Source organism: Cryptomeria japonica, chromosome 8 (genome assembly GCF_030272615.1).
Source record: "Cryptomeria japonica chromosome 8, Sugi_1.0, whole genome shotgun sequence".
NCBI classification, from domain to species: Eukaryota; Viridiplantae; Streptophyta; class Pinopsida; order Cupressales; family Cupressaceae; genus Cryptomeria; species Cryptomeria japonica.
Genome location: NC_081412.1, coordinates 173231911 through 173520268, shown reverse-complemented (window position 1 = coordinate 173520268; position 288358 = coordinate 173231911). Strand labels below are relative to the sequence as shown.

The 288358-nt window shown below is 37.7% G+C and overlaps 2 protein-coding genes across 8 annotated transcripts; one reads left to right on the top strand and one right to left on the bottom strand.

The window, feature by feature from the left end:
* The first annotated feature begins 31048 nt into the window (after positions 1–31048).
* LOC131050624 (uncharacterized) lies at positions 31049–38828 on the top strand. Of its 5 annotated transcripts, XM_057984822.2 has the most exons (8): positions 31567–31703; positions 34004–34138; positions 34303–34449; positions 35745–35839; positions 35973–36092; positions 36210–37079; positions 37197–37410; positions 37526–38828. In XM_057984822.2, exons 4-8 carry the CDS (start codon positions 35771–35773, stop codon positions 38251–38253), a joined length of 2001 nt encoding a protein of 666 aa, XP_057840805.2. In that variant the 5' UTR covers positions 31567–31703; positions 34004–34138; positions 34303–34449; positions 35745–35770; the 3' UTR covers positions 38254–38828. The 5 variants fall into 5 exon arrangements, with proteins under 5 accessions (XP_057840801.2, XP_057840805.2, XP_057840804.2 ...); XM_057984821.2 differs by having other exon boundaries at positions 34004–34449; XM_057984823.2 differs by lacking the exon at positions 34004–34138 and having other exon boundaries at positions 31569–31703.
* Positions 38829–76043: 37215 nt separating this feature from the next.
* Positions 76044–187051, bottom strand: LOC131050634 (short integuments 2, mitochondrial). Of its 3 annotated transcripts, XR_009106988.2 has the most exons (11): positions 186121–187047; positions 151734–151838; positions 130068–130145; positions 92222–92363; positions 82849–82919; positions 82353–82449; positions 80472–80698; positions 77266–77513; positions 76931–77101; positions 76313–76463; positions 76044–76183 (listed from the first exon to the last, which is right to left on the bottom strand). XR_009106988.2 is itself a non-coding variant. In XM_057984838.2 (9 exons), the coding sequence occupies exons 1-9, from the start codon at positions 186256–186258 to the stop codon at positions 77086–77088; spliced, it is 1122 nt and encodes a 373-aa protein (XP_057840821.1). In that variant the 5' UTR covers positions 186259–187047; the 3' UTR covers positions 76752–77085. The 3 variants fall into 3 exon arrangements, 2 of the variants coding, with proteins under 2 accessions (XP_057840821.1, XP_057840822.1); XM_057984838.2 differs by lacking the exons at positions 76044–76183; positions 76313–76463 and having other exon boundaries at positions 76752–77101; XM_057984839.2 differs by lacking the exons at positions 76044–76183; positions 76313–76463; positions 92222–92363 and having other exon boundaries at positions 76752–77101; positions 82849–82914; positions 186121–187051.
* Between the last annotated feature and the right edge of the window lie 101307 nt (positions 187052–288358).

The window sequence follows — 288358 nt, the reverse complement described above, 5'->3', positions numbered from 1 at the left end:
ATGGATGCGTAGCGTGTTGATATGTTGTTAAGTTATATTCCATTGATTGTGGATTGATGAATTGATTTTTGGAAGATGTGTTTTGGTCCCCTCTTTCTCTTGGAGTGGATCAACATGTGTGTTTTTGGTCTGGAAGGTATATTTTGGTTCAGGCCGACTTGATTAAAGTTTTGATGATCTATCTTGTATATAAGGATGAATGCGATTGAGTTAAGAGTGTGAAGTGGTGTGGAGTGTAGATGTGTGATGATAAGATAGTCGATAAGGTTCGAAAAAGAGCAAAGAAGAAGAGTTGTGTTCAAATAATATGCAAGTTGTCCTAAGAGTGTGGCAAAGTTATGAGACAGAGTGTTGGCAATTGAGGTTTGACTTGTGTGTGTTGATGTTGGTCACTTGATGCAGGGTTCAAGGACAACTTCATGATCAAGAGATCCTTCTTTTCAATTCATTTTTGTATCTTGCCTTGTTGCAACTAGCTTCAAGTTTTGCAAGTCCTCTTTTGTATCTTGCCCCAAGAGTAGTTAGCCTTCGTTTGCAAGTTCGGGGCAATGAGCTCTTTTCATTGTAATCTGATATACATCATGGATATATTTTTGTGGGCAAGTTCTCACCGTGGTTTTTCCTTGTTTGGAATTTCCACGTAGAAAACCTTGGTGTTTATGTGTTGTATGTGTGTTGTTGTTTAATTATTTATGTGCTACATTAATTTTTGTTTTGGACTAATTCATCTCCCCCTCTCAGTCATGCCTTAGGTTCAACACATGCATCTCAGTTGTACTCCTTTTTAGATTTTGTTCATATTGATGAGTTTTATTCTTCGGATAATGATCACACTTATTGTATAGATTCTTATATCGAGAATAATTTTGGTTACTTGAACTTGGTTGTTCGCATATGTGCTCTAGTTCCCGAGCCTTGCATTTCATCTCCTCCTATTGACATCACATATATTATTGCACTTGATGATGCTTATGTTACTATAGTTTTGGCTTCTTGTGATTCAGTGCATCAGGATATACCTTGTCTTTCAAATTTAGTTCCTTGGGATGACTACTTTACAAACATTGCAACTTTGTTTGTGGAGTCCTACATTGCAAGTTTGGGAGACATCATTGATGATATTCATCTTCTATTTGATAGATATGATCCTTCAATTATTGTGAGGGAGCACTCGGACCCTCTTGATCATTCTCTACATGATCATTCTTTCAAGTTTGATGTGATTGTGGATACTTATGTACAACATTTGGAGGTCTCTTTATCTTTAGAGGAGACACTTGAGTCTTTGGATCATGTTCTACATTCATCTTCACTAGATCTTGGATTTTTCTTTTTAGAAGTATAGACTAGTACAATTGATTGGGAAGGGGTAACTTTCAGCATTGACATGGGGATACTTGAGCAGCTTTAGAAAACTTCATACATCTCGAGTTTTCTTCCTACATATTCCTTTCAAGATTGGGGAGACTTCATGGGTACATCTTTGGTTGTGTTTCTTCCTAAGGGGAGGAACATTTTTTGATGATCAAGGAGCAACTTCTTCATCCAGGTTCAAGCTTTTACTATTGGTGCACATTCTATAGTGAGGGGGAGCTACTTGGTCTCTCTTCTCTCTTATGGCGTGAACTTTTTCCTCTCATGGGTTTTGTCCTTCTCATTCTTATTTGAGAGTTATTGTATATTTTCATCTCTCTTTTGGATGGGAGATAGTTCCCACTGGGTTTTCTCCCTTTCTCTATTTGTGAGAGATTGCATTGCATTTTTACATGGGTACCTAACATGGCCTAGTAGTCGGGACCCATCTTGTAATGTTAGCTTGAGTCTACATTCTCCTAAGTTGTACGTAAGGGGGGGTGTTGGTGTAATTTATGTCTCACGTAATTATACTTTACTTAAGTTAACTTAGGATAATTCATATTAAATAGTAATCAACATGGGAGACACTTAGGCAATCACATATCCAGGGAATATGGTTGTAGGAGAAATTTCACCTTTGGTGGTGTTATCTTGTTATCACATTTTCATATCCACTTATAGTGGAATGATAATTCCACCCTCAGTGGGTGATCCACCTTTAGTGGAATTATCTATTATTTCTCCTACCTACCCTTGCATCTCATTGGGCCACATGCCATGATTGTGTGCTTTATTTTCCCTATGGCCTTGCCTTTATAAGCAAGCTCATGTACATTCTATGTTGATCAAACTATTTGCATCTTGATGAGAATACAATTTTTTCACGTCACATATTATTTCTCTCTTTTTATTGTGCTTTCCATTACCTCTAGATATTGGGGGGCTACCCCCATAACCAATTCTTACAATTTATATAGTTCATTTTGCTTAATTAAGTGGTTAATTGATCATTCTATCAGGAAATTGCATTGTTTAATCACTTCTTTTGTTTGCATAATCAATTGTATAAGAGGCATTATGAGTACAAATATATTTCATTATATTTTTTCTCTATGTGTATGAGTTTCGTTACCTTTTGTCTCGAATCCAATATCCTAGTGAGAAGAAGTTATAGACTTAGGGATTCCCAAAGTTTAAATACTAAGGGCGTTGAGCCAGAGTTGACTAACATATTCTCTATGAACTTGGGTGAATCCTCTATTCCTACACAAGACATGCCTAACATTGTAAAGAACCATTCCCCTCATTCTTCTCATGTTGAGGATGACTCCTTAACTCAAGTGACTATTGAACAATTAGGGAAGCTTGACCATAAATTGGAAGAGTTTCAACAATGTATGAGTCAAGAGAACTTAGGGGGAGAGGTAGTGCCCTTGATTGAGGGTTTGAGGAGATTGATTCAAAGTGGTGGACATGGTGAGAATGTGTTGCGTAGAATTTCTCATAATATGGATAGTAATGTTATGACAATAAAAAGTTGTGTCAAAGTGCTTGGTCATTCAAATCCTCCAAATCAAGTTGAATTTTCCATTCCTAAATATATATCTTGAATCATGAATACCTTTATACAAAATTTTAATGCTACACAAGTTAGTAATCTAGGGGAATCTTATCAACAAATACTCCTACATGCCTCCTTCCATTAGCCTTCTCTTTGTTTCCCAAGCATGTCCTTTACCCACTTATCATAATGTTCCACCAACCTATCGCAATTATACACCTCCATCACAATCCAACATGTCTCACTCTAATTCATCCACTGAAGCCATTATAAACCATCTGCTCCAAAATGTTTCATCTTTGCAACAACAATTGGATTCCATAACCCAATCCAAATTCAATCCTCCTATAGGTGATACTTCTAGCCCATTTTCTGATGACATTATTTTTATTCTTATCCCACAACACATTGAGGTCTCTCATTTGGAGAAATACAATGGACAAGGTGACCTCTAAGCTCATATAAAATCATTTCAAACTTTGTGTAGTCACTTCTTGCATGACTATAGACTCGTGGCAAAGCTATTTACCCATACCTTGAGATAAAAAGCCTTGCAATGGTTTTGCTCCTATCCTCCTTGTTCAATTGATTCTTTTCAAAAAAATGTAATGAATTTGTGAAACATTTTCAAAATAATATTAGTCCTCAAATTACATTGACTAATTTGATGCATTGTAAACAAGCAATTAAGGAAAAAGTGACTGAATTCATTGGTAGTTATAAACATTTGCATTCACAAATTGCTTATAATGTGCCTAATAGTGATGTCCAAAGAATTTTCATTAACAATTTGCAAAAGGATATTTGAGATAAGATACTGACACTAACCATCTTTCAAGCATGCATTTTTTATTATGCATATTTCACATAATTATGCACAGTGTTTCATAATTTTCAGCTTCAAGTGAATAAATTTGAATCCTCTTCATCATTGGCTACGGTTGAAAAAAAAACGAAGATGCTCATAAAAATTTCAAAAATTTCAAAAGCATAGGAAGAATTTCATCAAGATCAATTATAACATGCTTCTAATCATATTGATTCTCAAGTGGCATTGTAATTTATGTATCAAAGTTTATGCATTGTAATTTCACTCCTCTTTCTAAATTATTGCATAGTACCATGCTTAAATTTATTAATTCTAATGTGATGAAATTTTTTCTCATTCGTCCCATAGATACCTCTAAGACTTTTACTACTTCTTTTGATCCTAAAGTCTATTGCCAACACCATCATCAAGGTGGCCATGATATTGAGAAGTGCTATAAATTGAAGCATGCAATTCAAGATCTTATTAATCCTAATATTATTGCAGTGGATGGTGTGAACGATAAAGGAAATAAATATATGGCACCTCCTAATCAAAATTTGCAAATATTTACCAATCATTTGCCTTCTCGTTCTACAAATGTTGTTGAGCCTAATCCAAACTTTATGACTACCAATGATATGTGTAGTGAATCCAACAACCATGTTGTAAAATTTATTGAGCAACCTTTGACACAAGAGATATTATTAAAGCGCCTGATGGATCATTATACATAACTATGAAGATTAAAGGAAGGTTCTCACAAAGAGTGTTGATTGATCCAGTGTGTATGGTGAATATTATCATGTAAGCATCTTTATACAAAAAAATTTCATCAAGGTACACATGATAAATCTGATGTTATGATTAAGTTGTGCATGATATATTTACTTGTCCCATTGTAGGTTCCATCGCCCTTCCCATATAGGTTGGTACTAAGTGCTTAAATGTTACCTTTTCCATTATCTCTACCTCAAACCAATTCCTTGTGAAGTTGGGACACCCTTAGATCCATTCCATGAAAGTTATTCCTTCTATGGTTCACAAATGTTTAAAGTTCCCTCAAAATGGGTGTGTTATAACAATCAATCATAGTCTATTTAAGATTCCTTAGCAAGATGTGGAAACATAACCCTTGATTTCCTTGGCCTCAGAAACCTGAACCTTTGCAACCTTGTTGAGATGTCTTTTTCTTATCTTATAAAAAATTCAAACAAGAAAGGGTATCGACCTTCAATAAGCCTAATGATTCTTCACATATAGATATGGATATTCCTCCTTCACATGTCGGACTTGGAATTCTTCCTACCCCTCTTATTACTCTTGCATATGTTGTGGTTCCACCTCCTTCGTCTTATAAAGGCCAAAGAGAAAACCGCCCAACATCCTATAACTCTCAATCTAGTGAGATTTCTTCTGCTCCCCCTTCTACAAAGAAAGAAAATAAGCTTGTTTTAATTAATCCCCATCCTTTCCAAGCTTTGAGTTGTAACAAGAGAAATTGTAGTGTGAGAGAACACCAATGAAGACATCGTGCCAAGGCTCATGAACTTGCTTCCCAATGTGTTTCCTCCCTAAGCAGTCAATTGTTGACTTGTTTCCAACTGTCCAACCTTCACCTAATCCTAGGAAGGAGCTTTGTCTTAATCAACTATGTCAAAAATTAAAATTTTCTATGCAAATTGATTCCTCCTCTTCGTCTCCTCCGCACATTAGATCTCCTATTTTGATTAATTTTGATGATGACAATGATGATAATTTTGATGATATGTATGAAATTATTGAGATTAATCACGATCTATCGTTGAGATTTTGAAATCTTAACCTAGCTACTAGTGACAAACATAGTGACTCGTCATTAGAGCATGGTCCTTGTTTAGAACTCGTGATAACACCATCTACCGTATTTGTTGTGGCCCCACTTGCATTTTTTCCACCATCTCTTAATGATGTTAAACAAAATTGAGAGGTAGATGATTTGCTAGAGTAGCTTCATTTGTGTATTGGATTCTTTTGTGTATTTGTTTGCACATAATGTGCTCCCCCATGACATGATGACTTATGCATCTTTTGTGTTATGTTAATCTCTCTTTAGATCACCTTCGTTTCTCTATTGGCATAAGGCGACAAAGAGACTTAACCTGTTGTGGCATTCCTCTGTATCTCAATTCTTCTATATGTTGTATTCATATTATGTTGTAAATGTGCTTTTATGTTGTCTACTTGGGGACACTGGAAAACATTGAGATCATTTTGGTCTCTTCCATGTTGACCCAAAAAGACATGTTTTTTTTTAATATTATGTGCTCTTATTCCATTGTGCTCGTAGTTCCACCACCCTTGGGGATGAGGTCAATTCAATACAATCATATTTGATATACACGATTTATTTGATACACGCGTTGACCCCAATTAGTGGATCCCTTATGTTCTTTCTCTTCGTGTCTTGTGACTATTGCCTTTGATTTTCCCATGCTTTGGGGTATGCCATTACTGTGATGTGCTTGTCTTTTGCATGCATGTATGCTACCTTAAAGAAATTGATCTTGGTAAGGTATACTAAATCGCTTTAATGTGGTGTAATACACTTTGCTTTAAGTTACATTTTGTGCACACACCACCAAGGTTTGGTTTGTACACTTTGATCATACACCATGAAATGTTTGGTGCATGATGTAACACAAATTTTGCAATCAATCTTTGTTCATATTACTTTGCAAATCAAGACTTTGTTTTGTAATATGTGTGCTTGGTGGACACTGCAACACCCATTTCGTAGTCAACTTTTTCTTTCTTTGTGTTGATATGACTCATAGTAAACAAATCCTTACTAGCCTAAGAAGTCATCTCTTTTCTCTCTTTCTTCTCCTCTTTCTCCATGAGTTTTTCCTTTTATCTTGATATTATATTGATGAGATCCTAAGTCAACTTAGTGTTTCTTGACTCTATAATATTTTAATGAAAGTATTTTGATTCTATTATGTACTTTATCGAGAGTATGGCTGTAAATTCATACTCCTGCAAAAGTAGGGGTTAAATATAGTATCATAAATTGTATCCTTATGCAATTTCATACTCACTTGAGCCTCACTTTGGTGGTTTTGCCCTTCGTGTCCTGATTATTCCTGATTTTTCTCACATTGATGCCAAATCTATGATCTTTATTCTTTACTTTGACTCTTGGACCTTGATTCAACCCAAATGGATTGGACTAGGGAACTAGGTGCCATAGTCTAGACCAAAAGGATCCATTTTTGAACCCTCTATTGGTAAAAAAAAATTGAACGAGAAATAGTTTTTGATGTTGGTCTTCTTCATAATTTTCAATACATTTCATAAATATGGGTATAAAATAAAATATTACCCCCTCATTTGGAACATCTCTCGATTACAATTATTCAAGGGAAATTAAAATTCAAGTGAGCTACCAATCAAGCATCATTAGAGCAATGAAGGAGAGGTTGAGTATTCATATTTCAAACATTCAATACTACATCCAAAACAAATTCTAATGAAGACATCCATGAATTCCTATATAAAAACATGAACCTTTTTATGAAGACTTCAAGGCAAGGGAGATTGATAAACAAGGTATAACATTTAAATTGAGCAATTATTTATAGATCTAGTCTTTTCTCTACAAGGGTAAGCTCTCTCTTTCAATTTTATTCATCATGGGGTTAATTCTAAACTTGTGGTTTGACCTAGGCAAACACCTATCAATCCAACAACATATTTCCTCTCTTGTGTGTGTGGGAGATAGGTTCATAATAGAAGGAATACTATTCTTCCTTTTTGATCTCCTATTTAAATCTGATAGGCATTCTTCCTTCTGATAAGGGTACGTAGAATTGTATGTCGTTATTCCTAAACACAAGGATCTCCTCATCCATATCAAGACTTAATATCACCCAACCAATCACTTTCATCATAGTTAATGACTCATCAATATTAGTAATAAAAGAAAAAAATCATCTCCAATTAGGAGGAATATACATGTTTAGTTGTTATTTCTATTGAGTAAACCTCCTTAAGAGTTGAGGTGAAGATTCATATCCTTTTCAAAACTATCTACACTATTTGAAATCTCCTCCTCTTCAAGTCCTTCTCAAGATTTTTTTCAACCCTCTGAATCATGGGAGGTAGTTGAAAACATATTTCTTCCTATTCTCTTTTGCTACACAACATTATAGAAGAAAGCATAATCTCCCTAAAAGTGGCACTTTTGTTATACATAAATTTTCAACCATAGAGTCCCAAAGCTCACACCCTTTCACATTAGAACCTAATGGAGATTGTTATACATAAATTTTCAACCATACAGTCCCAAAGCTCACACCCTTTCACACTAGAACCTAATGAAGATACGCTTCACTACCTTGTTCTCCAACTTTGATTGCTTGTCACTAGGCACATGCACATATGCCCCATAAACATTTTTTTTAAGATGAGATGAGGAAATATTCTTCCCATTGATGCCTACATATGAGTCTTATCAACAATAGCTGATGTGGGATTTGTTAGTCGAGTAACAATTTATAACAATCCCTTTTGACTATAACATATATTTCAATTTGACTCCACCAAGCATACTGTAATGGTGAGTAAATTAAGAGTTTTTACCATTAGATGTATGAAAACCATTGATTTTTACTTAGAGACCATTAAATTCAAAAGAGGGGGTTTCAATCCAATAGATCTAGTCACAAACTAGCAAGGACTAGGACTGAGAATTCTGATTGGATTGGGATTTTTTTTGGATAAACCTCTTCTATAAATTGAATTGCTAAAATTAGGGTAAAAGTGTTGAAAATGAAGGTAAAAATGCAGAAACAGTAAGCTACAAGTGTCGGATTGAGCCACGAACTTGGATCTGAGCAGTGTAAGTTGATTCAAACCCATTCCTAGAAAAATCTCCTAAAAAGTAGGGACCATTTCGCCCACACCTTGGTCCTCCAAAAATTTTGCACTCCAATGGGGGATTGATTCAGCACTATAAATAATGCCTATTTTGAAGATCACAACTACATACCTATTTCTTGCACACACAAAAGACGAGGAAATAGGTTGGGAATAGAGGCTTGCCTAAGTCAAAACTTGGTTTTGGAATTAACAATGAAATATAATTAAAAAGTAATTGAATTATAGTAATGAAAATTTTCTCCTTTTGAGGGAGATATTGAATGATGACTGAAAATGCAAATGATATACCTCTTTGTGAAGTTTTGTTCGTCTCCACATAGAATTGGTGTTTTATGAAGTCTTTAACATGGAACATGAATATCAACTCCAATGCTTGAATCTTGACCTTATTGTTTCTCCTATGCTTGAAGGAAGATTGATTGCTTCCTCACTTGACTTGAATGCTTAACATTGAATTGAACTTCATGTGTGTGTGTATGATGGATGGATCCTCAAATGAGAGGGGAAAGCCTCCTTTTATACTTTCCAGTCAAAAAACACATTAATTTTCTGACATGGGCCGACACGAGGCTGGGTTTCCTACTTATTTTTTGAAACAAACAAGGGGCCCAAAGCAAGACCCTATTTGGCAGGACCAAGGTGCCACTCCCTAGTCCTACCCAAATTTAGGGCCAAGATAAAGGGTTGGATAATGCAAAAAGTCAATATGAAGTCAAAATTGCATGGTATGAGCAAAATCAGGTCCTCATCAGGCATGGGGGCACAAACGCTAAGGTGAGGACTCAAATGTAGTCAAAATTGTAAGGGTTCAATTTAGGACGTGACATTTAGCCCCCACTTTAGCGGGAGTATGAGACTAAGAATACTCGGTAAAGTACAAAGGTTCACATTGAAAAAAATTCATCAAGATGCTAAGGAGGCAAGATACACTAAGCACCTAGTGGACTTTAACTGTCTTACGACTTCAAAATCAAGATAAAAGGGACTTCATAAGAGAAAGAGAATCACGACTGCAAGACTATTAAGGTTCACTTACTATGAGTCGTGAAAAAGAAAAATACCCAAATTACAAAGCAAAAGGCTAAGTTGACTAAGTAACTTGAGTATCAAGATGTGCAAAGAGAGAAACATTGAGTGGAGTGTATGCCCCCAAGTTAAAGTGATTGCGTACACAATAACGAGAGCAATTGCTTTAAGGTAGCATACAATCATCCCAAAGAGAAGCATGTTATCACAACGATATGCCCCCAAGAAAGGACATGCCAAAGGATAATGATCACAAAAAAACAAAATACAAGAGGGTTCTACTTAACTCTAGGGTCAGTATGCTCTTATGATAAATAATGTATATCATGTATATGTTTGCATTGAATTGTCCTCATCCCCCAAAGAAAGTAGAACCACTGTGGAAGAAGGGCACATGTGTCTTTTGAGTCAACATAAGAGAAAACCAAAAAGATCTCAAATCTTTGCATCGTTCTCAAGTAGACAACACTAGGGACAACAAATAGAAGAAAGGTTATAAACAAGCAAGAGAGAGAGAAAAAAAAAAGGATCTACGACATGAATGAAGCTAATCAGGTAAGTCATCTGCCTCCCCATCTCGTTGAACATTGTTTTGGGAAGGTGGACAATATGCAAGAGGAGAAACATCGAGCATAATATATGGAGCCATCACAAGTTCCAAACAAGGACCATGCTCTAATGATGAATCTCTTTATCTGTTACTAGGAGCTAGGATAAATGATTGTAAAATTTGTTTAGATAAATCATTGTCAACATCAACATATTCATATTCATCACTTGAATCAACATTGTTAGCATGAATGCCATTTTCATTCATCTCTTCATCAAGGTTAATAAAAATAAGATCTTTAATTGAAATAGAACATGAACCATCATCTTTCTTAATCATTTTATGTCTTGGAGATTTAGGTTGAATTTCATCCCTAGGGTTAGGCGAAGGCTGGACAAATGAGATTATGTCAACATTTAGAGTCTTTGGGGAGGAAATCATTTGAAAAGCAAGTTCACGAGCTCTAGCACGACATCTTTGTTAGTGTTCTCTGGCACAATGGTTTCTTTTAGTTTTAGTTGAAGGTTGTGAAGGTGTGGGATCAATAGGCATAGGCTTCTTCTCTTATTTTAAAGAAGGATGCAAATGAGAAGGTTTCTTAGGTTGAAAGATAGTGGATGCTAGGTGCTTTCCTTTGTAAGGTGAAGGAGGCAAAACCGTGGAATATAAAGGAGGAGGAGTAGGTTTAGGAAGAAGACCGGGTTCTCTAGGTTTGCTCAAGGATATGATCATCTCATTCTTCCATCTTTGATAAGGTTAAAAAAGAGCATTGCTTCGAGGCTTAAGAGGTTCAAATTATTTAGACCAAAAGTAATCAATATTAATGTCTCCTTGCCTAATTGTGGTGTTATGCCCTGCATAACGCACCCCAACTTTTCACTCCTCGAGCTGCCCCCCGCCCCTCCCCCCTTGCTTCACTTTGTAACACCCCGCTAGGAACCCCAAAGGAAAGCCCACAACAAGGGTGAAATGATTTTTTTTTTTAAGTATAAACATTATAAGTGCATTTACACAATATGCACGATAACACAAGTGGAAGACTTACACTAGAATCCTTAAGGGTTACCAACAAAGAATTAACTTCAAGAATAAACTCCACAAAAAACATAAATCCACATATGCATCATTAACTCAATGATCACAAGAAGCCATAAGCAAATAAAGATTCATCATAGAAAGATTGAAAGGATACAATATAATTTCCACTTCAATAAGCATTTACTAACATCATCAAGGAAACTGATAAAAACATCCCAACATAGGATTAAATTGCTCTTCCAATACATAGCTTCTCAATAAACATATAAGGATAGATCTCATCCAGTTACAAGGTTACATAAGATCAATGATACAATGATACAACAACCACAAGGGTCTCCAAATAAAAAAAATCTTCAACAAGAGATGAAGCATGAGTCACGAACCATAGGAACACCTGTGAAGCCAATCCTCACATGAAGGTACAAATCAGAACATTCGATGGGAAGTGGCACTACCACCCGACCATGTAATTCCCAAATCGAATCACCCCACCGTGCTAGGAGATAGCTGAGGACCTTCAAGCAAGCATAAGCATGACATGGTCGACAAAACAATATGACACCATGACAACACAAAATGACCCCACAAAATCTGGGTCACTCAACATCACAAACACACAAGTGAACCAAATGAGAGAGTGTCATCACATAGCTTAAGATAGATACCATGGTACAGCCTCCATAGGTCCCGGCTCACTGTCCTGGTAACCTCTCCTGAACCTCCGGTTCCAACTAAGTCTCATGTGGACCCTACCAGCCTTTCATGAAGACAAGGTGGTTGGTTTTCCATTCCAGGCCTTCTTGCAACGTTATGAGCCCTGTACTAGCACTCACCTATGCACGAGGTACAATTATCTTTATTAAAGTTATGATACTAGCCACCTAATCAATTCATTAGATTACTAGTTATTATCTGACTTCCGTTGGGTCGTAATGCCTACCACTTTGGGCGCAAACCCCAAGCGAAAGCCACTCTCTCAAAGGACACTAAACAAGCATGGTCACTCCCTGAGGACCCTATGGCAAAGCAAACAACCATAACACCACCATCGGAAACAAGTGGTCAAACAAGGACATATTGACTCTTGGCTAACCATAAGGCAAAGACACTACATGGTTAAGACAACAAAGCCAACACATGTCTCTTGGTCAAAGGTACCAAATACGCCTCCACGGGACGACTAAACCACAAACTAAAACAACACATAATACACTTGCAACATCATGGATTGAAAAAAGTGAAATAAAGCACTCTTTCAACAGTCGCATTGTTTAATTTCTAAATCAATATCCCATCAGAAATGAAATTCATTTTGAACATTCAACCAAATAAAAAAAAATGAATTCCAAATAGGCATTTATTTCATTTCTAGAATATACCCAAATTAACCAATTTGAATCTCTAAATCATGCCTTGATTTCCATCAATAAATTTATTAACCACCTAATAAAAATCACATGAAAAATCACCATTTATGCTTAACATAAAACAACCACATCAACATGTTCACTTAATAAAATTAAATTAATTTTATATCACATATCGGTTTGCATCGGTAAGGCACATGGTCAAGCGGTGGCAAAAGCCAACCCGCAATAGTGCTATTGCCGAGGCAACAGACACTACTTGTCGGTAGTGCTGCTACCACTAGTAACAGCCCTACCGACCAGTAGTGTTGCTACCGTCGATAACAGCCACTATCGACCGGTAGCGGTACTGCTAACTGGTAGTGCAACTACCGCTGGTAGCAGCCGCTACCAACTAGTAGCAGTCCTACCAATCGGTAGTGCTACTACCAACCGGTGGCAGTCCTACCAACCAGTAGCACTGCTACTATGTAGCAGTGTTGCCAACCAGTAGTTCTACTACCTGCGGGTAGCAGACACTACCGACCCACCTGATGAGACAAGCCCATCACGGGAGTGGTAAAGTCTACAAAACAAACAAAAACACATGCCTCCAAGGCATAAAAATCAACACCCGCCAAATCATTTAAACATGAAAATGATTCATTCATGGAACAATTCATAGGCACACACATACACAGTGCCAAATCCAATTTTCTCAAATGGATATTTACCAGCGAGGTAAAAGATGAAATATAGTCCCACAAGAACCCCAAATCTATGCAACAAGAAACTAGAAGAACGCATCAAGCTAAATCTAGCTCATTCATTCCAAATAGAAGAGGTAAAACAAGAAATTGACAAGATCAAACACACAACAGATAGAGAAATGAACCATTTCCTTCCTAAATGCAAACATTTGATATAGATTTCACAAAACCAACAATAATAAACACTATTTTTTCCATTCCAATTATTCCACAAACATCTACAGGAAGATTGCATAAATTTCCACACACAGGAAGCAACTGAAAATTTCAAAAAAACAAATTCAAAACAAGAAGAGGACCTCCAACCTTAAAGCAATTAGCAAGCAAAGAGATGAAGAAATTTTAGTCTTGCAACCAAGTCAAATTTCCAGCTCCTCTAGGAAGTTTTTCCATAATTTTCTCTCCAAAAATTCTCCTCCTCTTCTTCCCGTGAATCCCCAGGAATAGCAAGAAAATTATCTTTTTAACCTAAACTTTCTAGGTTGAAAGTTATTTCTGATAACTCAATGATGAACAGTGAGTACCGAACAGGTACTGAGAGGGGGGGGTGAATCAGTACAGACACAAAAACTTTTCCTGAACCGGTTTGACTGCAAACAGTGCACTTGATAGACAAACACTAATACTAGTCTGAACCAAATTACTACCGGTTAAACATAATGAGACTGTGAAAGACATAGACCGGCAACACTTAGCTTTCCACCTTATGCATAAACAGATAATCTATCATCAGAGATACAATAATTTACTAGAACAACATGATTCACTGCTAAACAGGAAATAACAAAACATCACATGAAAGAGGCATCACACATGACACACATATTTTTCACGTGGAAACCCAACTAGGAAAAACCATGGTGGGGATGAATACCCACAAGCTGTTTTTGAACTCTTTAGAAGTCCGCTCTGTTAGGAGCCTAGTCTGGTTAAAGACTATTACAACAGGTTCTATTAGGAACCGATCCTATTAGGGATCACCCGATTAAGGGATGGCTAGAATACCCAGTTAAGGGTTAAACCCTGTTAAAGGTTACCTTGTTAGAGGATTTTATAGACTCAATGGCTTTGAGTCACCCTATTAAAGGATTTACAACAAGCTGGTTAAAGCTACCCTATTAAGGGATTTTCCAATTGTTGAAGTGATTAGAGATCAACAGGTATTACAATGATCTGGTAATAGCACTCAATGCCAATGCAGATCTGTTTTAGTTCCTTCCTTCTACACACACACTTTGCAGGTATCAATTCTCTTATTTGGTCTGGCAAGAATCACGTATCTCTACACTTAGATACACACACAACATTTGCCAACAATCTCAACATGTAACACAACATCAACCTTATAGGAAATAGATAGGTCGGTAGCATAAACCCTAAACCCTAAACATTTAGGTTGACCAGTTAAACATAATGAGACTTTGAAAGACATAAATCGACAACACTTAGCTTTCCACCTTATACATAAACAAATAATCTATCATCAGAGATACAATAATTTACTAGAACAACATGATTCACCGCTAAACAGGAAATAACAAAACATCACATGAAAGAGGCATCACGCATGACACACATATTTTTCACGTGGAAACCCAACTGGGAAAAACCACGGTGGGGATGAATACCCACAAGCTATTTTTGAACTCTTTAGAAGTCCGCTTTGTTAGGAGCCTAGTTCGGTTAAAGACTGTTACAACAGGTTCTGTTAGGAACCGATCCTGTTAGGGATCACCCGGTTAAGGGTTAAACCCTATTAAAGGTTACCTTGTTAGAGGATTTTATGAACTCAATGGTTTTGAGTCACCTTGTTAAAGGATTTACAACAAGCTAGTTAAAGCTACCCTATTAAGGGATTTTCCAACTGTTGAAGTGATTAGAGATCAACAGGTATTCCAATGATTTGGTAATAGCACTCAATGCCAATGCAGATCCGTTTTAGTTCCTTCCTTCTGCACACACACTTTGCAGGTATCAATTCTCTTATTTGGTCTGGCAAGAATCACATATCTCTGCACTTAGATACACACACAACATTTGCCAACAATCTCAACACGTAACACAACATCAACCTTATAGGAAACAGATAGGTTGATAGTATAAACCCTAAACCCTAAACATTTAGGTTGAGAAATTCAGTCAGTTCAATCCTGACCATTGAACACTTTGCATTTGAATATAACGGTCTTGAACAGATCTCAAGACATTCTCCATTGTTTGTTCTTCACCACTTCTTGGAGGTGATAACCCATCATGCGTTCATCACCATTTGCAGGGACTTCACACATTCCCGAGGTAGATAGGATCAATCCCCTTCATGCAAGATCCTTCATGCGAGGTTGGCGTGGCAACACAATCTAATCTCCATTACAATGCTAACTCATCACACAATGCCATCGGTTGAATCACACAAGCTCGAAACACTTCAACCGAAAACCCTGAGGCTGGGACTACCAACCGATAGTCATACCATATTAAACCTTGATAGAAAACATTCCATATACCAGTTCACTTGGACAAACATACCGCTTCACCTTTTGCAAATATACCGGTTCACAACATTATACCAGTTCACTTTACCAGTTGCTTAACCTTGGGACTATTGGTTGGTAGTCCCAGCCTCAGGGTTTTCGGTTGAATCACACAAGCTTGAAACACTTCAACCAAAAACCCTGAGACTGGGACTACCAACCAATAGTCATACCATATTAAACCTTGATAGAAAACATTCCATATACCAGTTCACTTGGACAAACGTACCGCTTCACCTTTTGCAAATATACCGGTTCACAACATTATACCGGTTCACTTTGCCAGTTGCTTAACTTCAATAAACCGGTTCATCTTCAACATATTACCGGTTCACTCTTTAGCATATTACCAGTTCACTCTTCAGCATATTGACATCAATGACAACACAATATCATCATGTCAACATACTCTGCACATATGCCAACAATTTCATCCAATCAGATTAAAAAATTTAAAAGGTAAAAACAATCAGATTTACTCCTTTTTCCAACAATTAAAAATGAAAAAGCAAAAGTCAAATGGAAAAGCAAAAAGGAAAGCTTTTATTAATTTCTATAACCAAAATACTTTCTTCCAACATAAGTATTTAACCTTTTTAAATGGCTAGGCAATTTATTCATTTCGGTCCACAAAACACATTATACAACTTTACACAATAAATTAAGCCATTCAGCCATTTAATCTAGCAATCATTAATTTAAATAAATCAATAATCACAAAGCATATTAATTAGATGATTACGCCAACACCAGATAGAATCATCCATTTAAATAAACGGAAACACACAAAACCAAGACAGATCAAATGACGACTCTCAAATGATCAAACCAAGGCACCATGATACACATAACAACCAGACGGGGAAACACAACCGACTGACAACACTCATATGAGTGTGACTACGGTCAAGCTAGGGTACAACATAACAACCAGACCTGCGAAACCAAGTGAGTCAATACCCCGTACCTACTCGGTACTAGAACCTACAATGTCCTGCACCAAAGAACCACACGTGCATATAGACCAATATATATATATATATATATATATATATATATATATATATATATATATATATATATATATATATATATATATATATATATATATATATATATATATACAGACACAACACGCACACCGATGAAGGAGAATCGTGACGTTCCCTGTCTCATCGGAGTGAGTGAAAGAAAATCCTCCCCTTGCATCCCAATACACTTGCAAACACACAACATATAAATAACGCATCATAATATAAGGGAAAAGTGTCAGTACATGATAAAGATCCATAAAATAACATTATTCATAAGCACTGAGATACTGCATAAAATCATACACCATAAATCCAGATAAAGCATGAAATAACATTGCATAATATCCGAATCAAATACAATAATGTTCCACAGAATAGTCACTGAGGTAACTCAAAACATACAAAAGAGGCTAATCGAGGAGGGGTACTGCACACTTTTTTTTCATCCCATTTTCTTTTTGTTTTCACTTTGGAACCTCAGGTTCCTGAGATTCCAAAGTGTGTTTTGTTCCTTCTATTTTGTTTGCCTTGTTTGAATTTGGAGTTTCAAGATTTTGAAACCCCGAAGTCTTTGTTGTTTTTTCGCTTTGACACTTAAGAACTCCAAAATCCCAGAATCCTGAAGTGTCTCTTCGTTGGTTTCTCTTTGATTTCGGAACTCCAAAACCCCAAAGTCTCAAAGTCCCATGTTTTCTCCTTGGAGCCCTGGGATTCTGGAATCCCAAGTTCTCTCTTTGTTTTGCATTTTGTTCCTTCTTTCGAGTTCTGGAACTCCAGATTTCTGAGGTCATTCTCCTTTTGACCTTCGGAACCTCGAGATCTTAGAACCTCAAAGCTTTTTGTGTTATTCTTTGTTTTCCCATTGTTGTCGTCCTGTTGTTGCTTGTTCATGTTTTTTTTTTTGTGTGTGTTTCCTTGCTTTCATAATTTAGGGTTAGTCTTCATTTCCATCCTTTCAATAAAGTTGATTTTGAATCAACACTTAGGGTTTTATGTTTTCTCGGCTTTGTTTCTCCATCCCAGGATCTCAGGTTCTCAAAATCCTGGAACTCCCTCTATTACCCTAATTCGGAACCCCGGAACCCTAGGATCTCGAAACCATCAATAATGGACCCCAAAACCCTGAGATCCCGAAACCATCAATAATGGACCTTAGAACCCTGAGATCCCAAAATGTTCTTTCAGAACCCCGGAACCCTGGGATCCCAAAATGCTCTTTTGAAACCTCTGAACCTTGGGATCCCGAAATGCTCTTTTGAAATCCTGGAACCCTAGGATCCCAAAATTGACTGTAATAAGCTTTTTTGAGACCCCAGAACCCTGAAACTACGGAGTTCCGGAGTCCCTTGTAATTTTTGCCAATATTATGAAGCTGATAACATATCTTTTGTTGCATGACAAAGAAGGCTTATGGAACCTTCCACATCATCTCGAAAGAAGACTAAAGGAGAGATTAAATTGGAGAAAAATCCTCCAACCATGAAATATCAATATCAGGGTCAGACCTTGATATTCAAGTTGAAGCAAAGATAGATGAGATGGTTGATAGTTTGGAGAGAACTAAGGAAACACTAAGGGTTTCTAAGTTCTGCATAGAGTATATCGTTGATATGCTTGTTACTTCTGTAGACTGCTTCATCAACAACAACCAAAACTACAAGATGAACAAGAAGCAAACAGGTAGCTAGTAACCAAATGCATGCAAAAGCAATATCACCACCATAAATCATTGCAGTTCACCAATTGGCACTTTTTGTTATACTTGTCTTGCTTTTGCACCACCATTACATGATTCAAAGGTCCTAGAGCCGATGCATCATCAAGAACATGAACTGCGAGCACCGATTTAGCAACAATTAAGTGGAGTTCATAAGCAAAGACTTGTATGTCGACTGCGACTCCCACCATATTGTAGTCTAAGCTTTGGCATGATTTATTCCCAGGGTGTAGGGATGAAACTCTATAAATTGTGAAGTTTGGGCCATTTAGAGGATTCATGAATTGATGATCAAGGCCATTTAGCTAGAAAATTTAGTCTTTTATGCAATTTGTTTCTTATACTTATTTTGTTACAATTTCGACGTTGACTTTCATTATTCAACATTAATACAAAGCAACTTGTGGATTGCTTGATCTGCAATATGTGTCTTTGTGGTTGATGTGCTTCATAGTCTGGTATCTTCTCTCATTACAATCAACAACTTCTCCTTACAAAATTTTATTGTTTTATGAATCATATTACATATGTCAATGGTATACGAGGATGAAATAGTAGAGCAAATTTTATGATCTGTTGGCATTTGATTATCTTTTGTATGTAAGTTGATTGACTTTGCATATTTATTGGAAGGTTACGTAACTTTTGTTTGAAGTGTTATTGATAATACCTCCCTCCGATGCACCAACTTTGTAATTCACTCAGTTGTTAGTACTAACTTTATTTATCTCTTGTTACCCAAACCTATCTTTTGACAATTCTTTATCAAATAAACTAAAAATATTATAATCAGCAGGCCCCTTAATAGGTACAACTATGTCAACCACTGAGTTACCCAACACCATCGTGACCTGACTATGAGACCTTGGAGTTGTCAATCCTTGCGGTTGATTTCTTTTCAGGAGAGGTGGTGTGTGAATTCATGTTCTACCTACTTATTGGTGAGTGTGTCAAAACACCCATCAACATGTGGGTTGGTACATGCTATGACTAATTGTTACATTCTTGTCATTAAGAGGGAATTTCAAGCACTTATGAATAGTAGAAGGGATTTATTTCATGGAAGGGAGCCAAGGATGTCCCAACTTCACACAAAATTGTTCCAATGTAGGAATAATAGCAAAATTAACATCTAAGGATTTAGTACCAACCTTGATGGGAAGGGTAATCGAGCCAATAGCGGGACATGAGAAGCCATCAAAGATTTTAATTACCACATGAGATTTATCATATGTCACTTGATGTAATTGTAAGGTATAAATATATTCTTTAGTTATCACATTTGCCATGTACGCAAGATCAATGAACACACCTTATGAAAAACATTTTTTTGATCCTCGTAGTGATGTATAACTGTCCATCAAGTGCTTTGATAGTCTCACTAGGATCAAATGTAATACATGGGTCCTTAGGAGGTGTATGATTATCAATAAGATTCACCACATTATTAGACTCAAGGCCAAGATCATTAGGAGAAAAGGCAAGATGCTCAGACTCAATCACATTAGCAAAATGAGAAGGCAAAGGATTGGTAAATATTTGAAGATTTTGACTCAAATGAGCAACAAATTTGTTTTCTTTGTCATTCACACTAGCCACAGACATGGTATTGTTATCAATAAGGTCTTGGATCTTACACTTTAGGAAATAACACTTTTCAATGTCATGATTGGGTTGACGATGATACTGGCAAAAGGTTTTAGCATCATAATGAGGTGACAATGGTTTGGTTGCATCAATTGGTTTGATGGGAGGAAGTTTCAACACATCTTTTTGAATCAATTGATTCGTAATGATATGCAAAGATTCTTTAAGAGGAGTAAATTATTTCCTAAAATACTTGGATAAAGGAGGCACACCTATTATTGTGGCTCCTACCTGGGTATTGTTGAACTGTTGTCATTGAACTTGATGTATCCCTTTTTCGATTTAAACTTCGCAAAATGTTGTTGAACACTTTCATTCTTCTCAACTGGAGCCATTGAAGGAGATGATTCTGATTGACTAACTTGAAGTTGATAGTTATGAAGTACTGCACACAACTGCGTAAAGGAAGTAAACTCGGAAAAGAGGAGCTTATCCCTAATGTCTTTTTGCAAATTAGAAATGAAAATTCTTTGAACATCTTGATCAAGCATAGGATAAGAAATTCGAGAATACAAATGCTAATATCTACCAATATAATCAACCAATTTTTCTTTAACACCTTGCCTACAATGCATTAAATCAGTTAAAGTAATCTTAGGACCAATGTTATTGTGAAATTGTCCAATGAAATCATTAGCCAATTGTTGAAATGATTTAATAAAACAGGGAGGTAAAGAACAATACCATTGCAAAGCTTTATCTCTAAATGTTTTAGTAAAAAATTTAACCAAAAGTCTTTGATCATAGGCATCGTTACAAAAAGTTTGAAATGTTTCCACGTGAGTCATAGGATCACCTTTTCCATTATAAATCTTCAATTGAGGAACTTCAACATGTTTAGGCGGGGTAGCATGAACAATGTCATTAGCTAATGGGCTTGATACATCAAATGTGGGCACACTATACTTTGATTGGTTTATGGAATCTATTTGTTGTTGCAAGGATGCCACTATTTGAGTTAGGCTATTAATGGTTACTTTGGTGGATAGGTTGAAATTGGACAAGTTTGATTGGGATAGAGGAGTAACATTTTTAAATGAAGGAGGAGCTTGAGAATAAGGAAGTGGGACACTATGATAGGTAGGTATGGGAGATGATTGGGTAACAAATGGAAGACTCACAGAAGGAGGGATGAAAGAGTTTTGATTATTAATATTGTCCCCTTGACTAACATGTGTAGGGATAACATTTTGTGTGGAAGTAGCCATGATATTGGATGTGAAAGTAGGCATGAGAATAGAATGATTAAATTCAATAGGAGGTTGACAGTAACCAAGGGCATCATCACAACTTTTCAAAGACATGATTTTAGCGTCAACAATATGAGAAAGACCACGCAAAAAATCAACACCAATTTTATCACTTTGAGTCATTCTTTTTAATCCTTCAATCAATGGGATAGCCTCACTTTTTGGGTATTGTTGACTCATCCATTGTTGAAGATTTTCAAATCCATTATCAATCTTCTCTAATTGGTCAACGAAAACCCTAGTTAGTGATTCACCCTCATCATGAGAATTATGTAAAGAACGAGGATAAATGACATCATTTGTTGACAAAGAAGAACCACCCACATTCTCATGAAACAAGTAATCCAGATTAGGCTCCATATCATTAGTAATTGAACCTTGGGAAGCTTTAATTCTACAACTTATTCTCATGGGAATATTATAGGTAGGACTAATAGTAGTAAAACTCATGCACAAAGGAGGGAAATTTGAATTTGAATTTAAAAATTATGATTAAGCAATACAAAATTTTGTGAAAATGATTGATTAACCAATTAATTAAGCAATTTGATTTGTGAATTTTAGAGAGAAATGCATTCATAAAAATTAGATCTAAAAATTAAATTGAATTATTATTTTTTTCGATCGGTAATATTTATATTTTATTTATTTGAAATTTAAATATTACAACTTCAACAAGATAGTGAACTATCAAGAAGTTCCCAAAAGAACATCCACAAAATGGTCCAAACCACCCTCCCAAAAAACTATAATTCAAAACCAGTAAAGAACGCCCACACAAACCACACCCCCATACTACGAGTACGAAAAACATATTACATCTTGCTAGTCAAAAATCAAGCATTTCAACTTGAAATGAACTAAACGGAGTCCAAAAAGTTTAAGGTTTCAACTAAAAATTTAACTAAAATAGAAAAGCAGAGAAAAATGGCACCTATGTGTACCATGCCTTTTGTGACCTATTCATAACTCTTCCTTCACGCCTCTTGCAGCCGAGGCACTCAATTCACCAGCCATCCTTCTACGATGAGAGCCTCCTCTTCCAGCATGTGGACGTCCCCTTCTTCCTTCTGCATCCTTACCCATTGCCCCTCATGAGCCTGGATAAACCGCCTCGCCACAATGACCACCCTCTGCATCATCTCCTCATAATCGGCCTCCTAGGGCTCAAATTTTCCACCACCCTCCCTCCACCCTCCTGCCTAATCACATCTTCAATGTCCATGATTTGGACAAAAAATAGCAGCTCTTCCCAGCCTCTCTTCGCATCATCCTTGAAGCACATTTTAACTTCTTCACAGCGTCGAAGAAACTGAATGCGCGAGTGACGCGCCCTCATCTCCTCATTTTCCTGTGGGATGCCTTTTGTAAGATTAAAGCCCCATCCCGACACTGCCCACTCCAGCAGGTATTCCAAATTTAAAAGGTATTCTCCTGGAATTAGTCTCTGCAATACTTTCCTCACTTCTTCAACCTTGTGTCCCAACTCTAGACCCCATGCCATGAGGAATGAGTAGATGTCTGCTCCGCACCTATATGATGACCAATGGCAGCCACCTCTTCTTCTAAAACCAACTAAATTGCTTTCAAGAGTAGAGGGTCTTTAGCGAGAAACATCTTCTCGAGCTTCTTTGGAGGAACAAGACCTTAAAAGGCCGACATCAGTTTGGAAGATTCCAAAGTAAAATTGGCTTCCATTTCTGAGATTTCTAAAGAGTTGTAGAGTTTTTCGATAAAACTAGATTTTAATTTGCTTTCACCAACTTGCCAGGTCTATTCATTACTAGTGCAGGCAATATGAAATTGGCATTTAATGCATGGCTCTCCACCATCACTGCCAATTCAGAGCATGTCACAATAATTGTTCATTCACTCACACTTGCGCAGGAAAAAAGCTAGCTTCTGACAAGGAATTTGAAATAAATGTCATACCAACTTGGCAAAGCGTCTTAGTTCCACTTAACAATTTCATTTCTGTCATTCCGCCACCTCACCTTCCTTGGCTCAAGACCACGTGCTACAGTTGACAACCCATCTGCAATAGTGTTTCCCTCTCTTTTCACATGTGAGATGCAGTAATTATTGAACACTTTCAGTTTTTCACTTATAATATTTACATATTTGTTCAATTTCCAACATAGAGTGTGTCCTTTAACCAAAGCCTGGACAACAAGTTGGGAATCACCCTCAAGATGTAACTTCGTCACCTTCATATTTGATGCTAAAGCAACTACAAGTAAAGCCGTCTAAACTTCCGCCTCATTATTAGTGCCATCTTGAAGCCTTCTGGGTCCCTTACATAGGATCTTTCCTTCATCATCACAAGCCACACATCCCACTCCTGACATCCCTAGATTGCCTTTTGAAGCTCCATCAAATTTTATTTTCACCCACCCCTTCTCTGGTTTTGACCACTTTACCGTCTCTCTATCCAAACGGTCACTAACAGGATTAACCCTGGGAAACCCATGAACGGGTCAATTAAATTGAAATTTTATACAAGCCTCATGGTAAATTTTAGAATTATAAATTAGGGTTTTTAAAAATTCAACCACTAAATTTATGTAATTCAATTTGAAAATGAGATCAAGGAGAGAAAAATTGAATTTCTTAAATGATAAATCCAATTTAGACAACCCATAAGCTCAATTTTAGAATTAAAAATTAGGGTTTTTGTGAGTTTAACCTCTAAATTTTTAAAATTCCATGAAAATTTAAACTTGCAAATGTAAATTTGAATTGGAATTTGCATAAACACTCAGATATAAAAACAAAAATCAAAATTGTAGGTGTAAGGAATCGGGTTCACCAAAATGTAATGGTGAATAAATGTAGGGTTTCCACCATTAGATGTATGAAAACCACTATTTTTTACTTAGAGATCATTACATTCAAAAGAGGGGGTTCCAATCTAATAGATCTAGTCAAAAATCAACAAGGATTAAGACTGATAGTTCTGAGTGGATTGGGATTTTTGATGGATAGACCTCTTTTGTAAATTGAATTACTGAAATTAGGGTAAAGTGTTGAAAATGAAGATAAAAATGCGGAAACTGTAAGATATAGGTGTCGAATTGAGCCACGAACTTGGATCTGAGCAGTGTAAGTTGATTCCGACTTGTTCCCAGAAAAAAGATCCTAAAAAGTAGGGACAATTTCACCCACGCCCCGGTGCTTCAAATTTTTTGCACTCCAATGGGGGATCGATTCGTCACTGTAAATAATGCTTATTATGAAGATCGTCGCTTCATACTTGTTTCCCGCACACATAAAGAAGGGGGAATAGGGGCTTTCCTAAGTCAAACTCTAGTTTTGGAATTAACCATCAAATAGAATTAAAAGATAATTGATTTGCAGTAATGGAAATGTTCTCCTTTTGAGGAAGATGTTGAATGATGACTGAAAATGTAAATGATATACCTCCTTGTGAAGTTTTGTTTGTCTTCACATGAAATTAGGGTTTTATGAAGTCTTCAACAACATGGAACATGAATGCTAACTCTAATGCTTGAATCTTGACCTTATTGTTGCTCCTATGCTTGAAGGAAGACTGATTGCTTCCTCACTTGACTTAGATGCTTGATTGCTTGATGTCGAATTGAACTTCATGTGCGTGTATATGATGGATGGATCCTCAAATGTGAGGGGAAAGCCTCCTTTTATCCTTTTTAGTCGAAAAACACATTAATTTTCCGAAATGGCCCTACACGGGGCTGGCTTTCCCGCTCATTTTTTGAAACAACCAAGGGGCCCAAAGCAAGGACCTATTTGGGAGGAACAAGGCATGGCGCCCTAGTCCTGTAATGCCCAGCCAGGAACCCCAAAGGAATAACCACAACTAAGGGTGAAATATATATTTTTTAAAGTATAAATCATATTAAGCGCATTAATTACTACAATAGCACTATAATAACACAAGCAAAAGACTTACACTAGAATTCCTTAAAGGGTTACCAACGAAGAATAAAACTAAAAGTTGAATTCCATAATTACAATTAATCCAATTAACCATCAATTACTCAAAGAGCATAATAAGCCACATGCAATAACAGATACACCATTGAAAGATTGAAAGGATACAATATAATTTCTCCTCAATAAAGCATTTACACTAATCATATAGAAAGCTGATAAATAACATCCAAAACTAGGATTACATTGTTCCTCCAATACATGGCTTCCAATAATACATATAAAGTTTACAACTTAACCAAATTACAAGGTTACATAAATTCATTGATACAAATGACCACATAGGTCTCCAAAGAATAATAATCTCCAACATGAGATAGAGCATGAGTCATGAACCACATGAATACCTGTGATGCCAATCCTCGCAAGAAGGTACGAACAAGAGCATCCGATGGGAAGTGGCACTACCACCCGACCATGTGATCCCAAACTGGAATCACCCCATCGTGGTAGGAGATAGCAGAGGATCCTCAAGCAAGCAAAAGCATGACATGGTCGATAGAATAATACAACTCCATGACAGAACAATACGACTCCACAATATTCTAGGTGACTCAACATCACAATACTCAAGTGGCCCGACATCACAATACACAAGTGACTCGACATCACAATACACAAGTGACTCGACATCACAATACACAAGTGACCCTAAAGAGAGAGTGTCATCACATGGCTTATGATGGTTACCATGGCAGACCTCCATAGGTCCTAGGTCCCAGCCCCCATCCTGGGTTATCCTGGTAACCTTTCCCGAACCTCCGACTCCATCTAAGTCTCATGCGGACCCTATCAACCCTTCGTGAAGACAAGGTGGTCGGTTTGTCATTCCAGGCCTTCCCACTACATCTTGAGCTTGTGTGAGCACTCAACCATGCGCGGGGTACAATATCTTATATAATGTTATAAACTACCCACCTCCTAATCAAATTATTAGGTTATCACTTATTAACTGACTTTTGAGGGGTTATCTTGCCATCCACACCTACTTGTCTCTAAATTCAATGTATGATAAGAAGCCACCAAGTTTCCCTCTCTATTTGGAAGGGGTAGCTTGTGAATGGTTGTATCATGACATAATGATTCAAGGGTATTCTCTCGTCATTACTTTGGAAGAGTTCAACCAAAGGTTGATTGAAAGATTCAAAAAGATCAATCCACAAATTTAAGATCTGGCACAACTATCACACTATAGATATGTGGAGTACTACATAGGCAACTTTCAAAGGATAGCTAGCAAAGTTCTTGTTGCATCTAAGAATATGATCATGGTTATATTTGTAAAATAATTAGCTACAACACTAAAGGGATTAGTTAGGGCATTGGAACCTTCCTCTCTTCAAGAGGTAATCAAAAGGGCCCTCTCTTTAGAGTCTTCCTTAATCTAGACTAAATCCTGTAGTAATGCTCCACCTATAAACCATAAGAAATTTCAAAAGGGAGAATCAAGCACACAAAAGATCATCCGCCATTAAAAAGAAATGAATACAACAAAAATGATATTAGGAGGAAGCAACTATTTTTCCATTGTAAAGATCCCTAGGGGTGAGGAGGACACAAGTGCCTTAGTAAAGGTCAAGTGCATTATGTTTAAGTTAGTTCAACAAGGAAACATAAGAAGTTGAGGCTGAGAAAGAAAATGAAGAGTTTAATTAAGAAGGAGAAGACCTAAGCTCAAAGGAACTCTTGTCTCTCTCTCTAGAACTCAACGGTACAATCGATTGTGGAGCAACACACACCTTTAAAGATGATAATTAATGACAAGGAGTGACTTAGTAATTGATAATTTTGAGGGATTCAATGTGACTATGGATAATGGGTTTACCATACTGTGTGCATGAAGAAGTTGGTATCTGTAAATGACTCTTGGAGATCACACGATATGTGAGGATTTCTTTGTTGTTGGAGATATTGACATGGTGCTTGGAGTACAATGTCTACAATATTTGAACAAAAACTCATAAAATTACTAATCAATAAAAATAAAATGTAGGAGTGAAGGGGAAAAACTAGTTTTTGAGAGAATTTAAAATGGAGTACCCCTAGTACTACTAAAAGGATGAAAATAGTTTTCAAGAGAGGACAAGTAGCTTGGGTAGCCAATTGCTTGACCACACCAAAATAGTTATCCACGAACAAAAAGGATGCTTATTATATCAATGTGCAAGATATTTTGGATAAGCATCACAAGGTTTTTTAGGACATTCCCTCGAGATTGCCACCTAAATGAGGGTTCCAATAAATTATTCAATTTGAAACGAGTGTAAAGCCTACGATAACCAATCCTTAGTGTCACCCTATAGAAGAGATAGAGAAGGTAATAAAGGAGTTGTTTGTACCACGACATTGTGCATTGAATGGTAAGCACTAAATAAGAAAACAATAAAAAATATATATCCCATCCCTAGGATTGATGAACTAATAGATGAGTTGCATTGAGTTGTATATTTAGTGAAGATTGATTTTCAACTAGGATATCATCAAATCAAAAGGAGGGATGGATATGTTTAGAATATTACTTTTAGGTATGGACACTTTGAATTTCTAGTCATGCCCTTTGGATCGACCAATACCTTGGCAACCTTCCAATCATGCATGAAAGATCTTTAGCAAGAAGTAAAACTTGGGAGGAGCACTTGAAGCATTTGGATGGAGTTTTGAGCACACTGGAGAAACACTCATTCTTTGCGAAATATTCAACATGTGAGTTATGGCTTAGGGAGATTTTGTATTTGGGGCATGTCACCAATGAACAAGGATTCTAAGTGGACCAATACAAGATCCAAGCCATTCAAGTCTGGGAACCTCGTAAGAATGTGCCAAATTTAAGAGGATTCTTAGTATTGCATATACACTGCAAGATATATATTAAAGGATCATCTCGTAGTACTACTCATAGATCCAACTAAGAAGGATACATTTAAGTGGAGAGATGTTGCCAAACATACTTTAACAAATTGAAAAAGGTAGCGTGTTCATGTCTAGCGTATGTTGTTCCAAATTTCTCAATTCGTTTTTGTTATAATATAACACATTTGGTGAAGGCATTGTAGTTATTTTGTTGCAACAACAAAATCCCATTGCTTTTGAAAGTAAGAAACTAATGGAGGCAAAAATAATTTTTTTATTTATGATAAATATATGCTAGATATCATGCATGCATTAGTGAAGTTTATACAATACTTGGTGTGTGGGAAGTTTATGATTAAGACTAACTATACTACTCTTATGTACTTTGTTACTCATACAAATTTGAATGACAAACAACAAAAGTAGATTAGTAAGTTGCAAACATATGATTATGATATTGAATATGTGAAAAAGGTAGACATAATGTAATTGTTGATACATTATATTAGAGACTCAGTTTATGTTCCATTTTCGATATATCCGTTGATTAGGTCACCATCATCATATTTATGTCAAAAATGATTTTACTACTAAGAAGCAAGATGAAAGAGTATAAGATGCTAGGTTCAAAGTTAAGGGAGACCTAATTCTACATAAAGAGAGGATATATTTAATTATAGAGTCAAAGATGAAGGAAACTATTTTTCAAGGCCCATGCATTATATTTCATTGGTCAGACATCTATGGTATTTTAAAACAGACAAATAGATCAAAGATATATTCTCCTAGAAAGGAATGAAAAGGGATGTGCTCAAGTGCATTAAGGAATGTTCATATTGCTAGTAGAACAAGTCTAATATGCAAGCCCACTTCAACCATTACCCATTCCTAAGAAAAATATATATATGGACTTTATCACTGAGTTACCCAAGATAAATAACAAAGACTATATCCTTGTGGTTGTGAAAAAACTCATTGAGTATGCATATTTTTATGCCATGTCTTCTAACTCCGAGATTTTCCAAATTGTTGATTTATTTTTCAAGGAGGTTTCTAGAATACATGGGTTACCTAAGAACACTGTAAGTGATAGGAAGAATAGATTTTTGAGTTGCTTTTGGCAAGAATTATCTCATTTGGTAGGAACATAGCTCACCTCTACTACAAGTTATCATTCCTAGATGGATGAACAACTAAAATTGTCAACAAATATATTGGAGGTACTTAAGAAATTGTCAACAACTTCCCCAAACTAACTTATGAGAAACTAACTCTTAACGACTAATACAAAACTAACTAAACATTTTAATTGTTAATACCAAGTCACTAAGATGACTCATTGCAAAATGTAAACCTTAATTTTCCAACAAAATTATATTGCAAATACTTGAGAACAATAAGCCACTTTAAGAAGAAAAACCTCTAAAAGTCTCCATTAAGAACAACAATTATAATATTATGATAATAATAAGCTATTCTCTACCTCATATATAGCATACTTATGTTGTAAATGCCACCTAAGTTGACTTAACTACCTCTATAAAATTATATTAATGATCATATAACTTAATTTAGAGATATGATAGCCACAAGTAGATTGAACATGTCTTAATGCACACTATAGGATTAAAGGTCACAACAAAACTCTAGAGGATAACAATAAATTAAGCTTAGAAAAGAGTGCATATGAAATATATAATTGTTTGTCAAGACATAAATATCACTTAGGAAAGGGTCAACTTGGGCATAGATTTGAATCTAAATTTTGTAATGGCTTTGTAAAATATATAATAAAATTTGAACCTAGGTTTCAAAAGGATGAATAGAGGGTGAGGATCGATCCTTAAGAGTGAAAGTAGATGGGATCAAGTTAGACTCAAATTACGTGTCACTTTTTATATAAAAAATCTCCTACTTGCTCGCTAATCATTATGTAAAAGACAACCAAACTAAAATGAACCCAAAACAAAAAGAAAAAAATAATAAAGTATACAAATTTTCACCACTACAATTATACTTCTTTATGATTTTGAAAGGGCCACCACATTATAAAAACAACTTTGATTATATTTGTACAAATAAAAAACTTAAAATATAGACATATGGCCATAAAATTTCACCTAGGGTTTGGGGCTTGTGACCTCCCTTCCTAGCAACCTTATCTATCACTATAAAAAATATCCCATCAAAGACGGCCCACAACAGTGAAAACAGAAAAAAATAAAATATTCCATTATTGCTTCACAGCTGTAATAAACCAAACCACCATGTGAGGTTAGCACGTTTGAACATTCTCTACCTTTCTTTGACCGCATTTCAAACCCGGGGTTAGGCCCCCACAAAATGCCAAGTACCGGCACAGCCGGTCAAGGGAGCGGGTCGCCGGTCATTTTTTTTGAAAAAATTCAAATGAGATAGGATACACAAAAGTCAAAAAACCGCATTAACCGGTGGCTGAGAAAAGGAGTCCTCCAATAGCACGCAACAGATTTATTTCGGCACATTTCACTTTCATTTCGCGCGCATTTCATTTTGATTTCTGTTCATTTCACGCGGCAAAAGGAGTCCACGTGGCAAAACAACGCGTTAGCTCGACGGATAAGTTTTACCGTCACGTTGAATTTGAGTTTTCTCTGTTTTACGAGTGATTTTTTTCTAAAAACTGCTGGGATCTGCCTATAAGAACTCATTGCAGGCCTCATCACTTTCTTCTAAATTTTCTCCTCAGTTGCCAATTTATGTTGGGTGGGTTCTGTGCATCTCTCTATTGGGTATTTGTTGCCGTGAAATCTGGTTTGATTGGTGATCTATAGCGCCTCTTGTCGCTTCATCTATTTTAGGATAGATTGCATCATTGAGGCTCCTTTGCGGAATCCTCTGCGTTCAAAAACTGCATTTTTGGACACCCATTGAAAGATTATATATACTTGCATTGATAGTTGCAGGAGCATAAGATTTTTGTTTGTATAATGGCGCCGCCCACAGGGAAAAGTAAGCATTTTGTGGAGTGGGAAGAAGAGTATGTGTCTAATGACCGTGGTAGCAGAGTTGTGCACTATTATCTCAAGGACCGCCATGGAAATAAAAGACTTGCAGTTGTTGGAACGGAGAAGAGTTTGAGACACATGGTGTATGTGGTGTCAAATGAGTTTTTGTATCTCTTAGGCAATAGCAAATCCATGTCTTCTTCCTCAAGCACAACCTCTTCTTCTTCTTCTTCTGGTTCAATGAAGTGGAGATCCAGAAGAGAGGTGGTGGATTGGTTGTGTTCTCTGCTGTCAAGGCCTCGTTCTGCCGCATCATCTGGAGACCACAGCACAAGTAGCTACCGTTTTCCTTTCCGGATCCGTGTTGTTTTGAACATGTTTTTGTGTTTGTATGTGGGTGTTTAATGCGCTCTCTGGTGCAGGTCTCTCAGTCTTTTTCTTGCCAAGACTATGAAACTACTGTGTTTGTATGTAAAGTTTAACAAAAATTATTAGTGGTTAAAAAATCTTAAAACTATGTGTTTGAAGGTTGGGCGGATTGAGATTCCTGTGATGAAATTTGTTCACTTTTTCGTTGTTCTGCTGTTAGGATCCATGTGACAAAGCTTCTCTGTATTTAATGGGCGGATTGAAACCCCCGTGATGAAATTTGTTTACTTTTTCGTTCTTCTGCTGTTTGGATCCATGTGGCGAAGCTTCTCTTTATTTTTTGCATCTTTCGCGCCTAAGCGTTGCGCTGTAAAGATATGCAAACCACTGGCTTTTTTTATGGAAACTCCATATAAATGTTGTGTGCTTATAAACCTGAAAGCTCCTATCTTGTAAATTCCTATTTCAGGTCCTGTTCCTATTTTCTTCGTTTGTTATGCTTATCATAGCCTTAAGTTTTTGTTCTTATTGCAGATATTGTCTTCATAGGAAAATCCAGGAAAAATCGCCTTTTCAAAGGATATGAATAATAACGCTTTAATGAAGGATTTAAAATGCCTCTTAAAATGAGATTTTGGGTCTTTTTTCGCTTGATTTGCGTAGTGGGCAACCTTGTGTTTTGTTTTAGTCTCCAACATTGTGGCTCTGTAAGTGTTGTTTTGAAAAAAAATCGATAGATCCCTGTTCTCGTAGAAAAAAACTTGAAACTATTGCTTGATACAGGTGCCGAAGGTTATATTTTCTTGAGGGCGAGCAGATCGAAATTCCAAAGGCGGGACATCCATATTTTCCCCATGATTTTGTCATTGGATCCTTGTATGTTTCTGTGTTATATTGTGGGAATCTCAATCTTCTTTCTTTGCGAAAGAACTTATCATTTCTATCCTGAAGGATCCAGAAAGATTAATTATCTGATTAGAAATCTCAAATACATCCTTTTCGTCAAGGTGGGCAGATTGAAATCCCCATTGGAACAATCTGTTCTCATTTCATTTCTGTTACTTTTTGTATGCTCTTGTTTGAGATTTTCTCTATTCTAGGCAGTTTGTCTTTGAGCTTTGTTTAAAAAAAATAAATGAATATTTGCATAGAAAATTCTAGGTAAAATGAGGAAATTGTGTTTTTGTGAGGGTGGGCAGGTTGAAATCCTCTATTTTGTGAAAACACACAAAGTTATAGATTAATTTCGAAACAACGACGTTCTCTCTTGTAGCCATTTCTTTGAGTTTTCGTCTACGATGTTGCCGATTTGATAGCGTTAGCAGATCAGATTAATCTTTTAGTTTTGTTCATCCAGCTGCGCATGTTTTCCTTCTATAATATATTAGAAAATTCCTCCATGTCAATCTATATGCTAGTTCATGCAAGGTCTTCAAAGCCTTCTGTTGATGAAACAGACCCTGAAAACTTTAAATAATACAACTGAAAACCTTTCGCTTGCAAATAGGTGGGTAGATCGGAATCTCCAATCTCAGAGGTATCGCAGAATAATCCTCTGTATACCACAACGATATGATTTGTTTTGAGTTTTTTGTTGCAAAAATGTATCTGAAAAGTAGCAACCTTTTGTTTCGAAAAATCATTTCAGATCAATTGCTTTAGAAAATCAAGAGTATGTGCTTGTGAAGGTGAACAGATTGAAATCTTCTTAGCCAGCATGACTAGGTGCAATTGGTGGTTGGACATTCTTCAGAATAATATGCTGTTTACCCCGTGTTTGTTCTAATACTTCGAAGTTTACACACTGAATTCTTGTTTGATATCTGGTTGAAATGTTTTGCGATGAGGAATAAAAAAGAATATTAATTCTTTCCAATGGGTATTTGGAAAGCTCTTAACCCGATATCGAGAATGTAAACTCTTTCTTAATACTTTTGATTTCAAAGCTTTACTAGTTTCTCTCTATAATCCCTCATTTCAAGAGTTCTTGGGACGGTTTTCTGGGTTTTCCCTCTTTTGCATCCGAAAATAGATGGGTTTCTGTTCCTGTTATGTTCATCTATACAGACTGATTGATTTATTGATCAGCTACTCAAAATATTGCTACAGCCAAAACGTCCAATGGTCTTTTTGGTTTCGTGTTTGGAGTCCAGCCTCATTTTGAGAGTCAACTGACCTTATTCTTTGAATTGCCTAATTTATGCTTTGGTTGTGTATTGTTGAGCTTTGCTACTGATGAGATCCTGCTCTTTCAATGACTTCCAGGTCCTCAGAAGACATGGCTTTGTCTATGCTGCAGAGAATATTGTTTAGAGCCAAAGTACAAAGAAGATTATATGGACCATTTTAATATCAAACCCTGCCCTTCTCAGAAAACTGTGGTCAGACCGTGATTATCTTGTATGCCAAGTTTCAACTGTGCCTATGTTTATTGAATATTGCCTCGATCTAATAAGTTTTCAGATGTGTTTAGTCCTAGTTTTGAGGCAAGAAAAGGCAGTTTTTGAGCACTTACGAACCCTTTTCAAGCTTTGAGTGGATGAAATACAAATATGCCGTTGCAGGTCTAAAGAATGGAGGTGGATACATGAACTCATGGGCTTTCTTTCTTGAAAGATTTGAAGTTTGTGTCACCTTCATGGCTGCCAAGCATATAGTGATGAAATGAGATGACGGATCTGAGATTTATGCAACAGGCCGGCAACTTTGAGGTGCAACAGATGATTTTTTTAATTTTATTTTATAACATTGGCTTTACATACTTTAAATTGTTGATAGATTATTGGAGTTTTTCTCATTATTAGATCTCTTGGCTTTTGCACAAATTTGCCCTATTTATGAGGATACCCATATAATGTGTTTAGAGGAAGGCTGTGTTTGATTTCTTTGGTTTTTGGAGTTTGTACTTTGTATTATGGCTATCTTTGTTTCTCAAAGATGCTTGCGGATCTTTGATATGCTGGCAATGCAGGTATGCTCAAGGTTAGCTATTGTGGGTTTTCTTTTTAATGGCCTCCTTCCATTTTGAACAAGATATTCTGGTTTTATAGCTAGCTCTCTTTGATTTTGAACAAGATATTTTGTATTTTCTCTCTAATGGTCTCTTTTATTTTGTCTGAAGGCTTCTTTCCATTTTGGACAAGAAATTCTGGTATAATAGCTAGAAATTCTGGTATAATAGCTAGCTTTTTTGTTTGAACATGATTTTCAGTACGATTACCAGCTGTATTGTGCAATGTTTTTCTTTCATGTTCTGCCACAAATGGAGCACCGTTTCATAAGGGGCAATCGCTCTTTGGCATTTTGCTGCTTGCTTAGTAAATGGGTTTACAGTTCAGAGTGCTGCATGTTTGAGCGATGCTAATGTTGCTAGTTTTGTATGGGCGGTGTATGTTAGTCCCAGGACATGTATTGTGGAGAGCATCTCAAGTGCTCATTTCTTAATTATTTAGCCTTCCATTTTGTTGGCCATGAAACTTGTTTTTGCCACAAGTGAATGATTTATTACATGTAAATTGTGTCGATCTAACAAATTGGATCTAGTAATTTGGCCATATGTTTTGAGATCGCTTCTTTTACTATTAAAAACTATATGTAAAAGCTGGATGTTTTAAACTAAACAATAATATGTTCCTGTTCAGCAAGTTTGTAATGCAGTCATGTCTTTTAGTTGCTGTATTTTCAAGATGTGCTTTTTATTCTTGACATCATGTTCATTTTAATTTAAGAAGACTATTAATTTTGGTTATTCATTTTGAGGCTGTTCAATGTCATCAGCACTATTGTAGCATGTGACCTTTTGTTGTTTTTGAGAATTTCTTTTATCACGAATTGCAGACTGGTGTGCCCCAATTTAACCTCTTATACATTAGTTCTTGCAGTAGACTGCCTGGCTTTTGTTATGATATGAACTTTTTGTTGTCATTTCAAATTTTGTGGCATTCTCATTTCTTATAAAAAACCATTTAGGTCTGAGAATTTATTCAGTGATCGTTATGTTTTTCAGAATGGCCAAGGCACAACGCATCTCCAATGTCAGATACAGATGTATCAAATGATGATGAAATGGCTGAACATACTAACCATACCCATAAATCTAAGGTGATTGCATTTGGAATCAAATTTAGTGTTTCTACATGCCAGAGTTTTTCATTGTTCTTTTAATAACTGCAATGATTTCTATTTCTTGAATTCAATTTAATTTTTATTTCTAACATTGGCAACATATTTGCAGGGCCATAAGAAAAGAAAGTCAAGAACCTGTAAGGAAGTTTTTTGGATAGGTGCCCCATGGACTTGTAGAAAGCACTTGACACATTACCAGTCTTTCTGCTGCAATGGAATCACTATCTCAGTGAGTTTATAGAATCACAAGCTTGAGTGCCGAAGCAGTTTTCTGCCTTTGAAAGAGTTTAGCTAGTTTGAGTTTTTATGTTCTTGTTTCTAAATCAAAAGTTAACTTGTTTGGCAGGTCCATGATTTTGTATATATCATGACAGAAGGAAAGGAGCGTCATATTGCCTATTTAAAAGATATATTTGAAGATACAAAGGCAAGGAAGTTGGTTCGGGTTCAGTGGTTTTGTAGAACCAATGAAGTTCTTGAAAATATACCTCCTCCTGCAGAACATAATGAAAGGGAGCTTTTTTTTGCTTCATCTTGTCAGAATTTTAATGCAGAATGTGTTGATGGTCTGGCATCTGTATTGCTACCAGAGCACTATCAGGAGTGCTTATCGAAACTACCGGTGGAGATGACAAATCAACTTCATATGTGCTATAGACAATTTGACAATGATGTAATCAAGCCCTTTGACATAAGTCAATTGGAAGGCTACTGGCACCAAAAGGTTTTTGCTTCCATTGATCTGCCCATCTTTCGATCTTCTCCAAAGTACGACCTCACAAGCGATGGCTTGGATGTAGATGATGATCAGGAAAATGTGCAGAATAAGGTCTTAAGGAAGGGTCCAAGAAAGTGTAGGAGCTCTAGACGACATAATGTTGTCCATAGCCATGATCCTCAAGTTGGCAGAGAAACGTCTCCAGCTGTTTCAGATGGCTTATGCAGATTGCTTGCCTGTTCTGAAGCTGTTAGAGATCTGAGTGATTGTGCACCAGATAGTGAACAGCCAATAAAATGCACGAGTGAAAAGAAAGAAGCAAATATGCATGGACAAACATTAGTGAGTTTTGATATTGATGACAGGTTGGAGTTGCTTTCCCAAGACAGCGGTATCAGAGGTTGTTGGTTTAGGTGCAAGGTTATAGGTAAACAGTCGCATCGTCTCAAAGTTTGGTATGAGGATGTTCTGAATGAAGATGAAAGCGGCAATCTAGAGGTTTGTTACTTGATGCATGACAATTTTAATGTTTGATTAATTTATGATATCTTATTTATAAGAAACAGCTTGTAATGTGGATGTGTTCTCACGTTCTAAATTTATTAATATATGCAGGAGTGGGTTCTGGCTTCCAAAGTAGCAAGCCCAGACAAGTTAAGGATTCGTATTCCTGGACGTCCAGCCATACGACCCTTCCCTTCTGAAAATAGAATTTCCAGCAACATTGCAGTTGGCACTGCAGTAGATGCATGGTGGAATGATGGATGGTGGGAAGGAGTGGTGATCAAGATCAGCGAACCATTGATTGCAGTGCACGTGTATTTTCCTGGTATGACTATTATTTCTTGATTTGATTTTCAAATTTTTATGGTCATGTGTGTTCCTAGGCTTAAGAGTTTTGAGGCATACAGAAGAGTAATTTATTCTTCTCTTTTCTATTGCAGGTGAGAATGAAACATCTGTTTTTCAATTAAAGGATTTGCGAATTTCCAGAGATTGGGTAAATAATTGCTGGACTGAGTTGAAAGAGACACTAAATGTAGCAGCTACTCTAGTCTCTCTTCACACCGAGGGTAAGTTCTTACAGTCAGAAATTCTACCCAGCAGATGTATAACATCTCTTGCCGAAGACAAGTTGGGAATACTAGCAGGTTGTGTTGGTCATACAGATACTAAATCATCATCAGTTCCTTCAGTTGCAGTAAGGGAATTTAGTGAGCCAGAGGATGTTGAAATTTATAATATTGATAAGATAAGTTTGGAAATTAAAGAAGAGATTGGAGTGGATTTGGAGAAGAATGAAAAGGAAAAGCCTATGCACAATCTTGCAAATGCTGGTGGTGGATTGCTTGGAGATTTGAGGTGGAAGTCCTCAAAAAAGCGCAGCAGGGATGCTACTTTTTCATCAAGAGGTAATTCGTCCAGTGCAAAGCAGACAAAGGGGGCAAGAAATAAGTTGATTGATTCTGTGAGATTAAATACTGAAGAGGACTCATTGTTGGCTAGCAACAAGAAGGATCAGATCAGGAGACATAAAAATAGCGAAGATCTTGCACCAGGCAAAAGGCTGAGGCAAGGACATGAAAGCCTGAAGCCTATTCATGGATATCCAATTGGAAGACCCCTCTTCACCGCTTCCATGCCTTTATCTAACCTTGTCATGTCAAGATAATGAATATTTTGGCTGCACATGTGATCTGGAAAAGCATTGTACAAGTCACTCCTATCAGTGATGAATTTGAGCTTCAACTAGAAATGTGTTGTGTGACAAAGTTTTGTTAACAGTTTTTAAAACAGATGCAATCGATTTAGGGGAAGTGGCCGATGTTCGTGGAAGCTGATTTGGTAGATGAATGAGACGTGACCAAGAACTCCTGCTTGAGAAGGTCTTGATGCTTTGTTCGACTTCTGTAAAACATGGCGAGGATTTTGTACCACGCACACAATCAATCAGAACTGTGAATAGACCTGATTAGAAACCTCAAGTCATAATCAAAAATTCTTTTCTCTGTATCAGTTTTTTAATGTACAATTCTGTAACATATATACCGTCAATGTTGAGCTGTTGACAAGAAATGATAGCCCTTTGACAAAGGGAATGAAAGCTAATTAACACTGTGGATTTGGTCAAATTCAGAAAGGGGAGATTTTTTTTCTCTTATTTCCTTCATTTGTATTCAATCCCTTACTAATGTAAGATCAGTACATTCAATCATGGGCACATTTCAAATGCCCATTGTTAGTTAACGGCATTCGACTGGTTGGCATATGAGTTATGTTGTTGAGCAATTTGTAGTCCCGTGTCCCCTTTTAACATTTTCAGGCTTAAAGAAATTGTTCATGGGCATCTATGTATGATTATAATTGTTTTAGGCATGTCTATACTAATTGATAGATTAATGTAAGTCAGTAGAGATCAATTGACTGAGCAATTCAGAACAAGCTATGTGGGTGAGATCAGATGAGAGTTGCAGAGTCGATTATGGTTTTTGGATAGGTTACCGAGATTAGTATTCAACCTATAAATAATAATGGTTAACCTTCTAATCATTCTGACCTGATAATTCTTCATCAGGTCTAGTACTTGCAGGGAGCTGTGGCTTTCAATTTGTATATCTGGTGCAGTGGTGAAGCTTTGTAACCCTTTCAGAAAGGATGTCTGGTAGTGAAAAAATAATCTGCGAGTTGGGGTTTTGCAGGAGTTCTTGAAGTATAATATTGTTTCTTGTAGGGCGGCTTGCAATTTTTCGTAGTAGATGCTGTTAAAAAAAATCAGACACCATTTCCAGTCAGGTGGTTCCATTGATTTTTTAATTCAAGATTTTTAAAGCTATTATCTTACTTACATAAAGAATGGAAGCTCGTCTTGAATTAAGAATTTCAAAGTTCAAATCTTAAACGAAAGAGTCAATTTTTTCACGCGCCCGTCTTTTACCAACTCCACGGACCTGTTATCAGAATTAGAATGGAGGCCCAAAAGCTAACCTTAATATACTTCAATGCTCTTGCAAATGGTTTTTATTTTCATTTATTTTTAGTTAAAATTATATTAAGAAAGAAAAATATAATTATATAGAAAATTGGTGAAATGATGACATATCGTGAAAGTCAAAAGTTCGAATAAAAGTACAGCAATGAAAGTAGGTGGTCACAGTGCCACCAGTTAGATATATATGAGAGAGGAAAGGGGATCCTTATCAAGGAGTGGACCCCAACAAATTGAGAGATTGGCATAAGAATCAGTTCGTAATATTTGATCTCTCTTGACCTAGCATTCAGAAATAAATTGGGGTTGGGATTGTGGTTGGGTTAAAATTAGGGTTAGATATATTATTAGGGTTAGCAGTAGAGTTATAGATAGTATTAGGGTTAGGACTGGTCTTTTTTTCTTAAAGGGCTTAAGATTAAGGTTAGGATTGGGAATAACCTTAGAGTTAAGGTTAGAGATAGAATAAAGGTTAGAAGTAGGGACGTGGTTATGGTCAAGATTAGGGTTGGTGTTAACTTTTTAGGTTTAGGGTTGGGTAAGGGGGAGGTTTGTGGTTGGGAATTAGGTTAGGGTTAAGGCTAGGTTTAGCATTAGAGTAGCGTTGTTGGAAAAGAGTTAGTGTTATAGATAGAATTATGGGGTTAAAGGTTAGGATTAGGATTAGAGATAAAATATGGGTCATGGTTAGGGTTAGAGTTAGGTTAAGTTAAAGATTAAGGATAGGGTTAAATATATATTTAGAGTAATATTTTGCGTTAGAATTAGGGTTAGTGATAGGTTTATGGTTAACATTAGGGTTAGGGTTAGTGTTAGAGGTAGAATTAGGGTTAATGATAGTGTTATACCTAAGGTCAAGGTTAGGGTTAGGGATAGAGATAGACTTAGGGTTAGTGTTACATACAATTAAGGTGAGGGTTGGGGATAAGGTTAGGTTTAGGGTAAGATATAGGATTAGGGTTAACAATAGGGTTAGGCTTTGATAATTTAACTTTAGGTAAATTTTAAAAAAACTCGAACCCTAACATTAAACCTAACTGAAACCCAACAATTGAATAATAATACCAGCCTTAATTGAACCATTTACACCCTAACCCTTATTTAATACCAACTACTAACTCTAATTCTAATACAAATTGAACCCAAATTCTAACCTTTTAATACCAACAATAACTCTAATTCTAATGTAAATTGAACCAAAATTCTAACCTTTTAATTTAAATCTAACTTTATTTGAATAATAACATTAAACCTAACCCTATTTTAACCCTAAACCTAACCCCAAGCTTTATCCTCCAATGGTAACTTCAATTGAAACATTAACTTAACCTTAAACATAACCTAACCCTATATGAATCTTAACACCAACTCTAACCCTAATAGTAATCCTAACATGAACCCTATTCTAAGCTTTATCTTAAAATGACAATTTTAATCCTAACCTAACCTTAACTATGATACTAACACTAACCTAACCTAACCTTACCCTAAGCTAACCCTATCTATAATAAACCCTAACCTTGTCCTAAAATGACAAGTAGGATCTTTCATTGAGGAAGAAGTTAAATGTTGAAAGATCTAGCATCCCTTGCAAGACAAAAGGATTTAGTGGTTAAATTGAAGCAATGGGGAAAATTTTGGAACAAACAAAAACAAGTTAACTAATTGTTAAAAGATTGGAATTGGAAGAACAATTCTTTGTTGATGAATGTGCACTTAAATGATCAAAAAGTAAAATATGTTATGGTTGACTTGAACCAGGTTTGACTATTATTCTATCAACAACTTGGGAGAAATTGGGAAGCCTAAACTAGTTAAAACATCGATAAATAAAAGTCTTGGAGATGGTTCTGAAATGGAGACCCTAGAAACATGAAAGAACATAGAAGTAAATGTAGAAGGAATAAAACGTGTTGATTTTGAGGTAGTTGAAATGAAAGTACCTTCTAGTACATTTAGAGCCCTATTAAGACTAAGGTGGTTTGTAAATTTGATTGGCATTTAAACTCCTAGAAAGAGGAAGTTTCATTTGCTGATGAGAGCAGAGTTGTTCATATACCATTAGGTGAACTAGATAAGAGATCATATGTAGAAGAAGTGGCATAGGGCAATGAAGGGGGAGATGTGAAAAAACCTTCATTCAATATCTATACTTCCATATTAGAAGGAGGAAATCTAAATATTGTAGGAAAACTTGAACTAGATAGTGATAATGGTAGCATTGACAGTGACAAGGTCTTTAAAGCTTGGATGCAAAGTGAATCAAAACTAACATCCTAGAGAGTTTATGGATTTTGGAGAGCTTTCTTGATACAAAACAAAATTAAAACTGGATCAAAGCATCTTAAAACACAAATAAAGAACCGAAAGACTATAATCTTTAAGTTACAGGTCAAACATAAATGTAGAATCACAAAGTAGAAATAGACTGGACCTCGGCAATTCCGAAGCTATAAAATTAGTATAAAAGCATTTATAATTAGAAAAAGGGAAACTTTATGAACACGAAAGTATAAGAAAATTATTTTGAAGGCAAATTAGATAAAATAAGTACAAAACCTTGACACTTGTAAAAGGCCCTAGACAAATTCAACATGTTATTGGGAGAAAATATGATAAGCATCATTTGACCTAAGCATGTCCACATGTAAAATAGTTGTATCATAGTGTATTATAAAATAAATAGGTAGAAATAAAGTTGGAAAAGTTACCCATAAAAACACAATGGGCAAAAATTGACAAGAAAAGACTAGAAACTATCATAGAAATAAATGTCCTCCACTTAGAAAAGTCTATAAAGACACATCCCTATCGTCACACTCACTTGTTCACTTTCAACTCACTTGTGCCCTTGCGACTATCATACTCTTGCGAATTCAGCTGCCTATGCAACAACCTAGCTACTGTGACCTACATCAAATGCAAGCCCAAAATCATGTCCACCCATGTTCTTGTCTCTACTACAGAGAAGCCCCAACTAGTATACAAACGATTTCCCTATAAGGTGATGGCTACAAATTCAGATGACACATTCTCAAGGCTTCCAATTGAGGTTATATACACAGAGGACATAAGTATATTCATTCACCCATGGAGGAGACTGACCACACTACATTTGAGGAGCTATGTCAAGATTTACTACAAATATGTACTCTTGTATTCACTAAAGTATGCTTGGATTGGCAAGAAGAAATTTGTTGTATAGAGGACTTCCCAAATTGCACCAAGGAGAAGGAATGGATCCGGTTGGTACTGAGTTGTCTGCATGATGAGTAAGTATTTCATTACAAAGGAGGCTATTTGGGTCATAACTAGATTATTGGTAGAAGGTACAATTCCACCGAAGAAGGGAATAAAAAACACAAAAGTCCAAAAGCTGACTAGAGTAACTTTTGATGGAAGAAGCTTAAATATTAGCAATATTACAAACCTCACAATATGATATGTAACTAAGGTGATAGATCATAAGATATATTTCATAAATCGGGAGGGTTTGGCCACTACAGTCGCCATTCATTCATCACATCTAGTGTTGGTTGAAGGAAAAGATTTTTGACTTATGCAAAGTTTTGAGAATGGAGCTATTGGAGAATGCATCTTGGATGAAGCAAACGTGGTATCAATTCCAATATGGCACTTAAATAATTTGCCTTGCTATTTATTTCATGCATGAGTTACTTCAGTATGCCAAAATTTTTTGGGATACAAATACATTGGTAGTAGCCCAAATTAAAGAATATGCCTAAAATTTTACAGGTCCCTAATGCCTACATAGAAGTATTTGTTGGGCTATAAGGGGTTTTCAAAGAGAATCTAGGACCATTGGAGGATATCAAATGTCATGGATTAGAAATACCTAGACACCATAGTATCTTAGGTTGATAAAGATTTCACAATAATGGATGCATTAAAGCCTCAGACATCGTGGATACCTCCACTCCCATATGAGGTATTGAATGCAAAAGTTGAGTTTTATGCACAAAGATTGCTAAAAGATTTGAAACAAAAAATGAACTTGAGAATTCATGGAATTAGTAGTAAAAGAAACAACAGAAGAGCATGTAGAGAGAAAGAAAGGGAAAGTGCACGAATGAGAGGAACAATCCCCTAAGGAGGAAGAAGAGAAAACAAAGAATAAAGAAGAAACAAAGCCTACCCTTAGGAGGTCTAGAAGATTACAAACTCCCCCTATATCACTTGGAAAAATAGGGAGTGGCTAGAAAGTTAAATGAAAATTACCCACAAAACCGAAGAGAGAAGAGCCATTAGAACAAGAGGCGACAAAAGCCCTACTTTAGAAGAGTGTTGAAAAGAAGAATCCAAGGAAGAAGCAACAAGCACAAATAAAGGTGGAACCAATGATCGACACAAAGGAAAAAACTAAAATTACAGATGAGGCGAATATTGGATTAGAAAGTACATCAAAAGAAAGCCCCTCGTTAGATGAAGACAAACTATACAATTCCCTACACCAACAAAGGTTTTTTGCAAAGACAATAGAAAATTAAGGCAACACAGGAAGACAAAAAGATGAAATACCTAGTAGTCGAAACAGTGGTACAAACAATTACACCCCTATAAAAGTAGAAGGTGGTAGAATTATAGACTAAAGAGTTTCATACAAATCAAAGACTCGATAAGTTAATATTGGAAAAACTGGAAGTTACACAACAAGTGCAAATGGAGATAACAAAGCTAAATACAATAGCATACAATCCAATGCACAAGAAAGAAGCAATCTATGACTAAATCACAATAGAAACTCCACCTCTTCAAATTGATACAACATCTACTTCAGTAACATCCACAATGAAGCACATCAAAGACTTATTAGAGGAGCAACAATAGATACAACCGGTGGCATCATCACAATTGCTCTAGCTACAAATCATTGGAAATTGAGTAGACATATAGAGCATATCTCCATTACAAAAGTTTCAATTGGGGGGTATCATTCACCAGCTTCACGATCGTATTCAATACAATTGAGAACTTTGATAGATGATTTACTTCAAGATATGACCCTACAAAAGGACAAGCTCAAACAAGAGATGTAGATAGAGTCCCAGAAAGTAAGATTGGATGAGGAGAGGAAACAATGTACTACAACGTACTCCCCTAGAAGCTCATATCAATGTAGTCAACAATACAAAGATAGAAATCAATCAATTTTACCAATATTGTTTGTAGTGGCCAATCCTTGTGGGCCCTATCAAGACTTAGATGGACAATTTAGAACTATGAATCTTCCACACATCACAAAATTATGACATCTTGAAAGATATGAATGGATATGATAGAGTAGCAATTGAAGTTTTTCATGATCAATACTAGTAGGTCCAAGAGCAAAGATAAAAATCCCAAAAAGATTCTAAAAATTGAGTTTGTTAGCATGCAGTTAGCCTACATCACCTAAATACTCTAGGAAGCTCAATTTGTTTGAAGATTGTTGACCAAAAAAAGGATACAGACACGGGTCTAGAGATGTATAGTCGTAAACTAGAAGCAAGGTTCCAAAATATGTGACTTAGAAGATAGGATACTCTTTAGAGTTACTATCTAAGGGTTGTGTCGCCTTTATGAGATATAAGTGTAGGATAAAAAACTATTCACCATAATAGATAAGATATAGATAAGATATAGATAGATAGAAGGAATAGATGATATAAAAGAGATACATGGATAAGGAGTTATGAGGAATGGAATATAATTTGATATATAGATACAAATACATCTAATTATTGGATCTGATCTATTTGTGTGATGATTCATTTTGATTTGCAACTAGATATGATTCATAATATTTTCATGGTTGCCTTAATAGGTCTGAGTCTGGGGTTAGAAATATTACAACAATATAAATCCTTTAGGACTTCAGTCAATATCTCTTAGATTTCTTGCTAACATTGGTTCCGTTTTTGGGACCCTAGTTAGGTTTTGTTAGGGTTTTGCTGTTGGCATTCTGATGCAGTTTTGCATGATCGGTGAATAATATGGTTGTCATTGTTGGCAACATCATCTCTTAAGTCTTCAGTCCATCGGTAGTAAGTAGACTAGGATACTGAGGTCAATTGACTAAGCAATAAGCAAACAGAATAATCAGTGAGTAGACTGACAAGCAGTAAGTAGACCGACAAGCAGTGAGTAGACCGACAAGCAGTAAATAGACCAGGTAGTAGTGAGTAGATCGGGACAGAAGAGGTCCACAGACTAAGCAAAGAGCAGATCGGTATACAGGAGGAAATCGGCTAGACAGATTTTGATCGGTACACCAGAAGAGTGTGTAATCGACAGAGTGGTAACGTTCAGTTAACATTCAGTTAAATCGGGAGTCTTCTCCAGTCAACTGACGAACTTGTTGGTATTTTAGACTATCTTGACAAAGATTCCTACAATGATTTCAAAGACGTGATTTAAGGCATGATAACGAAATTTTGAAAGGGATATTTTGGAGGGAAAGTTGGCGACAGACTAAAGGGTCAATAAATTCACATATCTCATTCTTGAGATTTTTTTGTTGTCAAGGTGAGTTGAGATAATGTGAAAGTGCACACAGGGGGAGTTTAAGAGATTGCAGAGCCGAGTGACAGAGGATTGATAGAGTGGAGTTCCACAGAGTGGTGACCCAAGTGACAAAGGACCGACAGTATGGAATCCAAGGATCAACAAATTGACAGAGGATAGAGTTGAAGGTGTATTCAGGAAATCAGTGTTGTGCAGAACAAACACAACTGATGTAGACATAGTGTGATTCTTTAGTGTGATCTGATCAAGCTAATGAGTAGCCACTCTAGAAGATCATCATTTTGTTGCTCTCTAACCATTGCAATTAAAATCCCTTAATAGGGTGGACTTTAACAGGTCCCATTGTAAAAATCCCTTAACCGGGTGTCATCTTAATTGATGATCTTAAGACCTTTTGACAAGGCTACCTCTAACAGGGTAAAGGCACTAACATGCCTTAGACAAAATCCCTTAACTGGGTGGCACCCAACAATGTCTTTTTAATCTCCTGATAGGGATGGCTCTTCACCGGGCGTACTCCAGAAGAGTACAAATTTTGTGAGTTACTACTCACACCGTGGTTTTCTCCCATTTGGGTTTCCACGAGATAAATCTTGGTGTCATTGTGTTTCCTTTCATGCATGGTTATTCTTTTGCAATAGTTATTTATATAAATGAATGTTAAGTTAGTGATAACTTAAGTTAAAAGTTTTAATTGACCAAAACCGGTACAGTGCTGATTCACCCCTCCCCTCTCAGCACCGGTTGGGACTAACAAATACATCTCATTATTGGATCTAATCTATTTGTGTGATGATTCATTTTGATTTGCAACTAGATAGGATCCATAATATTTTCATGGTTGCCTTAATAGGACTTAGTTTGGGGTTAGAAAGATTACAACAATAGAAATCCTTTAGGACTTCAATCAATATCTCTTAGATTTCTTGCTAACATTGGTTCCGTTTTTGGGACCCTAGTTATGTTTTGTTAGGGTTTTGCTGGGAAGAAATTTCAAAATTTAAACCTAGTACTATATAAGAAAGAAAACATTAAATGAAAATAGAAATATGACTATTTTTTTTGTCTTCATGATGTCTACCCTATGAGAGGGGGTTAGATGCCAAGGGGATGGGAAATGGAATGGGGGAAGAGGTCTGAAAAGACTTACAAAAAGATGTGACCATTAGCATAACTAAATGGATAACTACCACACAATATAGGAGTAATGCAACACCAAATCCTAAACACCCATGAAAAAAGGTGATAACAAGAACGCAAGAGAGATCGAGAAGTAGATTGAAACAAAGAAGAAAGAGAAAACGAACAACCCTTGTGGAGAAAGGAGATTGAGACAAACAATAGAGAGATAAGAAAGACATAGGAGAAGAATTGAGCATGCCAACGACAGTGATGCCGAGCATGCCACTGTGGGTGCTGCTAATAAAGGAGAGAAAATAAATAGAACTGGAGAACAAAAGATCTTAGAAAGTACAACTTTGAACTTAGACAAAGTACAAGGGTTAGTAAGAAGTACAAAAACAACCATGGATGGATATGAAAGGAAGAGATTATTATTAGGGGAACACAATAACAATGAGGTTCCTACCCCACCACAACTCCCTAAGAAAGATTTCAAAAATGCTATGATTAGATTGGATGATAGATTTAAGGAGTTCCTGAAAACTCTAGAAAGAATCACATATGTAAGTGAGGAATATAAGATATCTAGAGCAATTAATTAATGAGTATAAGTCGATTAAGAGAAGAAGAAACTAATCAAGAGTTAAGGATAGAAGAGCAACCAAGTGACACATCATTTACAAACCAAAGGATGAAAATAAGTTTTAAAGAGACACAACCTCCAAGGCAAATAGTGATAGAGAGATCACAATCAGAGAACAAATAGCAAAGAGAGAAGAGAGAAAAGAGAACCAAGAGTAGACAAAAACACATGATGAACAAGACATCTCTTGGCATGAAATACTCTTTGGTATAAAGTTAGCAAGAGATAAGGGTAGAGAAGATAAGCCCCAAAATAACAATGGGAAGGCAAATAAACGAATAACAAAGAAACCAACAAACAAATTGGTAATCATATACAAATAAGTACATAATCCCATAACAAACTCATAAGCGATGGGCACTGTCATTAGTATCCTGGTGTTTGGCACTGATACCATCGAACTTCCACATTGCTTGATCTTGGAGTCAATATGGGAGAAGATAAGAAAATTTGTGGATAAAGAGAGATTATTGGGATTTATGGGGTCCTTGAGAAATGATGAATTAGAGTGGTATGTAAAACAATACCTCAACCATGCATCGACATGGGATACTATAAAAGTAGGTTTTTCAATAAACTTTGGGACACTAGCAATGCATACAAAAAGTGTGACAAAGATGAGGAACCTAACACAAGGTAATGCATCCATAAAAAAATATGATTGAAAATTCAAAGAAGTTTGCAGGAAGTTGGAAGAACCATTAATGGAGAAGCATAAGATTGGTTCATATCTAGATTGAACAAAGATATCAAAACACAATTGGATGGAAGGGAATTCTAAAAATATGGAGAACTAATTACTATGGCCTATCAGATAGAGGCCCAACCTTGGAAATTACCAAAGAAGACCGAAATGTACAAATCCTTGAAGATTTGCAAGATAAAGTTCATCCCCTCCTAAACAAGCATATTGTAGAAAGGGCTCTAATCTAGTACATGGAAACCCATAAGTATACTCTGGAAGACTTCATCTGGAATCTACTAGGACCCCTAGTTGTTGCCTTAAGAGATCAAAGAGAAAAAGTGTAGCAAGAGGAGGAGAATCTAAAGGAAATTGCGATCCAAACCATTGCCCTGGACCTCACATCCCCACAATTGCAAAGATTTAAGGAGTTGCAAAGCACACAAATTCAAATGAAGCAACATATCGATAAGTTGATGTTGGATGAATTGGAGGTGATTCAACAAATTCAAATGGAGATCGTAGTGGCCACCACCAAGGCTTATGATGACCTTTGTGAACAAGAGAAGGCAATAATAGTTTCCCAACTCCCTAGATTGACAATGAAGCCTTTTTCTCTATTGCATCTTCAACTGGTACCTCCACAATGTCACATCCAAAATTTTCCCACCAAAACACTAAAAATTGGAGGCCTCCACCCAGATACTCCACATCTAGGTGGCTGACAACCAAGTGGATATCAACAATATCACTCCCTTCCAAAAGTTTCAATTGGGGTATATTATACAACGGTTAGCCTAGAAGGATGTTCTCGAAGAACATATACAAACAATTGAGAAAGTGGAATAAATTATTAGGGAATTTTAGAAGTATCCACATGCAAAGGGGCACCCATCTCAACCAACCTTGGTACACTTGAGGCTACTTATAGATGAACTCTTTTAGGATTCAGGCATGCAAAGAGATAATTTGAAATAGGAGGTACAAAATGAGTTTGAAAAGAATAAGGAGCATGAAGCAAGACACTGTTGTGCAACCACTCAAACAATCTTGGAAGCAAAACTTGCAACCACCAAGCATACATAGTTGGAGTTCAACCAATTGCACCAATAGTGCCTACAATGGCCACATTTACTAAAACCTATTAAAGTATAGGTGGAGTAGTTGGAGGTAAATTTTTAACAAAACTCCTAGCAATATGATACATTGAAAGACCTAGATGGAGTAGAATGGTTGAAAATTGAGGACCTTCATTCTAAGCACCAACATGTCCAAGATCAACATGACAAAGCAAGGAAAAAATTCAGGTAGTTGAGCGAGTTTGTTAGTCTTCAATTGGCCCACATTACTAGCCCGATTCAAGAAAACCCAAGTATTCCTTTAGAACTTACAAATACCCAACTCACTCCTAGAAATAGACTTAGTTGGTCCAACTGAATATACATATCAACCAGCTGCAACTAGAAAAGTAGTGGGACGATCAATTAAGTCCCTCTAGACCATTTACAAAGATATCATTCCATAAGGTAGTTGACTTGAGGAAAAGTAAATGTTTTATTGAGGGGATGATGGTAATTAGAAAATAGGATATAGACATAGGTTCGAAGATGTATAGTTGTAAACCGAAAACAAGGTTTCAAAATATATAACTAGGAAGATAGGATGTTCTTTAGGGTTACTATCTAAGGGTTGGATCCCCTTTAGGAGATATAAATATAGGAGATAGATCTATTCACTAGAATAGATTAGACAGAGATAAAATATAGATAGATAGAAGGAATAAATGATCTAGAAGAGATACATGGATAAGGAGTTAAGGGAATGCAATATAATTTGATATATGAATACAAATACATCTAAAATTATTGAATCTAATCTTTTTGTGTGATAATTCATTTTGATTTGCAACTAGATAGGATCTAGAATACTTTAATTGTTGTCTCAATAGGACCGATTTTGGGGTTAGAAAAACTACAACAACAAAAATATTTTGGGAATAGAACTCTAGTCTATATCCATTAGATTTCTTGCTAACAAAGACCATTTAGATACCAACTACACTTTTGGAGGTAGAAAAATGGATAGCACAACTGCAAATTCACATCAATCAACTTTAGGCTGTTAAAAAGTAGTGGGATGATAACTTCAATCCTCTTCAAGACATCTAAAAGGATATACTTCCATCAAAGCCAAGTAGCTAAAACCTTTTGTTACAAGAACATATATAGTTGGAGCAATAAGACATCCTTGGTGAATGAAACAAAAGAGTATGAAGGATAATGATTGTCTATCATCAATAGAAAGACATGTGAAACATCCATAACATTTGGATAGACTAGACAAAATTGGCATCGAAGCTAAGAGATTGAAGCATGACTAAAATAAATAGACATTCAGTTTAGTCATTTGCTTTGGCAAAGCCAATTTTTTATGAAAATGACACGTTGTAGAGTGTTAGTCTCAACCGGTGCTGAGAGAGGAGGGGTGAATCAACACTTTACCGGTTTTACCCAACTAAACTTTTAACTTAAGTTTTTACCAACTGAACATTCATCAATATAAATAACTACTGTAGAAGAATAAGCATGTATGAAAAGATACACAGTGACACCAAGATTTATCTGGTGGAAACCCAAATGGGAGAAAACCATGGTGTTAGTAGGAAATCACAAAATTTGTACTCTTCTGGAGTACGCCCGGTGAAGAGCCATCCCTGTTAGGAGATTACAAGGAAACTGCTAGGTGCCACTCGGTTAAGGGATTTTGTCTAAGGCTTGTTAGTGCCTTTACCCTCTTAAAGGTAGCCTTGTCAAAGGTCTTAAGATCATCAATTAAGATGACACCTGGTTGAGGGAATTTTTACAATGGGACCTATTAAAGTCCACCCTATTAAGGGATTTTAGTTGCAATGGTTAGAGAGCAACATAAAGATTTGCTAGAGTGGCTATTGATAGCTTGATCAGATCACACTTAAAATCATACTATATCTGCATCGGTTGTGTCTTCTTTGCACAACACCGGTTTTCTGAATATACCTTCGGCTCTGCCCTCTACCGATTTATCGATCCTTGGCTTTACACTCTGCCAATCCTCTGTCAATCGACTCTGCACTCTGCCGGTCCTCTGTCACTCGGCTCTACACTTTGTTATACTCCCCCTGTGTTCACTTTCACATTATCACTATCTGCATAAACAACAACCTTATCAAGAATGAATTATGTGAATTTATTATCCTATCAATCTGTCACCAACTTTCCCTCCAAAAGATCCTATTCAAAATTCAGTTGCCATGCCTTAAATCACTCTCTTGAAATCATTGCAGGAATCTCTGTCAAGATAGTCGATCATGCTGATAAGTCTACCGGTTGACTGGAGAAGACTGTCGGTTTAACTGAATGTTAATTGAATGTTACCAGTCTGTTGGTTACAGACTCCACCTGTGTACCGATCAAAATCTACCTAACTGATTACCTCCTGTATATCGATATGTTCTCTGCTTAGCCAGTTTTCCTCTTATGTGTCGGTCTACTCACTGCTTGTCGGTTGACCTTCTGTGTGCCGGCCTACTCCCTGCTTACCTTGTTTGCTCATTGCTTAGCCGGTTAACTTCAGTATACCGCTCTACTTACTGCTTGCCGATTGATCTCCTGTCTACACACTGCTTAGCTGGTTAACCTTAGTTTACCGTTCAACTTACTGTCGATAGACTGTGAAAACTTGGGAGATGATGTTGCCAACAATGACAACCATATCATTCACCAGTCATACAAAATGCACCAAAATGCCAATAGTAGAGAGCATTTAGCACATTCAAAGTCTTCTCAATTGACAATGGTATTTCCTAGGATACATCTACTTTTGATGAAAATAGTTTGCTTTAGGCAAATAATGAGTGAAACAAATGATGGATGTGAAGTGCAAGGGCCTTGGTTATAATTTTATAGTCAACAATATTATTAGATGCAAATTACAAATTTATTAAAGATCATCTACCTTAGGTATAAATTCAAAATATTGGTTTTGTTTATGATAGTTCATAATGAGCTCATTAAAAATGCTTCCAGGTAAACTTGGAAGAGGCTAGGTTCGATAGTGTCCCATAAGGATTTATATAATTGTCACAAAAAAGGTCATTACCAAGTGATTTATTTTTAGCCATATAAAAGGTAGTTTCATCAAGATATGTGAAATCAAGATGTTGGTCATAGTAGGTTTCTTGTGAAATAGAGATCCTACAAGGGACCACATTCATACATTTTTGAAGGGTTTTTCAATATCTACAAAAGACAATTGTTCTTGGAAAGCCTTTTGATAATGATAGCAAAAAACTTGGAGGATGTAAATAAGTTCAAAGAGGACTTATTGGTATTCTCTAGTATGATTGATTTTTTAATAAAGTTGGAATGTTCAATGAGTTTAAAAAAATTACTTGGACACTTTATCCCCAATCTTAATCCAATTCAAGTGATATTTTAGTTGATATCCCCTACCTATATGATTATCCATAATTTTCTTCTATTGGTCGAGTTAGGCAATGTGTAGCTACAAAGAGGGAGAAAATGGTAGTGCCTCCATCTTAGCAGTGATGCTAGTGGCCAGAAATTTGTATGAAACAAGTTGTTTATTTGATCATCATTTCACCTTTAGATCTATTCAACCCCATGGATAAGATGTGGCTTGATATTCAAAATACAAAGAATGTGAGCTAGTTGGTTGATGACTCAAGAAAAAGATGTTTAGAAAGAATTATGTATTAAGTGTTTTGGCCCACACCATTTGCTAATAGTTGACAAAGGATAAAATAAACTTTCTTAATAGCACAACCTTGTTAAGACATTTAAGAATTATTTCCATACATGAATACACATTAATCCATGTAGACCACATATGATTAGGGCAATGATGACCAAAATTATGATAAAAAGGTAATTTATTAGCATATAGTACTAAAATTCTCTCTTGACCACTATCTAATGCATATGAAAGTGGTTGCATTTGGCATATGCTAACTCAACCATGTTTAATCACCACACACAATCCAAGAGGCAATGAAAAATGACTTTGTAATCAAGCAATAGAGAAAAGATCTTTCAACAACAAAAATGGAGGCATAATTACTAACACCCCCAAGAGAGTGATTGTTAAAATTGAAAACTAGTCACAACTTAGCACAACTAGTGAGGCCATATAGATGAACCACCATGTGTGACTATCACCCAGATGAAATAAAAGTGGCGAGTCCTCAACCAGGTTCATATATGTAAAACATGACCTTTAGTCTAGATGAGATGACAAATTGCATGAAGCATGAAACCTATAATTTTAAACCGTTTAAACAAAAGATATTAAAATTAGAAAATGTTTATCAAACATCTCACATAATGTATTTCCTTCTAGGATTAGTTACAATCTAAACCAATAGTAATTGACATTTTGTCGAAACAAAGTCAATTGATCATTTGTGAAAGCTTCCCTTTAGGTTAATAATCATAGTTTCATTCTTCTTATTAGGATTTGAAACTTGAGGTCCGATAATCAATAATTATAGACCAATAATTTTAGTGCTAGAATCACAACTATTTTTGTTATTACTTATGGTAGTCCATAGATCCCTTTTTTGAGTTAGAAGATACCTTAAAGTCTTCTTTGATGAAGAATTATAATGTTGAATAACTAGAGGGAAATCTCAAATTATATGATCTAAATATTGGTATTGATAATAGGGATTTATAAAATTGAGATACATAAATCATTGGGTGAAGCTTTGAGTTTTGATCATAATTTTGATTAACTTCATGAGATACTAGAATAAGTCAACCTAGACACAAACCATTTTCTAAGGGAAAGTTGAAAAGAAACACTCTTGTTCAACATGAACCATCTATCCTAATAAGTCCACTATGCTATTCAAGTAGGGACAAAGTAGCAAGGGAAACCCAAAGAATTTAAATAGACTAGAACTTGAAGAAATTATTCCTAAGAAATGACAAAGTCTCGAGTCCACTAGGAAACACATTTTTAGAAAAAAATGCAACAAATGGCCTTAGAGAGCTTAACTTCAATAAAAAAAAGAGAAAAAACATTCGTAAGATTTATATGGTCTCTATGCACACCTCATGAGAGACCTAGGTAAAGTTGACCTAGTTTTTGAACATGATTTCAAAAGAAATTCCACCAATAAAGTACTCGACAAGGGTATAATTTTTAAGCCATTTATAAGAGTTCTCGACACCATGAACATTCAAATGGTATAAGGAACATGAGGATTAGCTCATGGACCAACCTTAGAAAAAACTAGCAAGGGCATTTTTGAGCCATTTTCTTGGGTGTCATGTAATATCTCTCCTGAATTATAATAATTTATTTCATACCATGTGACATCAATAACTCAAGAATATTCAAGGAAAGAAACTTAAATGACATACAGGGACAAACATGAGAGCGACACACCCTCACAATCAACAAGAGTAGAACCTAATAATTTCAAGTATTTTTTTCCAAGGTATCAACTTGTTAGTACAATAATACAATTAAATTTTTTTAAGATAAGAAAACTAGGTAAGACATAGTGATACCTTGGTTCACCTTACATGATTAAATTTCTTTTCTGAAATTAAATGCCATTAATACCTTAATTAATAAGTTGGAAGTCGTGTTGGTTCCTCTATCTTTGCTTGCCAACAATGTGGGACCTGGGTTAGGGTTAAGGTGATCCCAACCAAATGGATATGATCCTTATCCATCTCATCTAAGTGGATTTTGTGATTCATTGAGTGGTGTTATTGAAGTTAATAATATACTGCATAGGGTAGAACTTGGGAACCCTTGACCACACAATGATTTATTCTAACCATTGATTTGGATTTGTATTTTCAATATAGGAGATAGTATGGCTTTCCCTCAAAGATTAACTCAATCCCTTAACTACCTATTCCTCATTAAAGATTTATTTATTTCCAATGATAGAAAAAGACATCCATTTCTTGCATAACATTGGCAAAAACCATTTAGACCTCAACTTGTAGCATATAACATTCATTGCTTGCATGCCATTGGCAAAATATGGCCAACTTTGGGGTATGACAAATATATTTTATAGGAAATGAACAATTCTTGACTTATGTCAAGTTGGAGCATCGAGAAGATTATCTCATGCAAGTCATATGATTTATCAATCCGTGATTACCTTAGAAGGAGAGGAATAGGCTACATTATAAGGGTTATACTATGTTATACCTATATACCCTCATAGAGTCCTTTAATTTAATCATCTTTTGTTTCCTTAAAATTTAACTCGTACACTAGGCTTAACTCTATAACTAGGAAAAGAGACTCCCACCTTGAAATAAGCCAAACCTAAAAACTTAGGATACAAATATTTTTTGGCATTGGTGTGAAAGGAGAAACATGATGGTATTTTGATCCCTAAGGTACTTTCAAACTAGTACTCAATTGATAGAAGCAATCTGATGCATACCAAGGAAATCTAGGTAGAGGTAGCCAACATGTAACTAGACTTTATATATGAGAGCAAGTTTATTATGGTGTCTTGTTTAATATTGAGGATGAAGCCTACTTTTCCCAATGAATTAAGTAAGATAATATATTTTAATCCCTTTTGTTTACTTCCATTCCTCTCTCTCTCTCTCTCTCTCTCTCTCTCTCTCTCTCTCTCTCTCTCTCTCTCTCTCTCTCTCTCTCTCTCTCTCTCTCTCTCTCTCTCTCTCTCTCTCTCTCTCTCTCTCTCTCTCTCTTCTCTCTCTCTCTACATATATATATCATATTCAACATTCTAAATTATATTTATTAGATGCATACTTGGTTTAAATTCTATTAATAGGTATAATAATTTAAATCCAATTATAGTATATGAAGCTAAATTTATTATCTCCGTGTTTCACATATACATTATTTTCCCTGTAAGTGAAGGGGTTTATTATAGGTATGGTAGTAAGGTCAATGCCTTACTAAACCCACTAGATAATATAGGCGTCACCTTTATTAGGCAGAGTTTAAAACAAGAGGATTAATGCATAAGGATGGATGACTTTTGCAATATAATAATTAATTACCAGTAAAATAAACTACTTAATTCAATTGTGAAGTCAAAATGGCATTTGCGTAATGATATTGTGATAGGGATTCAACTATGTAGTTTTTGAGCCAAACTCATTGACCCATGTTTTATGAGTAATGGTTCACAAGAACCCTTCTCTCATGAGTGAATGGTACACTTATCATTCATTGCATTTAGGTGATGCTCACAAAGGTGATGCATTGGGCTTTCCAGGGAGGTCACTCATCCCAATACTACTCCAACCCAAGTGTAATCAACCATGGAGTTTCCTCCAAGGTTAAGCCCACTCATCGGTTTCATTTCATTGTTCTAATTACTATTATTTGTGACTCTATTACCCATTGGATATGCATTGATCTCTAGTCCACCTAACCAATTTCATATCATTCACATGATACATCAAACAAACACTAATAAGTAGTTTATTAGTAAGTCCCGTGCATTCATAACCTTGTAATATAACAAATGTTAAACAAATTAGCTTTATGAATGTTATGCTTGCACAATATTATCAGCTATATAGGGGTTATATGCAATCAATTTTTCTTAACCTAGTGACAATTTCTAGGACTTAGAATGCAGTTGGGGTTGCAACCACTTGTTGATTGTATATTTTGTTTGACTTTATTACCTATTAAGGTATAGCCCTAGAAACACCCTCTTGAGTCTAAGTTGATCTCAAAGTGTAGGAGAGACAACCCATTCTTGTAGAGTTATCTTATATTCCTCCATATTTCTATAGATAAAAAGGGGTGGTAGGTAGACAAGTAGGATAGATTATTGAGTCTTGTGCCCGCCTACTTGCAAGAGCTCGAACTGGCTCCACAAATCCCTCATTATTTTTGCACTGACTGTTCACTTGCCATCCCAACTATAATTGTGGGTTCAACCATTGCTTGAATATATTCTATAGATGGCCTAGCAAGCAGGATTAAGTTCCCATCAGGAACCGACTTCACTCATTTGTTGACAACCCCAACCTCGTGAGTGAAATTTTGCTCTAAGTAGTGTAATGATTTTGAGACCTAACATAGATGTTCATTTATAAGGTACTAAAAACATTATTGTTTCATTTCTACCCCTCAATATTATGTATTCTTTATCCCCCCCACATATAATAGTCCAATTAAATACCTCATAATAGACTTGTTTCTATGGGTATTACGATTCTTTGTATGGAATTTCATGTTTTCACAACTTAATGATGTTTCAAATGTGTAGATACTTGATGGTTCATATAGAATGATTCATTCATATAACATATTAGGTTCATTTGATTTTTTTAAAAGTAGAAGGGCCAATAATTGAGTAAGGTTGCCTAATTATGAATCTATAAGAATTTCTTGTTTGTATAAATGCTTATAGACGTGACTTTCAAAAATAGTATTTGAATAATTCTTATGACAAGTCACATCAATAAATTAGTAAACATATAACAACACACAAGTACACATAAAACTTTAAAAATCCCATTTCATTAAAAAGCCCTAGAGAATATCTTTCCATAAATGTCTCAAGTGAAATATTTAGCTTCAACACATTATTCATTCTACCATAAAGTTTTGGTTAATTATCACATCAAGCAAACACCCCAAGATATGGTGTCCAACTGGTGGTTACTCTTCCACCTTAAACCTATATATAAAGCATGATGCAACTACCACAAAACATTATTGATAAATGTGTTGCTTTTGATGATAAAATTTTCTCTCAATTTTTTAACGATCAATACCAAATGTTCAACTAAAATTTGGAAGACAACTAAATTTACTTCCAATTTATTTGCATGTCTAGACACTTACTCTTAAAAATTGCAATTTGGAGTAGTATTTTCAACCAAACCACGAGTATGATTTAGAATTTAAAACTATGAGGAAAGATACAAATAACCTTGGCGAATCTAGTAAGTCAAATAATATTATGAATTGTAAATCCTTCGTTTAAAAGACATTGGTATTAAACTAAAATCTAAGAGAAGCATCTCACTATATGCAAGTGTGATCTCAAAGGATTCTTGGCTTGCATTATTCTTAGAAAATATAATAATGAAATTCCTACCTTGATAATCTGTGTATGTTCTTAACCGGCTAAATCCATTCAAATCATTCAACTTCATATTAAGGTTTTTTCAAATGAGGATAATTAAGTTTGAAATTAAATGTCCCACAAAAAGTAAAGCCAAGAACATCAAAGAATATTAGAGCAAGATTTGAATGTTCGAAGTATGATCCTTGTGACTCACAGAAAACATCTCTTTTAACATTAGCAAGAGGACATTTATTGCAATGTTTCAAATTATAATGTTTTGTCAAAGATTCATGTAATACCCATCTCCTTTGCTTTTCTACATTTCATACTTTTGTGTGTGTGGATTTGGCTTTATGCCCATGAATAGTATCTTGCTTAGGACTCTTCATTGTTGCCGTGTATGTGGTCTTAAGTGTTTATTTTATGCTCAATTTTGGTATATGTCTATGATCGTTCTAGACCAGTAATGTGATATATTGTTGCATGGTGATTTGATTATATTGTTGCATTGAGATGCATGCTGTTGGAATCAATGAACACTGAGACAGGGGGTGAATCAATGTTTTATAATTTGCAAACTTATTAAGTTGATTCTTAAACCACCAGATGCACAAGAAAGAAAGTAATATGCAGAAACATAAAGCAATCAACCATGCAACCATAACACCAAGATTTTTACGTGGAAACCGAAAAGGGAAAAACCACAGTGGGATTTGAACCCACAATATTATTATACTATGGCTAGAAATATGACAATATTACATGAGGGGAATGCACTTGCATTCAGGCACACTACCTAGAGCTCATTGTTCAATTACAAAAAAGGGCTACAACCCAAAGGAAGGCTCATTGCCTTAAAGGATAATAAAAATGATTACAATGATGAATGAACTGAAGTATAGCATCTAACTATGCCCAAATGTAGTTCTGGTTAGGATCAAATTCTCTCTTGCACCTGATCTGTCACTCTGCTCTATTTTCCCGCTCTATCACTCACCAGACCACCTAAACCTTCAATCACATTCACCAAACTTGCAAATTCGCTCATACAAATTCTCTTCGCTCATAACATGCATCAAAATGATCAACCAAATCAATCTTATATATTCACACCAACAAAAAGAATCATTAACCATGTGAGCTTCACAAAACTACACACTATGAAACATGTAGTAACATGTCGGCTCAATCCATCCACAAATGCATATGCGGACCCAAAATAGATGATGACAAGCTTCACATGCAAAGACACAATTACCTCGAACACAACACGAATCACCGAAAACAACTCAAGCATTCTGGATCACATAATACCCAACTGATCAATATGTTAGCTCTGTTCTTCTAGAATCACCAGACCTTGAATCTTGCACTAGAATCGACACCGGAGGCTGGAATTGCAAAGTAAGCTGCCTCAAATCATGACTCAACTATAATAATCACCACAACCCAAATTACAACACCAATGTCAAGATATGCACCATGATCTCATGCTTTACCAGTTACTGTGTTCCACCTTCCAGACTTATACCTGATAAACAATATGACTTCCGGTAGATCTAATATGCATATACCAGATAGAGTTTATTGACTGAGTTGCCATCAATGACAACCCCTAAACAATATCCATACATGAATCCTCACCGATAGAGTGTCTCTTGCCAACACATGCTTTCATCCATGTGCCTGGTTGTGAGAGCCATTGAATGGCTGTTTTGGATACTTGACTCATTGGGTGATTGCTACAACATGACATAGACCTAATGCGTTTTGATGATCGAGATAGACATATTTCATGATTGGTATTATCACATATGAAATGTTGAGGTGACTAATGAATAGAATGAGAATAGTGATGTTTGTTAGATCAATTGATTAAAGTAATGAATCATATTTATGTTATTTTGATTTGATGAGATATCATGTTACTAAAAATGTTTTGATGTTGACCCCATTCGGGGAATTATAGTACATTTAGTATTGCAAAGGTATGATCTTGAAGATGTTATTTAATGTAGTAAGTTAGATTAAAATTCTTATTATGATGTTTAATTGATGGTTAGATGTGAAAGGGATGATATCATAACATTCAATTATATGAGAATGCATATGATGCTAGAATTCCCTTCAATGATACAAGTTGTTTATTTATTTATGTATGTATGAGGATGTACACTTGATGTGTGAATGTTTTAGTGACAAACATGTACCATGCATCGACTTCACTTGGCTTCACAGGTTTGAGTGTGTCTACATTCCCTGACGATGGTTACCAGGAGATAACACATTGGACAATTATCCCGAGCCTAAACATCCCTTGATTAGGACAATTTTCCTTGATTTTTCTATTTTGACGATTTTAATTATTTTATGGTTTTGAGCCTCGACTACCACAGTTGGTAGCATTTGGATACCTATTGGTCATGTCGAGTCAATCCGTGATGATTGTTTTGTTCTTTAGTTGGTCATTTATCACATGCATTTATGGTACTTTTATATCATGAAGGTAAATGAATATCATAATGCCCATTAAGTCGGTTAGGTATTTGAATTAAAAGTTCTTTTGAGTGATTTTATATTTGGGGCTTTTGAGGGAATTAGTCTTATGAATTTGTTACCTCTAGTTTTAAACTTTCGACCATCTCTATCAAAAATCAATTTTTAGTTTAGGCCCTTTACCAATTTTTCAGAATTGTTGACTAAGTCACGGGTTTTCAAATCAAATTATAATGGTTCTAAGGTGTTGAAAATCACAGACCACCCCTACCTCCCTCTAAGCTAAAACAATATCGTTGGTCATGAATAGTTTTAAGGTCCATATGAGCAATCAAGGTATTTTCGTACTCTAGCATTGGTTCTAAAGTTCTAGAAATCTTTGATTAGCCGATCATTCGTCAAAGCTCACTTCTTTACGTTGGTTGCCTTGAATAATTTCTTTAGTTTGCCAATCGCCCGACTGTATTTAGTGTGTCTTGCCACTCAATTTAACATCTCCTAGGTTGGCAACTCTTTGAACTTTGTGCAGAGATTGGGAACCTTTGCATCCACCCGACTGCATGAATTTTTCCATTTTTCAAGATGCAATCTACTCAAAGATCTAGGAAGTACATCTCCATAATGGTAGATTAGGTGGCTAAAGCATGTAAAGTTACTGACATGATTTTTGAAGAAAAAATGATATTATTTCTCGCTGCTGAAATTTAATGAGTTGATGATGTTGTCCATAGATGAAAGGTGGCAATATTTTGAATTCATTGTTTCTTTAGGGATTTGCTAGAGAAATGGAAAATTGACAAATGGCATGTCTTTTGAAGTAGTCGGAACTATTTTTTTTTAATTATTTTTGTTTAAGGATTTCTTTGGTCAGTGCTTGATATGGGTTATTTCCCCATTTTGAAACAGTATGGTGCTTCCCCATGAAGACCGATTCCCCATAGTTCAGCCTAATTTGAATTGGATTCAAAAGGAGCAAGAAGACATAGTTGCTTAGTTGAACAGAGTTGTGTGGAGAGAAAAATAATTATGTTGAGTATAGGAGGCCATTCTGGAGCAAGAGGAGAGACAAGCTGAAGTTCACAATCTTCTTCCACAAAGGGAAAATTGTTGTAGCTAGAAATCTTGAGCTTGAAGCGAATTAATCTAGTGCACATCAAAAGTCTACAACGAAATAAGTGCATAAATAGTTATTGACCCAAGTCGATGTGGAGCAAAATGGTTCTCACAGGAGAAGGTGTCACATATGTAGTTTAGCCTGACTTGTTATTAGTTGAAGACCCGCATAAGGATATCCTTTCTGGATTGATGACTCTGGCTTGGAAATGCAAAAGGAATTTTGCAAAATACATGAGAGTCATCTTAGTGTTGGAAGAAGAAGAAGAAAAGGTTGAAATGCATGATGCCCAACTCTAGCTCGCGATCATAGTGGGAAGAAACCTTGTTCCCATTGTTAATTGACAATGTTGCCATGTGATATAGAGTCAAGCTCTCATAGGTTGTTTTTGTTTTATTTTGAATAACTGTTTGGTTCTTTTTCTCGGAATGGTCGCTTTCAAAGACCGTTATTTAAAAAAAAGACGGTTACCAATTGTGGTCTATATATATGTCAGATAGGAGTGAGGGGAAAGAGAGTTTTTCTTTGGCAATTTCTAAATAGATATTTTATAAATCTGAATGCAACATCATGGGTCACAAACTTTGAGTTATGGTTGGTGAATTGCGTCATTCTTCTTATGTTGAAATACTATGCACTTGGGTTATCTTTCTTTTATCTGTTGGATGAAAACCTGAAATTTGCATGTGCTCATTACTGTGAACATTTATCTTTGAATGAATGTACCAATAATGTCTTATTTCTACAAATCTTAATATTTTAGGTCAATCTTTGTTAATTGTTTGATTATGTTTTTGTCAAAGTCCCATTCTTTAACCTTAGAGCCTTTTGGTTAAAAGCTTCGCCTTTCTTGCTTTCTGGTAAAAAGCATAGCTCGAAAAGAATCAAATTACATCATAAGAGGGAGATGTATCTCTAAAATTCAAAGGAAATTGCTATTCCAATAGCAATTTCTCCAACTGTTAGTTTCTATTTTTCTCTCGCCTTGGGCATTTGAGTCATCTTTGAGTTGTTTTAGAGAGACAAATCCGTTAACCAATATATTTTTGGCGACTCTATTAGAGATAAAATGAACCGATATTTTATTGTCCTTGATATTTAATCGTGCCTTCCCAAGAATAGAGGCTGACAACTCTGGTTAATTAAAGATCTCACAAAATATTTCAACACAAAATCCGACCCGTGCCAATGGTTAAAGAATTGGCCAAAGATGACTAGACACTCCATTCTTTCTGGGATGCTCTCAAATAAAGTGTTTCTAAAGCTAAAAGGGGAAAGTTGAACTTGTTTGAAGATTACAAATCTGCATTGTTGCTAGAAAGTTTGCATCGTAGGTATTACTTACTCGAGAATCTTGATCGATTGCAAGTTGTAGTTGGAAGATTAGAGATACTCAAAGAACAAGAAAAGGAAAACCATGTCTCTTATAATTTTTCTATTCATGGTGAGCAAGATTTTTCTCTAATATTAGTTGAACCTAATGAGTCTTTGGCATCCCCAAATGTTGATTGGCAACAAAAAAAGATCTTGAACCCAACTAAAAGAAAAGAATCAAGAACTTTCATGGCATGCATGCAGTAAGAGCAACTTGAGAAACCATTTATTTCCCTTGAGGAAGAGGTATCATCGAAAACACCAAGTATTGTCCTCATTCTGAATTGGAGTCTGAAGGAGTCATATGGTGAATTTTTAGGTGTTGTTATAGATGAAGATGGTCACATCACTGAAGTTGAAATGAATGTAACTTCTGATGACTTTAGTAATGCGAAAAAAGTACAAAAGGTATTGCGTTCAATTTTTTTATGAGCCAAAGCCTTTTACTTTTGAAGTTGATGAATGATGTTTGGGGAAGCGAAAAAATAGAAGTATTCTTGAGAATATCGAAAAAGGATCTTTAAATCATATTCAAGACAAAGAATTTTTTGTTTTTGATGATGTTCACTTAATATTTGATGAAGATGAGATGAAGATTGGGAGTATAATAGAAGAGAGTGAAATTAAACAATCAAGGGCATGTATGCAACCCGAATTATTAACATTCAAATTTCGTGATGAAGAAAAGGGGTCATCAAAAGAGGTGATATATCCCTCTAATGCTATTAAGAATTGCTCTTATAAAAAAATATCATACAGATTCAAATGGTTTCATTTTGGCTTCCCACCACTTTTGACTCTAGTTCATTAGATGAAGTAAATAAAATCGAAGAGTCTGGTAGCTCAATGATCAAGCTTGATGAAAGTACTAGTGAATTGCAGTCTCAATTTACTTACGTTTCTCATGATGATTTTCTTGGTGTAAAAGGAGGAATTATTGAAGCTAAATTTGACCCTATGCCTTCAGAATGTGCTTTTTCAAGCCTTAGGGATACATCCATATGTCTAGAAATCGCCCCAATTACCTACCCAAGTGGAGGTGATAAAATTATGATCAATGCCCACCTATGCAAGATAATTTCAAACTTAGTTTTGACAAGGCACACTTTCTTCCTTTTCAAACATTAGGAGAGATTGAATGAAGAAACAATGATAAGAGCAAAAATCTCCCTTTTGGGAATGAAAGATTCAACAGTTGTGATTGCCTAAAAGACTCTCCTCTCCTTCAACATGGGTCTTCAAGCCATGATCTTCGTCATAAAGACCTTTTGAAATATGCATGTGCCAACATGGGAAAAACTATTAGGAATCCTTATAGTGTCAAGAGTCAAGCATTTGATCAAGAGAGAACTGGAGCAAAAGAATGTCAAGTATCAAGGAAGAGTCAAGCAATCGATGATGACTTGCCAAGAAAAATCTAGGAATAAGGTTTGCTTCATGATGATCTCATTGATATACTTGAAATGTAAGATGAGGATTCTCATTACTCTGATGAACTCCTTGGATATTCCAGACGTCAAATGTGTATTGAAGAATTTGAAGTTCTAATACGTCAATTCACCCAAGAAGAAGTGATCAACAACATAAAAAGAGAGGCTAAATATATTCCATATTCAAATATTTTTGATGAACGGTGGTTATTTAAATATGTTGCATTGACTGGAAACTACACACATTAGAAACTTCAAGACTAAAGTTCAAGGACCACGTTTGCTATTGAGTTTGTAGGAACCCCATGGTTGCCACCCATTATTCCACCACGACATTTATTTTCCTCAACCAATCAATGGGTTCACTTAGTCCACCTGGTGTTTGTTTCAAGGTAGGGTTCTCCTACCACCTTGACCCAAATTTTTATTGTCAATTCTTTTTGGTGTGTTAAGTTTCTCGAATTTTCTTTCTTCGCTTTCATGTTGTCTTTAGGTTTTTGGTGCGACTCTGTTGCCCTTTGGAATAAGGCTTCTAGCCAAGTGTTTGGGTTTCTCTGCGTCCTTCTATAGTCCTTGTTCCCATTAGAGCTTGTTGTTACCTCTAGTTTTAAATATTCAATCATCTCTATCAAAAGACGATTTTTAGTTTAGGCCCTTTACCAATTTTCAAAATTATTGACTAAGCCGTCGATTTTCAGATCAAATTATAATGGTTCTAACGTGTTCAAAATCGCCGACCACCCCGACCTCCCTCTAAGTTGAAACAGTTTCGTCGGTTGTAAATAGTGTCAAGGTCCATATAGTCAAGCAGTCACGGTATTTCCAGACTTTGGCATTGGTTCTAAGGTTCTAGAAATCTCTGATTAGTCGATCAGCCACCAAAGCTCACTTCTCTACGTTAGTTGCCTTGAAGCGTTTCTTTAGTTCACCAATTGGTCAACTGCATTTAGTATGTCTTGTCACTCAAGTTAACACCTCCCAGGTTGACAACTCTTTAAACTTTGTGCAAAGATTGGGAACCTTTGCATCCACCCTACTGCATGAATTTTTTTATTTTTTGAAATACAATCTACTCAAAGATATGGGAAGTACATCTCCTTAATGACAAATTAGGTGGCTAAAGCATGTAAAGTTACTGAAGCAATTTTTGAAGAAGGATGGTACTATTTGTCATTGTCGAAATTTAATGAGTTGACGACCTTGCCCATAAATGAAAGGTGGCAATATTTTGAATTCACTCTTTCTTTAGGGTTTAGCCAAAGAAACAAAAAACTAACAAATTGGCATGTCTTTTGGAGGAGTGGAAACTCAAGAATCTTAATTATTTTCGTTTCAGGATTTCTTTGGTCAGTGCTCAATATGGGTTATTTCCCTGTTTCAAAATAGTATGGTGCTTCCCCACGAAGATCAATTCCCCATAGTTCAACTTGATTTGAATTGGATTAAAAAGGAGCAAGAAAACATAGTTGCTCAGTTAAATAGAGTTATGTGGAGAGAGAAAACTAATTACGCTGAGTATAGGAGGATAACTTTCATTCTGGAGCAAGAGGAGAGAGAAGTCGAAGTTCACATTCATCTTCTACATAGGGAAATTGTTGCAACTAGAAATCTTGAGCCTGAAGCAAATTAATCCAGTGCATATCAGAAGTCTACAACAAAATAAGTGCATAAATAGTTGTTAACCTGAGTCAACATGGAGCAAAATGGTTCTCACTGGAGAAGGTGTCACTCCTGTAGTTTAGCCCAACTTATTATTAGTTGAAGACCCACAAGAGGATATCCTTTCTGGATTGATGACTTTGGCTAGGAAATTCAAAAGGAATTTCGCAAAATACATGAGAGTCATCTTAGTGTTGGAAGAAGAAGAAGAAAAGGCCAAAATGCATGATGCCCAACTACAACTTGTGATCATAGCGGGAAGAAATCTTATTCCCCTTGTTAGTTTACAATGTTGCCAGGTGATATAGAGTTAGGCTCTCATAGGCCGTTTTTGATTTATTTTGAATAATTGTTTGGTTCTTTTCTTGGAACGGTCACTTTCAAAGACCGTTATTTAAAAAAAAAATGGTTACCAATTATGGTCTATATATATGTCAAATAGGAGTCAAGGAAAAGAGAGAGCTTTTCTTTCACAGTTTCTGAATGGATATTTTATAAATCTAAATGCAACTTCATGGATCATGAACTTTTAGTTATAGTTGGTGAATTATGTCATTCTTCTTATGTTGAAATACTATGCACTTGGGTTATCCTTCTTTTATCTATTAGATGAAAAACTTAAATTTACATGTGCTCATTATTGTGAATATTTAGCTTTGAATGAATGTACTAGTACTGTCTTATTTCTACAAATCTAAATATTTTAGGGTAGAATCTTTGTATTCTATTTTATTATGTTTCTGTCAAAGCCCCCTTCTTTATCCTTAGAGCTTTCTGGTAAAAAGCACACCTCAAAAAGAATCAAATTACATCATAAGAGGGAGTTGTACCTCTAAAATCTAGAGGTAAATTGCTAATTCAATATCAATTTCTCCAAATGCTAGTTATTTTAAAGAGATAAATCTGTTAACCCATAGAATTTAAATTGCATTTTTAATTATATTATATACCATCTCTTAAACCGAGCTTATAACCTGGAATTAAGACACTTGGTGTGTTTTTCATATACTCCCCTTCAAAACCTAGTGTATTTTTCATATTCTCTCCTTCAAAATCCTCTTCATGGCGAATCAGTGTGTTGATGAGCATGGATGATTTTGGAAGAGATATCTTTGTGGTATGTAGTTGATCTATTTGGGTTGGGAAGGTCATTTGGTGGCTGGAATCTTGTGGCCAATGGTGGAGAGCGTGGATTGCAATTTGAGAAGGAAGCTTCTCTCCAAGTTGAGGTAGGAGACTCCAATCTCCTTCTTGTCTTCAATTTGATCTCTTGAGTGCTTGCAATGTGTTTTATTATGGATTCGAAACCCTTATCTATAATGAAACTCAACTTTGAATGTCTTTGAAAGATTGTATAGTTGCTTTGAATGTGGGTGTGGGGTTTGGATATGGAAATGGAATGTTTTTGGGAAACCAATTCCTAATCTTTGTGGGAGACTTGAACGAGTGTTTTTATAGTGTTTTTGAAGTGTCATGAGGCGGTTCTCAAATGGGTTGGTCTCCAATTTGGCCTCACATGCCTCATTTTTGTCCACTTGGGTCCCCTACTTAACCTCCCAGATCTCGATTGAGTTTTTGATCCAGAATGGTGCATTTGCTACATAATGGTGCCTTTGATACACAATGGCATAATTGATGAGATTTGGTGCATTTGTTCACCATATGGGTGCAATTGATGCCCAAAATGACACATTTGATCACCAGAATGGCACTTTTATCCTAAGTTGGCTAGCAGACCTTGTTAACCTTGTTTTGGCCCCTAATTGATTCTCAATGCCCTATTGACACTCATGTGACTGATCTATGATGAATTTTGTATGATTTTGTGTTGTGTCATGAAGAATTGCATTTGTATGCTTGATTTGGAATCAATAAGTGATGGGAATTCTAGACTCAGAGACCTAGAGGTTGCTCCTTGAGTAGGGTCTTGTTGGGGTTGTGCTCATGACCTCTTGTGATGCTATTACAATGAACATATACGTATCTATGCCTTGGTCTCTTCATGCATAGGCAATTGAGTATGTTTATTGATGCATTGATGTGGGTATGTTGAGTTGCAACGAGGTTGTTATTGTTGTTTGACTTGTGCCTTTCCGGGTGCACTAATGTGTTAGCTCTTGTTATGAGCAATTGGAAGTATGCTTGTGAGCTTATGAGGAATCTTGATATGGATACTTGTATCATCTTATGTGATTGCACTTTTTTGTGGAATCAAGTGGATCCGATACTCTTGGTAGCATGACCAATTGAGTATGCCTTGTATGGGATGATATCACATTGTATAAAAAGAAACCTATGATATTATTGTGAATATAATGAATGGGTCATTGCATTATGTGTTACTTTGATACCTCATTCAATTGAATGGGATGAGCTTAGGACTATGTACTAAAGTGGGTGTAGGGACTGGCTCCCAACACACACTCGATCCAAAGTGGTATGCAGGCAATCACGTTGGGGAGTTTTCTTAATCAAGTGATAACTTAATAATAAACTTGGGTGGGATAAAACATTAATAAGCGATAATTGCTGCCCCGAGCATGCCTTGAGCGCAAGTACGAGGCTAAGGATGACACTCCCTACACTAGCACTCTAGTATCTAGATCTTGATTGTTGAGTAGTACCCGATGGATTTACTATTGCTTGATCTTTTGGTTATCTCGTTGTGATATATATGTCAGATGGCAAATTTGGTGTTGCTCTTGTGGGTGCCTCCTTGTACTTATTATTGCCAACTAAGGATGCTCCCTTGCACTTTTTGTATCTTACTTGTTGATTGCTCTGGCACATTCTTTTACTTGATTGTTGCTCTTTGATGTGAGCGATGGATTGTTGGCTTATTATCTTGATGTGGCTCTATTACTCTTGTTGGGTGTTATGTTTATGTTGAGCATTTGCTCCATGTCAACTCTTGTGTAGACATATTGCCCTTCCTTGTATTCTTGTATGATTGTTTGGGCTGTGTGACTATCTCCATGAGCATGAGGGGTGAATTGAGGGTACCACATGGTTGGGTGGCATTGCCAACCACCATTGGTGGTCGAAGGAATTGGTTTGCCACTAGCTTGATGGATGCTACCTCCCTCCTCAACACCGGATTCTACTCCTTACTATATGGTGTAATCATTTATGTATTGGATCAATGTATTGTATGATAGATCATGTATGTATCGAACACTCTAGTTGGAGATGAATATATAAACTAAGATTGTATCATGTATTGGTATGGTTTTACGTGTATCGATGTTGGGATCGGTCACAAAGTATGATCTCTTATGCTACTTTATTATTGATGCATCACTATGTTATCATAGAAACACTTCTATTGGTGTTTTAAAATGAACATAGATGTGATGGTTAGTGCCGGAGGTTGATTTAGTCATCTCCTAATGGGTCATGAGATGTTCACCTAGTCTTGAATGTGTTGCTTAGTAGCGACGCCAGGAAACTCTTAGAGGCAACTTGAGTTGTCTCGATTGGCGTTCCATGAGTTTAGACCCTCCCATGTGCACAATTGGTTAATTATTAGCTAACTTGATCTTGAGGTTGATCATTATACTTGTATATGCAATGCATCATGACATTTTAAAAATACAAAATTTCCATGCATTTCTTGTATAGTTTGCTCTTATCCTCTAGGGTTCCTTGGCATGGTATTACAATTCAATCATGGAGTTTTTGAGTCAAATTCAATGACCTGAATTTCATGTGTAGTGGTTCACATGATCTCATCTCTCATGAGCATGACTAGTTCACTTAACACACATTATATCTAGATGATGCTCACAAGGGTTATATATTAGACCTTGTAAGAGGCAAACTATCTCAATGCTACAACTTAATTGTGTTTGACCATGTGGTTTTCCCAATATCATGCTCACTTATCTTGCTACCATAGTTGCAAAACCTTTGACAAGTGTTGTGCCCTATGAGCCATTCATTATAGAACCTCTTTAACTCATCCATTGACAAATTGCATAGTGTTTTTCATGACGTCTATATAGTGTTTTATTTGGATTCAATTGCATAGTTTTTGAGTTAAACTCATTGACCCATATTTCATGCATAGTGGTTCACACAAACCCATCTCTCATGAGCATGAATGGCCCACTTAACATTCATTGTATCTAAGTGATTCTCACAAGAATGAATCATCCAAACATCCCAAGAGTTCATCCAATCTAGTACTACTCCAACTCAAGCACACTTAACCATGAAGTTTCTATCAAAATGAAGCTCGCTTGGCTTGTTGCCTTATTTGAAAAACCTTAAACAAGTATTGTGCCTCGCGGTCCATTCATTACAGAGTCCCTTTTGCTCAAATAAAATATCATATCTTTTTATTAATTTCATTTTCTAAAAAAAATTAACATAAAAAAAAATTATTCCAAACATCGAGTTCAAAAAGCAAAATTAGTCACATGACTACCTAAATTAAATCAAATTCATTCAGGTACTTGTAAGGGATGTGCACTAGGGAAAAACATTAAAAGCTCATTTCCCTGCAGCTCTAGAAGGACTAAGGATGTTTTAGAACTAATTCACTCTGATTTATGTGGACCTATGTCTGAACCATCAATAGGAGATTCATTATACTATGTAATATTTGTAGATGATTTCTCTAGGAAAACTTGGATTTATTTTCTTAGAAGCAAGGAATCTGAAGAGATACTTAGAAAATTTAAAGAATTCAAATCTATTACAGAAAACCATTCTGGTAGAAAAATCAAAACACTAAGGATTGACAATGGTAGGGAATACACTACAGACTTATTTAAAGAATTTTGTAAAGATGCTGGGATTAAGATGGAGTTTACAGTACCCTATAATCCTCAACAAAACGGGGTTGCAGAAAGAAAGAATAGAACAATAGTAGAAGCTGCAAGGGCTTTGTTATTTGATCAGAACTTAGAAATTGCACTTTGGGGGGAGGCTTCTAACACAACAGTATATATTCAAAACATATGTCCTCACTCTCATATCATTGACAAAACTCCTGAAGAAGTCTTTACTGGAACTAAACCTGATATTAGCCATCTCAAAATATTTGGATGTCCTGTCTATATTCATGTACCCAAGGAGAAAAGAACTAAACTAGAACCCACTGGGCAAAAAGGGATTTTTGTAGGATATAGTGAAACTTCAAAAGCCTACCGAATATACATCCCTGGTCAAAGACAAATAGAATTAAGCAGAGATGTCATATTTGAAGAAGATGTAGCTATTAACAAAACAAGAAGTTCCATTACACATGAGACTTCAACCAACTCCATAAATTTGGAGGAAGATTCTATTTTTGAAACGCAGAGGGAACATCCTAAGGAAAACACATTGGGACAAAAGAACACTACTACTGAGAACCCCAGGAAAAGACCACTATGGGCCACCAAAACAGTACAGGAAGCAGAAACCTATGCAGCACCAAGAGGAACAGTTAGGGAAAGCAAAAGACCTTCAAGATTTTCTAGCTATGTGACTCTAATGTTAGAAATCATAAATGTTGAACCCTCAAATGCAGAAGAAGCCCTTAAACAACAAGTATGGAAGAATGCCATGATAGAGGAATATCAATCTATCTTAAAAAATGATGTATGCAAAATTGTGCCTAGACCTAAAGAAAAATCAGTTGTATCCTCTAAATGGCTCTTTAAAATCAAGCATGTTGCTGATGGCAGTATAGAAAAACACAAGGCAAGATTTGTTGCTCGAGGCTTCTCACCGAAAGAGGGAATTGATTATGAAGAAACATTTGCACCTGTTGCTTGATACACTTCAGTCAGAACAATCCTAGCTATAGCAGCATCTAAAAGATGGAAAGTTCATCAAATGGACATGAAAATTGCGTTTTTGAATGGGAAAATTGATGAAGAAGTATATCTAGAACAACCTGAAGGATTCGAGGTAAATAATGCAAAAACACATGTATGCAAGTTAGAAAAAGCACTGTATGGATTAAAACAGGCTCCCAGGGCATGGTACGAAAGAATTGACAGTTACTTATTGGGAATAAGTTTCTCTAAGAACATTGCTGATCCAAATCTGTATTTTAAGACAGTCAAAGGTGAAATGCTGATGTTGATACTATATGTAGATGACTTATTAATTACAGGAGAAGATCATCTCATTACAAAATGCAAACAAGAACTAGTTTCAGAATTTGAGATGAAGGATTTAGGATTACTCCATTACTTTCTTGGATTAGAAGTATGGCAAAGACCAGATGGTATTTATCTAAATCAAGGTAAATACACCATTGACATTCTAAAGAGATTTGGAATGTTGAATTGTAAGTCAATGTCATCCCCTATGGAAACAAATCTTCATAAACTAAAAGAAGCAGTAGTAGACTCCAAGTTTGCAGATCCGACATTATACAGGCAGATTATTGGATCACTGATGTACCTTGTCAATACTAGACCTGATATATGTTATGTAGTGAATGCACTCAGTCAACACATGGTTGAGCCCAAAGAAATACATTTAGTAGCAGTAAAACATATATTGAGATACCTTCAAGGTACTCTGGATTATGGACTTCACTATGAACACACTGAATTGAACCTACATGGATTCTCTGATTCAGATTGGGCTGGAAGCGTAACAGACAGGAAGAGTACTTCTGGATTATGTTTCAGTTTGGGATCAGCTATGGTATCTCGGATATGCAGAAAACAATCTTCTGTAGCCCAGAGTTCTACAGAAGCTGAATATATAGTTGCATCCATGGCAGCAAAAAAAGCAGTATGGTTGAGGAAACTGATAGTAGGATTATTTGGTGAAAGCCTAAAACCTACAATCATTCATTGTGACTACCAAAGCTGCATTAAACTTTCAGTCAATCCAGTTTTCCATGATAGATCCAAACACATTGAGATTCCATATCACTATGTAAGAGATATGACATAAAGAAAGGTAATAAAGTTGGAATATATCAATACAAGAGATCAGACAACTGATATTCTCACCAAACCTCTAGCAAGAGTGAAAATTGATCACTTCAGGAGGTTTCTTGGTATGGTTAAAATATAATTATTGATATATATAAAGATGTTTAATTATGTAAACTTCTTGTTCATATAAATGAGTATATGAAATTTATAATCTTTCTTGTGTACATTACTAAAGGATGACGATTCTCTAGTTAATGAAAACTTGTATTTAAACATTGTAAGGTGACGATCTTACAAATGTTTGGAAGATCATATAAACTGAAAATCATACAATTTGAATATCAGTAATATGATAAGTTATGGTAGACATTATGTAAGTGTATTAATGTCAGTGCACATACAATAACATGGATATCAAAGTGAGTATATCCTTGGTATCACGCGTTGATACTTCACACCTAGGTGATGAGATTCTCATGAGATTAGTGTTGAGCTCTAAAGTGATATGTATTAGGCCTATTCTTCTGAGACTAAGAGGGAGTGTTAAGTTTATAGTCTCAAACGAATGTCGCACAGTAACGATCGTACTAATTGCATATTTGTTAGCAGACTTAACTAACAATACTTAGACATAAACAAACATCCTCAGTATCTCTTCAATTGTTGACGCCAATGTTGGGTAGGATCGTGACTCCACATAGGGGTCACGACCCTATGTGGAACCACGATGGTTCCACATACGATCGTGGCTCCCTGTGGAGGCACGATCCAATATGTGAATGATATATAGATGCCAAACACGTTCCCTGTAGATGTCAAGAAAAGATAACAGAGTATAGGCGACCCGTATACAGATATATATGAAACTCCATATTGACATTGCCAAAGATTCATTTTATTACGTACAGTAATAAAATCACTGCAGAGATCAATCACAGATATATGTAATTTGCAAACCAACAGAGGCAATTCGATAGAAGAATAAAATCGAATTAACAACATACAGAGATCAGAGAACTAATTAAATAAAACTATTCTAACAGTTTGTTTAACATTTACATGGTATCAGAGCCAGGTCCAGGCTAGGAGCCCCAAGCACACGAGAGGTGTGGCTTAAGGGGGGGTGTTGGTGTTGAAAATAAGCCACACCCAGACCGACGATGGACTGGTCCAAGAGGGGCCAGTAGCTCAGTGGTAGAGCACTCTAGCAACGTATGGAAGGTCCTAGGTTCGAGTCCTAGCTGGTCCATGTCTCAACACCAAAAAATCAAGATTTGCAGTCTTTTAACAAAAAATAGTGTAATATTAAAACAAAAAATTAACCATTGAGTTGAGGAGAACAATAAAAGAGCTTAGTGGTAAGCTGACTTTCAAAATCAATGTGGATCTACTAATTATAGGGCTGGGGGCCTAGCTCGATTGGCGAGAGCTGAGCTTTCAATGGTAAACGCACGAGGTCAGGAGATCTAGTCTCCCCCCAACCCATGTGGTATTGAAGGAGATTTTTTAGGAATTTTTTGAAGCTGGGGTCCCATGAAATTCGTAGTACACTTCTGCTTAAAAATTTAAGCTCCTAAATTGAAGGAAGCTGGTGGTCCCATGGATAGTGTAATTCAGCGTAAAAATATAAACATAAATTCCGATTTCCCTCTAAATTTTTTGTTGGCAGGATTCATTAAATATTTTTTGGTGGGAAACAAATTATAATTGACAAGTGGAATAAATTATCCCTAAGCTGTCCCCATTTTCACTCGCTCAAAAATGAAAATATAAAAAGGAGCTTCTATTTTTCAGGGGAACATTCCAAACGATCCCGTAGCCCAAATTTTTGTTTTCCATAAAAATAGAGCCCAAGCCCCTCCCATGGGAAAAAAAGCCTAAGACAGGTTGGATGCTGAGCTGGGTCATGGAGATACCTCTAGAATAAAAATAAAAAATAAAAAATTATTATGCCATCTTTAAAACCATTGCTAAAGAGTATAAATACAAACAAAAGAACCTCATTTGTTGTGTTGTTGATTTCAAACACTACTAAAAAGCTACTTAAAACAATCAAAATGACTTCAGTACCATCATTTCCACCATGTTGAGATGTAGAAATTATGCAATATAAAATGCTTTGGTTTAATTTATGTTCGATTCCTATGTAAATGGATGGCTACTCATTTCTTCTTATGTACGTTGTTTCAACACATGATGGCGTATGGCAATAAGAAGAAACATAAGGATTATAATATCAATATCAATCACTAGAATGACACATTCACCTACGAAGAGCTTCTAGACAGATGATTGGAGGAATGGAAAAGACAAAATTTACTCCTAAAATACCAACAATACTTTGAAGTTTGTACAGTTGATAAAAAAATAAAACTAATACATCATCAAATTATATGTTACGTTTCAAAAGTCCTATAGAAATTTAATTTTAAGCATAACAACATTATATGACCAGCTAAGTGATCATGAGATGAAAAAATGTAGTGAAACTCACTCCCAAACAATGGCTGCCTTGTTAAATGATACCGGATAAAAATTTCTCTTAAAGTCACAACCAACTGTAAAATGTGTTTCTTCTGCACCTCAACAAACATTAGATTAAAAAAAACCGACCACTGATAACTATATGTTTCTTCTTTTAAGAATTACTTTTTGGTGAAAGCAATTGGTGACAAGTTTCACAAAGTGGTTGAGGTATAACTTACAAATTCAAAGCAGCCCAACTCCAATGACAATCTCCAAAACTCCTAATTTGAAAAAAAAGCATCTACTATCAACTCCCAGCGTTGTCATCTATGCATCCTGAACTTCTCTAACACTAAGATTGCTTGATAGTGCCGGTTGTGTGTTTTTGGTCTCCAGTAATGTAGAAAGTATCAGAGATCAAATGGTTAGTCATCTTAACTAAAGCTGGACTCATAAATAAAAAATTATTTATAGATGATTTCCATCTCATTTTTAACTTAATATCGAATTGGCACATTAGTATTCCATGCAAAAATTTACAGGATCCATTCTATAAACTAAACCATTGTAACATTCACCGCACGGTATGGCATGTTGTGAGAACCAAGTTAGTGGTGGATAAAGATGATAAAAGATTTTGCATTAATTATCATATTTTCGAGGCATCTGAAATCAAAATTGTTCAACATTCTACAGAGCTTTATTATGGAAATTTCTAAAACATATTTACATATAGAATGTAACTACCACCATTGTTTTTGTACTTAACATAAATTGTTTGACCTTCTCTATTGTTGAAGATCAATTAGATATAGCAGCTTCACTAACATTCACTGCACACAATGAATTATACTTACTCTGTTGGGGTGCTTCTCTAGACATCCACAGAATTTGGCCCCTTCTAGTCCTCATAAACAAATCCAGATGCACTACGTTGAAAATAAAATTTTGAAGTTCCGCAGAATTTGGTCTGTAACGAAAGTCCATTCTGAACAATGCTTTCATGATATTCTCAGACAATTGCGCCCCTGGTTGTTGCAATGCATTTTGAATTAGAAACAGTCAATCTTATTGCACATTAACATATGGAATACAATGACCTCCCACAATTTCTCTGAATCAAGAAATCCTTATTCAGGAAATAGGTTTCTCTGCAAAATAGATTACATTACCATCCCAGAAAGTCCCTCACCTTGATGTACCATTGGGAATCGAATCTAATATATAATGACCAAGGTTTCCTATCCTGTAAAGATGTACTAACTTCTTGGAAACTTTATTCCGTCCAACTTCACCTGAATTGGGAGGGACCCTAAAAGCTTTTTGCAAAGCAATCAACTGACTCTCAATTAGATGTTCAAGGTCATCTTCATTCTCTAAATTACCCTCAAACCCTGAAAACGTTCTAAATAGAGCCTTCTTAACTTCAATGGTATGGTCCTACACAAATGAGGAAGCAATTAGAACTTTTGAAATCATCTATCAATAAAAAAAAATACAAAGTTATATAACATGATTGCCATACTCTTGCAATGGTATTACATACATGAACAACACTAACACAAGGAAATAAGAATATGGCATAGTTAACTTTGCACAATACAAGTTTAATACTTTAACCTACTTTTGGAGGAAAATTGCGATTCCATTATTATGTTTTAAAATTAAAGGACAGATTTATCTCCACAGGGCCTGAGAATTGAGTTTGGAGCAGGACGAACATGAACAAGAAACTAAATCATATTTCCATGTAATCCATTGTGAGATATAAGCTGAAACATGTTTGATGATTGTCTTCTGATTTTCGTTTGTCAAATGATGATCTCAAATACTCATCAAGTGTCACCTAAACTATGCTTTATTGTTTGCATCACTTTTTCCTCTAAAAGAGATATATTGCATAAACGAGAAAGTTTACAAAAGCCAGAATATTTTGTTTATTTATGTTCTAACTAAGAAAATGTTGATTTTGTTTATGTAGAGGGGGATGGATTTGTGTAAAATTGATGGTTTCATACTCAGTAAGTGTTGCCTAAATGTTGCACCAATATAGTTGATGCTCCATGAGTTGACTTGTTCTTCAAACATGTTTAATGCAATTTTGGGCTACCATTCACTATTATTTCTAATCATGACTCTTGATTCTTGAGTAACTTTCAGAGATCATTGTGGAAGCTTCTTGGTTACCATTTAGGCTGCTTCACTTCCTTTCATCCCTAGATCGATGGCCAAGCAGAGGTTGTCAAATGAGCAAGAACAAGAAATGGGACATCTATTTGCATATACTTCAACATAATTTTAACTATGCTACTCGTGTCTCTACAAGGAGTTCTACATGGCTTCCACAATTGACATCTCATGAGATTTTAGCTGCTCTTCTGACTCCAGGTACATACCACCAATAGGAGCACAACAAAGCTTCTTCCTTTAGGAAAAAATTGGTTTAGCTTCACACCAAAATTCAAGATTTCTTTTAGCATACTCAGGCCAAAATCAAGGCACCCCATGACTGCCATCAAGTACATCATCCTTTACAAATTAATGGTTGTCTTTAGCTTCAGCTGGATGGGCAGACATTTCAGCTTTCTATTTAAATTTCCCAGTTCAACTTAGCATCCACGATACTGCCAATGAGAGTCAGCTCAAGTTGTCCAAAAACAATCTAACTTGGACAAGAACGTTTCCATCGCTCATCTTAAAGATAAATGTTAGGACTTTCAGCATCCATTGATTGATGATACCTTGATATTCATACTCACATTAATTGCAAGAAGCAAACTGCTACTTGGTTTCCCATGAAAATACACTTTCATATTTCTGCAGGATATATCAGAAAGACACACTTTTGCTTAAACAGTATCCCTTTAGGCACTTCACATGTGCCACCACATGCTGGGTTTAAGAGGAGAGAAGAGTTGTACTATCAGGCACACCCACATAGGTAAAAGTCTAAAAGACTAGATGGCCTTGGGAAAACCTTTCCTTTCACATTTATCTTTAACCAAAACCACACACAGATTATTGGATTGATCCTTCTTGGTGAAAGAAAAATGAAAACTATGTCTGGAAGTGATTCTTATTGTGTCACAGAGCTGCATATCTTGCACTTCCAAAAGGCTAATGCTATGGAACAGAAAAACACTGTCGTTATAGAGGACCTAAAGTTATGCAACATACAAAGACTGAAGAGGCGGCCTTCTGCACTCATTAGCATTAAAAAGAATTCTGTTCCATAAATGCATAGGGGAAATCCCAACTCAAATTAAAGAACAAATAATGGAATTTTTTAGAGAACTCAAGTTGTGTATATATCTGTAAAATGCAAATTAAACTGAACATGAAAAAATATATAGAGTACAAATCAGGTGCTCCAGAATTTGTTCTCTATGGAACCATTTTTATTGCATGCTTAAGAATATAAAACTTTAGCTATAATATGGAATACATAAAAGCCTGAAAGACCATGCTGTGAGATATGCAACTTTTCTTGGTCACAACTTATGACAGCATCCCAGACAAGGAAATATGGTAATTGGAAGAAATTCACAAATCCACCCTCAAAATATTTTGAAATTAGCAATTATTTTTTTCAGGAGAAAAAAGACAAATTTGAAATTAATAAATCCATCAATGCTATCATTTCAAAAGTTTATGTGATCCATTTCATTCCAATTGCTAACATCCATGGGTACTTTCAACGTTAATCACAATTGTACAAGGTTGCACGGTTACGGGGGTACTTGGAGACTTTGGAGATTGGTGCTGGTTCCAGTACGGCTATTTTTTCAAAATAGGAGACATGGGTACTTGGAGACGCCAATTTCTTTAAGATATAATTTAATTTATAGAAATTTTGAAAATATATTGACATTGAACATTAAATATAATATAATAATCTAGTAATAGCTGTTGCAACCTTTTAAGAATCCTTGTGACCTGCATTTGTTTTTTGAGCATTGTTCTTTTTCCATTTGTACTGCATTTTGATTATTTTGTTGCCTATGTTTTTTATTTTATTTTAACATTTAAGGGTTTCCTTTTTTTTGTTTGGCTCGGAGATGGTGGGAGATAGGCAGATACGTTAGCGGGAAATCTCCTCTCTATGGAGACGTTTCCAACCAAGTTTCCGGTGCAGGATACGCATCCGAGTCTCTGGTATGAGTACCCAGGGGCTGGGTACGAGTACCCATGCAACCATGCAATTTTATTATTCATTTACCTATCTTTATAAATCCCATATAAACATTTATCTTATCTTACAAGGAAAAAAATAACGAAGGCAATGAAAGTGAAATAAAAGCAACAGAATTACAAGTTGTGGGCAGTTGCAAATATCACTCAGTACTTCTCTTGTTATCTAGCAAGATAGGTATGTAAATGGAATGGCTTGAGATTTACCTCTGTGTTAATCATTCTATTTGATTTTACATTCTTCTTTTTCTTTTTCTGGTGCGGAGAGACTTCAGATCCATCACCCGTTCGACCCTCTGAAAACATATGAGCAGAATCTTCATGGCCTTTACTCTCCAAGTCTTTCCAATGTAAAGGTATTCGGTGGGTGTTTAGAATTGCAAGTAAGTACTGAGCAACTCGATCCTCACCAACAATAGAATCTTTTATAGCTCCTACAAAATCCAACTAAGTGAATTTCATGACCATTCAAATTCATTTCAAAATGCCTCCATTAAGAAAGCAAGCATTCATAAAATAAATATCCCTTCCCTATCCCTTTTTCTGGCAGATTTTAGGGACAGCCCCAAGACATATCGTAAGGTGGAAGAAGTTCCCTTAGAAGATCCCCATTTATGGGGGCCTGGAGAGATGGCCTACCATGCCTAACATCCCCATGACATCCCGCTGAAATCAGGACGTTCCCTAACATTTGCTTTCCTGCCAATATTTTTTATTCTGTCCCAAAATAATGAAGATTGCAGAAGTGGGTTGATTCATATTCATGGATGTGTCAATCAAGAAAGGAGGATTTATGAATGGAGAAATGGAAATGGGATTACTCAGGACAATTAACTGGGTATATGTAAATATATAAGACTGGATTTGCTTATTTTTTCATAGATTTGTTTTAATGGTGTTGAAAGTCTGGGCCACCAGGAGTCTGTCTTTTGCAGTGGAAGTTTGGCTTCAGCTTTCTTTGTCTCAAGGATTTGGATCGCAGTTTCCCCTTGTGTTTGCATATGATGACTTTTCTGACGAGTCAGCTGATTTAAAATTTTCAATTGGGGAACAACAAAAATAGTTGGTTTGATATTGCTTCTGGATTAGACTGTGTGTAAGTTTTTTAAATCAATGTTTCGCAGTGTTCCACGGCCGTTGGGGATGGGCTTCGGGGATGGGGGGGACTTGGGCTTGGGAGGGGGAAACACGTTTCCGTGGAACACTGATGTTTCGGATCACACTCCACGATCTATCATCATTTTTTTCTCTTTCTTGATGATGGATCACGGAGTGTGATCCGAAACGTTGATTTAAAAAACTCTCAGTGTCTAATCCAGAAGCAATATCAAATAAATTATGGATTGTGGAAATCTTATATCATTAAAACATAAATGGGACAATTAACTGGGATTCAAGCAAACCTTTCAAAAAATTTGACCACAGGTGAAGTTTATAACAGTAGCTTCAGCAATGCCTTCATGGTGCTATAACTTTAACATTTAAGATTTGACAATTGACATTGTTATCAATCAGCAGCTGCAGAATGTATATAAACACACACACACACACATCGCCCTGCCAACCTAAAATTCAGGAAAGGATGGCCAGACTCAGAGAAACACTGGTTAAAACTGAGGATGATTTTGTACAGTTAAACACAGATGACAGAATTTAGCCATACCATTAAACCTGCAGTGATTATGATGAGACATCATTTATTCAAATACTTTATAAGTCTAAGATTTTTCAATCAAATACCACCATGATATGCAACAGAACATTCATTAGGAGGAGAAGAAAAAACCATATCATATTAAACAGAATTTATCCCAATCTCTTTGAGACCATTATCCTTGTATATAAAATAAAGGAAATAATTCTCAGTTGGCACAAAAACAGTCACCTGAGCCTCACTCAGTTGAAGCTATTTTATTTTTCTCACCACGATACCCAACTTCAACTGATCCTTATAAAGTATGCCCTTCTAGATTATCAAATCTTTACAATCAGAATAATTCACGCAAATCTTCCTTTAGAATATTCCTCATATAGTGGCATTTAAATTGCATTAGAGTGGAGGGAATAAGTACTACATTATCATCATACCTGTCAAGGACAGCTTTAGTCCTGTGTCGATGTCAGGAATATTAGGAACCAAAATACCAGGTGTGTCAAGAACATAAATGCTAGGTCGGTTTGCAATCTGTGAAAAAACAAACACACACGTTAATTTCCTTTCCTAGATAGTTTTATCATGAAAGCTAATGACACAACTATTATACGAATTTTAGGTTCTATAATTAAGAGCAGTTAGCTTCTACCTATCAAATATAAATTCCATAACATTCCTACAGTGTTATTACAACTAGGCAAAACCTAGCTATATACAACTGTGAAAAATGTTTGATTGTCTTCAGAGCACAAACAAAATATGAAATCAGAGTTGAAAACAAAAAGAAACACAAAGAACAGAAGATAACGAGAAGGACAGACCTAATGCATAGGCATAGTGGATGTCACAAATAACAATTTTCTTGACAAAAAATGAAAGGAAAACATATCATCAGATAAAATTTATCAACTGTTTTAGGAAAGGTAAAACCTTAAATCCCGCAATGTCTTGGGTAACACCTGGCAAAGGGCCAACAGTCGCTCGCTTCAACTTCTCCTGTGCTAAAGGAAAGACAGAAATGAATATCAATGAGAGTGTGGGCGAATGCCTACATGGGCATATAAAAGATCTTCAAATACATCACATTTTTTTATAAAAGCAAAGTCATAAGCTGATATTAAAATAATTTATGTGCTACAAGAGCTCCTGATAAAAAGAGAGACATTACTTTAGGAGGGTAAGACCAAAAGGGCACCCAAAACAGAGTTGCATATAACTAGTACATTGAAATTAAGATAAAAGTCTGAAGTACCTTTCAGCAGTTGTCTAACAGGATATAAAGTCAGATAAATATAGTTAACAGGAGATAGACAAAAGTGCATCAAAGCAGCTTCAAGCATTCACGTATGATGATAGCCTAGGCCGTTGTAGGTCATTTTGTTATCTCCAGCTTCATATGTTGGTTGACAAAGGGGACTCCAGGTGTGGTGACCCTAATTGGGATTGCTTGGTGCAGATTTTGGGTCCAATCATCATTAGGTTTTATTGCTTTTTGTTACCACTATATAGATGTAACCAGTCGCCTCATATAGCTTCCTTGCTGGGACTTTTTGCATATTCAGAACATCCCCTGTCCATGTCCCCTTTCCTTGACAGCCTTGGGGACACCTCTTTTCCCCCTATTTTGGGACACCCTGGCATCTCCAAAATGGCCAGGGGTAACTCCATTCTCTCTTAAAGGCTAATTCATAAGAAACAATTATCTGTGCCACTTTGAAATCTATTTTTTCTCTCTTCTTTCGTGATTTTGATTGCATATGATAACATAAATCTGATTTTGTTCAGTTCTCTAGAAATAAATATTTGTCTTGGCCAGCATGCTGAACTGCTTTTGGAGCAAATGTAGAATTTTTTATCACTCTGTATTTTAGAAGCTGCAAAATTTAGAGGGCATCCTCTTCTTTGTTAAAGGCTTATTGACAGAAACCAATAACCTAGGCCATTTCAAAACATAAATACTCACCTTTTTTGATAGTTTTGATAAGCCGTCTGGAAATAATTCTTCTTCTTAGCAAGCATGGTCAAGTTTCAATTGCTTTGGGAGCCAAAGGACAATTTCTTAGGTTACTCTACATTTAAAAAGCTACAGAATTGAGAGTATTGTTTTCATCTGACAAAGCTGTGAGTTCTTTGGCTTCTTAAGACGGAACTTTCTGCATTTCCAAATTAACACATAAACATAACCAGTTAAATGATTGGAAACATATAGATGAAGTGTGATTTGAATTGCATTACCTGGTTAGTGGTTCTTGATGTTGGCGGCAATATTGTACACGGAAATAAAACTAGTTAATTAAGTTGTAATTGTGTTGGTTAGTTGGCAGCCAAGGGGTGGTAGTTGCCGTGCGACAGTTGGCGCTCGCACCCCCTTGGCATCTTTATATACTTCGGAATGTAACTTGTAAAGAGAACGATTATGACTGGAATAACATCTCTTATATTACATCTGATATCTATGGCATTATTATTCTGCATTACGTGTTTTATCTGTATGTTTTAAGTTATTCACCCGAGAGGGCAAACATTTGGCGCTGTTGCCTAGACGTACTCGGGAACGGAAAACGCGGATGGCGCACAAACACGATGGGCCTACCCGTTGGTGAGATTAACCCAAAGGCCAATGACGCGCAAACGGAACAATTGTCGTGGGACGTAGAGCGTGATGGCAAGAGGCGAAGGGGAAATTGAACCCTATAATAATCCCGGCACAATGTTGAGATAAATTGTGGCCGAAAGGAAAAATAATAAAGGTTTTTTTTTGTGTACATGGCGTGTGCTTGCTATGTACGGAAGTGATTTATGCCCAATATATTAAATAAAGATAGAAATAAAAAAGCAGAAACGGATGAGTGGGAGGCCGCGCAGAGGGCCTTGATTCTGGAGCAACAAGTAGAACGTAAACGGAGGCTGAGGCAACTTGCCGAAGGACGACCTGCCGAAGGGTGGCCCGAGGGGAACCAAGGAGGTGTCACAGAGGGTGCAGAAGCCGACGGAAATTTCTACGTGTCGCCAGAACACCGTAGGGTGCGGAGCCACGAAGAGTTTCTGGAGGAAACAAGGTTAAGGAGAGATCTAGTCGAAGAGACTCGGGATCGGTTCAGAAACTTATCCCTTACACCACAAAGTGAGGATCACCAAAGGGAGCCAGGAGTGGGTGTGGGTGACAACGAAGGGGATGATAACCGTACGGTAGGTGCCACACTCGCTAGGCAAAACACCGTACCTCCAGTCACCCATGTAGGACACACCACTGGCACCGGAGGGAGCGACGCAGGGGCACAAACACAGCCACAACCACAACCACCTCCAGGAAGACGACCCCCATCGATGGGGAGTAAACAGAAACTGCAGAAGTTCAATGGCGATGGGAAGGAAGATCCCGTCCACCATTGTCGAACGTGCGAAACCATATGGTCAGCGAATGGTGTTACTGACCAAAATGAATGGGTAACACAGTTCCCAGCAACTTTAAGGGGAGTGGCCATAGACTGGTACTCAGACATGGATAAGGCCAAAGTCGGCACATGGCCCGACCTGAAGAAGGAGTTTGGGATAGAGTTCCGCCTCCTGAGAGATGACAACGAAATAGTCACTGAGATCTATGGAACGAAGAAGAACAAGAACGAGACTGTCCGAGCCTATAGTTGGCGGTTGAAGGAACTATTGGGAAAAATGGAGAGTCAACCAACAGATGGGTTGAAAAAGCGATGGTTCGTGGAGGGACTAAAGCATTCTCTCCGAAAGAAGATGAAAATCGTTCCACCTACATCGTACGAAGATGCATACAATAGAGCGATGGATCTCGAGAGCAAGACCAAGACATCGAAGAAAAAGAAGAAGAAGGAGGATAGCTTGTTCGAGGAGGATGACTCGTCACAGGAAAGCAGCAGCGACAACGAGGCTGGCAAACGAGTGCAAGCGCTCCAGAAAGACATGGAGTGAATGAGGAGGGAATTCAAAACAATGAGAAGCACCAGTCGGACCGAAGGGGACATATGGTGCACTGAGTGCAAAGAGGAGGGGCACACAAAGGGTACTTGCCCGAAGAAGGCATTCTGCGAGATTTGCCAAGTGATGGGACACTCCACCAAGGAGTGCCCATACAACATGAAAACCTGAAGTATGCAAATGAGCCAAGTGTTGTTCACGGAGCAAGCCACAACATCCGCACCAATGGGTACGGCCCAGCAAACCAACACAACGACATCATTTGGAGGTTACCGGGACAACAGACGTGGCGGCGGAAGGAATAGCAACAATAACAATAACGGAAGCCGTATCCAGTATGACACCAAGGGCCGACCAATTATCCAATGTAGGGCTTGTAATCAATGGGGGCACTTCGCCCGTGATTGCACGAAGGAAGCCACCCCTCAGCACCTCTGCTGATGGTGTGGGCCAGGCGACCATGAGGACGCAAATTGCCCACAGGAAGGGGTTAATCTCCTCAACATTGAGAAGGCTGAGAAGACTGGTGAGAAAGAAGTATTGGCGATCACCCGCACCCAGACGAAAAAAACCACTTATCCCGACCCCCGTACAGAGAAGGAGAGATTACGGGAGGCAAAGGCCAATATTGAACGTGAGATGACGGCTGAACGACGGGACAACGAGGTGGCGAGTACATTATCCCGTACGGAAGCAAAAAATAACATCATTGGGCAAGTACTGCAGATGGAAGTACCTATAAGGGTAAAGGACCTTCTAGAAACAATGCCACAGTTAAGAACCGCCATTTTTAGTTCCATACAAACCACTGCGCAGGCACCTTTGCGTGCCACACAGGCGGAAGTTCCGGTCAGCCCCTCGGCTGACCCAATGTTGTTGGCCTTAAATAGTGGTCAGCATCCTGCTGTAGTAGAGATGGGAATTCTCGGGGCTATCCTCAAAGACACCATCGTGGACGGAGGTTCGAGGGTGAATGTACTGCCAGAGGATACGTGGAAGAAGCTGGGGAAGCCAAAACTATGGCCACCCACGTTCAACTTGGTAGGTGCAGACCAACACGACATCAAGCCACTCGGCACCCTGATGGCCCAGCCGGTCACCATCGGCACGCAACCTTTCATACTAGATTTTGTGGTAATCCCACTCAAGAAGAAGGGGTACGACGCCATCTTAGGCAGAGGGTGGCTGGTTATAGCAAAGGTGAACCACGACTGGAAAAAGAACACCCTTTCTATGGAGAAAGGGGGGCAGAAGTACACCATTGATCTGAGAACCCAGGTTGTTGACGAGGAATTGGCATCATCTTCGGAATCGGAGGATGAAGGAGAAGGCGACCCGAGGGATGAAGGACGGGGCTGTAGGGAGCCCAACGACGAAGGGATTCTCAAACTAGGAGAGTGCTCCGAGGATGAGACAGGGTCATTGAACGGGCTCTTCCATTGGCAAATGGAGGATTACGAAATGTTCCAGAGCTACAGGCTCGAAGTAGAGGAACCAGAGCAAGCAACAGAGGTGCTGTACCTACTGGAATACAGAGAGTATTGGAAGGGAGATGCCCCAAACCTCGATGACGTAGATAATCCCAAGATTATTGGCAATGATTGGAACCCTGTGTGGAAGGCCGTAGCCTTCAAAATCTTTATTATTCTTCTTCTTCTTATGTACGGGAAGGAGACCGTGGTTGCCGTAGAATTTGTGGTTCCAGGTCTTCGGATGGCCATTGAAAATAGACTTGCCACCAACGGGTCCAAATTGAAACCCTACCACGCGAAGCGTGCAGGGGACCTGAGAGGGCGGAAGGACACCCGAGAGGATGGAAGGGGACTCAAGAGGCCGGGCAGGTGACTTGAGAGACACGGGACCAACGCAGGAGACTCTTGGGCGAGGAAAACCGAGAAGGATGAAGGGCGATCCTAGAGACAGGGGACCCGAGCCGACGACTCTCTAGACATCTAAATTGGGAAATTGGGAAAAAAAAAAAAAAAAAAAACACTGTACGGCAGTTGACCGTACGACTGGGAAAAAAAAAGCAAAAAAGGAGGCACACGATGGTGGGGACCACCGTGCGGTGGACCACCGACGGTGGAACCACCAATCAGTGGGACCACCGTGCAGTGGCAACACCGACGGTGGATCACCGGCGGTGGACACGACCGTGCGGTGGACATCACCGCCAACAGAGAAATAAAACACGCAGCAGCCCCAAACGCACAGACACACAAACGCACTCCGCCCAACAACGCAACGCCCACGCAAGCACAGGGCAGGCACAGGAAGGTGGCCGCACGATTGGAGGTGTCAGTGCTGTTGTTGACTGTACGGGGAGGTTGTATGGCTGGGGTGCCATCGGGGACATTACAGTGGAACAAAAAAAAAAACGACGACGACCAGATTGAAAAAATTATTCGATGACATCTGGAGCTTGGACACTGAAAATATTGGAGTGTAGAAGAAGGGTTTTGACATCATAAAATATCACAGGAATGATGCGCTGCCCCAGACCCCGTGGGGGCGCTGCCCCTCGACCCCGCTGGGGGCACTGCCCCCAGACCCCAGTTTATTTTTGAGCTACAGTACACTTGTTGGAGTTGGGCGAAGGGCATTAGAGATGTCACGGTAAGTGTTGTGGTTTTCTGTACTGTGAGAAAGAAGCCTGCAGCTAAGCATTGGCGGGGAAGCCATAAGCCGTAGAGGGAGACGGATTTGGAGGTTGGGAACAAACAGAGTTTGAGGGAAGGCATTGCAGGTCCGCGCAGTTGTATGGCACTAGGGAGTTATTCAGTTCAATTATCAGCCTTTGGGGAGTGTGATGGAGGATTTGAGGTGTCTCCTAGCCTTTGTGCCAGCGGGTTGTGGCCACCTCCAGGCAGGAATGGTACGCTTTGAGGAACTTGGAGTATGTCTCGGCTGGACGTGAGGTTGCCTTGGTGGATGCAGAGAGGGCTTGGGAGGAGCTGACCACCAGGTTGGAGGCAGTACTAGCGTGAGACGTAGCTCAGCGTACCCAGGAGTTGGATGCCGATAGGGCAACGCCGGTGGCTATCGAGGACAAATTGGCTAGGGAGACAGTATCATTTGAGTAGCAGTTGGTGGAGGCTGAGACTGAAAAGCATGTTTTGCAGACAAGTTTGGTTTAGGCACAGGAGGATTGTGATGTCAAAGGAAGCACTAATGGTGAAATCCGCACTTGAGCATAGGATGGTAGCAGAAAAGGGTTTTTAAGCGAGGATGCAATAGGTGTATAAGTTTCGGGCTCGACTAGCGTCAGCAGTTCTGTTTAATGTCATCTCTATTTTGTGTTAAGTCGTCCGGAGACGACTTCTTTTCTTTTGGGGGGGATGATGTTGGCGGCAATATTGTACATGGAAATAAAACTAGTTAATTAAGTTGTAATTGTGTTGGTTAGTTGGCAGCCAAGGGGTGGTAGTTGCGGTGCGACAGTTGGCGCTCGCACCCCCTCGGCATCTTTATATACTTCGGAATGTAACTTGTAAAGAGAACGATTATGACTGGAATAACATCTCTTATATTATATCTGATATCTATGGCATTATTATTCTGCATTACGTGTTTTATCTGTATGTTTTCAGTTATTCACCCGAGAGGGCAAACACTTGATTCATTACCTGCAAATTTTAATATTGATGGCTCAGAGTCGCCTCAGACTACATAGAAGTTTAAAATGTGTGTCATGTTCATAGAGTTAATTGTTTGATGGATTTTTCTACCTATCTCCAAATTTCTCAAACTTTTACAATAATCAATTTAATGTAATCAGTATTTCACTTAAATGGAGGAGCCGATTTTGTCACTTGTTCCCACTCTTCACCTTGATGCTTCTTCTGGGCTGATTCATTTTTCTGTTTTTGAGGTTCATTTTCTTTACTTTTTGTCATATACCTTCTTTCATTTCTAATTTTCTAGTGAAATTTTCTCTGTCGTAGTCCAGCTTGTCACTTTTCATTTAAAATAGATTGCTTTCCCCAACATCTAGGGAAATCTTTTCCATCCCCAAAATTGAGGGAAATCTTTTCTGTCCCAAAAACCTAGGAAAAGTGCTGGTCTATTTGAAATCTCCAAGTTACTCATATTGCTAAGCAGTGCTGAAATTTTGCATAATTCCAAGTCACAAGGGGATCTTTAAATGTCTTCTCCATACCCTTCCATATAAACATGCATTGCAGGTTAATTATCCAATCTTGGATATTGCTCTGTATTTTGATGAGACAGATAAATAGGAACAGCCTATATAACTACTTTGATAAGTTGGACCTGATCAACAAATAAGAGCCACCTTATTGTCTATTGTTTAGTTTTGATTTATATTCCATTAATTAAGGCTTCCCAATGTCTATTTATTGAGTTCCCGTGTATCAGGAATCCCAGACGATTCATTGGCAGGTGGCCTTTATAGATCCCAAGATTTGAAGAATTGTTTTTTCTTTGTGGTTTGGGATATTTGCGAAAATGACACTTGAATTATTGTCATTTATTTGTTGCCTTGAGGCCTGTTGGCAGCTCTAGAGAAATGATTTAATTCTTTCTATTTTGCTAAGGCAAATGGTAGAGCATAAGACAGTATCAATTACAAATTGATACACTGCATATCTGTTTATTTACAGTTGGCAGTCCATAGATTTTTCTTTCCTAGTGGTGGATGTAGACCATTGCAATAGATAGCATTTTGCTTGTAAGCCAACTTGTTATAATAATCTTTGTTGGCGTTATCTAGTGATATAACTGCTTGTGATTCTGTCACTGGCAATTGTGTAACTAATAACCATAAATCTTGACATTCAAACAGTAAAATGATGTAAATGCTTGTGATTTGGTTGTAACCAATTACCATAAGTCTTGACAGCCTTATGACAAGTGAGGAAGCATTGCTCTTTGGGTTCTCTATATATCGAACAATTGTATTAACACTAACTATATATAGGAAAGTTCTGATCACTCCATGTTTATTGTGTCAGAGTTACTTCTCAAATCATTTTAGTTGCTATTATTTGGTAGTGTAGAATTTAGTAGAAAACATTCTAGCATCATTGCCTTTGTAAGCTTGGATCATCGAAAGTGGGTTAATGGAAATGTTAGTCGAACAATACACCAAGAATGAGAAAACAATCTAGCAAGAGTTTTCAAATATTGGTGAGATCTATCAATATGAGAACACATTCCAGAAGAATCTGAAAGAAATTAACTACTACGAGACACAATCTGGATGAATTTGGCAATCACTGAAGATGTTGACAAACAACTTAAGTGCCTGCCCCAACTCCTTGGCAATCACTACATAATATTGCATGACCTTTGTGTTGAACATGAATATGAAGTATGATGACAGAAAATCTTACACTAATATGAGGAAAGTTCTCATCGTAAGGAAGAACAAAGATCAAAGGACCTACGCCAAACCTGAAGGAATTAAATACCATTGATCTTGAAGAAAAGCATGAAAAGTGAAAAACTAGCAAGTGGGTTGACAAAACTATTTGACAATCTAACCAATTACTAGAACAGCAACAAAGAAGACGATACTTGTGAGAGGCAGCCTCTAAATAAATTCATGGAAACAAGTATAGGACACTAGTTGGGGCTGAAGCAAAATCAAATGTGGATGCCAAAGTTGAAGCAAAAGTTAAAATCGGCACCAAAACCCAAGGAATGGTTTGATTGACACCAAAATGTTATACGCCACTGACAAATGATGAGTAGGTGGAGAGAATTGTCACACAGAGTTTCAAAGTAGAGGGAGCAGATGTTTCAAGGATCTCCACAAATATAATGTATAATTTCAAAACTTTAGAGATCATTGTGGGACCCAGATTTGGAGATCACCTCCCTCTGCTTTGAAATGAGATTTGGAGATCACACAAGGGTATTTGTGCAACACAAACATTGTACCTAAATTTGAAGAAGATGAGTAGGTGCAGATAACGGCTAGCAGCACAGATATACCTAAAGTTGGATCATTGTCCCAGAGTTTTAAAGATACCTTTGAAGGGTTGTCCAACTTTAGGTAACATCCATTTTCTTTCTCTGTTGGGAAAATGGGCTTAAATATTGTACCTTGAAGATCCTCTTTGTACATCTGAATTGATCCTTGGGCCTCGGGATTTGATCCCTTCGGCCCTAGAGTGATTTGTAGCATGTTTTAGTCTGGAATGTTCAAAATGATGAATTTGATAATGATGATTTCACTTTACAAATTGCAATTTCATGAGCAGAAGTTTTTTGCTTGTGAGTTCCACCATAAATTTCCCTAATACATCACATTTAGAAAAGCTCGTATTGATGATTAAATTGATATTAGTATTATTATCCAACCTATGTATTAATCATTACAGTTCTATACCTGGAAAACGAATACGAGAAATCTGATACAAAGAATTGATAAGGGCAGATTTTCCAACATTTGGAATCCCAATAACCATGACCAGAAGTGTAGGCTGCCTTGAGATTGCTTCTTTCAGTTGTGCTTCAACTTGAACTAACAGCTGCATGAAGACAAGAAAGACATTAATTCCCATCCACGGTGCTAGAAACATTCCTTGAGGGAAATAATCTTTAAATTGTCCCAGTAAACCACAAAGTAGCAATGACTAGCATTTTCCATAATTCACTGGAGAGGAAGCAAGGAGAAGCTCTTAAGGACAGAACCATCAATTATAACTAGTTAGACCTTGGTTTAATGCCATTCACTCGACAACAATAGGCAAGATAATAGTCATGTTATTGCAAAAAATTGTAAAACATCTCATGGTTTTTGCACTGATTGAATTGATGAGTGAAAAGATTCCAAATGCCAAAAAGGAACTGGTTTAACAGGAGCTGTCTTATTGCCCAAACATTTGCTACCTGGAGTGGTGTAGCCACCTCCTATTTCCACAAACAAAAGGTAGTTATCTTATATTCGCCATAGAGAAATGAGATCCAATCCCAAAAGCATGTCTTGGAAAATTTAACCCCTAAAAAGCAACATATCATATAAATAACACTTCACAATATCTGCGAAGATAACAAATTTATGAGCCATCAAGCATTTTTCTGCTTTCTCCTTGTTTAGGCATGCCAACTATAAATTTATTAGATATATAATTAATGAGCACAAATGATAAGTCAATGAAGAATTTTGTTCAAAGATAACAAACTTATTTAGAAAATAGTAGTTAAATTCTAGAAAATATAAAGTTCTTATAATTTTCAACGTTTGAATCATGGCCTGCAGTTCAACTGCTGTGTATTACAACATGAAGCAGGAAAGCAAAATAATTGCTGCAAATTTTAGGGTTGTCAAAACATTTGAAAACAATTACCAAAGAAATTGGTAATTACTAGCATATAAAGTATAAGCATGCATATGAAAAAAAAAAACTATTCATTGTCAAGATTTCAACAAAACAAAACAGATTTGTAACATCAAAATAAAGGTTAAGCAGAACTAAGCATAACACTAAACAGCATTATTGATATTATTCTAGTCCCAAATATTCTCATTATTTTTTCTAATGAGCCTATAGATTAAATAAATAATTTTATAGCTAAATTAGCCATGTTATTTAGTGAACTCAGCTTTGCTAGTGCATTAATAACATTTTAATTATGACTGATTGAGTAATTTGAAATTTACATAAATAAAATTTTCAAAAATATCTATATAGATACACGTCTTCCACTTTTTCTTCTAAGGATTCAAGCTTCCACAAAGGACAAATGTGACCCTAAGAAAAGTAAAGGTACATACAAGATAAAGTGATTGTGGGAAACACCATGCATTTGGGAAATTGTAGATCAATTCAAAGAAGAAAAAAAAACCTAGTCACCCAGGAATGCATACTCTGCCAAAATGGGGCTGTCCACATCCCAGCAACGTCTCGGGGGCACAAGGACGGGATGGGATGGGGCTTTTACATTTTGGCAAAAGGAAAAGTTTGAGTATTTGAATATTTTCTATATTTTAAATATAGAAAATACACTGCCCTTTTGTGTTTGCATAGTCTTTTTGTCATTGTGCATACGTTATATGAATATTTGAAATTATCTAAATTTTAATAGATGTCCTTTGCCGTCCCCTGAAAAATGGCTCCCTCTTGTTCCTGTCCATGAAATCCCCCCCCATCCCTTCTCCCTGAAACACGGGGTAACTTAGTCAAAAACACAATATTTGTTAAGGAATTTAGACAGTGATAGAGAAAAACAATAGTCTAATGCTATATAGTAAGAACAGACTTTCAACGTGATCGCTGATATGTATATATTGACTACCGATATATATATATATATTTGATTTTGCCAAATAATAACTGATGAATATGATAATTATCAACTGCTTGCTGTATCATGTAATTGCCATGGTTATTGATTATCATCCACAACAAGCGTCGATATTGTATATGTATATCGGTGAAGGGTTATGTCTACGTAGGGGCATGACTCCTACGTGGCTTTATGCCACGTAGAGTCATGACACTACGTAACCATAACTCTTCAACATATATTAGTCATCCTCATTAGTCATTAGTTATGTACCAAATCATTCACCGTGCTTGATACTATCGTGCTTAACAATAATACTTCAACTTCAATAGTCATCGAATAATACAATGATGACAGTCATTGATCTGCCATAAGCAGTCGGCAATATGTTAATGTTACTTTCATTCAATATATATATGTGTGTGATTTATGATATATATATATATTTCCATTCAAACTTATATATATGTATAATATATTGCTTGCTTCAATCCGAATGAGGCTGCATCCTTAACACTCCCTCTTAGCAAAAGAGGATTGAATTTCATTATTATGTTTAAGGAACAACATTCTAAATATATATTCATTTGGTATGAGCATATACATTCATTCAGTAATGCTTACTAGTGAAATACTTCATATCTCAAGGAGATATGGATTATCTAATCTCCAACACTCTGGGACAACAACTACATGAAGTCTATCAGATAACAACCTTGATTCTAGTAACAACTGTAAGATTGTCATTATCACAAGTATTATGTTCCTCAACATATTAATTGTTGTCCATTTTGTACCTTCGTTATCATGACTTCCAACACATCTCGGGACAACAATTTGTGTAGTCCGTCATGATAATGAATCAAAACTTAGGAGCAATAATTTTAGTATCATGACATCCAGCACATTCCGGGACAGCAAATTAATGTAGTCAATCATGATATGATTGTTATCATAATCTCCGACACATTTTGGGATAACACTTAATGATAACAAATCAATAACTCAAACACAACAAATTCAGTATCAAGATTTACGGCACATTCCGAGAAAGCAACTTAATGTAGTCAATCTTGATAACAGATCAGGCTATTGTTGAGGTCGTCACCTTACAATAGCGAACTTACACATACATCACATGAAAGATTGTCACCTTTCATGACATAACACACAAATGCAATATTGCATCCAAAATATTCATGAATATATCAAATTACATGACTGAGATTCAATATCAGAAATTTCAATTATAATTTAGTCATACCAAGTTTACCTCTAAAGTATTCCACTTTCAACTTTGCAAGAGGTTTGGTGAATATGTCGGCACTTTGCTCTTCAGTGCTGATGTAGGCCAATTTGATAACATCTCTGTCTACCATATCTCTTATGTAATGGTAAGGGATTTCTATATGCTTGGGATCGATTATGAAAAATTGGATTTACAGAAAGTTTGATGCAGCTTTGATTATCATAGCGAATCACTGTGGGGTTCAGGGGCTTCCCAAATAGCCCAACTAGCAATTTCGTTAACCACACTGCTTCACGAGCTCCCATGGAGGCAGCCATATATTCGGTTTCAGTAGAACTCTGAGCAACTGTTGACTGTTTCTTGCTAAACCAGGATATCATAGCTGATCCAAGAATGAAACAACACCCCGTTGTACTTTTACAATCAATGGAACTGCCTGCCTAGTCGGAATCAAAATACCCTTGGAGTTGTATCTCAACATTTTCATACTTCAGGCCAAGTCCAATAGTACCATGCAAATATCTCAAAATATGCTTAGCAGCCATTAGGTGAATCTTCTTAGGTTCGCACATGAAATGACTTAACACATTAGTAGCATAACAAATATCAGGGCGAGTGTTTACCAGGTACATAAGAGATCCAATAATTTGTCCATAGTATGTAGGATCTGTAGGTTCTGAATCTACTGCTTCACTTTTGAGCTTATGAAGATTTGTTTCCATTGGAGTGTATAAAGGTTTACAATCCATCATACCAAATTTGGTCAAGATATCCGTGGTGTATTTTCCTTGATTTAGGAAAATATAATTCTCTTTTTGCCATACTTCTAGACCCAGAAAATAGTGCAGAAGACCTAGATCCTTCATATCAAATTCAGCCACAAGATCTTGTTTGCATTTTGCAATAAGATGATCTTCTCCTGTTATCAACAAGTCATCAACATAGAGAACAAGTATTAACATGTCACCATCCGATATTTTGAAGTATATGTTAGGATCTGCTTCATTTTTGGAATATCCTAGCTTGGAGAGATAACTATCTATCCTTTCATACCATGCCTTGGGAGCTTGCTTAAGGCCGTAGAGAGCTTTTTTCAGTTTAGACACATAGAGGTTTCTATCATGTGTAGCAAAGCCTTTAGGTTGTTCTATATATACTTCTTCCTCAATAGCACCATTCAAAAATGCGGTCTTTACATCCATTTGATGTATCTTCCACCCTTTAGACGCTGCAATGGCAATAATGGTTCTTACAGAAGTATATCGGGCAACTGGGGCAAATGTCTCTTCGTAATCAATTCCAGCCTTTTGAGAAAACCCCCTGGCAACGAATTTGGCTTTGTGTTTTTCAATACTACCATTTGGTGCATATTTGATTTTGAATAACCACTTTGAAGAGACAACTGATTTGTCTTTTGGTCTAGGTACAATGTCCCAGACATCATTTTTTAAGATAGATTGGTATTCCTCAATCATTGCATCTTTCCAAGCTTGACATGTTAGAGCCTCTTCAACATTTGATGGTTTAGATTTCGTAAGCTCGGTGAGTGCAACATAGCATGCTTGACTTCTTGTTTTCTTATTCTCTCTAAAGATTTCATTAGGTTCCACATTATTTTGTTCAATCATCTTCCTTGCCCATAGTGGTCTTTTCTTGTTGTTAGGATTTTCAGCATTCTCAAAATTAGATGATTGAGGTTCATGATCTTCTATGCTATTCTCCCTCTGATTCTCAATTGTAAGATTTTCATCTGATTCTGTGATTTGATCATCTTCTGCACTTAGAGAGAGTTTATAAGCAACATCTTCTTTAAATTTGACATCTCTACTGATTTCAATAGATCTTCGTCCTGGAATATAAACTCTGTATCCTTTAGTGGTTTCACTGTAGCCAACAAATATGCCTTTCTTCCCGAAGGGTTCTAGTTTGGTCCTCTTTTCTTTAGGAACATGAATATACACGTGACAACCAAAGATTCCTAGTAGATGGCTTAAATCTGGTTTATTCCCTGTAAAGGCTTCTCCAAGGTGTTATATTCTCTAAGATTGAATGAGGGCATCTATTTTGAATGTACACAATTGTATTTGAGGCTTCAGCCCAGAATGAGATATGTAGATTTTGATCATGCATCATGGCTTTAGCGGCTTCGATGATGGTTCTGTTTTTCCTTTCCGCGACTACATTCTGTTGAGGATTATAAGGTACTGTACAATCCCTCTTAATCCCAACAGAAATGCAAAATTCTTTAAAATTTTCAGAGATATATTCACCCCCATTATTTGATCTTAAGAGTCTTTATTTTCTTCCCAGTTTGATTTTCCACTAAGGCTTTAAATTCTTTGAATTTCAATAACACTTCATTTGATTCTTTAAGTTTTATGAAATAGATCCAAGTTTTCCTAGAGTAGGCATCAACAAATATCACGTAATACAAAAATCCCCCTAGTGATGGTAATGACATTGGACCACACATATCAGTGTGGACAAGCTCTAGTACAACTTTTGATTTGTGTTCACTTGAAGGAAAGGACCCCTTTGAGTTCTTCCCTAGAGCACATCCTTTACAAGTTCCAACATGATCAGATTTTAGATTAGGTAATCTTGTGGTGATCTTTCCTATAGAAGGTAGGGCACTAAACCAAAGATGTCCTAATCTTCTATGCCAAATTTCATTAGAATTTGATACTTCATGATTTAGTGCATGTTTTTGAGCATTACATAGTTTATATAAACTACCATCTCTAGATCCTATAGGAATAGCATTCTTTATGTTAGAATTTTTAGGCCAGAGTAGAACTTTATCTTCATGGAAGGTGATGCGATATCCTTGATCAGCTAGTCCTGAAATAGAGACCAAATTTCTTTTGAATTTCTTTTGATACCCGGTACAAAAAGAACATCTTTCAATTGTAATGTAACTCCTGTTCTTAATTGAATTGAGCAGGTCTCAATTCCTTTCACTGGATAGGTAGAATTGTCTCCAATTGTAACTTCTTCAGTTGAGTGCCCTTCAAAGGTTTCGAATTGATCTCTAAATCCGGTTACGTGTCGTGATGCTCCGCTATCGATTATTCACATATTTTTGTTTGAATTTAGCTCACTTGATAAGGCTAAGAAGAATAGAGGATTCTCTACTTGACTTCAGCTATGGTTGCTTGGGCTTTCTTTCTTTCCGGGCAGAACCTGTGAGTGTGTCCAAATTTATCAAACCTGTAGCATTGAATCTTGGAGAAGTCTCTGTTTTTGTGATTTTGATTGTTATTTCCTCTCTTTCGTTTGAACTTCTTTTTCTTCCCTTTGTTGCTTGTGTTAACATGTAGTGCTTGAATTTCTCCCTCTTTGTTTGGACCCATCCCTCTTGTAATTAGTCGAGATTCTTCTTGAGTGCAATCGTTCTTGAGTTGATCGAATTTTGGTAGTGTAGGTCGAGCACTAATGCCTTGAATAAGGGATTCCCAACTGGATGGTAATCCCTTAAGTGCTATTAGAGATAGCTCCATATCATCTACATTATTTCCAATAGTTGACAATTGGTCTTTCAACTCTGAAATCCTCATGAAATAGGATGTAATTGTTTCTCCTTTGTTCATGTTGATATGCATTAATTGCTGTTTTAAAGTAAGCAATCTGCTTATGTTATTTATTTCATATGTATTTTGGATGGTCTTGAACATATCATAAGCTGCAGTTAGTTTTGATATGGTTGGAAGAACGTGATCTTTAATAGCATCAATTATTATTTTCTTAGCCTTGTTGTTGTGTCTTTTCCAAGTTGTTTTCTCTGGTTCGTCTTCGGGCATCTTTGTGTCTTCTTCTATATATGCATCCAATTCAAGTTCTTGAAGAATTGCTATTATTCGAATTTTCCATGAGACAAAATTGGATGCACCTTTGAGTCTATCCTCCACTCTAACACTGTTCACCATGATTGTTCTTCCTTTGATTTTGAATGCAAGTCTGAATTTTAATTAAAAAATGTCACTATTTTTATTTATTTCTCTACCAACTTGGCTCTGATACCATGTTAAGGAATTTAGATCAGTGATAGAGAAAAACAATAGTCTCATGCTATATAGTAAGAACAGACTTTCAACGTGATCGCTGATATGTATATATTGACTACTGATATATATATTTGATTCTGCCAAATAATAACTGATGAATATGATAATTATCGACTGCTTGCTTTATGCCACGTAGAGTCATGACCCTACATAACCATAACTCTTCAACATATATTAGTCATCGTCATTAGTCATTAGTTATGTACCGAATCATTCACCGTGCTCAATACTATTGGGCTTAACAATAATACTTCAACTTCGATAGTCATCGAATAATACAATGATGACAGTCATTGATCTGCCATAAGCAGTTGGCAATATGTTAATGTTATTTTCATTCAATATATATATGTATGTGATTTATGATATATATATATATATATATATATATATCCATTCAAACATATATATATGTATATAATATATTGCTTGCTTCAATCCGAATAAGGCTACATCCTTAACAATATTTGCATTGGTAACGTGAAGATGTTAGCTGAGGGGGCTCATTATATAAAAAGAAACTCATGGGAAGCTATTCAAAACATGCAAAACAAGAATACCATAATGGAGATAGTGGTTGGAACATTAGTAATACTTGGAGACCATTAACCCATAACCTAATCATATGAACAATTCACAAACTATGCAACTCCTTTTGACATCACTAACAACATAAAAGTAGGCATCACTAGTTTTTTGGCAGACTCGATAATAAAAACTTCAGAAATATCTCATTGATCCAAAAGTTTCCCAAGGGGTCTCAAAAGAGACTCAAAATGTTGGAAGGAAAAAGTGTAACATAGGTGTACCCTGATAAACGTTATTGAGAATTAGTTGTGCTTTTTAGTATTGCTTGCTTGGCAGTGTGTTTATTACTTTTTGGTTATGAACAGTTAGGCAATGATAGTGTCTTACCAACAATCATTCAATCTCATAGATATTTTAATTGGTATTTCAAATGTCAAATGTCAGGATAAGGGCGCTAGTGTGATAGGTAACCCAATACCAAGCATTGTACTGTACACTACCTTGCCCAATTAAGCTATTGTTCTCTTATATTCTTCTGGCTTACATTCATAATAAATAATTTTATTTCTGCTACTAATTGGTAGTGTATCATTTTGCTATAAGAAGCTATCAACAACAACTACTAGACTTCGTATAAAGATAAAGATGAATAAGGCCAAGATAATCTACTGATTACTGGCAAAACCCTTTGACCTACTCGAGTACTACCACTACGTAAGTTGGAGTGAACTTCAAACTGCCTCCTTTTTGGAAGTTGACAATATTCAAGCATGCTTACAATGTCAATTCACAAGTTTAAACAAAAGCCCAAAAACAGTTGTTCAGTTCAGACGTTATCTTAAGCCCTTACAGATTTGAACTGTAAGCAATCTCATCTTGAAGTTTTTATAATCAAAACCACCAAGAATTTAGGAGGAAATTCACTAAGAGAAAACTTCGGACTTCAATTATTGAAAAATTCATGTAGTTTCATCTGAATTATAGAAATGGCATCAAAAGTTTTTTCGTGTTGGGACTTCTGCAAACAATGGCACCATCATATTTTCTTTGAGGTTTTAGTTAATGCTGAAATCTCGTATACAAAATTAAGAAGCAAGAACCAGCATCCAAATCCTTGTATGCAAGTTCAAGATTGCCATGTGAAATGATGTCACCAGGTAGAAAGAGGAAATCCAAGCCCATAAACTTTGAGAACTGCATTTGATGGAGAGTTGAATTGGCATCTAGAATTGCCAAGTAAAGAGCCCATGTAATGTTGAGAGAGGATAATGATGTGTAAAATAATTGACAACATCGTATTAGAAGAATATGAGCTAAGAACATGAGTGGATAAACTTTAAAGTAATTTACCATCTAGATGCACCCTTTGATTGTTAGCCAAGCAACATTCTTTATTGAATTAGCTTGTTTTCCTCACAAAGTTATAAGAATTTTTTTTCTTCCTTTAATAGCTGGGGACCTGTTGATGTATGTTTTATCATTCACTGAACATTAGAATAAAACGTCAAGGACACTCTACCCTCTCTTGAACAAAATCACTACATGTGCCAAGATTGCAAAGAAAGACCACACGGTGACTCCAAGGTTTATATGTGCAAACGTGCGACTTTATGTTGGATAGCTTCCTTGGTTATGTATGCTGAAATACAAGGGAGACTTACACTCAACTAATATCATTCACAAGTTAGGACTCAGACGAATTTGACAGTAAATGCTCTCTTTTTTCTTTTTTTTTTGGATTTTTAGTTTTGGACTTAAATAAAAAGGATAAAAAGTTGAAGGGTTTAGAAGTTCTATGCTACTCCTAAGAACTCAAGAGACGGTAAAGATTAGGTGAAACCAATAACAATACCCTGTTTCGCCACACTAAGGACAACTACACAAAGTAAGTGCAATCTTCTAGGGTTGTGCTTAAGATTTTCATACTGAGAATAAAACCATCCAACGGAAAATATTTATTCAAAGTAGAAGTTAAAGCATCCATGATATAAGCTCAGGCTAACTTTACACATTGAACAAAAAACATTTATTCAAAGAAAGTATGAGCAATTGTTTCACCAATCTATGCTATCAAATCCTTCATTCATCTAACAACTTTAAAAGCAAATTACTCTAAGCAAATCTATTCTCTTGTTGAAGAAAATATGCAACCATGCAACAACATGATAACAATAAGGCTTCAAAGCAAACTGCAAATGAACTTATATTACCAAAGTAGCTCTTAGCAACAATTTCATAAATCTCCCCACACAACAAAATGAGAGAGTAGGAGTTTATTTAGAGTTCCCGAAAAAAAATGAAAGACCGAGATCAATCTAAGATCAACGACTGAGATCAAGACATAACAACCCCAATTAGGGTTTCCCAAAATAACATCAAGGACAAATGCATAAGGACAATAGGTGCAAGGAGCTATCTTCTAGGAAGGTGCATCCTTATCCCCTTAAGTGGCAGTATGTTCAATGAATTTGGACACGATTGGGCTGACCTCCTCCATTGCGACATGTGGCAGCATATTTACCTTGAATTCCAATCCATCCAAGTCATCTGCACACGTGGCAAAAGTAATCTCCCACTCCAACTCCTGTTTTTGGAAGGCATCCTGGTTGGACAAGAAATTCGATGCCTTAGTCAAATTCTAGTCCAGTGATTGCGAAGAAAATCTCTTGAGTTCTAATCCTGTTTTGAATTTCTCTAATCTGCTCCTTAGCCTTAATACTATAAGCCTTCACTTTTTCTAGGACTTCACTTCGTGTAACCAATGCCCAGTGCCATGTGTTGAAGTCATATGCAGCCCCTACTGCAATTATCTTTCCATCAATCAATTCCTGCCTAGGAATTCCTTTCAGCGCCCTAAGGAATGAGATAATTATATCTTGAACATCATGAAGGTCGTCCCATGCTTCTGCCATGTTCGCAATTCTGGAAAACAAAAAGGAAGTCTGTCCATATGCCAACATTAATTTTTCTCACCATCCATTCCTTGGCCTCTCTGTCTATTACCTTTTCTTCTTCAAAGTCTTTGATTGCTTCCTATGAAGGATTCAAAAGTGGAGGAGCTGGTACATCATTTTGATTAAGAGGCTTGGTCAAGTGCTGAATATATTCCTTCAGTTGCTCAATTTCTTTCTTGTATTCTCTTTTCTTTCCTATCTCTTTTTCCAATCTTGCCTTCGTGGAAGTGACTGAAATTGTCCAAGTCCTCAACCTCTTGACCCTTTGTAGTTGGTCCTAAGTCGATAGTGGTGATTTCATACTCCTGAGGAGTAATATCCTCCTTTGCCTTGTCCACTTTCGGTACAACAATCTGAACTGTATGACAACTAGTTTCATCCCTCTGAATTGTGGAAAATCTTTTGGCTGGCTCCTTTGCAACAACCTTCCCTAATCTGGGCAAGCAATCGGTCGTGTCATCTTCTTCCTAGAGTTCCATAGGTACTTTTATTTTCAACCTCTCTTTCAACCAATCGGGAATTGTAGGTTGTTCAATGCCTTCCTCTTCCTGATTACTTTCTTCACATGGAATATCCCGACCTCCTCGGAGAGCAGAGGTCATTCCCTCTTGAAATTCCTTGCCCAGAATATCCATTTCATTTTTTGATTCAAGTATCTTCGTGCCTATAGGAGATGGGAGTTCTTCATCTTCCTGGTGGATTGACTCCATATTTCCCTCATGAATTGGAGAAGGAATCCTTATTTCAGCCAATGACTCATCCTCAATAGTTAATACATCATCCACATTCCCGGACGTGGCAGAATGGGATAGCTCTGATCTTTGCTTCTTCTGAGCAGGTTCATCATTCACAACTTTCTTCCCCTTTGACCTTGTAGAGTCATCAACTGCTTCCTTTCTTTTCTTGGAACTAATGCTTTCAATTGGGTCGACACTTTGGGACACTCCTACATTCGAAGAATATGATTCCATTTCGCTCATCAAGTTATAAGTGAGGGTCAAATTTCTTCGCCTTAGCACTTGGACTTGCTGATCAACCCACCATTGTGAATATTTGACAACTGGCTGCATCAAGGTGGCTAAATCTGCGAGTTCTAGTTCCGACCATCTCACAGGAGAAAGAGACCAATTCTCATCAAAGCGCAACCGAGTGTACTCTGCATCATCCTCTGATTGATCAAGCACACGAAAAAGCTTGGTTGTTCTGATCAAGCTTACTGGCAATCTAGACCACAGTCTTTTCCTGATATCAAACTCGTCTGCAACATTTGCTCAAAAATCCTCTAGATCAACCATATGCTTGTACCTCTATCCATTCAATGATCTAGTATGGTTGTGAGGATCGAAATTAGCCCCGGACTGGTAAAATGTGAATGGATACCACTGCATCTCTAACCTAACACTCTCAGTTGCTTGTGTCGTTGGGCAAGACTCCAACATATTTCTGATGAAAAAAGGAAGGGAAATGGCCGCCTTCTGCTTTGTTCTTTGGAAGCCTTGATATGTTTCCAATTGTCTAAGGACTTCGAGCAAGATCATTCTATTGGTAGGATAAATCGAAAGTCGGTAAGGACATCTGGTCAATCCTTGGACTCTTATGTATGTGAATCTTGGATATGGGATAAACCAAGATCCATATTTGCTTATTAAGCTTTTGGCTTCCTGAGTGAGCCTCTGATGAGTTCCCCCCTACAATGTCCTAGTGATATACAACAAAAATGCATCATTTACCCTTTTAAAGTGGGCCTTTTCACTAAGTTGTAGCTGTGGATAAGAGTCGTAGGACTTAAATTCATTCTCGCCATAGCCTACTATGCCCTTGCAAATCAGTTTTGTATATATGTAGTTTCTTGCCAATAGGTAAACAATGCAAGAGCTCATGTAAAAGGACTTCGTCTTTTCCAAAAAATTTAGTTGTTCATCAAGGTTGTCGCTGATTATCCGAGACCAATTGAACATTTTGACACCTGAGGTGATCTCGTCAATATCCACGTTTCAAATGGCACACCCTGAGGGCTTCCCATTACTCTGTTCAACAGGTAAAATGATATCATAGTGCGAAGCAATCTATTTGGTACTCTCAGCTTCTCCAACCACAACTTATTGACATTTGTCGCGCAAAGCTCAAGTTGGTCTTCATAAAGTCTTTTATTTTCTTCCTTAGTTTTATCCTGAATGCTTCCTGAACAACCAAATCTCTGAGATGAGCCAGTATTCTCCCATTTGGCACAATGATTTGCCTTTCTTGGGCATTATAATGTATGGCACACTCTACCATTAACTCAACACATTCCATAGTTGGTGGGAATCCAACTACTTGGACAATGCCATTCCTCATCATTCGGCGAGAAATAGGTGTTGGCAAGTATCCATCGTGCTCATACATTCTCCTTTTGAAATCTTTGAAATCCACGTGCCCGAGGTTGGTGTCTAACATGTTTCCACTTGGAATTGATCTTTGACTCGGGCTGCAACCCTTTATTAGCGAACTTCATCTGGGCTTTTCTTGAAATTCCTCCTTGATTGGACATCAACCTGCAAGAAACATGAAAAATTTAACATTACTTTCAAGAAAATTTAAGATTTTAACTTTGATTTTGGACCTTTGCTTCAAAATTTCACTTTCAGCCTGTCAAAAAGCTAAATTTCTGTGAAAAATCAGACTGAAAATGGAAAAATTTGACCTAACACTTAGCAAATGTTGTGAGAATAAGTCCAGAAATAAGAAATAAATCAGTCGATAGCTCAAATTCTGAGCTTAAAGTTATACTTTTGACTGGATTTCTTGATGTAAATCTTCCTTCAATTTTGGAAATCCTTGGTAAATTCTGTCCTTTACTCAGAAAATTCACTTTTATCTTTCGAAAACTCTCCTTCAAAAGTCTATCTTCCTTAACCTTGAGAGAGCAAAACTTTTCACAACTGAACTTGAAGAAGAATGAGATGAAAATGACAAGTCAAATTGATATAAGGCTGGAGAAAATCGATCCTTTTGGCAACTTCATGTTTTTATCTTTAAATTCATTGAACCTAGTCTCTTCCAAAATTGAAACTTAAGCATCATTGAAAAATTTCGAAAGAAAGTTTCTAATTTTCACCTTGGTGCCACTTCACATTTTATCTTCATCTTGTCCATGTGTTGGCAAGGAATCTTCTAGAAATTTCATCTTAAGTTCAAAATTTTCCGAGAGTTAAATTTTTGAAAATTTCTCTAAGTGTTTGGATAAAATTTTCTGACCTTTTCAAACATGGCCAATTTCATCTATGGTGGATTTCATGCATTTCATGCCATGTTTGGTGAACTTGTCCCTCTCTCTAGCCATTTCTTCTTTATGCCTAGGTCGGAATTCAACCTTTTCAAGCCATTGCCATCTTGTTGGATATTTTCTTAGACATGTCAAGGCGGACTTCATCTCCCTTAAGCCATTTACTATACATGGCTTGGCGAACTTCATCATTGTCTGGCCATAAACCATGGTGGACTTCACTTTGTGTTGGACGTTCTTCCAAAGGAGGGCGGACTTTGCATCTTGCTGTGACATCTCCCTTGGCGGACTTCATAGCTTATTGGACATTTTGATCAAGGTGATCTTTAACCTTTTCATGCCATCTTCTTTCAAGCCTATGCAGAGTTTAACTTTGGCTGGCCAATTTCTTTCTAAGTGTCAAGGCGGAGTTCATCTTGCCTTGGACATTGCCTTTTGCTAGCTAGGCGGACTTCATGAACTTCATGCCATCTTTACCAAGTGCAAGGCGGACTTCACCTTATACTGGATGTTTTCTTAGACATATCTTGGGCGGACTTGGCAGCTGTTTGGACAATATGCATGGCGAACTTTAGCATGGCTTGGATGTTTTCCCTCTCATCTAGGCGGAATTCACACTTGGTAGGACAAACTTGGCATTCAACATTAACCAACCACTTGACATCTTGGTAGGGTGGACTTCATGGTGGCTTGGACATTGGAAACTCCTACCTTGAGCGAACTTCATGATGGTTTGGACGTTGGAAACTCCTACCTTGAGCGGACTTCATGATGGTTTGGATGTTTGAAACTCCATTGATGGCAAACTTTGAACTGGCCTGAGACATGGTCTTCTCATTTTTATTTTTTTTGCCATGAACACTTGGATGAATTTTCTTGTTCAATAATTCATGTTTGTCTAGAATATTTGGATCAACACCCCATCTAAAGATTTTCCCTTGCTTTTCGCACTTGAAGACACAATTTTTTTGATTTCGAAGATAGGAACCCTATTGCCATGACCTGAGCGACTCAATCTTAGGTCAACTTTCAAAAAAGTTGAAAAAAGCAAAAAGCAAAAAGTAAAAAAGCAAGTGAAAAAGATGCTTCCCGATTTGGTCCCAAAGTGCCAAAATACAAAAAACGCAAAAAAAGCATTCTAAGCACTTTGATGATGTCTAGACATTGTTTTTCGTCCTTCGGGCCTTCTAAGCACTTTGATGACGTCTAGACACTATTCTGAGCATGATTTACCTATTTGACTTGGATGACCTCAAAAACTCTAACTCCAAATTCTCAAAGAAATGGACTTATGAAATTGCAATGCCAAGACAAAACCCTAAAAAGCAAAATACTGGGGGTCCCCTTTCGCAATGGGGCGATGTGTGAAATAGGTCACAACATTTGGCAACTCCAAAAGGGGAATGTTGCTGAACATTCCTAAGATAAAATCCACTTCAAACCTGGAATCTTAGATTAATTCTAACTAACTTACCCGCCAGCTAAGAAGGGTACTCAAAAAGGAAGAGGAATCCTTAATTGTATCAAGATCTTTCATCCTTCAATTATAAGTGTGTGCAAATGCGTTTAATTCCGTCTCATAAAAACAATATAACTCTTTGGTTCCATCATGGTGAGCTGTGTAATTTGTCTCAACTCCAAACGCATCCTTGGATAGAGCCTCGCTGCCAACGAGCGTCCATAGCCCCGACGAGGTTATCTCTATAATCTCACGAAGATTGCTCTACTTCAGGCGATTTATTTTCTTTCTTATTGAGTGTACACCTATAGAGATTTCCGCACACCCAAAGCCAAGTGTTCTGATCTTTTATTTTATTTCCTTTTCGTTCATTTTGATATTCTTTCTTTTCACATATTTCCACACTCTTCTTGTAAGCAGTGAAGCTCACATGGGCTTGAGCTTTATAGTGGCACTGAAGTAAGACCTTTGATAATTTTTTGTTGTTTTAGCCATGACTTCTCCTAAGGAACCATAATGACGCAGAGAATTTTTAGTGTGTGAGATATAATAATTGCAAGACTCAGTGTCAAGACAATAGATGATTCCCTTTCTAGTTAAGTACTAATCTTAACTTAAAGATATTTTAGAGAGAATTAATCTAGGATTCGAAAATTCTCCACAAATATTTATCAAAGGATTATTTTGGACATGATTTAGTAGGGTACACCACAATTGTGCGTGGAAGTAACATCACCCTCTTCACAAATGGGAATCCCCTTTATTCAAAAACTAACCAAAGCAACCTAAACCTAAAGCAAACGAAAACAAAAGAAAACTAACTAGGAAAACAAAGACAACTAAACTAACAAAACAAAAGTAAATTAAACTAACAAAACAAGCAAAACTATTCTAACTATGTACATGCAAGTCCCATCAAGGAACTTAGGGTTTGAAATAATGCTTTAGAAACTGTCTGTTAACGAGCTATGGGATGTCTTCTCTTGTCAAATTTTTAACTTAAAAGCATTTTCTCCAAGTATCTCGAAGATCTGGTACAGTCCCTTCCATAGTTTGTCAAACTGATCGTGATCTCCTCTCTGTTCATGAGCTTTGTCCCAATAAAGGACTAAATCAGAGATCCTGAAGGACTTTGTTGTTGCACATCTGTCAAACCATTGTTTGACAACCCCTTGATGTTTGGCAAAATTTTCGAGAGCTTGATCTCTCTATTCTTCCAATAATAGTAGCTGTGAAAGACAAATTTAAACTCTGTCTTCTGGATCCAAGTATTCTTGCATAAACTTTAATGTTGGGATCCTCAGTTGAATAGGAAAGACCGGGTCTTGTCCATAGACTAAGTGATATAGGGAGGTTCCCAATGACTTTTTAGCTCTTGTCCTGTCTGCCCACAGAGCAAACCTGAGCTGAGTATGCCAATCTCTTGGATTCTTTTCTAGTAGTTTCTTGATTACATTGAACAAATTTTTATTCATTGACTCTACAAATCCATTACCCTGGGGGTAATAATTCGATGAAAATTTCAAAGTGATCCCATAGTCAAATGCCCAATTAGAAAACTTGAAAGAATCATCTCCACATGCGACGACAACATGCAAAAAAATCAGTCATGATGCCATAAATGTAGCGGCTACATGCAAAAGATGCTCCATTAATTCAACATGTGTTGACTTGGCTGCCACTTGGCGAGAAACCCTTTAAGAGAAAATTTAATCTGGGAAGAATTTTCGTGAGTTTTTTAATTTGCCTTGTCTTGGAGGAGATTTTTCATCAATTTTCAACATCTATTTTTTAGGGATTTTTTCAAATTTGAGTTTCGGGGTCAAGGAGAGAAAAAACTCACTTAGCCAATTCTGATTTTTTTAAAAAAATTTGGACGAATTTTCATGCTTGAAAGAGGTTTTTCCAAAAATTTTCTTGGGGGAAAATTTTCTTTTTCAATCTATCCTTGACTTTCCATTTTCCTTGCCTTGAAAACTTGAGCTATCTAAGGTGGCAGATTAATAGAAGGAGGGAGCCATGTCAGCAGTCAAGGAAGTCAACATTGAATCTGAGCCTTCCATTTGAAGATCAACAGTCACGTCTGAATTTCAAAGGCCACCAACCTGCCGAAGCTTGCACAAATGAAGTAATGGCAATTCATCTATGAGAAATAAAGGCAGAATTCAAAGCACATTTTCTCTTCACCTTGCGATCAAAGAGCGAAGCAAAGAACCAGAGCAATCCGAGCGATCAAGAGTGTTTCCAGAGCTTCCTATAGCACCCATTTGCGTTGAAAACCGTAAGTTAAGCCTCTGTATCCTTCTCAGTGCTTTTGTAGGAAAACTTAGAGGTAGTTGCCTATGAATTTGGTAATTCTTGCCCTAGGTTTAGAAGAAAAGACTTGTCTGTGTAGGGTTTTCTATTTTACACGTAACAATGGCATCCCCAACTGAGAAAACCATCCCTGCTGCGTCTCAAGAGGCATCCCAATCTGAAGCTAGATCCACCCAGCTCGAAATTACCCATGCCATTCCTTTGGAAATTGTCTCGCCTGTCCACATCATAGTTGATAAGCCTGCTTAAGAGCAGAACCCTCTGGTTGCTTCTCAAAATCCCCAAGCTGGAGAATCAAATGCTCCTCCTCAACAAAAAGTTGTGAAACCTAAAAGGAAGAGGGTTGTTAGGAAGATTATTGTTGAAACCTCTAGTAGCAAGCCTTCTGGGGAGCCTAGCCTCGTTCCCAAAGCCAGAAAACCACCTCCCAAGAGAAGGAAGGCTGCCCCCAAAGGAGTCATCGGCCCCATCCTTTGCTCAGGCTGCCCCAAAGGAGACATTGGCTCCATCCTTTGATTAGGCTGCCCCAATTGCAGAGAACCCACAGGAAGGAGGGTCTAACCCTCAGGAAGAGGCCCCAAAGCCTAAAAGAAGAAGGGCTCCCCCAAAATAGGCTACTCTCGCAGCAACATCATCAGCACATGTTGGAATCACTGTTGTCGTTACACCAAAAGCTCGAGCTGTCAATGAATGGGAGAGCGGCTAGAGACAACGATCCACGGGAGGCGGGAGGAAGCCATGTCGCGAATCCCAAGGAGGTGCTGACCGACTAGCCAACAATCCCTCCCTCAGCACCGATTGGGGTTCCATGAACTTCTTTTAAGGAGACCACATGGTGACCTCTTGGGATTCGAACCTGTAACCCAACGCTCTGATACCAATTGTTGGAATCACCGCTGTCGTTACACCAAAAGTTGAATCACCACTGTCGTTACACCAAAAGATCGAGCTGTCTGTGTACAGGAGAGCGGCTAGAGACAAGGATCCACGAGAGGCGGGAGGAAGCCATGTTGCGAATCCCAAGGAGGTGTTGACCGACTAGCCAACACCACAATCTACTGAGACAGAACCCTCTCCTTTTGCCTCTACAAACCCATCAGAAGCTCAACAAGAGCAAGTAGAGGAGGCCCCATCTTCATCAGAACCTGCCAAAACACCTGAAGAAATTGCACAAGAATTAGCAAAGAAATTGGAGGTAGAAGAACAGAAGAAGAAGGAGCCCCGCAACCTCAGCCAAGACCTTCTAGAAATGTTTAAGGGGTCCAGTATGATGGAAAATTACAAATCTAATTTTAGGGACAGTAGCTCCCAATGCAGGGACGCCCACACCACTGAAAGAGGGTGGGATATCTTTCACTTCTTCTATGGAAACAAAGAAAAGGCTGCTCCAGTGTCCAATCCATTGTAAAAGTTATATTCAATTTTCAATTTAAGATGCAAGTTATATTCAAGGTTACTCTTCTTCTATATGTTATTTCTTAATGTAATGGATCTGATTATTGTTTGGTATGATGCAGATGGAGAAGGAGCATTTATCGATTTCAATGTTGTTCTCATCATTATCGATTGATATATATATATGCTAATGATGGGGATCAAGCAATACCTTGACCGGTCATGTCTAATGGACATGACCGATCAAGATATTACTTGATCGCACCTCTTAGAATCATAATCACATTTTACCTTATACCAATCGGCATGTATAAGTTACTAATCGGTGTGTATATCATAACAAGTGAGCCGATACTAACCGGCATATATGTTATTAACAAATGCACCGATACTAATCGGTATGCAGTCTTTAATAATCCCGATTACAATCGGTGTTTACGTAGTTAACGTGTTTGACTGATAATAATCGGTGTGCAAATAATTAACAAGGTAAACCAATACCAATCAGTATTTGTACTTCATGATTTGCAACCGATAATTTAGACATTGATCGGAATAAGTTAGGTTATATATCGAAGAATGATCATTCGATGAAGGAATGATAAATGAAGTCTTATCATAGTCTATCGATAAGATAGATGATTGAATGAGAGACTTCATTTATCTCTCATTCAATCATTTATCTTACCGAGGCTATCGTGTATCAACACTCCCTCTTAGCTAGGTAAGATAAATGAAAGATAACATATCTAGCATCACATTTCTAACGTTGATCAGAATTCCTTACGTAATCTGACTCTCTAGGGGATCATATCACCTAAACATGTGACATGAAGTATCATCAATCATCTAATACAGAAAATCACATCACCTAAGCACGTGACATGAAGTACGACCTAAACATGTGATACAAACATTCATCACATCAACTTGTGATGACAAGATATCACCTAAGCATGTGATATCAGTATTGCCTAACACGCAATACTTTAGGAATAAGCATACGAGAATAGTTAAATTCTTAACTTATTCAAGTTGTGGTATGTGCACTAGCATTTTATTCAAATGCTTTACCACAACACACTCATGGCACATCCATGGCATACCAGAGATCCAACATGATAACTGGTTTGAACATCATAAGATCGTCACCTTATAATGTCTATATACAAGTGTTCATTATCTGAGAGATCGTCACCTCTTAGACATGAGCATAGGGGGTTAAACCCATAAAAGTCCTAACATGACAGAAGTTTACACATAAAACATCTTAATAAGCATAGGAGTACAAAGCAAATTAAATTTCAATCATACCAAGACCTTTTCTGAAGTGCTCAACTTTCACCCTTGAAAGTGGTTTGGTAAGAATATCTGTTGTCTGATCTCCTGTACAAATGTATTCCAACTGGATCACATTCCTATCTACCATGTCTCGTACATAATGATATGGAATCTCAATATGTTTGGATCTGTCATGAAACACCGAATTCACTGAAAGTTTTATACAACTTTGGTTGATGCAATGAATAACTGTAGGCTTCATTGGTTCACCGAATAACCCCACAAGCAGCTTCCTAAGCCATACTGCCTATCGAGCAGCCATGGAGGCTGCAATGTATTCAACCTCAGTGGAACTCTGTGCTACTGATGACTGTTTTCTGCTGATCCAGGATATCATGGCTGAACCTAAACTGAACCAGCACCCTGAGGTGCTTTTCCTATCAGTTACAATTTCAGCCCAATCTGAATCTGTGAATCCGTGTAGATCTAGTTCAACTCTCTCATATTTGAGATCAAGTTTTAGGTTACCTTGTAGATATCTCATGATATGTTTTACTGCTACCAGGTGTATCTCCTTAGGTTCACACATAAACTGACTTCAAGGCATTAACTACATAACAGATATTTGGTCTCGTATTTACAAGATACATCAGGGACCCAATCATTTGCCTATATAGAGTAGGATTTGAGGGTTGTGATTCTACTGATGCTTCCTTAAGTTTATGAAGGTTTGTTTTCATTTGGAGAGGTCATGGGTCTGCAGTTTAGCATTCCAAATCTCTTCAAAATGTCCAAGGTATATTTATCCTGGTTTAGTATGATGCCATCAGAGTTTTGCCATACTTCCAAACCTAGGAAGTAATGAAGGAGTCCCAAGTCCTTCATATCAAATTCTTTAGCCAAGTCTTTCTTACACTGAACTACAAGGTGATCTTTTCCTGTGATTAATAAATCATCAACATATAAAATCAATATTAGCATATCACCTTTGTTTTGCTTATAGTAGAGGTTAGGATTTGCATCATTCTTGGAGAAGCCTAGATTTGAGAGATAAATATCAATTCTTTCATACCAAGCCTCGGGAGCCTGTTTAAGCCCATAGAGAGCTTTCTAGAGTCTACACACATAAGACTCTGTATTATGAATCTCAAACCCTTCAGGTTGCTCTAGGTATACTTCTTCTGAAGGTTCCTGAAGGAGCAGCATACTTCTGAACTTCTTCTACAGTTTTGGTGGCCCATAGTGGTCTTTTCTTGAGGTTCTCTCTAGGTGGGTTTTGAGTTTCACCTACCTTTTCCTCAAGACTCTCCCTCTGAAGCTCAGGAGCAGAGTCTTCCTCTATTCTAGGGATGGGGATATAGACTTCAGGTTCTATTGAGCTTTGGGCTCTTTTGAAGGCTAAGTCTTCTTCAAAGATTACATTCCTACTCAGTTCAATATTCCTCTGACCAGGTATATAGATTCTGTAGACCTTGGAGGTTTCACTATATCCTACAAGTATTCCCCCTTTTTTCAGAAGGCTCTAATTTTAATCTCTTCTTCTTAGGTACATGAATATAGATAGGACACCCAAATATTCTAAGGTGGTTGGTATCTGGCTTTGTTTTAGTAAAGACTTCCTCAGAGGTTTTAGCTTCAAGATGGGAGTGAGGACATCTATTATGTATATATACAGCAGTGCTTGTTGCTTCTGCCAAAAGGTTGGTATTTAGATTCTGATAAAGAATCATGGCTTTGGCAGCTTCTACAATTGTTCTATTTTTCCTCTCAGCTACCCCATTTTGTTGAGGGTTATAGTAAGCTCCCTCTTAATCCCAGCATTTTTACAAAAGTCTTTAAACAAATCTGAGGTGTATTCCCCCCCATTGTCAGTTCTTAAGGTTTTGATTTTATTTCCTGAGTAGTTTTCTGTTGGTGACTTAAATTCCTTAAACCTATTAAGGATCTCTTCTGATTCTTTAAATTTCAGAAAGTAGATCCAAGTTTTCCTAGAGTAGTCGTCAACAAATATTACATAATACAAACATCCCCCTAAAGAAGGTACAAACATAGGTCCAGATATATTAGAATGAACTAACTCTAGAACTTCGCTTGTTTGCCTAGTACTATTTTGAAAAACAGCTTTAGCATTTTTACCTAGTGCACATCCCTTGCATGCCCCTGAATGATATTGCTTTAACTTAGGTAGGCCTGTGACAAGGTTTCCCATTGATGATAAAGCTCTAAAAATTCAGGTGACTTAGTCTTCCATGCCAAACTTCATTAGCATCTGTAGTTTCATGGATTAGGGCTAGGTTGAGCTCTGTGCACAGCTCATACAAGTAGCTTTGTCTTTGACCAATGGTTTTAGCTTTCTTGATAGATGAATTCTTTGACCAAGCCAACACCTTGTTGTCCATGAAGGTCACTCTGTACCCATTATCCTCTAGCGCTGATATGGAGACTAGGTTTCTCTTGATGCCTGGGACATATAGTACTCCTTTAAGTTGTAATGATACGCCTGACTTTAGTTTGATGGTGCAGGTTCCAACTCCTCTGATTGGATGTGTGGAATCATCTCCGATAATCACTTCCTCATCATTCCCCTCTATCATGGAGTCTAGCACTTTTCTAAACCCTGTAATGTGTCTGGATGAGCCATTGTCGATCACCCAGGAGTTAACCTTGTTTGATGCTTGGTTTGTAAGTGCTGAGTAGAGTACATACTTCTTGGAGTCATCTTCCCTTTTAGAATTTCCTACTTTGGCAAATGTGGCTTGTTGTTTGGCTCTTTTTGGACATTTGGCAACATAGTGCCCGAATTTGTCACATCTGTAACATTGAATCTGTGAAAGATCCTTCTTGAAGGTGTTCTTGCCATGACAACCTTTCCTCTTCCTAAATTGTTTCTGCTTGCTTTTCTTGTTGGAGTTTGTATTTAAGACTTGAAGATCTTCATCTATATTCTTTTGATTGATCCCTTTCTTATTTAACCTTGATTCTTCTTGGAGACAATCTGCCTTTAGCCTATCAAACTTAGGAAATTCATCGCTTGCACTGATGCCTTGGACAAATGTTTCCCATATACTAGGCAACCCTTCTAGAGCAATGAGTGTTAATTCTTTGCTTTGGATCTCATATCCAAGGGTTGCTAGTTCATCTTTTAGGGCTGATATCCGCATGAAGTAGGCATTGATTGACTCCCCTTTGATCATAGCTATATGATTTATTTCTCGCTTTAAAGCTAAGGTTCTACTACCATTGGATATCTCAAATGCATCTTCAAGTGCTTTGAACATGTTGTAGGCCGTTGCATGTTTCCTTATGATGGGCATGATATTATTTCTCACCCCATCAACTAAGATTTTGATGGCCTTTTCATTTCCCTCTATCCAAGTTGTTTTGTCAGGTTCAGTCTTAAGTTCTGCAGCTTCAGTTTTTACAAATGATTCGACTTTAGTTTCTTTTAGAATCATCTGAATTCTGAACTTCCATGTTGAGAAGTCATCACCTCCTCCGAGTCTATCTTCGAATCTGATAGCGCTAGCCATTAGAAGAAATGTGATGTTGACTATATGCTTGTCTTGAATTTTCCACAAAATTGAATAGCCTCAAGTTCGATTTAACTTGGCTCTGATAACATGTAAAAGTTATATTCAATTTTCAATTTAAGATGCAAGTTATATTCAAGGTTATTCTTCTTCTATATGTTATTTCTTGATGTAATGGATCTGATTATTGTCTGGTATGATGCAGATGGAGAAGGAGCATTTATTGATTTCAATGTTCTTCTCATCATTATCGATTGATATATATATATATATATGCTAATGAGGGGGATCAAGCAATACCTTGAACGGTCATGTCTAATGGACATGACCAATCAAGATATTACTTGATCGCACCTCTTAGAATCATAATCGCATTTTACTTTATACCAATCGGCATGCATAAGTTACTAATCGGTGTGTATATCATAACAAGAACCAGAGGTAAGAAGAAGGAGAAGAAGCCAAATAAGGACCTGGATGAACTCAAAGCTGTTGCGGCCAACTACGACCAGCTGGTGATTAAGGCGGAGAACCTCCTGAAGACTCTATAACTGTGCAGTGTTTTCCTGGTTTCTGTTGTTTTGTTGATGCTATCTTTTGCTGTCCTTTCTGTTTACAAGCTTTATTGCCAGTCGTTTTGTAAGCTGTTTTTATATGGTCTGCATACTCTATGATTATCTTTTTAATCTCCTATGTTAAAGGTTTCGGGTCTTGAAAACCTGTTTTTCTTATTAATCAGAACAAGTGAGCCGATACTAACCGGTGTATATGTTATTAACAAATGCACCGATACTAATCGGTATGCAGTCTTTAATAATCCCGATGACAATTGGTGTTTACGTAGTTAACGTGTTTGACCTATAATAATCGGTGTGCAAATAATTAACAAGGTAAACCGATACCAATCAGTATTTGTACTTCATGATTTGCAACTGATAATTTAGACATTGATCGGAATAAGTTAAGTTATATATTGAAGAATGATCATTAGATGAAGGAATGATAAATGAAGTCTTATCATAGTCTATCGATAAGATAGATGATTGAATGAGAGACTTCATTTATCTCTCATTCAATCATTTATCTTACCGAGGCTATCATGTATCAACACTAATTAGGGAGCTGGCCAAGCATTATCATCTTGAGAGCATGACACTGAAGGATGTCAATGGATCCATTCTACTGGATGTGTGCAAGGAGGCCATTGTAGAGTGTTTTGATTTGGACAGAAGTGCATTAACCAAGATCAACAAGAACAAGTTGCTGGGAGAATATGCTGCCAAAACAAAGCTCTATAGGGGAAAGATTATGCCCTTATATATGAAAAGGATGTACAAGAATTCTAGGGGATACCTTTTTTATTCAGAGAAGGAGCCTTTTGAGCTCAAGATCTTTGAAGATTATTTTGTAAGGACCTACTAAGCCTTGTGTCAAGTGTTGGGAGAGGATTGTGGCATGACCAGGATGCCAACTGAATATTTGGTCATGGCAATGAGAATCCAGTTTTTGGAAACTAGCGAGTTGTATGATTTTGTCTCATACCTTGAGGACGAGCTGCATGATGGATTAATAGCAGCTAAGGATGAAAGAGAAAATTTGAAGTTCAAACATTATTCTTTGATCTGCCACCTACTGCTTTTTCAAAACAACACAGAGTGGAATGATGCCTTACAAGTGAAGAAGTGTGACCCAAGGACAGGGGAAAGATGGCCCGTTCAAAGATGGACTCAAATTTGGGACAAGGTTTCCAGATTTGCAGATTACAAGGTGTTCAATGATCATTTTGTCATGAAAGTCTTGGGGATGATGGGAGTCAGAATGGCGAGGCTGCCCCTTCATATTGCAAAGGTTTTGAGAATGAGGGATGCCCGGGCCAAAAATACTGAGTATCCAGAAGGAGCATTCTCTTATAATTTTGGAGATTTTTTCTTCTACTTTGACTGTACAATAATTAGGGTCTATGGGTGCCCTCAACCCCCTCATATTTTACCACTGACAGTCCTCCCAAGACTTGCCTTCATTGAATTCATGTGGTAGATGTTGTGGATGGAAAAGGAGATAGTCCGAGTTGCAAGGAAAGGACAACACCTCCCTAGGTCTACAGTTTTTGAGGACTTTCTTGTAGGCTCCAACACACTTGAGCAGGTTCAGAGCTTCATAACAAACAATTATAGGCTCAAAGTTGGCCATGCCAAAAAAATTGATCCAGAAGGATATATAAATGACTTGAGAACTCAAAGGCTCAAGGTCAGGGGCTACTCCCATTAATTTGATGAAAGGAAGGATTAAATGAGAAATGTTAGTCCCACTGAAGCTGTCCAAAGGAAGTGAAAATGGGAGTACCTCAAAAATTAGAAAAAGAAAGAAAGAAGAAGGACCCAAGCTTCGAAGGTTTATGCTCAAATCTTCAAAATGACCTTGCAAGGATGCTAAGTATGGTAATGCACTATGATAAAATCCTTGCATCTGAGCTGAAAAGAAGAGAAGGACAACAGGTAGAAGAGCAAGAAGAGGAAAAACTAGAAGAAAAGCCATCTTATGAGCCTTCCAAATCAAAATGGAAGGGAATTTTCACAGGAGAGTCTTCCCAAACTGCTCCTTCACAATCCACTCCATCACAAGGAGCCCCTGCAGCAAAACCAATAAAAAGGGTAGAAAACGGAAAGACAAAGCTCTCTGACTTTGTTGAAGTCATTGAGCCAAATTTTGATGCAAGCATTAGGCCACCTTCTCCCCCAAGAGATACCTTCCAAGAAGATGAAGCGACAGAAGTCCTTGTAGACCTTGATAGGTCTCTCATCCCAAGCACCATCCCAATGGAGGAGACAATAGATGAAAGGGTTATTGCTTCTTTGCAATTCATATTAGATGATGATTTTGTGAACACCCCTAAATTTAAATCATTTTGGATGAGGGAAAAGTTAAAGGACCTGTCTGAGGAGGAACTTCAGAATTTTGACAGAGATAGCATCAGGTGCACCCCTCACGAGGGAAGAGAAATTGTAGGAAAAAGTGACATTTTGTTTGTCCCTGGGTGGGACCTGGAGCAGATCTTCCTCCTTGATCAGGTCATGAGGCAAAGAGACCCAATTTATGCTCAAGAGTTTGGTGAGCATGGGTCAGGAATAAATCCAAGTGTGAAAGCATTTTCAATTTGGTCAAGAGCCCCTAGAGCAAATAAGCCAATGGTATTATTTGGGGTAGAGCAAAGGGTTGGAGATGCAGTGATCAGGACTCTAGCTGATACATCATCCGTTGAAGCATCAACGATCACTTTCCATGCTACACATTTGCAAAGTTGGTAGCAGAGGAGGCAAAAAGACATGAGGTTTTGAGGAACAAGCACATGACCCTCACTCATGATCATAGTAGATTATTTATTGAAAATGTAAGGTTAACAAAGGAGCTGGCTAAGAGAGACATTGGGACTTTGACAGGGCCTAAGCCTGAAGATTTTGAAAAATTAAAGGAGGAGCTCCAAAGAGGAAAGGATGAGGCCAACAGGAATTATTTTGAGATTAGGAAATCTTCAATTTTGCAGGTGTCAAATAAAGTCATTGAAAAATTGAGTGAGGTGCATGCCTCTTATTCTTTAATGTCTCAGCTTCTCAGCCAATTGGATGAGATTATTCAATTCTTTCATCCTATTAGGATCACTTGATTGCCAAACGGTCAGATCCTAAAGGAGGTCCTATTGGTAGTAAAAAATGTCGTTTCTGCACCCCAAATTGTGGGGGCAACTTGGAAAAATTACAATTTATTGATTAAGGAGCTTCCTTACATTGAGGAGGAGAAGAAGGCATTGATTGGCAAGATTGGTTTTTTTCAAGGACTTCAGAAGTGGGACATTCCCACTATTTTGACAGAAGAGGGGCAGATTAATGATTTGGACATATGGAAGGGAGGGTTTCAAAGATGCCATCAGCACGGTTTTGAATTCATTGGTTGCAAAACCTGTCCAAGGTGATTCTTATCACAATATTATTGATAAGATCATGAAAGTAGACATGATGTATCATAAATTCACCTTGGAAGCCGCAACAATGCCAACACACAGGACAAAAGAGGCAATAAGTAAGCTTCAAGGCTTAAGAAATTTTGTCAGATCCAGTGCCCAAGTACAGTTGACCCTGACAGAGATGCTGTAGAAGAACGCCCCTGCACCAGTCAACATCGAGCCTGCTGATCCAGCCTCCAAAAACTGTCAAATTTGTCGCTTGCATTTAATATTTGGGAATTTTGAATTATGCAATGTAAAGTGCCATAGGACATAATCTAGCTCATAGGCAATAGATTTTTGACATGTGTCTTACTGGCCTGAAGCTTGTTTTGGCTCCCTTGTTCTATAAAAGGGAAATCAGGGCCATGTAAGGGAATTCCGAAAATTTTGATTAGTATGTACTAGGGAAGCTTTAGAGCAATATAATGACAATTAGTCTTTTGCAAGTTGAGTGAGCAAAACAGTTTATCATGAATGTATGAATCCTATTCTGAAAATCAATAAAGAACATTCATTTTCTTGCTCCTATCTCGTGTTATGTTGTATGAGTTGAAGTGTTGATGGCATTTTTAGCTTGTCTTCTTTAATGGGGAATGTGTGTCTCTTGATGGGTTTTATTCCAAGTGAATGAATTAAATTCTGTTTTGAACAGTGCAACATTTATGTGAGAAAGTGTGAGGAAGTTGTGGATGCATTCTTAGTTTAAGCACTTTAAGCAAGTCTTGTGTGTTTAGTATTGAATCTTAATTGCTGATAATATGATATTGTTTGTCATTAGGCCTTCTATTTGACTCTGTATTCCCTTTGAACAGGCACTGGTCATACTCTTTTAAGTTTCAGGATCATTCTTAGATTCTTATTTCACCTTTTATATTTCGGTTTTCAGTTTTTTTGCATTAGGATTAGAAATAGATTAGAGCCAACTTTCAATGCAAGCAGGAGTGATATAAGCTAGGGTTCAAGCCAAAATTTATAGTATATCCTACTTTCCTTGATATATTTTCATTGAAAGCATCTGCTATATAGTGCAATATTTGTTCATATGAAGCTTAAATGTTGTATAAAATTGCAATAGGGATACCCACCTAGGTCATGTAGAGTCTGAAGAGTAGAAAATTGCAGCTTTCATGTTGAATCTTGATCATTGGCCAAATCCAATCCTAAGTCTGTTTATGAGTTAGTGGCTATTTCTCTAGGATTTAGGATCTGTTGATTTAAGAACCAACATGTGATTAGGTCACAACAAGACCAATGGTCAAAGAGGGGAAACCTTGACCCTAGCGTGCATAGGAGAATGTCAGTTCGGGAAGGTAGGAAAATGCACGGATTTGACATGGTTATGCGTGCAAGACACCCATCCATACCTTGACAAGGCAATCCCAAGAAGGAAAGTACTTCTAGAAGGTAGATTGCTTATCATTCCAAAGTCAAAGTGTACAGACTTGACATGAAGGCCACCAAGTAACCATAAATAAGCATGGACTTGGACTCCACTTGATGGCAATCCTACAAAAATCATTAAATGCGCCCTTGTAGCTCTATAAGTGAAAGTAGACAAGTTGCAGGAATTGGTGGAACATTAAGAGCCTTAAGTGCTGATCACACCATTTGGAAATGTTGATGTCAATGAAGGTTGGACGTCAGAAAAATTGTTAGGGAGGACCCTAGATTGCTTGAGCCAGCTTGACTCACTCCAAGGCCTTTTACTAGCCTATCCCGAGAATATTCCTCTCTATTCCCCTATTCCACTCTAGGTCCTCTCTACCGAGGTTTGTTACTCTGCTCTTAGTGAATTTACTTTTGTAAATCCACCAACTCACTATTCCACTGAATCTAACCAGACACCTTGTAGGGTTTTCTCTATCATTAGCTATACCCTCGACTTATCCTAAGTCATTTTCCTCTCAAGCTTGGATCTTTTCTCCTATTGATCCCATCTTCTCCTGGTTAGAGGCTAACAGCCTAGACTCTGGTCTACCCTACAAGTGATTCCTCTTGGTCAATGATACCTAGCCGAGCTATCATCAAGCTCGCCTAGGGCCAGTCTGCTGAAACGGCTGATGCCATTCCCTGGTCTGCTACAAATAGAACTCTATTGTACATGGCTGGCTCTTCTTGATAACCTCCAATGGTCGTGTGGATCCCACGATGGAGAATCAAAACAAAGCCATGTTTATACTACTTGTCACCAACATAAAATAAGAACAGAAAGATAACGTTATCTACAAAGCCAAGCTTGGCACGACTTCAAAATTGGAACTCACAAAACGTGGAAGAGAAACATCTACTCTATCTACACTGGCATCTAAAGAATTAAGCCATTATTTACAATTTACAAACACAAATTGAACTCTGAGAAAAGAAACCAGAAAACGGTTTACAGATTGCTATTCAAAAGATGTTCTTATTCTTCGTGAAATCGAATCCATCCAACCTCCTTCTAACCTTTTTACAAAATGCCCATTGGGTCTTTTATAGCCTCCTAAACATGTCTTGAATCTTTCCTAACAGACGAGATTGAACTCGACACAATTGGTTTCCTGCTGCAACTGTCTTTTTATTTCCATCAGGTCATCAGAATAGCGTCAAAACACTCACTCCAATGACCGACAGTTTACAAAGTGCGCACCTTCTTATCAAGTTATTGGCGTAGCGTCAAAACACTCCCGCCGATATCTGATGGCACGCTCCCAGTAGTATGTTGTTCCATCGGGTATCAGTGTAGCCCTAAACATGTTAGGCCGATAGCTGGTGGTGCGCTCCGAACTCACTCTGCTCGCTCCAAACCGTATGCTTTCTCATCGGGTTATCGGGTTAGCATCAAACATGTTATACCGATAGTCGATGGTGCACTCCAAACCGTATGCTTTCCCATTAGGTTATCGATGTAGCCCCTAGCATGTTATGCCGATAGTCGATTGTGCTCCACTTCGACTTATGCAAACTCATCGAGGCATCGGGATAGGGTAAAACCGGTTGTTCTGATGGCTGATGGTTGCGCCCCACATGCTGGCAGTGTCATTGAGGTAAGTCTCGCCGAAAACATGCACTCCAAAAAGAAGACAAAAAAAAACACTCCAAGCTCCCTATAAACACCCTGATGGACTTGAACCAGTCCTTATGCCAAAATTGAAAAGGGTATTTGCTCACCCTTAGGTGCTCCTACACCATATGAGGCCCAAAAGGTTAAGGTGGCTAAGTCAAGAATGAGAGGTGGTGTTGTTACTTGGTAGAAGTTTATACAAAATGAGAGAGAAAGAGAAAGTAAGATCCCCATCTCTACTTGGAAAGGGATGGTAAGCAAAATCAGAGACTTATCTTCCTGAGGATTATGAAGTGCAGTTGCATAAGAAAAGACAAAACCTAAGGCAAAAGGAGTTAGATGTAAGTACCTACGCCGAAGAGTTCCAGAAGTTGTGTCTAAGGTCAAAAGTGATGGAGGATGAAAGCATTAGAGTAGCAAGGTATCTTAACGGACTGAGATGGAACATACAAGAGGAATTAAGTTTGTTGAGTCCAAATACCGTTCACAAATGTTATTAGTTGGCCCTGAAAGTAGAAGAAAAAAATAAGAAGAAACATGAAAGCACTAATAGAGGCAGAGGTAGATGCCGAGATTCAAAAGGTTATAGAGGAAGCTACAATGGCAGAGGAAGTGAAGTAAGATCACAAGGAGAGTCAAAATTGACTGAGCAGACTAATGAATCCAGTGGAAGAGGAAATTATGGTAGAGGAAGAGGTCATAACAGCAGCAACAAAGGTAATTCTGGAAGTTCTGGCGAAGGTTCATACTTTGCAAACATGAAGTGTTACCATTGTAGTAATTTTGGTCATCCTGCCTATAGGTGTCCGGAGAAGGCAACCTCATCATGTTTAGAGAAAAGAATCAATTATGTGCAAGAGGATTCTAGTAGTGTGAAGTCTCCTGAAGTAAACCTTGACTCAGAGAATGGTGGGAATCTGATGGTTAGAAGGGTGCTAATCAGGGAACCGGTTAAGGAAGAGCCTAAACAAAGGAGGTCTCTTTTCAGAGTAAAGTGCAAGATACTTGGTAAGGTCTATAAAGTGATCATTGACTCAGGATCAACGGATAATATCATCTCCGAAGAAGCAGTAAGTAAACTTGGGTTGAGTAGCATGCCACATAGTCATCCTTACAAGGTCACATGGTTGAATAAAGGACAACATGTGTTAGTAAATGAACAAGTATGGGTTGAATTTGCAATTGGGAAATATTCTGACAGAATTTTATGTGATGTTCTACCCATGGACGCCTATCATTTGTTGCTAGGCAGACCGTGGCAATTTGACAGGAAAGCTATCCATGATGGCGAAAAGAACTCTTATGCATTCACAAAGGAAGGGGTGACATACAGGGTTCAATCTTTGGTAGAGGATGAAGGAACGAAGACTAGTGGTCCTAATGTGTTGTTGGCCAGAGGAAAAGAATTTTTTAGAGATCTCAAGAAAGGAGATGGAGAACATTATGCTCTCTTAGTGAAACCTAGTCAAGAAAAGAAGACCGAACAAGAAAGTTTAACTAAAGAGGTTCAGCAGTTGTTAGAACAGTTCAAGGACATTGTGAGTGATGGAACACCTGCAATGCTACCTCCTCCCAGAGCAGTAAGTCACCAGATAGATTTTATACCTGGAGCATCACTGCCTAATAGAGCTGCATATAAGATGACTCTTGAACAAAACAAAGAAGTGGCAAGACAAGTACAAGAGCTGCTTGACCAAGGTCTAATCAGAATAAGTATATGCTCATGTGCTATGCCAGTGGTCTTAGCAACCAAGAAAGGAGGTAAATGGAGATTATGTACCGATTCTCAGGCAATAAACAGAATCACCATAAGATACAGATTTCCTATCCCTAGAATTGAGGATTTAATGGATTGTCTTGGAGAAGCAAAGTATTTTACTAAGCTGGATTTAAAGAGTGGATATCACTAGATCCGGATTAAAGAAGGGGATGAATGGAAAACAACTTTTAAGACTACAGAGGGGTTATATGAGTGGTTAGTTATGCCATTTGGGCTTACTAACGCCCCTAGTACCTTCATGAGGTTGATGAATGAGGTATTGAAGGATTACATAGGTAGATTTGTAGTGGTATACCTGGATGATATCCTCATATTCAGCGGAACAAAGGAAGAGCATCTTGAACACTTGCAGATTGTATTAAGGAAACTGCATGAGGAACAATTGGCAATCAATCTTGTAAAATGTGAATTCATGAAACAAGAACTCATTTATCTGGGTTTTGTTGTATCCCAAAGCACTTTGGAAATGGATCCTAGCAAGGTGGAAGCAATACAGAGTTGGCCTACACCGAAAACTGCTACTGAGGTAAGAAGTTTTCATGGACTTGCCCAATTTTATAGGAAGTTCATTCGAGGTTTTAGTGAAATTTGTGCTCTTGTTCTTGATACAATTAAGGGTGGGTTGAAAACTAAGTTTAGGTGGACTAAAGACGCCGACCAGGGGTTTGAGTTGCCCAAAAAGAGGATAGCTACCCAACCTATCCTAGTTTTACCAAGTTTTGATAAGTTGTTTACCCTAGAATGTGATGCTAGTCATATAGTAGTAGGAGCTGTTTTAAACCAAGAGGGAAGACCAGTAGCATTCTTTAGTAAGAAATTGAATGACGCCAAGAAGAGATACTCATCCTATGACTTAGAATTTTATGCCTTAGTGCAAGCTCTTAGGAAGTGGAGGCATTATCTCTTGCCCAAAGAATTTTTAGTGTTTACAGATAACCAAGCCTTGAGTTTTATCAATTCTCAAGAAAAGTTGAGCAATAGACACATCAAATGGATAGAATACCTGCAAGCATACACTTTCACTATCAAGCACAAAAAGGGACAGTTGAACAAGGTAGCAGATGCCTTAAGTAGAAAACTTCTCACTTTCCAAGAAGTGACTTTGCAGAGCATAGGTGTGGAGAGTTTCAAGGAGCTTTACAGAGAAGATGAAGACTTCTCTAAGGTATACAAGGTATGCGGTGAGTTTAATAATCATTTCAACAGCCAATATGCAGATTCCACATTGCAGAGTGGTCTTTTGTTTAAAGGTTGTCAGTTATGTGTGCCAAGAGGATCTATGAGGGAAAATCTCATATAGGAAAAACATAATGGAAGTCTTAGTGGACATTTTGGTTTGAATAAAACACTTGAATTGGTGCAAAGATTTTATTATTGGCCGAAAATGCATAAAGATATCAGGAAGTACATTGAGCAGTGTATTGTGTGTCAGAGAGCCAAGGGTACTAGTTCAAATGCTGGACTATACCAACCTTTACCAATTCCCAAAAGACCGTGGGAGTGCATCAACATGGATTTTATTGTAGGTTTGCCAAAAACCAAGACTGGCCTGGATAGTATTTTTGTCATTGTTGACCGGTTTAGTAAAATTAGTCATTTTGTTCCATGCAAGACTCCGCATGATGCTAGTTACATTGCACATTTATTTTTCAAAGAGGTGGTAAGAATTCATGGGATGCCTCTCAGCATAGTTTCAGACAGGGATGTGAAGTTTATGGGACACTTTTGGAAAACTCTATGGACAAGACTAGGAACTAACCTTTCTTTTGGTTCTGTGTACCATCCGCAGACAGATGGTCAAACTGAGGTCATTAACCGAGTATTGGGTAATCTTTTGAGGTGTCTGACAAAAGAGTATGGACAGATGTGGGATCAAGTGCTACCACAGGCAAAATTTGCATATAATGACAGTGTCAACAGCACTACGGGTAAGAGTCCTTTTGAGATTGTTTATGGACTCCACCCACGCGGTGTTTGTGAACTTAGAGATTTGGGAAGCCTAGAAGGAAGAAGTGGACATGTAGGGGATTTCACTCAGTCTATGAAAGAGGTGCATGAGCAAGTGCAGAGAACCTTAATCAACACTACGTAGAGGATTAAGGCTAAAGCAGATGAGAGGAGAAAAGACATTCAATTTGCAGTAGGAGACATGGTTATGGTACATCTGAACAAGGCAAGATTGCAGAAGGGAGTCCCTAGTAAGCTTCAGATGTGGAGAATAGGTCCTTGCAAAATTCTGGCTAAATATGGCTCAAATGCCTATAAGGTGGACTTACCAGAAAATTTGGCATTGTCCCCTGTGTTTAATGTAAAAGACTTGATTCAGTTTAAAGGTCCCATAGTAGTGCCAGATGGACTTAATCCAGAAGGGGAAACTACTCTCAGTGATATTCTAGTACCACTCGTTTCTAAACCATAGGCGGAGCAGATTTTAGATTCCAAGGTGAAGAAGCAAACGAGGCATGGCGTGTATATGGAACCCTTAATCAAGCGGCGCAACTTACCTAAAGCCGAAACCACTTGGGTTGCAAAATCCGATTTCAAAAGACTGGGCATTGATGTCGCCTTGCCGCCCCCAGGGGGGACTTGATTTTTCATGTGGGGAGTATGGTGCAGGAGCACCTAAGGGTGAGCAAATACCCTTTTCAATTTTGGCATAAGGACTGGTTCAAGTCCATCAGGTTGTTTATAGGGAGCTTGGAGTGTTTTTTTTTGTCTTCTTTTTGGAGTGCATGTTTTTGGCGAGACTTACCTCGATAACACCGCCAACATGTGGGGCGCAACCATCGATCATCAGAACAACCGGTTTTACCCTATCCCGATGCCCCGATGAGTTTGCATAAGTCAAAGTGGAGCGCAATCGGCTATCGACATAACATGCTAGGGGCTACACCGATAACCCGATGGGAAAGCATACCGTTTGGAGCGCACCATCGGCTATCGGTATAACATGTTTGATGATTACCCAATAACCCGATGGGAAAACATACAGTTTGGAGCGAGTGGAGTGAGTTCGGAGTGCACCATCGGCTATCGGCCTAACATGTTTAGGGCTACACCGATAACCCGATGGAACAGCATACTGTTGGGAGCGCGCCATCGGATATCGACGGGAGTGTTTTGATGCTACGCCGATAACCTGATAAGAAGGTGCGCACTTTGTAAACTGTCGGTCATCGGAGTGAGTGTTTTGACGCTATTTCGATGACCCGATGGATATAAAATGACAGTTACAACAGTTAACCGATTGTGTCGAGTTCAATCTCGTCTGTTAGGAAAGATTCAAGACATGTTTAGGAGGCTATAAAAGACCCAATGGGCATTTTGTAAAAAGGTTAGGAGGTTGGATGGATTCGATTCCACGAAGAACAAGAACATCTTTTGGATAGCAATCTGTAAACCGTTTTTTGGTTTCTTTTCTCAAAGTTCAATTTGTGTTTGTAAACTATAAATAATGGCTTAATTCTTTAGATGCCAGTGTAGATAGAGTAGATGTTTCTCTTCTGCGTTTTGTGAATTCCAGTTTTGAAGTCGTGCCAAGCTCGGCTCTGTAGATAACGTTGTCTTTTTGTTCTTATTTTCTGTTGGTGACAAGTAGTATAAACATGGCTCTGTCTTGATTCTCCATCGTGGGATCCACACGACCATTGGAGGTTATCAAAAAGAGCCAGCCATGTACAGTAGAGTTCTATTTGTAGCAGACCAGGGAATGGCGTCGGCTGTTTCAGCAAATTGGCCCTACGCGAGCTTGATGATGGGCTAGATAGGTATCAGTGACCAAGAGGAATCACTTGCAGGGTAAACCGAAGTCTAGGTTGTTAGCCTCAGACCAGGAGAAGATGGGATCAATAGGAGAAAAGATCCAAGCTTGAGAGGAAAACGACTTAGGAGAAGTCGAGGGTATAGCTAATGATAGAGAAAACCCTGCAAGGTGTCTGGTTAGATTCAGTGGAATAGTGAGTTGGTGGATTTACGAAAGTGAATTCACTAAGAGCAGAGTAACAAACCTCGGTAGAGAGGACCTAGAGTGGAATAGGGGAATAGAGAGGAGTATTCTCGAGATTGGCTAGTAAAAGGCCTTGGAGTGAGTCAAGCTGACTCAAGCAATCTAGGGTCCTCCCTATCAAAAATGCTACAAGGGAAGAGGAGGCGGGAACCCCACAGTCCAGAGGAATGAGAGGGAGGAGAAGGACTCCTCTGGGATTCCAGGGTTCGGGGAAGATGAGATACCTCTCCCCAAAAGGGAAGGGGTAGACCGATTCCCCGAACTCTGGAATCCGGAAAGAAGGGAAGTCTAGGATTGCGGGGTCCGGGGACTCCCCATAAGGGAAGGGGTAGACTGTTCCCTAAACTCTGGAATCCGGAAGGATGGAAAGTTCGAGATTCCAGGGAAGACTGGATACCTCTCCCCAAAAGGAAAGGGGTAGACCAGTTCCCTAGATTCTGAGATCTGGAAGGAAGGGAAGTCCGAGATTCCAGAGTCCAGAGAGACGGGATACCTCTCCCCAAAAGGGAAGGGGTATATCGGTTCCTCGGACTTTGGAATCTGGAAGGAAGGGAAGTTCGAGATTCTGGGGTCCAAGGAGACAGGATACCTTTCCCCAAAAGGTAAGGGATAGACCAATTCCTTGGACTCTGGAATTCCTAAGAAAGAAAAAGGAAGGAGAATCCAAGGCACGAAGGCAAGATGCAAGGGGAAAGGGGAAAGCCCAAAGCCCGCCTCATGATGAAAGAACACTTGAGAATTTCATGATTCCTTGTGTTGGCACTTGATCAATTGAGGCAGTATTGGTCCATGGAACATATCTTTGATTGGTTCTCACTGATGGACCAAGGGTGTCATAAAATGATAATAGGAACCTTTGAAATCAACAAACTAAACAAGTAATTAAAAAACATAATGTTACCAAGAATAAATATCCAATACAAATTCACACAATATGTATCATAATAAGCTTTAACCACAGTCCCCCAACATCAAATGTTTTCTAGAATAAAAAATTTCATTGCATGCCATGGTGTCACCTACTTGCAAATGTACACATGAAACGATAGAGAAAAAAGATTTGATATTTGTGTACCTTATTTATATTATTCTTGTTATGGGCATGAGCAAAATGAGAGCAATGCTTATGTTGATCAAAATGCTGAGTCCATTTCTGCAAATTTATATCCACAAGTAACAAAAAAGTCACTAGTAGGGCAAAAGAAGTTTTCATGCAAAAACACATGATATAATCATTAGATGCAAAATGCATTGACAAGTTACCAAGCCCTTTGATAATAAACTCAATTTCAAAATGAAGAAGATGCTTAACAACCTATCAAAGATGAGTATATTCTATTTTGCTGTAGTGCCCTTTTTAGCACAAGCCCGTGTCTTCTTTTTCTCACAAATGCATCGCACAAAATTACAAACGAATATAAAACATGCACTTGGATGAAACAAGAGGGCATGCAATGTTATGGCTTAACAACATTGATAGTATTATGTGTACAATTCATCATTGCAAGAAACTCCAATATTTAAAAAAACTGAATTTAAAGAGAAATACTCTACAGAAAGAGAGCCAATCTTTGACAACAAAGTGCAAATCTACGACCTTTATAAAGATTTGTGGTAAAATCTAACAAGATATAACACCATCAAATAAGTGATACACCATCATAAAGTAGACTCCAATAGCTTTATGTATTACATAAATGTGGAACAAAATGTCTCGTGTTGGAGATGGAGTTTCCTACCTTTTGGATATGGATGTCCTGTTTTTCAGCCTCGTTTTTTGTACTTTTATCTTTTGGGTCATTTTGGGCTTTTTGAGCTAGAAATAGATTCTCGAATTAGGAGTAAAGTGGAACCCTATCTGCCATTCAAAATGGGCCTATGCCCATGTGAAGGGCATGAGAGTTTATAGCTTTTAATAAGATTTAATTGTCTGCATGATTGTTGTTGAGAAGCCCCTTTGTATTGTGTTGTACTTCTCAACACCCATGTGGGTTCGGAACCCTTTGTGATGTCACTCTACGTGTAATGTCCCCACTTTGAAATAGAATTTAATAAAAATAATAATAATAAAATTAAAATATTAAAAATTAAATTAAAATATAAAAGAATATAATTAATTAAAATTTAATTAAGTTAATGAATTGTCAAAAGACATGGAAGGAAAAGTTGTGACTCCCTCAACAATGAGATAAAAAAAGGAGAAGAGAACCTGATTTGAGAGGGGTATAATTTGGAAATCAGAAATGCAGATCTGATTGTGAAAGGTTGTGTCCCTTTCAAAGGGCACAAATAATGAAGAGTTGCACTCTTTCAAAGGGTGCTAATGGTGAAAGGATGTGTGTCTTGCCAAAGGGCATACATGATGAAGAGATGTGACCTCTCCCTCACATTGAGAGATATAAAGGAAACAAATCAAAGGCATCCAGTGACATCACCATGGATCATAATATGATCAGAAATGTTATTAAGTTACAGGCAGTAAAATCCTTGTTCTTAGTGGTATGCATAGGGATGTGTTTAATATGTATGCTTAATATATGAAGCCTGATAATGTTCTTATGCAGAATTTAATAGTACTATTAATATAGACTGCAATATGTATGGCAGTCATACTATATATATATATACACACACACACATATACATACGTATACATATATACACATATACATATATATATATATATATATATATATATATACATATACACATACATATATACATATATATGTATATATCTATACATATATCTATACATATACATATGCGTGTGTGTGTGTGTGTGTGTGTGTGATCAGACAAATAACAGTATTAGAATGTAAATCAGAAAGAACTCTGAAGTTAATAACAGTAAGAAAAATATGTTTATATATAATGCTTGTTACTACTGTCAGTATTTAAGAAAGTTGGGGATGGAGTTGTTTCCAAAGAAGGGCAGTCTAAATCCAATCAATAGGATGATTCCCAAGATAGAGTAAGGATCAGCATCCCATAAACTTTGAGGGCATGGTCCCAAGATAGGGTAAGGGCTTGGATCCGTAAACTTTGAGGGAGCCTATTGTATTTGGGTCTCTAAGCGCTTTGGTAACATAGACATCCTCTTCTTCCTTAGAACTGAAGTAGTAACAAAGGTTGACACTTGCATTAAGAATTATGGATGATAAAATTAATTATCTAGTATGATAGAATTAATTATCTAGTACAGTAGATGAACAATTTACTTATTAATAATTGATAAATTAATTGAACTATGGAATATCACAGATTTGATTCATGTTAAGCTAGATTTGTCTCCTAATCAATTTAGTTTAAATCATTAGTATATTGAAATAGATTAATTATGGTTAAAACAGGCCTAAACCTAGTAGGGGACATAACACTACATCCTCGTCTAGTAGCCTTCTTGTATGGTTTATTAGGTCATTGCACCTAACGGTGTATGCGATTCTCTTGCATGAGTATTTCTAGATCATCACTCGTTGCTTGATGTTGGTGATTGTCACCATTCTCGTGTGTTATCAGTTGTTGATTGCCATAACCTTTGTGCGCCATTGCTTGATTATGATCACAATGTGTATGTTTATCAGAGATTTTGTAGAAACCCTAGATTTCCCCTATTTCTGTCTCTAACTGTTTTTCTTAAGTTTTTTTGAATTTTTGGTTTTTTTGCATGAATATGGTAAAATGCGATTTTGCTTGAAAAGAATAATAAATTCTATAAAGAATACTAAATGGCCAACATGCATAAGAAATACAAGATATATTGAAGGCGTTTCATCTATTGCTCATATAGGTTCAATACAACATCGATCTGATAGCATGCAATAAAGAATACAAGCTTTTATTGAGGTAAAAACCTGGTAAACAGCAAGCTGTAGGTGATCAGAAATCTGGTACGGCTGAGATGAAGACGTGTTTCTCCTCCTGTCTGGTGATCTCCAATGCCTCCTGAAACCCCAGCGCCCCAAATGATGCAAACTGGAAACCAAAGGAAAAGGCGTTTCTTTTGATTTGAGAAGTACGGCCTGCTGTACTGAATGGTACGGCTGACAGCAGCAATTAATGATTTGTACGGCTCCTTTGAAAACTCTCCAGATCTCCAAATATGGGCGCCTAGATGAATGGATGACCTTTGGATAAAGAACTACTCTGTAAACCCTGAATATAATATCTTTGAAGCTCTGTGATTCCTCCTGAATGAAGAAACCTCTGCTGGCAATAAATCAAGTGTTATTTCACACCCTCTGAATTGCTTCCGATGGAGATGGCTCGTTCCCCAAGGAATTCGAACTTGAAACCCTAAAGTCTCTTGCTCAGATCAAAGTTGATCAGTTCTCAAATCAATAATCTCATAATGGCGCACTTTTCAAGGCAAAACCCTTTATTCATTGAAAAGTGCGATTTCCACAAAGATAGGGTTTTATTAAATATTTGACTTTTATTTCTTTTAATTCTTCCATAGTCCTCAGCCAAATTATTATAATAAATTATAATCAATAACTGGCCCCTTTCTGATGATGAGCGACCCCTCAAAAAGAATCACTTAAGTTATAATTTAATATTATAACTTTATATTATAATCATTAAATAATTAATATTTAATCAATACAATTAAATATTAATATTTCTCTCGTTACTCATCCGATGACTGTTCCGTCTGAAGCTGACGAACACTGAAGTGATTCTGAACACTGCCAAAGCCATACTGCTAAAAATAGCAGGGGTCCCACGCTGACTGCCAGGAACTGCTAAAAATAGCAACTCTACAAAAAGTCTTCGATCAAGCCCAAACGAAAGCCTACTGATCAAACTCTGCCAACTGAAGCTGAGCCAAGCTCCGAAGTGACCCTCTATCCAGTCTATCAGCCTACGAGGGTCGTATGATAGGCCAATCCTGTGCTCCAAGAGATGTCACTGAGAAGGGGACATGACAGTCCGCCCCTCCTGAAATTGCTTGTCCTCAAGCAATCTCAATGCCAGATGCTGCAGAATATCCTCGCTCTCCCATGTAGCATCCTCAACAGGCAAATCTCTCCATTTCACCAGATATTCCCTGATAGTCCTCCTACGCAACTGTCTCTCCCTATACTCCAGGATGGACTCAGGTACTAAAATCAGCTTTCCCTCATCATCTAAGGGAGGTAGAACTGCAGACGGTACCACACGATGACCCAACGCCTTCTTGAGGCGTGATACATGAAAAACGTTGTGTACCCTGCTCTTTGCTGGAAGCTCAAGCTCGTAAGCCACCTCGCCAACTCTCCTCAGGATCCTGAAAGGACCGTAATAACGTGGCTTGAGCTTCTCTGACCCACTCTTCCTAAGAGTGGACTGACGGTAGGGCTGCAGCATGAGGTAAACCATGTCACCAACCTCGAAATGCCTCTCCGTCCTCTTCTGATCCGCATACTGTTTCTGCTGATTTTGTGCCTTGGCTATATTTTCCTTGAGAGCCCTCATAGTGTCCTGACTCTCCTGCAACCAACCTCCTGCACTCGGCACTCTACTGTCGCTCAGTAGCAAATCAAGGAAACTCGGCGCCTCATACCCGTACAATGCCATGAAGGGTGACATCTGAATGGTCATATGGAATGTCGAGTTATAGCAATACTCACACAAATGTATCCATTTGACCCACGCCTTCTGCTGCCTTGCTATATAGTTTCGGAGGTAACCTTCCACCCACTTGTTCACAATCTCCGTCTGCCCATCAGTCTACGGGTGGTAACTAGTGCTCGGAGTGAGCTCGGTCCCACAAAGTCTGAATACCTCCTGCCAGAAGTTACTCAGGAACCGACTATCTCTGTCGCTCACAATCCTTCGAGGCAACCCATGAAGTCTGAATACCTCGCAAAAGAATACCTCTGCTACCTGTGTAGCTGTGTAAGTCGTGGTGATCGGAAAGAAGTGGGCATACTTCATAAGCCGATCCACAACTACATAAATGCAATCACGCCCTTGGGCTTTAGGCAAGCCCGTAATAAAGTCCATCGACAGGCATTCCCACTTCCTGTCAGCAATCGGAAGTGGCTGTAGTAAACCTGTCGGGTACGTGTTCTCCTGCTTGTTCTGCTGACAAACAGGGCACTCACGCACGTATTGAAGAACATCTCCCTTGAGCCCTTTCCAAGTGAACCTCTCCCGTATCTGCCTGTAGGTCTTGAAGTATCCGGGATGTCCTGCTGTAGGCATGTCATGAAAGGCCCGCATAACGATGTTCTTCACCTCAGAACCTGGGATCAAAAATATCCTGTTCTTGTAAATGATCAAGTCATTTACAAGTGTATACCTGGTATCAACTGCTGATCCCTCTACAATGCTGGAGGCCCAACTATCCTTGGCATACTCTGCCACTATCATATGCCTCCAATCCTCCGAGATATGAACCATAGTGCTCAAGTACGGTCTACGTGAAAGTGCATCAGCCACTACGTTCTGTGTACCTTTGATATATGAAATATCAAAGTCATAAGCCTGCAACTTACTGACCCATTTCTGCTGCCTGTCATTAAGATCTCGCTGCCCTAAAAAGTGTCTCAAACTGTTATGATCAGTTTTTATGCAAAATTTGCTGCCAACAAGATACTGCCTGAATTTTGCTAAGGCATGCATGATCGCGAGCATCTCCTTATCATAAATGCTATATAGTCTCTCGGGTCCTCTGAGCTTGCGGCTCTCGTACACAATCGAGTGCTTGTCCTGCATAAGCACCGCACCAATGCCCTCACCTGATGCATCACATTGAAGCTCAAAAGGCTTCGTAAAATTTGGAAGTGCTAATACTGGGCATGTGGTCATCAACTCCTTGAATCTATCAAAGCACTCCTGTGCCTCAGGAGTCCAAACAAAAGCCCCCTTCTTCATTAAATCTGTCATCGAGCTGCATGTCGTGAATAACCATTCACGAATCTGCGGTAGAATCCACATAAACCGAGAAACCCTCTCAACTGTGTCAGGTTTGCCGGTGTGGGCCAATCAATAATGGCGTGGATCTTTTCAGGATCCATGCGCACTCCATCGGCACTGATAATATGACCAAGATATAGCAATTCGGTCATTCCCAAGTCACACTTGGATTCCTTGGCATACAAGGACTCCCTCTCCAAGATACTCAACACTGTCTCCAAATGAGCTAAGTGCTCCTGCCATGTCCTGCTGTATATGAGTATATCATCAAAGAAGACCAAGACGAACCTCCTCAGCTGTGAATGAAAAACCCGGTTCATCATGGACTGAAATGTGGCCGGCGCATTAGTGAGCCCAAATGGCATCACTACGAACTCAAAGTGCCCACAATGACATCTGAACGCCGTCTTCTCTATGTCCTGCTTACGGACTCTGATCTGATGATATCCCGACCGTAAATCAATCTTAGTAAAATAACATGCCCCATGGAGCTCATCAATAAGCTCATCAATCCTCGGTATCGGGTATCTATTCTTGATTGTCCTCTTATTCAGGACCCTGTAATCAATGCACATACGTAACGTTCCATCCTTCTTCTTCACCAAAACAACCGAAGAAGCGAACGGTGATTTGCTAGGTCGAATGTGACCCATAGCAAGTAACTCCTTTATTGTCTTCTCTATCTCATCCTTTAATCTTTTAGGATGCCTGTAAGGAGTTATCATCATGGGCTTAGCACCCTTCTCGAGCTCAATAATGTGCTCTATGCCTCTATCTGGAGGTCTACCTGGCGGAATATCACTGAACACCTTGTCATGCTTGATTCTCAACTTCTGAATGTCCGGATGATATTCTGTCTTTTGCTGTCCCTCCTGTATAGGTGCTAAATGACACTCGGCAGCCCACTCTACCATGTCATGACGCATGAGCCGCTCCATTCGGCGAAAAGAAATTGTTTTAAGGTCGCTGTCCCAAATTGCCTTAAGTATGTGAGTCTTCCCGTCGACCTCAAAACGGATCTCCATGTCCTTGAGACGAAGTGTGACCTCCTCCAATGAATGTAACCACTTCATTCCCAAGACCAAATCAATGTCCCCCATATTAACAACATAATAATCTGCCTTGAACTCATAATTGTTCAAGCGTAAAGGGAGATCCTTAATCATGCGTTCGCATCTCAAAGTGTACCCATCTGCCACTTTGACTCTAATGCCCTCGAACTCCTCAGTGATGAGTCCACGTTTCTCAACGAATCTAGCATCTATGAAATTATGCGTGGCTCCTGTATCCAATAGGGTAATGACCCTCTGTCCTGCTAAAACACCACGAATCCGGAAAGAACCCTCCTGCTGAATGCTAGATAAACGGGCCTCCTGTATCTGAAGCTCGGGCTCTGTCACTGCTCTAGGCTCTGGAGCCTCTGACTCTGAATCATCTGAATGCTCTTGCTGTTCGGAATTTTCTGATTCGGAGTCCTCATAATATGCCCACATCACACGATTTGCCTTGCCCTTAGGTCTTAGAGGACAATCGTGATTGGCGTCATATGGTCCTTTGCAGTAGAAGCAAAGCTTCTTCCTGCGAAGGTCATTAAGGGCCTCACGATCCAAAGGTGGGGCTGCTGATTTACCTTTTGAATCGTTCCTAAAGTCTGATTTTTCTTTATTAAAATCAGATTTATCCTTGTTTCTGTTAAAGCCCTTGTTATCCCTGAAAGATGAAGATCCTCTGGAGTTGAATCTACTCGACGGTGCTGCTAACTCCATGTTCCGTGCTTTCTTCATCGCCTCCTGTAATGACGGAGGATCAAAGGCTTTAATCCAGCCTCTCAGTGGCTCTGTCAACCCCTCCATGAAGAGTACTACCAATCTCCTCTCTGATATATTCGGGACCATAACTGATAGCTTCTGAAAGTCACCGATATAGGCCTCTAGACTGCCACTCTGCCTCAACTGGGCTAAGTCTCTGAAGTAGGTTTCTGGATCCTTCCTGTCAAACCTCTCAACCAATCTATCCACGAACTCCTGGTATGTAGTGATCCTGTCATGCTGTAAGGTCACCACACCGTGGTGCCACCAGTCGTAAGCCACTCCCTCGAGGTGCAGTGTAGCGTATCTAATAGCGTCTCTCTCAGCCATCGGACGCAAAGTGAGGAATGTATCAAGCTTGCTAATCCAAGCTTGGGCTATCATCTTCCCACTACCATCGAACATCACCAGATTGAGCCTGTTTGTTGCATGTTTTAAATCACTGTTTTGCTGTCGAGGTCTCCAATCTTGACGAGCCCTGTTGTGTTCTCTCCTCTGAGTGATAAAACGATCGAAGGTAATCCTCTCTCTGACCGCAGGCGGTACCAACTCCCATTCCTCGTTTGCTGCCATAAGAGTATCAGCGAACAAATCATTCTGCTCCTCATCTGGTATAGCCTCATCGGGCTCCTGTCTCGTGAAAGTAGGCCTAGTAGGCCTATCTGTTGTCCGTGACACTGTCCTGGGAGCTCTCCGTGACCCTGCATCACTCCTGTCATCGTCACGATGTGGTGACGGTCTCCTCGAAGTACCTAATCTCTGCAGTGCCACTGCCACCTGCTGTAAAACATCATCAGACCGACGTTGTCCTGCACGAAGATCTCTGAGTGCATGCAAGACCTCTGCATCATCCTGATCTCTGTTATTATGTGGGATTTCTGTCCTAGGTATATCTGTTCTGTCAGCCCTGTCATTCCTGTCAGCCATGATTTCTGGCTGCCTGCTCAAACTGCGTTGCCTGTCAATCAAGGCACGTCTGCGAGTATAGTACCTGTATGTTTCAAACTCCTATGGCTGCATATGATGGCTAAACCCTCAGGATGGCAGGATTTAGCTCTGATACCACTGTAGAAACCCTAGATATCCCCTATTTCTGTCTCTAACTGTTTTTCTTAAGTTTTTTTGAATTTTTGGTTTTTTTGCATGAATATGGTAAAATGCGATTTTGCTTGAAAAGAATAATAAATTCTATAAAGAATACTAAATGGCCAACATGCATAAGAAATACAAGATATATTGAAGGCGTTTCATCTATTGCTCATATAGGTTCAATACAACATCGATCTGATAGCATGCAATAAAGAATACAAGCTTTTATTGAGGTAAAAACCTGGTAAACAGCAAGCTGTAGGTGATCAGAAATCTGGTACGGCTGAGATGAAGACGTGTTTCTCCTCCTGTCTAGTGATCTCCAATGCCTCCTGAAACCCCAGCGCCCCAAATGATGCAAACTGGAAACCAAAGGAAAAGGCGTTTCTTTTGATTTGAGAAGTACGGCCTGCTGTACTGAATGGTACGGCTGACAGCAGCAATTAATGATTTGTACGGCTCCTTTGAAAACTCTCCAGATCTCCAAATATGGGCGCCTAGATGAATGGATGACCTCTGGATAAAGAACTACTCTGTAAACCCTGAATATGAATATCTTTGAAGCTCTGTGATTCCTCCTGAATGAAGAAACCTCTGCTGGCAATAAATCAAGTGTTATTTCACACCCTCTGAATTGCTTCCGATGGAGATGGCTCGTTCCCCAAGGAATTCGAACTTGAAACCCTAAAGTCTCTTGCTCAGATCAAAGTTGATCAGTTCTCAAATCAATAATCTCATAATGGCGCACTTTTCAAGGCAAAACCCTTTATTCATTGAAAAGTGCGATTTCCACAAAGATAGGGTTTTATTAAATATTTGACTTTTATTTCTTTTAATTCTTCCATAGTCCTCAGCCAAATTATTATAATAAATTATAATCAATAACTGGCCCCTTTTTGATGATGGGCGACCCCTCTGTTGGCGGCATTATTGTACACGGGCATAATATTAGTTAATTATGTGTAATTGTTTTGGTTAGTTGGCAACCGAGGGGTGGAAGTTGCGGTGCGACGGTTGGCGCTCGCACCCCCTCGGTACCCTTTTATACTCCGGAATGTAACTTGTAAAACACACGGATGAGGAATAGAACATCTATTACACTTGTCTGATATTTACGGCATTATTCTGCGTTATGTCCTTTATGTCTTAAGTTATTCACCCGAGAGGCTAAACATTTGGTGCCGTTGCCTAGACGAACTCGGGAAAGGAAGACACGGATGGCGCACAGACACAATGGGCCTACCTGTTGGTGAGGTGAACCCGGAGGCCGACGACGCGCAGACATAACTGTACACAGGAGAAGACACGGCAACACGAGAATTCTCGATTTTGCTCCAGGTGGCCATTCAGACATACGTTCGACGAGAAGCAGCGGAGGTAGAAATCCCACCAAGTGCCGTGTGGACAGCGCTGGAGGTTAGCCCGGCAGTAAACCGGTTGATGAACCACCTCCCCCAGTTGCTTGCACAGGCATCGCTGGCACAACAGGCCTGCCTGGAGGAGATTGCCCAGGAAGAGCGACGACAACAAATCCTGCAACGATACGAAGAGAACAACCGACAGGACACGGAAAGAGATGGCGACAGGCCAGGAGGGAATTGAAATGTGAACTTCTTATTTTCAAATAAAAGTGTCATTGACATGAGTTGTACTTGAGCAAATGAATTAATAAAGACATGTTTTGATTTAAAGAATTGAGAGTTAAGGAGATGTGTTACAATTAATGCCAAACTTGTTGAATAAAGATAGAAATAGAAAACCGGAAACGAACGAGTGGGAGGCCGTGCAGAGGGCTTTGATTCTGGAGCAGCAAGTAGAACGTAGACGGAGGCTAAGGCAACTTGCTGAAGGACGACCTGCCGAAGGGGGGCCCGAGGGGAACCAAGGAGGTGTCACGGAAGGTGCAGAGGCCGACGGAAATTTCTACCCGTCGCCAGATCATCGTAGGACGCGGAGCCACGAAGAATTTCTAGAAGAAACAAGGTTAAGGCGAAATCTAGTCGAGGAGACGCGGGATCAGTTTAGGAACTTATCCCTCACACCACGGAGTGAAGATCACCGATGGGAGGCAGGAGTAGGAGCGTGTCCGAACGAAGGGGAGGGCAACAGTACGGGTGTAGGTGCCACACGTGACAGGCAAAACACCGTACCTCCAGGACACACCACCAACACTACCGGAGGTAGCAACGCAGGGCCACAGACATAGCCACAGACACAGACACAACCGCCTCCAGGAAGACGACCAGGGATGGCGAGCAAACAAAAGTTACCAAAGTTCACAGGGGACGGCAAGGAAGACCCCTTACGGCACTGCCGTACATGTGAGACCATTTGGTCTGCCAACGAAGTAACAGACCAGGATGACTGGGTACAGCAGTTCCCAGCCACGTTACGAGGAGTCGCCATAGATTGGTACTCCGATATAGATAAGCAAAAAGTGGCCACATGGGCTACCCTACAGAAGGAATTCACGGAGGAGTTCCGGTTGCTTCGTGATGACAACGAAATTGTGACAGAGATATATAGTACCAAGCAAGGTACTAAGGAGACAGTACGGGCATACAGTCGGAGGCTAAAAGAACTCTTGGGTAAAATGGAGAGCCAGTCGGCTGAGGGCTTAAAAAAACGATGGTTCGTGGAAGGATTAAAATCCTCTCTACGGAAAAAAATGAAGATTGTGCCTCCGACGTCATATGACGACGCCTATAACAGGGCAATGGATCTAGAAAGCGAGTACAAAACATCTAGAAAGAAGAAGAGTAATAGATATTCATCGGACGATGACGAAGATTCTGACGGGGAGAGCAGTAGCAGTAGCGGATCAGGTAAAAAGGTACACGCGCTCCAGAAGGACATGGAACGAATGTTGAGAGAATTCAAGGCCATGAAAGGGAATACAAGTAAGACGGAAGAAACTGAAGTATGGTGTACAGACTGCAGGAGTGATGGACATACAAAGGGTACTTGCCCGAAGAAGGCATTCTGTGAGATTTGCCAAATGATGGGACACTCCACCAAGGAGTGCCCATACAATATGAAAACTCGAAGCCCGAACCAGGTGTTGTTCACAGAGCAGGCCACAACATCCGCACCAGCGGGTACAGGCCAGCAGACTAACACAACGGCATCATCTGGAGGATACCGGGATAATAGACGCGGCGGCGGCGGAAGAAACAATAACAATAACAACAACAAAAACCGGGTCCAGTACGATGCCAAGGGCCGGCCGATGATTCAATGTAGGGCCTGCAATCAGTGGGGACACTTCGCCCGCGATTGCACGAAGGAAGCCAACACTCAGCACCTCTGCCGATGGTGCGGGCCAGGCGACCATGAGGACACAAATTGCCCGAAGCCTGGCGTACACCTTCTAAACATAGAACCTACGAAGGTAGAAGTATTGGCAATCACAAGGGCACAGGCTAAAAAGATTGCCTACCCAAATCCCCACATGGAGACCGAGAGAGTGCGGGAGGCCAGAGACGAGATCACGAAGGAGATGGCCGCACAAGGACAAAACAGTCACCAGACAGCGAGTCCACCACGGACGAAGGGAGAAGAGGAAATCTTACGGCAGATCTTGCAGGTAGAGGTACCGGTGAAAATTCAAGACCTCCTGGAGAGTATGCCGCAACTAAAAACGGCTATTTTAAACTCTGTACCCCCACAAGTAAAAACGGAGGAGGTCGTGCGCCCCACAACCAACTCCGCGTTTAGGGAGGTCACGAACCCCGCGGTCGACCCCATGTTGTTGGTAGTCAACAGCGGACGCCACCCGGCGGTGGTAGAAATGGGTATACTAGGGACCACCCTAACAGACACGATTGTGGACGGAGGGTCAGGAGTAAATGTACTCCCAGAAGCGACATGGAAAAAGTTGGGAAAGCCTACGTTATGGCCCCCTACGTTCAACCTACTAGGGGCAGACCAACATGGGATTAAACCCATTGGTACCCTCATGGGCCAGCAGGTGATGGTCGGCACGCAGCCATTTGTGCTGGACTTTGTGGTAATCCCCTTAAAGCAGAAGGGATATGACGCCATCCTGGGGCGGGGGTGGCTCATCGCAGCGAAAGCGAACCATAACTGGAAGAGGAATACCCTTTCTTTGGAAAATGTCGGGAGGAAGTATGTAATCAATCTCCGTACGCAGATGGTGAGCGAGGAGTTAGCCTCTTCCTCCGACTCGGAGTCCGAGGGACACCAGTTAGCGGAGGGTGGAAGTAGAGGCCGCATGGAACCCAGTGATGAAGGGGTATTAGAACTGGAGGCCTGCTCAGGGGACGATGGGGACTCCTTGAATGGCCTCTTCCATTGGCAAATGGGGGATTATGAACTATTTACACCATCGTGCAACGTCTTGAGCATCGAAGAAGAACCAGAGATATTTCCCCCAGAATATGGCGAGTATAAGGAAGGGGACATACCAAAACAATTACACATAATTAACTAATATTATGCCCGTGTACAATAATGCCGCCAACATCATCCGCCCCAAAAAGAAAAGTCGTCTCCAGGCGACTTACAAAAATGGAGATAATGCAACCTATACAAGATATCGGAAAGACTAGGGAGGGGGCTGAGAAAGCGTCCCTGAAGTAGAAGTGTGAGATGGCGGTGTCTGGGCTGCCAAGCGGGAACGAAGCTCATACACCTGCTAAGTGCGTGCAGCCACATCCCGTTCCGCCACGAGGACCTTCTCTAGAGCTGTCTTCACCATGTGTGCTGCCTCCAGTAACTCCTTCTCCTTGGTATCCACTGCCTCCGTCGCACAGGCCAACCGTGTCTGCTCGGCTGCCAGGCGGCCCTCCACCTCGGCCTTCGCTGTCCGGATCTCAGCCGTCTCTGTGCGGGCCACCTCTAGCTGGGCCAACAACTGCGCCCTCTCGGCTGCCCATGAGGCCCGTTGACTAGCCACCTCGCTCTCCAACGCTACTCGGGAAGCCTCCCTGACTGCAGACTCTTGCTGTGTATGCCTCAATGTATAATAGGCATCCCTGTAGACCTGCTCGATCTCGCGGACAATTGCCGTCACCTGACCCTCCACAATGGGCTGACGCAGCCTCCAGGCCTGGAGCATCTCCTCTGTCTCCGTAGTCGGCCACCCCTGAGACTCAAAGCAGGTAGCAAAGGCTGTCGGCCAGTCCACCCGCATAAACTGTAGGACCTGCTCGAGCTCCACCACCACCTGCTGCAATGCTTGCGTTTGGGCGGCGGCCACTACCCGCCTACCCCTCGTTACCATATCAGCCATGTCCGCGAGATAAGTCTCAACATCCTCTCCCACCTGTGCCGAAGACTGGGAAATCCCTGGTGGAGCGGTCACTACTGTAGCCTGTTGCGAAGGTACCGCCTCCGCCACCGAAGGGGCACCATCTCCTGGTGCCTACCCAGAGGCGACCTCCCCTGCCTCGTGCCCAACGGTGAGTCCATGTGCCTCCCCTGACGAGTCATCCAAGTGGACTACCTCCGCTCCCGTCTCTCGACGCGGTGAAAATACAACAGCTCCCTCCGGCTGTGCCAGTGTCATCTGAAACCACTGTGTGAGCCAGCTCTGCATAGCCTCGAGGTCAGCACGCATCTCTGTGACTGGGGGATGGGTCGCTGTGGTCGGCTCCTCCAACAACGAAGCAGAAACAGTCACCACGGCGTCACCTTTTTCTGTGTTGACCAGCGTCTTCTTTCCTTTTCCCTTCGGCGTGGTGTCTCCCTCGATGTGCCGCGTTTCAATCTTGCGTGGCCTTTTATGTGTTTCGCGGCCTTCGGTGGTGTGCGGCGTTTACCACCTTGGTTCCCTTCGTGCGCTGCGCGGGGTCTCCTCCCTTTCCCTTCGGCGATGTCTCTTCCCGCGTGGTGTGCCTTGTGCGTGGTGTTTTATCCCTGCGGTGGTCTCCTTTTTCCTTCGTCGGCGTTTTGGACGTTTCCCTTCCCTTGGCCGCGTGGTAATGAAGAACCTTTGCGCGTTGTGTTATTTACTTGTTTGTGGGCCTTTCCACCGCACGGTGGCTTCCGCCGTCGGTGGTTCCACCGCACGGTGGTCCCACCGTCGGTGGTGCCACCGCACGGTGGTGCCACCTGCGTGTCCACCGTACAGTGGACATTTTTTATTTTTACTTTTTTCAATTTTCTTTTATATATATTTTTTTTCGATTTTTTTTTTTCTTTTATGTATATTTTTTCAAATTTTCGTATACATATTTTTTTTTCCAAATTTTTCTTTTATATATACTTTTTTCCAAATTTTCGTATATATATTTTTTCAAATTTTCTAATTTTTTGGAGCGGCTGACTGACTGGGGGTTCCCGGCTCCCTCCGTTCGTGATAGAATTTCAGTTTCGACTCGTTGACTGCGTCTGGTATCTCCTTCCCATCCAATGTCCATAACTTTATCGCCCCGTTCGTGTTGACCTCACGTATCCGGAAGGGCCCTAACCATCAGACTTTGAATTTCCCCGGTTTAATTTCATTCCTCCCGTTGAATTTTAACACCAGCTGTCCGGGAGGAATGAAATTAAACCGAGGAAATTCAAAGTCCGATGGTTAGGGCCCTTCCGGATACGTGAGGAAAACACGAACGGGGCGATAAAGTTATGGACATTGGATGGGAAGGAGATACCAGACGCAGTCAACGGGTCGAAACTGAAATTCTATCACGAACAGAGGGAGCCGAGAACCCCCAGTCAGCCGGCCGCTCCAAAAAATTAGAAAATTTGAAAAAATATATATACAAAAATTTGGAAAAAAGTATATATAAAAGAAAAATTTGGAAAAAAAAAAATGTATACGAAAATTTGAAAAAATATACATAAAAGAAAAAAAAAATCGAAAAAATATATATATAAAAGAAAATTGAAAAAAAAAAAAAAAAAAGAAAAAAAAAAGGAAAAAAAAATGTCCACCGTACGATGGACACGCAGGTGGGACCACCGTGCGGTGGAACCACCGACGGTGGGACCACCGATGGCGGAAGCCACCGTGCGGTGGAAAGGCCCACAAACAAGTAAATAACACAACGCGCAAAGGTTCTTCATTACCACGTGGCCAAGGGAAGGGAAACGTCCAAAACGCCGACGAAGGAAAAAGAAGGAGACCACCGCGGGGATAAAACACCACGCACAAGGCACACCACGCGGGAAGAGACATCGCCGAAGGGAAAGGGAGGAGACCCCGCGCAACACACGAAGGGAACCAAGGTGGTAAACGCCGCACACCACCGAAGGCCGCGAAACACATAAAAGGCCACGCAAGATTGAAACGCGGCACACCGAGGGAGACACCACGCTGAAGGGAAAAGGAAAGAAGACGCTGGCCAACACAGAAAAAGGTGACGCCGTGGTGACTGTTTCTGCTTCGTTGTTGGAGGAGCCGACCACAGCGACCCATCCCCCAGTCACAGAGATACGTGCTGACCTTGAGGCTATGCAGAGCTGGCTCACACAGCGGTTTCAGATGACACTGGCACAGCCGGAGGGAGCTGTTGTATTTTCACCGCGTCGAGAGACGGGAACGGAGGTAGTCCACTTGGATGACTCGTCAGGGGAGGCACATGGACTCACCGTTGGGCACGAGGCAGGGGAGGTCGCCTCTGGGCAGGCACTAAGAGATGGTGCCCCTTCGATGGCGGAGGCGGTACCTTCGCAGCAGGCTACAGTAGTGACCGCTCCACCAGGGATTTCCCAGTCTTCGGCACAGGTGGGAGAGGATGTTGAGACTTATCTCGCGGACATGGCTGATATGGTAACGAGGGGTAGGCGGGTAGTGGCCGCCGCCCAGACGCAAGCATTGTAGCAGGTGGTGGTGGAGCTCGAGCAAGTCCTACAGTTTATGCGGGTGGACTGGCCGACAGCCTTTGCTACCTGCTTTGAGTCTCAGGGGTGGCCGACTACGGAGACAGAGGAGATGCTCCAGGCCTGGAGGCTGCGTCAGCCCATTGTGGAGGGTCGGGTGACGGCAGTTGTCCGCGAGATCGAGCAGGTCTACAGGGATGCCTATTATACATTGAGGCGTACACAGCAGGAGTCTGCAGTCAGGGAGGCTTCCCGATAGCGTTGGAGAGCGAGGTGGCCAGTCAGCAGGCCTCATGGGCAGCCGAGAGGGCGCAGTTGTTGGCCCAGCTAGAGGTGGCCCGCACAGAGACGGCTGAGATCCGGACAGCGAAGGCCGAGGTGGAGGGCTGCCTGGCAGCCGAGCAGACACGGTTGGCCTGCGCGAGGGAGGCAGTGGATACCAAGGAGAAGGAGTTACTGGAGGCAGCACACATGGTGAAGACAGCTCTAGAGAAGGTCCTCGTGGCGGAACGGGATGTGGCTGCACGCACTCAGCAGGTGTATGAGCTTCGTTCCCGCTTGGCAGCCCAGACACCGCCATCTCACACTTCTACTTCAGGGACGCTTTCTCAGCCCCCTCCCTAGTCTTTCCGATATCTTGTATAGGTTGCATTATCTCCATTTTTGTAAGTCGCCTGGAGACGACTTTTCTTTTTGGGGGGGATGATGTTGGCGGCATTATTGTACACGGGCATAATATTAGTTAATTATGTGTAATTGTTTTGGTTAGTTGGCAACCGAGGGGTGGAAGTTGTGGTGCGACGGTTGGCGATCGCACCCCCTCGGTACCCTTTTATACTCCGGAATGTAACTTGTAAAACACACGGATTAGGAATAGAACATCTATTACACTTGTCTGATATTTACGGCATTATTCTGCGTTATGTCCTTTATGTCTTAAGTTATTCACCCGAGAGGCTAAACACCCTCAAAAAGAATCACTTAAGTTATAATTTAATATTATAACTTTATATTATAATCATTAAATAATTAATATTTAATCAATACAATTAAATATTAATATTTCTCTCGTTACTCATCCGATGACTGTTCCGTCTGAAGCTGACGAACACTGAAGTGATTCTGAACACTACCAAAGCCATACTGCTAAAAATAGCAGGGGTCCCACGCTGACTGCCAGGAACTGCTAAAAATAGCAACTCTGCAAAAAGTCTCCGATCGAGCCCAAACGAAAGCCTACTGATCAAACTCTGCCAACTGAAGCTGAGCCAAGCTCCGAAGTGACCCTCTATCCAGTCTATCAGCCTACGAGGGTCGTATGATAGGCCAATCCTGTGCTCCGAGAGATGTCACTGAGAAGGGGACATGACAGATTTCATGCCTTGTTTTTCATGCTATGACCATTTGGTATAAATGATGATTTAGCATGTATGAAGGGATGAACTGTATTATAGTTTTGGAGTGGTTTCATTCTTTCCTCAACTGCATTGAAATGAAATGATTAGTGTTGATGAATAGTAAAGGATAAGGTTACATGAATTAAAAGTATTGATGCTCCTTGTTCAATCTATCATTTTCTCCTACTTTTGGTTAGATCCTGAGTACCCAAGTGCTGATTTATGCGTTGGACCCTTGATGTGTGTGTATTCAAGTTTGGTTGTGCATCAAATTCTGATTAAGTTTTTGTATATGCTGATTCAAAAAAATAGCACTTCATTGTTGAGCATGGTTCCTGATTTGTGGAAGAAACTCGATTGTTTATACAACTGTAAACAGATAGTTCAAAGCTCTAGAAGATGGGTTATATTTAGTTCCTAGCTATGAGAGACTTCTTATATTGGCCTTGGAGTTCTGAAGATAAACTGATTTTATTTTCATATAAAATGCATTTTATGTCTGCAAGGTCACAAAAGACTAGAGGACTGCCACCTACATATAATATTTGGGTAAATGGAATTAAATCAGGTTTCACTATAATATGTTAGTCTCTAATTGTAGGCTAATAATTGGAAGCAAGTGGTGTATTATGAAAATCTACCTTTCAAAAGCTGAATGTACTTTAAATGTAACCATTTTACCAAGATTGTTTGCTCAAAAGTAAAGTCAATATAATATCCCTTGCTGTTGTATGACTGAGAAATGGTAAATTTTGACTCAAGGAATATTGTCGAACAGCTGTCCAACAACCCTTAACCTCGCTATTATCAAGTTCTGATTGCTTTTGAGGTTGTTTAATGCAAATGAAGTATTCAATTTGATTGTTTTTTGTGAATTTGAACATATAGATGCAAAGTTTTAAACTGAAAATAGATTGTCTAAGCTACATAAGACAATACATAACTAATGCAAGTGTGAATTCATCATCTACAGCTTAATGACATTTTGTCAAACAATTGATATGCATCTCATCGCTGGCTATTAAGACTTATCATATGGCACCAAATCTGAAACTCCTTTATTGAATGCAATTCCATACACAACTACCAAACTTCTTGGTTTACAAATAGGTATGTATCTGCCTACTGAGAACCACCTACAGCAGCATTACTCAGAAACTAGATTGGCATTGTAATCAAATACAAATTATGATAGGAACCTGGTTGTAGTATCACCCAAGGTGATAGTTGAAGAAGCAAGCAATAACCAATGAAATGAGACCTTCCTAAGTCAAGATCGTGCCCTTCTCATAGCCGCCCCTGTTCTGATATGCTTCAGACAAAAATAAATAATCAGCAGCTCCAAGTTCCATTTCAAGCATCAAAACTCATCGATTCCCTGTCACAAAGGGGGCGCTCCAGCTAGAAGGTGTTTTTTATGCAACAATGGGCCTCTATGATCAAAGTCGTGGTATTCCTCCAGCTATGGCAAAGTCTGAGAATGACTGAAATTATAACTCAAAAATTGGGAAATGCAATCAGCTTTTTGTAGAAAAATGGAAGAAGACTTCTAGCATCAAAATGTCTCCAATGGTCTCCCAAATCGAAATCGAACCCTGGTAAGATGGCCCTTGGCCACAAATTAAGCACCAATGAAAGGACTGAGATATCCCTTCCAATCTGCAACCCTTCAGTGGGTCTTTCACCACCTCGGTTATGCAATCTATGGGACTTTCTGTTCCCAAAGATCAAATAGACAACCTGCAGAAACCTTAGGCTCCACAAAGCTCATTAACACAAGAAGATGTCAAGTAATCGATGCCAAAACAATGAGCCTCATCCCCTATTTATACTTTTTCTCACATGGATCGGTCCCAAGGAAACCCGAGGACGCGTCCCCGGCCTGAAAACCCCTGTCCCAGTCTCGGGGACGTTTCGGGGACTTGGGGACGGCCAAGGGACATTCCCCCCCCATCCCCAAATTGCTAGAATTTGGAGGGGACGTCCTTGAAACGGGGGGACGTTTGCCCTAGCTATGGGGGACGTTCGTACGTCCCAGGGATGGCCAGACGTCCCCCATAGCTAGGGGTAGTAAAAAATATTAAAAAAATAAAAAATGTCATATTTTCCTAATGTGGACCCCAAATTATTTGCCCGAAATCGTTCCAATTATTTGTTAGGAATTGCATGCAGAATATATCAATTAAATGTAAATAAAATAATAAAAGTCGTTTGATCTTTCGGGGGCACTACCCCTCGACCCCGCGGGGGCGCGATAGGGAGCGCACCAGGGGCGCTACCCCTCGACCCCATCTTGGGGGCGCTGCCCCCAAACCCCCGTTGAATAATTTGGGGGGAAATTGCGCCAATAAAAGTGGGGAAAATTTAACCTCCGAGTTTGATTAGGCTCCATATAACAACATTATTAAAAATTTAAAAGGCAACAATGATAATTCATAATATCGTTGCCATATTTCATGTTTGACTATATGGTATATTTAAAACTTTAAAAGGGAACGATACAAATATTTCATCTCTTACCATATGATATTCATATAGCTAAAAGGGAAGGATATGCAATATGGGCGATAAAAACAATTATTTCCAGCAATAATTGTTTAAGCAGAGCAATCAAATTTTCAACAAATCAAACAAGTGCTGGCCTATTGACAATGAATTTTCAATTATGAATGCATATTTGACAATGAATTTTGAGTTATGAATGTATATTGACTATTGAGTATTGACAATGAATTCTTAACACGAATGTGGTATTTTAAGGTTCTATAATGTACATATAGCTGCTTTATCCATGTTTCCATATGAATATAATGTATACATGCATGCTTTATCCATGTTTTAATATGAACATTTGCACCTTAAAATAATATTTAATTGCACTTTAGATAATATTAAAATATCATTATAATATAAAGTGCAATTGACTTCATACGTGACACCATACGTGAGAATACATTATCTCACCAAAAATCATATAAAAATAAAATGTGAAGCCACAAGCAACTGCCCAAGCGACCCTCTCATCAACCCCTTGGCCTACTAAGGTCAAGTAATAGGCCAAACTCCATCAATGTCTGAGAACTAGTGAGAAGGGGACATTACAGTCAAGTATAGACAATAAGAAATTTATTTCATCAAGAAAGGGATTGTCATCCTCCAAGTTTGAAAGAGAAGACAATAATCTTATTTATAAGTGGTAAAAAGTTAGAGGTATTTTTTTAGGTCACTGTTGAGCAAGACACCGCAAATTGATGCATGAGGCCCCAAATATGCAAGCATTCCACAAGGGGATTATTTTACATTTACCTTATATATTGTTCAAATGAGGTGTAAAAGCCTCCCCCACTCCAAGTTTGATGAATCTTGCCAAGAGAAGTAACAACAAAAAGAACCTCAAAATCATATGATGATTAAGAACAACTACTCTAAGGGCACACCTCCAGTATCTAGTTTCTTGTAGAGGTGTTGCATTTCTGAAAAAAATTATTGTAGCCCATGAACTGTGCTTAAAGTCATCTGAATTGAAAACAGTTTTGAGTTTAGCACAAGTTTTTGCAAACGTATTTGAGCTCCCTCTTAAGTAATATCCAAAAACACATGTTTTATAAACAGCAAGTAAAGGTATTGATCTCTAGTGGGAAATTAAAAAATTGCCACCAACAAAAGTATATGTAGACTAATTAACAGTTTTGCAGAACAATTTTAAACAATACTATGCTTAACAACAACCTTCGGAAAAGAGAAATAACTTACTTGAATCAAATTAGAATTTGTGAGATCCTTTTTGTTCAGAACAATTATACGCCTTTTTTGGGATAAAATACTTTGCAAATCAGCATTTGCGGATGAGAGTGGAATCTATCTCACAAGCAAAATGAAAATGTAAGTCGAAAGCTTCATCATTGTGGCTAGTATGAATCTAGGGTAAAAATCTGAACTTTAAACTCATAAAAACTTTACTCTGCAATCTGAAATTATATCAGTAAAATTCTGGAACACAAATTTGCTTATAAAGTTCAGGAATATGGATTTCTGGAATGCCAAAGAACACAGATCCGAAAATTAAAAAAACAAGCAATATAACTCTACTCTGCTTGTAATCAATAAGCAGAACAGCGCAAGCTCAAAAGTGAGCAACTCCCAATTTGAGAAGATCTTAGATAGTCAATTTTCCAAAGTTGCATGGACATGGATACGGTATCCAATACGGATACGGTATCGGATACGGATACGGATACGGCTATTTTTTAAGACCCCTAATATGGATATGGCTGGACACGTCATTCATAAAAAACACATACACATATATTTAACACAATTTTCTAAGTTATTCGAGGAGATTTTCATTACTTCAAAAGCAATATAGACACATAATTGCTACATAAATAATGATAAGTAGATTTAACATTTTACAATATGCAAAAATAGAAGAGTTGCATTGGAAGATAACTCAAAAAATGGGTCACTGAACTAGAAAAACATTTCATTTGTCTTTCTCATTTGGTGTAGGTTTTGTTAATACCATTTTTTTTTTTAAAAATGCATTAATGAAGTTTTCTAAAATTAAATTTAGGAAGATTTACGTCAATTTTGTTTAAAAATCAAATCACATTAGTATTTAGCATGGTTGGAAATCAAGTATTTTTGGGAATGCGTGGGTACAATATTCGACGTGTATCTGGGCTGTATTGGATACGTATCTGTTTCAGAAACAGGAACAGATACGGGGAAACGTGTTCCAGGGAGGGACAAAGGAGTTTCCGGCAACTCTGAATTTTCTATCCTGATTCTTGTGTGAATAGAAAAATCTATCCAGCAAAAAGACTTGTTCATGAAATCTGCCCAAACTTATAGATGAGGAAATGCTTTATTCTAATCTTGATATATTCCCCATTTATAACTGCCTTATCCTCCAATTACACTTACTAGATTCCCAAGCTACACTTGGTAAATTTTCTGGCTCTGCTTGCTATATTCTCCCGCTGCAACTTCCTACATTCTCTAGCTCTACTAGCTAAACTTTTCAGTTGTACATATTATATTCTCTAGCTGCACTTGCTTTATAGTTTATTCTCTTAGTCCTCTTTTTCATTTTCTCCACTTGTACTTTATTGTCTTAGTTCTCTATTTATTCTCTTCCCTATAAACTAATTCTTATTCACCATGCAAAATTTGGGCTCATTACAAGTCCACTTTGCATAAATTGACCAACCACCGATAAGTTTTAAGTTTTAAGCTATGATGGATGTTCGAGCATGTCAGGCTCCTCCCATAAAGCATCTTCTATGAGGAGATCCTTCCATTGAATCATATATTCTGTAAGAACTCAGTTTCTTAGCCTTCAAACTCTAGTTGCCAATAATAGACAGATCAATTTTCCTTCCTCATCAAGAGGACGCAATTTTGGTTAGACAGTCAAACTTTGACCAATTGCCTTGTTTAAATTGAGCCATGGTAGGCATTATGTACCTTGGTTTTGGTACTTATCACAAAGCATTGGCATATTCTTGGGGTCATGTGGACAAGAAAGGTAGTGACTAGCTAGTGAAGGTAAAAGGAAAATAAATAAAAAATCTTTAAAAATGCATCTGAGAGACTGAGACAATATGGGAAAACATAGTGAAATTGGAATTGTAAACACTTGTCATGTGGGTGTGAATTGTCTGCATAGCATTGATCATGAAAAATCACAGAAAGTCAACAAAATACTCAATATATTCCAAGAACACGTCATGATCAACAAAAGAGAATAAGTTAACAAATGGCCAATTTGTGCTTTGTTACCCCTAACAAAAACATTGTTTACTTCAATAGAATAAAACATGGGTTATGCTTCACCAAAAGTCTAATTTTCTACCATAAATGGATTTCTCTTAAAAAATTGTGCACTTGAAAAAAAAGTAACAGATTTCAAGTCCATATAAAAAAGTTATGGCCTCCCCAAGTTGCAGACTTAATGAATAGTAAAGGGATAGTTTCTCATCCAGCTGGATAATTTAACAACTGTCAATCTACTTAATATAGCAGTTTCAGCACAAGAATTTGTATGGGCAAAGTAACAACAAAACAACAATGTCTCTTTCAATCTAAGCCTCTTGGGACTCCTTTGGTTCATGAAAGGATACTTCCACCATTGCAATATGATGTTAGTTTCCAGTTGAGGCAATTGAAGAGTGCAAGAAAGGGCAAGTGTGGAGAAGTGAATTGGTGATGTATAGCAAGTAACCAACTATTCTTAGTTAGAACTTAGAACTAATTTAGAGCTCTCTTGATTAACTTCTCTGATCGAGAGAAGACAATGACGATGTGCAATTTCCACTTCTAGCTAGATTTCCCTTTCTTGGAGTTTCTTCACATTATGTGGTTTGTTTTCCTACATTTATTTGTGCATGGTTATGCAAGTAACATATTCATTCCATGCACAAACTACTACTCTATTTTATAACCATTGCCATTTGAGTAAATTCAGTTAGTTGCAGCATGGATGGAAAAGTAGTTATCATTACTTTCCCACAAGGATGTTTGCAGTGAAATTATAGATCAAACACACAGATGAGTGGAGTGTTAGAGAGGGTAGCTGATGAGTTATAGTTTGAAGGTGCTTATCATGACAAGGTATTAGATAAACAAAGTGGGGATTAGCATCAATGCTTTTATGAATTAAATAAATATAATATTTTCCAATGTCCCAACCCTCAACAGAAGGTGGTTTTTGGTGATGTTTTGAAAAGGGGGATCATAAAGGCAATATGGAGACTTTTAAGCCATTGCAAATGGTGCATGTAGTAATAGAGGAAACATATCACATAAAGGACTGGCACATACAACTAACACACTTATAACTAACGACCACTTATTGAGGACAAAGTGTGGGGCAGTTTTTTAAAAAATAAGCAAGGGGTTTGGGTTCAAAGGGTGATTTCTCTGAGGCTGAAAGAATTTGGATAGCAGTAGGTAGCTTAAGATTGCCTATGTAGGTGCAACAAACACAATCATTTGTATAATTCAAGGCATAGTTGGCTAGTCGATTTGCAATCCCATTATGATTTCTTCAATAGTATTGCAGATTAACTTCTACCATCAAGTTGAAATCAGTAATGATTTGTTGGGAAATATTATTTATTTGACAATTGTGTCAAGTGGGTGAATTACTTCTGATGAGGGCAATGTGAAGGACTAGCCGTGCCTAATATATCATATGAACTTGAACTATAACTTTTGAGTCATCTTCAATATGAGATTCAGAGACTGCATGGTTAATACCCATTGTGACAACCCAGTGTTGATTTCAGTGATCTGCCTTAGACATCTTGGGGATGAGGAGTAATTTTGTTTCAAATTAAAGCATTTTTTTTAGTTTGACAACTCTTCCAATCAAGCCAACAAAAAGGGGTACACGGGGACACATCCTTGGGATTTTTTCCAACATACCTGCATCGGGGACGTGAAGACGGGTCGGGTATGTTTCCCAACTGTACCCAAATTTTGAAAAACATTGGAAGATTTCTGAGACAATGAGATGGCAAAGGGATGGAGTGGGGATGGTTGTTCATCCTGGGACGCATCAGGGATGTCTAAGATGTCCCTCTCCTGTCCTATGGACGATCAACCATTCCCACACCATCAGCGATGATTTTGAAATAAAAAAATCCCACGATTTAAAAAATAATAATTTTGAATGCTATTTGTGAGCACCCGCACCCCTCCAAACCCTAACATAACAAAAGGAAGACTCCATATGTAGCATTTGTTCATTTTTATATTTATTTTTTTTTGCAGCCAAGTTAGAAAGACAAAGCAGCAGGGTTTGAAGGTGCTGTTGGAAAAACCAGCATTGGTTAGCAGAAAAGGTGAGTGAGGTAGCAACCAGCAAGAGAAGTGAAAGAGGTATGTTTATTGTTAATATTCCATTTCTTTATTTTTTCAATTATTTTTAAAGTTTAAAAGATGAAATGTATGATTTTTTTCTTTTTTTTCTTTTCAGTTTCCAAATACCACTTGCATATTGATTCACAAAACAAAACAGCTTGAGCAGAAATAGTGAATGTAGTGAGTATGATGAGAGGGAATTAGAAAATGAAAACCAACTTGGAGGTTCATCAGGGTGTGGGAGTGGTATGGGTTCTGTGATGTGGAAATCTAACTTACTGTAAGACTAATAAACTAAGCTACCACAAGACTCTAAAATCTTACAAGTAACCAAATCACCAATGAAATAAATTAAACAAGTAAGCTTAGAAAGTTAAACCTTCATGCATGTTCCATTGTGTCCTATCAACTTCTGATCTTGTTGCTGTGATGTTTGCTGTCAAATTACACTGGTGTTTGCTTCAAGATGACAAAAGCTAAATGGACTGACTATGTGGTATGAGAGATGCAATGAAACTACAATGCAACTAAGATGAAGATGGTGATGATAATGCAAAGAAATGATGAATGAATGGTGTAATAAGCTACTACGATGATACTAAGCTAAGCCAAAGGCACACTTTTGAAAATGCTAGAATCCTAATATGCTTGAATGCTTGATTGCTCTAAAGTGACTAGCTTCAAAGATTGGAAATAGGCTTCCTTTTATAGATTTTGCAAGACCAAAATCGAAGGTGGCAAAGATCAATGGCTGAGAGTGAATCTTGAGAGAATGAATGATTGAGAAGAATTGGTTGAGATATGAGAGAGAAAGGGGGAAGATGTTCCTCCTATGATGACAAGATGGAGGACAAGGTGGAAGGAGAAGCCACATGGCATCATGCTCACCTTGACCAGGGATGAAGACTCCAAAGATATAGGATAGTTGGAGAGAATATAGGTTTCCTAAGACATGAAGGAGTCAACAATCTAGGGAGGTTGGAGAAGATTTAGGCTTCCTAGGACAAGTAGACAATGAGTCACTTTGACTAGGTTAATGTGGACAAAACCATCCTCTAGGATGTAGGGAAGTGAGAGAGAATATAGGAAGTAGGACACATAAGCCTCCTCATCCTCTTGACTAGGGATGATGTTGAGGATAATTGAAAAATTAAATATTAAAAATATTTAATTTGTTTAGCCACATAGTGATGAGATGGCTTGATGACATGGAAGATGAGTTGGAGAAAATGATGTGGAATTTAGAATTGAAGACTTAGGTTGAATGACTAATTAAATAATTTAGAATTATTTGATCATGATAGACTTTTAGAAGAAATGATGAATTTTAATTAAATAATAAATATTTAAGTAATAAATTGATTTAGAGAAATAAGACACATGAATCAAATAAATAAATTATTCAATTTGTTCATTGATAGAAGAATAAAAACATTAAATAAATAATTAATATTTATTTAATTATCTCTAGTCATTTTTAGGTGTATACAACTTCAATGTGCATGCACAAGATGTGGCAAGGTCCCTTTCTATACATATGCCATCCCATTCCATGAAGCATGTCTTACTTCAAACAAATGTTCAAAAATGCAGCTTTTGTTGGTTCCTCATTCACTCACCCCCCACCCCGAAGAACATAAACTACGCACTACACTCCTTGACAAAGAATATTCCAAGGTGAGTTTGGTGGACGACATGAGACAATGTTGGATTAAAACGGGCTGCTCTATCGTCATGGATGGGTGTATCAATATTAAACATTGGCCACTTATCAACATCATAGTCATATGTTCAACTAGCTCATATTTTCCAAGACCTATTGATTGTTTTGGGAAGCACAAGGTGGTTATTGATTTGGCACATGCGTGTAAATAAGTTGGCATGATGGAGGGTGGTGCTTACAAGCACATCTTTTGGACCCCTTGTAGTGTTCTTGCATTGACCAACACATTGAAAGACATTGGGAAGATAGATTGCGTGCAACAAACAGCAATAGAAGCTAGACATATTCAGATGTTTATTTGGAACCATCTCACCTCACCTACTCTCTTTTTGATATTTTCAAAGGAATTCCTCAAACCTGTGGAGATAAAGTATGCTAGTTATTTTATTTTGTTATAGAGTATTATTGAGGTATAAGAGGCTCTATTGTTGATGACGGTTAATTTAGAGTGGAGTAGATAGTCTACTACAAACACTATGGAGGGAAAAAGCATCAAACAAAAATTTTTTAATGATGATTGGTGGTCCAATGTGAGGTAAAAAAATTGTTATTTTTAATAACTTGCTGATTTTCATTTCATTAATAAATTTATAATTTATAATTTGGTTGCTGATTTTATTGAAAAAAATCTGATTTTAATTTTCTAACTTGTCATTTAACAAATTTTTGTTTGCAAATATATTTGCACCTACATTTCACTAGTTGTGGAAGTCCTCTTAGTCTTGGAGAGTGTAATGTCCCCACTTTGAAATAGAATTTAATAATAATAATATTTAAATATTAAAAATTAAATTAAAATATTAAAAATTTAATAAATTAAAATTTAAATAAGTAAATGAATGGTCAAAAGACATTGAAGGAAAAGTTGTGACTCCTTCAACAATGAGATATAAAAGGGAGAAGAAAACCTCATTTGAGGGGGGAATAATTGGGAATCAGGTGTGCAGATCTGATTTAAATAAAAGTGCAGACTTGATTGTGAAAGGTTATGTCCCTTACAAAGGGCAGAAATAATGAAGAGTTGCACTCTTTCAAAGGGTGCAAATGGTGAAATGGTGTGTCTCTTACCAAAGGGCATATATGATTAAGAGGTGTGACCTCTCCCTCTAATAAAGAGATATAAAGGAAATAAATCAAAAGCAATTAGGGACATCACCATCGATCAGATCAGATCAGATCAGAACTGTTATTAAGGTACACGCAATAACATCCTTGTTCTTGGTGTCATACTTAATGAATGATACTGAAGGATAAATCATCGTGGAATAGCATCAGGCCATTTTCATGCTACGATAACCAAACTTAGGCACTCATAACACTGGTACGTATACTCATGATCATACAGTTACAGCAATGCACTCACCATGCATAAACAGCAGTTGGGTGTACAATACAACGATAACATTAATATATAATATATCGCATATAGCGTTAACCTTATATATATATAAGCATGTGTATCCTGCAATAGTCTAGGAATTGGTGATAATCTGAGTAATGATGATTAATTGAGACTATCTGAAATTATTTATTTTCTCAATATTATTGCCTGATAAATAATCTGACAACAATCTGAATATTGGTAGATAAAATCTAAATAATCTGAATATACAAACATTTGGATACTGGTACTTGTTTGCTAAATAATCTGATAACGATCTGAATACTTATAAATCAATAAGGGCACCCTATATGATAGGGGGGGCTGATGTACAAGGGCACCCTATATGATAAGGGAAACTGCTGTACAAGGGCACCCTATATGATAGGGGGAACTGCTGTATTAAGGCACCCTACATGGTTACATTCAGTAGGGGGGACTGTTAAAGACACCCTACCAAATCTTGCACCATAGTTCACCACCATAATTCATGATTTCTACTCTGTTAATGTTACAAGGATTCCTCTTTATGTTATACATAGCTAATTCTATATGTATATAGTCGCTCATATGATCATTCCTTAATGGAATTTGTAGAATCTTCCACACTTTATTTTTACTGGTCATTTGATGTAATGTCCCCTTCTCATTGATGCTCTTTCAGTGGTCCATTAGCCTATTCCTGAGACCCGTAGGCTAGGTGGGATGAAGAATGAGGGTCTAGCATTGATGAAACGAGGACTTACTATTTTTAGTAAGTCAGGGAATGGCCATTCTGGTGTTACTGTACTACTGAGCTCTCCATATTTTGCCTCTGGACGCGATGATCATGCTTTTCTGAGCATTAGTTCTTGACTTACTATTTTTAGTAAGTGGCAGTGTGGCACAATTCTATTTTTCGCAGTAGACAGGGTTCGGATTCTGCAACAGTTTTGGTGGTCGTCTTGACTCAATTTCATCTTAGTAGTGTTAATAATCAGTACCAGAGCCATATGTGAAATAATTGAATATTAATTCCTTATCCTAAGGTTTAATATTTAATTAATCTGATTATTGACGACTGATTTATTAAAAATTGGGATTAATGCATATTTTTCCTAAGCTCTTGGCGAATTCATGTTTATTAAAGAGATATCGAAATATTGAGAAAGATATTATATTTTTTATAACTTATCTCTAATATTTGCCAAAGTGTATGTGGGTCCTTGCCTTAGCGTGGGAGTTGACTTGTGGAGAATGGCACCACTCTTGGGGTCCACATGTAGTGGAGCGAAATGCAAAGGAAAAACATTGAAATTGAAGGAAATGGCATTTGGGTTTGAGGTGTCTGGAGTTATAAGTATGAGACTTGGGCTCCCATTGCCATATCTTTGAAAATTGCATCGTTATGCTGCCGGTTTGGCTACTGAAAATCTGAGCTTCGAAGTTGGCTTCCTAGCTGAGTCTCAGTTTCGTACTTGCAATATAGTACCTAGCTGTGCCCTTGTGTTCCCATTGCTGATTGGTGAATGAGTTGCAGATTATGGAGTGTTCGATGTTGGATTTGAGTGTTTCTAGTTGCTGGTCACAGGACTGCTAAAAGTGAATTTTGCTCACACCTCTTAACCAGGCGAGTCCATCATTCTGGGTACCGGCTCATCCTTCCTTCCTAGCCATGGCGATACAATGTGTGAGTTTTTAGCTATTTTGATTGAGCAATGATTTTATTAGACAAAATCGAACTTCCCAGGTATAGCGTGGGTTTTTGCATTTGCCTTGGGATGTGTGCCAAATGAATAGTGGTTTGTTTGAGTTGTAATTTGGTTGGGATGTTGTTGTTAGAGTTATATTGGGGGATTGGGATTGATTTCATGTGATTTGGGTGAAAAATGAGGGAGTTATGAATATTTTGATGTTTCCATACGCTGTTGAATTGCACTTTCAGCCTGCAGAATAGTGTAACAAAAATTACAGTCTTGTTGTAGAAATCTGCAATTATTCTCCTCATCTCATCTCAATATTGTAAGGTTGTTTCAGTAGTACTGATCGTCCCTTCTTTTTGCTTTCATTTGTAATTCCCACTGCATAAGTGGAAGAGGCTGGCTTGCCGCCTTCTAAGTTTTGTAATTCAGTTTTTGTACTCTGTCCTCCCGCTGAATAAGTGGTCGAGTGATAAGTTCAATATAATGGTCCTCCCGCTGAAATATGCGGTAGAGTGATAGCTTAATGTAATGTCCTCCCGCTGAAATACGCAGTAGAGTGATTGAATTTCAGTTTCTTGTAATTTTCCCTTGGTCGGTTTACCGCCAAGAGTTTGGTTTCTATCCTGCTGGATAAGCAGAAGGGGCTGACTTGCCGCCCAGGCATTGTAATTTTCAGTTTGATTATTGTTGCTAACGATCCCCGGAACACCGTATGCTCTCACCCTCCCAGTCTGGGCTCTCGGTGAACAAAAGGTGGAAGGGTTCCCTTTCAATTGTTTGGATTATTCCTCTAACCTTAACGGGTTATTTGTTGTGGATGAATTGTTATTGGCCAAAAGACAAAAAAAAATTACTGGGATATTACATTTGACAACAGCAGAGGCTAAGGTACCTTCTCTCAACCCCTGTACTAAGAACTGAGATCCATAACTAGGATATTTTTAACCAATTTACTAGGGGACATTACAGAGAGACTTATGAGACATTTGACAACATGCTTGAAAAAATAAAGCAAGCAATTTGTAACAGGGGTATCCTAATTTGGGATTATATGAGCAACACATTAAGCTTGTTGTGATGCTATGGTGGAACACTATGAATATCCTGCTTCATATGGAAGCCTTTGCTCTCAATCCCAAATGGTATGCACCAAAGGGTGGCAGGTTGCCTCCTTGTGATGGCATTTGGCAAACCAAAGGTGAAGATAGATAGAGCCTAAGTCACCAAGTTCGAATTCGAATTCGAAGTTCGACAGCTTTAAAATTCGAATGAAGTTCGATGTGGAAAAAATTCGAAATGTATAAAATTCGAATTAAATTCGCCGTATGTAATAAATTTATAAAAAAACATTATAAATAAATATTATAAATAAATATTATAAATAAATAAATGTGTATTATGTGTATTTTGTAAAATCATATTGTATAAAATAATAATAATATTAATATATTATTAAACCTAAAAAAAAAAAAAAAAATATATATATATATATAATATAAAATTATAAATTTTATAATAATAATATTCAATAACAATACAAACATTATAAATATATGAATGTGTATCATCAATTATGTGTATTTTATAATATTATATAATATAATAATAAACCTAAAAAATATTAATTATACTATTGTTTAATAGTATTTAATTATTAAAACTAAATTATTTTTTTTTAAAAAGAGGATAAGCAGAAGCCTACCCGTGCAGGTCGGGCGACTCCCGTGGGTCGTGACTGCAACTTCCATGGTGGTCGGCAATGTCGGGTAGTAATGGCGACTCCCGTGGGCCGCGACTGCCAACTCCTGCGATTGGCAATTCCCGCGATTGGCAACTCCCGTGACTGGCAACTCCCGTGACTACAATAGCAATGGAAACCCGTTCGACGAAACCCTAAAACGCAAGATAAAAAAATGGTTTTCTGTTACCCTAATTTTTTATTCGAATTTAATCGAATTTAATCGAATTTTTTAAGGTTTTTGTAGAATATTTCAAGTTCGGCGAATTTCGAACTTCAAGGTTGAAATTCGGCCGAACCTGGTGACTTAGGATAGAGCAACATTAGCTCAAAAGGATCATATTGGATGGTGGACAGGGCATGGCAAGATGCACCAAAGTTGAGGACACTCGCTATTTGCCTCCCTCCACATGTTGCTAGTTTCTCTGTCACAGAGAGGAATTGGTCCAAATGCAACTTCATTCACTCTATGAAGAGAAATAGGCTGCCTTCTAGACATGCAAAGAAGTTGGTGGTCATGCATAGTGCTTTGCAATTCTAGGATTGTCAAACAGCTTAACGATGGGATGTTGATCTAGAGGATGCCACCCAAATTGATGAGGAGGAGACACAAGTGGGATTAGTTGGAGTTCCATAAGATGAGCCAGCCCCTCATACTCATAGTGGCAGTGACTCAAAGTCAGACTTTGATATTGATGCAATATTGGGAGATACCAATTACTGGCAGTCTCATACTTTCTATCACTATGTTTTTGGCATTTGTAACTTTGTCATTGTGACATTTGTAGTGCAAACTTGTAGCATTTGGGCATTTTGGTGTATGCAATATTACTATTTTCTAATTTTATATCATATGCACATTGGCAATGAATTATGGAAGCAATTAAATATTACAACCTTCAACTCTCATGTAAACTCTATTGTTGTGTTTTAAGGATTCTATAATGTATATGTCAAAATGATGAATGACTTATCATTGTTATCAATGTTATCATATGAATATTTGAAATTTTCCTATATTTTTTGTATATTTTATATAGCAATCCTCTTTGCCATCTCTTGCCATCCCCCAAAAATGGCCTAAAACAATCCATTCCCAAAACATGTCCCCTCATCCTAGAAACTTGGTGGAACATAGCCAACAAATAATCTTTACAAATATCCCAATAAGTTCGATAGAAGAAAAATGTGAAATACATTAGGGCCTTGAGAATTATCAAAGAAAAAGATACCATAATATTGAATTATTTTTCCATGACCCAGCATCAATTAGATGTTGTCCTCTTCCTCAATTAATTTCTGAGACTTTCTTGATTAGGTCCTGTTGGGCTCTTGTTTTCCTTTGGCTTGTTGTCTCTTTTGTAAGAACAATTTGGAAATATATTGTTGCATAGGTAAGGATTTCATTGGAACAAATTATAAGAGAACTGTCATCCTTTTGGAGCTGCCATATAGCATTGAAATATTATTTGTTCAGATTACAAACAACATTTGTGATAGCACTTGGTGTTAGAGTCTCCTAATATTAATCTTTCTTTTGTCGTATAAAGGCCCGGTTCTGTATGAGAGAATGGCCCCTATCAGCCATAACCAGAGAAAAATCCTTGTCTTGGATTTGTTTATGAAAAATCGCTAATTGATTATTTGTATGAGTGGCTTGTCAGAATATGTTGTCAAAAACTGTTTTGTTACAATGCTTCAATTTAGCTTTGAAGTATCTGAAATTTTCTATTAACTCACATTTCATAACCTCTCACGAGGTTTGCTTTTCACCCACTATTTTATGTTGTTATTTAGCCAAGGATGTGAAAGCCATGTTTATTCAAATGTGAATTGTGATTTTTTGAAGTTCTTTATAGTTGATGTATTGAGGGAGATGTGTCAATGGTCTAAAAGCATGGAGTCAGGAACCCAAGCTGTCAGTTGTGTGTTGGCCATGATTCACTGGTCTGAAACAATAATTCTGTCTAATTTTTCAGCAATGTACAGTATACCCTTCCCTCTGTTATTCAAAGTATGGGTTCCTTGGCCATGGTCAAGATGATATTTGGTGTTTATGATTGAATCTTCAGCACCCTTTTTTTCATTGAGATATTTAATTGTGAAAAAATGAAAAATCACCTAAAGTATAAAATTCTGGGGTTTGGAGCTGATGATATATATATATATATATATGTGAGACTTTAGTGGCTTGTTGGAATATGTCGTCAATAACTGTTTTGTTACAATGCTTCAATTTAGCTTTATAGCATCTGAGTTTTTCTATAAACTCACATTTCATGACCTATCATGAGGCTCACTTCCCAGCCACTATTTTATGTTGTTATTTAGCCAAGGATGTGAAAGCCATGTTTTTTCACATGTGAATGGTGAATTTTTAAAGTTCTTTTTAGTTGATGTATTGTGGGAGATGTTCCAATGGCCTAAAAAGCATGGAGCCAGGAACCCAAGCTGTCAGATGTAGTGCACACGTAGATAAATCTCATTGAATCATTGACAATGTCGCATTACAGCTTGAAGTGTGCTTACTGGGCCAAGTACCTAAATAATAAAATCCTGCTTGGGACACTAACCTACATGTTTCTTGAAGGACTATGGCAATGCCATCTATTTTTACCTTGATTCTCAGAAACTGGTGTCTGTTTGTGTCTCTTATATTCCACAAAAAGATTTGTGTAAAGCAGGCAGACTAGAGATGGGATCATCCTCCCTTATATTCTTTGAGCTATCTAAAATGTGAGCTTCCCTAATTAACACTTCCATTCCCCCTGGTCCACTTGGGTAGGGCAGTAATTAAAGGTCAAGTAGGACTCAAGTATCCTTAACTATAAAGTAGGAAACAGCTCACTTGCTTGAAGAGGGCAAGATGAAGGTTGAGGAGGGCAAGTGATCAAAGGGTGAATAGGACTCCCCCAAGTAGGGGATGTAATTAAAGGCCAAGTAGGACTTGGTAGACTCAAGTAGGGTGAGTCAAGTAATTACCTAAACTTTCCCTTTTCTGAGATTGGATTAGAGTTAAATAAGATATATGGTATCAAAACTATTGGTTAGGATTTTAAGATTGGTGGATGGAGATCAAAACCCCATGGAGTATCTATATGAGGCCATGGATACAGCCAAATTGGTGATTCGACATTTTTATGGGTCAAACAAGACCAAATATAACCACATATGGTGCATAATTGATTGGAGGTGGAACCAACTACTCAACCAACATATTCATGCTATTACCTACTATTTGAACCCCAAGTTTCATTTCTCCCCTACCTTCAAAGCAGATGCAAAGGTTCTTCTTGGCCTCAACACATTTATTGAGAGATTGGTTGATAGTGAGGACCTTCAAGACCTCATACTTGATGAGATACAGAGTCATAAGAAGGCCGAGGGGCATCATTTTCTTCAATCTTTTGCATTCGTAGGAGAGCCACTTTGTAGCCAAGTTAAAAAAAATAAGTGTTTAATTTTATTTTACTATTTATTTTTTATTGTTAAGTTTATTAAAATCTTTACTAAGTTATAAATGGCAATCTTTATCCTTGCAGATTTGTGGTGGGAAGATTGTGGTGTCACAACACTTAATCTTCAAAAGCTTCTTGTCCACCTTCTATCTCAGCCTTGTATTGCTTCTGGTAGTGGGTGTAACTAGAGTGTTTTTGAGGCCATTACACAAAAAAACATAATAGGTTGACTCAAAAGCGCTTGAATGACCTTGTCTTTGTGTGATACAACCTTTGATTGCTTGAAAAGAAGGTCAAGGGTAGGGTTCACATGAAACACTTGACCTTGATGACATTGATCCATATTAAAATCGGATTGCTGATCAAATGATGTTGATGTGGATCCATTGTTAATTGATGATGAGTTAGCTGATTTGGAGAGAGAGTCAGCTAAATGGGAAGTGGGAGGGGCAGCTATGAGAAGGTAGAAGGTGAGGTTGGTCAACCATTAGGGACAAGTTTTTCACATACACAACTTGATTCTATCACTATGGATGAGTCACCTATTGAGGCTCCTATTGAGGATATTGTAGTTATACCATCTACTTCAACAACACCCACACAGCAGCAACAAACTTTTTTGAGATTTAGTTGCAGATGAAATTTCTGATTTATAATTTTCATTGATACTGAAACTTGAAATTCATATGTATTTAGAGGTTGAACTTGTTATTGGGTCGATGATATGTATTCAACTCCAACTTTTATTTATATATAATGGAAATCAGTAAAATGTTCTACAAATTCAATATATATGTGTGTGCTTTTTTTAAAAATGATGTACTTTCAGATGTTAAATAAATTTACCAAGTTATTGCCAAGTTTTCCCCAGAGTTTTATAAATTTTGGGCTTGTCAAGTTATTGCCGAGTCCAAGTTTTCCAACTATGCACTCCCATCAATATGCAAAATCCATCATAGGATCACTAGAGTCTAGAGCTCACAACTCCACTATGTTTGCCATTTAATCTTTAGCCATTGCCCTTCCTACTAAATTGTAGCATTAAGATCCTTCTCATGACAGCTTTCAATTTCTCCAAAGACACAATATGATAAGAATCTAAAAACTTCGTATGTTAGTCTTATTTCAGCACCTTCATCCACACTCGCAAATTTGCAGCCAATTTTCAAGCTTTTGCCAATTTTCATTTTATATTCTTTTGTTTGCCTTTAAATAAATCCAGCAAGGGAAGTTCTTACTAGTCCATCATTAGCATAAAAGTCCTCATACAAGATCCTTCTGATGTTAAACTCCAAGTTATAAAAGTCCTCTTACAATTTCAAGCCAGTGGTGACAATGATTACTTAACTCCAAGAAACAAAGCAATTATTTTGATATTATGACAGAAACACTCAAAGACACCTAACGCTATGTTATAAAAACTTGGACAAGCTTGTCCGACCTAGGTTGCTATGCTCTTCTCTTCATTTGAGATCCCTTGTTTCTTTCAACCACAACGATTGTCATGTTAAAAAACTTGCTGAGCACATTTGTACACATGAGGGAGCTAACTAATTAGGAAAGATATCTCAACCTTGCATCCTAATGTCATAAACAAAAAAAATGTAATTTTGGGGCTATAAAACACAAAAATTCAATTTCTAAGGCTCTAGAGATTGTTTTTGCCCCACTAAAAATGTTGAAATGGACCTTAACTAGAGGAAGTTGATTTTAGCGACATGGATCTTTTAGAGCTCTACAATTTTTAAAAAGGGGGGCTCAATTGTTTTCAAAGACCAAAAGTTACAGATGCCGAAAATCAGGCTCCCACATCAAAAATGTAAGAGCATATATTACACATAAGACAACTAAACAAGGGAGTTACACTTGTTGACCAGCTTATGAAGAATGTTATGACACATTATAAGACATATTTGAATGGAGAAAATGGTGCCAAAATGGAGCACCAAGTTGGTGAGTGGATTATGACAAGCTCATGTGAGGTGGAAGGAATATGTTATTTTTGGCTTGTGGATTATCTTAAGATCTGGTTTAACTTGGGATTTGAGTGCCACATTTTGGGTGGTTTAAACCCATTGTTTCCTAATTACCATTTGACGGTTTCATGTATTGCCACTCCTATTTACTAGGTACTAAAATGGAGGTTTTAGAGTGAATTTTGTAGGTACTATCATGCGGTCAAAATTGCTCTAGATCTTTTGTTGGTGATACTCCTATAAAGACTTATAAGTCTATTGTAATTATTGATTACTGAATAATACATTTAGTTTATTTGGAGTGAATCTTTTTTCTCCTATAAGGGTTTCCCCATGTAAATCACTATTTTAGTTTATTTGGAGTGAATTTTTTTTTCTCCTATAAGGGTTTCCCCATGTAAATCACTATGCTATGATATATTCTTTTTGTGTTTGTTTTCTTGTAACTATATGCTAAATTTAATTTTTGCACATGCAATTTCTCATAGATTAGTGTAGAAAGCACATTTTTACCCTTTACTTCCATTCTTTTGGTATCAAAGCTTAATAAAATTTTAAGCATCAAGAACAACTTTTTTAAACTAATCTTGGATTGAGTGGGAGCTTGAATAGAAGATCTTGTTGCAAGAAAAATGGCAAGCACATCCAAGAATCTAGAGGTCTAGATGGAGGATATGCTCATGGACAAAGATCTATGGGCTGCAATATCTGGATCCAAACCATCAATAATGAAACAAGAAGGCTGTGGCATATTGGACAAAAAGTGAAGGGCCTCACTAGGCTTTGTTTGGAAAACTTCGTGTTGTTAAATATACATGAAGAAGCCACTGCAACAACGCTTTGAAATAAATTGGAAGGGATTTATTTGGCCAAATCCTTAGTAAAGAAAGTTTTCCTAACAAAGAAGTTATATGCCCTCAAGATGGATAATAGTGGTTCTATAGTTAAACACTTGAATGTGTTCAATATGATAGTGACTTAGTTGTGTTCTGTTGAAGTGAAGATGGAGGAATGTTGCATGACACTACTATGTTCTTTGCCAAACTCATGGGATCATTTGGTGATGGCAATCAAGATTACAAACCCTAAACTCAAAAAGGATGAGGTATTTGTATTTTTCTTTGGCAGGATACACTAAGAGAAACTTCTGATTCAACCAAGGAGGCCCTAGCTATTTGTGGACGATCAAACAAGATAGGAAAGAAAAAGTACAATAAACAAGACAAGTCTAGATCCAAATCCCATGGGAGATTTAAATCTCCTAGAAAGACCAAGGCTGAGTGTTGGAATTGTGGCAAACCTACGTATTTTAGAAGAAACTGCAAGGAGGAGAAAAAGAAAAAGAAAGATGATTTATATGATGAGTCCCAAAAAACTCAAATATTGGTGATGCTTTTGTTGTGGCCTAGGCAACACATGCATTGGAAGGTGTGTGGTTGATAAACTTCATAGCTTCCTTCCACATGACCTACATTAGGGCTGGTTTTCAATATACAAAAAATATGATGGTGAGAAGCATACTTTGGAGATAACTTTGACCTGAAGATTGTTGAGCATGGAAGAGTTTTGATCTGATTCCCTAATGGGTGTGTAAAGGGGATAAATGGAATTCTACACATCCTTATTTTGGAACATAACCTATTTTTAGTTAGCAAACTCAATGATGCAGGTGTGTAAATTGCTTTCTCTAGTTAAGAGTGTAAGATGGTGCAATGGTTTAGCATTTCTTTTAATCCTATAACAAAGAGATTTGTAGAACCTACACCTTCACATCACAACCAATCACAAAGTGGAGTGTTGGGTCTACTTTTTATGGTCATGGTTTATGGGTACTTGAGTGAGTTCTTGCTTCTAAGAGCAAGTTACCCACAAAGAAAACAATGTTATGGTGCCAAAGAAAGGGCCATATAGGTGAGAAGGGTCTTAGGACCTTGAAGAAAAAAAAAATCTTGAAGAGGGTTTAAATGATTGTCCTCTTGAGTTTGATTTCTACAAACTTTGCACATGTTCAATTTTACTCAAGTTCTCACAAATCTTCTATGGTGTTGGATTTAAATCATTCTAATGCATTTGGTTCTATAAATGTTCCTCATATTTTAAAATCTTTGAATTATGTATCTTTAGTACATGACTATTCTAGGACATGAATGTATTTGCTTAGAAGTAAATATGAAGTTTTTCATCATTTTTAAGAGTTTACGACTCTTGCAGAAAAATCAAACTAATAGGAAGTTTAAGGTTTTGAGAACTAACAATGGCAAAGAGTTTTGTTCAATAGATTTTGACATCTTTTATAAGGATAATAAACTAGAAATTCATAAGACAACTCCATATACCTGTTGTGACCATTTCACACATCGCCCCATTAAAATGGGGACCCCCTCTTTTTGCTTTTGTTTTGCCTTTCTTCTCTCTGTTTTTAGGGTTTAGATTAAGTGAGTGAGTCGTCTGGACTAGGGTTAAGCCTTAGGGGTTTCTTTTGGATGTTTTCAAGCCGAAGTCCAGTCAAATTTTGAAGGTTATTACGCATCCTCCTGAAGATTGTTTACTAAAGTTAGGGTTGTCTTAGGTTAAGTCAGGGTTCTTTTGAGGTAAAATCAATTTTTTCTAAAGTGCTAGCATTTTAATGATGGAATTGTGCTTTTTTTTGCCTAGGTAAATTTTGATCAAATTTTTGAAGGCTTGCTGACTGACCCTGGCCTTGAAGATAACCTAACCCTGCATGATGAAGTGATCTGAAGACCTAAATTTTGGATATTTTGGCAAAATCGCTCCTGTCCCTCATCAAGGGACCAAGGCGAAAATGATATTTGGTGCATCTTGGTTACTGACTTGTTTTAATTGTTTTGTGCAGGGTCTCCAGCGGAGGTGATTGGACATAACTTAAAGATTTTGGAGATTTTGAAGACTCAAAAATGATGAATTCTGATGGTTTAAGGTGAATTCGCTCCTGTCCTCCACTGAAGGACCAAGGCGAAATGGTTTGCTTAGGTCACTCTTGGCCTTGATTGATCAAATTGAAGCACCGAGGATACAATGATGGATGAAATCAACATGATAGAACACCCAGACTTAGTCAAAGGGCGATGAAAGGTTGAACGTTTTACCTAGCAAGATGAATTCTCTCCTGTCCTTCACCAAGGGACCAGAGCGATTTTCTTCAAACTCACCTTCTTGGCCCCTTTTTGGACTTGGGCTCTCATTCACCGATTGTCAAAAGATGATATCTTCCCTAGCAAAGGAAATTTGAGATAAAAATTGTAATAATTTGGCCTTGAGAACAAAAGGCGCTCCTGTCCCTCACTGAAGGACCGAAGCTTGAATTCTAAATTTGCATTTTCCTTGCAAGATTTAAGTGATTTCGCGATTTGAGGAGGTCGAGAGAAGTATGTTTTATTCGTTGAATATAACTTGAGTGGCCTACAAAGCAGAAAATCAACCCAAGTTGCAATAGGCGCTCCTGTCCCTCACCAAGGGACCAGAGCGATTTTTAAAGGATGCTCCTGTCCCTCTCCAAGGGTCCAGAGCGATTTTCTAAAAAGTGTAAATTCCTTGCAAAAGACAAGGCAAGTTTGTGATTGGAATGGATGGAATAAGACATGATTAGCCCATTGAAGATAATTTGGAAGGCTAGTAAAGGACAGACAAGCTCGATTTCACAAAAGCGCTCCTGTCCCTCTCCAAGGGACCAGAGCGATTTTCCCTCAAGACAAGTTTCTGGCAAAGGAAAAGCAAGTTTTACGTTTGAGATGAATGAAGGAAGGCGTAATCACTCCATTGAAGATAATTTTGAAAGTTAGCAAAACCCAAGTGAGCTCATAATGGCCAAGGCGCTCCTGTCCCTCACCAAGGGACCAGGGCGAAAAACACATTATCTAGCCTCCCCCTCCAAATTTGGACGAATCCAGGCCAAGGCACGAAGTTGCAATGATATTTAAAAGTGCTTCAAGGAGGAATCGAGTTACAAGGACCATAAAATTCAATAAAAATTGGCTAAAGCGCTCCTGTCCCTCATCAAGGGACCAGAGCGAAATCTTCAAAATATCTAAACGCCTAACATTGTGAAATACTATTTCTTGTTGCCAGGACTCAAGATGAAGTGGGAGTGATGTTCTACGTCTAGAAAGTAATTCGATATTGATATGGTTAAGAATTTGTGCTATGGACTAAAAATCGCTCCTGTCCTTCATTCAAGGACCAAGGCGATTTTCATAAAATCAATCATTCCTTTCCAAAACCACGTCAAGGCAAGATTATGCAAAGTGAGAAATGTCTTTAGGAAGATGGTGAACAAGGAATCGACCCCAAGAATCAACTATCTTAAGCTCAAATGCAAAAATCGCTCCTGTCCTTCACTGGAGGACCAGGGCGAAAATCCTTGGAAGAGCTCATTTTGTCTTGAGAAAGCGAGTTGGACATGCATGGAATGAACAATAAAGGTCATTGCTTACCCCACAACTTGAATTGGCGATTTGGAAAGCAAGGACCAAGGACAAAAGGTAAGATCGCTCCTGTCCCTCACCAAGGGACCAAGGCGAAAATGCTTCAAGGCAAGCTCCTTCCAAAGATCACATGAATGAAACTCAAAGTTCCCAATAAAATGCTATTTTGGACGTTCAGGAAGAGACTTTGAACGTAAAAAAAGCAAGAAATACAAGGCCAAAATGAAAGGGTGCTCCTGTCCCTCTCCCAGGGACCAGAGCGAGGTTGTTAACAAATTCATATTTTTACCATGCCTAGGCGCCAACACCCTCCAAATCATATTAAATGCCAATTTCGCTAAAATCTTGAAATATTTATTAAAAAAAAAAAATTAAATTGGCATTTAATAAGTGCGCATAGCATTTAATAATTAATTTCAAGCCTTAGAAAATCGTTTTTTATTATTATTAAGGCCTTTTGAAATTAATTATTATTAATTTAAAATAAAAGATGGAGCGCTTTGGATATTATTTTAATATTTTAATTAAGTCGGCCTTCTCCTTTTATAATTTTTTGTTTATTTTTGGCCTATTTTCCAAGTCGGCCTATGGGAAATTGTAATGGTGAGCGCCTATATATTTGGGGTGTGTTTTCATTATTTTAATCATTCATTCAAGTGCGAATTGAAGAACAAGAAGGAGTGCGAATTTGGTTGAAGGCTAGAGGTGGTAAAGTTAATGCTTGCGAAGTCTAGAGGAAGACCATTTTTGTTGAAGGGAGAGCCTCGATCCACATTTGCCTAGCGAACTTGCCTAATTTTGCATTATTTCTTAGAATTAGTTCTCAAGTGGAGGTATGGCGAGATCTTCCTAGTTTGATGTTGAAATTTTGAATTTTGAATTTCAAATTGCATAGTTATATTTAGGAAATGATAATTCAAAGATTTATCATGAAGTTTCCTAAATTTAAAACTTGAATCTACTCTATATGTTTAAATTGCAAGATATATTGCTCATTATGAAATGTTGTGTAGGTGTCAAGATGGCAACCCCAAAGGCAGGAGCATCCAGTAGTCGTCCAACCCTCATGAAGGAAGATCAAAAGAATGAAGAATTGGAGACCAAGATCGTGTCAAAGTGGAGTAACATTGGAGATACCAACTTGGGAAACTTTAGTGTGAAGAAGTTTCGAGACGTCCCTTACATTGGAAAGCCATCACCTGTCGCAAGGAGAATAATTGAAAGTGGCATTATCAAGGCGGCCGGCTTCCCTCCAGCAGTCTAGTGTCATGAGCTGATGATCGAGTGTGCCCGCCATTATGACCCACAATCAAGATCAATCGTTTCCAAGGAAGGAAACACTTTGGCTTACCTTTCAGAGGAGGCTATCAGTGAAGCTCTCCATCTGCCAGAACATAAAGATATGATTTACAAAAGCTTGGAAGGAGCTAGATCCATGTACGAAGATGATCCAGACACTTGCTTAAGCATCATCAATAAGAATTGGTTACTCAAAAGTCGTCCTCGCCTGAGCAAGATTCCCAACACACCACATAGGATCGACTTCCAGGAGGAGTACAGAGATTTGATAACTTTACTCAATCGAGTTACAGGGGCTCCTCAAGCCTTCTATTTTGAGAAGTGGATGTTCTATTTCATCCAAGTGATAGTTCAAGGGAAAGGAACAATTCATTGGGCTAGAATTATTAGCCATTGCTTGGACGTGCAGTTGAGAAGACTGAAGGCTACCAAGTCATTCCACATGAGCTCGTACATCATATATGCCTTGATCAGGAGTTTTGAATATGCAGGACTACCTCACAGAGGAGTGATCGGAAGAGGGCCCGGGGAAGTCAGAGTTTGTGAATCTTATGTTCATTTGCATCATCCACTTGGAAGTAACTACAAGTTAGTTAATGATACCTTCACGATGAACATCACCAGGACATTGCAAGGCGGGATTCACAATCGGATATCTCAAGATGCACAAGAGCTTGTAAAGAGGTACGGTGCTTGGTTTATCCAATTCCAGAAGTTTACATATATTAGAGTTCATGGGTGTCCTTCACCTCCATATATGTTGCCAAGATATCCGACAGACAGAATAGTATTACTGGAGGTAACTAGGCAATTGGCAGCTTATGCAAAGGCATTCAGACAGAGGCATGGAAATGGAGTTCATGTGCCTATCATACTAGGGAATTCAGTTGAGGTATGTCCTAATGCTCTAGCCATGGATGATGTAGAGAAAGAATTGGCCTTATATTCATTTTCATTCTTTGCCTTGAGAGAGAACTTTGATCCTTATGGGTATGTAGAAGAAACAGTTGGTAGAAAGTACAAGCATGAATTTCAGATAGAGGACTTTTTGATGAATCTCTCAGATGATTTAGAAGTGAAAAGAAAGATGCATTCCAGGATACCTTTAGATCTCATCAGGAAATGCAAAGTTTACAGAGTGGCTGATCAAGCTCAGAACAGTGGCAGACATCTCCAATCATCTTATGACCGAGAAGACAAAGCAGTGAAGATAGATTGGAATGAACCTGAGGTTTTTGACTTAAAAGCTTTAATGGCCCCAGTTTTGTCTTGTACTCGCAGATGGGTTGATGTGCACCATCAAAGGTTGAGAGAATAGAACATACCTATGACTTTTACTTTGGAGGAAAGGTCCGGGGAAGGAGGAGCAAGCACAAGCGAAGGTAATCCTCATCCTAGGAGCACAAATGAAGACAATCCTCACCCCAGATGCGCAAGTGAAGGCAATCCTCATCCTAGAAGCGCGAAAAGGAAAGAAAGACCTGAGAAAAGGGAACCCTCCAAGAAGAAGCAAGAGGCCCATCGAGATCACTCATCTGGCACATCTTCCCGACATGAAAAAAGGGCAAGTCAAGGACAAGAGAAGAGGGTACTTGAAGTTGAGGAATCTATGGAATCAATGGTCCAGAATGATAAACATGAAGAAAGGCAAGCACCTCAACGTTCATCAAGTCAATCTCCCCAAGTCAATGAGCTACATGAAGACAAGAATGATGATGAAGTGACATCCCCTCTCCGAGAAGAAGAACCATTGCCTAAAGAGATACAAGTCAGAGAGACAAAGTCCGCCATTCCAGATTGGTTAAAGGAGAGGCTAACAAGGGTGATTGTGATCGAAGACGAAGATAATGTAATTGACTTAGAGAGCCTTGTAGGAAATTCTCAGGGAGTAACAGAAAGGAAGAAGGCCACCAAGATGTCCAAGATGATCAGAGATGAGACAGGGTCCAGGAAGTTACAGATAGCTACACCGGCAGTGGACAAGTATGAAGGTGAAATCCTTGCAGAAGAGAATGATGCAGACTACCCATCGAGCTATCCAGGTTCTTGAGATCATTCACAACCTAATGATAACAGTAGCCGCCTTTGCCCACACTAGAGATGTTATCATTCCTATTCTGCAAGTAATCAGGCAAACACCAAGAAAGATCTTAGCACAAGAAAAGATAATGGATGGAGGAGCTCATAATTTACTCCAGTGGTCAACTCTACTTCAAATGAAGGAAGTTCTTTTCGAAGACATTAGTACGAAATGCAATCAAGTTGAGGAGGTCATTCATCCGATTCAGGACAAGGTGTTTGAGGTGTTATGTTCTATTCTTGGCAGGAGGATTGAAGATGAGACAGATGTGAATCTTCAAGAGTTGGAGGAGAAGGTCAAGGTCATCTTTTGCAAAGATGAGAATGTTATCACAGATGAGCAAAGAGACCAAATGTTCGCTACTATGCTCCTGATTGAGAAAATCAAAGAACTCGAGCCTGGATGGGACATAGCTCTTCTCAAAGCTTTCGATCAGGTCATCCACTTGGAGGAACGAATGAGGAATCTTCTAGAGATTCCTATTGCTGAGATCGAGGGAATTGTGTCTAGATTCACTGCATATGCTAAGAAGGAGCATTGGAAAGGGAACAAGGTTCTAGAAGAGAGGTTGTTATAGATGATGTGGCACCTTAATTATCATTGGTCTATGTTTCCTAGATTTTTGTGCCAATTAAATATTTGGCTATGCATTTAATATTGTTCAATAAAAGGGAAACTTTTTGTAATAAAACCCTAATTAGGGTTTAGGTGTCAAAATCTCAGCCGTTGATCTTCTTTTGATCTGGGCCGTTCATTGTAATTGAGGATGCTATATATACCCTCACTCATTTTCATTTTGATATATAGAGATAGATAGAGAATAGCAGAATAGAATTAGAGCTTTTTGGAGAGAAGAAAGTTATTTTGTAGCAAGATTGAGTTTTGAAGAGAGAATTTCAAGCAATTGTTGTCTATTTTAGCTTTGAGATCAATAAAATATTGAAGTTATGGTGTTTTATTGCAAATCTTGTGGCTACTTTCATGGTTGCTTACTTTCTTGAATCATTCTTGGTCGAAGTAGTATTTAAATTTGAAGGACTAAGTGTTGGGCTTGATTTTTGGTGAGATTCACGTTCCAAACCACTAGCTTCTTACTGATTGTAAGAACGCCTTGTGTGGTCAACTGGAGAGACTTGAATTACCTAAACCTTCAATCGTCATTGAGCTTTGGATATGTACCTTCATGGTAGTATCTATGATCCTTGATGAATTGAAAAATCATTTGTTACCTTAGAAGATCGCATCAATTTCAGTTGAGTTGTTATTTCTTGGCAATATTGAAATTGGTAGAATCTTACCAAGTCTAGCCTACATTGGGTCATTCTTAGGATTAGATTAGAATTTATCCCTCATAAACCCTACCTTTTGATCTTTTTTGAGAACTTGTTAGTTTTAGGAAACCCTGTTCCTGTACGGAAACGTAAGGCCCCTTGATGAAACAGCATTCACAACGACCACTGGTGCTTATCCACACGTAGAGACCCTACATCAAAGAACATTGGAGTCATCCTGATTGATCCTTTTTTGCGACATCTTCAGCAATCAGAGGCTTTATTCAAGAGAGGATAAGGTACCCTTGGGTATTTTATTCTGTGTTAGGCAGTGTACAAAATACACGTCAACAATACCCCTCAACAAAATGGTGTTGCAAAGAGAATAAACATTGCAAAAAGAATGAACAAGACGTTGCTAGAGAGGGCTAGGAATATGCTTAGTGGGGCCAACTTGGAGCAGATATTTTGGGTAAAAGAAATTGATATGGCTTGTTACCCATTAACAGGTCTACTACATCACCTCATGAATAAATTTCATGTGGAAGTTACGATGGGCAAAAAGTCATCATTGCAGCACCTTCGTGTTTTAGGTTGCAAGGCATATGCTCATGTGCCTAAGGAGAAGTGGTCAAAGTTGGAAAACAAGTAAGCATATCTTCAATGGATATGGTGTTGGTTTGAAAAGGAAACAAGATTTGGGACCCTGTGGCCGAGATTATTTATAGCCAAAGTGTTCTACTTAGAGAGATTAAGCATTCTCCTACAATTTTGAAGCCCACGAAAGTTGAAAAGAAACATATTGTTCAGCTACCCCTAAAGACTAAGAATGTTGAATTAGAAGCTCCCAAAGGACCTAAGGAGGAGGAGAGCTCAACTAAATTAGACAATTCAAAAGAGGAGGTAGAACATCCATCTCAGCTTTTAAGGAGGTCCACTCAATAGAAACAACAACCAAACAAGTACACTCCTCCTAATCAAGATTGTAATTCTGCTTTGATTGCTAATACTAATGAGCCTAAAACTGTAGAGGGGGAAAAGTATATAGGTGATTCTAAGTCTTGAAAAGTCACCATGGATGAGGGGATGGTTGTATTCAAGAAGAATGGCACAATGGGACTTGATACCATTACTAAAAAGATGAAAGTCTACTAGATGTAAACAGATGTTCAGGAAGATCAATTCCAATGGCAGTGTTGAAAAGTACAAAGCAAGATTGGTTGCAAAAAGATAATCCCAAGCTGTGGGGATAGATTTTGGTGAATTTTTTCCCCAATTGTTAAGCTAACACCTATCAAGTTCTTATTATTTGCAGTGGCAACTTTTGATTTAGAAATAAAACAAATAGATGTGAAAACAACATTCTTGACACAAATAGAGCACTATGTTGTTAAAGTTAAGGAGTCTTTGGTTTACTAAATAAAAAATCTTTATATGGTCTCAAACAGCCTCCTAGAATGTGGTACCAAAATTTTAATTCATTAGGTTGAGCTTGAGATCTCTAAGATACAAAATAGATCACTATGTTTATTTATAAAATGGGCAGTGATCAATTCTTTGTTATCACATTGTACGTAGATGATATGTTGTTTTTTGGTAATAGCAAGAATATGATTTGTGACTTGAAGTCTTATTTTTCAACAGTATTTGAAATGGAGGACTTGGGACTCTTCAAGTACATCTTTTGGTATGGAGATTAAAAGAAATGGAGTGAACAAAATGCTTTAGGTGGGCAAAAGTAATTACGTAAACTCAATAATACAAGCTTTCAAAATAGAAAATTGCAGATCACTGAATGTTCTTAATTCTGTGGGAACTAAGCTTTCGGTGGAACAATGTCCTACAACACCCACAGAGATGGCGGATATGGCTCGTGTTCCTCATGTCAATATAGTTGGTAGTTTGTTATATTCTATGGTCTACATTAGACCAAGCATTGCCTAAGCAATGGGTCTCTTGAGTCACTTTATGGCTAATCTTAGACGATCAGCATGCAGTTAAAAGAGTCTTTGGATAATTGTGAGGTACCTTCAAGTAATTCATTTGTTATCACAGTGATACTACAAGGGACTAGCACTCAATGGATATTCATGGATTTGTAGATTCAAATTGGGCAAGAGGAGTTCATAGTAGAAAATCCACCAATGGATATGCATTTTGTTTATTTGGTGATGTTATTAGTTGGATGAGTAAGCAACAAGCAATGATTGTTTGGTCCACTATAGAGGTTGAGTACGTGCCATGTGGCAACTGCTCATGCCTGTAAGGAGGCCATTTGGTATAAGAGATAGTGTTTAGATGTGAGGCTAAGTCGAGATGCTATCAGAGTTATTTGTGACAATCAAAGTGTCAAGTTTGGCAAAGATTCCAACTTTCGTGCAAGAATGAAACACATAGATGTCCAATACCATTTTGGTCGTGACATGGTAGAGGATAGGAGGGTGATGCTAGTAAAAGCTAAAACACTTTGAAGAATGCTGGAGATGCATTCACAATGCCAATTAGCATAGAGAAGTTTAGGTGTGTAGTGAGCCTATGGCATCTCAACTGTTAGTAAATAGTTGATAGCATTAGTATTCCCTTTGCTCTTGCAAAGTGTTCAACAAGTGGGAGAATGTTAAGAAAGTTGCTTCAACCTTGCTCCTAACACTAAAACCCAAAAACAAATGCAAATTTTAAGGCTCTAGGGGTCATTTGTTGCTCCAAAATATGTTGAAATAGGCTTAACTAGGGTAAGTTGATGAAGGTGAAATGGATGGACCTCTTAGAGTTCTACAATTTGAAAAAAATAAAGATCAATCAACTTCTCGAATCAATTTTTATGGCCTCCAGAAGTTGGGCCTCCCACATTAGAAATGTAAGAACATCTCTGACACATAAGAGAGTTGTAAAAATGAGTTACACTTGTTGATCACCTTATGATGCATGTTAAGACACATCATAAAGCATCTTCAAATGGAGATAATGGAGCCAAAATAGAGTGCCCAAGTTGATGAATGGATTATGATGAACTAATGGTTTGTGAAAGGAATATGTTATTTTTAGTCTATGGATTCATTGTGGAGTTTAGCATTGGATTCTTTTCTTGGGATTTGGGTGCCAAATTTTGAGTGGTTTTAGCTCATGGCTTCCTAATTACCATTTGATGGTTTCATGTATTGCTTCTCCTATTCATTGGATTTTGGAGATAGAAGTTTCATAATGAGTTTTGTAGGTACTTTATGCTGCTAGAATTCTCCAGACCTCTTGTTGGTAATATTCTTGTAAACGCTTAGACTCTTCATGTGTATTGTAAACATCAATTACTGAACAATGCATTGCATTTTCTGGAGTGTGAGGTAGTTTCTTCTGAAAAAGGTTTTTTCCTTGTAAACAACTATGTTTTTTATTAAAGTAAAAACAGGTTTTGAAGGGGCCCCGAAACCCTTTACAATAGATCCTTACGAGATAAAAGCATTTAAGAAACCAAAAGGAACTAACATGAGAAAAACCAGCATAACAACTAGAAAAGACCAACTAAAAAGCCCCAAAAAAATAGCGAAAACCAGCTAGACCAGACAAAGCACAAAAAAAGAACTAATTTATGTTTTTCAGGGCATTAGCCAAGTTGCTGCTAATCCCATACAGATCTTTGATATTATCCCTAAGAGTAGGGATTTCTTTAGCAGATGCCGCAGCTGCTTTCTTCACACTCGCCCTAGTTCTCTTAGCTGCTCCACCAGGCGTTGCCTCCCCGCTCCCAGTCTCGATAGCATCATCATCAATGTCAAGGTCCACCACCGGTTTGGGAGAGCTGGAACTTTCAAGGATCTTAGAAATATCCTCTAGGTTCTTTGTAACAGCAAACAAGATATTCGGGATTATTCCCAACAGGTTTTTCATTGCCACTTTACCTTCTTCCAGATAGTCAATCTGAGCTACCATCTTTTTAGCTTTTTCCTCCATGTCCTGCTTCCATTGCTTCTGGTTCTTGTCGTCTTCCTTCCTTTTCTCATCCATTTGCTTCCCATTTTTTTCAAATTCTTCACAACTTCATAAGTCCATCTATCAAACCCCAATCTAGCCTCGGTAAGGTTTTTGAGGTTATCCAGGAATAACCCTTCTCAAGCATACTCCTTATCCTTACCCAGATTATCCTTAGCCGTTTCCTTCTCAGGTTCCTTATTCTTCTCCCTCTCAGAATCAATTTCTTTTTCCTCATTAACCTTATCATCCTTCTCCACCATAGGTTGGCTATTGTTATTGCCTAAGCTAGCACTGTGAATTGGACTGTCTTGGTCGGACACATCCTCAGCTTCATCTTCCTCTGCACCCACGTCCTCATCTTTCCAACTTTCCTCACCTCCCGACTCGTCTGTTTCCATTTCACTGCCATCTTTTCCAGTTTCCTCTGTGTCATTCTTGTCATCTTGGGTTTTCATCACAATGGCACTCTTACTTTTTTTGCTCTGAATTGACTCTTCCTGGCTAGATCCGCCTTCCTCCAGCTTTCTCTTGCCTTTCCCTGGAGAAGCCGACAACCTCTTGTTTTCCTAAATGGCAAGGATTTTGCAGTGCTCATAAATGAGCAGAATGAGGCCACAATGAAGCACCAGGTTCAAGGGGTTCTTGTTGTGTTTGTTGAGGGACCTCGACAAAGACCTGAATAGATAGTAGGGCAAGGAAATCATTTTTGTATGGGCCCTAGTAAAACGACCCTCAACAGTTATGTATTCCATGATCACATTCAACACCCAACCCCAAATTTTCTTGATGTTGGAGGCATCATAATAGCCCCTTGTGGCTTTACCAATTTTAGCCCTCTCCTTTTCCTTACGCGAAAAAAGTTTAACCGCATTATTGGAAACTTTAAGATCTCTAAAGAAATTGAGCCCTGAGTGGGGCATACCTGTTACAGTAGCAATGAGGCCCGCGTCCAATTTGAACCTCACAACATGGATTTTAAAAGACCCGTTACTCCAATTTTCAATTATTTTGGAAACTACAAGATTAACCCTACCTTTATCGTAATCAACCTGCTTCTCCATAAAATTCGTCAAGGACCCTTTTTCCAGCTTCGTCCAAACTTTTGGCATTTCCTTCCATCTGGAAATGTTGTCTAGTTCCTCCCTTCTGAGATCCCCTCCCATATTAAATTCAGAATGTCACCTCTATTCTTCTGCGAGCTCAAAGCTTTCTTCCTGTTGTCTCTCGAAATTTTGAAAATGATAACCCACAAAGTGTGCGGAGTGTTAATATCTTTGACTGCAATTCTGCCACTTTGCCACGTAATCATCACCTTTCTATAAATGCATAAATTACTCATTTCAACTATCATGATTATGCGGTCCTTCTTTCCCCGTGAATCTATCCTTTCTTAGGAGATCTTTAATACTAAAATTAATATTATCTTCCCCGTGCCAAATGGTTTGAGCTTCGGAGTTAACGCCTAGGTTCGCCAAGCCATCCGCAACCAAATTTTTTTCCCTAAAGGCATGTTCAATTATGATAACTTTAAAACTAGCAATAATTTCTCTTGCTTTCAGAATTATGTTTTCAATAGACCACGATGGCTCAGTTTCCCCCTTCAAGCACTTGATAATATTTAGTGAGTCTCCCTCCAGCCATAAGTTGTCATGATTTAGGTTCTTAGCAATAATCAGAGTGTTCAGAGCAGCTGAAGCTTCAGCATAATGACTGGTTTGACTACCCAGAGGGCCAACAACCGCCACTAGGCAACTTCCAGCAAAATTCCTGACTATGCCCCCATAACCAACCACCAAAGTTGGCCTTTATCCATCCCTAAGGAGGAAAGCACCACACCAGACCTTCCCTACCCTTCTCCTTACTAGATTTGGTTGTAGAAAGGTTCCACCTATCATTAAAGTCTTCTTTAGCTGCTAGACCATGATCAGTACCATTGAGACATTCAAATATACTTCTGTATATTTTATCCACAACAACTTCAGGATTAGCAATTTTATCCCTAAAAAACCTATTATTGTGCTCCTTCCAGATGTTCCAGATAACATTAGGGAAAGTAAGTTTCCAAAGCTCCACAATCTTAGGGTTGGGGTTAGGACAGTACCATTGCTGCCAAGACTCCCCTAGAGAGTTCAGAAAAATCCAGCTCAGCTTCCACCTACTAAAAATAATTTTCCAAATTTTCTGGCTGAAAATACACTGGTGGAGAATATGGCAAGCTGACTCTTCTTCCCTGCAACAAAGAGAACACCTGTTAGGAAAAACAAATCCTCACTTTTGGAGGTTGTCCAAAGTCAACACCTTATTTTAGATAAAGATCCAGAAAAAGATATTAACTTTAGGAATTAACTTCTTATTCCATACTTTAGCCCAAATAGGAATATCTTCCATAACATTATTGTGGATAGCCACAGCCAAAGACACAGAATAGTTCCCATCCAAGGTTACCCTCCAAATCAAACTATCCTCTTTGTTGTCCCTCAAAATTTTAGAAGAAAGCAAGATATCAAGAAACTTTAAAACCGGACAATGCTGGCTGAACTCAATCCAATTCCCATTTCTTCAGTAGTCTCTGACCAAACCCCCATGCCTATTTTTGAACCAATCTTTCCAATCATAAAGGATTGGAATTTCCTCCAAAGGTTTTTCCATAAGCCACATGTCTTACCAAAATCTAATACTTCTACCATTCCCCAATTTCCACATTCTGCCAGCAGCAGCCCAACTTTTAGCCGATTGAACTACATTCCAAATTGCAGAGCCTTCAACTGTAAAAGATTTATCTAGAAATTCTTCCTCAAAAGGTTGCATATGAAGATATTTCTTTCTCCAGATTAAATTCCACTCTCTTTCCTCCCCTTTCAATCTCCAGATTTGTTTTGCTAATAAGGCATTATTCATAGAGCTAATATTCCTTAAACCCAACCCCCCAAAGGCCTTGGGAGAGCAGATTTTATTCCAAGCTATAAGGGGAATTCTATTCTTGTCTTCCATTCCCGACCAAAGAAACTTTTTTTGGATTCTTTCAATTGCCTCCACAAACTTTCTAGGGATTTTAAACAGGCTAAGAGCATAAACAGGCAAGTTTTGGAGAGTAGCTTTAAGCAATGTAACCTTGCCAGCTTGACTAAGGATAGCCCCTTTCCAACCTGCCAGTTTAGAGTTGAATCTGTCAACCAACTTAATCCAGAAGTTATCCGCAGGCTTAAACAACTATGTTATGGTATATTGCTTTTGTGTTTGTTTTCTTATAAAAATATGATTAATGGTCCTCTCATAGATTAAAGTGGGAATCATATTCTAACGTCTTCTCGTAGACTAAAGTAGGAATCATATTCTGCACCTCTTGTTCCTTTCACAGACATAAAGAAATAAACCAAGGTACATCAACAAAAAAAAATAGTAGTGAAACTAAGCCACAAGTTATTACTCAATTACATCCTACAGTTACAAAGAATTGACTTGCTGACGGAAGAAAATCTTGTGCCATTCATACCAAACTCTCACAATTGATCATAAACTCTTATATCAGCCACCAGGCAGTTAGCATAGTATATCTCATAGACGAAAAAAAAGGGAATGAAATGCAATTAGCCACTTTCAGTTGGCACCCAGCACCCGTGCCATGCTGAGTCAAATAAGCACATTTTGACCCAGTTAAATCAGGTCAAACATGGGTTGTTTTGATAAATACACTGGCTATTCAATAGCTTCCATTTTTTCACTTTTTGTTAAGGTTGCCATTTTCTAGGATTAAGAACATAGGGTAAATTGTATTTTTTCCCATTTTAAACCCTTGTAATTGAATTCCATTTACACTTTCAGTTTACCTTGCCAATGCCAAGTATATATAATGCTACTATGGCAAATATTAACCAAATTTACAAAGTCCGAGCTCTGAGGTATGCATCTTCCCAGATCCTATACAAATGGACTAGAATAACATGTGACAAATTCCAGCAGGCGAGCACAATCAAATTAAGCTTTGCTAAATCTGGAAAGCTACCTGGATTCCTCACTCTCCTCTCTACTCTAACTGAGAAGACTTGACTTCAGTCACAACAAAGTCATTGGAAGCATTCCACGTTTTTGTCCTTTTGTTGTTCAACAGGTGTATGCATTGGGGGGCATCCTGATGGCACTGGAATGCCACGACATCCTCAATTTTAATAAAGATTAAGGGAACATCCCCTGGACATTCTCCTTTCAGGGAGCACACTTCTTATCCCCATTCCCAGAATGTTGCAGGTATCTTGAAGGTATGTTTAAGCCCACTGAAAATTGTAAGAAATATGGCATCCAACTCACTACATATAGCATACCAAAACATATGAGACCTGATGTAAATCCATGGTGTCATAGTTCGCAGACTCAGACTCGGAGAGTACTCAGCAAGCCCAAAATTTTCAACTCGGCAAAAACACAGGAAATACTCAATAAAAACTCGGCAATTTAGAAAGTACTAAAAATGAAAATCTCTTAAAGAAACATATTTTTTTTGTAAAATTCAATGACAAAATGTATGAAATAAAAATTGACATCTCAAAAGAGAAAATGCATGGTTTTATAGCAAAAACAACATGTGAAAAACGTATTTTAACCAGTGTTTTACCTGCATCAACGTTTTTATCTATGTTTTTTTGCGTCTATAAAAACATGAGAGTTAAACTTGTGAAAAGTCACCCAGCAAAAAAAAGAGTACTCGCAAAGTTTACGGTTTATTTAAACCCCTTGGTCATGGCATCCAAGACGAAGGTTGCACAAACAGGGTCATATGAACACCATAGAAGTGTCCCCGATAATAGTATGCAAACAAATGAACCCGGAAGTTAATGTCTCTTTCTCCGGGATGAGCTCAAGTATTAGAATGATATGTCCTTTCAAAGTGAAAACCCATGTTCAAATCATAGGAGACATGATAAAACTATTATAATTGATGTTCAAATCACAGGGGACATGATAAACTATTACAATTGCATAAAATACTATACCCAACTTTCTCAAGCTAAGTTCAAGTGACAAAGGCATCCAGCCTTTCAAAGTAGAGCCCCCAGTTTCAAATCCCCCCGAGACATTGTTGAAATTGAGTAAAATACCACATACAACGAGACCAAACTTCCCACATCCAATTAGACTATAGACAAGGCTTGTCTTGCACCCTACCCAACAGACCTATAGTTACATCGAAAGCCAGAAGTTTCCTCACATGCAAATTTTACCAAAATTAAAATAAGAAAGAGAGAGAAAGAGAAGCCTACCCTGGCATCCCTGACTTCGAGAACGAGATCGGCCAACTTAAGGCGCTCCTTGATGGCACGTGTGGCGGCCGCCATGTGACCAGGAAACCAATTAATTGCTCCCCTATTGAACGCCATCTCTCCCAATTTCTTTGCCATTATTTCTGGTGCTGCTCAGCTTAAACCCTTCCAAAACCTTCACACGCCGATTCTTCACCTGTACTTGTCAAATACTAACTTCTCGCTCCACAGGTTTTACAATGTGAGCTTAACATACTTGAAATTCAAATTCTCAATCTCTAAACCATAAGTACTCGTGCGCTTCCATTCAAATCAATTGCGCGGCATGGCTTGTGTGCTTGGATAAGTAAATGACAATGTCTTGTATATTCGGTTTTTTTACAATCAAAGTTGTGTGCCCATCCAAAACTATTAAGGCTCGTTTTTATCTCAAACAATCAATAAAGCAACACCAGGAAGTGGCTAGTTGGGCCAATTTGCATCGCCATTGGAATATGTGCTTGCAGTTGGTTTTTAAATTGTTATTCAAACCGTGCATTGGTAGATTCTGAGGCGGCGGCGAGAGAGCCTAAACGAAGTATACTGGATTGTTGCTCCGAGAGGGTTTTCTTTGAGAAGGATCTGTATTTTGTGGCCTCTATCATTAAATTGTTTCTGTGCAGGATTTTCTAGCCGTATTTACCTAACTATTTGAAGTGAGGAAGTTTGAAAGCCTATCTTCACAAAATGAATCCAACGCTCCTTCCCAGACTGTAAATCTGCTGCTTACTATTATCACTAAGATTTATTATAAACATGTTGGCAGGACAACTGTAGCACTTCAGTTCCTGCCATTAAGAGAGGAGACTTCCCTTTTTTCATCATCCATGGAGTCTTTTATATATATAGTTTAACCATTCAGTATCAAAGACTGAACAATTATAAAAGGCAAGAGAAAGTTCGATACATATGATCTAATGTTATTATGGCTTGTAAACATTAAAATCTAAGATGAATTAGTATCAAAAGTATGTCGTTTTAACAATTTTTTATTTTATAAGTTTTTCTTTTTTTTAATAAGTCCAGTTATTGGAGTATATGAAATATAATATAAATTGTTGAAGTTTATGTTGGTAGAAAAAAATGAAGTGATTGTCATTTTAAATGTTTTAGAATGTATTCATATATATTTGATATTTAATGTTGAATGTTAGGAATTGTAATTTTTTTAATAACTTTTTTTATTAATAATTTATACAACTCTTTAGATTTTGTGTATGTATACATATGATTCTACATGAATAAAGATACAAAAATTGAATAATTATTAAATAAAATATAAATTTATTTAATTATTTATAGAGGAAATGATCAAGTAATTAGATAATTGATGATGTGTCAAATTTAGATGATTACAGTTTGTCTTTTATTGAAGTTATTGTTTAAGTGTTTACATTTCACATCTTATTGAAGTGATGTTATGAAGTAGTGTCATTTCAAAGAAGAATAAAACTTGTTAGAAGAAAATGGTTTAATGCCCAAATCATTCATAGGAGGAGTGCCAAGGAGAAATGATGGTAGAGATAATGATAGGTGATGAAAGAGGAGGGGACAATAGATGGATGATGAAATCTATAGTTATGTTGCATTGGATTAAGCCCTATTTATTTGATATAGCATGAGACATTGTGCACCAAGATATAAGAAACTCAGGTGAGGATGTCTCACATAGAAAATGATAAGTCACAAGCAAAACATGGATTATTTGGTTATTTTGGTTAGGTATGGTGTGTATAAAAGTTATGATTTTCACATGGATATTATGTTTGTCGAATTTTCATGATTATCATTTGAATTTTTTTCATTAACCCTAAATTTTATTAAATTTTGGCTAACAAATATATATAGACTTGCATTAATGTGATTATCAATATTGAATGCATGAATATTAAAAATCAAACAAATAAATGATTGAATCTATTTTGAAAGATTTTATTTTTCAATCATGTGGATTTTAAATTCCTTCCAATTGCAATAATATTAGATTTTAATTGAAATCATTTAATTTATAAATATTAAAAAATAGTAATCATTGTATGTAATCCTATTAATAGTTATGCATTACATATTTTTAAATGTAATTGTGTAATGTATATGTAGAAGTTGATGATTTAACCTCACAAGCTAAGAATCATCTGCAAGCACACCACTTGTCACATAATGAAGATCAAGCAAAAATAATACGCTCAACAACCTGAGAATTTTGTATTTATTGCACACAAACATTGGTTACAATGAATGAATGAATCCTTATGAAAAGGATGAATGAAACCCTAGGCTATGATGAACTTAAAAGGCACTGAGAAGGGGGGGTGAATTAGTGCAAGTAAAAATAATACAAATCTGATTATCAATTTCACCAACTTAAAACTTAATAGGCCTATATGAAATAACACCACGTATGCAATCACCACATAAAGCATAAACCACATGACACAAGAGTTTACACGTGGAAAACCCAAATGGGAAAAACCACGGTGGGAATTAGTACCCACAAGATCCATTATCTGCAGTATAGAGATCTGACCGATTAAGGTCTACAACACCCGATTAAGGGCACACCCTGTTAGAAGTGTCTAAGCCTAGTTAAGAGCTATACAATAAGGCCTGTGAGGACCAGCCCTGTTAGGAACTACCTAAGTTACTGGGATTTGCAAACACAAGTTAATGTGTCACCTAGTTAGAGGATTTAATGATCAGAATTGTTAGGATCTGACTGCACCCTATTAGGAGTGACCTTGTAAGAGGATTTTCTTGTTGCAATTGTTAGGGAGACAACAAGTACAAATGATCTTAGTATAACACCTTCTGTGTCTGATAATATCCACTTCAGAACATTACAACATCATAAAGACTTCATCTCTCAATTCCTCTGATCTTCGCATTATCAAAAATACAAGATTCACTCTACATCTATATCACTATCAAGCTCATATATATCTTTTCATTCCTCATCACACAATTAAACTTATCATAAGGTCAGCTAGAACCTTATTACAATTCCCTAGGTTCAATGTATCTAGACAATCTTGCATTGTACACTTTAGTTATGTCGGCCATCGACATAACAAATCCAATTTTGTGTCGTTTTACCTATCTGAATTATTTTCATCACTACCAGTTAAGTCTCCATCCACTAATATGTTTTGTCAAACAAATCTCGTTCACCTGATCGATTCAGCACATGCGGTCACCAAAATATTTTTATCTGATAGTCTTAAATGCTGCTGCAAAACCACATCATCTCAATCTTCATGATTTTCATGTACCGGTTGTCGGAATGTAACAATGTCTGTCATTTACCGATTGAAGTCCTAATTACCGGTCCTGATGAAACTATCTCTGCTTTACTGGTTAAGTCTAGCCAGTAGAACTGTAGGACTTAGATGACTCAAAGAAACATAGTTGCCATCAATGAAAACATACAAAATAGTCATCATACATAAATCTAACCTTTTACATGTATTGGTTGCAAAAAACACATTACCGGTTGATCAAATGCCAACATGCTAAACCCTAAAGCCAAATTAAATTAGCTAGTGCCAATTGTTACAATCATAATGAATGAGACAACTTAAGCTATTATTAGTCTAATTTAATAATTGGAAAAAGCACTTAAGTTTAACTTAAGTGAATAAATTAATTGAAGGACCTAATTAATTAATGTCTTAATTACTTGAACACCATGGGCCCTTAAGATTAACTTAGGGAGGAGCCAGAAATCTAATGATGAATGCAAGCATGAATGGGTCCTGACAAAGAAGGCTTGATTAGGTACCCACATACAAACCAATGCAGCTCTCACAAATGGAGAAAGTGAGAAAACCCTAGTGGGAGAAAACTACTCCCCAAAATAGAGAAAAAGAAATGAAAAAGAGTACATGTGACTAAGCATGAAGGACTCTAAATGGACTCCCAAGTGCTAAATTTATCACATAAGTACAATCAATACCTCCCTCATAGGAGAGAAAGGAAGAGACAATGCATCCCCCCAAAAGAGAGAAGCTCAAATGTCAAAGATGAAGGCTCAAGGATAAATATTGATGAAGATCCAAGAGCAAAAAACCACATTCCTCTCCTTGGGTAGAAACAAATCTAATGGATAAGGTAGAAGCAACTCCTTGAAAGGAGATGGAAGGAATAGTCTCATGATGTGTGTCATGGAAAACTGTTTGTCCGTATTTTTTAATCTTGATATGCCAAATTGAGTGAAGCAACTCTAAATAATTTTGAACACACATGATGAACAACCTCTAAAGGCACTGGAGATGGGATGATAGAAATGCTCAAGATCTCATCAAAGAGGAATGGAATATCCCCAATCATGTCCCCAATGTTTGAAGTGTATGATGTATCAAATAACCTTGCAATATCTAGCGAGTACTCATCCCACAAAGCAAAAATTGGAAGGGAACTATCAACTTGTTGAACTAAACTAATCTTTGAAGAAGTAAGGGGTGGAGTAGGAAGTACAACAAAATTCTAAGAACCATGGTGGATCAATTAATTACACATAGTTTCAAGTGACCAAACCTCTCCTTAAATACCCGATCCACTCTAAATGCATGAGAGTTAGGATAGTGAATGGAATTGTGTGCTTGGTGGGACAAAAATGAGATAAATCATATAATTAAGATGCAAGATCAATAGTCCCAACTAAAATAATCTCTTTATTGTGCAGGTCTCTAATAAGCACTAAATCAAGTGTGAATTCTACTTTAGATTACCTTACCCATTGTGAAAAATCTGATGTATGGAAAGGAGATCGGATAATAAAGAAGGAATGCATAGTACATCTTAAATGTGCCATCATCAACCTCAGTGGAACCCCTCCCAGTAGCACTCAAATAAGTGGTATCACCCATCAAGATGTGTGGTAAAGTTCAAGGCTCATATGAAGAGAACATACCCATATAGATGAAACCATATGATGAGAGGCTCTCGCATCAAGAAGACACCTATTGGACTAAAGATGTGTGTATGCATAGAGAGCATGCCCCTTTATCTTGTCTTCGCCATACACCATAAAATCGGACCCAAAATCTGCAGGTCATGAAGTGGCAAAAGAATATGAACTAGATGAAGGTGGTAGGTGAAGATGCAACAGACCGAAAGGATAACCTTGAACCAGCCAACCTCTAAGGCTCACAAACTCAATCGGTAATCCCTAATTCCATATATCCTTACACAATACCAAGTCAAGCAATGTTTCAATGACACCAAACAACACCTTGGAAAACCTAAAGGCTCCACTATGTCCACTTACAAACAACTAACACTTCTCAAGTTCTTGTGTGACTACCCACACCCTTGCATACATGAGTGGGCTACTACTAGGCTTTATTGTTTGAATGGCCCACTTGACCAATTCAATACAATGATCCTTGAAGGGGTGTTCTCAAAACAACTTAAGACAAATGAAACAATATTTCATGGTTTAGATCCACCGGAACATCAATTTTGACTCACTCGCCCACAAACTGAACCGGTTGCTACTAAGCCTCCATTTGAAGGAATCGGGTGATAACTTTTGACACCCTGAGGATATAAGCAAACAAATTATATTTTTAGATACCCTTTTGGGATTTCTCAACAATATCTCAGTTTTTGGTACCGGACCGACTTACAGATATCCCAACCAATACTGCACTAACTGACCTAATAGGGTTATTAGACCTATTTGACTGAACACCTTCCACAAACTGGTTTGGTTCTCCTAATGGGCAACCATCACCAACCATGAAATGTTATTTAAACCTCCAAAGTACTCTTCTACCACATTCAAACCCTTTTCCAGTGCTCTACCACTCACTTCTCACGCATTGCACTCATCAAACCGATTTGTCACAAAGAGATGCCAGACCTAGGGTTAGTTATCCATCCTCTTCGCCCTTTTGTATCCTCTTAATGGATTTTTTAACTGACATATGATATAGTGGCCTATCATCTCCTATAATGGCAGAGTGTTCAGTTAAGGATTGATAGGCCAAAACCCATTATTGTAGTCAAACCCTAGGGGTTTAAGGGTTTTAGGCTACCCGGTAGAGATTTACTTGTAGAATGGGGCAGTGATCGCTTCAATACTTCACACTAGAAGAAAAACAAAGTTAAAATGATCTAGTTACAAGAACTATTCCATGAGAATTCTTTCCAAACCACCTTCAGTATGCAATCAACATAAATTAGACGGTTTTTTGAGTTCCCAGCAGTTCTTGATGCTTTGATTTCCTTTCAAAATCAATCAACATACATCCTTCAGTGTTTGGGGCCTTTAAAGTTATCTCCCAAATGACCACAACTTCCTCCAATTGTTTTTCAAACTGACTGACCGTTGGAGAATCATAACTTACAAAAAATGTAAAATTATCATGACAACAAATTGACAATATGACAACTTTTGCATAATTCAACCAACTTAGACTCCAGACTATCATAGCCCCCCAAAATGATTACATTTGATTATAAAACATAAAAAATGACTCAAATAGACTTGTGGTCACTTTATCCCTCAATTTAGACCATTGTGACCCTTACTGATTCAATTTCCTCTACCAGACCCTAGATGACAGTTTGACCCAAACATGGACAAACTTGTCACACTCCTAGGACATTGAATTACAAAAAAGGACCCATAGGGTCTTATTAAATTCCTTCTAAAATCATCTTGTTCTTGGTTCATGCCTTTATAGGTAGGCGCTCTTGCACTAGTGGCTCAACATTATGCTTCAAGAGAGGGTTTTTAATCTCATCAATATTCTCTATGTTGAATAACGTTGATGCTCATCATGTCTTGCATTAGTGCAATATGCATACTTTGGTTTATCCTTATTAGATGAAGACCTCTCAGAAGAGGAAGAAGAATCAAAAGAATTGTGTGACTTGGAATCCTTGTGTTTCTGCTTCTTGAATTTGTCATGTGAAGCCTTCTGATATGTGTTATCTTGGGATGCAAGAAGAGCCCATGATTTGGTAGACTTAAATCGATCCATTTGAATCAACTTGGTTTGCTCTCAAGTGAGTTTTGAAGAAAACTCATCAAGTGAATACACAATGTACCTAGAATCAAATGCATATTTGGTGGTATAAAAGGTAGAAACAAAAATTGGATAATTAGGACCAAGTTTGGCAAGGATAGAGAGAATCAACTAAGAGTATTTTTTCTTAATACCACATTGCTACAGCTATAATCTGAGAGAATTGAGTTTGGTGAGGAAGTCTTGGATGTTGTTTAAACCTAAAGGATTCAATCCAATAAGCTTAGTTTCCAACTAAAATCCCCTCAATGCATCTTACTTCCCAAACAAGGACTCCAATGTAGTCCAGATCTGATTGAGAGTGATGTAAGACTCAACATGAAAGAGAAGATCTAGACACATTGACATGCATAATGCCCCAAAATCCTCATCACACCTATTGAACCACTTTCTCTTCTCAACAACACCTGTAGGTTCAAGTTTTCTACCCATGTTCACTTTGTATAACCCCTGTCTCTTCAGATTAATCTCTTTATTTTTTTCAACTAAAGTAGTTGAATGTAGTGAGGGGAGTAATATGATTAGGATCCATGATAAATTAATAAAAGGAGTACAAAATTGGACTAATACAACAATATAGAATCTCTCAATGCTAAAAAATTCCACTTAGATCTCAAAAAAATCAAGTGATTTGTACATTTCTAAGAAAGGAACCCAAAATTTTAGATCTGACAGCTGATTAAAATAAGAAATACTTAGTGAATATTATTTTAAAAACTTGAGATTTGCATATAGGACTCAACCAACTTTCCAATGTCGTAAGAATCGAGCAAAACGAAGTCTAGACGTGAAAGTAATGGCCCTCTAATTGCAAAATGGAGGATCTGACTTCACAAGCCTGATACAAAAAATTAGAGAAGAATCGGGAATCAAGGCTAACACCATTGGATCAAGATCAAAAACTAGCTTTTTGATGATGTCTTGTTTTTGCAATTTCAATTCTATATGACTGAGTTATGGTCGTTTCACTAAAGGTAGGTTAGAAAGCCAAAAAAGGGTCAAAAAATGGAGTATTCTATTGATAAAATATTCTCCTAGCACTAATGAAATATTCCTTGCATCTATGTCAACAACAATATAGATTCTCATAGACAATTTTTTTGAGAAATGTGCCCACAAAAATTGCCCAAAAAAAGTCAACTACTCATATTTTGGTGCATGAACAATCGATTTGTAGGTTTTTGGCTATTGTGGACATGATGGTGAGGTTTGTTTCACTCCAAAGTGCCCAAACTTTTTGTTGACCTCTAGATCTTGCCTCAAAACACATGCCCTCAAGAAAAAAGACCAAACAAAATTTACTACTTAGATTTTGATGAAACAACAACAAATATGGAGATTTTTGAATATTGTGAATGTAATGGTGAGGTCCTTCTTGCTCCAATGTGACTAGATTTGTTGATGGTCACCAAATCTTGTCTCGATTTATATGCCCTCAACAAAAAGCACCCAAAACTTCAACTACTCAAGTTTTGACAAAATGATAATCAATCTACAAGTTTTTAGATGTTGCGAACACGATGACACTGTCTGTTTGAGCCCAAAGTGCACATAAAATTCTCTCAAGGTCAGATCCCTTAAAAATATGGATAAGAACTTAACGTATCTACTCTAATACCATGTTGAAGTTGATGGTTTAACATCACAAACCAAGAATCATATGCAAGCACACCACTTGTAACATAATGGAGATCAAGCAAAAATAATATGTTAAACAACCTGGGAATTATGTATTGATTGCACATAAAGATTGGTTAAAATGAATGAATGAATGAATCCTTATGAAAAGGATGAATGAAACCCTAGGCTAAAACCTAAAGCAAGATTAAATTAGCTAATTTTAAGTGCCACAATCATAATGAATGAAATAACTTAAGTTATTATTATCAAATACTTAAAAAAAAAAAAAAATTATGATTTTTTAAGGTTTTTATTTGTTTTGGATTAAGGCAAAAACAGGTTTTGAAGGGGCCTTGAAACTTTTTGCAAAGAACATTCTAAAAGGATTAGAATCAGCACAACAAAATAGAATCCAAAACAAAATAGGTCATAGAGGATCGAGCAATACATTTGGTATCCAAAGAGCCAGCAAAAAAATAAGCTATCAACAAAAAACCAACAGAAACCCACAGACCAACAACCAGATAGAGACAGAACCCAAGAAACGGAGAACAAAAATTACATGAGGCTCTTAAGGGTCTCAACAACTTTAGCCTCCAGAAGACTCATTTTGTCAGCAACAAACCTAAATTCTTTATAGTCCAAAGTCTGAGTAGTAGGTTTCTTCTTCAAGTTCCCCCTAGTCCGCTTACGAGAGCTAGAATCCACCTGAGTATTATCTTTGTCCTCATCCACACTAACCAACATCTTGTCCAAACCTTCAAGATTATTCATCATTATATTCATAGCATCAACAGTCTGCTTGAAAATTCTGTGACTATTGGATATTATGGTCATGAGAGTAGCCTGGATTTTCTTGTAATTCTCCTCAACAATGGAGAATTGATCTTCGAACCCTTTCTTCATATGATCAATGCTAGTGATAGCTATGTTAATACAATCCACAACATAATTTTTCTCTTCCTCATTCCACTGACCATCACCATTTTGGAGTGGGCATAGCTTCCATCTTGCTCCCCAAAGCCCTCTAGTTAATTTTGACCTCTTTGAGTTCATGGAAGAGCCACTTAAAAAGGTTGAAAGTATCAATAGCATGGTCTCTAGCCATACCCATGATGTCCACATAGTCCTCCCTTCTGTCACTAATCTCAACACTCTTAGGATGAAGGTCCTTCTGAGCAACAACACCATTAGAATTATCCTGATTAGGAAACGAGGGGAGAATAACAAAATTCCAACAACCAGGCTTTGGGCTGACTCTATGATTGGCCGCATTATCCTCAGAATTCCCTCTATGAACTTCGGAAGAAGAGGCATCATGACCAGTAGAGGTAGAAGAGGAGGAAATAACAACCTGCTTCATACCATTCTTGTCCTTACCCTTAAGAGGTTTAGCTTTAGGGAAATTCTCAGTTTTAGCTTTTTAAGGAGGAGAGAAAGATTCATCTTCCAACCTCGAGGAGGAATCCTCATCCTCAGACTCCCCAACAATAGTATTATTGTTAGAAGAAGTTGAGATATAAGAAGAAGGGCCAAGAAGGGCCCAAACATACTTATCAATTAACACCAACAATCCTTCATGAAGAATAGGGTATTTAACAAGATTCTTCCTATGATCTTTGAAACTTGCCCGAAGGGAAGACATCAATAAATAAGGAAAAGAAACCCTAACATTATGGTGGAAGTGATTTAACAAAACAAAATGATGGCCATAAACCTCGGTGGAACACCCATCAAGAGTAAAATAATCCATAAGTACCTTAAGGAGTTTAGCCTAGATGTCCTTAAAAACACTAATATCATAAAAACTGGTCATCTTCTTCACCAGCTTCCCCTTTTCCTTCTCCAATTTCGGGAAGTTATGCACTGCAATATCAGTTAGTCCTATCTATGTAATATTTCATGCCATCAGGGGAAATGCCCATGACTTCAGCTATCAAGTTCTCATCCATGATAATTTTACGCCCATGCAAGATAATGGTTCCTTCCTTCCAGTGCTTATCGAAATAAGCGGTGGCATCCTTGTTAACCCCCTGCAACTTCTCAATGTAAGGAGTGACACCCCCTCTCACCAACAACTTCCAGATTTTATGGTTCTTCTTCAGTTGCTCACAGCTTGGATGCTCAACCCGCTTCCTAGCTCCCCCCATGATACTTGAAAAAATCACATAAAACACAATGATCCCCTTGAAACAAAAATAACAAGCAGAAGGGAAAACCACCCACAAAGCATATGAAATAATAGCACCGTAACTACATCGCCTGCAACCAACATATACCAAAATGATAAAAAAAGGCGATCTTTCTAGAATCATTACGAGTAATAAAAGAAGAATTACTCATTGTCCTCACTTCCTCGAATTCTATCATGAAGGATGAGCATGTATAGTTTAGTATCCACCCTTTCCTCATTAGTCGACGTAACTTGGCTAGCACTACTAACCCCTTTATTAGCGAGGTAGTCAACAACAACATTAGACTCCCTATAAGTATGGGATATAATGCAATTTTTGAGAGAGTTAAAAATATCCCCCACTTTATTAATCCATAACTCCACATTCCAAGAAGACTTGGATTTACCTTTGAGATATTGTATAATATTTCTAGAATCACCCTCAATCCAAACATGTTTTAAGTTATGTTTCTTTTTAAGATTAAGATCTTGGAAGGCCCTAATGGCTTCAACTAGGTGGTTAGACTGAGTTCCCAAGGGGAGTTCCACCACTTAAAGTAACATGCCATTTTGATCTCTCAACACTCCTCCACAACTAGTTTTGCCCAGGGTTACCTTTGGTCGCCCCATCAAAGTTAATTTTGACCCATCCCTGCGGGGGCCTTCTCCAAGCTCGAATGACCCCAATCTTAAGATTAGTTTAGAGCAAAGAAACAGGACTCGGACTCAGCGTGGACTCGACAAGGGTGACTCGACTCGAGACTCGGGACTCTGATCGGCCAGGACTCGGCAAAGTGAAAAACCCAAGAAATTTAGCAATTTTTAAGGATTTAAAACTTGTTTCATGCACCCTTTATTAAACAAACCTTAAATACACAATAACATAATCAAATAGAAGTTAATTTGATCACATACACAAGTATACATCGATCACATTAGTATAAACGCAAATTTTAGCTGAAGGAAATAGCAACCAATAACCATAGATATATAAATAGTGTCAAATGTAAAAATATTACAAAACTCATGGAATATCAAATCCATGACATCAAAATTCAAATGTTCCAGTTCCACACATATATCAAAAGTAAAACAACTACAAGTCTATGGCTCAGAGGAGTCTAGGTCCTTCCTATGAAGGCGTCTAACCCTAAGGTAGGTCCTAGATGCATCAGCAGCCATACTCTCTGCCCGTGACTCCATTCTACCCTCACAAACATTAGTTGTGTCTGGCTCTAGCTCTGGCTCTCCTCGCACTCTAACCTCCTCCTCTGCCATGGCTACAACCTCAACCTCTCCATCTACCTTGTCGATCCAATCTAAGTCCTCATCACCAAAGATAGGATCTGTAGCCTCACTGATCCACTCAGATTCTGGATCAACCTCCTCTAGCATGATCGGGGTGCTGTCATGGTCCATAACATGTTTGTGTCTAAGACGGAGGTTGTAATGAACAAAGACTAGATCATTCAACCTCTCCACAGACAGTCTATTGCGCCTCTTGGAGTGTATGTGCTCAAACATACTCCAATTGCGCTCACAACCGGAAGCACTGTATGGTTGGCTCAAAATACGAATGGCTACCTGTTGAAGATTTGGTGTTTTAGGACCAAACATCTACCACCACCTATCTGAGATGAGAAAAAGGGAAAAAAAAATCAGCCTCATTTAATAATTAATAACAAATTGAATAACATATAATTAAAATTATGCTCTTAATTTCTTAAAATATACATTTTACCTGGCTGCATTTTTGTCCGATTTTCTTTGCAAAGCATACGAGAGAAGGCCTCCCCTTCAGCATTAGAAAAAGCCTCTAGCTCCTGGACTATACTGCTGCTATGACCAGACGACATTCGCTCTATCATTGAGTAGAGCCCACTAAGAACCTCCTCATCCGCCTTGAAATCAGGGTGGAAATGGAATGTCGGATTGAGGTAATAAGCAGCTGCATGAAGGGGCCTGTGAAGCTGGGTCTGCCATCTCCTGTCAATGATATCCCAAATGGGACGATACTTACTCTCATCCCCTTCACAGGAAGATTTGATGCCCTCCTTGGCCCTATCCATGCCCTCGTATATGTAGCCCATTGTGGGCTTCTCCCCATCAGCAACACGTAGGAGAACTACCAAGGGCTCAATGAACTGCAAATATTGTGAAATAATATGTAATATCAGTTAATGTAAGTGTGAAATTGTAAATGAAAATAAGCAAATAAAAGAAAAATACGAATAAAAATAAAAACTTAAAACTTAAAACATAAGGTAGAGATTAGAATGCTTAAAATTTTTACCTTCACGATCTCAGCACAAGGGGTCCAAAAGCCTGGCTCATCAAAAATGTAATCTGCAACATCAACTCATGCAGTACTCGTAGCATGGGATGAGGAAGTCCACTCCTCACCAACAAGCATATGTCTCAAAGTTGCCTTACTGCGAATCAAGGATTGCAGTGTGATGAAGTTAGTGGCAAATCTAGTGATTCCAGGATGAGCCAACTCCTTTTGCCCCATGTATTGCCTCATTAAGTTAAGGACCCATGCATGATTGTATACAAATTTGCAAATATTTTTTGCCTTCTCTACACATGTCCTGATCCATGCAATCTTACCAATGTCCTCCAACATGAGGTCAATGCAATGGGCGGCACATGGAGACCAAAATATAGATGGGTGCCTCTCCATCAAAAGTTTACCTGCAACAACGTAATTTGTTGCATTATCGGTCACCACTTGTACTACATTCTCCTCGCCCACTTCATATATGACCTCCTCTATAACCTCACATAGGTAAGTGGCATTTTTAGAATGTGCGGAAGCATCAATGGACTTAATGAAAATGGTGCCACCTGAAATTTGAAAACAAAGCAAAAACAGTGATCAATGATCATTCAATAAATCTCAACTCAAAAAAAAAACCGAATGAGAATCATTTAATAAAATTCAAGTTATTCAATCACCTGTAGAAGAAACAAGAAAATTTAGGAGCGTTCGATTTCTCCGATCAGTCCAACCATCGGTCATGATGGTGCAACCCTTCTTCTTCCATATCTCTTGATGTTCCTCTAATGTGGCTTTTACATTAGCCACCGATTCTATCAAGATTGGGCCACTTATCTCGGAATCAGAAGGGGCTTTGAAACCCGCCCCACAAATAGCAATGGCATCAACCATGCTTTGCTAATAAGGAGACCTATCACAAATAAATTAAATAAGATAAGTATAAAATTATAAAATTAGAGTCTTAGACAATCACAAAGTCACAAAACAAACTAAGAATATTAACAACTTAAAAACTTAAAACAATCGAATAAAAACTAAAAGGAATTACCTGGCTGCGAAGAATGGAATATTGCAATAAAACCAAAATCTTCCAATTGCGGCTTTAGCCTTATTGTGTACCTCTTTGTTCCAAGCCATGCTCTCAAGTGAAGGTTGGGCACCAGGAGTAGTGTGTGGCTCAAAATATGAATCCATCCTAGATTTACGAACTCTAGGACCAATGGTTGGAGTTGCATTGATACTCCCACTAGCACTGACACTACCGGCAACAGAAGCACTAGTACTCCCACTAGGACAATATGGAGGCATGGAAGAGGCCTCTCCAACACAACCAATGCTAGTCTGAGCCAACTCCTCCCTTTGCCTCTTCTTTATTTCTTTTCGAGTCTCAAATGTTTCTAATAACACTTGGCACTCACGAATAGCCTCAGGAAGTGCTTTTGTGCAAGGCTCTGCATCATGGCCACGTATGTCGGCAAGGTGGTATTTCAATCTATTTATGCCTCCATGAAAGATTGTTTTGCAAAATTTACATTTTGCCTCTCCTTTTTTTTGCCTAGGAAAAGGTTCTGTATATTTCCAAGCTGGATCTTTTCTACCCGGGATTGCTCTATGAGGAGGACTGGAAGTAGACATTGTTTTCAAAAGTTGAAGGTTGCTGGAATAAGACACAATTACAAAAAAAATGAATATTTGTCCATTGTTAAATTATAAATTAATACAAAAAAAAATATAATACCAATGTTTTGATTTTGATACAAAAAACAATGTAATAGAATTTGTATCATTTTTTTCATTTTTTTCAAAGAAATTAGCAAACCTACCATGTAGATTGTTTTTTCATTTTAAAACATAAAGAAATCAGCAAACCCTACAATGTACATTTTTAAACCAAAAAAATGTACATTGTAGGGTTTGCTGATTTCTTTAAGTTTTAAGAAAACAAAAAAAATGTAAATTTTGCTTATAAAAGACCAAAAAAACCAAAAAATATAAATCTTACCTCTTATAAGAAGGTTGAAATGAAATGCAACCTCTTTCCAATCCTCTTTAACAAGCTTTTGATGCACCAAATGCAAGTATTACATTGCCCCAGTGTGATTTGTTGAAGAAATTCTACTCCTCCTCCTTGCTGGTTGCCCTACTATGCTCTCTTCTTTTTCCTCACAACTCACTCTTCTCCTCCTATTTTTTCAATAGAATGAAATGAGATGCCTTTTACAAATTAGCTAAAAATATAAATGAAAAAAAAAGCAAGTAAAACCCTTTTTTAAATGTTTTTTTTTTGCTTTTTTCGGCTATTTTATGTCGGCTGAGTTTTGGGCTCGGGACTCACCGGGTCCGAGCCGAGTCACTTAGTTCCAAGACTCACCAGGACTTGGCCAAAACTTTCCGAGTCTGGGTCCAAGCCACCCAGGACTCGCCGAGGGTGACTCGACCCGTGACTCGCCGAGTTTTGGCGAGTCCTGGAACTCTGGTTTAGAGAGTCAAAGAGATATCAATCTGCACCTCCCAAGCCTTAACAACCATGAAATCATAGTCATTGCAAACCAGTCTATTATGAGGACTGGGCTTTGGGTTTAAAATAGAGAGTTTATCATTAATAGCTCGATTGATTTTTCTGAAGATAATATTTGGTTGAAGGAAGGCCTCCCTGAAAATGCAGTTGTTATGCTCCTTTCATATTCCCCAAGCAACATGAGGAAAAATAAAAGACCAAAGAGACTGTAAGATGTCACTCTTAGTCGGCACCTTACATTGGAAAATAAAATCCTTGACTGACTAAGGAAATATCTAGCATAATTTCCATATTTGAAGCACCTGACTCCAAACCTCAATAGAAAAGGGGCAGTGCAAGAATAGATGATCAACAGATTCAACATCCTATATGCAAAGATAGCACCTGTTGGGAATGGAAAAACCTCTCTTATAGAGATTATCCATAGTAAGGGTCTTGTTTAGGACAAGGAGCCATAAGAAAAATATTGATCTTCAGAATCAGATGTTTAATCCAGAATTTAGACCACAAAGGGGAAGGAGAAGAATTAATAGATAACCACATCGTCGAGGCAACAAAGAAGTTACCTGAAGAAGAGCATATCCAAACCAACTCATCTTCAGAGTTCTCATTCTCCAAAGAAAAAGAGTTCAAAGAAAACTGTAAAGGCCCAAGGGAGAGATTAACCAAAGAGAGATTAACCCACCGTCCATCAACCCAATAATCCACCACATTCAAACCAAAAGAAGCAATACAATCATCTTTAAAAGCCCCAAAAGCATCCCAGAACATAATACTTTTGTCATTTCCCAATTTCCAATTCAAGACCCTAGAAGAGCAACATCCCTCGCCTTAATAATATTGTTCCAAAGATGAGATCCATTAGGGAGATTCAAGGAATTGAGAAACATTTGAAAGTTCTGACACTCATAAAGGTATTTATTATGCCAAAGGGTGTTCCATTCACTTCTACAACCAAAGGTCCTTCAAACTTGTTTAGAAAGAAGAGGAGAATTGAAATATTTGATACTCTTGAGCCCTAAACCTCCATATCTCCTAGGTTTACACACACTCTCCCAAGCCACCAACGAAATTATTTTCTTCTCCTCCACCCTAGACCACAAAAATTGTTTCTAGTTTTTCTCAATAATATCATCTTATTTAACAGGGATCGTGAATAATCTCAAAGCATACATCGACAGGTTTTGAAGAGTGGACTTTATAAGTTGAACTTTCCCAACCTGGCTCAACAAGGCACCTTTCTAGCCCGCCAACTTCCTATTAAACATGTCGATTAGAGAGAGCTAGAATGAATCAGGAGGCTTAGGCCCCAAAGGTAATCCCAAATAGGTCGAAGGGATTATTCCAACTTGATAGCCAAGGATATCAGCAATCTCTTTTTGTATAGTCTCTAGAGTATTGATAAAGAATATGGAGCCTTTAGTTCTATTCACCATTTGACCCGAAGTACGTTCATAAAGACTTAGGGTAGACTTAATAACTCTAGCTTCACCCACAATCAAGCTCCCCATTAAGACAGTCTCATCAACAAATTGTTGATGGAAACAAATCAGACCTGAAGAATAAGGTTTTAAACCTTTTAAGAATCCATTGCCCACCTGTTTCTGAATAAATCTTCCCAGACTCTCCACAATAATAGTAAACAAGATAGGAGAGATAAGGTCACCTCATCTTAAGCCACAAGAAGTTTGGAAAAAATGGGAAGGTGACCCATTAACAATAACAACCATGGAAACTATAGAAATAAGCTACCAAATGAGCCTGATGACCTTATCTGAGAAGCCAAAGGCCACAAAGACTAAATCATAAGGAATGCCCAATCATCCCTATCATAAGCCTTAGCAATATCAAGTTTCAAAATAAAACCTTGAGACTTAGAAACATTCAAGGAATGAATGTTATCATGGACAGTAATGATGGAGTCTAGGATCTGTCTCCCAAGCACAAAACCATTCTATTGAGGAGAAATTAGAAGAGGCAGAATCCCAAGTAAACTTGTCGTCAGCACCTTAGATATGATTTTATAGAAAGAATTACACAAGATAATAGGGTGAAAAGCATCCATACAATTGGCACCCTTCTTTTTTGGAACAAGGACAATAAAGGTAGAATTAAGTTCCTTAAGCAAAGACCGAGTCCCAAACAATTCCTTGAAAATAGAAACATCATCCTCCACAATATCCCAAAAGTTTCAGAAGAAGAACATAGGGAAGACATCCGGCCCAGAAGCCTTATTACCATCGAAGGAGAAAACAACCTTATTAATCTCTTTATTAGACGGAATAGCAACCACCACTTAGACGGAATATCAACCACCATTTTGTTCTTGTCGGCAGTCAAAATATTCGAGATGGACTCAGCAAGACTATTCTAAGCCTCCATGTCCAACATAGGATCAACCTTTAAAAGGTTAGAAAAATGCTCCACGACAACTTTGATAATATCTTCATCACACTCAAGTAAGGTTTTTATTTGTTACAAACAATAATCATAAACAATATAAACAAACACAATTTATAATTTTATTTTATATTATAAATTTAAAAAATAATTGTCTTGAGAGATGTCTATCATATGTAACTATTCTAAAACACACGTCATTCATTACAAAAATAATTGTTTTAATTAAATTGTTTATTTTATTCTCACATATTCTTATTAAGGAGAAAAGAGTATTAAAGTTGTTAAGTACATTATTTAATAAGAAAAGTGCATGAATATCATACAATTTTCTAACATATTAGTTATTAAAAATAATACAATACCATAATTACTTAGCAAAATATGTATTTACAAAGAACCCACATATATCAAAATGCATCATCTACATAAAAATAGTTTTGTAACAAAATTTGATTGAAGTACTTGCATCAATGTAGTTTTTACACATGCTTTTAGAGAATCCACATATTAAGGAAATAATGTAAATACAATACAATCTTCATCATGCTTTCAAGTTGTTAGCATTTAGGTGCCATCAACCTTGTAAATCCTTTAAATTATTATTTCATAATATCTTTTGTAATTTACCCATAAGAGGTTAAATTGTTTAACCAACAGTGGTGAAAGAGACCATGTAAAGGAAAAGTTACTTTTATTGTTTGTCTTCGGAGAAAAGGACAAAATAGCTAGGTGACCCCTTTTGGAAGCTTCTATTTTGAGGTGGTTGAACACTTGTCAAGTTTTGTAAGAGCATCTATGATGGTTATGATAGTCATTATTGATTCTATGACAATATTTATGACAAAATCCTTATGTAGATGCCCATGCATGAGAGATGCCTTATTACAGTTGTAAGAGCATCTGTAAGAGGCTATTTTGGATGTTTTTGACTTATTTCAAGGAGATGCACGTGATTTTTTTTAGGTAATGTTGTAGCCTATTGTTTGGCGATACCAAGGTGGTATTCATCCTCACAAATCTCTATAAATTGGGGCCTTAAGCTAGAGTTATTTATTCAGTCTTGTTCAATCTCCAAGATAACGAAGTGTTGCCAGATTTTATAGAGGTCTACATGAGAAGTATACTATTATTGTAATCTTCATTTGATTAGTAATATACTTGCCTCCCTTTTTATGGTGGATTTTTTTCCCAATAGGGTTTATCCACACAACTGGTATTTCATGTGTTATGGTTTTCTTCTTCTTGTTTTGATTCTACAATCACTTTGTTAAGGATTTATCTTTAGTTTTATATTTGCAATAATATTCATTTAAAGTTCACATTGCAAGCTTTATTCACCTTTTTTTATAACACAAGTTGCATTCTTAGAGGTTAAATTGACTCATAGGTTTAACATTACTCAAATTACTCCCTATATATCATTCTTATATAACTATATTGTTGCATGTACCCTATTTTTTATTGTTATATTTTATTGTTCTTATTTGACTATATAGGGGGTAAGGTATGTATGCCTCATTTGTGACATAGTTAGGTGCCTCCTGCAAGGAGTATGGGGTAGTCCCATATTGCTATAATCCATCTCTAGAACCATATAGAGACTGCTCGACATCGTGGACTATACAAGAAGCTTTCTTTCTTTCTTTCTTTTCCTAACTTTGGTGTCCATGCCCAAATAATTCTACTAGGATCAATGTCACTTGTTCCCTTATTTCGTACATTTGATTTCTTACATTTATTTAAGAATTTTACATAAAATCTCTCATAACTTTTCCATAAGGTATCCACCTTGTAACCATAGTCTTGTAGTATATAAAGGAAGCTATTAAACATCCCCATTAGCCCTTCCCATTCATTTTGAACAATTTTTTGAGCTTGGTTGTACCCAAAAAAAAATCTCTCTTAAGATATCAATGTGTGAATGAAATCCATTCCTATTTTATTTGTTACATGTAAAAATCCCCAAAAACATCCATAATCACCCATTACAAGTGATAAAAGGTTGTTAGTATTATCAATACCCATTATTATTTTTGTCTTGTTCTTAACAAGATCTACCTTCTAACATTTCATCATTTATAAAGGTACTATATAAAGCATTAAAGCATTATCCTACTATTTTGTCATTGACATCCAAAATGCATCCCCCTTATTCATAACAGTTTCCTTCTACACACACATGGTTTTATGTCCACTTTAATTAATCACTAAATGAATGTTGAAATCAATTAACTTTTTCTCAATAATAATCAAATAAAATAATATCATTGAGAATTATATGATTAGAAAAAATATTCTAATATGTACTATTAGTGCAAATATTTAATACCACATACATTATTAACTCACCTATATTATACCACAAATAAGAACAAATGAAGCTAAAATGTCAATGCTACTCTTATAATGAAATAAAATCAATATATCACATAATCACATTGACATAAAATTTCAGAAAAGAAGTTATATAACATCAAATAAAATTATATTAGAAAAGTGAATAATACAACACATCTGGTCCCTATGATAATTATTCTTCTATAAAATTTCTTCTTTTGAAATATTGGATACAAATATAAAAGAAAATAGGAAAAATATAATAACATTCATAGTGTAGAATATAAATAAATCACATTGTTTTTCTATATGTAAGCTAGATGTTGTATAAGAATGATTGGATTATAAAACTATTTGTTGAATCATTTTCCTATTTTTTAGACTGCAATAATTGGGTAGCCCCCTTGTAAACTGTATTGCGCTTGGAAAACTTTTTTCACATGACCAATGACACTAGAACGACACACCCTCTAGTATCATGGGGACAAGGGGAGACTAGACTGTAGGAATCAAGTAGCCCCCTATAAATTGTAGTGTACCTAGTAATGTTGGCATGACATGCCCTCTAGTACCACGTGGATAGGGGGAGATTGGACCTCATGGCCTCTTGCCTATGAGAAGATGTTGAACATACCATAACACTAAGAGGGGGGAGGTGAATTAGTCCAAACCTCAAAATACTTTACTTCTGATCCATCAAACTTTGAACCATAATTAACTCATTAATACAATTATGAAACATGAAAGCGCAAAGCACAACAGTCATATGAACACCACTTTTACATGGAAAAACCATGATGAGAATCACACTCACTATATGAATAATTGCACAATAATTGATTATAATGTTTAGTCTCAAGGTTAAGGAGCTCACTGTCCCCGAAGGACTTGCAAGACTAAAGCGCAAAAACTTAGGGCAAGATATAAAGGGCTATATAAACTACCAAAAGGATCACACCTTCTTTTGTTAGGTGTAGAGGATCAATAAACTAATATGAAAAAGATCTCTTAATCGTAAAATTTCCCTTGAACTATTGTGTCAAGTGACCAATATCATGGCAAACACATCTGGCTTCAAATATTGTCTTAAATCTCTTCACAAACTATATTTGGCACTTATGTTATACCAAATTTTCTTGTGCATCATTCATGTCCACTTCACACCAATTCACTCACATCCCATACTCAACTCATACATCCACACTTATATATATACAAGATAATTCATTGAAACCCTAGTTGAGGTTCAACCACAGACATAATAAGCAATATTACAAGAATTCGACCACCCGGATCTATAACATCCTTTGTGGTCCACCCCAGGAGATAAAGGGGACCCAAAAAAATCACAACACATCCTTTCCAAATGATTCCAATGAATTGCACATGCTAACACATCCTCCAATGTTGGTATCAAAGGAAACATATAGATAATTAATGTAGCATGCCAACCAGTCGGCCCAACAACATTCGAGTCCAATGCACAAAACTCAACGTGGATCTACACACCATAGTGAGACCCATATTATTATCCAAAATCAACCACCAAATCATAGCTAGACCAAAAATGACATGATCCAGATAGGATACACTACCATAGTTAGCCAAAAACGAGACCAGTTGACAAGGCAAAACTCAGATCATCATAACTTCACTTGCCAATAAAACCATCTTTAGAAAACTATATTGAAAAATTGTGCACAAACCGAACAAGTCCTCCAAGAAACAACATTAAAAACCACAAATTAGAGAATCACCAAGCATTCTCTAGACTAGTTTTGATAGACACCTCACTGTTAGAAACAACAACTAACTCTACCATCTAAGCAATAGAGAACCTACAAACTTGATAGTGCAATATACATAGATCATAAACATTATATCTAGAACCACACTCCATAATCTTCACATTATACCAAAATAATGCAAAGCATTCTTCCACTGAGACATTAAAAACTCTTTTTTGCATAAATATTGTTTCTTGCATATTGAAACTTCCACTACACCAACCTTCTAAAAATGACTCAAACTCACTCAATATCACTACCAGTTCACACAACAACATCAAAACATTCACTTCTAAACCATTTTCATCACATAATGACATCAATGACAACACAACACAACAACTCAAGTTAACAACATTATCCCCCTTTGTCATTGATAGAAACACATATGTATCATGAACATCAAAGAAAAATGAATTCACAACTGATCTCTCTCCCCCTTCGACATCAAGGACAAAGGGCACTCTACTAAACTCTCTCACCCATTTTGATAAGCTTTGATAACTTCAACACTCATTGGTCCCCTTGAGAGCAGCCACTGCATCAATCCAAGAGCAAAAGATGAACTTTTGAACTCCCCTTAGATAGATGCACCATCTGAATGCATCTAGTTTAAAGGAGGGGCAATAACCCTCAACTTTTGTCAGAGATACTCAAAGGTATCCTTCACCAAGCCTTAGTAAAGATATATGTGATCTATTATTTAGTAGGCACATACTCTAATTTGACTTCCTTCTCTGCAACCTTCTCTCTTTAGAAATGATACCAGATTGCAATGTGTTTAGTCCTTGAATTCATTACCAGATTCTTTAAAATATTAATATAACTTGTATTATCACACAAAATAGGAATTGCCTCATCATACTTCACCATAATATCTCTAAGATTTTGCTTCATCCACATAACCTAAGTATAGAAAAATGGTGTTGCAATGTATTCTTCTTTTGCCTGCTTTTGCAGTAGATAATGGCACTAAGTCCTATTTCTTACTCAACCCAAATACCAATTTGTCTCCCAAGAAAAATGCACCAACACTTGTGCTTTTGACATCAACACATTCGGTCCAATCAACAAATGTATATGCTTTCAAAGTGAAATCATCATCCTTCTTATACCATAATCCATAATCCAGATTCCATTTCAAATACCTATATATCCTTTTCATTTTTTGATCATGAGATCGCTCAAGATTAGCTTGATGCCTGGCAACCAAACAGATAGCCTGCATAATATCTTGGCTTGAAGCAGTCAAATACAACAATCCTCCAATCATAGATCTATATTATTATTTTTATCAATATTTGGAGATCCATCATCCTTACTTAACTTACAACCAATAGCTATAGGGGTTGCAATTGGTTTAGAATTCTCCATCCCACACTTCTTCAACATCTTCTTGATATACTTGGTCTAAGAAATGAAAATGCCTTTTTTATTAACTTGAAGACCAAGGAAAAATGACATCTCACCTATCATAGACATCTCAAATTCCTTCTTAATTTCTTGTACAAACTTCCTACATACATTATCATCAATTCCAAATATGATATCATCAACATACGCAACAACAATCAATAGTTTATCACTTTTAACTTTGAAATAAATATTGCTATCTCTAGTACCCTTTATGAAATTTTGCTTCAACAAATACCTATCCAACCTTGCATACTAGGCTCTAGGAGCTTTCTTGAGCCCATAAAGGGCCTTCTTGAGTCTATAAACCATGTTCAGATCTTCTAGTAGCTTGAATCCATCTAGTTGTTCAATATATATATATATATCTTCAAGTTTATCCATTCAAGAATGTTGAGTTGACATCCATTGATATACTATAAAGTTCTTATAAGTAGAAAATGTGAGAAACATCCTTATAGCCTCCATTCTTGCAACTGGTGCAAAAGTCTCCTCAAAATCCATGCCTTCAACCTGCGAATAACTCTTACACACCAATCTTGCCTTATTCCTTGTGACTTTTCTATCTTCATTCATCTCATTCAAGAATACCCATTTAGTTCTTATCACATTCTTACCCACCAGTCTAGGTATCAGTTTTCATGTTTGATTCTTTTATATCTTATTCAACTCCTCTTCCATTGCCTTAATCCAGCTTTCATGCTTGCTAGCTTTCGCATATGTGTTTGGTTCCACCAAAGATAAGAAACAATAGTTTGCTTGTTCATTGGTTTTTTCGAGTCTTCTTCTTATCTAAACACTTTTAATCTTGTCTCCAATGACTTTTTCCTCTAGAAGTGATTCTTTTGCACATACTTTGTTGGTGCCTTAGGAGTCTATTTAGGTTGTTTTTATTCATTCTCTTGTGGAGTATCATTCTCTTCTGCAACCACTATAGAAAATTCTATCTCATTCTTTGATTTAGGTACATTCTCAGTTTGATTCCATTCTTCTCTAACTCTTATATTTGCACTCTTAACAATCTTATCCAACCTCTGATTGTAACATTGGTATGCTTTACTCTTTGTAGAGTATCCCAAGAATATACCTTCATCTAACCTTGCATCAAACTTCCCTAGATATTCCTCATCTTTCCTTATGTAGCACTTGCTTCCAAACATTCTGAAATACTTGACTATAGGAGGTCTTCCATTCCATGACTCATGAGGTGTCTTTGTGTGATTCACTCTTATCTGAACCTTGTTAAGAATGTTAACAACAATATGCACAAACTCTTTCCAATACACATTAGGTAGGTTAACATCTTTCATCATAGTTCTAGCCATTTCAACAACAATCCTATTCTTTCTTTCAACAACTCCATTCTACTGAGGGGTCCTAGGAATAGAAAAATGTCTTCTAATACCATACTCTTCATAGAATCTATCAAACTCATTTGAAGGAAACTCTACTCCTCTACCAGACTTTAAATATTTGATCTTAGCATAAACTTGATTCTCAACCATAGACTTGAATATTTTAAACTTTTCTAATGCTTCATATTTTTCTATCAAGAAAGTAACCCATGTCATTCTAGAATAATCATTAATAAGCAACATAAAATAACTTTCACAATTTAATCCCCTTGTCCTTGTAGGTCCACATAGATCAATATGCACCTACTCCAAAGGTTTTAAATTTGAATACTCCTTGTTGTTCAATCTCCTCTTTGTTTTCTTTCCCAAATTACATTCACTGTACACAGTATCAACAAGTTTGATAATTCGTGGTAAATCCATTACAACATGAGTAGAGTTGATATGTCCCATCATTTTGTGCCATAAACAACATTTATTGCTCTGCACCAACATACAATTGCTTCCATTATCATCTTTCAAATAGTAGACATTGCCATTAGTTCTTACACCTTTTGCAACTAGTCTCTCAAAATTTCCTTTTTTGATCTCACATACAAACCCATGGAATATGAGCTTATAAACCTTTCTACACATCTAACTCACACTCAAAATATTATGTCTCAAACCCTTAACATAATAAACATCATCAATCTTATGCTTTCCATCAATTGAAATAGTATCTTTAACACAAATAGGTGTAGCTTCCTCACCTACACATTTTATAGGATCCACTATCATACTTCTTAAATCAATCAACTTTTCTTTATCACCTTCATATGATTTGAACATCCAAAGTCAATTATCCATACCTTAGGCTCTACTTCGCATGCAATGTAGTTTTCACATTCACTAGTTTCTCACTGTTCTCCACATTTTCCAAATTACTGGTCCTTTCATCACTCTTCTCCTCTATAGTTAAGAACAATGATTCTTCATTTGAGTCATTTATATCTTCTTCTTTAGACAAATAGGTCTCCATTGAACAAACAAATTTCTTATTTTTGTCTATGTCATCTATTCTCTTATTTCTATTATTCCTTGTATGATTGTATCTTCCTTGTTATCATCATCAATTTTCTACCAAAGTCTTCTCTATAAGTACATCTAGAAGCATAATGACAAATTATTCCATAATTGGAACACCCATATAAAACCCTTATGCAAATTAAACACTAGTTGAGTAAACCAAATTAAACACTAACCCTAAACCTTTTTCGAACATAAAACTAAATTTAATCCTAACCTTAAAGAAAATTGTACAATAACCTTAAAACTAAAATCAATTCAACCCTAATCCTAAACCTAATTAAATACTAAACCTTACACCAAACCAAATTTAACCTAACTATAAAATGAATTGAACACTATAGCAAATTTAACCATAACCATTAACTTAATTGAAGACTAAGCCATATTGAACTCTAATCCTTATTAAATTAGGCTTAATAATTTAACACCAACCCTAAATATAATTCTATATATAATCCTAACCATAACAATAAAAAACTGAATCCTAACCATAGATTTAATTGAATTGTAGCCCTAACATTGAATTGAAACCCAAATTTAACCCCAACCCTTATAAAATCCTAACACGAATTTAACCTTGTCAATTATTAAACCCTTAACCAAAATGAATCCTAAACCTAACCATCAACCAAATTTAACTCTAACCTTATCACTAAACTAAATTAAACCCTAATCATGTAAACCTAATTAAATCCTAATCTTAATTGTAAACCAACTCAAACCCTAACCCCAAACCAAAATCTCAACACTAAACCAAAACCCAACTTGAACCCTAACCCTAAAACAAATTGAACCCTAACTTTTAAACAAATTATTAATCCTAATACCAACAATAAATAAATTGAACCCTAGCCATAACACTAAATCCAATTAAACACTAAACAAAATTGAACACTAACCTTAAAGCTAATTGAGCACTAAGCCAAATTGAATGCTAACATACATTTCATTGGAGTTAGTGTTTTAATGTTAGGTAGACTAAATTCTTTATCTAATCTTTGACCGTAACAATAAACCATTTGAACCATAACCCTAAAACTAATAATCAAACATTAAACCAAATTGAGCCCTAACTCTAAATCAAATTATACTGTAACTCCTAAAATTAAATTAGATTGAGTCCTGACCCTAAACTAGATTTAACCCTAATCCTAAACCTAATTGAAAACTAAACCAAAATAATAAAAAATTGAACTCTGATATTAATTCAAACCCTAATTAAACTGTAGCCTTAAGCATAAGGTCCTAAGTTACCACTAATTCTAATTAAACTCTAACTCTAACTAAACATAACCTTAACCCTACCTCTAGGACTATTTGAAGCACAACATTCACCCTTGTTGTAATTAAATCCTACACCTAATTGAACCTTAATCCAAATTCAACCCTAATCTTTGCTAAAACCAAACTCAAATTCAATCCTAATCATAACCCTTATTAAATAATAACCCTAATTGAACCTTAATCCTAACCCTACCACTCAAAACTGAATTGAAACCCAAATTAGACCCCAATGCTTATTAAAACCTAATGCAGATTAAACCTTGACCATTGTTTAAATCTAACCAAAATCGAATCCTAACCCTAACATTAAGCCAAATTAAATCCTAATCTTAACCTTAATTAAATAATAACTCCAATTAAACCTTAACCCTAATCCTAACACTAAACCAAAATCCAAATTAGATCCCAACACTTATAAAATTGTAATGTAAAATGAACCTTGACCATTTTAAAACTCTAACCCAAATTGGACCCTAACTCAACATTAAGCCAAACAGAAGGTCCTAATCGAAAACCTAACTAAACCCTAATCCTAATAGTAAGCTAAATTGAATGTTAACCCTCAACATAATTAGAGTCTAAACCAAATTGAATCCAAAACATAAAGGTAATTAAATACTGATTAAACCTTAAACCTACACCAAATTGAACCCAAATATTCTACCAAATTAAACCCTAATAGTAAAACTAAATCAAATTGAACCCTTGATGGTAATTCTAAACCAAATTGTACATTGACAATTATTAAATTGTAACCCAAATTGAACCCTAACCCTAACTCTAAGAAAAATTGAACCATAATTGTAATTAAATCCTACCCCTAATTAAAATCTAATATAAATTTACCCCTAACTTTTGCTAAACCCTAACTAAAATTCAACCCTAATCGTAACCATAATTGAATTCTAACCCAAACCCTAATCCGAATTATATACCACAACCTTATTTAAATTCTCACCATAATGTTGAATACAAATTAAATCCTAAACCTAATCCAACCCTAACACTAACCCCATTAATAGCCCTTACCACAATATAATAGAAACCCAAACCCTAATTGAATGTTAATTATAATTAAACCATGTTCCTAATCATAAATGAACCCTAACACTAACCTTGACCCTTGATTTAAACCCCTATCGTTACCTTAACCCCAAGCTTTATTATTACCATTAGGGTTCAATTTGAGTTAGAATTTAAGGGCACCCATTATGGTATAATTATGGTCAGGGTTTAAATAGGGTTAGAGTTAGTTTTTAATTATGATTTGGAACAATTAGGGTTACAATTTATTTGCAAATCATATTTACAATTAAAATTTATTTAGGCATAGGGTTCAATTAGAATTATAGTTACCTAGGGTTAGAGTGTTGGAACATATTACATTAGTGTTTGGTTTTAGATTTAGTTTAGATTAATAAACCGTTGCAATAATTGTTAGTTATTTTTGCAACTGTATTTCCTTTTTAAAAGGTTGTAGTTTGAATCAATAAACATTAAATTTTGTTTTCAAGGCTTTTCCTTTTGTGTTTACATATGGTATCAGACCAAGCCACTGGTGTTGAAAACCTAAGTTGTTGTGCTATGTTGTCATTCATGTCAACCTATCTTATGTTGTTATTAATGTTAACTTGTCTTGTGTTGTCATTGATATTGATGTAAGATGGTGTAGTGGAAGTTTCAATATGCAGGAAAGAGTATTTATGTGTTTTGGCATTTTCAAGTTGTTTCGTAAAGATGTTGAGGAGGTTCCAGAAGGATGGTATAGTAGAAGTTTCAATATGTAGGAAATAATTTTTAATGTCCCTATGGAAGAATGCTTTGCATTATTTTGGTATGTGAAGATCATGTGTTATAGTTCTAGATATAATGACTATGTTCTATGTGTATTGCATTATCATGTTTGGAGGTCCTCTATTGCTCAAATAGTAGAATTGGTTGTTGTTGTTTTTGACAATAAGGTTGTCTATCATAAAATGTCTGAAGAATGCATGGTGGATTCTAGATATGTGGATTCAAGTGTTGTGGATTGGAGGACATGTTTGTGTGCTTTGTGTAGTGTTCCAATTTAGTTTTCAGGTGATTATTTGATTGGCAAATGGAGTTATGATGTTCTAAGTTATGTGTTGTTAGTTGGTCTAGTTTTTAGTTGATTGTGGTGTTGTATCCTACTTGGATCATATTCTTTTGGTTTAGGTTTTCTTTGGAGGATGAGTTTGGTTAGTGTTTTGGGTCTCACCATGACATGTGGAGATCCGCGTTGTGTAATTTGCATTGGAGATTTTTTTGGGTCGTTTGGTTAATGTGCCTTAATGTTTATCTGCATGTTTCTCTTGATGTCGTCCTTAGAAGATGGGTTAGCATGTGTGGCTCATTGGATTCATTTGGAAATGATACATTGTGATGTTTTTGGGTCCTCTCTATCTCTTGGGGTGGACCAAAATGAATATTTTGGGTCCGGATGGCCAAATTCATGCGATATTGTTTATTCGATATGTGGTTGACCTAGTTAAGGGTTTCAATGATTAATCTTATATATAAATGAGTGATATATGAGTGAAGGTATGGAATGAGAGTAAATTGATAAGAAACATATATTAATGGGTTGAAAGCATATATGATATTAAAATTGTGTGAAAATTGGTTGTGAAGAGATTGATAATAATATCTTCTGTATGACAGTGTTTTGAGAGAGAGTTCGAAGTCAAGTATGTTTGCCATGATCTTGGTCATTTGACATAGTAATTCAAGGATAATTTCATGATCAATAGATCTTGTTCCTTTCAATTCAGTTATTCCTTTCTTTGTCGAAAGACAATGAGTCTCTTGACAACTTTTTGTATCTTGCCCTAAGATAGTTTGTTTCACTTTTGTAAGCCATTTGTATCTTGCGCTAAGGTTACGTACATTAGTTATCCAAGTCCTCTTAGGAGAAGTTCTTTCTGGAGATAACATTGTAATAAATTATATTCATATTGTGAGTTTGATTCTCACCATGATTTTTCCCTGCTTGGATTTCCCACATAAATCTTGTGTTCGTGTGTTTGATGTGCTTGGTGCTTTCATGATTTATTATTGTTGTGATTATATAATTGAGGTTTAAAGTTCAAAGATCAGAAACTAAGTATTATTAGTGCTTCATATTGATGCACCCTCCCTCTTGTTCCTATATTGTGTACAACAATTGGTGGGCATCTGATTGCTATAAGAAATGGTTTGAATAGTCGTTGTTGATGCATGCGTAGACGTAGGTGACATGGGAAGGGACAATGCTAGTAAGGAGTCTCAAACAAACTATTGAACAATAATGAGAAATGAATATTCCTTGATGGTTGTGTTGAATTCAAAGGAAATTTCAATACTTTAGAAGGTGAAGTTTTTTATTAAGGCAAAAACAGGTTTTGAAGGGACCCAAAACCCTTTAACAAAACAAAGATCGGTTTAGACTTAACAAGGAGTTAATCCAACAAAGATCAATAAAACTAAACAAACCCATTATATAACAATGTCCACATTACAACAAAGGGGCAAAGACCAGACATAGTGAAAAGACAAAAACAGGAACTAGTAGAAAACTTTAACAGGCGAAGTTAGAATTTGTAGCAAATTTAGATACTGTAGACTCAAAAATGATATGAAATAAAATATCACTAAATAAATTTTCAAGGTAATACGTAAGGGCATAGTACAACATTCCAATTTTTTTTTGTTTAAATATGCAGAATTAATATATTGTATGCAATTGAGATATGACAAGTGTAGTTGGACTAGGTTTTTCATTTCTCTTTGTTGCCTTAAGGGGCTCATGTTTGGTGATGAGAAAGGCATAGGGAAATTAAGGATCTTGCACATTGAGAAGGTTGTGTGAATGAGGAAGCGCTTTTATGTTATGTAGAGAAGCCGCTCCATTTTGGTTCAAACATAGAATCTTCAAAGTATTTAAAGGAAGGCCTAGATATTTGGGTAGAAGCGGTGCACAAAATATGTGTTTGGTATTCTGAAGAGAACCAAGAATTGATAGCACTATAACTATTTACACAAAAGAACATTGGAGACACGTTTCTAAGGTATGTGTTAATTTGGTTTACACAAAATATTGATTTGTGTCTGTTAAGAACTTATAAGGAGTTATAAGGATTCTAATGATCACAAACCTTTCGAGTCTATTATTTGGAGCAATACGAAAATGAATAAATTAGTTAAGTTGTTGCTAAATTTGAAGGGTGTAACTTTCATACATGGCAAATAAAAATATAGTTACTTTTAATTGAAAAAGATTTATGGGACATTACAAGTGGAATTGTTAAAAAACCACAAATTATAGATGAAGCAACAAAATGGATGGCTAAAGATCATAGGACTACGACATTGATTGGTCTTGGATTATCTTATGCATATTAGCATCACATTGATCTAATTAAGACATCAAAGGAAATATATGATGGGCTTAATTCTTTATTTGGTTCACAAGATGAAGTACTAAAATGTCCATAAAACAAAAATATTTTGGGTTGAAGATGAAAGAGGGAGACAATATTGTTCAACATATTAGCACATTTTGTTCCCTCAATAAAATTGCAAGTGTTTGTAAACACTAAGGTTGGTGATGTCGATGCCAATGCAATCTTACTAAGAAGTATGACTTAAGTTTTGACCATAATATTTTTACTTTGATCAAAATGAATCCCAATTTGGAAGTTGCGATTTCTTCTTTGATCAATGAAGGAAGTAGAGTTAAAAAGAGTCATTTAATTACTGAGGAAAGTGCTTTGATTGCTAAGAATAATTCTAACATTTCAACAAGGAAAGAATTCAAATGCTATTATTGTCAAAAAATTGGACATGTGCAAATGAATTGCATTTAGTGGGCCAAAGATCTTATCTATGGGAAGTTGAAGAAAAATAAAGCTCTCATTACGATTGAAGGTGAAACACATTATTGTGGTTTTGTAATGCATATAGAAGACTTACCTCACCGTGACATTAATGAAAGACTCGTGCGTTAGAGAGTAGAGAAGATACTATCAGAGGTTGGAGGAAATTGAGGTAGTAGGACATCTATCATCTTGAACTAGCTTCTCACTCAAGGATTATTCATTGCATGAGAAGAACCATATTTGTGTTCCTAAAGAAAAGAGGGGGCTTAGCATTAAATGTGTCCCTTCAAGGAGAAAGGGGGGATATATTTCTTGTGGGTGCACTAGGTGTTTTCATGTTTTGTTGGTCATTTGTACAACGGAGGAGGGATTAGTTCCACAACACTAGAAGAGGCATTAGACACAATCAAAGGAGATGTGGCATTTCAGAGGAAAGGTGTCTCATGTGCGACACTAGAGGAGGCATTAGACACACTCAGAGGAGATGTTGAATTTTAGAGGGAAGGTGTCTCATTGTGCATGTGAAAGTTGGGAACCCTTTATATTCTCTCATGTTGTGCAAATGGTCATAAGTTCTATAGTTAGGAGATCCAATTATTAGGTTTGTCTAGAGTTTCCTGGGTGAGTGAGGAGAATTGGTGAAGGCACTTCATAAAATTCTTTGGAAGGGTTGTTGTGATCAACCCTTGAAATGTTCCATCCTTTGTTTGGATTAATGTAATAAGGGAGGACAGGGATGTTGGAACATATTACATTAGCAATTAGTTTTAGATTTAGTTTAGATTATTAAACTATCACAACAACTGTTAGTTAGTTTTATAACTTTATTGCCTCTAAAAAAAGGCTATGGTGTGAATCAATTCAAACATTAAGTTTTGTTTTGTTTTTTCCTTTTGTATTTACATAGAGATCAATTGGTGTTAAGGTATAACTAGGATTATGATTTCATAAAGATTGTATAGGGACAAATTTTGCAAGTCAAATTGTTAAAATTAAATTCATATTAATTTGTATAAAATTATTAAAGACAAATTGATTAAAATTAAATTTACTAATTAGTTCATTTATTAAATTAATTTATTTAAATTATTTTTTAAAAATTCAATAAGGTTTATTTCTTTTCATTTAATTTATACATATTCTAGCTGTGGATGCTACTAGCATGTATATCTTTAATAATCTATGTAAAGTAGAGGTATTTAATTTTTTCACTATTCAACTTTAATAATATGCATTATTAAATTAAAATTACATGCCTCAATATCTCTCCACTTACTTTATATAAATTTTGAAAGATATATGCTAGTGTGTGTGTATACATACATACATACATACATACATACTGTAGACACCTAAAATTGTCCTGTCTAATTAAATAAATTTTTTTATTTATTTAATTATTTTAGCCTAATTCTTCTATTAATTGAATAAATCTTTATTTATTTAATTAATTCATTTATCCTCTTCTATCCTTATTTCTCATTTAAATAAATACATTTATTTATTTAAATTATCCTTTTCCTAAATTAAATAAATATTTTATTTATTTAATTGATCCCACTTCTTCTATTAATTAAATAAATCTTTATTTATTTAATTAATTCATTAACCTTTTCCACCTATGACACATGTCATTCATCTCTTAATTCCTACACTACCTACCCTCTCATTATTTTCTTATTTTCTCTACCTACCCTCTAATCTTAGCCGACCATTTATCTTTTACACCTCTCAATCTTATCCCTCCATTTCTTATAGTGTCTTCTATATAAGGAGATGCTTCTTTCATTATCAACCCCTGGCTAATCGATCTTTGAAGCCTTCTAGCATTCGAACTTTCATATGCGATCAAGCCTACTTGCAACAACATTTTCGTTCTTTGTTGAGCTCTTGTGCACAAAAAAAATCTGAGAGCAAATATATCAAGCAAGATCAATGGAGATAGGAAGAATGAAGATCCAAACCCTATTGGACATGTGATGGTATAATCTTTGTGATTTTATTTGATTTGCATTGTCTTAGGTAATCTTCATATGTTATGGTGGATCTTTGTTGTTGTTAGGCTAGGGTTTTGTGGTTGAATTCATTTAGTCTTTCAATATTGTTGTTTCCACTTTCACCATAAAAAATTTGGCACGCCCCATGGGACATGGATTTTTGTTAGATCTATGTTTTTTGCAAATTTTTAACCCTATATTGTGGTTTTGTAAAATAATTTGGAGAATAACCTTGTGTAGCTAAGGTTTTGGACACAAAATTAAGGTCTTGAAGAGATCTGATTCGATTTCACAAACAATTTGGAATTTTTTCACCAAATTTTGTTGGCAGGTTGAAGACAGTATCAAGAGCTCTCAATCCAAAATTCAGAATGTTTCAAGCACATTTGCATTTTCCATGAATATTTTATGAATTTTCATAAAAAAATAATTCTGAGAGCAAATGAGATAACTTTTTGGATTTTCTTACATTTTTTAAATATCTCAAAATTATACAAAGGATCTTTTCTTGCGATTTTAATTTCTATCCAAAATATTTCCTAAAAAATCGGATCTTTAAAAATTAGGATTTTCATTATTTTGATCAGGTCTCACAAAAGGCTTTGAATTTTGGCATCCAATTTTTTTTTGCAAGTCAAGAACATTATTAGAGATGCTCAGTAAAAAAATCAAATTTTTTGGAGCATATTTGAATTTTCTATGAATTATTTATGTATTTTCATAAAAAATTAATTTTGAGAGCAAATGAGCGAATGTTTAGGATTTTATTACATTTTTGGAAATCTATCAGAATTATACATAGGATCTATTCTTTGTGATGTTAATTTTGAAGCAAAATAATTCCTAAAAAATTGGATCTTTAAAAGTTAGGGTTTTGCATTATTTTGATCATATCTCACAAATTACTTAGAATTTTTGCAGGATGTTTTTTATGCAAGTTGGGAAGGCTATTAGGAGTGTCCAGTAAAAATTTCAAATTTTTTGGATCAATTGTGCATTTTATATGAATTGTTTATGATTTTTCATAAAAAAATATTTTTTGGAGAAAATTAGCAATTTTTTTGGATTTTCTTACATTTTTGTAAATTTCTTGAAATTTTACGGGTTTTTTTTTTTTATAATGCAAAAGAACTCATGGAAAATCAGATATTTGAATTTGTCAAAAAACACATTGTTGAAGGCCCCCTATTTCACAAAGTCTTTTGGATCTAAAATTTACCTAACTTGTGTGCTTGCAGGAGGGGTATTATTGAAAAACTACTAACAAAACTTTGTTGCAGAATTTTGGCAAGGGATTTTGATCTTTATTATGTGCCTTGTTTCCATAGATTACCAAACACTTCAATTGGTGCACTAAAATTGTACCAGTGTCTTTTGTGTCTTGGGCAATAGGCTCTTTTTGTTTAATCTCTATAGGGTCTGTCTCCTCATGTGGTCATTAGGACTACTAGTGAGGAGAGAACAACCCAAGTGGTAGTGAGGAAAACCCACCTCTTCTGAACTACTATAAATAATTGTATCCATGGTGAAAGCCATGGGTAACGTGTGTTGATTAGTTCATACCGACACTATGTCTCCCCATAAACCCGTTTGATCAAATTTATTTGATCAGTTGTAGGGCGTAACCCCTACCGGTTGGGAGCCTTATGTATTTATAGAGCTGAAAGTGTTGCGTGTATGGCCACATGAGCGGATGCCCTTACTAGCACCTTTTTGTTTTAGAAAGCCAAAATCCTTCTAGTTGTTGGGGTAGGAGGTCGGACCTCTGGAGCAACCCACACACATATGGTTCTTAGTAGAGATACAAAGTTTGCCATGAGAAGTTTTCATGGGGACTGATGCTTGGCTGCCCCAGAGAAGTGAGTACCAAGGGTGGAGCCAGTGGGATCAAGCATCTAATTATCCGCTCTGAATAGCGTAGCCTCAAAGGAAACCCCATGTGGGATCAACAACTATTGTCCTAGCCAGCCATAAGAATTGTGCTTGTCTTCTTTTGAACATTCAAACATTCAAGACCAAACATCATAACATTGTATCTTTTGTGTCTTCAAGTGTATGCAAAACATTTTTACATCAAACAATACACTTTTCTTTGAGTCATTTTGAGTCTAAACACTTGCAAACATTGAGACCTCATCAATATTGTGTCCTCTTGTCACAAAAATAGTCAAAAATTCAGATTTGGTCACAACAAACAACTTCACAAATTGGCAAAATTTATAGTTCAACAAACAAGAGCAATCAATTTCAGACTCATTGAGCTTCCTAGGTTATTTCTCCGGGTTTTCATCTATAATTCAGCGTCTTTCGGGGTCTCACAAAGTTCATCATTGCTTTACACCTTACATTACATTCACATTTGTCTAAACTTGAGTTGAAAGGTCACTTGCTTGTCCTCATCTTACTTTGTCAACACACTACATATAACAACATTTTGCTAAGTGGTCCCTCATCAAGGTCTATCACCTTTGGGTCTCATTTGGTCTTACTAAGAGTCAAGGTCAACTTACCTCATCAAGAGAATCTATCATCTCTTTGGAAGCCACACCTACTCTACTACATACATACTTGGTCTTACACTTTGGACATTGCAAGTACACTTTAGATTCATTTACATTCCATCCAACTCTTGGTCTTCCATACTCTTTTCCATTTTCATCTAGTCTCACACATCTTGGTCAAGACCTAGTTCATGGTTGAAACTCATTCCCAAAAATCTAGGAGAGAAGCTAAAGAGGATCAAGAGTCCGCAAACATGAGTGCCTATGAATATGTTAATGATGTCTTTTTCAATTATGATCATACCACATTACCTGACATGGATGCCTATAGAAACATTCCAAATGTTGAGAACATGGACACTACAAACAACAATGATACACACAATGACAATATGGACAATTTTTCCGTACATTCAGCAGAAGTGGAAGACTCCATTATGGATCCCCGTTTCAATCGATTGGTTGAGGAAATAATGAGAAGAGATAGACAATATTTTCTACAAGTAATGGCGCAAAGTGGAGCCAAGATTCTTGATGATTTTGACATGTCTCAAATAATGGACAATCAACCTTTGCAAGAACCTCAACTCAACATGGATCAAAGAAGGCCTAATAGTGGAGGCAATAGAGGACCACATATGGTGCTTGAATCACCATCATCTTTGTTTTAAAAACCTAAGGTCCCAAATGTCAAGCATATGATACTCACCTTAGCAGACCATTATGGAAGTCTTGTGCAGAAAAATATACTCAATCATATACCAATGCTAAGGACCAACCATCAAAGCAATTGGATATCCAAAGGCATGACCAAAATTTGGACACAAGGAAACCCGACATCAAATTTTGGGGCAACACATTAGAACAAACTCATGACATGCCTGTAGAGTATGGTATACATGGACAAAACAGATATTCCATTCCTCATCATGACTCTATACCAAGTGGTCCATATACACAACATCATTATAGACCTCCTTCATATGAACATGTGTATGATAAATACCATCCATATATGCAACATGCTCCTCCTCCACCCGGTGCTTCAGGCATGGGGTATGGTCCAAGAAGTCGATCCCCACCTAAGAACAATTTGGAGCAGCAAATTAAGGACATACAAAAGAAAATGGAGGACATAAATACACTGAAGCCAGCTTATACAATGAGAGACATATGTCCCTATCCATTTGACAAAATCATTCCAATGCCTCCATTTCCTACACACTTTGTCACACCTAAGTTTGATAAGTATAGAGGAAAAGGGGACCCTAAGGCACATATAAGACAATTTTTCACAACTTGCATTGCGGTAGCAGCAGAAGAGACATATTTGATGAGATTATTCCCATAGAGCTTAGGTGATCAAGCTATGGAATGGTTCTCCCAACTCCCACCTGAAATTAAGTCATGGGGTGACTTAGCAGAGGCATTTATCCAACATTTCTCATACAACATAGAGATAGACATATCAGTCACTACTTTGTGCAACACCAAGAAAAAGGATGGAGAGTCTTTTTCATCATTTTTACAAAGATGGATGAATGTAGCCGGTAGATGCTCTTGTGAAATTCCACAAAAAACAAATGGTAGAGATGTTCACCCAAAATGTCAACAAAGACATAGGTTATGACTTGAGAAAAACTTGTTTGTCCACCTTCAAGGACGTCATTGAGAAAGGCTTAGCAACAGAGAAGGTCCTAATTGAGAAAGGCATCATCAAAATATTCAAAGAAAACAAAGAGGACTTTAAAGGAAAAGACAAGCCAAGATTTTGGAATAAAAACAAGAACACAGTCAATGATGGTGTTGTTGATGCCAATACAATACGACCCAAAATTGATTTTTCTGGATCAAGCTCTACAAACAATCAAGTGAATACTCAAACAACTTCAAAATCATGAAGGAAGTACACCCCATTGGGAGAACCACTTGGGTCATATTTCAAGAAGCTAGTAGCAAACAAGATAATCACAATTCCAGATTTTCCTCCATATGAGCCAAAGGTCAAATGAAATTGGTGGAATGATGATGAATACTGTGAATATCACAAGAGCAAGGGACATAAAATAGGAAATTGTCATCGGCTAAAGAAAATCATACAAGATCTTATTGATAGAGGAGACATTGAGATTGAAGGACATTAATCTAATCAAGAACATGAGATGTTTAAGGAACCATTCCCTAAACATGACAAGGGAAAAGCCAAAGCCACAAATGACCAAACCAACTATACCAGAGCATCCTATAACTATGTTTCAACTGTTAATCACATTTCGATGGACAATTATGTCTCTACCATTATCATAAAGGACAAAATGCCTGAAAATTCTACCCAAAGACCTAAAGTTGTCCTACAAGGCATTGGATCTTCTTCCGAACCTACCTTTGAATGTAATGTTACAACTCATCGAGGTAAATTCACTTTGCAAGGTGCTCCAGCTAAAAACACAACTTCCTCATCAGCCAAACCTGAGTACGATCTAGTAGAACAGTTAGGGAAGACACCCGCGCTTATCTCCATCCTTGAGCTCTTACGCATATCCCCCGCACATAAAGGCATTCTTGACAAAACTTTGAGAGACACTTATGTCCCCATTGATCTGAACGTGGACCAGTTTCAAGCCATGGTGGGATACCTTTCCATTCCACATTCTCTCACATTCACCAAAGCTGATGACACATCTGTAAGCCAACCGCTTATTGCACCTTTACACATTGAAGCCTTCCTATAGAAACATCGAATAAAACGAATCCTGATAGATGGAGGAGCTGTTCTCAATATATGTACATTGAATACTCTTAAACAATTGGGATATTCTGAAAAAGTTGTGAATGCTACAAACAAAATCACCATTAAAGCATATGATGACAAAGAGCGCTCATCCAAGGGCACAATCACCTTACCTCTTAGAGTTGGGCCAACTACAAAGGATGTGGTTTGTCAAGTCCTAAACCTCTATCTCACATACAACATATTGCTAGGACATTCGTGGATTCATGAAATGAGAGTTGTTCCTTCAACATATCATCGATGTATCAAGTTCCCACACAATGGAGTTGAAGTGACCGTCAAAGCTGATCCAAATCCGTTCATATATTGCAACAATATGCAACCTAGATGAGAAATAACAATCCTAGTCAATCAAGAGGCCGTTCCTTCATCATCATATGTTGATTCAGAATCCTTGAAAGCTTCTACATCAAAACAAGTAGAGATCAAAGAAAAGTTCAAGATTAAGGACATGGGATGTGGTGAGTATATATTTTATGTTGATAAACTCCCACTATCTCCTAGGAAATTCATTCAATAGGAACAATCTATAAATAATTTGCAAAGAATTGGGTGTGAACCACCTAGTGTTGTGGCTACTAAGTCTGAATGCAAATCTCCTCTAGTGGTGCAAGCAACTCTTGATATCAATAGTCCTAAGAGTGGTTCCAACAAAGAATATATTGAATGTATCACCAACCCTCTTGAGAACTCACATAGCCTTACCATTTAATCCACTCATTCCATTTCCACTTCTCTCCCAGACTTGGATCAACAAGAATTACAAAAGCCCTTACTAATTGGGGATGAAAAATTAAGCCTTGAAAAGAAAAAACTAAATGTCAAAACTAAAGAAAAGTCCTTCAATCCAAATCCAAATCAAAAGATATTGGACTCTAAAAAATCAAGTTCAAGGATAAAAATGCTATGAAAGAAAAAGATGAAGAGATGATCTCCCCTAATATCAAAATAACTGGGGCAAAAGTTCTACAATTTTAAGTCAAAAAGCATACTTGTTGATCCTAAGTCTCCATCATGTCATCCTACTTTCACTTCTTTTCACAATCATAAGCCTTCATTCCTCATCTACTTGTTCCACACATCTTTTCCCTTCTGGCAATACATCATGGACCTTTAATGGAGCTTCCTCATGGGACTTTTTTGCCAGGGATGCCCAAACCTCTTTAGGTGACACGCATATGGGCTTGTGTAGTCCACACACTATTAATTCTATCTCAGTTCCTTTATCAAGGAAGATAGTCACTCGAGCTATACATAATTCAGTCAAGGAATAATACAGCTACAATCATAAGATAAAGCCTCACACATTTGAGGTAGGTGACTTAGTTCTCAAGGAAAATCCTAAAAAAATAGCAAGATAGAGAGAAGAAGGGCAAGTTCGAACCAAATTGGCTTGGTTCTTACATCATTACAACAACCTATGGATCCAGTGCATATCAACTCTCAACCCCAAAGGGCGAACCTTTGGAGGATCCTATCAACAACATGTACCTTCGCAGGTTTTACACATAGCTCTTTAGAATATCCTAATTCAAAAATACAAAAAAATCAAAAAATTCAAAAATACAAAAAAAAATAAAAAAATTCAAAAATAGAAAAAATAAAAAAAAATAAAAATCGTCACTTGGTGAAAACCTGGCAAACAGGCAACTTGTGACACAAAAAAATAAAAAAAATTGAAAAACAGAAAAACATTTCGTCCAACGGTGAAAACCACTTCGGTGGCGCCCTGGGCAAGTACCATGGTGAAAACCGAGTCACCGGCTCCATGTGTAGAGACATTGCTCCTCCCTCCTTCAGGATTCCATTTCATCCTTTCACTTTGCACACACTCACAGCCTATCCATTCATAATAAACTTACCCATTCCCATCATGGCTTGTTAATGATCTACCCAAGATTGGTTAGCCATTCATAATAATCCCTCCTTTTCACCCCTTTCCATCCATAATAAATCAGCTCCTATCTGTGGCTAAGGATAATCCTATGTCTAGTGATGGGTGTGGAACTGAGAGCATCACACGTTCTGAGGAGTACAATTTCTTCCAATTTTCTCCAGTCTATCTGCACACAATCCACAATAAAGCAACATTTGCATCGCCAATCCGCAATAAAGTTTCATCTTCTCCGCAATAAAGTATCAGTTGCATGTATTCAGTCAGCAAGAACAATGGGCTTCAACAAATCAAATCTTCCAACAGACTCAGACAACATTATGGTTCAGTGCTACCTATCCTTTTGTGAAAGTAAACATTGTGACCACAATCAAATAGGCTTATACAAGTGACAAGAGACACTAAACTTGAGAACTACAGTGAATGTTGGTGTCGAGTCTTGATTTTCTTTTGATTTTATCTTTTGGTGACATGTCTTTTAGCTTTTTTGGGATGTCTCTGACTAGAGATTTTATCTCCAGGATGTCTTTGACTAGAAAGGCGAGGATGGGGTATCATCACCTATTTTTCTTTGCTGTTCGTGGATTGTCTCTTAGTAATGCTATGACTTGTCCAAGGATATGAGGAAACTGTGAGTCTAGTGTGAACTAGGGCATTATTTGTTTGAGACTATCTGATCTCCATGCAAATGGGTACAATGACTTTCTGGATCGAACATATGCCTCGATTGTCATAACCTATTTGCCATAATAAAGCTCAATGATGATAAAGCACAAGAATCTCTTTCACTTCCATATCTTCTATCTTCCATCCTCCTTTCTTGATTGACCTCCATCGTCCTTCTTGAGTCCATGTAGCCCGCTATTACATGATTGAGTATAATGACACACCAAAAACAAACATTTGCATCTCATGTAGTTTTTCACCTGCATTACCACATATTAGCATTTCATACATACATATAGATATCACAATTACATCACATCATGCACACAACACATGTTAGCACATTTTACATTCTCATCATGTAAATAGTTATTTGCATTATCATATTCATCTGCATTTCATACATTTACATATGCATAACATTTAAAAACATAAAAGAACAAAAATATTGCATTTCCTCATTTACATATTTCATTCCATATCATAAGCATCACATATACATCACATAGGTACACATGCATATAGCTGTCGCAAGGACAAATCATCTCATATATATATATATATATATATATATATATATATATATATATATATATATATATATATATATATATATATATATATATATATATATATATATATCTCAAAAATCATAAGTGTCATGATACAATGATGTCAAAATACATATGGCTACAATCACCCGAAGGTGTCATCATACAAAATGGGACAACACTGATACATAGGGATCCCTCTAAGGCTATGATGAACTCCCTCCCTCGGAGCTAGTTGGCCTCGATGGAGTCTGAGCCCTGGAAGGACCCGCCCCAGGATTATCTCTCATGCCCCCTCTATCTAGTGGTGGTGGAGGACCCATAACCCCATTGCTAAACACTTGTCTCTTGTCTCTCCCTCTAGTGGTCATCACCATCTACGATGGTCTCTAGAAGCTCCTAGCCCGTTGATCTAGTGGCACCACTCCATAATACAGGTCTCTCTAGTAGGCTATCTCTTCCCCTGCCTGCAGAACATAGGCGTATCCAGCCCCGGTGTCCTCTGTTGCTTGCCTCCCTGCCCTCAGTTCTATCTCAGCCTCTGTATAGTGCTGAATAACTGGATCTCTCTCTTGCTCAGTGTCCCTTAGCTATCTCCTAAGCCTAGCAACATCTCTCTCTAGATCCTGGAGCTCATCTGCCTTTCCCTGGCAGATCTCCCTCAAGGATAGTAGCTCATCCTCCTCCTCTCCTCCCCTATCCCACAGCTAACCCTCATGTCGCCCTATCTGAACAAAGGAACCCACTGATCACTCCTACCAGCACTGCTGGTAGTGCCAATCCTATAGCTATCATAGTGTCCCAAGCCACATGTCCAGCCCTCATCTCCAGTCCTAGATCTTGGAACACTCGTCTCAGTGCATCCTTGTCTCCATCTCGATCATAAGGAACTAACTCCCCATCGATCGGTATCCACAATATCGTGTATACATCCTCTAAGGTGACTATCATCTCACCCATTGACAAATGAAATGTGCAAGTCTCTGAGTGCCATCTCTCAGCTAATGCAGTCAGCAATCTCATGTTCGCTCGAAACTCAGGCACATACATAATATATCTCAAGCCCATAGCCTGAACTGCTGCTCTATCCTTGAATGTCAGCTCTGGTCGTAAACTCTGAGTCAAAGGGAATCTCTCTCGTGACTCTAGCATCGGTAGGTCCTCCTGCAGTCAAGCAAATCAACTGTGTCAATCTTAGAGGTACTCCTTGTTCATCACAAAGTATTGCTTCCTATCCTAGTAGCATTCCCTGTTCATCACAAAGTGTTGTTCTTTTTAGTACTCCTTGTTCATCACAAAGTACCACTTTTTTTAATCCTAGTAGCATTCCCTGTTCATCACAAAGTGTTGCTTTGATCCTGTCCTAGGGCCTCTACTTGAGTGTATCCTCTTGAGTAGTTTCCTAATTGGCAACGTATGTTCTATCACAAAATTGTCAATCCTAGCTCTATCTGCTATTCTAGTCTTCCCTAGAGGACCTGCTTGAGTGTATCCTCTCAGCAACTTATTCAATCGACAACTTATGTTCATCACAGAACTGTCGATTTGGCCTTGAAGACATAAACGCACATTCATAACACAAACGCGCATTCGTGACACAAACATGTTTACATACTACACATGCATGCCTACTCTGCATAGACGCGCCTGAATCACACAAACATGCCTCTACTCTACACAGACGTGCCTGTCCTACATAAACATGCTTGGAAGACACATGCTTGCATTGAACATAAACACTACTACAATCATAGATGTGTCTGACACCAACGCAGACATGCCTATCCTACCCAAATGCGTCTGACACCAACGCAGACGCGCCTTAGCATTTTCCCCCCCACTTGACATTTTTATAGACCTACCTAAAGCGCATTTATTGCACTAACTAGCATGCATTTATGACAATACTTAATGCAATAAGGTACAAGGAGGTTTTGCGGTACTTACCGACTCTCCTGCATCTGTTGGCCTCTGAAATTGGCAAACGCGATCGAATCTATGCACCAAAGCCATCACTGCTGACTGCTGACTGCTCTCTGCTCTCTTTGCACTCTGATATCTTGAATGTGTTGATGACAATGAGGATTTTTCCCCTCGTAGTCTATCTTATAGACTAACCTAGCCCTAGTCTCCCGAGTTAGGCTTCTTTATCCCGCGACTCTGTCACTCTATCCTATCTTGTCGGTCCATTCTAGCCTTTCTTTCTTCTTGAGAGATTGTCTGCGATCTTTTCAAATATTTTCATCCAATCTCTCGAGGGGGCATATCATTCCCATCTTGGGGCAACTTTGTATCAGTTCATCTTATCTTCTTTGAAACAACATGACAAGCTGCATTGTCTCAAAGAGGGGCAAAATGTAGACACCTAAAATTGTCCTGTCTAATTAAATAAATATTTTTATTTATTTAATTATTTAAGCCTAATTCTTCTATTAATTGAATAAATCTTTATTTATTTAATTAATTCATTTATCCTCTTCTATCCTCATTTCTCATTTAAATAAATACATTTATTTATTTAAATTATCCTTTTCCTAAATTAAATAAATTTTATTTATTTAATTGATCCCACTTCTTCTATTAATTAAATAAATCTGTATTTATTTAATTATTTCATTAACCTTTTCCACCCATGACACATGTCATTCATCTCTTAATTCCTACACTACCCACCCTCTCACTATTTTCTTATTTTCTCTACCTACCCTCTAATCTTAGCCGACCATTTATCTTTTACACCTCTCAATCTTATCCCTCCATTTCTTATAGTGTCTTCTATATAAGGAGATGCTTCCTTCATTATCAACCCCCAACTAATCAATCTATGAAGCCTTCTAGCATTCGAACTTTCATATGCGATAAAGCCTACTTGCAACCACATTTTCATTCTTTGTTGAGCTCTTGTGCACATAGAAAATCTGAGAGCAAATATATCGAGCAAGATCAATAGAGATAGGAAGAATGAAGATCCAAACCCTATTGGACATGTGATGGTATAATCTTTGTGATTTTATTTGATTTGCATTGTCTTAGGTAATCTTCATATGTTATGGTGGATCTTTGTTGTTGTTAGGCTAGGGTTTCATGGTTGAATTCATTTAGTCTTTCAATATTGTTGTTTCCACTTTCACCACACACACACACACACACACACACACACACACACACACACACACACACACTCGCACACACACACGCACACACACACACCCCCATGTGTGTGTGTGTGTGGAGGTGGGAAAAACGAGATTGGGTGACTAGGTCCTAATCCCACTTTTGCCAACACATTGGGAATACGAAAGAGCCTAGGGAGATAGATCAGTTTGGCTACCTCTTGTGAAAAAGAGAGAGCCAAGGGCTATCTCTTAGGGTTTCTATTCCTCTTGTTGCAAATGATGAGAAAAACTAGGGTTTGAATTATCAACTAGACTAGGAGATGAAGAATAAAGCACAAATGAACTTGAAATTACACAAACTTGCAGATCTGAAACTGAGATACTGAAAGAATGAAAGGGGGAGGATTTTGAATGTGCACCTAATGCTACAAATTAAGCCAAATTGACCAAGATCAGGGTGCCACGCCACTGTCCCTACTGATCTGACAAAGAGCTGTAACTGGAAAGATGGAATCTAGAGGTCCTAAAGCTGAAACCTATTGAAAATGACTAATTTTGAGGGGTACCAAGGTGCCACGCCCCTTTCCTTGACAATTTTATGCTAATTTGAGACTTCTGGGTGGTTCCAGTGCCTTTTCCTGATCTGAAACTACCTCCGGGTATGTGTTCCTGCACCTGCAACTGAAAAGGGAGGGTTTGGGTGGCTATATAGGGTTTTGCCTTAGTCAAACCCCTGTGTTGGTGATTTCCACCTCCACAAATAGCTGATAAAGTATTGAAAATGTCTGTGCTAGAATCTTGTGTGTATGCAAGATCCTAAAATGAAAGAAACTAGAGCTACCTTACACATGAGAGTAAAATCCTAAATGTAAATGTGAATGTAAATAACAATGCTTCAAACCAAATATGCTAAACTATCTAAAGCATGAATGTAAACGTGAAAATTTATGTAAAGAAGCTCATACAAAGACATGAAAATAACATGAAATCATACCAATCCCTAAGGGAGAGATATTGCCACTAGATCTCTTATTATTATTCAATGTCTTCAAGGCTCCTAATTGATGATGAATTCTTGATGAAATGTTGTTGAATGTTGTGGAAGACTCCACATAGGCTTCTATTTCACTACATAGAAGGCTCCTTATGCTTGCTCCAATAGCTTTTTCCTGGATTCGATTCCCTTCGATCCCTTTAAATGAAGAAAGAGAGCTTTTATGTATGAAACCCTAGATCTTAATTTTGACTTGATTTCATCTTTAGTCTGACCTAGGAATTGAATTTCCCGCCAATTTTTTGGGTTTAAACATTATAATATCATAGAATTATGCTCCCGAAATTTTGAGAAAAAAGTCGAGGACCATGTGCACTCCCGCCACGGTTCGATCAACTTTTCACCAAATTTTTAGGGCCATTAGATATGATGATATAAGAGTGAATCCCAAAGTTACAACTGATTTAGATGTGTTTTGATATGCGAAATTAGGCATTAAAGGTCGAAATAGGACATAATTAGGGTTTATACTTAAATGATTTATTGAAGGAATGAAATAAAAAGGGACACACTTAGGGTAAAGGACCCAATTTTATAATGTGTGGAGTGATGAAATATGACTTTATATTTAATTAAATTGATTAAAATAAATTCTTAAAGGGAAATTACAATGCAAGATGCAAACACACTAAGGCAGGTGCTAAACCAAGTGTGAAATTGTACCACCCTAGCAAGGGTGTACAATTTATGACACTACATTTAGCCCATTTAGCCCCCACTTTAGCGGTCATATGACACTACATGCATATGCAAGCTAAAGTAAAGAAAAGTAAACAATCATGAAAAAGGATATATCCACAAGTTGTCGAATGAAGCCCCCAACGACATCTACAGTACATAGTTACAATGCGTACCCTACAAAAACACATGTTAGATAAAATCGCAAAATCACCTAAATGCTTACTAAGGAAGGTGATGAAAATTCGAGGGTAGCTATATGCCCCCCTGTTTCGGATTGCTAATTTTAGTGAGTTGAAACAGGGTATCATGTTTACCACATCGAACTGTGAAAGAAGATTGATGACAAATGCTCAAAAGAAGATTTGATACAAGATCAAAAACTAATGGAGAATCATTTGGAAAGAAAGAGAACTAAACCTCAATTCCAACACAATAAATAGTGTGAGGATTTGAGAGCTCTCTAACACAAGATAAAAGATTTAAATGGAAACAAATGCAAGAGATATAATCCAAAAATACAACTCCATAAAGAAAATTGGAAAAAGAATGGAGGATTGAAAGGACATCAAAGATAGATTATTTATAGCAACACTCTTCTAAAAGAAGGCAAGAGATCCTCATTAGGGATATGCATGTGCACAAAATAGAAGGGTTTATTATAAAATATACTACTCAATGAAGAAAATAAATTTATGAATGATCAAAGACTTCCAACACTAAGGGGGAGGTCCCAATTAAGGATATGTACTTAAGATCCCCATTAGGGATACTTGTTCCAATATGAGAGAAGGAATTCAAATATGAATACACCTCTACAATCAATAAGGAATCCTTATTTTAGACACTACTTCACAACAGGGGAAATTTTAATCTTAAGAAGGAGAGATGCTTAAAATCACTCTTGCCCCCCATATATAGGGAGAATAAATGAGATAGAAATAGGTCATTACGTTGCTTCCAAAAGTATGATTGCACGTGAAATTGTACCATCATGAATGACAACGAGCCCCCAGTAAGTGAGCTACCAATGTCACATAATGACGAGCAACATAATAGCCATTAATGTTATTTAAAGACATGATATATTGAATGAGGTATTTGAATATGACATGTTAAATGCTCTACTATAAGTGATTAAAAACATGTATAATATGATGAATGTTAAAATGTTTTTAGAAAGAGAGAATTTTATAGGAGAAGAATAGGCCACTAGATCATACTTCTCTTGCACACAAGAAATCTTAGGAGAGGGATAAGTGTAATTCATTAGAGCGTTATTCCTAGAAGAAGGGATTTTAGAATGAGTAGAAAATAAAGTCTCATAAGTGGGATTATAAATCTCTTGAGGAGATTCATAAAGATATTTGTTCACCAAGATTTCCTTATGAGGGGGATGAGTGTTGAAAGAAGTAGAAGATGATTTAATTGAGGTGAAGTCATCATCACTTCTAAATATAACATTCACATTGAGAGATGGTCTTTTAGATGCTTTGGTGGGCTTAGAAGGATTATATCCAAGTCCAAATGAAGCTTCATGTGTTTTATGTTCTAAAGGAACTTTAATTCCTTGTTCATTTGTGCCACAACCATTGCCACTATAGCCACTCTTAGCTAAAATGTGAAAACTAGGACCATAAAGGGTTGCCAAATCAAAAATAGATGGTGATGGATAATAGGTCTCAGTGCTATATGAATTAGAGGAATTATTTGAAGAATTATTTAAATTAGAAGCAACCACAAAGTGGTTACTTAGTTCTTTAGAAAAAGTGGGTTTCTCTTTAGGTTCCTCCTTAGTTTTCTCCTTCTCAGTCTTAAATTCTTTCTGAGATACTTTACACTCTCCTACAAAAGTAGGGTTAAAATCTAGAGATCCCTAATCATCATCTGAGAGTACTCCTTCGGGAGAAAATATATCCTCGGGAGGAGATTCTGATTTAGTAGAAGAATCAGGAGTACTAGAAGGAACAATATCATTAAAGGAAATAGATGTATTTGAAGAAGTAGGAGGATTCATAGAAGAATGGGAAGTAGTTGAACAAGAAGATCCAGGCTTTAATGTTTCTTGAAGTATAGTATCAGCTAATAAGGTGTATGTGTTAGGCCCAATATGGAAAGCTAATGTACTGAGAGGGGAGGGGTGAATCAGTACTCCAAAACTTTTCATTAATAATAACCTTATTGTTATGCATAAACAGAATAGTGCAGTAACATAAAATAAAGTTAAAACAAACATATAACAATCATACATGATTCACTCCATAACACATATATTTTGGTTACGCAGAAACTCTTGGTTTAAGAGAAAAACTGCGGTGGGGATAGTACCCACAACTTCACTACTGCAATAATAAAGATTGCTCGGTTAGAGCTACATTTAGCTATTTCTGATAGCTTACCCTGTTAGGAGTAACAAGATCTATTAGATCTACCTTGCTAAAGGATTTCACAACATTGTTCTGAATGCTGCACCTAGTTAGAGGCTTTACAATTTATAGACTTGGTTAGAGTCTTTTACCATGTTAAAGGTTTCTCTTTCAACTTCACAATATTACAATAAAATCATTACAAACATCTGCAACTTTACATCTGAAATGTTATAGCAGATTCTATGTGCTCAGAATAAGATTACCTTGCTTATAGCATACCTTGGTAACTCATATAGTAACTCGGTAAACCCTTCTATTTACTCTGTTCTTTGACTGTTCTCTGAAAACCTTCTCGGTGACCTTTGTGTCTCTGTAACAGTCTTCCTTCATACATATATGCACACCTTGTTCTTAATCCATGCTATATAAATAGATCTCTTAAAATGGTGATCCAATTCATTACTTCGATCTTACAAACAAGATTCCTCGAATGAATAACTAAACAAAATATTTCATTGGTTAGATTGACCTTGTAATCACACACAATCTTCTAGTGTAATTTCCAATGTATAATGGTTAGATGTGCCTCGATTCTTGTAACATGTTTTCATATGCATGTCCAGGTTCAATGTATCTAGTAACACGTTTCACTCGGTGAGTATCAACTCAGTGTGTTAACTTTACTGCTCGGTAGCCATAAAAAGATACTCTGTAGATAGCTTTGGTGTACACTGTGTTCTGTGACTGCTTTCTTCTTTAACCGACTAGACTGTGCATACCGACTTCTCTGTATATACTGACTACATGATTCGGTAGTGCTAACCGACTAAAATATATAATATGACTTTGAATATAAAAACTAATGGCAACTTGATAAGTAGTAACAATCTCCCCTTTTGACATTAGTTGAGATGTTTGACAAAAACTACTTTCAAAGTCATAACTCAAAAATCTATATACTTTGCAAAATGACTACACTTGACAATATATACAATAGTCAATGAAATAGTATATGCAGATATACTCCCCTTATCATTATTCTGTATATAACTCATATTTTGCATGCTCGGTGTTGTTCTATGCTTGTGTGCTCTGCTAGCTTTGCATACTCTGCTCGGTATACTCCCGTGTATACAATACTCAAAACTGTATTATCAAAAACTATATCACTCTCCAATATAGTACATTACTCCCCTTATGTAGTATATTACTCCCCTTTTTTGACAAACATCAAAAACTTAATTTCCATCCGGGGGCAGTAACTGATCAAAAATAGATTTATACTTGTTCCGGGTGTCAGTGAGTGCGACTAAGAGTGCATCCTTTACACTTTCCATTAAAGAATTTTGTGCTTGAATATCAGCCAATAGTGATATTAAGCCATCAAGAGTGCTTCCCTCTTGTATAGTAGATAGGCGTGTAGCTTGGTTAATCTTCTCTTGAATTGGTGAGAGATGAGGAAGGAATAATGTCTGCAGGGTCATTATATCCATCCTGATCTTATGCTCTTCATTTTTGAGTTCTAACTATCGAGCCATGAACTGTTGAAGCTTGGTATAAAAATTCTGAACTGAATTAGGCTTGATGGTCAACTTATTGGAGAGATCAGTGATCTCTTTCTCAATTGCATCAGTTTTATTCTTGATATCTTTAATGAATAAGGAAAATGTACAAAGTTTCTGAAATAAATAAATAATATGCTCGAGTTGAGGGGACAACTCAGCAATGAATTTGACAAGCTTTACTTTTCCTATAGCGAGAGCTTTTTGTACCTCTTCTATCATCTTTGCAGTAAGCTCTTATCTTTTAGCTTGCTTAAGTACTCAGATGCATCAACTCCAGATGTTTCTATTTGAGTAAGAAGTTCATCTAGTTGAATGTGGATGGCTACATTAGTTGACACTGTTGCTGAAGGTAGCATATCTATTAGCAGTGTCTTCACCTTCTATATTACTTTATTCTTCTTTTGAATAGCCAATTGTTTTTCTTGTTCGGCCTTTTCTTTGCATAGTTCACCGAAATGAGTAAGTGCTTGCCCTTTTAATTTTGAGATATCCACATTGGGCAACACTATCGGTTTAGTTAAATCAATCTTGAAACTATGCTTTCTCACCTTCTTCTCTTTACCTTTGGTCGGGTGCACTAAGACAAGTGCTTGTGAGGCTTACTAACCCTCGGTAGGTTGCTCGGTAGATGCAACACTTTGGTCTGTTCCTATAGCCATTGTGGTGTCCTTGGGTGTCTCGGTACTAGGGGTCTCAGTTCTAACATTTGCAGTGCTTGATGGTGCTTGAGACTTCTGATCTTTAGTTGTATCTTCTGCTACTTCAGACTTATGACCTTTGGTGCCTTGATCTGTATCCTTAGGAGCTTCGGTAGAGACAGGTGGCTTGATCGGCGGATAAGGCTGAACTTGTACTATCACAAATTCACTAGATACAAGTTTTGCATAGGTAGTGCCTTCTATCATTTCCTACTCTAGTGCTTCTGCATCCATGACATCTTCATCAATTTGAATAGTGTCAGCTGGGTCTTGCTCGATAGCATCAGGACCTTGCTCGGTGACATCAGCATCTTGCTCGGTGACATCAACAATTTCAATTTGAGATTGTTCACCGACATCCTTTCGTTTGAAGATATCCAACCACTTGGCTTTTGTCTCATTTTCTAGATCAATGTATAGCCCATTCATCAATTTTAAGGCTCTCTGTTTGACAAGAAATTTAGAATTGTATGTTGTCAAATGCTCCTTTATTTCTGCTACAGACATATCAGGAAATAGATGGACTAGACTTCTTTCTCTTGTTTGTTTCTCTGAGTCCATTGCATATTTCCATCTGTTATCAATATGTAAGTATAATTCACTCGGAAGTGACTTTACTAGTTCTAATGGAGCAAGCCGAAACTTTAGAAGTGTGCAGATGACAGCTTCTTCAATTTGTCTCTTCTCATCATTATTCCTAGTCTCATACTTAACATATCTAAATCCTGCAAATCCACCATTTTCTTTAAGATTGGCACAAAAGTTTTCAACACTATGAATATTTACCTTCTTGCTTTTTACAATCTGAAATTTATTTGCATCATCGGATTCTGTATCACTAGACTCTTTTGCCAAAATGAGTCTCTGAGTAGATTTCTTGTAGGTTTTGGTTACCTTGGGAACAGTAACACTCTTTTGCTTCTTACTCGGTGATGTAGCTGATGCTCTAGTGTTGGGTCTCTTTGTTGGTGGAGTCGGTAGGGCCTTTGTAATGTCCTGTTTCTTTCTTTTCAAAACTTTACCCTTAGGCAACTCAGTACTTAATGTTATTGCTGCCTCTTGAGCTTCTGATTCCTCTTCGGTAATGGCAAGAGTGCCTTTGACAGGTGTAGAGGAGGATTCTTCTCCAAATTTCTCAGATAAAACCTTTATCATCTTGGTAGCCTTTCTTGTAGCCTTGGGTACTACAATGCTCATTTTCACTTTTTCTTTCACTTCTTCATAAGTACCATATCTTAGTTCAGCAGCATGCCTTAGCAATGAAAGAGAGGCATCAATTTTTTACTGTGTAATATCATAGTCAATCTCATAACCCATTGGTGGCAAAGATTGAGTCCTTGGTTCAACAACATTCATATAACAATAATCGGTGTCTACCTCAAACATATATCATCCTTATATTTTTCTACCAGCTGTGGTGGAATCCTGTACCTGTTGTGCATCTTCTCTTGAAATTTGCTGAAATAGTCATCCATGATATCATTAAAATTATCTCCCAATTTCTTGATAAAGTCATTGATTTGATGGGTGATAGGTCGATGTAGCTCCCAAACTACTTTACCGACTCAGGGAAAGAACTTCTCAAAGTAGAAAAACATGCATACAAGAAGTGAACCAAACTTCACTATATTTGCCGAGTTGTTCTTCTTCGGCTTCCTTCTTGTGTTCAGGTTCTCAAACAAGTTCTTCAGTAGCACTTCACATAAGTCTACTTTCATTCCCTTTTTCACTATTTTGTAAGCTAAGTCAACTGCTGCACATGGTACACTATTTTCCCTTGCAGATTGGAAGAAACAGTAGCCAATAACTCTAATTGCAAACTTAAGTTCTGCATCAGTGACATTGTTCAATTTTAGTCCTCGGTAATTAGATTCTACTCCAGTTAGACTGATTAACTCCTTCTGTGATATTATTTTCTGTGCTCGTGCATGATCATAGATAGGATACCCGGTGATCACATGAATGATTTCCTTAGTGATTTTGAATGGTTTCTCCTCTAGCCACATAAAATAATCATGGGCTCTGCTTAAAACAAACTTAACCCATTGGGGTTTGAACACACGGGGATAGGTTAGGGCTTCAGTTAATCCCTTGATTTTGATATGCTCATACTTGCCATCCATTTTGCCATCGGTACAAAGTTCATCATATGTATCACTAATCTCAACATGACCGAGTTCTTCAACATGACACTTGGTGAAGAATCTAACATCTTCTACTAACAAGACTCAATCAGGGATGAGTGAGAATGTAGTTTTGTCATCTAGTTCAGAGGCGACTTTAGGAGTCAAAGAATACTTTAGCGAGGGCTTCTCCACATTCTTGACAACTACGGGATCTTGGATCTTGGGCGCCATTGTAGATTTCAGGTAAAAACTTAGCAAATTATCCTTAGGGTTTGACGGTTTACAAATGACTGATGCTTCACACTCGGTAGATAGTAGCAATTTGACAAGATCAAAAAACAGCTTAACAGTGTGATGAGATTTGATGTAAATACCTTGAAATTCGCTCTAAATGAATTTTGATCACCTTGATTCGCTCTGCTCTATTTTCTCGAAAACTTGGTGAATGAGAATGACCGCAAAAATACCTTTAAGTACACAAAATACCTTATCGGGCTCCGTGTAGATTAGGTCAAAACATTAAATGCACTCGGTTTACCTTTAACCGATTTACTCCTTTTTTTCATTTTAACCGAGTAACCAAATTTCCCTCATTTACTGACTTGACAGGCTTCTTGTATACACCAACTTGACAGGTTTCCTGTAAAGTACTTTTGATAGAATTTCAAACTTACTAATGCATCTTAACTATGCAAATTTTGAATTTTGTACATAATAAAATAGGAACTGTTATGATTTAACCTTTAGAGAATGCAGTCCCTTCATACCTTTGCTGATTAATTTGGAATAGGTGCACCTAACTCGGTAGGTAAGGTGCTTTCTTCATCTGACATGATTTCCTTCTTTTTCCAAATCATCTTAAATTTTTCTTTTATCTCTTCAGTGTCTCTTCTAGGTTGATCTCTGCAATCTCCAACTAAATGTCTAGCTTTGTGACAATGATAACATGCCATACCAGGATTTCTCCATTATCTTCGGTTGTTCATTCCAAACCTTATAAAATAGTTGGCACTGATATGTCCATATCTTCCACAACATTCACACCATATCCTTGTATTGTAATCCCATGGTATTGCTGCATATTGTCGGTAAGGATTTGTGTGAGTTCGGTAACCACTGGTGTTTGCTCGGTGTGCACACCGCATGTGATTCTTTTGCTTAGACCAACACTTCTCGGTACTATGTCCATATCTAATGTAGTTTCTACAAAACCCTTTGAATTTTGCCTTCTGATAGTTGTTAACAGACTTTGTCCTACATTGATTAGATGTGTGACCATATTTATTGCAATTGTAACAATACTCATTTGACTTAGTGATATTCGGTTGCTTACCTTTTCTGATCTGGCATATGTTGGCAGTATGACCTTGATTTCCATAGTAGTAGCAAATAGGCTTCTTTCTTTTGATGTTATTCCTATTTCCAGCTTTCTTTGATGATTCTCCTCTCTCAGTAGTGTGAATTCCTTTCTCGGTAGAGTCTTTTCCTTTGTAACCGAGTCCTGCATCTTTGTTGGGTCTTCTTGTATTCAGTTGCTCATCCAACATCTTTGATGCATCATAACTCTTCTTCAATGTTTCTTTGGATTTCTTCTCTATTTCAAGTTCATCGGTCAACCTTGTTACTTGAAGTTTCAATGCTTGATTTTCATCATTCTTTAGAATTGCTTCATGATGTGCATAACCCAGTTGATCTATCATATTTTGTTGAATCCCAGTCAACCTTATGATTTCATCATTCTTATTAGATACTAAGACTTCAAGTTGTTGTTTCTCTCTTTGTAGATCTCTTGCTTTATCCTCAGCTGTCCTCAATGCATCTAGATTTTCAGTCATCTGTGTACTGAAATGTTCATGTTCTCTTTTCATTGCTTTTAGCTGATCAGTCAATGCCTTGTTCTTTTCTTTCAATGGTCCAATCATTTCTTCAGTCTCTTTAGATATACTATTCTCAGATGATGTCTCAATTTGTTCCACTAACTCTTGAGAATCCTACAAGTCATCAAATAATCTTCTTCTTACTTTTAGATATTTTTGCATTTGCCTTTGCATGTCTGCAATCACTTGATTTGCATGATCCAGCTCTTCTTGCAGATACACAATCCTCCGAGATTGTTTATAGCCTTCCATTGATAAGATCTTTCTCTTTAGGTAGTTAAACCCTTTTCCAAGATTCATACCAATTGTTAGGCCCAATATGGAAAGCTAATGTACTGAGAGGGGAGGGGTGAATCAATACTCCAAAACTTTTCTTTAATAATAACCTTACTATTATGCATAAATAGAATAGTGCAGTAACATAAAATAAAGTTAAAACAAACAGATAACAATCATACATGATTCACTCCATAACACATATATTTTGGTTACGCAGAAACTCTTGGTTAGAGAGAAAAACTGCGGTGGGGATGGCACCCACAACTTCACTACTGCAATAATAAAGATTGCTCGGTTAGAGCTACATTTAGCTATTTCTGATAGCTTACCCTGTTAGGAGTAACAAGATCTGTTAGATCTACCTTGCTAAAGGATTTCACAACATTGTTCTGAATGCTGCACTTGGTTAGAGGCTTTACAATTTATAGACTTGGTTAGAGTCTTTTACCCTGTTAAAGGTTTCTCTTTCAACTTCACAATATTACAATAAAATCATTACAAACATCTGCAACTTTACATCTGAAATGTTATCGTAGATTATATGTGCTCAGAATAAGATTACCTTCCTTATAGCATATGTCGGTAACTCATATAGTAACTCGGTAAACCCTTCTATTTACTCTGTTCTTCGACTGTTCTCTGAAAACCTTCTCGGTGACCTTTGTGTCTCTGTAACAGTCTTCCTTCATACATATATGCACACCTTGTTCTTAATCCATGCTGTATAAATAGATCTCTTAAAATAGTGATCCAATTCATTTCTTCGATCTTACAAACAAGATTCCTCGAATGAATAACTAAACAAAATATTTCATTGGTTAGATTGACCTTGTAATCACACACAATCTTCTAGTGCAATTTCCAATGTATAACAATTAGATGTGCCTCGATTCTTGTAACACGTTTTCATATGCATGTCCAGGTTCAATGTATTTGGTAACACGTTTCACTCGGTGAGTATCACTCGGTGTGTTAACTTTATTGCTTGGTAGCCATAAAAAGATACTCGGTAGACGGCTTCGGTGTACACTGTGTTCTATGATTGCTTTCTTCTTTAACCGACTAGATTGTGCATACCGACTTCTCTGTTTATACCGACTACATGATTCAGTAGTGCTAACCGACTAGAATATATAATATGACTTTGAATATAAAAACTAATGGCAACTTGATAAGTAGTAACAGTATGTTGTATTGTTATAAATGAACTTGAATTGCCTATGCAAAGTTGAGGGGACAACTTGCATGCTATGAATCCAAGGTCTCCTTAATAGAAGATTATATGTCAAATTACTAGGCATAACATGAATAGGTGCAGGTAAAATAACATGACCTACCTTAATAGGCAAGGTTATGATACCTAAACATTGTTTAGCAATATTATCAAAGTCTCAAATAGAAATAGAAGTAGGTTTGATGAAAGAACGATCCTTATTAATCTTATCCAATAAGTCCACAACATAAACATTAAGGCTAGACCCATTATCCACAAGGGTTCGTCTTATAGCACTATCGTTAATATTAACCAAAATCATAAGAGGATCATATTGATGTTAAATTTCACAAGAAGGTAACTCATCTTAAGTGAATACAATTTGAGCTTTGGGTTTGTTTATAGGATCAATCAAAGAAGTCATGTTATTAGGTGTCACTGCAGGTGGGACATCTAAGTTTTTCAAAGCATCATGTAACATCCAATGATAAGTAGGTGAATTTTGAGCCAAATCCCAAATAGAAGTCTTGGCAGGAGTAGATTTAAGTTGTTTAATGAGATCATACTCGTTACTAAGAGCTTGTGATATATGAGGTGTTTGTGGAAGAGAAGTTTGAGAGGGAGGAAGTGAAGTTGCAATAACTGGAGGAGGACCGGGTTGCTTATTGTTTCTTGTGTTGTAGGTATGAGCAACCATATGATAATTCTCTCCAATTATTTTCTTAGCATACTCATAAGGGCTCTTAGTAGGATAACCTCCTTGCACAGTAAGAATACGTTTCTTAGGAGTACAAAAAGAATCATCGACATAACCACATTGAACCACTAAGATAGGCTTACGTTGGGAATTTTGAGAAGGACAAGCAACTTGAACCGTGAAGAGGGGTTTATTAGGTGTTTCATTCACATGCATCAAATTGATTGAAGATGGTTTAGGAATATCAAAGGAGTCCTTAGAAGAAGAATGAACAAGATTGTTGGAAGAATCATTGATAGTGTCTTCTTGCACTAAAATGTTATCATGGATATAATCAATTTTTGAATTTGGAATAGCAAAAATACTCAGATCTGAGAATATAAATCATAATCAAAGAAGGTTGGGTTCACGCCGGGTTCACCAAAATGTGGAGGTGGGAAAAGCGAGATCGGGTGACTAGGTCCTGATCCCACGTTTGCCAACACATTTGGAATATGAAAGAGCCTAGGGAGATAGATAACTTTGGCTACCTCTTGTAAAAAAGAGATATCCAAGGACTATCTCTTAGGGTTTCTACTCCTCTTGTTGCAAATGATGAGAAAAACTAGGGTTTGAATGATCAACTAGACTAGGAGATGAAGAATAAAATACAAATGAACTTGAAATTACACAAACTTGCAGATCTGAAACTGAGATACTGAAAGAATGAAATGGGGAGGATTTTTGATGTGTACCTAATGCTGCAAACTAAGCCAAACTGACCAAGACCAGGGTGTCATGCCACTGTCCTTGATGATCTGACAAAGAGCTATAATTGGAAAGATGGAATCTGGAGATCCTGAAGCTAGAACTTGTTGAAAATGACTGATTTTGAGGGGGACCAGGGTGCCGCACCCCTTCCCTTGACAATTTTATGCTAATTTGAGACTTCAGGGTGGTTCTAGTGCCTTTTCCTGATCTGAAACTACCTCCGGGTACGTGTTCTTACACCTACAACTGAAAATTGAAGGTTTGGGTGGCTATATAGGGTTTTGCCTTAGTCAAACCCCCGTTTTGGTTATTTCCACCTCCACAAATAGTCGATAAAGTACTAAAAATGTGTGTGCTAGAACCTTGTGTGTATGCAAGATCCTAAAATGAAAGAAACTAGAGCTACCCTACGCATGAGAGTAAAATCCTAAATATAAATGTGAATGTAAATAACAATGCTTCAAGCCAAATATGCTAAATGATCTAAAGCATAAATGTAAATGTGCAAATTAATGTAAATAAGCTCATACAAAGACATGAAAATAACATGAAATCATACCAATCCCCAAGGGAGAGATATTGCCACTAGATCTCCTATTACTCTTCAATGTCTTCAAGGATCCTAATTGATGATGAATGCTTGATGAAATGTTGTTGAATGTTATTTGAGACTCCACATAGGCTTCTCTTTCACTACATAGAAGGCTCCTTATGCTTTCTCCAATATCTTTTTCCTAGATTCGATTCCCTTCGACCCCTTCAAATGAAGAAAGAGAGCTCTTATTTATGAAACCCTAGATCTTAATTTTTACTTGATCCCATCTTTAGGTCGACCTAGGAATTGAATTTCCTGCCAATCTTTTGGGTTTAAGTATTATAATATCATAGAATTATGCTTTTGAAATTTTGGGAAAAAAGTCGAGGACTATGTGCACTCCCACCACGGTCTAATCAAATTTTGACCAAATTTTTAGGGTCATTAGATATGATGATATTAGAGGGAATCCCAAAGTTACAACTAATTTTGAGGTGTTTTGATATTCAAAACCAGGCCTTAAAGGTCGAAATAAGACATAATTAGGGTTTATGATTAAATGATTTATTGAAGGAATGAAATAAAAAGGGGCACACTTAGGGTAAAGGGCCCAATTTTATAATGTGGGGAGTGTTGAAATATGACTTTAGATTTAATTAAATTAACTAATTAAATTCTTAAAGGGAAATTACAATGCAAGATGCAAACACACTAAGGCAGGTGCTAAACCAAGTGTGAAATTGTACCACCCTAGCAAGGGTGTATAATTTACAACACTACATTTATCCCCCACAATAGCGGTCATATGACACTACATGCATATGCAAGCTAAAGTAAAGTAAAGTAAACATTCATGAAAAATGATATATCCACAAGTTGTCGGATGAAGCCCCTAGCGGCATCTGCATCACACAGTTAGGATGTGCACCCTACAAAAACACATGTTAGATAAAATCACAAAATCACCTAAATGCTTACTAAGGAAGGTGATGAAAATTAGAGGGTAGCTATATGCCTCCCTATTTCGGCTTGCTAATTTTAGTGAGTTGAAACAGGGTATCATGTTTACCACATCGAATTGTGAAAGAAGATTGATGAAAAATGCTCACAAGAAGATTTGATACAAGATAAAAAACTAATGGAGAATCATTTGGTAAGAAAGAGAACTAAAAATCAATTCCAACACAACAAAGAATGTGAGGATTTGAGAGCTCTCTAACACAAGATGAAAGATTTAACTTGAAACAAATGCAAGAGATATAATCCAAAAATGCAACTCCATAAAAAAAATTGGAAAAAGAATGGAGGATTGAAATGACATCAAAGACAAATTATTTATAGCAACACTCTTCTAAAAGAATGAAAGAGATCCTCATCAGGGATATGCATGTGCACAAAATAAAAGGGTTTATTATAAAAGATACTACTCAATGAAGAAAAGAAATTGATGAATGATCAAAGATTTCTAACACTAAGGAGGAGGTCCCAATTAAGGATGTGTATTTAAGATCCCCATTAAGGATGCTTCTTCCAATATGAGAGAAGGAATTCAAATATGAATACACCTTTACAATCAATAAGAAATCCTTATAGAAGACATTACTTCACAATGGGGAAATTTTAATCTTAACAAGGAGATATGTTTGAAATCACTCTTGTCCCCCATATATAGGGAGAAGAGATGAGATAGAAATAGGCTATTATGTTTCTTCCAAATGTATGACTGCACATGAAATTGTACCATCATGAATTATAGTGAGCTCCCAGTAAGTGAGCAACCAATGCCACATAATGATGAAAAACATAATAAACATTAATATTATTTAATATGATGAGGTGAGTACGATCGAGTAGGGTTCCACAATCTATATATAGGGACCACAGGGAAAAACATCCTCATTTGCATTCATAGAATTTGAGAGTTCAGAGTGCACAACACCCAAAGAGCTAAAGGAGAGCAGTCAACAGTTGGAGAACCATGATAGTCAAATTGAATTGATTTGATCGAGTCCAATGCTACAAGCGGCTAACATACATGGGTGAGCTAATATGTACCTCAAGATTGCTTGTACATTTGTATTTATGGTGCATTTATTAGGGTAGATTGTAGGACAAAACACAAATATGGTAGGAGTGTATTAGGGTTTGAATGCGTATAGGTAAGATTTGAGTGCATATAGGATATGATAGAGAACATAGGCCTAATTAATCTATGTATGAGTGTGTAATAGCGTATGTGTTTGTAGAATGTATGTGTGTACATTAGGTCACATATAGGTTGCAAAGCCATGTTTGCATTGGTAATTTATGCGTATGTGTATGTAATAGCATATGTGTTGGTAATTTCTACGTATGTGCAAAAAATTACATATAGGTGCTGAAACAACATCTGCACTGAACAATGACACTTATGTGTTTACAAACATATATGTGCCAGGAAAAAGTGCATATATGTAGTCTTTGTGCATATAGGACATCCCTTAGTGCGTATGCGTTAGGTAGGTGAAAATGAAGGCAAAAATCAATGGCAATGTGATAAATAGATGCAGTAGATTGGATAAACTATCAAGATGATAAACTGCAAAAGGTATCCCAATAGAGATAAGATTTAGTGCAATGTGATAAACATATACACTGATAGGAATAGCACCATGTGATAAAAATAAGCACTATAAAGATAAAGCCTGCTAAGCAACATCATGTGATAAACATAAGTACCAATAGGATAAACCTGGTTGAGTGATGCCATGTGATAAACATAAGCACTGTAGACATAGGATAGACAAGAAAAACTATGTGATAAACATAAGTACTACTAGGCTTGATAGAGTTGATGCACTTTGCTTGGTATGAATGCAGGAGTACCTACTTCTGTTGGAGTCTTGAGAGAGATATTTGATGACACAGAGGCTATGGCCATAGTTGATCGAGTATGATCATAGAGTGATAGAGGCCATGGGATTGAGACAAATCATGTTCATTCCTAAGATTGAGGTGAACATGGGCTTGTTTACTGCACTGGTAGAGTGGTGGTGCTCTAAGACTTGCATATTTTATTTGTTGACCGATGAGATGTCAGTGACATTAAAGGATGTTTATAAGATCTTGTTGATACCCCTCACTAGAGAGATGTTTGTGTACAATCGAGATAGGGATTTGGATGCTCTACGACAGGTATTTGATGATAAGGATTTAGATATCTGAGGAGGAAATGTCAGCTAGGAGACCATGTATACCAATGGATAGGTAAGAGTAGTAGTGGTGGGTGAGGTTATTAGTGGATTATTGTGCCAGGATAGGATGACTCATGGATTGGCTACCGGATAGGGATGAGCTATGGAGATGCTTATGACATAAAGTACTAGGTTTGTGTGGGGCTCATGTGTATTAGCACACTTGTACTACAAGCTTTACTAGTTTGTGTACCTTGGAGGATGCGGCCTCGGATGCGAGGTTACATTGTTATAGGTGTGGTCCTATGAGTATATTGTAGTCACTAGGCCAGTATGTTTCAAATTCAGAGGTCATGGACAAGCTTATGTACACTACTACTCAATGATCACTTCCTAGCCCTGTTTATGGAAGCTAGAGTACAAGAGGAGGGTTATAGATGACATAGATATAGTCGTCTAGAGACCATACCTGAACTATGAGGATTGGATTGAGGATGCCACAAAGCTTCCATTTTGCTAATGGACCAAGTCTTTGATTAGGAAGATGCCCTACATTTTGGATAGATAGCTCCCAGACAGGATATCACGACAGTTTGACCAGGTACAATAGATGCCAAGAGGTTCAAGAGAGTTCGCACAGACAATGTGAGAGTAGGTTCATTGGGGACTGGGTTTTTCTTATGAGGTCATAGTGGCTGAATTTCATGCACTTGTCTTGATGCATTGGGACATGTAGAGGGATGTGGTAGATATCAGGATGATGCCAAACTATGAGGCATACTTCAAGGCTCATCTGTTCCTACGATTGATAGGGCCAGTAGAGCCACCACCCTGGTTGGATAATGATGGAGATGGAGGGGAGGAATTAGGAGGATAGTACGGGGGAGAGGGGAAGGTGAAGAACATGGAGGTTGAGATAGAGGCTGACAAGGAGGTGAGGGAGGGTGAAATGGTAGACCACGTAGACAACTATGAGGTAGGGGAGGACAACTGACATAGCTATATGAATAGATACATGCATAGGTAAAGGATGCTGCACACTAGGGTGGGAGAGGAGAGGAGAGGAGAGAGGAGAGGCTGCAGGTGGGGAGGAGGAGGGAGATGAGCTAGCCATGCTATAGGAGCTGGTATAGGCACAAAACAAGGATATCGAGGGCTTGGAGGGATAGGTAGCTAGATTCAGATGAGAGATACAAGAGGCTAGAGATGAGTGAGATAGGGATATCAAGTGATACATTGTTGCCAAGGAGGCTATCAAGACTATGATGGCCACATAATAAGGATAATTAGGTTTGGGATATGCCTATTGCCTCAAATTTGGGGGAGATATTAGTTATTAGAGGAACTTATATGAGGTTGTGGTTCCACCACACGTCAAGATAGGGGGTTATAGGCAGGCCTCATAAATTACCACGAGGAGAGGCAGATAGGGGGAATCCAATAGTGGAGTCATTGGGCCACCACCACCAAAAGGTTCAAGAGGAGGACGATGAGGGGATCCAGGGGTTGGACCATCAGGAGCTTAGATTCCATCGAGGCCTACTGGCTCCAAGGGAGGGAGATCATCATAACTCTCTTGAGTCCGTTTGGTTTTAGTTGTTTTTGTATGATGATGTAGACACCTTAGATATTTGTAGTCATATGATTTTTGACATCATTGTATCATGACACATTATTTTTTGATATATATGAGAGATGACCTATTTTGGCGGTGACTATATGCTTATGATGCTATGTGATGCATGTGTGATTATGCTTATGATATGATGATTCTATATGCTTTATGATGTCTATATGATGTTGTAAAGCGGAAAAAATCGAACCCTAGTCGTTCTCCCCTCCCCAACTCCAAGGAGAGAGAAGGGAGAGTCACTCGGGTTGATGGTTTTCACTTAGGAGGGAATTTACATTCAAAAGAGGGGTTGAAACCCACAAGATCCAATCCCACGCAATGTAAGATTGGATTCTATATGAGTTTCAAGGGTTGTGATAGCAAGGATACCCTCTTTTGTAAAGAATGTGGATAGAATGATTAAGCTAGGAATGCATAAAAAGTGAGAAAGATTCGCTTATAAGCTGAGATAGGGATATGATATGAAGCTGCGGACCTGGAATTAGCAGTAAAAGGTCGGGACGGTGCTGTTCTGCAAATTTGAGCGAAAGTTGATGGGACGATGGCGCTCGGCGTGCACACGGTCCTCCGAAAAATCCGTGAAACGAAGGGGGATCTGTTCGTCTTTGCACAAGGATTCCAGATCTTCAATTTCAGCCGGTAACCTGCAACCTACACACAGAAAAGTGAAGACGATTGGGGGGTTAGGGATTAGGGGTTTGCCCTTAGGTCAAACCCCGGTTTTGGAATTAACCAAGAAATGAGAAATGTTGTAAATGTAAATGATTGTAAAACAAGTACTAGTACCTTGTTGTAAGAATGTTTATATTCTTACATACGAAGGTGTAGATGTTGTTGTATGTTGTATGTGGTATGTGATATGTGATCTCCTCTTCAATGGTTGAATCCTTGTCTTGAATGCGACACTTAGCCTTGAATGGAGACTTAGAATGATCAATTGCTTGAAGGAATGCTTGAATGCTTGAATATCGTTTCCACGTCTTGTACACATATGTCCTTCCTCCTTTTTCATCTACCCCAAATGGGAGAGGAAAATGTAGTTTATATACTTGTCAATTACGGCTGATAGACTGATTTTTCCAACCTTGGGCCGACCAGGAAGTGTTATTTTCCAATTTGCAAACTTAAAGACCCGAAGCCCCATAGGAAACCGGGCCCAAAATAGGGCCAGGGACCAGGGTGCTGGGCACCCTGGTCCTGAAGGACCAGGGCACTGGGCGCTCTGGTCCCACCTCCTGGGAGAGCAAGGTGCAAGGAGGGATCAAGCAGGGTGCTGGAAAAATGCAGTTTTTGATGTTGTGGACAAGTTTCGGGGTCTCCATTCAGGTTCCGTGTTGCATCGCCATCGTGAAGACCCAAATGCAGTCAAAATTGCAAGTGTCACAATTTTAGGACGCTACATTTAGCCCCCACTTTAGCGGGAGTATAAGCGTACGCTCATACTTTCGGTAAAGTACAAGGAAACAACATTGAAAAACTTTCACCACGTCAAGGAGGCAAGATACACCAAGCCCCCAGTGGACTAAGGATCTTACGACTTCGATTGACAAGTAAAAGGGAAGATCACGAGGGAGAACCATGACTATCAGTAGTAAGGTTCCCTCACTATGAGTCATGCAAGAAAGATGTCAAAAATTTTCAAGACAAAGCTAAATTTGTCAAGAAATTTTCAAGTATCTTGAAAAGATATGAACGGGATGTATGCCCCCCTACGTTAAAGCGATCGTACACGCCTCACCGGGGGTGATTGCTTTAAGGTAGTGATACATATAAGAAATGAGAAAGGAGCACGTTATCACAAGGATTTAGCCCCCCAGTGTGAGATAAGCCCAAGGATAATAGACACAAAACACAAAACACAAGGTGACTTCGCTTTCCTCGGGGTTAGTATGCTGTATGATAATTCATGTATATCATATGTATGTATGCATAATTGTTCTTCATTCCCCAATCAAGGAAGGTCACCTAGAAGAAGGGAACACATGTGTCTTTTGAGTCAACATGAGAGAGACCAAAAGAGATCTCAATGTTTTGCATCGTCCTCAAGTAGACAACACTAAGGACAACAAATAGAAGAATGAGAATAACACATAGAAGAAGTAACAAAAGAGAGGAGGAGAGAATCTGCTATGCTAATGAACTAGTCTAGCATGTCATCTACCCCCCGATCTTGCTGATCAATGTTTCGAGAAGGTAGGAAACACGCTAGAGGAGGAACATCCAACACAGCAGATGGAGCTATCACAAGATCCAAACAAGGACTATGTTCATGTTCCAAGCCACGTTGTTCTTGTCTAGGAGCTAGGATAAGTGCTTTAGAAAATTCGTTAGATAAATGGTTATCAACATCAACAAGTTCATATTCACTATCAGAAGCAAGAGAAGTAACATTTTCATCTATATCATCATCAAGATTTATAAAAATAGGGTCTTTAACTCGCATAGGATCAAGACCATCATGCATCTTATGTTTAGGAGATTTTGGCTCAATTTCCGGCTGAGGAGAAAATGGAATAATATTAGTTGAAGGTGTTTTTGGAGATTGTAAAGTTTGAGAAGCAACTGCCTGAGCTCTAAGACGACGCTTTCGTCGGCGTTCACGTGCAGAATGATTTCGTCTAGTCTTAGTAGGAAGTTGAGGAGATTGAGGAGGAGGAATGTTCTCATCCTTATCACTTGGGTGTTTAGGTTGTGGTCTCTTAGGCTAAAAAATAGGAGAAGAGGAAGGTCTCTTCTCTCCATAGGAGGAAGGAGGAGGAACTGCTACATATAAGGGAGGAATATTTGGTTTAGGAAGGAGACCAAGTCCATCATGACAAGGAGGGATAGGTCTACTTTTAGGAAATTCAGTAGATATAGGCATAGTCACATCCATAGGGATGGGTTGGGAATCTTCTTGAGGAAAGACATTAGTTTTATCTTTCAAAGGAAGAACTTCCTTCTCAAGAATGATAGGAATTTCAAGTTTTGGTGTTCTAGGTTCACTTAGAGATAGGATCATATCTTTTCTCCACTTTTGATAACATTTGAAAAGATGATCACTTCACGGAGGAAGAGATTGGAATTGTTTAGGCCAAAAATAATCAAGAGGAACGCTAGAAGTTCTTTCGGCTGGTTTAAAGAGACTATGATTGATAGTAACAACTTCACCATTATGGGGAAATTTCAAACACTTGTGAATAGGAGAAGCAATAGCTTTCATGGAAGATAGCCAAGGATAGCCTAGCTTCACACGAAATTGTTCGGATGATGGAATAATAGCAAAGTCCACATCAAGGGATTTGTTATGGACCTCAATAGGTAATGTAATAGAACCAATTGCAGGAGAAGAAAATGCATGAAATAGTTTCACAACCACATTTGTTTCATCATAGATCACTTGATTCAATTGCAAAGTAAAAAGAAATTCTTCAGTAATGACATTAACCATGCAAGAAGGATCAATAAGCACTCCACGGCAAGGTGTATTTTTGACTTTTGCAACTATATATAAAGGACCATCAGGTGCCCTGATAGTTTCGCTAGAATCAAAGGTGATGGAAAGTTCTTTAGGGATTTTCTGCTGCTCTACAAAGTTAATCACATTCGGAGTCATAGACACAAGATCATCAGGTGAGACAGAGGAATCGGTAGTATCAATCGCATTAGAGGTATGAGAAGGTAATGGATCGGTAAAAATTTAAAGATTTTGGTTAGGAGGAGCTACAGATGTGTTGCCTTTATCATTCACACCAGAAACAGAGATAGTATTATTATCAATCAAATCTTGAATTTTACCCTTTAAAGCAAAACATTTTTCAGTATCATGCCCAGGATGACGATGAAATTGACAAAAAGATTTGTTATCAAAATAGGGTGAATTAATCTTTGCAGGATCTATTTGCCTTATAGGAGGAAGAGTAAGCACATTTTGTTCCAATAACTTATTCATAATACTATGCAATGATTCATTCAAAGGAGTAAACTTTCTTTCTTTCTTGAAAAACTTAGAAATAGGAGGCACACCTGATGCTGCATTCACATTGTTGTTGATGATGTTTTCATTGAATTTAATGGACTCTCTGTTCGGTTTAAACTTCCCAAATGGTTGTTGACTACTATCACCCTTATCACTCGGAGCCATAGGATGTGATTGTTCCATTTGACTCACAGTCAGTTGATAATGGTGAAGAGTTGCGCACAACTGTTGGAAAGAAGTAAACTCAGAAAATAGGAGTTTATCTCGAATATCTTTTTGTAAATTAGAAATAAAGATTCTTTGAATATCATTGTCAGGCACTGGAAAAGAAATTTGAGCATACAAATGCTTATATCTACCAATGAAATCAGTCACTTTTTCTTTAACACCTTGTTTACAATGCATTAAATCAATCAAAGTAACCTTAGGACTTATATTGTTTTGAAATTGTTGAATAAAAGCATTTGCAAGTTGTTCGAAAGAAGAAATAGAATAGGAAGGCAACGAGAAATACCATTATAGGGCTTTGTCTCTTAATGTTCTAGTAAACAGTTTTGCAAGCAACCTTTGGTCATAAGCAAAATCAGTACATATTGTTTGAAAGGTCTTAACATGTGTTAGAGGATCACCCTTACCATTATAAAGCTCCAAATGCGGAATTTCAACATGTTTAGGGGGAATAGCTCGGACAATGTCAAGAGAAAGTGGGCTCGCAACATCAAATGTGGGCACACTAAACTTAGATTGATTCATAGAGGCAATTTGTTGCTGTAAAGAAGAGATAGTTTGTGCAAGATTGTTAATGGTCGCTTCAGTTGAAGAGTTCATATTAGACGTGTTAGATTGTGATGGAGGTGTTATGTTATTGAAAGAAGGTAGAGAGTAAGGTGGTGGGACACTATGATAGTTAGTCATAGGAGATGATTGGACAGGAGGAACACTACAAGGAGGAATGGAAAACGAATTGCCCCCTTGTGTCATGTTCATTTGTGGTGATATAATAGGAACACTTATTGAAGGAATGAATGAAGAAGTCAGATTGAATGAAGGAAGAGGGTTGATTGAAGAAGAGGGATTGCCCCCATGACTAGTGATCATAGGAGGAATGTCTTGTATTGAAGTAGTCATTATGTTTGATGTAAAAGTAGGTATACTAGCAATAGAAGTCGTCAAAGGAATAGAATGATTAACTTGAGTAGGAGGTTGTGTATAACCCAAAGTTTCAGCACAACTCTTCATAGGCATCACATTTGAATCCACAATGTGTGCAATACCACGCAAAATATCAATTCCATTCTTATCACTTTGAAGCATACGTTTTAGACCCTCAATTAAAGGAAGAGCTTGACTATCAGGGTATTCTTGAGACATCCATTGTCGAAAATCATCAAATTGGTTATCCAATTTTGAAAGTTGTTCTACAGAAACCTCATGGAGAGCTTCTTCATCATTAAGAGGATTAGAGGAATTACCCATGTCCTCATTAAAAAGGCCATTCAAATTAGGTTCCATCTCCTCGGTAGTTACACCTTGGAAGGACTTAATTCTAAGGCTTCGTCTAACGGGAATAGTGTAAGTAGGGCTTATTGTTGTAAAACTCATGCACTAAAGAAAGAGAGAAGATTTTGAATTTTAGAGGTAGAAAATTTCAGTAAAATCAGCCAATCTTCTAGATTTAAGCTGTTAAATACAATCAGGACAATCTCCCGAAATTTCAGAAAAAATGTCCGGGACCGTGGCGCTCGGGGTGCACACGGTCCTCGCAACTTTTTTCGAAATTTGCAGGGATGAAAGTTATGATGATTTTAAAGCTAATCTGAAAAAATTGAGTGATTTTACGATCTGTAGATAGGCCAAATTAAAGTTGCAATCTCAAAATTGAACCCTACCCAGATTGTCAAAAAATGCAAAATTTGAATTTTGAAAAAGAGAGGGAAACTGAAACTTTGAATTTTATGATTTTAGAGGGAATGCTGAAAGCAATGCAATTTTTGAAAATTAACAATTGACTCAATTTCACGCAAAATTCAATTTTGAAAGCGGAAATCAAAGTTGTTGTAATTAAGCACTTAATTTCAAAAGTCACAAATTGCAAGTATTTGAATAAAGCACTGAAATTTTGAATGAATGATAACACACTTTTCAGATTTAGGACTGTAAGAAACACAATTTTGACACAAATTTCAATTTCAACAATTTTTGAATGATTAGGAGCCTTAATCCAAGCAATCACAAGACCAACTTTGACTTCAATTTTGAAAGTGTTAGAATTGATAAAATCAGCCAAAATTCTGGATTTTAGCAGAAAAATATAGTAAGATCTAGCTCCCGAAATTTTGGAAAAAATGTCAGGGACGATGGCGCTCGGGGTGCACACGGTCCTCGCAACTTTTTTCCAAATTTTCAGGGATGAAAGATATTATGATTTTATTGCGGAATCCAAAGTTACAGTTGATTTGGAGATGTTTTGATCAGTGAAATTGTTGGACAAAGGTTGAATCAAGAGGGTTTTAAAAATTAGGGTTTTGACATTTAACCACTTAATTTTCAGAATTAAAGCACAAATATGAATTGACAATTTGTAATAGAAGGGCAGATCTGAAACAAGCATTAACAATTAAACATTTCACAAGTTTAATTACTAAAAAGAAAATTTAGGGTTTTTATGCAATTAACCTCTAAAATTTTGCAAAAGGTCAAACATGGAAATATAATTAGGAAAGGAAAATTTTCAGATCTAACCATGAATAATCAGAATGAGGATGTTTCACGTCGGGTTCACCAAAATGTAAAGCGGAAAAAATCGAACCCTAGTCGTTCTCCCCTCCCCAACTCCAAGGAGAGAGAAGGGAGAGTCACTCGGGTTGATGGTTTTCACTTAGGAGGGACTTTACATTCAAAAGAGGGGTTGAAACCCACAAGATCCAATCCCACGCAATGCAAGATTGGATTCTATATGAGTTTCAAGGGTTGTGATAGCAAGGATACCCTCTTTTGTAAAGAATGTGGATAGAATGATTAAGCTAGGAATGCATAAAAAGTGAGAAAGATTCGCTTATAAGCTGAGATAGGGATATGATATGAAGCTGCGGACCTGGAATTAGCAGTAAAAGGTCGGGACGGTGCTGTTCTACAAATTTGAGCGAAAGTTGACAGGACGATGGCGCCCGACGTGCACACGGTCCTCCGAAAAATCCGTGAAATGAAGGGGGATCTGTTCGTCTCTGCACAAGGATTCCAGATCTTCAATTTCAGCCGCGTACCTGCAACCTACACACATAAAAGTGAAGACGATTGGGGGGTTAGGGATTAGGGGTTTGCCCTTAGGTCAAACCCCGGTTTTGGAATTAACCAAGAAATGAGAAATGCTGTAAATGTAAATGATTGTAAAACAAGTACTAGTACCTTGTTGTAAGAATGTTTGTATTCTTACATGCGAAGGTGTAGATGTTGTTGTATGTTGTATGTGGTATGTGATATGTGATCTCCTCTTCAATGGTTGAATCCTTGTCTTGAATGCAACACTTAGCCTTGAATGGAGACTTAGAATGATCAATTGCTTGAAGGAATGCTTGAATGCTTGAATGCTTGAATATCGTTTCCACGTCTTGTACACATATGTCCTTCCTCCTTTTTCATCTACCCCAAATGGGAGAGGAAAATGTAGTTTATATACTTGTCAATTAGGGCTGATAGACTGATTTTTCTGACCTTGGGCTGACCAGGAAGTGTTATTTTCCAATTTGCAAACTTAAAGACCCGAAGCCCCATAGGAGACCGGGCCCAAAATAGGGCCAGGGACCAGGGCGCTGGGCGCCCTGGTCCTGAAGGGCTAGGGTGCTGGGCGCTCTGGTCCCACCTCCCGGGACAACAGGGTGCAAGGAGGGATCAGGCAGGGTGCTGGAAAAATGCAATTTTTGATGTTGTGGACAAGTTTCGGGGTCTCCATTCAGGTTCCGTGTTGCATCGCCATCGTGAAGACCCAAATGCAGTCAAAATTGCAAGTGTCGCAATTTTAGGACGCTACAGATGTAACTTTTATGTTTATGATGTATGATACTTTTATATGATCTATGATGCAAATGTATTTTATTTATGATGATCCTATGATGTAAATGTGATATATGTTATGATTCTATGATGTGATGTATTTTATTTATAATGATCCTATGATGCAAATGTGATGTATCTATGATTCTATGATACAATGTGATGTACTGAGATGCATTTATGTTTCTACATGCTTATGCCATGTATGATGATGTAATGTCCCTATTCATAATGATGTAATTATTTTATGTTATAATGATGTATGGTGGATGCATGAATGACAATTATACTTATATGATGTGCTAACAAGTGGTGTGTGCGGGATGTGATCTTATGTACATGTCTATGATATGGTTATGTGCAACTAATTTTTTGATATGCAAGATAGATACAAATATGATTTCTATATATTATATGTATGATGCATACTAACATATGATGATGCAGGTGGACACTACATGAAATGCAAATGTTTTTGGTTTGTTATTATACTCAGTCATATGATGTCAGACTACATGGGCTCGAGGAAGAATAATGGAGGACACACGAGAAAGGGGGATGGAAGGTAGAAGATATGGAGGTGAAATTAGCTCTTGTGCATTTATCATCATTGATATTATTGTGGCAAATATGTTGTGACCATCTAGATATAGGTTCAACCTAGATGGTCATTGTACCATTTGCATGGAGATTAGACAATCGTAGATAGGGAATGCCCCTATTCACACTAGACTCACAGTGTCCTCATATCCTTGGACAAACCATAGTATTACTAAGAGACAATCCACACACAACAAAATAGGTAATCATGTTACATCTCATTCATTCTAGTCATAGACATCCTTGAGAAGCATAAGAAACATGACACCACAAAAGATCAAATCAAAAGAAAATCAAAGAATTGACAAAAACATAAACTGAAATCATCATGACACAAACATGGGATGCTCCAAAAAATCCACTTCCATCACTAGGTTTAGAATTTCCCCCCCAGTTATAGATAGGACTTGATTTATTATGGGTGAAGAAAAAGGGTGGAAAGGGTTTATTATGGATGGCAAACCAATCTTAGGTAGATCAGTAACAAGCCATGATGGGGATGAGTAGATTTATTATGGAATGATAGGTTGTGAGTGTGTGCAAAGTGAAAGGGTGAAATTGAGTCCTGAAGGAGGGAGGAGAAAAAGTCTCTACACATGGTGCAAGTAACCCAATTTTCACCATGGTACTTGCCCAGGGCGCCACTAAAGTGGTTTTCACTATTGGACGGATTTATTTCTCTTTACTTTTTTTTTTTGAATTTTTAAATTTTGTGTCACAAGACTCTTATTTGCCAGGTTTTCACCGAAGTGATGATTTTTTTTGTTTTTTAATATTTTTAATATTTTTTATTTACTTTTTTGTATTTTTATTTTTATTTTTATATTTTTATATTTTTTATTAGGATTCTTTGAAAACCTATGTATAGAACCTATGAAGATGCATGTTGTTGATAGGATCATCCAATGGTTCTCCTTCTAGTGTTGATAACTGATATGCACCTGATCCATAGATTATTGTGATGACATAAGACCCAAGCCAATTTGGTTAAAAATTGCCCTTTTTCTCTTTGTCTAGCTGATTTTTGGGATTTTCTCTTCGGACCAAGTCACCCACCTCAAATGTACGAGGTTTCACCCTGTGATTGTAACCACGCTCATACGTTGTTGATATGCTTTTAGGTGATTAAATGTAATTTGTCGATGCTCATCTAACACTTTCAAATCTTGTAAGTGGGAGACCCTGTAGCCCTATAGTATTTGTCATTGATAAGATTTCTTAAGGAGACCCATAAAGATGGTAACTTGACCTCAATGGGTAAGATGGATTCAACACCATAGACTAGTGAATAAGGAGTAGCTCTATTAGGTGTGGAAAAACTTGTGCAATAGGTCCATAGTGTGGGATTAAGTTGGACATGTCAGTCGATGCGATCGATTGTCTTTTTGAAGATTCTAAGGATGGTTTTGTTAGAACCACCAACTTTAACATTATCTTGGGGATAGTATGGAGTGGAAAATCGATTATGGATATAGAATCAATCATAAAGATCACAAACATATTGATTCTTGAAGGGACGTCCATTGTTTGTGATGATGGAATTGGCTATTGACAAATGATATAATTAAGGATGAAAGTTGCAATATGCTTACTGGTGATTTGGGTGAGAGGGATGGCCTCAATCCATATTGTGAAATACTCAATGGCTGTGATAATGAATTTATGGCCATTGGAGTATGGAGGGTGAATCTTGCCCATGAGATCGAGTCCCCACTAACAAAAGTGTCATGGAGTAGCGATCAGTTGAAGTTCTTGTGCTGGTGCATAAATTAGGTCTCCATGAACCTAACATAGCTTGCATTTTTTGACAAATTGGAATGAGTCTTTCTCCATTATAGGCTAGTAATAACCAGTTATGTCATAAGTTTCTTAGCTAAGGTTGGACCACTACAGTGAGTCCCACATATACCTTCATGGACTTCACGAAATGCGATTTGAGCTTCATCACTCTTTAAACATTTAAGAAGAGTACCATTGAGACCCAATTGGTAAAGTGTATTGGCTATGATGACGTAGTGGGAGAATTGGTTGATGAAGGTACGACGTTGATTATTGGAAAGATTTGGTGGAAGGGTGTTATCATGGAGATAGGTGAAAATTTTGTTGCATGGGGAATTGGGACCAAAAACACATATTGATTCAGATGGAGTGATATCAAATTCAAGGACCAAAATATTATCCACCAATAACTCACAGTGGGTCTCATTTTATGGCATGTCAATCAAGGAAGCAATGGTAGCCATAACATCCGCAACTCAATTGTTATCTCTTGGTATTTTCTCAAAGACTATCTTTGTGAAGTACTTCTTGAAGTCATCCACCATTTTCTTGTAAGGCATTAGTTTTTCATCTTTGGTTTCATAATCATCATTTGTTTAACAAATCACAAGTTGAGAGTCCCCAAAAACACAAAGTTCTTGAATCTTCCATTGAATTGCAATCCATAGACCTGTTGTTAATGCCTCATATTTTGCAATATTATTTGTGAAAGGAAAAGATATCCGGTATGATTTAGAAATAGAATCCTCTTGAGATGTGATGAAGATTATGTATGCTCCTAGTCCATGTTGTGTATACGAAGCATCAAAGTATAGTTGTCATAATCTTGATTTTGTCATTGTGAAGATGGATTCATCCATAAATTTTGATACAATAGAGGAATCATTGATCATTGGTGCATCTACGAGTTGGTTTGCAATGACTTGTCCTTTGATAGATTTTCTATCAACATACTCAATGTTGAATTCACTTAGCATGATGACCCACTTAGCTAGCTTGCTTGTGAGAGTTTCTTCATTGAGTAGATACTTTAGTGGATCAATTCTTGCTACGATCTTTGTTTTGTGATTTAACATGTAATGATGCAACTTCTGCAAAGCAAAAACTATGACAAGACATGCATGCTCAATTGGAGTATAATTAAGCTCATATCCAACAAATGTGCGACTGATATAGTAGATGGCTTGTTCTTATCCTTCATGGTCTTGTTGCTCCAAGAGTGCCCCCAATGTTATCGTTGTTGCTGATATGTAGACTAACTATGGATTTCCTTGAATTGTGGCATAAGCATTGGCAAATTCAAAAGATAGTCTTTGAGTAGTTGAAAAGTTTATTGGAATTTGTCATCCCACTTAAACTTGATATTCTTATGAAGAAAATGCTAAAATAGATGACACTTATCTACAAGTTGTGCTATGAATTTGCGGATCGACTATAATTTTCCTTGCAATGATCTAAGTTGACTGATGTTATTAGGTTGAGGCATCTCTAAAATTGTTCTGACTTTTGCTAGATCTACTTCAATACTTCATTGCAAAATAATGTATCCTAGGAGTTTCCCGGAGGTCACTCCAAAGACACACTTCTTGGGATTCAATTTGACTTTGTACTTTTCCAAGAGATCAAAGACCACTGCTAAGAAATCCAAATGTTCTTCCCTTGTAACTGATTTTCCTAAAAGATCATCTACATAGTTTTCCATGGTAATATGCATGATGTCGTGAAAGATTATTGTCATGGCTCGTTGATATGTGGCACCTGTATTCTTCAATCCAAAGGGAATGACATTCCAACAAAAAGTACCTATTGATCTTTAGGTGTTGTCTTAATTTGATCGTATTTGGAGAATTCATCCATAAGTGATAGCATGGCATGGCTTACTATGAGATCGACGATCAAATCAATGTTTTGTAATGGGAAGTCATCCTTGGGACAAGCCTTGTTTATGCCTCTAAAATTGGTACATATCCTTATGTTGCCATTTGTTTTCCTGATAGGTACAAGATTGAAAATTAATTTAAGATAATCAATTGCCTTGATGAAGCCAACATCAAACAACTTTTCAAGCTTAACTTTCACTAGTAGTGCCACTTGCGAATGCATCTTACACATTTTCTGTTTGACCAGTTTGGCGCTTGGAGTAACTGTCAAGTGATGCATAACCAAATCAATATAAATTCTAGGCATATCTACTTATGACCATGCAAAATTTATTTATCTCTTTGTGAAGAACTTTGTGAACTTTGGTCACTCAATTTATGTCAATGGTTGTGTAAGGGAAACATTTTTGCGATACTTCTTTTGTCCCAAGGATTGTTTTGATGGTCTCTTCAATAAACATAGATGAATTCTCCTGATATGATGTCATGGGGAGAGTGTCAAACCTTCCATTATTTGGCACCTTGAAGAGGTTTTCACCATTAGATGTGTCCTTTCTTTTACTTTTTTGGGGTCAGAAAGCACCAAAATGTAGTTTTCACTAAAAGACTCATTATTTGTTTTTATTTTAATATTTTTGTGATTGGAAGGTTTGACACCCTCTCCAAAGCATGCCATGTTGTTGAGTTCAATATTGTATCTTTCTTTATGGTCCCCAAGAGGGAGATTACCTCTGATGACAATGTAATCATTGAAAGCCTCATTTTTTTGGAATGTGTCAAGTTGTGGAGGTCCTTGTTGGTCCTAGTTAATGAGTTTAGGGTAAATGAGTGGAAGGCCATCGATATGTTCAAATTTGGTAGGTGTAAGGATAAATACACAAGAATATTTAGGTATATTAATAAGGTCATTGGGGTCATCACCGGTACTCTCCCCATCGGTCTCGATCTTGAAACAATCTAAATCAACATCACTAGAAAGACACTTAGCAACAAGAATGATCACTTTTTGTGATTTTCGCTTAGATCCTCTAGATGTAGAGGGTTTGGGATCCCAAAAAGTATTTATCCATGCTTCACCACTATCTTTCTTATCTTGGGGTGTGGTATTTGATGATGTTGCTTGACTAACTTTGAATAGTTCTCTAAATTTTTCTTCCTTGGTAGGCTCACCAGGTTCTCTAAAAGTTTCTGCAAGCTCATAATCATTAGATAATTTATCAGAACCCCATTCCCATTAATTTGAATCTATAAAATAGTGTCTTGAACTTATTGTTTTGTCATTAGTGGAAGCGAAGTAAGTAATTTGCAATTTTTCTTTGGAATCAAGACCATATAATCTCAATGGTGCAAAACCAAGTCCTTTTGTTTGTTGTTTCTTTGGTGCTAACTCAAGTTGTAATGGTTCTACAATACCTTTCTTTTGTAAGCCAAGAGGAAATTTTCCATCATATCCCATCTTTTACAGAAACTTGAAGCCTTTTCCATAGTTCTCAATTGGTATGGTGATGTAGTCTTGATTAGGTTGTTTTTCTAGTTCCTTACAAAGAATCTTGTAGATATCTTCTTCTTCTTCCATTTCACCCCATCTCTTGAAAGTACCGGGATCCCATTTTATAATGATTTTTGATATCTTATTTAAAGGATGTGGTCTACCAAAATTCTTAGGAGAGTCCATTAATTACCTTAGATACATGGTTTGATTGAGGTTGTATTCTCCCAGGCCTTTGTCCTTGAATTTCCCTTTAAGATCTACTTGATTTGAAGTGGAAGCTTCCAAAGATGCTAGATTAATGTATGCTAAAGATGGAGTAGCTTCTCAATTTATTTTGACTACTGCTTTCGATCTTGGTCACAGATTTTTGCAATATATGTATGGATTTGGAACACCTTTAACTGTGACTGTAGTTCCATTGTGTGGGAACTTGATGCATTGGTGATAAGTCAAAGGTACTAATCTCATTGCATGTATCCATGATCATCCCAAAAGTATATTGTATTTGAGGACAAGATCAAGGACTTGACAAACCACATCCTTTGTTACCGGCCCAACTCTTAGAGCTAGAGTGACTGTTCCTTTTGAGGAGCATTCTTCATCATCATAGACCTTTATAGTAATCTTCTTTCTAGAATCCATAACATTTTCAGGCAATTCCAATTGTAAGATAGCTTTCAATGAACAAATATTGAGGCCTGCTACTCCATCTATCAAGATTCATTTTATGTGGTGTTTATGGAGGAAAGCTTCAATGTGAAGTGGTGTATTGTGTGGTTGTGGAGATACATCATCTGCTTCGATCAATATATGGCAATCAAGGGTAGAAAGGTGTCCCACTATGGCTCAAAATTGGTCCATGTTTATATCAGTAGGAACAAATGTCTCTCACAAGATCTCATCCAAAATAGTCTTGTGTGAGGGTGAAATGCGCAAAATATCAAGGATGTAAATAAGATGGGGTGTCTTTCCTAATTGATCTACAAGGTCATATTGGTTGTTGGAAGGATGAAGTTGTTTTGGGTGCAACACCTTGTAAAGTAACTTTACCCCTTCGAGTAGTGACATTGCATTTGGGGGCTTTGCCTTTTATGTTTATGGTAGACACATGGTTGTCCAATTTTGAAATATAGTTGATGGTGTAATCATAGGAGATATTAGTATAATTGGCATTATTATCTATTTTGGGGGCCTTCATCATGTTTTAGTAATGGTTCCTTTAACATCACATTCTCTTCATTGGAAGTGTGATCTTCAACTTCTATTGTGCCATTGTCAGTAAGATCTTGGATGAGATTCTTCAATTTGTGATAATTACTAGTCTTATGGCCCTCGCTCTTGTGATATTCGCAAAATTGATCATTTTTCTACCATGTAGGATTTACCCTTGGTTCAAATGGTTGACTATCTGATAATGCAATGAGCTTATTGGCAACTAACTTCTTCAATGAGGTTTCAATTGGTTATCCCAATGGTGTGTACTTTCTTGGACGTCTTGGTTCTCTTTGTGTATTTACTTGATTGTTAGATGAACTAGCACCGATAAAAGTAACTTTGGTTTAACCATATTAAAACATCCACTACCCCATCATTAACGATATTTTTGTCCTTGTTCCAAATTCAAGTTTTGTCCTTCCTATTGGGATCATCTTTGTTCTCTTTAAATAACTTAATGGTGCCTTGCTCAATGAGGATATTTTCAACTAATAGACATTTTTCAAAAACCTCGTTGAAGGTAGACAAACATGCCATTCGAAGTGCATATCTAATTTTCTTGTTCAAATTTTGGGTAAATATCTCAACCATTTGCTTTTGTGGAATTTGACAAGGGCAACAACTAGCCAAACTTCTTCACCGTTGTAAAAATGATGCAAAAGGCTCTCCATTTTTTTTGCTTTCTGTTGCATAAAGTGGTCATTGATACCTTGCTTTTGATGTATGAGAAATGTTGTATAAAGGCCTCTACCAATTCACCCCATGACTTGATCCTAGGCAGAAGTTGTGAAAACCATTCCATGCTTGTCCAACTAAACTTTGTAGAAATAATCTCATCAAATAGAAATGTTCTTTCGCCATCTCTATGCAAGCCATAAAGAATTACCTAATGTGTGCCTTGGGATCTCCTTTTCCTCTATACTTTTCAAACTTTGGTGTCACAAAATGAGGAGGAAAATGAGGCATTTTTATGCTTCTATTATAAAGATAAGGACATATGTCATTAATTGTGTAGCCCTTTGTTGGTGTTTGCATACTTGCTATTTATTGTTGTAAATCATTGCTAGGTGGTTCTTTATCTCTTTGAGTTATTCCCATGCCTGAGCTGTAGGGAGGAGGAGTAATTTAATGTATGTAAGGGTGATATTGATCATATATATGCTCATATTGGGGAGGCACGTATTGTTGTAAGGGTCACTTGGTATGGTATTATGATGAGGAGCACTAGGCCTAAGACAATTGTATATGTCATGACCATGGGCATAATTGGAATTGTAAGCTTGATCTTGAGTATTTCCACCAAATCTAACACATGGTCTTCTTGTGTAGGTAGGGACATGATCTTGGTTAGTTTCTTGTTGTTGAGGATATGCATTGGTATTCCTTCACCCTTTTAGAGGATGAGCACAAGGTTGTTCATGAGTGTTTCTAGCATTATTGGTATAAGAATGAGTATCAATCACTTTGAGTCTTTGAAAGAAGGATGAAGGTGATTTTTGACCATTTTTGTGTCAACCCACTTCTGAAATAACCAATTTGAGTTTCCAGGCTCCTACATTTTGCTTTTGATTCGACTGGCTAGGGTAGTCACTTTCACTTAGGCTCACCGGCTCGAGGTTGGTGGGGTCCTTGGCAGGCAGTTCCCCTTTGGTTTCCACTGGTTGGTGGGAGTTCTCTTATCTCTTATTGTAAAGTCAAGAGATTTCCACTTTGACGCGATTGTGCAATTTTCTATGCTTCTAGTTTAAGGACCTTCCTTGTTATCACTTGATTGCACCAAACAGGAATACTTCCTCTTTTTTTTCCTATTCTGATATTCTACTTTCACACAGCTACGTGACATGCGATGGTGGGACCTAGCCCACGGGATAGCGAAGGGGTTCTTTTTGACCAAGTTTCAAAGAAGATCAATGTACTTTTTGGCTTTGCCGAAAAGCATTCTCTTAGAGACAATGTGGGACCCTTTCTCCCATGTAACATGTCATCCCAAGTGGACTGGTTGGTAACTGCCAAGTGGTCTTAGCAAAATGTAGGATTCCAATGGGCCCGATGTTCCCGTGTTACTCACTGCCTTAATTTAATGGAGAATCATTTTTATTTGATCCGATGGACAAGATCATCATGTGATTGATTGAACATACACATGAAACCTAACTCCACAACACTGTGATGATGTGGTATGTAGGACCCACAATGGATAATTACATACACCTAGACCAAAGGATGTCACGCCAATGAATGACACATAGGAAGCATGGACCTCACATGACAAAGGCCTTTTTTGGCCTATCTTCTCTTAGTGCCAAAATGATTTTTTGGTCTTGTTGAAGTTGTTTCTCTTAGGGAAAAGCTTCTTTTTTCACAAGATGCAGACCTCATCTCATCGACATGGTCTTTTCAACATAGTTTTCCAGGGGTAATGCGAGGGTTATTTTTTCTGGCTGAAGGGCGATGTCTTGGAAAAAAATGGAGGGAAGCGAAGTATTCCCTACCACCTTGTAGGTATTTAAATGTGCCTAAGGGCAGCTCGCGGGGTAAGGAAAACAAATACAAGCGACAGGCTTCTCTGCCATCCCGCAGGGTGAAAGCAGTCAATTCAAGGGTGTCGTAGGGTAAAATATGGGTTGGCTGGATAGTCATCCCGCCAACCCACAATGATTTTTAGGAGTACAACGACATTGTCCAGGGAAACAATGTTGAGTATGTGAACCTGACCTACCACGTCAGGCATGATGATTGTCAAATCTTCAGAAGGCCTGAATCAAATGACCATGTTTTAAAGCTCGACTAAGCTTTTAAGGAGCTACATGGAGAGATTTCACGCGTCCATCTTCACACAAATCTCTTTGATCAATGACCAATTTTTAAACTTGCAGGGGTCGTTGGGCATTCAAACTTTTTGTAGGCGGTGGTTGTCGACTTAATGGTCAAAACAATCTTCTTCACTTGCTCGATGCCCTAGATCCAATCAGAATTCGATGCAACCACTGGGGACCTTTGCCATTACTTTAGAAATGACTTGTGTAGGCTGATTTTTGATGCCGCCCATGCCTCTTCATTGTGGAACGAAGACCTTTTTTCTTGCATATGCCATCCTAGTGCATCTGCGCAAAGATTTTCCTCCTTGTGCAGGGATTTTGTTTTTCCCAAGTGGGGAATATATTTTTAGTGCTGTCCTTGTATGCAATCAGATCAACTTGTTAATCTTATTCTTCCTCATCTCTGATTTTTTGTAACCCAACCTTGGCTAGGGTTAGAATTTCTTAACTGTAACCATCTGAGTTATGCTTGAACTATAAAGGCAAATCTATAGCATTTTTACAAGATCTTTCTTTTGTAGAATTCTTATTTCTCTCTACAACTATATATTTTGCCTTAAACCTCTACATTAATAGAACTATATTGTTTTGCCTCCTTTCAATTTTCATAATTTGTGTAATGCTTTTACCTCATTATTTGAATACATTCTCTTTTATTTTCTTGAGTATAAGTGATTGTGTTGATCCCTTGTAGATATCATCTGTGAACTGGATTAGTTCTTCTTGCTGTCTCACAAATTCTGACCTTCACTCATGCTTAGGGAGCTAATTAGGATAGAAATCTGTGCATATTTTAGGCAGTTTCTATTAATGTTCTTTGTAGTCATAGGTAGGAAGATCACAGTTTCAATCTGGGTGCAAACCCCTTTTCCCCTCTTTCAGTATCCCTTTCCTCCTTCTCCCTTTTCCTTGTCAGATCAGTTGGTTATATTTTTATGTGTTGGGTTGGTCCAACACTTTGCATCAGATTGAAAGGAAGCCAACCTTCTCCAAAGATCAACCTTACAACAATGCAAGGTCCCACACTTGAGAGGTTGTTTCCATGTTTCACAAGGTTGATGATCACGCTTGATCATCACACGGTGTAGCTTTTGTGACAACAGTGACTCAGACATGGTGCACTCACGTCTATTACCACCATCATTGCCACTAGTATTAGCTTGGTTGGGATCCTCTTCTAAAATTTATCACATCAAATTCATGGGTTAATCTTGCACCTCTTTTCATAAATAATTGTACGAAGTATTGATGGTGTCTTCTCATGATTTCTTCAACCAATCTATTAAATCGCACAATGGACATAGTGTCTTGAATGTGTGTTGTAGCAATGGACTCATTATCAAATTCTTGTGAATTGTCGTGATTCTTAAAGGGTTGTGGGTTGTAAAATTCATGTCCATCAAACCCACATGTATCTATGTTTAGAGATTTTTGAGCTTTTTCAACTTCTCTTCTAGACCTTTGTGAATAGGTTGTTGGATATTGCTCCTGCTAGGATATTTTATTTATTTAATTATCTAAGCTTAATTCTTCTATTAATTAAATAAATCTTTATTTATTTAATTAATTCATTTATCCTCTTCTAGCCTTATTTCTCATTTAAATAAATACATTTATTTATTTAAATTATCCTTTTCCTAAATTACATAAATATTTTATTTATTTAATTGATCTCATTTCTTCTATTAATTAAATAAATATTTATTTATTTAATTAATTCATTAGCCTTTTCTACCCATCACACATGTCATTCATCTCTTAATTCATACATTACCTACCCCTTTCATTATTTTATTATTTCTTTTACCTACCCTCTAATCTTAGCCGACCTCCTTTTACACCTCTCAATCTTATCCCTCCATTTCATATAGTGTCTTCTATATAAGGAGATGCCTCCTTCATTATCAAACCCTAATCATTCATCCTAATGAATCAATTTATGCAATTGACTACACCACGATCCTACTTGCAACCACATTTCGTTCTTTGTTGAGCTCTTGTGCACATAAAATCTGAGAGAAAATATATCAAGCAAGATCAATGGAGATAGGAAGAATAGAGATCAAAACCCTATTGGACATGTGAAGGTATAATCTTTGTGATTTCGTTTGATTTTCATTGTCTTAGGTAATCTTCATATGTTATGGTGGATCTTTGTTGTTGTTAGGCTAGGGTTTTGTGGTTGAATTCATTTAGCCTTTCAATATAATTATTATTGTTATCCATTTTCACCATATACATTTTGGCACGCCCGGTGGGACTCTTGTCCCTTTTGCATTTAACATCCTTGTTGCAGATTTTGTATTTTGAAGTTGCAGATCTGACGTTTTCGACAGCATTTTGATATTCCCGCGTCTGCGCACTTTCGGATCGCGTTTTTGTTTTTCTGGCGCATCTATGACATCTGTAATCGCGTCCGTGTTACTGGTAGTATTTTATTTTGTAGGTTCCAGGAAAGCGCGTTTGTGCTATTAAGTCGCATCTGCGGTGTTTTTAACCGCGTCTATGTCCAGAAATCGCGTCTAAGTTCTATAGTCGCGTTTGTGTCTAGAAATCGCGTCTGAGTTCTATAGTCACGTCTGTGCCTCATAGAACCGCGTCTATGTCACAAAGTCGCATCTGTGTTGAAGGTAATCGCGTCTGCGTTCAACAATTTCAAATTTTGGATTTTATTGATTTAGTTTTGGACTTTGCATTTAGGGTTTCAGATCTGGTTTATTTTGAGCTAACATTTTCAGATCTAGCTAACGAAATTGGTGCAGCTTATCTTGAAAGCAAAATTGTTTTGTTGAAGGCCCCTATTTTCACAAAGTCCTTTTGGTTTTAAAATTTACCTAACTTGTGTGCTTGCAGGAAGGGGTGATCATTTGAAACAATCCAAACTACTAACAACTCTTTGTTGCAAGTCCTTGGCAAGGGTTTTTGGATTTTTATTGTGTGCCTTGTTTTCATAGACTAGCAAACACTTCAATTGGTGCACTAAAATTGAATCATTGTCTTTTGTGTCTTGAGCAATAGGCTCTTTTTGTTTAATCTTTAGAGGGCCTGTCTTCCCGTGTGGTCATTAGGACTACTAGTGAGAAGAGAACGACCCAAGTGGTAGCGAGGAAAACCCACCTCTTCCAAACCACTATAAACAAATGTATTCATGGTGAAAACTATGGATAACGTGTGCTGATTAGTTCATACCAACACTATGTCTCCCCATAAACCCGTTTGATCAAATTTATTTGATCAGTTATAGGGCATAACCCCTACCGGCTAGGAGACTTCTGTATTTATAGAGCTGAAAGTGCCGCATGTATGGCCACATGAGCAGATGCCTTTACTAGCACCTTTTTGTTTTAGAAGCCCAAATCCTTCTAGTTGTTGGGGCAGGAGGTTGGACCTCTGGTAGTGGCCCACACACATACGGTTCTTAGTAGAGATACAAAGTTCGCCACGGGGAGTTTTCGTGGGGACTAATGCTTGGCTGACCCGAGAAGTGAGTGCCGAGGGTGGAGCCAGTGAGGTCAAGCATCTAAGTATCCGCTCTAAATAGCGTAGCCTCAGGGGTAAAACCCCATGTGGGATCAACAACTATTGTCTTGGCCAGCCATAAGAATTATGCTTGACTTATTTTAAACATTCAAAACATTCAAGACCAAATAGCAAAACATTGTGTCTTTTGTGTCTTCAAGTGTATGCAAACAAATTTTACATCAAACAACACACTTTTCTTGGAGTCATTTTGAGTCTAGACACTTGCAAACATTGGGTCTTCATCAACACTGTGTCCTCTTGTCACGAAAAATAGTCAAACAGTCAGATTTTGGTCACAACAAAACAACTTCACAGATTGGAAAAAATTGCACAAATTTTGCAGAAACGCGTCTGTGTCTGACATAATAGCGTCTGTGTTGTATAACCGCGTCTGTGAAGGGCAGAAACACATCTGTGTTCCCAGAATCAACATTACACTTGGCAAAAAATCTCAGAGACGCGTCTGTGTTGAACAGAGCCACGTCTGTGTCAGGAAACCGCGTCTGTAAAGTTTACAGGTGTGTCTGTGTTTAGAATTGAAAAAAACTATTACAGTCTAGCAAACAAACACAGTCAGTTTCAGAATTCTTGAGCTTCTTAGGTCATTTCTCCAGGGTTTCATTTAGCAGTTAACCTGTCCTTGGGTCTCACAAAGTCCATCATTGCTTCACATCTCACTTTACATTCACAATTGTCTAAACTTGAGTCAAAAGGTCACTTGCTTGTCCTCATCATACTTTGTCAACACACTACATACAACAACACTTTGCTAAGTGGTCCCTCATCAAGGTTTCTTACCTTTGGGTCTCATTTGGTCTTACTTAGAGTCAAGGTCAACTTACCTCATCAAGAGAAACTATCCTCTCTTTGGAAGTCACACCTACTCTACTACATACATACTTGGTCTTACACTTTGGACATTGCAAGTACATCTCAGATTCATTTACATTCCATTCAACTCTTGGTCTTCCATACTCTTTTCCATTTTCATCTAGTTTCATACATCTTGGTCAATATCTAGTTCATGGTTGAAACCCGTCTTCAAAAATCTAGGAGAGAAACTAAAGAGGCTCAAGAGTCCGCAAACATGAGTTCTTATGAGTTTGACAATGATATCTTTTTCAATTCTGATCATACTTCATTACCTGACATGGATGCCTATAGAAACATTCCAAATGTTGAGAACATGGACACTACAAACAACAATGCTACACATAATGACAATATGGACAACTTTTCCGTACATTCAGCAGATGTGGAAGAATCCATTATGAATCCCCACTTCAATCGATTGGTTGAGGAAATAATGAGGAGGGATAGACAATACTTCTTACAAATGATGGCACAAAGTGGAGCCAAGATACCTCATGATTTTGACATGTCTCAAATAATGGAAAATCAGCCTTTGCAACAAACTCACTCCAACATGGATCAAAGAAGGCCTAATAGTGGAGGCAATAGAGGACCACATATGGTACCTGAATCACCATCATCTTTGTTTCAAAAACCAGAGGTCCCATACACACATGGTCAAGCATATGATACTCACCTTCACAGACCATTATGGAAGTCTTATGCAGAGAAATATGCTCAATCACATACCAATGCTAAGGATCAACCACCAAAGCAATTGGATATTCAAAGGCATGCTCAAAATTTGGACACAAGGAAACCCCGTGTCAAATTTGGAGGCAACACATTGGAACATGACATGCCTATAGAGTATGGTATACATGCACAAAATAGATATGGTGTTCCTCAACATGAATCTATACCAAGTGGTTCATATACGCAGCATCACTATAGACCTCCTCCATATGAACATGTGTATGATCAATATCATCCATATATGAAACATGCTCCCCCTCCAATTGGTGCCTCAAGCATGGGGTATGGTCCAAGAAGTCGATCTCCACCTAAGAGCAATTTGGAGCAACAAATTAGGGACTTACAAAAGAAAATGGAGGACATAAATACACCAAAGCCAACATACACAATGAGAGACATATGTCCTTATCCATTTGACAAAAGAATTCCAATGCCTCCTTTTCCTACACACTTTGTGACGCCTAAATTTGATAAGTATAGAGGAAAAGGGGATCCTAAGGCACATATAAGACATTTTTTCACAGCTTGCATTGAGGTAGCAGCAGAAGAGACATATTTGATGAGATTATTCCCACAAAGCCTAGGTGATCAAGCTATGGAATGGTTCTCCCAACTCCCACCTGGTATTAAGTCATGGGGTGACCTAGCAGAGGCATTTATCCAACATTTCTCCTACAACATAGAGACAGACATATTAGTCACTACTTTGTGCAATACTAAGCAAAAAGAGGGAGAGTCTTTTGCATCATTTTTACAAAGATGGAGAAATCTAGCCAGCAGATGCTCTTGTGAAATTCCACAAAAACAAATGGTAGAAATGTTCACCCAGAATGTTAATAAAGACATTGGCTATGATCTAAGGAAATCTTGTTTGTCCACCTTCAAGGACGTCATTGAAAAAGGCTTAGCAACAAAGAAGGTCCTAATTGAACAAGGAGTCATTAAAATATTCAAGGAAAACAAAGATGACTTTAAAGGAAAAGACAAGCCAAGATTTTGGAATAAAAACAAGAACACAGTCAATGATGGTGTTGTTGACGCCAACACAGTGCGACCCAAATTCATCTTTTTGGGTTCATGTTCTACAAACAATCAAGTGAATACTCAAACAACTTCCAGATCACGAAGGAAGTACACCCCATTGGGAGAACCACTTGAGTTAGTCTTCAAGAAGCTAGTGGCAAACAAGGTGTAGCGTCCTAAAATTGCGACACTTGCAATTTCGACTGCATTTGGGTCTTCACGATGGCGGCGCAACGTTGAACCTGAATGGAGACCCCGAAACCTACTTGTGACACCAAAAACTGCATTTTTCTACGCCCTGGCCTGATCCCTCCTTGCACCCTGCCGTCCTGGGAGGTGGGACCATGGTGCCCAGCGCCATGGTCCCTGGCCCTATTTTGGGCCTGGTCTCTTTTGGGCATCGGGTCTTTAAGTTTGCAATTCGGGAAATAATGTTTCCTGGTCGGCCTAAGGTCGGGAAAATCAATCTATCAGCCCTAATTGACATGTATATAAACTACATTACCCCTCCCATTTGAGGAGGTAGGAAGAGAGGAAGGAAGACATATGTGTGCAAAATGCGGAAGCGCTATTCAAACATTCAAGCATTCAAGCATTCAAGCATTCAAGCATTCCTTCAAGCAACTGAGCATTCTAAGTCTCCATTCAAGGCTAAGTGTTGCATTCAAGACAAGGATTCAACCATTGAAGAGGAGATCACACACAACATACAACATACTACATACATTACACCTTCGCATGTAAGAATACAAACATTCTTACAACAAGGTATCAGTACTTGTTTACATTACAAACATTTACATTTACAGCATTCTCATTTCTTGGTTAATTCCAAAACCGGGGTTTGACCTAAAGGTAAACCCCTCATCCCTAACCCCCCAATCGTCCTCTCTTTTCTGTGTGTAGGTTGCAGGTACGCGGCTATAATTGAAGATCTGGAATCCTTGTGCAGAGACGAACAGACCCCCCTTTGTTTCGCGGATTTTTCGGAGGACCGTGTGCACGCCGGGCGCCATCGTCCCGTCAACTTTCGCTCAAATTTGCAGAACAGCACCGTCTCGACATTTTACTGCTAATTCCAGGTCCACAGCTTCATCCCATATCCCTATCTCTATTTATAAGTGAATCTTTCTTGCTTCTACATGCATTCCTAGTTCAATCTTTCTATCTACATTCTTTACAAAAGAGGGTATCCTTGCTATCACAACCCTTGAAACTCATTTAGAATCCAATCTTGCATTGCGTGGGATTGGATCTTGTGGGTTTCAACCCCTCTTTTGAATGTAAAGTCTCTCCTAAGTGAAAACCATCAACCCTAGTGACTCTCCCTTCTCTCTCCTTGGAGTTGGGGAGGGGAGAACAACTAGGGTTCGATTTTTTCGCTTTACACAAGGTAATCACTATTCCAGATTTTCCTCCATATGAGCCAAAGGTTAAACCAAATTGGTGGAATGATGATGAGTATTGTGAATTTCATAAGAGCAAGGGTCATAAGATAGGAAATTGTCATCGACTGAAGAACATCATACAAGATCTCATTGATAGGGGTGACATTGAGATTGAAGGGCACTCATCCAATCAAGAACATGAGATGTTTAAGGAACCATTCCCAAAGCATGACAAGGGAAAAGCTAAAGCCATAGATGACCAAACCAACTATACCAGAACATCCTATAACTATGATTCAACTATCAATCACATCTCGATGGACAATTATGTCTCTACCATTATCATCAAGGACAAAACATCTAAAATTCTACCTGGAGACCCAGGATTGTCCTAAAAGGTGTTGGATCTTCTTCCGAACCTACCTCTGAATGTCATGTTATAACCCGCCGAGGTAAAATCACTTTACAAGGTGCTCCAACTAAAAACACTGCTTCCTCATCAACCAAACCTAAGTATGACCTTGTAGAACAGTTAGGGAAGACACCCGCGCTCATCTCCATCCTTGAGCTATTACGCATATCCCCCGCTCATAAAGCCATTCTTGACAAAATCTTGAGAGATACTGTCGTTCCTACTGATCTGAATGTGGACCAGTTTCAAGCCATGGTGGGATACCTTTCCATTCCACATTCCCTTACATTCATAGAAGCCGATGACGCCTCTGTAAGTCAGCCACATAATGCACCGTTACACATTGAAGCCTTCATACACAAACATCGAATAAAATGAGTCCTGATAGATGGAGGAGTTGGTCTAAACATTTGTACATTGAGCACTATTAAACAATTGGGATATTCTGATAAAGCTGTGAATTCTACAAATCAAATCACCATCAAGGCATATGATGACGAAGAGCGTTCATCCAAGGGCACAGTCACCTTGCCTCTCAGAGTTGGGCCAGTTACAAAGGATGTGGTTTGTCAAGTCTTGGATCTAGATCTCACTTATAACATATTGCTAGGATGCCCTTGGATTCATGAAATGAGAGCAGTCCCATCCACATATCACCAATGCATTAAGTTTCCTCATAATGGAGTGGAAGTAACAGTTAACGGTGATCCTAATCCATTCATATACTGCAATAACTTGAGATCAAAGACTGAGACCATCATTCCCAGTAATCGTGAAGCTATTCCTTCCTTGGCATACATTGATCCTGAGTCATTAAAACCCTTGACATCAAAACAAGGTGAGCTTAAAGGCAAGTTTCAAGACAAGGACATGGGGGAATACACTTTAAATCAGACCATGTACTTACGACAAGTCATGAGTTCCCCAAAAGAATATGGAAGACCACATCCTAACAAGCATCCATCATGATACTAAAATGGGACCCTACTACTTTTCAGAGATGGGGTGAACTGGAAGAGGAAGATTTATACAAAATGCTTTACAAAGACAATGAAGAGGACACACAAGATCACATCAATCTACCATGTGAGAAATATGGCAAAGGCTTCAAAATTCTACAAAAATTCGGGTATGATGGAAAAAGCCCTCTTGGGTTACGAAAGGAACGCATCATTGAACCTTTACAACCTGAATTGACTTTCAAAAAGGAACGCTCGAAAGGACTTGGTTTCTTAACTTCCAAGGTCCACACCCAAAGGACAGAAGAAGCCTTGCAAATCAAAGCTGCCAAAATTCAACAAGAGGATCACTATTCCACAGATTCCAATGAATGGGAATGGGGTTCCGACAAGTCTTCCAGTGACTACGAGCTCATCGAGATATTCAGAGAGCCAGATGAACCAATAGAAGAAGAGGAATTTTATAACAAGTTCAGAGTTGGTCAGGAAACAACCCATGAGGATTCCACACAGTCCTTGTCTCAAGGTTCTAGGTTGAAATCACATAGGATGAGAACACCTGTCCCAGAATGCGCTACTAATGATGATAATTTGGATTCGTTCGCGATCAAGACTGATGAGGAGAGTGCCATTGATGACCTCGATAATTACCTTGACATTCCCGAATATAACTGCATCTTCACTCTTAGCCCCGCTAACTTCGAAGACATTAACGACCTTCCCCTTTTTCACCACCAACTCATTGACTGGGATCATGAAGGACCTGCACAGTTTGACACATTCCAAAATGATGAAGCTTTTATTGACTATCTGGGCATATGAGACGATCTCCCCCCCAGGGACCATAAAGTAGGATACAGTATAGAACTCAATAGCATGGCATATTTTGGTGAGGGTGTCGGACCTTCTACTCGCAAAAATGTGAAAATAAGAACAAATCAAGGGTCTTATGGCGAAAACCACACTATGGCGCTGTTTGACCCCAAAAAAGTAAAAAGAAAGGACGTATCTGAGGGCGAAAACCTCTTTGAGGCACCCAAAGATGGAAGGCTCGATATTCTCCCAGCATCATATAAGGAAAAGTCATCCACGTTGGTAGAGGAGACCATCAAAACAAACATTGGTACAGAAGAGGTTCCACACAACATATTCCCGGCTCAATCGTTGACAGAATCAGAAAGGTCAAAATTCATAAGTTTCTTCAAAGAACGACAAATCAACTTTGCCTGGTCATACGTTGATATGCTTGGATTAGATCCGGATTTGGTAATGCATCATTTGACAGTTAAATCGGGGGCAAAACCAGTGAAACAGAAATTAAGAAAAATGCATCCACAAGTGGCATTATTGGTCAAAGCAGAACTTGAGAAATTATTGGACGTCGGATTCATATGCCCAATTGATTATCCCGAATGGATCTCCAACTTGGTGCCTGTCAGTAAACTAGATCACAACATCAGAATTTGTACAGATTTCAGAGACATCAACAAAGCTCATCCAAAGGATGACTTCCCATTGCCAAATATTGACTTAATTGTTGATCTCACAGCAGGTCATGAAATGTTATCCTTAATGGATGGATTCTCTGGTTATAATCAAATAAGGATCGCACCCGAGGATCAACACAAAACATCATTCACTTGTCCTTGGGGAAATTTCTGCTGGAATGTCATGCCCTTCGAGCTAAAGAATGCAGGTGCTACATATCAAAGAGCCATGACTACTATCTTTCATGACCTCATGCACGTAACCATGGAAGATTATGTCGATGACCTCTTGGGCAAATCAATAGACAGAAATACACATTTAGACATACTTTCAGTTGTCTTTGATCGGTTGGAAAAATACAAAGGAAGATTAAACCCCAAGAAATGTGTCTTTGGAGTAACCTCCGGGAAGCTCCTAGGATTCATTGTATCCAAAAGAGGAATTGAAGCTGATCCAGCAAAAGTCAAGGCCATCTTGGAGATGCAACCACCAAGAAATATCAGTCAACTTCGGTCTTTACAAGGCAGACTCCAGTCCATACGAAGATTCATAGCACAACTTACAGATAAGTGTAATCCTTTTCAGCACCTGCTACATAAAAACATCAAATTCAAATGGGATGATAACTGTCAACAGGCTTTCCAGACGCTCAAAGATTATCTTCTAAATCTGCCAGTTTTGATGCCACCAGTTCTAGATCAATCTCTGTTACTATACATCTCAGCTACTTCAACAGCACTGGGGGCACTCTTAGCACAACAAATTGCTGAGGGCAAAGAAAAAGCAGTATATTATATCAGTCGCACATTGGTAGGATACGAGCTAAATTACACACCAATTGAGCATGCATGTCTTGCCGTGGTCTTTGCTTCGTAGAAATTATGACATTATATGCTCACTCATAAGACCAAGTTGGTTGCAAGGATAGACCCATTGAAATACCTTCTCAATAAAGCAACACTTACTGGGCGACTGGCCAAATGGGTAATGATCCTGAGTGAATTTGACATCGAGTATGTGGACAGAAAAGCAATAAAAGGACAAGCCATCGCAGATCAATTAGCAGATGCTCCCATGATAGATGATGTTCCTCTAAGTTCAGAATTTCCAGATGAATCTATTTTGACAATGTCACATGCAAAGCCATGGCAACTGTACTTCGACAGCTCATACACACAGCATGGGGCAGGAGCCGACATCCTCTTTATAACTCCTCAAGGGGATTCTATACCAAAATCATACCGCTTATCATTTCCTTGTACTAGCAATATTGCAGAATATGAGGCATTAACAATAGGATTACGAATTGCAGTTCAATGGAAGATCCAGGAACTTCGTGTTTTTGGGGACTCCCAACTTGTCATCCGTCAAGCAACTGATGATTACCAAACAAAAGATGAAAAATTAATGCCTTATAAACAAATGGTGGATGACCTGAAACAACACTTCACAAAGATAGACTTTGAGCAGATACCAAGAGAGCAAAATCGCGCCGCAGATGCCATGGCTACAATTGTTTCACTGATTTATTTACCTCCAAACGAGACCTGCTATGAGTTCTTGGTGGATAGCCTTTTGGTTCCTTCATATGAGATCATGCCTACTGAGACGACATGTGTTGTCGGTCCTGAGTCCCAGTTATATGGTTCCATTTTCACATACCTTCGTGACAATACTCTACCTCCTGATCTATCAAATAACCAACGTCGCACTTTCATTCGCCAATCCTCTCGATATGTCATTTTAGTTGATATCCTATACCGGCGAGGTCTAGATGGCACTCTTCTTAGATTTTTAGAAAGCGATGAAGCTCAGATTGTGTTATGTGAAGTACATGAAGGGATATGTGGTCCGCATGCTAGTGGTCCTACCTTGGCCAAGAAACTCATCAGGACAAGATATTATTGGCCCAATATGGAAAAGGACTCATATCAGTTTGTCAAGAAATGTAAGCAATGTCAAATTCATGGAGACCTCATACATGCGCCAGCGCAAGAACTTCAACCAATTGCGTCTACTTGGCCCTTTTGTCAGTGGGGACTCGATCTCATAGGCAAGATTCACCCTCCTTCTTCCAGTGGTCATAAATTCATTATCACTGCCACAAAGTATTTTACAAAATGGATTGAAGCTGTGCCTCTCACACAAGTCACTGGAAAACAGATTGCTATGTTCATCCTCAACTATATCATTTGCCGATACGGTATTCCTATTTCCATTATCACTGATAACGGGCGTCCTTTCAAAAATTAGGATGTTCGTGAACTCTGTGACCGCTTCCATATTTCCCATCATTTCTCGACGCCATATTATCCCCAAGGTAATGGTCAAGTTGAGGCTTCTAATAAAACAATCCTTAAAATCTTAAAGAAGACAGTTGATGACGCTGGCCATAATTGGCATATCCAACTTAATCCTGCACTTTGGGCTTACCGCACGAGTGTTCGCACACCTACAGGAGCTACACCTTATTCACTTGTCTACGGTGCTGAAGCCATCTTGCCTATTGAGGTCGAGCTACCCTCTTTACGGGTCTCTTTGCAAAACATCATCAGTGACGAAGATTATAGGGTTTCTCACTTACAAGAACTGGAACTATTGGTTGAACGAAGACAAACTGCTTTCAATCATCTCAAAGCTTACCAACAACGAATGAGTCACAGCTACAATCACAAGGTTAAGCCTCGCACATTTGAGGTAGGTGATTTGGTCCTCAGAGAAAATCCCAAAAATCAGCAAGACAGAGAGAAGAAGGGAAAGTTTGAACCAAATTGGCTTGGTCCTTACATCATTACAACAACATATGGATCTGGGGCATATCAGCTCTCAACTACAGAAGGTGAACCTTTGGAGGATCCTATCAACAACATGCACCTTTGCAGGTTCTACACATAGCTCTTTGGAATATCCTAATTCAAAAATAAAAATAAAATTCAAAAAATTCAAAAATACAAAAAAATTATAAAACAAAAAAAATCGTTACTTGGTGAAAACCTGTCAAACAGGTGCCTTGTGACACAAAAAACATTGAAAAATTGAAAAAAGTAAAGAGAAATAATTTTGTCCAATGGTGAAAACCACTTCGGTGGCGCCCTGGGCAAGTACCATGGTGAAAACTGGGTCACTAGCGCCATGCGTAGAGACATTGCTCCTCCCTCCTTCAGGATTCCATTTCATCCTTCACTTTGCACACACTCACGACCAATTCATCCATAATAAACTTACCCATTCCCATCATGGCTTGTTATTGATCTACCCAAGATTGGTTAGCCATTCATAATAAACCTCCCTTTTCACCTCCCTTTCCATCCATAATAAATCAGATCCTATTTGTGGCTAAGGAAAATCCTACGTTTAGTGATGGGTGTGGAACTGAGAACATCACATGTTTCGAGGAGTACAGTTTCTTCCAGCTTCCTTCAGTCTATCCACGCACAATCTGCAATAAAGCAGCATCTGCATCACCAATCCACAATAAAGTTTCATCTTCTCCGCAATAAAGTATCAGTTTCATGGATTCAGTCAGTTTCAAATGAGACACAGCAGCAACAATGGGCTTCAACAAATCAAATCTTTCAATAGACTCAGACAACATTATGGTTCAGTGCTATCTATCCTTTCTGTGAAAGTAAACATTGTGACCACAATCAAATAAGACTTATACAAGTGACAAGAGACACTAAATTTGAGGACTACAGTGGATGTTGGTGTCAAGTCTTGGTTTTCTTTTGATTTCATCTTTTTGGTGACATGTCTTTTAGCTTTTCCGGGATGTCTCTGACTAGAGATTCTATCTCCAGGATGTCTTTGACTAGAAAGGCGAGGATGGGGTATCATCACCTATTTGTATTTGCTATCTGTGGATTGTCTTTTAGTAATGCTATGACTTGTCCAAGGATATGAGGACACTGTGAGTCTAGTATGAACTGGGGCATTCCTTGTTTGTGACTGTCTTATCTCCATGCAAACAGGTACAATGACTTTCTGGGTCGAACATATGCCTTGATTGTCATAACCTACTTGCCATAATAAAGCTCAATGATGATAACGCACAAGAAGCTCTTTCAATTTCATATCTTCTATCTTTCATCCCCTTTCTTGATTGACTTCCATCGTCCTTCTTGAGTCCGCGTAGCCTGCTATAACATGACTAAGTATAATGACACACCAAAAGCATTTGCATTTCATGTAGTTGCACCTGCATTACCACATATAAGCATTTCATACATACATATAGATATCACAATTGCATCACATCCTGCACACAACATATATTAGCACAATTTACATTTGCATTATCATATTCATCTACATTACATACATTCACATTTGCATCATGCATACATATATAAAACATAAAAGAACAAAAATATTGCATCCACATCATAAACATCACATAAGAACATCTCATCATATAGGTACACATGCATATAGCTGCCGCAAAGATGAATCATCTCATATATATATATATAAAGTCATGATACAATGATGTCAAAATCATATGGCTACAAAAGCACCTGCAGGTGTCTACATCATCATACAAAAATGGTACAACTCTGATACATAGGGAGCCCTCTACGGCTATGATGAACTCCCTCCCTCGGAGCCACCTGGCCTCGATGGAATCTGAGCCCCTGAAGGACCCACCCCAGGATCATCCCCTCTATCTCCTCTATTTGGTGGTGGTGGAGGACCCATAACCCCACCACTTGATGCCTGTCTCCTCCGGCTCCCTCCCATAGCTGTCGCTGTCCGCGATGGTCTATGGAAGCTCCTCGCCCGCTGATCTGCTGGCACTGCACCATAATAGAGATCTCACCAGTAGGCAATATCCTCCCCTGCCCGCAGGACATAGGCATATCCAGCCCCTGTGTCCTCCGTTGCCTATCTCCCAGCCCTCAGTGTTGTCTCAGCCTCTATATAATGCTGAATAGCCTGATCTCGCTCCCGCTCAGTATCTCTAAGCCTCCTCCTGAGCCGATCCCTCTCTCTCTCCAACTCCTGGATCTCATCTGCCTGTCCCTGGCAGATCTCCCTCAGCTCTATCAACTCATCCTCCTCTGCATCAGCCCCCTCCGGCTCTGCCTATGGCTCCCCCTGCCCCTGTGCTTGCCCCTATGCCTGTCCCTGTATCTATCCCTATCCTTGTCCCTGTACCTGTCTGGGATCCTGTGCTGCTGGCACCTGTAGTGGCAATCCACTGCGACCCCTAACTACCCGAGCCTGCCTCTCCTCTCCACCCTCCCTCCGCGGTGCAACCCTCCTCTCTCCAACTACTCCCCTCCTCCTCTATCGGCCTCTGCCCCCATCACCTCCACCATCATCATCATCCCCACCACCATCTCCATCTAAGGCCTCTCCTAGATCCATCAGGCGTGGGAATGGATGCTCCGCCTAGTATGCTGTATACTCGGCATCCATGTTGACATCCTCAATCTTTGGCCACATGTCCCAGGATAGGGGCATCATCTCTACCAGCTGCGTAACTGCCTGATCATATGATAGCAGGGGTCCAAATTGCGCCTGATCTCTCACAGTCCGTGCATACATGCCTGAGCCCCGTGGCATCCTCTAGATCCTGCCAAACTGTCTGCCAACCCTGTCCACTAGCTGCCTCTCCAGCACATAGGGCGTCCGCCCAATCAGGTACCTTCTCTAGAAGGTGTTGCGAAGCTCAACCGCATCATCCTTCCACTACTTGCATCCCAGGTATGGTCTCCATATGACCATGTCAATATCATCTATCACTCGCCGCCAATGCTCTAACCTGCCAATCCATGGCTGTGACGTGATCATGTCATATAAGTGCACAAAACTGCATCCATGACCCCTACCTCTGAAGTGTATTGGCCTCGTCACTGGTAGATGCTCATAGGCCCACACCTGCAACAATGTCACCCCGCAACCCAATCCCACTGATCCGTGGTATACAAACTGATGCAGCTCATAGTAGAGGTGTGCCGACACACACGGTCCCCAAGCATATCTGGTGTGCTATGTCACCAGTGTCTCCAATGCTCCTCCCCAGCCTATAGCCAACCCCCGTGTCGCCCTATCCGGACACAGGAACCCACTGATCGCTCCTCCTATAATTGCTGACAGCGCTAGCCCTGTAGCTGTCATAGTATCCCAAGCCACATGTCCAGCCCTCATCTCTAGTCCTGGGTCCTGGAACACTCATCTCAAGGCCTCCCTATCTCCATCTCGATCGTATGGGATCATCTCTCCATCGATCGGTATCCGCAGGATCCTGTATACATCCTCAAGGGTGACTGTCATCTCACCCATTGGCAAATGAAAAGTACATGTCTCGGAGTGCCATCTCTCCGGCAGCATAGTCAACAGTCCCATGTTCACCCAAAACTCAGGCACATACAGAACATGTCTCAATCCCATAGCCTCGATAGCAGCTCGCTCCTCGGCTATTAGCTCAAGTCGCAATCTCTGAGTAGATGGGAATCTCTCCCGTGACTCCAACATCGGCAAATACTCTTGCAGTCAAGCAAATCACTCATGTCAGTCATAGTGGCATTCCCTGTTTATCACAAAATGCTACTTTTTTATCTAAATGCATATGGCTATCTATCCTAGTGACACTCACTGTTCATCACAAAGTGTTGCTTCTATCTTAGTGGTACTCCCTATTCATCACAAAGTACTACGTGTGTGGCACTCCCTATTCATCACAAAGTGTTACTCACATTTGCACTCACTGTTCATCACAAAGTGCTGCTCATATTTTAGTACTCCCTATTCATCACAAAGTACTATATCTTGGTACTCACTGTTCATCACAAAGTGCCTTGATCTATCCTAGTCTTCCTAGAGGACCTGCTTGAGTGTATCCTCTCAGCAGCTTATCCAATCGACAGCGTATGTTCATCACAGAACTGCCGATTTGACCTAGAAGACAAAAATTCACATTTTTTAAACACAAACGTGCTTACCTGACATAAACGCGCTTAAAGACTGCACAGACGCGCCTGAAAAACACAGACGCGCCTGACCAACACAGACGTGCCTATGCTCTGCACAGATGCGCCTGGGCGACATAGACGTGCCTTCTTGGCACAGGCGTGCCTAAACATCACAAACGCGATTGCATTTGACATAGACGCGATTTTAAACTTAGACGCGCCTAGCACAAACATAGACGCGCCTCGTGAGCATAGACGTGCCTGGCACCAACGCAGACGCACCTAGACATTTTTGGACATTTTTTGGACCCTATTCTAAGCGCATTTATTGCCCTATCTACCATGCATTAATGACAATAATAAATGCATCGAAGTACGAGGAGGTTTGGTGGTACTTACCGCCTCTCTTGCCTCTACTGGCCTCTAAAATTAGTGAACGCGGTCGAATCTGTGAACAAAGGCCATCACTGCTGACTGCTGCTGCTCTATTTTCGCTCTGCACTCTGCTCTCGTGAATGTGTAGATGACAATGAGGATGTATTTCCCCCATGGTCTATCTTATAGACGGCCCTAGCCCTCGTCACCCGAGTCAGTCTTCATTATCCTGTGACTCTGTCACTTTATCCGGTTAGTCCATTCTAGCCTTTCTTTCTTATCGAGAGATTGTTTGCAATCTTTTCAGACATTTTTTTCATCCAATCTCTCGAAGGGGCATATCATTCCCATCTTGGGGCAACTCTGTATCAGTTCATCTTATCTTCTTTGAAACAACGCGACAAGCCGCATTGTCTCAAAGAGGGGCAAAATGTAGACACCCAAAATTGTCCAATCTAATTAAATAAATATTTTATTTATTTAATTATCTAAGCTTAATTCTTCTATTAATTAAATAAATCTTATAAATTCATTTATCCTCTTCTAGCCTTATTTCTCATTTAAATAAATACATTTATTTATTTAAATTATCCTTTTCCTAAATTAAATAAATATTTTATTTATTTAATTGATCTCATTTCTTCTATTAATTAAATAAATATTTATTTATTTAATTAATTCATTAGCCTTTTCTACCCATCACATATGTCATTCATCTCTTAATTCATACATTACCTACCCCTTTCATTATTTTATTATTTCTTTTACCTACCCTCTAATCTTAGCCGACCTCCTTTTACACCTCTCAATCTTATCCCTCCATTTCATATAGTGTCTTCTATATAAGGAGATGCCTCCTTCATTACCAAACCCTAATCATTCATCCTAATGAATCAATTTATGCAATTGACTACACTACGATCCTACTTGCAACCACATTCTGTTCTTTGTTGAGCTCTTGTGCACATAAAATTTGAGAGCAAATATATCAAGCAAGATCAATGAAGATAGGAAGAATGAAGATCAAAACCCTATTGGACATGTGAAGGTATAATCTTTGTGATTTTGTTTGATTTGCATTGTCTTAGGTAATCTTCATATGTTATGGTGGATCTTTGTTGTTAGGCTAGGGTTTTGTGGTTGAATTCATTTAGCCTTTCAATATCATTATTATTGTTATCCATTTTCACCATATACAAATAGGTTGTTGGATATTGCTCCTGCTAGGATATGTTGTTGTCATTGATGTCAACATATTCCTATGTTTTGGTGTTGTAGATAGTTGTTTTGGTGTCCCGGTGTTTGCAGTGAGTTGATCTGGTTGATTTATCTATTTGATATGGTGAATCAACTAGAGATACTTCATTACATATTGATTTCATGATGCTATGTGGCGATTTGATTGAGTTGTGGATTCCGGTATAAGATTTGGTTTTTTAGTGTTCAGTGTTGCAGTGCTCTAGTGTTTGATCCGTTGTGCTCCAAAATGAATATATCTTGTGTTGCATATTTGGGAAAGTATTTGGGATGTTCATGTGTATCTTCAATTCAGATTTTTCGTGATTTAGTGCTCCACAAGTTATCTTTCTTGTCTGAGTTATTGTTGTTGAGTGTTCTTGAGTATTAGTGTGTTGATTGATGAAGATTTGATTAAGTGGTGTTGGTGCAACTATTGCAGATGATTCTAACGTTCTTGTTGGTGATTCCTAATTGTGTCCTATTTATTTTGGTGGTCTGCATTGATCATTGTGCACGTTCTTGAAGATATTATGGGTCTGGTGATATTTTTCATGTTATGCGACATTTCCGGTGGTGTAGTGTGTTGCGGTTGATCTTGGCGAGATTTCTAGTGGTGTTGTGCATTCGAGGATTTGATTTGGGTCCATGCTATGTTGTCATGACATTGTATTGGTTTGGTGGTTGATTTATGTATCTTGTGATGTAATTTTGTAATTAGGTGTTAAGGATTGAGCCAACCTTGTAGTCAAGGTTGATGATTTGTAAAAATGGGTGTTATATTCATGTAATTTGAGTATGGGTGTCGAGTATGCATTATCAGAGAGTGGTGTATGTGCGAACAATCGAATTTATCCTTCGTTATGAAGTGTAGAGAAGAGTGTGTTGCATGAAAGAGAATTGTGCTTAACCAAAACTGTCATCAAGCATTTGGAGATGTTATTCTTTCAATTCATCTTAACCAAATTGTAGTCCAAATATTGTAAGGTAGTGAACCTTCCCTAAGGGTTGTAGCCTTTTGGATCATCATATTTTGAGTAGTGAGCTCTAGGTAGTGTGTCTGAATGCATGTGCATTCCCCATTGCAATATTTACACATACTACTACAGAGTATCATCTTATTGTTGGTGGCTTCCCACCGTGGTTTTTACCTTAACCAAGT

Bases quoted from the DNA above. Each gene is read 5' to 3' on its own strand.
- LOC131050634 (XM_057984838.2), bottom strand. From the start codon at position 186,258: ATGGCAAAGAAATTGGGAGAGATGGCGTTCAATAGGGGAGCAATTAAT. The intron at 151,839-186,120 runs GTAGGCTTCTCT...CTTGTGAGATAG, and splicing joins TCGAAGTCAGGGATGCCAGG to ATTCCACTCTCATCCGCAAA. The intron at 80,699-82,352 runs GTATGATGATAA...TGGATTTTGTAG, and splicing joins ACTAAAGCTGTCCTTGACAG to GAGCTATAAAAGATTCTATT.
- LOC131050624 (XM_057984818.2), top strand. From the start codon at position 31,352: ATGGCGCCGCCCACAGGGAAAAGTAAGCATTTTGTGGAGTGGGAAGAA. The intron at 31,704-35,744 runs GTAGCTACCGTT...TATGTTTTTCAG, and splicing joins ATCTGGAGACCACAGCACAA to AATGGCCAAGGCACAACGCA. The intron at 36,093-36,209 runs GTGAGTTTATAG...CTTGTTTGGCAG, and splicing joins GCAATGGAATCACTATCTCA to GTCCATGATTTTGTATATAT.